We start from the raw sequence: 258,270 nt of genomic DNA on the forward strand, positions 1-258,270 counted from the left end.
TAAAGGCAAAATGGCCAAAAAATATCTTTTAAAAAAAAAATTGCTTGCAGAAATTGAAAATTGGATTATACTGTATATGTTGCATTTTAATTTTTAAATTTGAATTAACATTTGAATATTGTCCACTGTACATCACGGTACGGCTATGGAATAGATGCCAAACAGGTTTTCCATTTTCATTTGAATGTGGTCATAGAACACACATACAAATATGTAAAAACAAAAATGCAAATTGGACCACTGCATTTTCATTTTCATTTTAACTTCAATAACACATACCAATGTGTTAGATTATAATGTTATTGGGGATTACATTTTCAAGTTTACATCACGTTATTATTTTGATAAAGCCTCTTATGGGCTTCCATAAATATTTATGTAATTCTTACATATGTTTGATTTATTCCTGATGTTTTGATTTGGAGTGATTTTATTGCTGATGATACATAATGATGTCACTTATAAGCACTACTATATCAATGCTGTCTGCACCTCGAGGACTGCAATGTCATGACATTTTGCAGATACGTCTGTGACCTGGGGTCCTTTGCCTAAACTAAAAAATAAAGCAACACAAATTAAATGGAAAGCCTAAATAATCTCATGCACACATGTAAGTGCAATAACTATATCTGCAGACACAAGACACTTTATCCACCACCCAATTTAATTCTCCATAAGAGCAATTTTTGTGTTAATTTTCATCTTACTATTTGTCTCAGTGCACTTTATAGTTAATATTTGTCGATACAGTATCTAGTGCCTTTCATTTTATTTTTCATGCTTCATTTGTAAGTACTAGATGTTAATGTATATGTCTGTGCATATACTTCTGCTGCTGTGACTTAAAAATGAGTGGAGAAACATTAAACAGGACACAGAGGGGAACTGGGTGGTTTTAATAGGGTGAAAATGACGTGAATTAAAAGCTATGGCCGTCACGGTCACCATATTTCAACCTACTTGGGCATCTGAGGGAGATTTTGATGTTTGCACTCTCTTTAAAAACACCAGCTGAGGGGAAATCTCTTGGCAGACTGATTAACATCTGGGGACAATCTTTAGTGCTTCATAATGGCGAATATAAAACTGCTCTCATGACACTCTGACAGTGATTTTACTGGGATAAGTGTGACACTTTTTGATTCACAGCTTTTAAAGCTCTTCTATATTTAAATAAAACTGATGCAACATGTCAAATAAAAACTGTAAGAGTCCACAGAGTCTGTCACTGATTCGCTGTCAGAAGCTGTCAGCGGATGACATCATCAATTCAAGTGTTAATACCCTGATGTCCACAGAGGGGAGACAGTAGTCTGAGATGGAGGATGGTGCTTTATTCTTTTTATTTGTTCCAAACAATTCAAATAGCACAATGTGAGTTTGTTTTTAAGGTGGATTTTGATTTAGATATCGAGAGTAGCTGGTACACTGTAAGCTGAGCCCTTGCTGAAGGTGTCAGGTGAGAGCTGCAAACCTGCTCACATGATTTACTGAAAGAGGAGGTAAGAGCTTTTCCACCTTTACAAAATTATATTTAATAAACAAACATCAATACTATTCATCAGATAAAATTAACAAACAAGGTCTGCCTCGGATACTTTTTTATTTTGGTACTTTTTTATGAACTCTGGCACCTTTTTTACAGTTAAAGTACAAAAAAAACATTACCAGTTTATCTTTATTGTGAACTAGAAAATGGTTGATGGGACCAGATCTAGCACATCCATCCATCCATCCATCCATCCATCCATCCATCCATCCATTTTCATCCACTTATCTGGGGCCGGGTCACAGGGGCAGCAGGCCAAGCAAAGCAGACGTCCCTCTTCCCAGCGACACTTTCTAGTTCCTCCTGGGGGACCCCACAGTGTTCCTAGGCCAGATGAGATATGTGATCCCTCCAGCGTGTCCTGGGTCTGCCCATGGGATGTGCCCTGAACACAGGAGGCACCCAGGAGGATCTGATCAGATGCCTGAACCACCTCAACTGACCCCTTTTGACACGAAGACGCAGTGGCTCTACTAGCTCCCTGTAGATGTCCGAGTTGACTGAACTGAATATCACTGGATTAACAGACAAGTATGTATTCGTATTTTTGTCTGTGTCACATAAGCAACAATACAGTTTGAAAAAATAAATCAAATAATACATTTGAAATACTTAGAAACAAATGTGAGGACACTGACAGGTTTGGATTGTTTTATTTGGGCTCAGTCAGACAGAGCCTTATTAACATATAAAAGTGGTTATTCAATGGTAAATATAGCACTTGGACGGCCCTGGAGACAAAATGCTACTCCAGGGACAAACAATACAAAAGATAACAACAAAAACAATGATAAAATGCACAGTTTGTGCTGAGGTTGTCTTCTAAACATCTTCACATAAATCAGGGAGTTAAAATACTGATTCTTTGGCATTATAAAGCCTATAATAATCATTGGTTTTAAAGGGTTTGAAACACACACACACAACTCAAACTGAGTTGATAACCTGAGGGCAATTTTATGTGTATTCAGTAACTTAAAGATATTGCAGTTTCCAGGCAGTCAAAGCCGGCCGACAGTAACAGTGAGGAGGGAATCATTTTGATTTTTTTAACCTGTGAATGGCATATTTTGTCTTTTGTTAAAGGGACAGTTCACCCCCAGATAAAATATCACCTCTCACCTGTCGTGCTATTCATCAGTCCAGACTGTTTTTGTGTGAGTTGCTGATATATATCTTGATATCTTGAGTAACCAGGTCATGATTTCTGGAAAGAGATGTTGTTGTTGAGTTTTTCAAATGTAATTTTTGGCGGTTTGAGCACCACAAGCTGAGTGACATCTAGTTGTGTTATACTGGAGAGAAGGCAGACATCTCTACAGCGGATATCTCCAACACTCAGCAACTCACACCAAAACAATCTAGATTGATAAATAGGTAAGAGGAAAAATATGCACTTAAAATTTTGGGGTGAACTGACCCTTTAAAGGACAGTTACACAAGAGATACAAAAAGACATCAATCAAAGCTTGGAAAAATAATCTCCCATTCAAATGTCAAAAACAATCAGAATTCATGGACACTTCCTTCTCCAGTGTTGACACAGTGGTTTTATCAAAGTACTATAAGATGTTTTCACACTCAGTCTTAACTTCCTGTCGGGGTTAAGACGGGGAAATTGCTCTCCGTCGTTCTCAGTTCGAGTCAACACTTCACAGCCCTTTATGTCGTCTAATATATCTCTGTCTCTGTCTTCCTGTTCTTCACGTCCGCTCAACAAAACGCCATCACTGTTAGAAATCTGTCCGATCCTTATCCAAACAGTAGCCTGGCCTCAGTTACTGTAGGTGCTTTGGGACTACTTTCGTTGCCTTATTGTGCTGACATAACGTGCATTATTTGTTTACACGTGGCATTTTTCACTTGGACCCCCCACACCTTTTTCCTATTCTGCTCTGCTTCCTGCTTTCCCTCTGTGTCCCCTTTTTTAAGGTCAGACCAGTTACAACCTGAACAATAAGGCCACTTTATACACGACTAAAACCAGGTCTCAGCCCGTGTGTGTGCACACATAGTCACATTTAAATACTGAATAAATGGAGGTGTTTTGACTGAGCTAACAGCGAGGTTAGCTCCACAGGGAGTGGGATGTCAGTGAGGTGAAGTATGAGCTTCAACATGAGTCAAGTGTGGAATGTGAACTTAGCATCCCCTTGCAAGTGTAAGACAATGGTTGTTCACAGTTTTCTGCTCCCAACAGCATTAATTATTCACAATCACTTGATCCCACAGCGTTGAGTACACCGTGAGAAGAAAACAGAAGCAAGCATTTCCTTGTTTTCCTGCTCCTGTTTCAGTTTTTAGGGTGTAACCATCCATCTCCCTGATTCCTATCTTCCCTCTGTGAGATGAGACGTCAAGCACACGGGATGGTGCTGTCCCTGCTGGTTCTGCTGCTGCTGAAGTGCTGGCATATAATCGCCAACCTGTACAAGTTCAGTATGACCACCAGGAAGTTTTTGATGGCAAAGAACCCCAGCATCTGGTGGAAGACGTTGAAGTAAGTCATGACGGTGAGCCGGACCACCAGGAAAGGCCCGTCCTGGATGAACAAGGCCTCCACGATGCTCCACATGTCCGTGCTGCGCTTGGCTAAGAGGGAAACCTCCTGGGACCCCTCCTCTCCCTCACTGTTTGGCTTGGAGTTCACCACTTTTAAGAATAAGGAGACAAAAAGACAGGAGATCAGAAACTCTGTTGCATTCATTTGTTCAGTTGTTTTAAACTGAATTTAAAAGCCTTACAGCTAGATGACATTACACCTGTAGCATTGCTTCCCACTATGTGACAGTGTTAATCTGAATTGTCACTGTCTTTTTTTTTTGGATCAAACAATTCCCTTTTTTTCTGATGATATCCTTAATCAATCAAACTTTATTTATATAGCACATTTTCATACCCCCATGCACCCCGCACCAGAGGGCATCCCGCCTCCAGACTGCATCCAGAAATGACGCAGCCCGACCACACCCACACCCAGCACCATCATGCCCTGATGGAGACATATGATACCAGGCATAGATGTAGTCGGGCCAAACAACATCCAGACACAGTCCAGACACGGGACACACCCCAGCGCGAGGTGCAAGAACCTGAGAGAACCGAGGAAACTCCATCAGTGAGGAAACACTGGAGGTAAAATATAAGAAAACCTTCAAATAAAAGTGTTTAAAAAAATAGAATAAGAATAAATAGAAATAGCAATAAAATATATAAATAGAAATAAAAAATAAAAATAAAATAAATAAATATATATAAAAATACATAAATAAAAGTATATAGATAAATAGAAATAAATTGCTAAACAGATAACTTTAAAAGCATATAAGATATATGACTAAAAGTTATCAATAAGAAATAAAGGATTTAAAATATATGACAATAATAAAATGTCTAAAAAAAATTCAATAAATATATGAGAAATAAGTAAATAAATAAGAATAAATAGATCAGTAAAAATCAACTAAAAGCCAAGCTAAAAAGGTAGGTCTTGAGTTTGCCTTTAAAAACATATCCACACTCTCTGCTACCCTCGGATCCTCTGGCAGGCTGTTCCACAGACGTGGGCCGTAATAAGAAAAGGACACCTCACCGTGGGATTTAGTTCTAACTTCTGGAATAATTAACAGTCTACTACCAGAGGACCTGAGGGTCCTAGAGGGCTGATAGGTTAAAAGAAAATCTGATAAATAAGGACCAAGACCATTAAGAACGTTAAAAACTAATAAAAGAATCTTAAAATCAATTCTGAAGCCAACAGGAAGCCAATGCTTAACTGAGACTTCTGACTGTAGGATGCAATGGAAAGATATTTAATGGACCATGTGGTGTTTCCTTGGTCAATTATTAGCTTAAAATTTCAGTTTTCAAATGTAAATTTTCTTTGATTTGAACATCACAAATTTATTTCCCTCTTCTTCCATTTTGCTGGTGGTACAAATCTCAAAACTATGTCAAATAAATCCAAATATATCTGAGCGGCTAAAGACAACTGGAGATATTTGGGGAAAAAGCAGTGATGTGACACACTGCGCTCAGCTGACACCCTGCACATGTTACGTGTTGTAAATGTTTCTGTCCAGTAGTGCAAGGGGTGTGGACTGGGACTTGCAGTAAGTGAACAGTACAAAAGATACAACAGTGCCGTCAAATAAAGAATCACCGTACACATGCCAGGGTTTTTTGTGCCCTCAAATTAATTGTTTCTGATGTAGACATGTGGCAGGCGCGCTCAAATGAAGCTCTGGCAAAAGTTTAGTCAGGAAGACAATACTGTTCATGCTTAGGTTGTAATTGCCTTCCTCACCCTGCTATTCACTCCTTGCATGAGTGCTGTCAGTCGAGTCATCAGCTGACTTGTCTCCAATAACTCAGCGACACACCTTCTCCGTCAGCCTATCATCTCACTGCTCCTCATTTTAAATATGGTTCTTTTTCTGCCCGCAGTCCTTTCATGCTGCTGCCGTGCGTACCCTCCACCTCCCCATCACCACCTAGTCTTCTCGAATGCAGCCTCGACTCGCCTCAGCAGTCATCAACCAAAGTCATCAGCCTCCACCACAAGTGTCTAGACTGGGGGATTTATCTTGCTGCCGCTCAGATGTCCCACGATTACAAATAATCTCCCTCTGGTGTCTAAGTGCCAAAGAATCTTATCAGCACAAATGATCTCTTAATCTGTACACTCGTATTTCGCATTAAATTTCATCTTTATTTCATTTTTCTGTCTCTCCTGATTGAAATGCCATAGTGACGCCGTGGTGGTGCACACAACACAATTTAATTCACAGTTCAACTTTTAGGACGCAGCAGCACACACCGCATATCATGTGATGCGGACCAACCAATCACAGCCGACAGACATCTTTCCCTTTATCCATAAATATCAGTCTGTGATAAACATGGAGAAGAAGTTGATCATTTTAGTGCAGAGCTGCCAGAACAGGCCTACTGTACACACAAACAGCACTGAGATCAGCTCTGCACTCAGGATTTCAGGTTAATAGGCTATGATGTGGTGCTTCCTGAGGTTGTTCAGCAAACTCAGACGCAACCTGCCCGTGTGTTCTTGAAAACTGGCACAGAGACGGCCCAAGAGTAGCACCCAGGGGCGACCTCGAGCTCAACACTTAGAGTGTGAGCCCCACATAGGCTGAGTCCCTTGCAGCAGCCTGGGTTCAATTATAACCTGCAGCCCTTTGCAGCATGTCGTCCCTATTCTCTCTCCCTCTTTCTTGTCCCTCTTCAACTGTCCTTTAATAAAGGCAAAAAGCCCTAAAAAATAATCTTTAAAAAGAGCAGCACCCAGCGCCTGACCTCACCTTTCCTAGGCGGTTAAAGATGCAGCATGTGTACGGCCCCTTAAACTTGGCAGAAACTTTAACCTATAGGTGTGATGCCTTCTTTAACAGATGTGATTGGTTGTCACAGACACGCCCTTCTGTGAGCGATGAGATGAACTGCTGACTGTGAAAGCGTTGTCATTGTTAATGTGGTCACTCTGCTGATGAAGTCATCACTGCTGCACTGTTGCATTTTCCAAATATCTTAGTGTTGTGATCATTTTATTTCTCGTGTCATAGCGTTATTGTGTTGGGTGGGAAATGTGTGCATATCCCTTGTGAGATCAACCACACATGTTATCGCTACACGATCTAATCTGTAGCATTTCATTTGCTCACTTTCATCTAGCATTCGGCGACTATTTCTCCGACCTCTTTGTGTTTCCACCATTTTCTCCTCTGCTTAAGAAACTCTTAAGCCTCTTAAAAATCCTCCTCCCTGCTCCTGACAGTTTTCACTTTAGGAGCTCCTTAAAGGTCTAAGATGCTCCGTGAATAACTTCTATCTTTATAAGGGCCTAGTCTTAACTTCAAGAGGAAATTATACGAATGTTCTTTGAATTTCCTCTACGAGGAGCAACTCTATGTACTAGGAAGCTTTGAGAATATGGCCCCTGGTGCATGCTGTGTCTGGCTAACGTGCTAAATGCTAACATGCTCATAGTGGACCCTTAGAGAGTTTTACCTTCAGTGAGGTGTTTGAGGCCTTTCTGCTTTTTGTGACCATTTATTCCTGTCATGTCTTCCTGTCACCTTTAAACTTTTTGAATTTGAGGAGTGCAAGAGGTTAAGTGGACTGGTTATATTGGGACTGTGAGGCTTCATGGACTGGGTATCTTGTGCTTTGGGAATGAAGCAGTAGAGAAGTTGTACTTTTATCTATGTACATCTTTACACAAGTACTTTTCCCTGAGTAAAATTTCTTGAACGTAACAGTGCATGAGTAAATAATTCTAGTATTTTTCACCCCTGATGAACATGTTGCACCTGTATATCAACACTTTCTGTGTTTACATGGCTGTCAAACACACTGGACACCACTGCTCTAACACTAACAAAAAGACACGCCCACGTGAGCGCACACAAACTGTACACACTGACAGAAAAGCAGCGTCATTTGTAAACAGAGGGCTGTGTGTTTAAAGTATAAGTGCTCTAAATGCACTGTGTCGGTAAAGCTACACACAACAGTTTGACTAGAAAGAATCTCTACCACCATTTATAAATTATTAAATGTTGGGTTATGAATAATTGAGATCATTAGCGGGGGTTGTCTTTTCCGAGAACAAAGTTGCACTGTTTCTAATGGCGTTATAATGTTCTTTCTTTCTTTCTTTCTTTCTTTCTTTCATGAAACACTATCCTTTGTTCCCTCAGCCTCGAGCAGGTGGGTTTACATTCTTGTCTGTGCTCAGTGTAATAAGTTTCAGAAAGCCATCTGCTAGTTGGGCCTTGCCTGATAATGGCTTTCTCTTATCAGCCAAGTTGAGAACTGAAGTCTTTGTCATTCCAAATCTATTCATATAATGAATGAGTGAGACTGTATTTCCTCCTAAAGACTGTCGACCTCTATACAAGCTCTATAACTACACCATTCCTGTTAGTAATTTCTTTTTGTGGTAAGTCTGTTTTAAGAACTATATGTCTGAATGTACGGACGTGACCAATGCTCAGGACGTGAAAACAGTTTTTTGGGTTAATGATTTGACAAAGCTGGAGATAGAGCAGCAACCCAACTACTCTTCACTGTTTACTTACAGGACTGGTCTGGACGCTGCTGACTTCACTAATGTTTTGCCAGCGTCTGAACACATTGTTTGGATTGTCCCACAGTGGGAGGAGGTTGTGTGAAACAATACACGGCTGTAACTGCTTAATAAGCACAGTTATTGGTTTAAGACACAAACACACACTGACCGGCCAGATGTAGGGGGAACTGCAACATGCTCCAAGTCCATACGGCTAAGATGATGTAGACCAGCTCAGGGCTGTTCTCTCTGGAGAAGACATGGAAAATAAGTCAGTCCTGTTAGTTTATATAAATGTCAGATGTCTTATTACAGTTAATTCCATGATATGCGATGTCATGATTTGTGCACATAGATTAGGTAACTTCATCTTTTGAAGTGGGGTTGTATGATGTACTTATCCACAGTAACTGTATTACATACATTAGATGGCGGTCAGCACACCTCCAGTTTGGATAAGCACACTCGACATGGAAGCTAAGCATTGTACTGCTGTGGATGTGGTCAGCAATAAAGTAGCGGTTTACGTGTACGCTATGTTGAGAGTATTTCTACTGCTTTACCTTTTCGTCAGACAGGGACGTTGTTAACGCCTTCAGTGCCACATCAATGCTCTCTTCAAAGCCAGACTCCATTAAGAAACACAGCGATTTAACATTGCTGAACACAGGAGCTGCTGGTCTGCCGCTGCCTCAATCAGATAGTTTGTCTGTGTTATTGTGTGACTTTGGTGAATCCAAACTAACAAGATTTAACGCCAAAGTCATATAATAACACACAAAAAAATAACTGATGAGGCAGCGGCAGACCAGCAGCTCCTGTGTTTGGCATTGTTCAATCACTGTCTTTCTCAATGGAGTCTGGCTTTGAAGAGAGCAATATAATCAACACAATCTCGCTCCGACCTCGTCACAACGTGCAGGGTACCACGGGTGCCTGTTACACATGTTGTTGTCTTTCAAAACACACATTTTCACAGGAAATTTGCCATTTACACACAGTCTCTTTCAGAATAAACGCACTATGTCCGTTTTTTAGGAAAAAAGAACAGGGTTTGGCTTTATGATGTTACAGACCGCGAATACTGCTCTCCAGGGTGAAAGTCATTGTCTGTTGAACCTTCCACCACCCTTCCCACCAACCCCACTCAGACTTTTGCCGCCTTATTTTCATCCTTGTCCCACCATGTTTCCCCCTGAAGCCGCTGGGCACTGTTAAACTATAACAGCAACTGGCCATGCATCGTGCCATCGTTAAAGGGCGGCTTTTTTCGCCAATGTCTGACACCACATGTCACTGCCTAAGGGCTGGATTTCAACAACTTCCCATTGGAAATTGTTGTCTAAGGGTAGAGCAGTTAAAATAGTCTCAATGTAGCGCACACTTGTACTGATATTGATTGTTTTAGGTGGAACTTTTGCTGTACTGTGTGCTGACCTCCATCTACTGTGGTTATACATTGGCTATGGATAAGAACCTCATACAACCCCACTTCCAAAAATTCCGAAGTATCCCTTTAAAAGTGCTTGAGCTCTTCACCTTCTTGTCCATTCTTTATACATAAATGTAAACATACTTGCACACAGAGCTCAGACACAAAACCATCAAGCATTCATAACCAACAAGTAACATGACCGGCCACCCACTTGACATCTGACAGCGTCTCACTGGTAAATTCCAGGATGTCTGCCGCAGTGCCAACAAAAATTAGGAGAAGCTGCGAGAGCTCATCACGTGTGACTCCGCCTCCCAGTGGGAGGAGCCACTTCCCCACAATGAGGAGGATGAGCAGGATCTGATGAAGAGCCAGGATCCAATCGTTGGAACAGACGGTCGATAACAACTGGTTAATACTCTGGAAAAGACAGAGACTGGAAGTTATTTCTTTGCCGACAGTGCAGTGGTTTTTCTGACATGGTTGGATGTCTTATCTCTTAATTATGAAGCTCATACAAGGCTACAAGTTTCTGGTAAATATCATTTTGGCAATAAATGCCTGCTGTAGTGAAAGTATGCAGAGATGACTCTAACTTGGTGATGCTTGCTATCTACATCTCACCCCTAACTCCATTTAGGGACCCTGAAATATTTGGTCTGCTGAATATTAGGGCCCAAAATATTATTATTTAAAGGATTGGGCTGGAGACGTTCAATATTTTAATATCAACACATCCAATGGACACACAAAAACCAACAATGTGTTAGTCTGTCTCTCAATACCTTCTGACTTCTCTACACTTAAATGGGTCACAAATTTGTACTTTCATCTTTTTAAAAAGGCTTATAAGTTTCCTTAAATCATAAGAGTAAGAACAAGAGTAACTTAATTTGTACAGCATAGTTCATACAGCATGTGCAACTCAAAGTGTTTCACCTAATGAAATGAGAAAATACAAGTAAAAGACAGTCTACGATAGAGTAAATAAAATTCAAATACACAATCTCACACTTTCACACAAAAAAATACGACTGAGGTTTGATATCAATTCATCAAATAAAAGCTACATAAATGCAAGTCTATAAAGAGAGGTTTTAAGATTTCATTTTATTTAAACAGCTGGGTGCTGTAGTTATTCAATAAGGAGGATTTGTTTTCAGCTTGGTGATATGGTAAGTGCATTTGGCGTTGACTCTACGCCACAAACTACAGTGTTTATTTTCATGGCAATGAACTCAGTGCTTTAATAGTTTCTGAGGAAACAATGGAGCTCTGAGGTGCAGAGAAATAACCATAATCAGGCTTTGACAGAAAGTATTTGTCAGTAGCATAAATTCATTCCTTTGTTTTTTTTTTTTGTTGACAAAAAGAAAAATATAGAATATCAGCAGACTGAGCCTTTAATGACTTTATTATTGCACAATGTAGACTTTGTTTTTTTAACTGAAGCACAGTAAAACGTTGAGGCATGCAGCCAGCTTTTGGAGGTGGGCCCCAACAACTTTCTAGCTTTCTAATTCTCCTGGGCTGATTGGGTGTGGTGGTGGTCGAGCTGTTGTTTATAGAAGCCATTTCAAATGCTCCCCTCTCACTGTTAGTAGCCATGTGGGTATTCAGGCTCTTATGTTTGTTATTACTGGCAGAAAGTCTCTGCCCTCTCATTTTAATAACTTAGTGAATTGTTTTAATATTGCTTACAATGCTGCTGTACATTTTGTGCTCTTAGTTTGTTCACAGGTCTGTCTCTGTCCTCATCTAAAGCAAAGCAAAGTGATATCTCTTCCTATAGAGTGCTGTAGGAGTGAGTTGTGGAAATGAGTCAGCATTCTGCACGTCAAACACGGCTCTACCGTCTTGCTGTGCTGGCGACGGTGAAGTCATGCAACAGCAGTGTAGTTCATTTATCGCATTTTACTTCCAGTGATTATCTAAAGAGTATTTTGCTGATCAAAATACATAAACTTTTCTAAAATCCAATGGAAAAATCCCAGTGACCTTTTTGTCAAGGGAACCAGTGTGCTTACATCCCTGGAGGACTGTACAGATACCCTGCTGCAGTCAGATCAGAGCAATCGTTTCATTTATGCTCTTCTTGACTGCAGTGCAGCTGTTGAGACTGTTGATCATGATATTTTAGCTTGAGAACTGGTACAGTGAGTGTTTTTCCTCCTGTTTATGAATTCTTTGTACACATCTTTGGTTGTTAATTGGGGTTCTCTGACCTGTGGCGTTCCTCAAGGGTCAATTCTCTCAATTCTCCTCTCTTATTCTCCATCCATGTAAATGCTGCTTTTAGGACGCATTATCCGTCTCTTCTCATTCCTATGCTGGTGATATTCAGTGTTGGTATTTGTAAAGCCTGGTAACCTCTCAAGTCCTGCTATTTTACATAATAGTCTTGCTGAATTAAGTGCTTGGATTGCTTTTTCATATTAAATCAAAACAAAATTGAAATTCTTGTCTGTGCCCCTGATCAGAAAGACTCTGAAAGTATCCTGCAGAATGTCAGGCATTCACCTCTGTTTTTTCACTTTAAAGTTACACCCCCTCAGGTACCTCTAAATTCAAAGCAATGCAGCATTCAAGCATGTAATAACCCAACTGATGGTGCAAGCGATGCATCCTAAATGTCTGCTCTTAATGAGGATGACTGACTTCCTTTATACAGAAATAAAATCGGCAAATAAACAACAAGGACTGTCGACTTTGGAGAAACTTCTCAAATCTGATTAAACTAGTGAGTAGTTTTGCATCTTATCTGCAAAAGATCAAAAAATGATTTCATATTTAATTTCCTTGCTGGCTGCATTTTAAAATTCTTTATATTCTTGCCAATCCTGTAATTAGCACAGTTGGCTGACTCTTTTAGTTCTGCTGACCTTGGCTCAAAATATCCATCTGTGATAAGGCGGCTCTTCCCAGAATCCAGGCCTGTATTTGTGGGAAGATACTTTGTCTCTCCCATTGGTGAATTCTTCCTGAATTCTTTGACCCCTGCGGCTGCGTCTGGCTTTCCACTCTTAAAATGTTCATGTTATTCTCTGCTGCATTCACTCCAAACTGGCAACTGGGGAATCTGTCTGAAACTCCGCTCCTCAATTACTGAGTGACTCTCCTCTGAGACTCTGTATTACCCCAACACTGACTTCTAATGAGATTTAGCATTTAGATAACCACCTCACACAGCCAGTCTTGTAGTCTTTGCCACTGAAGAGCGACAGTTTGGCCTTGAATACAGTTGGAAGGATGAAGTCAGAACGTTTTTTACCTTTCAACAGCAAATTACCTGCAACATGCATCATTCAAGGGCATCAGGCAATTAGTTTACCACTGATTTCCATTGAGACTGTTGGCTCTTCGTACATGCTTTAAACAACACACTAAATAACTTGCAGAAAACTACAACCAAGAAAATGCAAAGGATGGATAGAAATGTAGTTTTTGTTTGAAACATGAAAGTGTGCAAACAGGAAGTTCCCAAAGCAGGCGATGTGACATTAACAGTAACGCTATTAGCTGCTTTTATGACTTGAAATCTGAACCATTAGCAACACTTTCAAGAAGACTAGAAAGATTTCCATGTTCAAGGAATGGATAAACGTTTTAGGAGGTATGCTTATATGCTTCTTGGCAAGAGTTGGATGAGCAGTTCGATACCACTCTCACATATACAGTGCAGGCCAAAAGTTTGGACACACCTTCTCATTCAATGCGTTTTCTTTATTTTCATGACTATTTACATTGTAGATTCTCACTGAAGGCATCAAAACTATGAATGAACACATGTGGAGTTATGTACTTAACAAAAAAAGGTGAAATAACTGAAAACATGTTTTATATTCTAGTTTCTTCAAAATAGCCACCCTTTGCAGTCTTGAAGGAGTTCCCAGAGGTGTTTAGCACTTGTTGGCCCCTTTGCCTTCACTCTGCGGTCCAGCTCACCCCAAACCATCTCGATTGGGTTCAGGTCCGGTGACTGTGGAGGCCAGGTCATCTGCCGCAGCACTCCATCACTCTCCTTCTTGGTCAAATAGCCCTTACACAGCCTGGAGGTGTGTTTGGGGTCATTGTCCTGTTGAAAAATAAATGATCGTCCAACTAAACGCAAACCGGATGGGATGGCATGTCGCTGCAGGATGCTGTGGTAGCCATGCTGGTTCAGTGTGCCTTCAATTTTGAATAAATCCCCAACAGTGTCACCAGCAAAACACCCCCACACCATCACACCTCCTCCTCCATGCTTCACAGTGGGAACCAGGCATGTGGAATCCATCCGTTCACCTTTTCTGCATCTCACAAAGACACGGCGGTTGGAACCAAAGATCTCAAATTTGGACTCATCAGACCAAAGCACAGATTTCCACTGGTCTAATGTCCATTCCTTGTGTTTCTTGGCCCAAACAAATCTCTTCTGCTTGTTGCCTCTCCTTAGCAGTGGTTTCCTAGCAGCTATTTGACCATGAAGGCCTGATTGGCGCAGTCTCCTCTTAACAGTTGTTCTAGAGATGGGTCTGCTGCTAGAACTCTGTGTGGCATTCATCTGGTCTCTGATCTGAGCTGCTGTTAACTTGCGATTTCTGAGGCTGGTGACTCGGATGAACGTATCCTCAGAAGCAGAGGTGACTCTTGGTCTTCCTTTCCTGGGTCGGTCCTCATGTGTGCCAGTTTCGTTGTAGCGCTTGATGGTTTTTGCGACTCCACTTGGGGACACATTTAAAGTTTTTGCAATTTTCCGGACTGACTGACCTTCATTTCTTAAAGTAATGATGGCCACTCGTTTTTCTTTAGTTAGCTGATTGGTTCTTGCCATAATATGAATTTTAACAGTTGTCCAATAGGGCTGTCGGCTGTGTATTAACCTGACTTCTGCACAACACAACTGATGGTCCCAACCCCATTGATAAAGCAAGAAATTCCACTAATTAACCCTGATAAGGCACACCTGTGAAGTGGAAACCATTTCAGGTGACTACCTCTTGAAGCTCATGGAGAGAATGCCAAGAGTGTGCAAAGCAGTAATCAGAGCAAAGGGTGGCTATTTTGAAGAAACTAGAATATAAAACATGTTTTCAGTTATTTCACCTTTTTTTGTTAAGTACATAACTCCACATGTGTTCATTCATAGTTTTGATGCCTTCAGTGAGAATCTACAATGTAAATAGTCATGAAAATAAAGAAAACGCATTGAATGAGAAGGTGTGTCCAAACTTTTGGCCTGTACTGTATCTGTTTAATTGGAAGCTACAGCCAGTGAGCTGTGAGCTTGGCTTAGCAGCACAGAGACTTGAAGAAGGGGGAAACTACTCTGGCTCTGTAGGTTAACATCCTCCAACTCCTTTGACACTCACTAATAAAGACTTGTTTGTTTCAGCAATGCATAAACTGAGGGGTAAAAACTGGAGTCTCGTTTCCTGGCAGCCTCATGATGTCATCAACAGCCATGAATAGACTGTGAATCATTGTACATGAGAATGAGAAACACCAAATGGATAAAACAAATGACACAGTGCTTGAGGAGAAGCCCATATGCAATTTCTTTGAGAGCGACTCGAGGCGTCTGTACTATTCTTGGTAAGTTTCACTACCCCAAAAATTCCAGACTGCAGTGTAGGCTAAGTGATTACCAAGAAATACATCATCAAAAAAAAGAAGAGGATCATCTTTCTCAGTCTCGATCATCACTTTCTTTGCAGGCATATCATAAAATGTTCAAGTATAAGAAGCAAATTAAAGGAGTCTTTCAGTCTGTTGCTCTTACCTTCAGGTAGTTCTGGGTTGTGAGGTTTCCCACGGTTTCATTCACAGTGATCAATTCCCGCACATTCTCCCAAGAGTCGAGCCTTTTGCACTGAAAACAGATGAAACAAGCTTGAACAACAAGTTAAATTTAAAGGGATTTCAACCAGCTTTTTGTCATAACAATGTGGGTAGTATGTGTAAATGAACTGTGGTAAACTTCCCGCTATCTAACATGCACCCAAACATCCCTGACCTCCTTTCCGCAGGCTCTCGGGTTGTTGTTTGAACTACAGATTTTACTTCCACATTTTTCGTATTCCCACTTCCACAAACAGAAAAAGTACAGAAGCTACTCGAGAATCAGACCAAACTAAGATCAAACAGCGCTGATCAGATATAAACCAAGACTCTCATACTGTATTGTCTATTTCCCGCCTCAGTTGTCTGCAGAAATATATTTTAGTGCACTGTTTGGCTGTTATTCAAGAACTTATGAATAGAAAGTGGTTGCCATAATTCAAGATTGTTTGTTGCAAGCCAGTCACCATATTGTTTGCTGTGTCAAGAAGAACAAGCTCACATTATGTCACCCACCAGCAGGAGTGTTCATTGGTCCGCTGCGGTACATTCTAGTAGTTGTAGGTTTTCTACCTCTGGAGCAAACGTAGCACTAATGTCAAAAGAAGCTGCATCTTTCAGCTGCATAGACAGTCCATGAAATGACCATCTTTCTAACAGTGAATAACTTCACTTAAAAGATTAAAAGCAAATGCTGAATTTGAGGGAATCAATGAATCACTGAATGATAAACTGCAGCCACGTCTGCAAAGAGTTTTACAACCCTCCCTCCCACCCACAACATCTGTCATCAGATCACATGTTTGGAAAGATGAGTTAAACACTGACTAAGTATTCTTATTTCTGGCGTGGGGCACCTGAGGGTCGCTGGCTTTGTCCTGCTGGTGGTGGAGCTCCAGGAGCCAGATGGAGGGAATGATACTGATGAGGAACAGAAAGATCGGAGGAGAAAACCTGCAAGACAACCAACAGAGTTTATCAGCCCAACTTCATAAAGACAAAGTCAAAGTCTGGTTGATAAACATTACAACTGTTTAGAGTTCAAGTGATTAATCAGTTGTTCAATTAGTCAACTGACTGATAATTGATCTCCAATAGAGTAACTTTTTTCTAGCAAAAATGACAAAAAGTGCAGGTTCCAGCTTTTGTAATATAAATTAGGGCTGGGTAATATAAAGATATTATATCATTACCGAGATATGAGACTCTATATCGTCTTAGATTTTGGATATTGTCTCGTGATATGGCATAAATGGTGTTTTTCCCCTAGTAAAGTGATTTAAATTTATCAGCTTACTCAACTTTTATTTGTTTTAACAGTTGCCTTAACCCACTTAGCTATATCCACACTATTGATGATTATTGATTAAAAAAACCCCTCAATGTTGTTAATATTTTCTGGAGAAAAAAAAGTCATCCCTACAACTTTTTTGCACCAGAGATGGTAGTAGGTCAGACATATTGTTTAATATATGTTCAATTGTGTCTCCCTGTCCTAGCATGAATGAAGTGCTTTTGAGATTTAAAAATATCAAGATATATATCATGTATCGAGATTCAGCCTAAAAATATTGTGATATAATTTTCAGAACATATCGCCCAGCCTTAATATGAAGATTTGCTGCTTTTGTTTGTCTTATATGAAGTAAAAAACAGAATATCTGTTGGGTTTTGGATTGTGGACTGTTGACACTTGAAGATGCCAACATGGGATTTTCTCACTATTTTATAAACCTAACGATAAATCAAAAATAAAATTGGATGATGATTAATTGCTAACAATCATTTTCATACTGACATAAAGATTTGTCTGTTCTACATATATGTTCCTGGCTGTTCTAGTACTTTGCCTTATTTTTGTTTCCTTTTCATATTGTGAATAATCGCAAACTACAAATTAACACACAAATGACAATAACAGGCATAAACCATCGTGTTCTCAACAGACTCAAAAAGTGACATTTGCATTATGGAACATAAATCAGCAAACTACAAACTCCAGCATGATGGGAAATGTGGGCGTCACTACATCATGTAAGTTGTAAGTTAAATGCATGCACCAAAAACCAAAGTAAATTCTTTGCAAGTGAAAACCTACGTGGTGATCAATCCTGGTTCTGATTCTGAAATATTAGTTAGTAGGATATTTTATCATCACTTTGCCTTCAGTTTTCTAGGACAAGATATTATCACACAAATCAATGCTTTTTGTAAGACCTAATACTCAAACTGGATTAAAACAAATAGGGTTTTGGACATTTCTAAGTATGGAGAAGGAAATTAATGAGTGGATGCTTGTCTTCATTAAATTGTCTGCTGCCACTGAGAGCAAAAAAAACTCCACGTCATGAAAATGAAATACAGACTATTGTTTGCAGACTGAGTTTAGATATGGAGGAAGACGTTTGGGACAGTTAGGGGGTACCACCCCATCCTCACTGTCCCAGGACCGGTTTAACAATAGCAGCAGAGACAAGCAGGATACGGGGTGTTCAGGGCGGTGGGGGGAAGGGATGAACACGGGGAACATGACAAAAGCTTAATTTATTCATGCTTTATACTGGAAACATGTCCAGCGCTGAAAATACGTGCAAACAAAGTTGTTGAGATTAGTTTTACACAAAAAATGTTGCATCCTCAAGCATCATATAATCATGTCCACATACTTAAACACATGCACCTCATGATCTTACCATTTGTAGTCTTGTCCCTTTCTCCTCTTCAGTGTTATTATCATTTCAATGACCAGCGGCAGAAAGAGGAAAGTGAGGAACCAGTAGTTGGGATCCTTCTTCACCCATGTCACCCTCCACACGCCGGTCAGAGACACCAGGATAAATAAACTTCTAGTAATAAGCGCGCATATAAACTTAAACAGGAACATAATGCCGCCGTCTGGATGCAGATCGGTTCTTTGCACCGCAGCTTTTATTCCTACAAGTTCAGATCCTAGAAAGCCGGGTTGCTGCAGTGTCAGCAGAGAGAGAGGGGGAGAATGAAAAAACTGTTGGATGTCGTTTTTCGAGCAAAGTCCCCAAAGTTGAAGCCCCGCCTAGAAAGCAAGTCCCGTCCTGTCTTACCTGCCAGGCATCAGATAGTGGAGAGTACTGACCCTGCAGGACTCATCTGGCAGACTGTTAGTGTGTCAAAGCCAGCAGTCTCTGTGAGCTCATTCAGAAATATCCATTGATTTATGCGTGACATCATGAGTCCATCAAAAGCTCTGTGAATGTACAGGAGAGGGCAGCATCACATCATCTGTTCATTCAGCAGGAATAACTGCATGAAGGAAGGGCACTTTCTCCAGTCCAGCGCTTATGCTTTTCACGGGTGTGCTGGAGCCTATCCCAGTTGACACTGGGTGAGAGGCAGGGTTCACCCTGGACAGGTCACCAGACTATCACAGGGCTGACACATAGAGACAGACAACCATTCACACTCAAGCTGGAGCACCTGGAGGAAACCCACATTGACGCAGGGAGAACATGCAAACTCCACACAGAAGGGCTCCCCCACCCTGGGTTTGAACCATGAACCCTCTTGCTGTGAGGTGACAATGCTAACTACATCTGTCAAATAACTATAGTGGAGTGAGACGTATAATAAAGAAGTGTAAAGTATAGCAAAAATGTATACAAGTACAGCACTTGAGTAATTGTACTTAGTTACACTCCAGGACTGTTTACAGCAAATTATTGTTTTGAGGAATTAAATATATAAAAATTTGTTGTTAATATTTATTACGATATTGGTTCCATTTAAATTATATTTTTTGTTTTGTTTGTATCCTTATTTACTTTTTTCTGTAATCCACCTCCGTGTGTTAAAGGCGGATAAAATAAATATAGACATGAATATACTGTGATACACATACAAAAATATATATAAAATAAACGCACAAAAATAGTTACGTAAAACACATACGTAATCTTGACCAACATATCTCTTAATTCTCTAATGTTTTTGTCAATAAAGTTTATTGAACTGAACAACAGAAACATTTTTTGTAAAAGATAAAAATGTATGCAACTCAGTTCTTAACATTTCTCATCAGTCATTAGGATTTGTCTGATGTAAAGCCACGATCATGCAGTCTGATCACATATCTTATTATCTCCCCATGCAGGAAATAACACGTCAGACCAAGTCCGCCCTGGCTAAACACACACACACACACACACACACACACACACACGCACACACACACGAGTCATTTTGCTCTACTTGGCTGCATGCTGATTAGATTTCTATTCAGATCAATCTGGCCAGCCAGTGGAGGGGAGAGGAAACAGTAGAAAGGCCCGTGACCTTGGAAAGGAGACAGACTTTTCCTGTCTTTGTTCCAAATTGTCCGTCATCATCTTGGTTTGCATCACGTGAAATCACAATGAGAATTTCAGTCAGTGAAACAAGTGGGCGACAGAGTATCCAGTCACATGCAGGGGAGGAAGAAAAGAGAGTTCTGTTACATCCTGCGTCACAAAAAAACCTGCATATTGAGTTCTTTAAGAAACCACTGGTGTATTAGTGAAACACGACCCTGGTGTTTATCCTGTTTCCTGCTTTCCAAGTGATTGAAGTCTAGAATAAACAAAAGAAGTGGCAGTGAAACAAAAATCAAACCAATTTTAGTGGAGAGTGTTCCCTCATGACAACAGCTACTTATTCTGTCAGTCAGTCAGTCAGTCAGTCATAAAGTGAGACAAACCCTCCTCTGTTGACTGAGACAGAAAGGCCGTCCAACAGCAGGACCCCAGGCCTGGTGTTGGTTCTGTGTGAGCGGCGCCGTTCAGGACACTTGGCTGTGTGGACATGATAATGACAGAGATGGCCGAGGGGCTCTGATCACTGATCACAGAGCAGCGATTCCCTCTGTGCTGCTGCTGCTTCAATCAACGCCGCTGCAGCGTTCATGTAGAGCAGCACAAAAAAAATAATCATTTGTAATGTAGAAGAGAAAGAAAACAGAGCACAGAGGAGCAATGAATCCACTGTGAGACCACGGTTTGAAATACTGCTGTTATAATCACCTACAAACTGCAAAGGATGGTGATTAAATATAAAAATCTGAAAACTAAAATCTAATTAAGTTGTTTTAACTTTTACCTTTACTGTTCTAATGCAGGATGAAGCCATTTGTCAGAGTCAAGGCCCTTCAGGTCTTCACCATGCTCTTATCATTCATCCATTTTCGTAACTGTTTATCCTCTTAGGGGTCGCGGGGGGGCTGGAGCCTATCCCAGCTGACACTGGGTGAGAGGCAGGGTTCACCCTGGACAGGTCACCAGACTATCACAGGGCTGACACATAGAGACAGACAACCATTCACACTCACATTCACACCTACGGACAATTTAGAGTCACCAATTAACCTGCATGTCTTTGGACTGTGGGAGGAAGCTGGAGCACCTGGAGGAAACCCACGCTGACACAGGGAGAACATGCAAACTCCACACAGAAGGGCTCGAACCAAACTCTCTTGCTGTGAGGCGACAGTGCTAACCACCACACCATCGTGTCACCTTGCTCTTATCATGTCAGATTGTTTTTAAGTTTTTATCTTGTATAACTATCTAAATTTTTTAGTTTTGTTTCTGTTCCTGTTCACATTAACTTTTTGCAAACCAGCCAAGAGTTCTACCAGCCCTTAATGGTCTGGCCCCGTCCTACATCTCAGACCTATTCTAACCCCCTATTCCACCCCCAGGTCCCTCAGGTCAGCTGACCTGGGGCTCCTGGCTGTCCCATGCTCCAGACTTAAGCTCAGACGTGATCTTGCCTTTGCTGTATCTGGCCCCAAACTGTGGAGCAGCATCCCCCTCCCAATCACATCTGCCCCCTCCAATGACTCGTTTAAGTCCAGGCTCAAAACCTACTTTTATTCATTAGCGTCTGAGTCCCCCTGATGTGGTTTTCCCTGATGTGTGCCTGTGTGTTGTGTCTCTACATGTGTGAGCTGTGACCTAACAATTATGTTACCCCTGTGTGTGCAGTTTTATTTAGCATTTTATTCCCTTTGTACAGCACTTTGGTCAATGTGAGTTGTTTTTAAATGTGATTAATAAGTAAATTTGAGTGTGAGTCGAGTTACAGACTGACAAGTAACTCGTCGACTGGACAGTTCTTGGTGTTTGTCACCCTGCATCATCAGGAGCCACGTGGGGAAATCAGATTCTGGTGACTGACAGAAGTTAATGCTTCTAAAGTGTTTATATTTATAGTCTTTGGTTTCACAAAGAGCTCACAGAGGAATAACTGATTGTAAACATTATGAGTAGGCTGTTATTAGACTGCAAATCAATCGCATGTTATGATAGTGACTAACGTAGAGACAGGATGAAAAGAAGGCGTCTTGTACTGTAATGATTCAGGGCTCAATGCTGTGGGATCACTGTCACATTTTTTAATGGACTTAATGAAGAGATAAAGTACACGGTGTCAGACACAACGATGGAAGTCTTAACAGCTTTTTAATTAGGGAAATACCCACAGTGACATGCATATGTGTTACCATGGTTGCATGTATTCATTAGCATAAATAGATGATGGGATGTAAGTGGCCTTTATCAGGATCAGTTAGTAGCTCGTGGACAGATTTCATGATCAGCAGATGGATTTGTTATTTGTGTATCTGTTGAAATCATGCTGAAGTCACATGTCTGCTGTCATAAAATCCTGTTGTTGGTTTGGTTTCTTTCACACTACAAATGAACCGCACTAGAGTCCATTTGGAAGTGGACGGAGGACCACCTTTTCAAGTGGTCACGCTTCAGTTGTTTGGTCCGCACCAGGGTTCGACTGGCAGCTTTCACACCAGCCAAAATGAACCGTATAAACCACGCAAACAGACCTGAGTGCGTTTTAACCGAACCAAACAGATTAGGTAAAACTAAGAAAGCCTTGTGACCCCTGCCGTGAAGCTTAAGTGACTTCTAGTGGGGGTCAGGACCCTCAGGTTGGGAACCAGTGACTTAAACTCACGATATTAGATGGCTGAGTTGGCTTTCATACTGTACACCATATTTTTCTAACTTTAAAATGCAGTCCATCAAAATTAAAGAAGAGTGTCATCCAGCTTCACCACACTTTTCACCAAATGTTTTCTGCCATCCTGTCTTCATCAGGGTGGTGTCTGTGTGAGGTTATTGAGGTTGACATCTGAGCCAAACAACCTCAGGTAATGAAGCAAGGGAACCAGACATGTCTAGCTAATAAAGTGTGGTGCAGTGGAGAAGAGTTGTGCAACATGTTTTTGTAATTGTGATGGCATTCATACACCTACAGTCTTTTTAGCATTGTGCAGGTTTAGTTTATAATCTTCTCTAAAAGGTTTATCTCTGTCTGGCTGATCCATATAATAAACAGCGCGTTGCCCTGTGTGCTTCAGATGCTTCTGCTTTAAGTGTTGGAGGTGCACAGAGGAATATGTTTTTGAATTGTTGTCGTCTTACAGTATATATTTCTTTAACTCACTCCTGTTGTTGAGGCTCATGTGGCCTTGAGTTTCCACTGTGGTCCAATAGATTTGTTCATTCTTCCTGCCTGGCAAATCTGCTAACCCTCAGAGATTTTCATTTGTTAGGTTTCAGCTGACAGTTTAGATGCTGCATGCCTGAACAGATGTTTAAAGAGACTCTTTACCCCCGATGAGAAGAAAATTAAAGCAGAAACACTCAAGTTTAAAGTATCCAAATTGTTCCATTAAAAGCCCACCAGGCATCTGCAGGATATTAGAAATATTTCAGGTTGTATTTCAAGCTGCAATTTGCCCTCGGTGGTGGAATAAATACCCAGATCAGGGCTGTAATCACCAAATTAACAATGGAGGGGCATTTTCAAACCACACCTCCTGCAACCCAACCTCCCAGGGCAGTCATAATATCTTGCCCCCAGTGGTGAAAGAAGTGATAATACCACAGTGTAGAAATACTCTGTTGTCAATCAAAAGTCATGCATTCAAAATGTTACTTAAGTAAAAGTACAAAAGTGTCAGCATCAAAATGTACTTAAGGTACCACAAGCAAAAGAATACAGACTGGTCATTTCAAAATAATGTACATTATATTAATATCATTGATGTGTTAATGTGGACATCACTTCCGTATTGCAATTAGTGAAGGTGAAGCTAATTTTAATTAAATTATATTCACACTGCTGCTTGTGAATTTACCCTTAAGCCTAGTTCACATTACACGATTTTCACCACGATTTTGACGTCGCAGAGGATCTTGAGAGCCACCTTGGGTCGGAGGTGAGTCGGCAGATAGTCTGCCACGACGAGTCCTCATGTGTGAACAAGCCTACGAGCAAGTCGCCCCCTTGTCTGAGACTGGGACTGGATATCTGGCATGCTAGAAAACTGGAGAAGGCTAACACGACTGACAAAGAGCATCAGCCAATGAGAGGCGGGATACGTCCCACATCAGCACGCAGGAGGACGGAAGAAATGTGAGGAGGACAAGCTCAGCCGGCAAGCAACAACAACAATGGCGGTGTCCACAGGATCACGGGGAGCGCGTTGTGTTTGGACCCAGGATAATAAAGAATATCCATGCCTTTGGTGACGTCACTGCATTATCTGGGGCTCTGTCAGCGAGGGCTCGGTGGAGAAATCTTGTGTTGTGCACACACAGGATGTAACGCAGTTGGCGAGACTCGCACTGACAGAAACACACGCCGCCAGGTATGAACACTCAAAAGATTACGATAGTCTCCGTGACGTAAAATCAGGGTGAAAATCGTGTAGCCTAATGTGAACTAGGCTTTAGGCAGTGGCACCATATAGGGGGGGGGAAAGTTAGGACAATTCCAAGGGCCCCTGACTGACAGGGGCCCCAAAGATAGGTAAAAATTAATATAAAATTATTAAACCATCATCATTAAGACTTTTTTTTTTTCAAATATAGTAATACAATTAATGATCTCTTTGTTTTTACTTGTTATTGGCAGTAAAAGTTAAATATCCCCATTGACCAAAAAGTGAACATCCATATTGACTGACCACCCCCCTGTATCTGCATGAAATGGTTTGGTCCTGCCTTAGCGCACTGAAGGTGACGCTACCTCGTAGCAGTCAGCAGCTGCGCTAGAACACTACAGTCATCATCATGCTACCTAGGCTAGTACTAAAAGAAAATCCGGTTTTCACAAAAGGAAAGAGAGAAAGGAGAGAGAGGAGAGGCAAAAGAAAGGGTGTCAATATGTGAGCCAGTGTTTCTCCAAGAAAGGTGGGTAGCCTATAGTCTGTGAGTGATAGAAATGAACCTGTTAGCTTAATGTCCATAATGAAATAAGCTAGCTACAGACTAGTGTTAGCCTACATTTCACTCCTTTTTAACCTACATTTAATCAGTGCAGGTAAAGATATTCATTAAACCAGTTGTCCCTGGCCCTTTTACCAGACTCAACAACAGATGAGTCAGAAGCAGCAGCCCTGTCTCCCCATAACTTTACCCCTCCCCGTCCCAGTGAAGAAGGTGAGCAACACATGTCAGTTAGCATCATTACAGGGAGTCTGTGGCAAAGTCTCTCTCTCTCTTGCTCTTTTTTACCATTGCAAAAAATTTAATATTTTTTAATGACAGAAATTCAAACAAATTATTTTCCCATATAATGATTATTATGAAACAAAAACAGCCTACACCTGTCTGTACTCGATGCTGGACAGTCGGGAACATTAAGTAGCCTAACTCAGCCTGTATTACAGTTACAGGCAATATTAAAATAATCCAGTTAGATGCTTTAATTTAGATTGAATTATGGCCGTTGAATGACACCAATAGATACAGACTTATCAAAAATCTGCTGTTTTCATTATTTTGAGATGATGATCTTAATTTATTTTGATTGAAAAGTTAAATTATTTTTCTAAGTCTTTCATTAATGTTAAGAGAATTTTCCATTTTAGGATTTTACAATAAAAATTACATTTAGACTGTTAAAGATGGCCTTTAGCACATTTTTTATGGCGGCTTTTAATCTTGTATCAAATAGTGAATTGCACACTGTATGCAGACTGTTGCATGTATGACTCACTAGCAGTAAATATTGTACTGGTAGTACTGAACTACAAGAAGCAAGACAGTTGCAAGCCTTTAAAGTCAGAGTTATGTAAAGCTTTAATGGGTCACTTGGGTCCTAGAGATGTGGGGACAACAGCTGCACGGGGGGCCCAATGTGATTTTTGTGTCATGGGGCCCCTGCCCTTAGGATCTATAAAGTGTTATCTTAAACTATAATAACAACTCAACAACGCAGGCGGTCACGAGGACCCTCTTGAAATTGAAGGAATTATTATAATTCTGATTTGTATTTGTAGTCTTTGAACACATTTTGGGATGCTCAAAAACTAATGAAACTTTGCACACTTGTCAGAAGTGGTGAGCATAGATATCTGATATGGGTTTTAAATCTGGACATGGCAAATTGGCTCAATAGTGCCCCCCAATGGTTTTCAAAATGAAGGCCCCCAACTTTAACTTGCATCTAGAGAAACAAAATTTGGTATGTACATGTTCCATGCTATGACATCTCTTGGAGTGATAGCCTAATTTGTTAATTATATTTTGTCTTATTTAAATCTGCAAAGTCGCTGAAGTTTTCAAATAAATGTACTGAAGTAAAAAGTACAATATTTTCTTCTGAAATGTAATAGAGGGGGTGTCGGTAGCGTAGTGGATAGTGCCGGTGCCCCATGTACAGAGGCAATGCCTCACTGCAGCGGTCACAGGCTCGACTCCGGCTTGCGACCATTTGCTGCATGTCACCCCCCGCTCTCTCTCACTCACCCCGTTTCACTCTGTCCTGTACATTAAAAGCAAAAGCCCGAAAAAATAATCTTGAAATGTAATAGAGTAGAAGTGTAAAGGAGCAGAAAATAGAAACACTCAAGTAAAGTACAAGTACCTAAATGTCTATAAATTGTATAGTACTTGAGTCAGGGGTGTAAATAGATCGGGGCCCGTGGGACGGAGGGGTCCGACTGCCACCTGGAAATATGTTCAAAGAAGAACTTATGTTAAATCAAAATGGTGCGATTTTCTATTTGTGCCCTAAAAAAGGCAAATCAAAATTATATGTTTATTCTATATGAATTATAAAAAATATATAATTTAACTCTAAAAAAATGTAGTTAAACTAGTAATTTCCTATTTTCTCTTGTAATTTTTGTCATATACTTGTGTAATGGGCTACATGTATGTTGATGTTGTCCAATATCAAGTCTCTGTTTCATCATGTGATGAGACGATGTGATTTACAGCAGCTAGTTTAGGTGCAAAATCTCTCAAGACTGACCAGGTGAGCACATCTGCATGTTGATGTGACATAAAAGCAGCAGTAAGACACACTGTTGGTAAAATATATTTACGCTTGAAACTTCCAAACATCCATAACTAGTGTGCACTGGGGCACATCCTAACTACCTGACACCACTGAGTCAAGTAAATGTACTTTAAAGTTACTTTCCAGCACTTGAACGTGCACTTTGTTATGTAACAGCCACAGTGCAGCTTTTATCAGTAGTTTGTGACTAACAGCTTCACCTCTCTGAAGGCTGCTTAATTAATAACTGGGCTATAATGTTACACTGTAAATTACCCTTTGTAATCCTGTTAAATACAGCTGCCATCAGCTCCATGTGATTACTGCTGTGCCCCAACAGGTGGCGCTGAACACCACAGCTTCCAGATGGAGCTGAGCAGCTTTCAGAGTTGCCCCTTTACTCAACCTGAACAACATGTTAAAAAAAGGAGGGGGAGTAGACTGAAGAAGTGTTATTAAAATTAGCAGCCATTGCTCCTTGTGTGTGTCAGTCTATTTTTAGGCCTGAGAAATGTTTTCACACGGTTACCACAGCTCAGTGGATATAACTCATATTTTCCAAAAGAGAGCTCCTTGTAAGGAGAAACCACAGAATCCATTCCTCCTTTGTTTATTCATTTAATTTCATGGCAGCTGCGCCTGCTTTAGAGCCATGTCAGAAACAACACAAGTGGATTGTTTCCCCCCAAATATAAACTTTCTTTAAACAGTACAGGTCACGGGTGAAGCAGGTGGCTAAATGGTCACACAGCCCTGGCCTTGATTCTCTGCTCCTCGCTTCAAAAATACTGTTTCAGCTCAGGGCCCTGCAGAGTCACACATGTCAGGCATTTGCATGGGAGAAATTGGACTTAAATGGGTAACACATGACTCATTCTGTCTCAGCCCCGACAGCTGCAACAGGCCAAGCAGTTATTGGACAAATATGATTCGCCTCAGAACAGAGCGAGTCTTCAAAGCTTTTCCAATGTGGAATCTTTGACGTAAGCCGAAAAATAAAGAGATATTGAAGGGGATTTAGTGTGAAACATATTGAGTTACATTCAAACCATATCATGAGTATTCATTTTCCTTTCGCCCGCTGCATTCCTTTTTTCTGACCTGAACCTGACAACTGTTATGAGTTCTGCATTAGCAATCAAAACAAAAGACTATTATGCAGCGCGGTGCTGGCCCCTGGTTGCTACTTGGCTCATATTCCCTGTACAGTAAACAGCCCACAGATGTTTTACATTGATATTAAGAACCTTAATTTGTCCTGTGCAGAAAAAGGCCAAGCATAGCGTGGGGATTAAGTTCTCAGCCATGTATCACACACAGCACAGACAGCAATCTCATTTAGCTTGAGTGAAGTTTACAGTGAGTGGGTTTTGCATAGGTCATTAGTTGTCTCAAAATACCCCCCTGTCACCATAGCAACTTCAAGTGACTGCTAAATTGCCTTATAAAATGAGATAAATTATTAATGCTGAGAGTTTTTTCCCTCTCCCTCTCTTTAATATGTGTGCTCAGGCGCTGAGCTCCGAACAAAATACTGTATTTCTTCTCCTGCGCGGAACAATTCAGCAGTTGTCACTCATATTTCAAAAACATATCCGTCGTCTCCATTGTTGAATGGGCTGATTGCCGCGTCCTGATTTGCAGATACATCACAGGGATTACACAGATTACAGCAGTGTTGCACACATGACGACTGGCACTGTTATTCAGATAGAATACATTATGACAAATCTGGAAAATGGCTGCATTGTAATTGCTTTACACACACACAAACGCGCTTATTTGACATGTACATAATGCAGTACTCTCAGCAGCACAGATGGGAGGGTGACACGCACCAGTGAATAATCTGATCATGGATGTCTGCTGACATTTATAGCCATTTTATAACAATTCAGTGTTTGACAGAGAAGGCAGTCGGTGATGCATTACACAGATGGTAAACGCTGAGGTCACTGTCCTCAGCGACTTCATAGTCAGTGATAGTTTGACCACTGGGTGTAATAACCTGACTGATGTTTGAAATGCGCAGAGCAAATGCTGAGATCAGGTTCTGTATTAATGTATTCCTCAGATGTAGAGGTGACACCATGACCTCTTTGCTTCAAAAATACTGCTTTTTTTATTTTTTATTCAGTGTTGTGTGCTTCTCCCTGTGCACTGAAAACATCCATAACTCACAGGCAGTAACTCAATCTAACAAAATGCCTTTTCAATCACTCTCATCTTTTATAGTTATACCCATCAGACATTTACATAAATACATTATTCATGGTTCTAATCCCGGTTTCAGATGGGGAGATATAAAATGCGACTTTGTGTGTGTGTGCGCGTGTGTGTGTCTGTCCTGATGTGTATGCAGATGGCAGGGGAATGAAGCAGCCTATTTTGTTTGTGGTTTGCACATTTCTGATTCAGCTGAGCACTCTCCATCAATGAAGCAAATTTACATTTGCTGCGGCGGTAATAACCTAAAACCCATAGTGATGTTAACACTTGTATACACTCGAATTCACGTTGCCCTGCTGCGTGATTACATTTGTGTGGTGCTTAATAAAATGACTCACTTGACATTATCAAACAATTCAGCTGTAATAGTGGCCCATGAATGTTAAATTGTGTTTTGCAGGCAATTAGTTCATTGTCATGGCAGTCATTCAGAATGGGCCAACCAATGTTATTACGCCTAACATACATATAAATATATGATATTAGGCGTGATCAGCGGGAACAGCCATGAATGGATACAATAATTGGTTTGTTGGATACGAGGGCCCTCAGTGTTGAATGTTGTAATTGAACAGATGGATTGCAGGAAGCATAAATTATGCATAAAACACAATGAAGTATGGTAGGTCAGATAAACAAGGCTTATATTAGATAGGAACACAAAGACATTAATGTAGGGGAGACCGGGGAGAGTTGCAACACCTTCTTTTTCTCCAGCCAGGAACAAGCTACAGCTCACCTGATTTACTCTGCACATGCTCAGTTCAGCCCTTAATCCTCATGTGAGGAATTAGCAACAGGTAGCAGACACCGGCAAGTTTTGGGGGTGATTTTTTACTTCATTTATTTTGGTGATAGCATTACCTGCTTTGTAGTTTAATTCATCAAATTTAAATCATGTTAATTATGTGGCTATGTAAGTTATTAGTGCTAATGTTTCAGCTGTTAGCTGTTAGGTAAACTCAATCGTAGCTACAAGAGTATGGGTTAGCTGTAACGACATGAAAAATATAAAGACCTACCCCAAGCAAAATTTTAGTGTAGGCTATGTAGCTCACACACGAGTGCAGTACAAACAAGCACAAACACTCATAAGCCCCTTTTACACGACCATACTCAAGCAAGTCCAGTTGCCTATGATATAGCACTTATGACCTGACTATGACCTGAATGACTGAGGATGTTCGCTGACATTGTGTCATTATGCCGCCTCACCGTTCTGTATAAACAGTATGACTGCAGAATGGGGGGAGGGGCAGAGTTGTCCCACCTTTAAGCCGGAAGTGAAAGTAGTAACTATACTGAAACGACGTCTGTGTAAAAGGAACAGCCAGCAGGATGGGAGCCTGGGCAGGACGGGTGTGGCGTTTTGACAACATGCTATGTGTGCGAAGATTTAAAACCAGCTGGCAGCAGTTAGTGGCTAACTCAAAGAAGAACAGTGGCTGAAAATGTCCACAAATTGGGAAAACAATGAGGTTTAAGAGCTCCGAGCAGAGGGCGAAATCAGCCGCCATATAACAGGGATAGAAAAAGATTGTCCCACTACCTCGCCTGGTTGAGAAGGCGCAACCTGACAAAGGCTGCAACCTTGCCACAGTGGCCGCGGATTCGATTTCAACCCACGGCTCTTTACTGCATGTCATCCTCACTCTCTCTGCCCCTTTCACGCTATACTTTTGTGATCAAATAAAGGCAAAAAATCCTCATTTCCATGTTATTGTTAAGAAAGTGTTGCCGACACGCATGTTACGCCACATGTCACACTAGAGGCCAATGCTGTTGTTTTAACGTGTTAAATGTTGCACCTCTTTTGCTTCCGTGATGCCGGCATGCTGTCTAAAAGCCCACACTGGAGTGGTATGATGCTGCCGATGTTTGGTTCTGCGTAGAAATGCAAAGGCGTTGAATGAAAGGACTTTGTTGCAGCCCTACAGCATGATGATGTGTAAAAAGGGCTCCAGCCAAGTAAGCAAACTCATATACAAGAGTGCAAGACAAGCACAAACACACATAAATAGACAAACAAGGACACAGACTTACACAAACACCCCCAAACACACACACCAATTATGTTTAAAAGTCATTTAAGTATTGAGTTAAAGTGTTGTTTTTGTCATAACTCTACGTTTCATCCCCTATTAGGTGAAATGTAAAATATCACTCCCTGTGTTTGAGACCAAACCACACATTTTCTGTTTGTTTTGCAGACAGAACAGCTATGACATTTAACAGCCGACACATACAACTAGTTTGTATCACATTTTGAACGCACTAGCTTAAAAGAGCTTGAAGATACAGACAAAAATGTCAAAAATGTTACAATCCTCCTCGGTCTCCCTTTTCTTTTTTTTAAGAGGCTTTCTATTCTGCTGTGAACAGTAATAATCCACACAGTTCACTGCATGTGGTAACTCCTTTGATGTTCTGAAGATATCACTGCATCACAGATATTTATGAGCTCAGTCAGTTAATATTCAGCCAACAGCGCAGCGGCTGACACCTGCTAATACACACAGAAATCATCTCAAATAGCCTCTAGATGAACATATCAAACTTAAGTCCTGATTAAAAGCGATGCTTTCACTAAACTAATTGGATTCCTTGCTCATGTGCTGTCCGCTGTAGGTGGACTCACATGTGATTGAATGGAGAGAAATGTAACACCACGTTATAATGAGCCTAAGAGGCTAAAATTAGCCCCGGCAACATCACTCACATCTCCTGTTACCTTTCCTAAAGTCACGCTGCAGACGGGGGCCATTGTCATGTGATTACAGCAGCACAAAGACTCAGGTGTAAAGTTACTATTGAAACGTGTTCTGTGTGGACAAATTTACTTGATGGATTTTTAATGTCCCGGGGCTTTCCACTGATGATAGATGGATATCCACTGAGTAATGCAATTGTGCATGTGGAATGAGGAAGGGATGGAGTGTGTTGCCCTAATTTCTCACAAGCTTTCTTGCTTTAGTCATCTGTAGATTTTCATAATGCCTGGCAGTGCCGTTACACATGCAGATCCTGATATCACAATGAGACAGAGGATGGGTTATGCATGAGGAAATAGAGGCCATGTAAGTAAGTAGAAGTAGTTCAAAATATATATATAACAAATACGTTTTTACAATGTGGTATTACTACTTTTACATGAGTGACAGTACTTCTCCCTCCAAATTGTTTTACTTAAGACAGCTTGATTAAGACGTCTCTAGCGCTTGGTTTAAGTGTGTTAGGCCCAAAAATATTCCCAGGCTCACTGAGCAGAATTAGGTAACGCCTTTGTCATTTAAAGTGGAGACAGTTTTTTTGTTTTAACTTATCATTATGATGTTAATGTTGATTGCACAGTGTGATGGCTATAGAATAATGACACCATCTGCATATAGACGTGATGATGTACGAACTAACGGGAAAATGAAGGCTCAATTTATGGCACAAAGGAAGTCTGTCAACCATTGCACAACCGAAACAGGAGGAGGATGGCGGTTTTGTTTTCCTCGGTAGCTATCGTTAGTTATCCATTACATAGATGCATAAACGGCTGATGTGCAATACTGTTAGGTATAGTATGTGTTTTATGTTTTTATAGTATATGCTTTTCATGTCTTCTGGACTATTATTGTAAGGCTGCAATACTTGTGTAGAAGCAGATTGTAGGAAACAATAAAGTATATTGTATCATATCACATCATGCCAGTCATGTCGTGTCATGTCGTATTGTATTGCGTTGTATTGTATTGTAAATGCTAGGGGGGAAGTTGAAAACCTGTATATTTCCGTACTGATGTACAACTGTCCATTAATGGTACAAAACTAAATATAACCATAGAAATTTAAGTTTTCTGATGATATATAAACATATAAAACTGGATCCATCTAACATTATTCCACTCCAGTCTCAATGGAAAACTCAAAACTGTGTTGAATAAATCAGAATATTTTTGCTAAGCCAGATCCCACCCGAGGTATTTGGAAAAGATTTGCGTAAACCTGTGCTTTAAAGGTGCCGTATCTTAGTCTGGAGAAAGATAGCTGATTGTTGAGTCTCATTCTCAGGTCGTCAAATACTGACAGTTTGGGGTGGTAGCTGGACTGAAGCACCAACACAAAGCGACACTCCACAGTCAACTATTTTTCTCCAGAGTGACATACAGAACCTTTAAAGGTACACTGCACAGGATTTATAGTTTTTGGTTTGTGAACACTATCACCAGCGAAAGTGAAAGTGAAGCCCCAACCCCAGCTTTGTCTACGTGGTGTTTTTGCCTCGCCATATTTGTGCAATTTTGGTAGTTTCCTCCTGGATACATGTTACTTACAGTCCAGCCCCTGGTCGCTATTCCTTCATAAAGTCCTGACCTCACCTGCATACTGTGCCTAGCAACAACCCGACCACAGCAAATTTAGAATAAAATAAGAAACTACAGGCCGAGGGCAGAGTCGCGACCCCTGTCAGAGTGGTCATGTGACTTATTAATTTAAAAATATTGATAATATCGCACTTTAACAGTTGAAGATACTATCCACACTGATCACTGGGTGCAGTGCAGCGTCTGTGTCCACACAGTGAATACTTTGATTTCTTGAGTAAGACACGACTCTCTGGGCTCCTACAATAATCTGTAACAATCCTTCCACAGGCACTTCTTGCACTTAGCTTTTGCCCAAAACTTTTAACGTTCTTGCTGACCAAAATGCCTTCACAACCCAAAACTGGGAGTACTTTAACTACACAAACACAGCGGCCTGCTCTGCACGCCACATCCCCGCCTGGTAGTGATGTCTCCTACTGCTCGGACACAGCCAAAGCCTTCATGGCCACACCATCTGATGTTATGGTCTCCTCTGATTTTAATGGGACAGATTGTTAATAAATGAATGAACATGTCTACTGTTTAGACCGACGCTCATCGGCCTGACTACAGAACTGTGTGGTAAACTGTTTTCAGTGTTGCATTGCTCAAAGGAACTACAAGATGCATATAAATCATTTCCCACCGCTTTCTTCCGGGTTGAACCATCAAAGGGTTGATTTAGATTTATCTCCGCAGCTCTCTGTGGGCTGATTTCTTACCTGTGGTGGTTAAATACTCAATGTTATTTTTAAGCCGTTCTCAGCAACATTCATATTCATCATTATGACATGTCAACATATGGTCAGAGTTATGTTGGGAGATTCTCTTTTTAATGGCTTTTGTATTGCTTTGCTGTGGTTGAAACTGTAACCCAGCTCTCCATTTTGAGGTGACTTTCCAAACTCATTTGCAGCTCCCTGCTGAGGCCGCCTCATTTTGTACAATGTAGAACACCTGTGCTGAGAAGTACTAACGTTTTACCACTTATACACTCACTGTATGTTCCTGCTGTAGGCAACAAATAAGGACATATTTATCCAGTTTTTCCTCTCATATTTCCCTTAAGAAGGCCCTTTTAGTTTCTTCATTTGTGAGGATTCTTCAGGCCTCTTTGTTCACTCATGCAGTCAACAACACATTAGTAACAGCAGGAGTAGATTTGTGTCTATTGAAAACGAAACAAAGAATATTCATCGAGTGAGTGATCTGATTTCACTCAGCCATTCAGCAAAATGCCTGATAAACAAACTGGCGAGCAGCGATGGCAAAAGTGGAAAAAAAACAGTTTGAGAACGTAAACTGAGTCTGAAGAGAGTGATTCACAACCCACATACCAGGCAGGCTACTTTCAGATCTACTCAAAGGGACAGTTCACCTAAAATCAAACTTACATATTTTTCCTCTGACCTGTTGTGCTGTTTATCAGTCTAGATTGTTTTGGCATGAGTTGCAGAGTGTTGGAGATGTCGGCCTGAGGTCTGAGGATTATCTTGAGTCACCAGGTCATGATTTCTAGAAAGACACATTGCTGTTAACCAACACTAACTGTGCGTTCTTATACCCATATTACCAGACTATATAGTGTGCCAGAAAAAGAGTTTAGTATGCCCCAATACATAGTATGTAAAATGCAGTGTGCCAAAAATCCCAGGATGTTCTACTACATCCAGTCAGATTTTGCAGCTTGCAAGCCAGCATACTTTTCTGGCTATTCTGACCCACAATCCTCTGCAGCGAGAGATACATAACATCGACTGTCAGAAGTCACAATGATGGATGACAGTGTATTCAGGTGATTGATGACCAGTCGATTAGTAATAACAGGAAAATCAATTGTTTAATTGAATAAAATAATCATAAATATAACCAACAACAAAAGGACATAAGTATAAAGTAACAGAGAAATGTCATTTTACTATCGTGAATACAATATGTTCGAAACTACAATGTATGCAGTCATTGCTTATTGTCAACACATTTTGTTTTATCTCCATGGTGACGGATATACAGTATGAGTAAGAGGGTCATGGTTCAGGCATTAAGTTATGAGGAAGTAGTACGTCCTGATTGTGTGCATACTGCATGTACCAGCACGTACTTTTTAAGGGCAGCTGCAGTGGCTGCTAAAAGTAAAAAGAAAAAGTGTATGATTTGGAATGCACCCTACATCCTTTTAGTTTTACTGGGTGGCTACAAAACAACATAAAGGTGCACCGCCACCTACTGTACCGGAGTGTACATAATGACTTTAGTCAACAGAAACTATCAAATCTGAATGAAACAAACAAAAAAACACTAACTGACAATATCTAAATCTTCCTGAAGAAGTTATATTTTCTTATAATAAACCTCAACTTTCTCTAAAAGCAACTAGTTGCCTTATATATCCTCCCCAACTGCAGGTAGACAAAGTGGACAAGACCATTTAAGTGGCACCGCCACCATGTGACATAATACATATTTACACAAAACCAACATGGTCCCAACAATAGAATACAAAGAATGAATATTTACATAAATATAGATTCCTAATATCAATAAATCAATAACATATACACTCAAAATAATCACATAAATAAGCACTGGTTGTACCTCTACTCCCCCTCTTCATCATAATGGTTTGATCCTGGAGCTTTTAACCAGGTGATTTGGCCTGTTTCACTCTTTTGCCCCCTGCTGTGGAGACAACCAGGAAGAGGTGAGTTCTGCTGTTGTTTGACTTCTGTTTGAGTTAGATTATTAACTGTAGGTGACACATAAGAAAACACAAAGTAACTGTGGCTACTACTGATTAATTTTCTTTTTACACAGGCAGGATGGCCAGTCCCTCTGTGCTTCCTCAACCACACTCTGGATCTACTCCAGCGAAGAAAGTTACCAAATGTTTAACTAAGTAAAAAATGACAACCAATATGTGTGTGACCGAAGTTAATGAACCCACATAGATCCCAATGAACCATTTAAAGTAGCAGTGTGTATAATTCAAAGGCTTTAATACCATCTAGTGGTGAGGATTGCAAACTGCAACCAGCTGAAACTTTTCCCATGTGGCAAGTGTGAACTCCTGCTTGGGTTACTTCAATGTTCAGGAAGAGTCTGAATATCTACAGAGGTCTTCTCCTCTTCAGAACAATCTCACCAGGTGATTTAAACCAGTTAAAACACAAAATAAAGCAGTTTGACCTTTAAAGAAATCTGGCTTTCTGACAATACCTCTTGCAGAAAGGCTGCAAATTATGGTGGCCAATGCAAATCACCTGGTATAGAAGTAGTATTTGGTTTGTCTAATTTGGACTACTGTGCAAACAATTTTCTCAATTTTCGCGGACCTGCTCCATGTGTAGATAAATGTCTCATTCTAAGGTAATAAAAACACAAGTATTATTATTTTTAGGAGATTATACAATAAAAAAACCCCATTATATTCCATGTATGCCAATACATCGTGCTAAATCCTACTCACTTGACCTTTACATTTATTCAACATATTATGCACCTACCTGTACATATTATGCTTAGTGTTATTCTCCTTGTTTTATTCTATTGTTGTATATATTGTAGTTAAAGTTTCATACACCTACTACTTAGAATTCTCTATTCTTTACATCAGAGCGACTATAACAAATCATAATTTCCCCTCGGATTCTGATTTCTAAAGGAAAACACAAAATATGCCCTAAACTGACTGATTCTTTTAACACAGGCAGGATGGCCTGTCCCTCTGTGCTTCCTCAACCACCTGCTGGATCTACCCCAGCAAAGGCGGCTACCAAATGTTTAACCAAGTAAATGATGTGTGCGACCTACTGTTGTCAGTCATCCCACATAGATGTCAGTGACCCATTTATAAGGTAATGGAGCCCCTGGCCTCCATTACAGGGGTGAACTGTCCCTTTAAGAGGATGTCTGCCTTGAAGTAATGTTAAACTGTTCAATGTGGCTTACACTGTATTCCTCAAATTTGTTTCTAGACTAATGTAGAACATGTCATTCATTCTTTTCATGTCTCAAGTTCACTCACAAGGTTAAACCACGCAACATTGATTTCCTTTTATTAAATCTTATCTGATCACAAAGACATGTTGAGATAAATAGAAGCAGATTGTAAATTCAGATATTTATACCGAACATGTGCAATGTGCAGCGCAAGCTACTGCTCAGGTTTAAGATTCCCCCTCATATATATTCACATCATATTATCCCATTTGTCCAATACCTTTCCCAACATGAGGCTCCCTTCACATCAATATCTGCATCACAGCGTTGCAGTCGCCGCTGGGCTCTGGCTGTTGACAAGCAAACACTTGCAATTGCCAGATAAGAGCTCTAGTGGTGCCATTGATTAACCAGGGACTTCATTATAGTGGCTGCCATTAACAATGCAACCCCATTGATTCAGCCACTGAAATGGCTGGGAGAGAAATCAGGAAAGATAACACTAAGAGCCGTGGTTTATATTAGATTCACTGCAGGATCCCAAACACTGCTGCAGCCACATGTAAGACAATGAGCCTCTGTGTGATCCAACTTTTTTTTTACTTTGAACTAATGCACTAAACTGGTACTTAAAATATCTGAGTGTCACAGAACATTGCCTCAGCTATTTTAGTATTAATACATCATGTTCTGCTGCTGCTTTGAATAGAGGGCAGTGAAGAGAAACTCAGCTGGTGCAATTTAGAGGACTTAAATTATGATCATGTTCCATATTATATTATTTATTGATATAATTAATATTATTTATACTGATTGATTTATTGAACCCCTTCGATATAATAGGTAAAAGTTATTATCTATAAGACTTGGTGGCTCTGTTTGTCTTCAAGGTAACTCAGCCAGCCATTCACAGCAGAAGCAGAAAAGAAAACATGTCCGTCTGGCAGACAGAAAAACACTTTACTGGATGTGAATCAATGCGCCTGTATACTCTGCCCGTCATTTCAGGAAAAAAAAGCGCATTGCGTAATAGTGCACTTGAAATAGCTGGTGTCAGAAGTAGGCCTATGTCGCTGTTGCATGCTCTGTGATCTGAGTGGTGGATAAATGCAGGGCAAAGGGTGGATGGTGACAGTGGAGAAACAGCACAACGCCGTGGACTGAGCCGGTACTTGTATGCACATTAATAATTCCAGACAGCCGATAAAATGCAGCTGACACATTCAGCAGCGGAGACTGAAAGGACAATGAGTCCACAGATGTAAATAGAAACCGAGAAGTTTGTATAACTTCGCGTAAATATCACATTTGTATTTAATAATTCATAGTTTGATATTGGTTTTCTATAATACCTTTTGTAATGTCTCGGTGTTTATGGTAACATTCATCAACATAATTGTATAAGAGGCTTTGATCGTGCAAATGTGTTAACCCGTGTCAAATATATCCCGCTGTCTTCACAAGGTCAGCGCGGCGTTTTAACATGATTTATGTCTGGATAATGGACCGCCTCGTGGATTCTGTCTCGTGACGCCCCGCTTTCTAACTCGGCCAATTTTGTCTTTTCATGCTCGCCTCAGAAACAAAAAAAATATAAAGGCCATTATTATTTTCAGCATTAACGCCAGCCCTGCGCGCCTGTGCCATAACGCATAGCAAGTTCCGCTCAAAGCGCAGCCGGCACCTCGCGGGTCCCACATTGCCTTTTGAGGAATCATTTGATAGCCCTATTAACTTTCATGTAACATTGTTTCTTGAAGGCATCCACAGCAAGCGCCTCAGTGTCATTACTGTGAGAAATGTGCTTTCATAGTGAACGTCTTTTACAGAAGTCCTGGAAGGCGCACAGTCTCAGAAAAGCCTATTAACGCGGAATATTGGCGCAGATTCATCTATTAGGCGCAGATAATTCCACGAAAATGGTATTTTGTATCTTTAAATATAACTTCTATCTATTTATGGTTGAATATTTTATATATATTAATGATTACATGTTAATATTTTGTCTAAACACATGATTGCGCGTAATATAAATTCGCCAAAAATCACAATCATGGATTTACTAACGTAAATATATACGCAGATTTATAAAACATTTAATCCAGTGCACTCACCGCGAAACATATTTTTCCACGACCCTTTATGGACTATTACACGATGTTTTAAACTCTACAGAACTATGCACCTTGCAGGACCTTCGGCAATCCATTCAAGCCTGCAAGTTTGGAGAGCGTGTTGAGTTTAATCAATTCATAACGTCGAGATGGAGCCGAACTCACTGAAGGTAACGTTTGTTATCAACCGTCTATTTATTTTATGTTCACATTGCGCTAATCGCCACCGACTCTAAACTGTCCTCACGTGCCTGATCCACAAAAGTTTGACACATTGCATTTAGCATGACCACATCTGTGTCATATGTTGAACATCTAAAAATAGTTACATGATACTAATTGTGTGCAGAAAACTGAGCTATCCTAATGTGGTGTTTTGCCAACCGTGCGTAATTACGCAGGGGATGTTTGAAATGTTTGTGTCCACTTTGCTGCGATTTGTTTACCAAATAAGCCATTCATTAATTCCTCTATTTGTGTTTTTCCTCTACAGTGGGTGGGCTCGTCTTGCGGTTTACATGGACCATATATATTCTATAAAGCCTTTAAATTTCACCGGGACGGCAAACCGAGGATTCTGTCTCTCGGAGACTTTTTCTTCGTCAGATGTAAACCGGAGGATCCTATTTGCATAGCGGAGCTTCAGCTGCTCTGGGAAGAAAGAACAAGCAAGCAACTTTTATCAAGCTCCAAACTTTATTTTCTACCCGAGGATACTCCCCAGGGACGGACAGTCGCCCATGGAGAGGTAGGAATATTAATCGCCTGGTGAATAATTACGCGTAACTGCTGTTTTTTTTAATCGTGTTTGTTCTCTCCCTTGTTCGCGAGCATTTTTTATTAACCAGCATCTTTACTGCATTAAGAGTTGGCAGGGGATGTTTAGTCTCCTGAGGCAGACGTTCATAAACGCATGCATCAATACTGACACTGATGTACCCGAGCTGTTAAAGGATTGACCTACAGCGGTATTTGTTCCCCAGTTTTACTTTAACCTATTTGTCTATTGTGGTGTCAACTGCTGAATGTGCACTTGTCCAGCTGCGCTCAATAAGGCTGCCGCTGCGCTCTGTGGGGTTAATTGTGTTAGAAAGGGGAAAATCCGCAAGAATCCTGCGCCGAGGCTCTGTCATTTCATTTCTTGGTAAAGCGTGTCAAATACTGACATATGGGCGGAAATTGCGAAACGGCAATGAATGCATGGGGTCAACCTGGCTCAGATCGCTGGGTACGATAGTTATTAAATATTTTGTAATGCCTCCTGATGTTGAAAGAGCCAGAGCGAGTCATAAAGCGTGGCAGAGCTCGGCCAGCGCTGACACGTTTTAACTACTCTTCTCCGCGCTTTGCATAATTTTCCATGTGGACATTTCCATCCTACACAATGCGATATTGTCAGCTCACGTTCCGGGGCGAGCACTTAAAACGCCTCTGTGTTACATTACGCTGTTGCTGGCACAGAAAAGCAATAGTTATGATTGACTGTGGCCATATGTGGCGCTTGTGATCCGTTTACATCGCTGCGCTGAATGGCATTACTCTGATATTGGGAGTTTTTCTCAGCGGCTGAGAGACAAATGATGTGTTGTTTTCGCTCTGATATTCCTCAATAATTGACAACAGCACTTTAATTACTGCTCTCTGCTTTTGATCACTTGCGGCTGGATGGAAATGATTCTCCGCTGCTGTTATATTGTTTATAGTGAAGGACAAAGCCGTGTTTGTGTTCGACTCTTCCGCTGATGGTTTACTTACATTCTTTCCTCTTGAGTAATAGAGTGGCTATCACATTTCCCTTTCATGAGAAAGGTGGCTATTTATGGGCTGCCGCTCAGACAAGCTATCATCTTTGTGGCAGAATTCTTCTATGAACGGGTATCATCTCCTGAAGCCCTCTCGCTTTAGCCTTTAACACGCTGCAATTATTTAGTAATTATTTTGAGTGCATGCATCGCCGATTCTGAGGCCACACTTGCGCAACGACATGTCAGCTCCGCCCCCTTACCAAAAGACTTATTTGCATTGCAAAGTGCTTACATTCCACTCCATTGGGTATATCTGGAAAATATTATATTAACTACCACAAGGGCTGCGACGCCAATGCAAATCAGAAAGAATCAACGGGAAGGATCCAAGCATCTGCTGCAGTTTGTGTTTTTGATAACAGAGTACAAGAGGAATAAAAGCTATTTCCCTGCATGAATTATGCAGCAACTTGCATCACAGCACACAGTCCTGCATAGCACACACACACACACACACACACACACACTCATGAACTTGCTTTGAAGTTGCAGTCTGATTATAGAACAAACCAGACTACCAAATAATATAATTTGAGGATGATATGTTTAAGTGCAATGTAGGTGCCTGCAGGCCGCCCTCAATTAAAGGGCTTGTCAGAGCTCCTGCTCTCAGCAAATCGGACTACTTACTGTATATTACACAGTGGAAATTGCCCTGACAACTTCAAGTCAGTTTATGACCTTCACTGAGCGCGTTGTGATTCTCGCTGACTTTGCCCCATAACACTAATCTGCACTGCGTGAGTCAGCTAGGAGCGCTTACAGATGCAGCCCATAATCCAGAAAACAAACAGGAACCAGCCTCACAAAAAGCCGTGATATTAAAACTCATTGGCTGTTAAAAAATTCTGCGCCTGAGTGATGCGTGTGTGGAAAGATTATTTGTTTTTTAAGGAACGTAAACACCAGAGAGGGGAGTTCATTTTTAGCCACAGTGGGAAGTGGAGTTTATAAACCTCACGTTAGTCATTTTTCTTTGGGACTCTGGTTGCGTATAAAGACAGATTAATGACTGCAGAGTTACTCTGTGAATCTGTAATTGACTGGCTGAAAATCAGGAGTTCAAATTAGCCCAGTGACTCACGCAGATATGAACCTGATAACACTGCAGCTTTCAGGAAGTGTGCTATTTTCACAAGGTTTTAAGCACTAAAAGAGCACATCATGAGGTAAAGCCACAGCTCGGTGTCACTGAGCCTCATGACATTTATTCTTGGATTAACTCTGGAATATCTTCACACAACATAAAACAGAAGACATTTGACACAGAAGCAACCGATGCTTCGGTCCTCCTCTTCTCTGTGAGATCACGACTCATACAGTATCTTGTAGGCAGATATTATCTCAAGCCTGCAGCACAATATCCTCCAAATACCAAAAGGCACAACTTTTTCAAGACATCAGAACAGCCTTATATTGAACTAGCTCGCTGGAATTGGATTACTGATTCACTTGTGTTCTCAGCGCCCGAGGTATGATGTAATTTCCTGGTTATTTCTCAGGTATTTGTTTGCTCTCAGCCTCTCCTGCGCTGTGTTTGCAGTGTTTTTGCTGTGCTGTGCAGTGACAGGAGGAACCAACCCATGACCTACTGTGCTTGTTTTTCTTCTGTCACAGGGTTGGAGGTCAATTCCTTTTTAAACGCAGCCAGCTTTAAATCCAGGCTGGAAATAGAAATAATGATTCATTGAATAAACCCCCTGCTCTCTGCACCCCTGTGTTTGCCGAATAGCTGATGAACAGATCCAGCGAATATTTATTAATCTATTTATTCTGGGTTAATTATTAAGTCCATATGTGGAGGAAGCTCTATTTTTCATTGTATCTCAGCCTGACAAGCGGTGTTTACCCCCACCAGTTGAGCTCTGCTTGCTCTTTAAACAGGCTTTGTGTCGAGTTGCTCACCCATTATGACAAACCCTCTATTGGGGCCTCCGCTCTATTTGTCTCCCTGCAAACTGCCACTGACTAAACAGTCACATGTGTTTTAAAACTCATTGAGTGACACATTATTTTCTTCTCACTCCAAATGGCCTGCCTCTCCTGCTGGTACCACTCGTCCGCCTGTAATACTTTCTGTTTTTGGACCCCACATTTCAGGAGAGAGCTGTTGTAGATAACAGCCCACTGCACACACACACACACACACACACTCACACTCACACAACACCCAACACCCACTTATTGTATACTCTGCTTCAGGCGGTTAATTGCTTATGCTTATCTTATACTATATATCCCACTTTAGTGCAAATACAGCAAGGCGCTCTTAATGGGAATTCACAACCGCTGAGAATATTTCTGGATCATGTTATATTAATGTGCTATTATCATCACCTCTGATTTCATCTGACCTCTCTTCTCCTCTATTCTGTCCCTCTAGCTGACAAGGCTTTGGCGCACACACACACACATTCATACACACACATGCACTGACAGGCTGGGGACTGCAGCAGTAGGCCAGTATTGATTGCTGTGGAAAACACTTTGGCATGCGTCCAGAGCCATTTCTTCAGTACATGGCAGTAGTCCATGCATGTGTTTCAGTGCTTGGAAAGCCAGCTTGTAGGGAAATTAGATTGTATTCATTTGCTGCTTCTTTGATTTTTCCTAAGGGAAAAACCCTGAATGGGTAATTCAGGCATCTGGGATGCTAGTTGAGTTAAGTGTAAGTGGCTTAGATATGCGACCAGCATTTTGATGGATAAGGTCGTTCTGCTGAATGACTCGAGTGTAAATGCGATATGGTGCATTTTTTTGTTTTGTTTTTTACAGTGGTCTTTTTTAGAGCATCCACACTGCTGCCTTGTCTTGGTCAGTCTGTGCATTATACCAAATCTCCCCATTCACACAACAATGGCAGGAATTTAGAGGTGGGGGGGGGGGGGGCTTTGAGCGTGTGTGTGTGTGGCGTGCACGCTGGTGTGTGTGTGTGTGTGCCTCCTGCCGCAGAACAAGTCATTAACTGAGAACACTGCCCTCCAGTGAATTCCTCACCATTGCTGAAATAGCATGTAAATTATTACCAGCTTTTTAGGATAGTGTAATTTAAAACCTTTAAAACTGAATACCCCAGACTTCAAAGGCTATAAAAGAGAACCCACTAACATTTCCCGTTGGTTTAGCAGTTGTCATTCTCGTCCTTCTCAATCTTCTGATTCTTCTCATCAAGCTGTTTTGTGTCTCTGCAGCCTGAGTAATGATATGTTACAGCAGTGGCCCGGTTTGTCAACACACAAGAGACTTTTGGTGCTCTTTAGCTCGGTTTTTTCCACTTTGTCATTGACTAACCACTTGAACAGGCAAACATTTGCCTTGATGCATGACTCCAGTGCCCCCGGCTACAGTGGATCGTTATTATAACCTTTGAGGGGGAATACAGCCCCAGATGAGAAGGTCCTGCTTAATACTCAAGCCAATATCTCTCATTCTTAACTGTGGTTTCTGAGATGGAGTGTGTGGAATCATCTGTTTTTTTTTGTCTTGTGTGTGCATTTGTTAAAATACAAGAGTACAAAGCTGCTGTGATTCAAGGGGAGCTGACGCAGCTTTTTTTGTGGTGTCACCTTACATGATGGATGCCTCGCCCACTTTCCGAAAGCCTTTGAAAACTCCTGTTATCTCGCTATTTTTCTCTGTCATTATAACCCAGGAAAGAATGCTAAGTTCATACATCACCGCGGCTCATGTGAGAGCAATCTCTTAATGGAATCAGTGAATAAAAGATGAGTTCAGCACCCCTGCAGATATTACGGCAACTTTTATGCATATGAATAAACTGCATGCATTAAGTGGCAGAACATTATGTTCAATAATTCTCACCTTTTAAACGTTGCACCTTGAACTCTTTCTAGTCTTCAGGCAGTCTCAAAAACATATTCTGATTCAACTGTGCTTGGCTTACTCTCCAGAGCTGCCTTTTAATTCCTAGATAAGTTTGTTTTGGGACACCGAAGCCAAGGTCAGTCATGGGGAGGGGAGATAGATAATGAACTCATATTGTGTTTCATACCCTCGTTCTTTACCTCTCCTTCTCCTGCTCTCTCCCTCTGCCTCTCTGTCTCCTCATTGTCCATGTCACCATGTCCATTACTCAATTACTAATCTCCTTTGGCCTTAGGAATTCCAGCGCTGACCTCTCTGAGGCAGCAGGCTGAAACCTTCCCAGCATGACAGGAGAGCTGTGTGTGTGTGTGTGTCAGTGTAGTGTACCCACAGTATAGAAAGACACCCACCCACTAGGAGCGTGCACCCCTTGACTCCCGAGCTGAAAGTCCTGTCCGAGCGATGAGACGCTCCGCCGCAGAACGCTGACAGTCAGGAATGTCTCCCTCTCTGCTCGAGCACAGTGGCGTGGATTTCTCGCAGGGGATTGTTCAGAGCGATATGGAATATTTCAGGATGCATTGTTTTCTAATTGGATCACCGAATATAGAATTGGGAATGTCCCTCATGTGCTGTTTTGCCACCCTTACACCGCCGCATCCATATAAATTGAATGATATGGATTTTAGCGAGTTTAATTTCAATGAGATTGCCGGAGTCATGGGTTGCTGGAACAGAGTTATCTACAGTTTCACAGCAGAAGTCTGTTTTTTCCCCCCACTTTCAGTCCATTATGTGCAGTCATAGCAATAAATTCACTCAGTAATGTTTTTGGAGATATCATGCTGCTGCAGTAATAACATGAATTATTGATAGAAGAGCGGAGACAGAATGTAACATTGAGCTGTTAATGTGTCACCTTGCATTTTAACTCAATCATAAAACAGGCAGTTAGGGAGTGTGCGCATTTATTGACATACCTGAGGTAAAATTCTGGTAACACATTAAGACGCTGAGTGGAGAATTCAGAGTGTATAAACGCTCTTAATGCATCCGTGTAGGACATGTCACAGGAATGACACCAGGCTGTTTGGTATGTTGCTGATGTGCAGTGTCACCTCTTGGCTGCAGGCTCCCAGTCCTCTGACCTATATTATCAAGTGGCCTGCTGGCTGTGTCTGCCGCTTTGCTTAACTATCAGCTGCCTAACTGGGAATGACAGGACAGTGTGGATGGGCTGCCTTTACAGCTTTACAGTGGAGCAGGTTTCTAAAGCTTTGAAACTTGAAAATCCAAGTAGAAGACCCACGACCTGTTATTCACTACGCTGTGAACCCTTGCACATCCTCTGATTATCATTTTTGCACATCCTGCACAAACTGAGCAGCTTTCACACCCTGAAACAGCTGTATTGTACAAATTTGTTATATTATAGTATTTTTTGAAGTCTCTTTTCCATATGTATATTGTAATGTTCATATTCTATATTTATATTCTCGACTGTTGTGGTACTTTGCCTCATTATTTCCTCTCGATATGTTTATTGTAAGTTTAATGTATGCGGCAAACATCAAAGCAAATTCCTTGTGAGTGAAACGCACTTGGTAATAAATCAGATTCAGATTCTGATGCAGTGCTGATGAATGCTGCTGGAATGATTAATTGAGTGTTGTGTCTAGTGCTGGAAACATTAGTCGATCAATTGATTTAACAGAACAGTTTTTTTGGCATGCAGGGTTTTGCATACAAGGAATTTGCTTTGGTGCAGAGACAAGAGACATAGAGTGAAAAATAAATAAAAAATATACATTTAAAAAATAGTACTTTATAAATGTACACTATGTCACTGCTTAAAATGAAAGAGCCAGGCAGGGATGTGCAAAGATATTTTCAAGGGCATATGCAGACGTTCACAGTATTGAGAGAAAAAAGAGACTGCAGAACAAAATGATGTATATCATTTATAAAGTGACAATGTAGGGCTTGAACTCCAGCTGGGTATTGTAAAAAATTAACAATACCAGTACCAATATCACCATCGAAGTGATACCGACACCACGAGGGAACTTGATTCAATACCCAGCATGTGACTGGAAGCGTTCAGTGGCCAAAAATGCCACCAGACACCACAGGTGTGTAGTGTGGCCATACTTATCCATACTTGAAAGTTTTGGTGGCATCTCGGCACGCTGAGCAGCCAGCTTGGTCGGATACACTGCACTCGACTTCACCACAGCACAGACTGTATGGGCTGTAGCTGCTGCAGTAGAGGGACAATCACGTCACTTTAAATTGAAGAACGCTTGCAGTGATTAAACCATACACATAGTCATAATTTTTTAGATCGGAGTACAAAAAGGATCGAATGCAGACGAAGTTTGAATGGAGTATTTTGATATTACTCGACGGGGTGCATGTAGCTCACTGGGTCGAGGCTAACACTCTTAGCAGTGGCTTGAGTTTGACCCACAACCCTTAGCTGCATGTCGATCCCTTTCTTTCTCCCACTCCATGTCTTTTTATCTATCTGCCCTTCTATCAAATCAGATCCTCATACCTCTTGGTTCTGGGTTATTTCAGTTGATAGGTAGGTAGGTCGAGTGTATTGAACACTAATACCCAGCCCTAACTATAACTAAAGGTTATTTTCTAAATTCATGGTTTAAAAATTAAAAAAAACAAAAGTAAAAATGCCAAAGTCATGCAGTAGTTAAAGTCCAAGTTGACGCCTTTAAATTTCTTGTTTTGCCCAACCAACAGTCCAAAACCCAAAATATTCAATTTACTATAATAATGGACTCAGAAAAGAAGCAAATATTAACATTTGACAAGTCGCAACTGGACGATTATTGTCACTTTAGATTAAAAAAACCTGTGGCTTTAACAATTTATCAACAATCTCTACTTTATTGTGAACTATTTTATTGATAAATGGTAAAAGGACTTGCATTTGTGTCGCTCCTTTCTAGTTTTCCGACCACTCACATTCACTTGTACATTCATACACTGGTGGCTAAGACTGCTGTACACTGTACCACCTGTTCATCAGTTAAACATCCACTCACAGCAATTTGGGGTTCAGTTTCTTACCCAATGATACTTTGACATGCACACTGGAGAAGTCAGGGATCAAGCCACTGATTGTCTGATAGGGCTGCAACAATTAGTCGACTAATCGACTATTAAAATAATCGGTGACTATTTTAGTAGTTGACTAATCAGTTTGAGTCATTTTTCATAGAAAAGTCCTATAAAAGTACCCAAAATACTCTTAATGCAGCTTCTTACATTCAGATATTGGCAGCTTTACACACTCTCGCATGACAGTGAATTAAAACCCTTTGGCGTGACTACGAAACAAGACATTAGATGACGTAATTTTGGGGTTTGGTAGAGACAGACCGACATTTTTCAACATTTTAACACATTTTTCGATAAAATGATTAGTCGACTAATCGAAGAAATAATCGACAGATTAGTCGACAATGAAAAGAATCGTTAGCTGCAGCCCTATTGTCCGATTAGTGGATGACCTGCTGTATCTCCTGAGCCACAGCCTCCACACAGGATTGTCATTTTATATGAATGTGAATTGAAATGTTTTGATTTTCGACTGTTTGTTGGACAAAAAGAAGTAATATGGCAATGGGGATTTTATTTATATAACACATTTCATTATACTTGTAGATAGCACATAAACAACATATATAAGAAAACAGTTAAAGCATGAATTATCACCATCAACAAAATCAAAAGAAACCCCTGCTCCACCAAAAGAAAAGCAAAAATGCAGGAAACAAGTGTAACCATATGAGCACTCACACACACTCACACACACACACACACACACACACACACACACACAGTAATTAACCAAAAGCCTGGGAGAATAGAAAAGCTTTGAGTTTGCCTTTAAATGTGGACACATAAAATGAAGAACATAATGTTTTCTGACTGGACTGAATCAACAGATTATACAATAATGCAACAGTCACTGGTCGCAGCCCTGGTTTTGCCTTTTCTTCAGTTTTTTATTGTAGTGGCACAGCAGGCTGGCGCAATGTAGTCGTTGTGATGGTTTCTCAATAACTGGTTCTCAGAAACCTCTTCCACGGAAACACACAAACACACATTTCTAAATTCTACAGTATCTGCCTCAACATTACTCAATCAAATATCATGACTTGTGCAAACCACAACACAGTGTTCAGCTTCCTGACTGCGCATGCTGCATCACACAGCAGCCCACAGACTTCACAAACGGTGTGAAGTTGGCTGGTAAAGTTGAAAAAAAAGAAATGAATGTAGCCTGTTGCGGCTCCGTTCATAGACTGATTATATCCTGGACCGTGTTGACAGCTGCTGAATTGCTCTCACCTGTTGTGTTTTGCTCTCAAGCCGAACAAGTCCCCAAACAGGATCTGTTGACACTCACACAAGGCAGCATGTCATTCAGCTGATTGATACAGAGGGAATGGCTGTGTGTTTTTGCTGTTGCTGTGTGCCGTATGCTCTGGTGTGCTATTGAATTACTCGCAGTATTGCAGTTTGACTCATACATCAGCGGCAGAACATTATTTTTGTTTCGAATGGACTGGACTGAAAATATTTCATGGTTAGGTTTCTCAGTGCGCTGTCAGTCCATTGCATCAAAGTACAGTAGCTAATTCTGCAGAGATACAGTACAATGTGGTTTCTGGCTGCAGGCTGAATGCTATTTACTGTTGCTCTACATTATTCAAATGGCCTGCTTTTTCTGAAGGCAGAAACAGCAGTCAGTTTTTCATTGCATGGAAAGCCGGTTACAACCACCCGCCACCACTTGACAGCTGAAGACAGCTCATTATAAGAAGACCGAAAACCCATGTTTGATGTTTCTACTTAGTGAGGGAGGCACAGCTATATCAAGCTATCCCTCGCAGGCTTTTCCTTTATAAGGAAATGCTGTCTCCAACTGGTTGGGATTTGATATGCCTGTAGTTGCAGATGATGTGAGAACTGAGTACGGGTAATTGTATAGACAGAGCACTTGGAGAGAATCTGAAACGCTGAGAAGTCATGTGTTTGTTTTTAGAATATGGAGACAAAATAATAGGAAATAATCCATTAAAACACAGCTTAAAATGCCAAAAGAACCCCAAAAGTTGACATTTAAAGCTTCACACTGGAAGGATTTACTGCAGGGTTGTATTTCATTAGATCGTATGTGCTTTTATAGCGTCCACCCTCTCTGCTTTCATACATTCAGTATGTAAACATGTCAATATAGAGTAAATGAATGTTATTGTAATGTCAGTAATATACAGGCTCTTTTAAGGGGAAATGCGCACAGGCAGACAGATGCCTGGTAAATTGGAGATAACCAAGGTAAACATCAGAGACCTACTCAGAGTGTCTGCGTTTCTGCCTGTACACATCTGTCCTCCAGATTTCCCTGTTTCTGTAATAGCCATCTTCCAGCAGCACACTCCTCCACTCTGTCGGTAACAAGCACTTCAGCCATTAGCCCTTCAAATGGAAACACATTTAAGCATCTCTGCTTCCTTGCCTCTCCATTGGACTTGTAGTTCTTCAGAGTATGAGAGTTATTAGACGGGGTTGAATCAACCTTAGGAGGAAAAAAAAGCACAAATCTTATTAAGTAAGCCAACTGAACAGAATAAAGTATGTACACAAAACCGCCGCAGCTATATACACAGTGTCAGCCATGCACATCACCGCTATAGATTTACATTTATAGTTTCCTGACGGTGTCACATTATCGTGTGTCAGGGAGACCACTGGCTCACAGCGTTCTCCTGTTCATTCATTACACATCTCACTGTAACAAATTACATTTTCCTCTGCACTTTGAAGGTGCAATCGTACCCACAGAGTGTGACTTGTTATTTAAAAAGCATAAAAAATCTCTACATTCACGGTGAATATCTGAGGCCTGACTTTATGCTAATCAAAAAAAAAAAAAAGTCTAAAACATCTACGTCCCCATTGACATTGATTTAACTGCTGGCATAAATTCAATTCAGCAATCATCCACATCATCCATATTCATGCTGCCGTAATTTACTTACATTAATGTGCATCCACAGCCGTAATGCTACTTGACGCACATACCAATTTAGTTGATAAATAAGGACGTCCTGTTGTTCGTCCTGTTTCCTCGACTAGTTTCTGATTCTGATCTTTGCTCTTATTTTTAATCCTGTTTTATTTATTTTTCCCCTGACTGTGTTCACCTCATACTGTCACATGTTACCTAACAGTGGTGGAATGTAACTAAATACACTTATTCAAAGTATACTTTACGAGTACTTGAACTTTACTTAAGTACTTTAATTCTATGCAGCTTCTACTACACCGTCCACTTCTTTTTACTCCACTACATTTAGTTGACACTTACAGTTACTAGTTACGTCACTAATTAAAGGTGCAGTATGCAGTTCTGAAGAAATATTGTTGATTGTTGAGGCTCATTCACAAGTTGTCAAATAGCAGCAAACAGTGTTGGTAGTCGCACTGAACCACCAACACAAAGCGTCTGTATTTCACGACCTCAGAATGAGACTCAACAATCAACAATATTTCTCCAGAATTACAAACTGCACTTTAAAGGTTTAACATAAAAAACGTGATACATGTAGGCTATATAGTACGATGCTGCACTATAATGTAAATCAAGCCACTAATACAAGCAGTAAAGTGTTGAAAATTTGCTCCATTATGACATGAAAATGCTCTTAGATGTATTCTGCATGCATAGAATCATATACAGTAATATACTATGATAATAAAACACTCTGGAATGAGCCAGTCTGTGTAATAAAGTACTTTTACTTTTAATATTTTAAGTACATTTTGCTGATATGACTTCTGTTTATTTCTACACTGGTCATGAAAGAGTCCACGCTTCACACTGATGTTCATATTTACATTTATTGTTCGTAGAAGTATCATGGAAGACCGTGGAAACTATACGATAAACAAAAAACAGTTTCAAAGACAAAAATAACAATAAACATACTTTATGTGTCTCATTTTCTTATAAACCCAAGTATAACAGTATTGAAATAGGGTAATTTATCAATAATAATTACCATGTTTGCCTGGTAGTCCAGCTGTCATATCATAGAAGGGAGCTAGTTTACGCTCAGCATTTCAGTCACCTTTAGTTTTCGGCCTTTTTTCCCGCTTAAACTTCCGGGTCATGGTCATGTGATTTACATGACACAAAATGTTTCGTCATGAATTTAAAAAGACAACATTAAAATAACCAGTGATGGCCAGATGGTCCTTGAAGCCTTAAAGCCAAATGGTTCACAAAAGGTTCATGTCTCGAGGCTTTATGTGCACACAAACCCTCCTGCTGGTCAAAGACTGTTAAACAGACAGATATATTATAGGTCATTTTATCAGTTTGTAATACACTGAAGACTGTCCTGACACAGTGCAGCTTTTCAGTTCATCTTAATAAATGCATTTCATGTATCGGTCATGTATTCATTAATATAAATGAAATTTCTATTTATGTTTAGTGTAGTATGGGTAGGTAACATGACAATACAATGGCATCTCATATTACTTGTCAATTTTTTTATCAGTAAATTATTTCGTCAACTTTTGAATAACTCATATGTTCGTAAATCGCGCCATTACTCGAACCACTTCCTGAACCACCGAGGCTTCGAACGTCATCCGCGACGTCACTTCCCGTTAAAGACATAAGCGTCAATTCGCAGTTCACTAAACACTTCCGGGATTTCTCGACACACGCTCCGAAGCACCGGCACGGTACGACTCGTCACTAAAAAATAACTTTAGCTCATAAAGTATCCCGAAATAACAGGTAACAAAATGTTTTACAACAGCGTAAGAAAAACGTTTAACTATCATAAAAGGGCCTCATGTACGACTTCTGGTGTTGTCATGGCAACATGTGACCGATGCTCTTTTACAGCATTCTGAATTTAGAACTATTTCGACAAGTTTTATACTTCAAAAGAGCTATAACTGTAAACAAAACTACTCGTTAACATCCACCTAAACCTCTGTTTAAGATTCAGAGACTTGGTAGATTTTAAAACAGCACAAATTATGAAAAAAAGAATAATTAAAAAAAGAATTAAAAAAAAGAAAAAAGAAAAGTTTAAAAAACACTTTCTGGAAATTAAATTGCCAAATAAAAAATTGTATGGTCAGAATGGCATGTTGGCATTAGTACAGTAGGGGTTGTTTAAAATCTTATTCTTAAAATCCTAAATTGTTCACAGAGCAAAATAGATTTCGAACTCTAAATTTGAGTCATGTAAAGCCAACCTGCACATGTGCTGTTTTCTGTTCAATAAAACTTCTTCAAACAGAGTCGTAAAGCTGTGGCAAAAGCAAACGGTCCGTGACCTTGACACAGTTGCATTTATGAAACTCCCTTTATGCGCCTCTGATTGTAATTGGGATTCTGCCCCGCTTCCTTTCAGCACGAGGTAATTGCAGTGTCTGAGAAGGTGATTGTGCGACTGGAGGACTTGGTGAAGTGGACGGTACCAGACTTCTCAGGATGGACCCACTGTCTGAAGGCCGAGCCTCTCAAACCCTCGGTGCTCCGGGAGCTGGGGACCAACGGGAGGCGGGAGGCCCTCCACCGCTACCGCGAGAGCACCCTGACCAGCGGACTCAACTTCAAGGATGTCCAGAGGGAGAGGGCACAGTTAGGTGAGCGCCAGCGGAAACCGCAATTTCTTTTAGTCATTTTTGAGAAGCATTTCACCATTTGAAAAGGTTACTGCTGTGCTCCCAGTTTCTCTGCTGCTGCTGCTGCTGCTGCTGTGTTAATGTTTATGTATTTGTGTCCTGTCTCCACCATAAATCAGCTTATGTTTATTGTCCTTTGGTTGGTTTAACAAGTGTTGTCTTGACTGGAGTAATTCATCAGTATGTAGTTGGAATTCCTCCCGATATAATGAGCTGAGAATCATACTAATAGAGGCAGGATGGAGGTAATGGCAGCGTGTTTGCCAACGCATTACCATCCTACAATATAACAGCTCTGTTTTGCGAGCGTGACAACAACAAAGGCAGGCAGCGCTGCAAATATCACATAATTCAGCTGGTAATGTCTTTAAATAATTGAGTCACATCAAACTGCAGTCTCTGACTCCTTCTTATCCATTGGTTTAGATCATAATTGGCTGTGTATCTTTAGGGATCGTTGCTATTTGTGTCTGAATGGTTGCCTGGCGTATTCGTCATGTACACGGTGCCATTAAGTGTCAGTGATTGTTTGATTCTTGCACTGAGCTCTTGGGGTCTCATGGCAGCATTACCTATGAATCAGGCCCAACATAAAGCTGGATGTCTCTGCGGATGAGTCATCCGATGCAAATAGGAAACTCTGGCATTTGAGCCTAATAATCAGCAAGAACATAATGTTCCCTTTGAAGCCATTTCCCAGTTATTTGCCCCTCTCTCTCTGCCTCTCACATGGCTGTGATGTAATGCCTAATGCTGATTATAATGGTATAATGTAGCTTAGCAAACGTGCTAAAAATACCATCACATCTTGTCAGGTTATAAGTATGTATCCTGGTGATTTAAGCCAGAAATTTAGCTTCATAATCCCCAATTAATTCATTTTTAATAATCATCTCATGCCCGGAGCCTTTGTGGAAGTGAAACTGCTATAGGCTTAAAAACACGAGGCTTTTTTTCTGTAGCAAAAGGCGGCTGGTTTATTGATGAGTCTTGTGCTGTTTTCTGCTCAGGGATCTTCCAGGAAGAGAAGCTGTTGTGTGTGTGATGCTGTAATGCCCTTGATTACTCGACATTGCTTGAATCTCATACGCAAAAAGGACAAGAGGATCAATAATGGATGCTTTGTTGTTATTCCAGTAATCAATACGGTTTGATTGTGCTTGTGCGTGCGTCTGTGTGCGATTGCTAGCTTTCATAAATAGATGCGTCAGCCTGCTTCATAAATGATATTATGTTCCATATCATGGCTTTCTATAAATGTGCTGTACCCTCCAGATTGTATAGATTTATCTGTTGTCAGTGTAATAACCTGACGATGACGCTATTGTTACTAAGGGGTTGTATGTGTGTGTGTGTGTGTGTGTGTGCGTGCGTGTGTTGCTAATGAGCAGCGCTGCCGTTAATGACTCCATCAGGCTGTTTCTAAATGCACTTGTCACTCCGATGGGACACTCTGCCAGAGAATCTGCCCACTCAGCAGAACGGGCTCAGACTCTGGCAGGGCACCAGAGACACACACACACACACACACACAGACCCACACACAGACACACACATAGATGGACACGTGCACACATGCTCCACACACCGACAATCAGTGGTGTGCACTCACTTATCCATTTGTTTGTTTGTTCACTACGTCTTTGGCGTGTGTCAGTTGTTGACAGTCTAACAATATGAGCAGGGCAGAGAGTTTGGGAGAGAGTGAGAGAGATCACTTATTCATCAAGGCAAATGCACGTTACTCTGAGCAAGGGTTTGCATAGAAATATGAAATATGCCACTGCAATGCTGCTGACTACCGGAATGAAATATTCATGCCACAGCAGCAGCAGATCAGATATAAAAGTACCCTTAAAGCGTCCTGAAGCTGAATGTCTGTAATTCTCTGTGATATTGGCTCATTGACTAAACTGACTTTTTTATGATACAGCTATACCCTCTCCTTTTTTTGGATTGTATTTATAAACAGAATAGCCCAAAGTGGCTGCTCGCTGCTTCACGTGAATGATGTATTTGCTGATTGTTATTCTCAGGCTGATCTGTAACTATGTCAGAGGAATTGGATTGTTCCCCATAACAGGATACTGCAGCAATACCACAAGCTGCACAGAAAACCATTGTGAGCTAAAAAGCAATAAAGTGTGCCATTGTTATCGAGGGAAACGGTTCTCTCTCTCTCTTTTTTCCAAGTACGTATCCGAACTTTTCCTGGCACACTGCCACTGTGAATTAAGTGCACTGTTATGTATTTGTGTCTCACAGGGAACATATGAAAAATACTACCAGACAAATGTGTCTGAAATAGCAGGATGCTATTGTTCTTGATCTGCATTATGGTTTGGTGAGGGAACAAAGCTCTGTTCTGCTCTGTCCTCAGAAATGCATAAAGAGTGAAACCAAAGATGCCTGCACAATGTGATTAATTAGAGAAACAAGTGACCTTTGCTGTTGTCCTGCAGCATGGACAGCTGTGACTCTAAAACCTGTGAGGCACAGAGATGATTGGTATCATAATTCACATTCCAGCTTTCGCCTGGCTTTGAAACATTTTAAAAAGTACAGCTGACCTGGAGTAAGAGGGCCTCCAAAGTGATGCAATGTTCCTGTAGACCTTTAAAACTAAATCTAAAAGATTACATTTTTTCCTCCTGAAGAAACAAAGAAGTTTGTCCAGCAGTTTGTTCTCAGCCAGTTTGGCTGTTATCAGGCCATTAAATGGGCATTATCAGCGGTTAAAAGAGTCATATGGGTTAGAAGAGGCCTGACATACCTGATATTTAGGCCCAGAGGAAGTGCACTGGACTTAAAAGTCAATTTGATTTTGACGCAAATTGTGTAACTACAACTTCTGGATCTGTCACGTGATGTCATGGGGTCCAAAACCTTTTCCCATAGACCTACATTGTGAAAGAGACATCTGTAAATCATGGATATATATATATGTATTTTAATAAATCAATAGTCTAGAAAAGCCACACAATTAAATGGTTTTTATCACCATTCAAGTTAGCGGACATGTTAGTGTGAAGATTGGGGATTTTTTATGATTTTATACTTGCGAAATCAAACCTTTTTGGCTTCACATGCCACTGAGCAGCTCTTCTAGGAATGAATGGAGCCCGGCCTTCAACGCTGTATCCAGGTATCCAGCTTTCTTTATACACCCATGCTACTGTTAGCTTCAGAAGGCTATTATTGTGCCGTGAAATGGCCGTTTACACTTATTGTGAGGCTGTGAGCTCTTGTGGCCTTAATTACTATGACAGGAGCAAAGGAGGAAATCTGGTGACGCAATATAAAGAGCCAGAAAGTCTGCATTTGGCAGGTGGGTGGGCGTGAGGGATGGGTGGTGAATGAGTTAAACAGTCACATGACTTGCACCCGGGAGAGTGAGGTTTGTGTGGCATGTGGAGCCAAAGGTCAACGGTGGCTTATTTAAACCAGAGGTGGTGGTTTTAACCGACTACCGTGATGTTTTCCTAAACCTAACCATGTAGGGTTTGCACCAAAACCTTATGTTGGATTTGCAAATGGCTACTAACCCATACTATGAAGCTAATTACCACAGACAACAGCCATTTAATGGACTGATAACGCTGTTCTTGCTCTGAGTTGGAGGAGAAGATTGATATAACCCTCATGCCACTGCCAGCAACTGCTTAGCTTAGCTTAGCTTAGCTTAGCATAAAGACTGGAAACAGGGGGAAACAGCTAGCCTGGCACTGTCCAGCACTAACACAATCTGCCTATCAAATCTAAAGCTCACAAATTAACATGTTGTAGCCTGGTTGTTTAATCCCTACAAAGATGTGGTGGGCTGTTTCTTGGCGGAGCTTAGTAACTCCTTTTTTCTTGTTCACACGGTATTATTGCCACGGAGCCAGGCTGTTTCCAGTCTTTGTGCTAAGCTAAGCTAACCAACTGATGGTGGTAGCTTCATATTTACCATACAAACATGAGAGTGGAATCGTCTAACTAACTAACTATCGTCTAAAATTAGTAATCAGTCCTCCTGTGGCCTGCACGTAACACAAAGGACATTTAATCACATTAAACATATTGTATTTTCCCACATACAGGCCAAGATGACAGTAATAACATGTTTCTACGAGTGCATGAAGACTGATGTATTGTACTTTGTGGTGCTTACATAATCTTTAATGTAATTCACTTAATCAGGTAATGCAAACTGTCCACTCAGTTTATCTTGTATTGGAGTGAGCGTTAGAGCTTCTTTTTACTGTTCAATCCACCGGGGATGGCTTGCCAGGGAAGTTTACATTCTGCCCCTCTATCTCTCCCCAGAGAACTGGCCTGATTCTTTTTTTTTTTTTTTTTTTCATTGCTGCCTGCCGAAATTGGTTTCTGGTCGTATACTACGAGGCCGAGCGTTGGAGAGCTGTATCTGCTGATACAGTTTGTTGGCTTTAGCCGGGAGAAACAGAGAGCTGTAGAAGGAAAATAATAAAAAAATAAAATAAAAAAAAAAACACAAAGGATTTCTCTTGCTCACAAAATAGCTCAATAGGTTTTCTGTCTTGTCTTTCTCCAATTCAAGCCTTCAGAGCAGAAGCCTGTGAGCAGATTGTGAGCTGAGATGATGTGGAGGATTATACAAGGTCAGAGCTTGTGACTCCTGCATTCAGAGAACATAGATGGTGTTCCTGACTCCTGCCCTTTAGTATCATCTGAAGCTGGTTCATCCCTCAGCGAGAAAACATCCCATGTAACTCTGCAGGCGGAAAAAAACAGTGTATTACAAAAGCAGCTGCCCCTCCCTTTGACTTTTAAGATTTCTGTGCTGCAGCACCTTTTGAAAATAAAAGTGAATGACACCATAACATTACAAAAATATTACTGCTGGGCTGATATTGGATGGTTCCTGCTGTTAAAGCTCTGCTGTTTGACCCCACAAATTCATACAGTGAATCAGACTAAAGTCGAGGGCGCGTGATGGATTAGATATCTGAAAAACATGACCATTTTCATGGACTACTCAGTTAGTAATGGTAATGAAGGTCAGTTATTATTATTCAAGGAAAGGCATATTATTCATGCATCTATTTGCTGTGTGAAAAGCCTTGATTGATGGTTTCCATTTACGATCTCCATCAATGTCAGAGTAAAATTTGATGTGATGGATTTGAATCAAAATGCACTTAAGTTGTGTAAAAAGAAAACATGCCATTTTCTTCCCATAATCGATAATAACTGACCTTTATTGCTGCGCTTGTTGTATATTTTAGTTTAAGTACATTACACACATTCATCAGAAGCAGTTTGGAGAGCTGTGTCGTACTCAAGGACACATGTGGGCAGCAGGGGCCGGGGATCAAACCACCAACCGTGCAATAAATGTCCAACCTTCTCCACCAATTTAGCTTCAGATTTGCCTTCTAAGCCGTGTCTTAATTCGTCACTACACATTAATTATATACAGTATACATAGTTTCTCAGTGTCTTTGTGCATTGCAGTGTGGGACAATAGTGTGCATCAACAGCACACTCAAAAATTAGCCTTTATTAAGTCTTAATACTTCAATACTTTGGCTCAATCCCAAAACATCCCTTGTCACCACCACTTTGCTAATACCCCCATGTGTTCACACCTAGTGCTAGGGTCTGATTCTGGTTGAGATAGACGGGTAGGACGAAGTTTTCGGGCTACACGGAGGTTATTCAGAGGCACAGTCCAAACCAAGTGTTGAGAAATCATTGGCGTGATGCCTGCACAAGCAGTAATTGAATAATAATTGAATAATTAATAAACGAAGACAGTGTAATAGCTCTAACAGCAACTGCTGCCCTTTTATTTACTCGACCATAAGTCCCGCACATGAGCCTAAAAACTCAGAGGGACACACAATACAACCAGTCTGTAACAGTATTACAGTTTAATGTCATTTCAGTATCTTATAGTCCTTTTCTTCATAAACAAAATACAACAAAAAAAGCCATAAAGATATTAGTAGTATGCTGAAAAGAATTCTTGTAGCATGCTGATGTCTCTGTAACTAGTTAGCCAGTTAATGTATCATTGTTATTGCTGGTTTGTGCAGGATAGTCCCACATTTTGACATATTTCCATGTCACACTCCCCTCTTTTAAATGACATATGACGCCTGAAATTTAAGTTAAGTCCAGCAGCAAAGTTGCTTCACTTGTTACTGCTACTCTAATATCAGCACAGACTGGCAGGGTAGGAGCACAGGTTGCTAACGTTAGCCTACAGAGCACAGAATTATAGTAATACGTAGATACTGAATGTCAAGATGGCACCTATTTATTCCGATGAAGTTGCTTGCCTGGCGCATGTGGCAAAAAAAGTTTCTAGCTTCCGGATACTTTCACAGCATACAGCCCACTGAATATGCACAGTAGTGTTTCTCCCGTTGGCCCTGCCTTTGAGTTCCTGCTCAGCTCATAAACTTTACATTGTGATGCATGGATTTTTAAAATGCATGTCTTGACATGAGAGAAGTTTTACAAATATAAAACCTCCATGGATCAAAAAATTCTCTTTTACAATGGTGGCCTTTGGGAAAATGCTTTTTAGGCCACAGAGGATTTTTTCACTGCAATACAGCAAGTGGCCACTGGGGAAAATTGGCTGCAACTGGCAGCTGCAACTCCCCAAGCAGTGTTCTTTGTATTTGATGACTCATTTGATTAATTGATAGCATGAAACTTAAGTTGCGAATGACTTGCAAACCTCCATGCTGTTCTGACTCCACCAGATAAGTGTCAAATGTTGTGATAATATCATTATTACCATAGTTGCGTCATCTTATGTAAACACCATCAATGACTGATGATGACATATCAGGGTATTGAAGGGTTGTCCCATTTCATAGCAGAACATTTCAACCCCAGCCTCTTGCAATTCTGTTTCAATGTACAAAGGGGCACTCAAAAACCAAAGGTTATGGGTAAATAAGAAATGGGGTTACATTTGTACACGTCTCAGTTTTCTTGATTGGGCAAGAGCAATACATTACTTCATGTGATCAGAGATATGCTAGTACAGTGATTGAGCCGGGCGGTGCAGTAGGCCGTTGAGGCACGTAGCAGTATCACTGCATTTCAAGATTCTTTACAGCCTCGCCCGCTGCAGGATAGAACCACTGTATTTCCCTCTGATGCAACATCTGATCTGTATGCCAGGCTTGGCACATATACCCGAGTTGATATCCCAACAATATTTCAGTCGGAACATTTCAATTTGATGTAGAGGGTAGATTCTGTCCCTTTTCAGAGACTGTTCAGAGCGTCACTGAATGTTTATGCAGGCAGGAGCTGGTGATAAGGAAACAGACAGATGCTGTCTTCTCATGGTTGATTTGTCTCGTTGACAATACAGAACAATATTTGGGACTTTTGAGTCACTATCACACATGAAAATGCTTTATGTTTTTCGACTGCGACGTGGGAAGGAGTAAAGCGCTTTCTTGGAAAAGATAAAGAGAAAGTGTGGCGGTGTTAGAAGAGTAATGGTATGTTGTGACTCCAAAAGAGAAAGGATGCTTCTGTAAGACACACCACACTGTACTCTTCCATTCAGAATATGTGGCAGATTGTATCGTTTGCACTTGTTTGCTTTCCGCCCCTCGAACATATTTGCTTCCCCTTCTGCTTTTTTTTCCGCAGAACTAATTCTACAAACTGTCCAGAATCCCCTTTGAAGTAATTTAATGGAGTGTTTGTATTGATTATGTGCCTCTCTCACCACCCTTCTCTCTTTCTCTCCCTCTCTGGTATGCTTTTGTCTTCCTCTTCTTTTTGGTGGTGGTGCTGGTGTTGGGAGGGTTTATGGCAGTATCTTCTTCATTATGCTCAGACCTGTAGGAGAGAGAATCACAAGCTGTTTTTCCTCACTGATGTGCTCATATCATTAATTCACTTCTGACTGGCCGGAAGCCAGAGAATTCTAAATCTGTAAGCAGTAAATTGTGTGCCGGGGTGGAAAAATCTATTAGATGTTTGAGCATGCCTCGAATTTGAATGGGAGAAAGAGAGAGAAAGACACACTGTGAGAGAAAGAAAAGAGAGAGAGAGAGACCACCCAACACCCGAGCCATATCCTGTTATGGCTCGCACCGTAATCAAATTCAGCTTCTTCGGATTGCTATATTCATTAATAATTTGTGTTATTTTATTTCTGGAATGTCACATAATGTGTTTTTGGGCTTGCGCGATGGAGGGGCTGAGGGCTGGTGGATGGTTAAACAATGAGAATGGCCTCGGAGGAAATGAAGAGCTCCGTCTCTCCATTAGCGAGGTCTGAAACAACAGTTGTGTCTCTCTTCTCTCCATTAGTCAGGTCTGGAACAACAGAGACGCTATTGATGTGACCTCTGCCAGGCATCTTAAATAGAAAGAGAGGGAGCGAGGCTCTTTCATAATACACCAGCTCGTCTGCTTCTGAGATAGATTTCCTGATAGTTAGATATTTTCATCATTCTTTTGTTATGAGAAGCCCCAGAATCTCAGTCACTTTTTAATCTGAGATTGTGTGTTTCTCTTCTTAAAACAAATTGCCTGCTAGTTCCAGTTACTCTCTGACTCACACTTAAGTGTTACCCAACCAGCAGCCTCCCTATATTCGTCTTTGTCAAAATGATGCTTATTTCAAGTATTACGGCAACATTAATATATCAGCGCGGAGCTGCCTTTTGTACACGTCTCCCTGATATGTTTATCTCCTCCTGACAGTTTCTGACACTCTGCCTTCAGATAGCTAGATAGATATGGATGATTCTGTGCTGCTCAGTAGGCCTTCTAGACATCACAGATTGTACAATTAATAACCCTGCATATTTTATGAGCATGCTAGTCCATCTGCTTTATGAATGCATGTAAAACTGTCTTCTTCTGGATGCCCTGTTGTGCATATCAAATGGACTCAAAGTTCAAATCAACAGAAAGAAAAACAAACAATTTACTCAAGTTCTGAACTCAAGTGCAGATTTAAGGTGCTTTACATGAGTATTTTATGCTACCTCACACTTCTATTCGACAACCGTCACCTGTTTTAGTCACTAGCTGCTTCACTGATTAAGATTTGATGCATTTTTAGAGATTAAACTAACAGAAATAGTACATAAAATATTTCAACTTCAACCAGCTATGACAGTAAAATCCTACTTATACACTAATGCATCATTAATCATAATCCATTAATATGTGAGTATACTCATAGGAGCAGTTTCTAGTTCTGAGAAGGCTTATGAGAACTTTTGATTGTGATACTTAAAGTAGATTTTGCTAATAATACTAAAGGATCTGAATGCTTCTTTCCAGGGCCGTAATCACCTATTTAACATTGGGGGGACCATTTTTATTAAGATGATTGTTTTGGCTTTTTGCATTATTTGATAGGAGCCTTAGGGCACATTCACAACAGGATAGTCCGGGGGACTTGGTTCAATTGGGCGCGGAATGGTGAAAGATTTCACACCTTCATTTGGTTTGGTTCACTGTCACACTGCACTTTTTAAAGCGGACCAAACTGCCAGGACAACGTCACGCAGTTACAACAGCTGCTCGTTTGGGGGCGCTATTGCCCGAAATGACCACTGACCACCACCAGAAAAAAAACATGAAGAAGAAAACCCGGCTCATCGATTGGCCAGGACCGAAACACCAAAATGCACTGCGCTCTGCGTCACTTCCTCTCTTTGGTTCGCTGGATAGTCCGTTTGCATTTCCCACTGTAAGTGAACCACATCAGGGTTCACTTGCAAGTGAATCGAGACTCCCAGTTTTCAAGGGGACCAGGGTTCGCTCGTTTGGTCCACACCAGAGTTTGAATGAGCGTTCACACCTCTCCAAACTATCCCTGGAAGGTGACCAGGGTTCGTTAAAAGCAGACCAAGTAGTGCTAGTGTGAATGCATCCTTAGTGTGATGGGGGGGGGGGGAGCAAAGGGCCACAGGCTAGAGTCGAACCTGCAGCAAGGACATTGCCTTTGGATATGTGGCGACTGCTCTACCAACTAAGACACCTGGCGCCCCAGTTTTTTGGGGGACAATTTCGATGCACACCCTCTGCGATCCACCCCTCCAAGGGGGTCTGGGAGATATGAGCGATTTTTAGAAACTCAACAGCTAAACTGACCATTTTAGAGCGTTTTGCAACAAAACTCTTAGATGAGAGACGCTCAGACTTTTGATGACTGAACGCCATTTTAGTGAGCCAGCATCTGATTGAGGGCTGCACAGGAGGAGTGCACACACTATGACTTTTTTATGACATATTATACCATGATATTTTATTACTTTTTTTTATTACATATCATACTATGACTTTTTATGACCTTTTTTATGACATACTAACACTTTACAAAAACTATAACAGTTGACAGTGATATAACCTACTTATAATTCTAGTTTCCCACTATTTAATACATTTAAAACTAATGAAAAAGAGACACAGTTCAGTGTTTGACATTGATTTTTACAGTGGAGCCAAATACTTAGAAGAAACTAGCATCATCTGATTAAAATGTGTTAATATCTGCACTCGTGATGAAGGAAAATCACACTCTTGTGATCAAAAATAATCTGAAGCTCAGATTCAGAGGCTGCTCTGTTAATGGTTTTCTGGTAAATAGTAAATACAGCAACTTCTGATCAACCCAAATCAATTTCAGGCTTAAAAATAACAGCTTCTGGTTGGGTCACACTCACTTCCATTTTAAGCCACGCTCTACTTTGGTTTAAACGCTGCCTATTTTGAGTGCAGATATGGATGCAGATAATTTAGCTGCAGATAATGGTGTACATGCTCATCACTATTAATTGTATGTACCCGCAGCAGCCCAGTAACGGCTTCTGCTGGGGTGCGACAACACCATTTGCACAAACCACATTATATTAGAACCAGTAATAATAAAAACAGTAATTTGTTAATTTTATGTATGATTCTAATGACATTTGCTAATGATTATTTCAGATGGTGGTGTTGCCTGGCGTAGCATCGCATATTATTTGTCTTTATATTGTGTATCTATATTGGCAGGTGGTCATTTTAAACATTTTGTTAATATTAGAGGGGATGTGCTTATATATTATTATAATATATATTATAATTACAGCCTGTCTTCTTCCACCACTGAATATGAACAGCATGGGCTCAACTCTTTCTGTTCAGGCTTGTGAACATGATTCAGACTATTGCATTATCTCTGACTGTGAATCTATTGAGTGGTTTCATTTTATACTGACGTCAACAAGACACAATAGATTTTTTTAGTGACTGATGATGATTTACTGTTCCTTCTGTTTCACATTTTACCAGTTAACTGTGAGTTTCCAGTATAATGTGAGTGTTGAAACATCCAGTTTTATCTCTTACAACTTGAATCATGGCTCGCCTTTTTTAAAGCTCCGTGGTTACGTGATTTAATAAGATGGAGCTGCACATGTTGGTAATAATAACTTGAATTCCACAGCGTGTGAGGGTGTGTGAACAAACGCACTCTCACATTAAATACCCATTTAATTCTACCTGTTGGAAAAACACTTTCAGTCAGACTTGTGCCAAGGTAAAAAATGCCGATTGCAGATCAGCTTTCTCAACATTCACCTAATATCTGTCAGAATCTGAAAGGCAGCACTGATGCGAGGGGGTCACAGGATACACGCCGGAGTGCACAGTGTGGAAGATAGACTTCTAGCCTTGTAGGAATAACATAGTGTTCATTTCACAGCACAGAGGTAATGCATTTTTCCCGCATTGAAAGGTAATTGCAATGGGGGCTTTGATAGATTCCAGACCTTTGGTGGGAGCAGTGTGTGTGTGTGTGTGTGTGTTTCTGTGTGTGTGCTGCATGCTCACACATACTTGCTTGAATACATAACTGCTCTTAATGCTTTTATTAAGCCAAAGAAATACAAATGACGTAATTTGTATTTGTAAAATATCTCTGGGCAGATGGTGTAATATATTTTGGTTTCTTTGATATATTGACTGCCAGAGGAGTTGGAAAGGAGCGCCTTGGCTGCAAACAATAGATCATTGATGCCTCTCTGTCCTCTTTTTCAACCTGTCAGTCCGTTTCCTTGTTATGTACTGGCCCGAGGAGCACTTGGCAAAATGAGAGGCATTCAGCCAGTCTTGTTTTTTCCCCTGATTTTCCCCTCAGCCATAATTTAGGGAAAGCTGTTGTTTCATCCGACATGTCAGAGGATGATATCGAAAGTTAACAGAATCCCTTTGTTCCAGTGTTTTGGGTGCAACTGTTATTATCTCGCTAAAGATAATTGTTAAGAGTGAGAAAGAACAGCTGAGAGGACGCAGGCTCGCACAGATAAAAGTCGGTAAATACGCAGTAAACTTACCTGAAATTTCACGAGGAGCAAATTGATTCAAGTCGCGTTTTTCGATCATTTACAGCCTTGTCACGATGACTGGCATGTTTTTAGACAGCAGAGGCCCGTGCCAGATATGATTCATGCTGTTGTCATATCATGTCTCTCCTCCCTGTGTTTTTTATAATGTATACAAAATACATAACAGTCCGTGGATGGGTTACAAAGAATAAATAAAAATATCTCCCACTGTCATTTTCAACTCATGTTGGACTTTTTGCAAAAAAACAAGGGATGCACTGTGAAATTCTGGGCTGATACTGATACTGACGTTTAAAATGACAATTGGGCCAATAGGTGACACTGATACAGATATCTCTTTCTTTTTTATTGTTGTTGTTTATTTTGTTTTTGTCATTTATTCCCCCTTTTATGCTGAGAAGATAAAGAAACCTTGAAGTGTTTCAGTCCTTCATTACACTGCCTTTAATGAGCACACATATAATTGTACACTTTAATTAAATAACCTTTACATGAAAAAACATTTAAAAATAACTGCTTCTAAAGCCGTATTGCTCTATCTGTTGCTCTAATATCTGTTTTATATTGCTGGGAAAAACATCAACATATTTCTCTTTCAAACAGCTGGATGTAATCAAGTTTCCTGCCAAAAACTACATTTTTACAAGATTACATTTGAACACGTCATGAGAACATTCTAATTTACCTTCACCCAATACTCATTTTAAGTGAGTAGAGATTGAATAATATAACTCAGTGCAATCTTTTCTGCTAGTGTTGTGTGGAAGGCTGTTTCCCCGTTGAAATGTGTCTCCCTCCACCTTAGACCTTATCCTAAACACTGAAGGGAGGTGCTAGGCATTAACAGAAGGAAACACTACTCGACAGAGAGCACATCTCGATATATAAAGTAGCTAACTTTGTACCGATTTAGACAGTAATTTGTTGTTACATTTTCAGTGACTTTTTCAAAAGGCTTTTTACTGCATACATATCATAATTCCCTCTTTAGTATCTATTTTATATTGCTGGGAAAATAGCAACAGATTTCTCCTTCAAACAGCTGGATTTAATCAACTTTCTTGCCAAAAACTACATGTTTTTATAAGATTACATTTAAACGCATCATGAGTGTTCTAATTTACCTTCATCCAATACTCATCTTTAGTGAGCAGAGACTGAATGCATCGTAATATAACTCAATGAAACCCAGGCTGTGTCGAAGGCTGTTTCCCCATCAGTAGCCCTTTTTAGATAGGAGTTGTGCAAATTTGCAGGAAAGCCCAATCAGTCTTTTTTCAGCATTGGCAGTATAAAAACAAAATCGGGGAGTGCAGCAAAATGCCGCCTGCCTACTTTTGTTTATACAGAATGTGCCTTTTTCGGGGCAATGGGGGGCGTGAGCAAGTAACACAACGTGTAGCTCAGCGTGTGACGTAAACAGTGACGTGGGAGGGAAGCCTCTTCATTTCCGAGGACAAGGAGGGCGCGCAGTTCCTTGTCTCCACAGTTGCTGATCTTTACAGTGTCTGTCAGTTTTTTTATATTGCTGGGAAAATATCAGATTTCTGAACAAATTTCTCCTTAAAAAACCTTATTTTATTCAAGTTTCTTGCCAAAAAAGATTACATTTAAACACATCATGAGAAAAAGTAATTTTGAGTAAACAGATATTAGATGCATCATAATATATTTCAATGCAAGGACCTTGAGCATAACGTCCAGTGTTGTTTCAAAGGCTGTTTCCCCATCAGTATGTGTTAAGCCTAACCCTAACCCTAAGCCCTAACCCTAACCACTGAGGGCGTGCTATGCATTAATGGAGGGAAACACTATTTGACAGGGGAACACGTTTTGATACCTTACCGGCTTCTGGCTGCTAACAGGTAATGTTAACTAGCTCTCTTTGGACCAGTTTCAACACAGATGTAGCATTATTAGGGAAACAATAGGGTGTATCCGCTGACGCTTAGATGACTTCACTGTGTCTTTTAGTCCAGACAGCATCCCAGGGAAGATCTCTGTTCGTCCCAAACAAGTTTTCTGTTGTCTATGACAGGACGCAGTCTCAAGTCCTGCGTTTTAGCCTGCTCAGAACTGATGTGACACAACTGAAAAACATTCACTGCCATCTGTGAGTGTCATCTTATTTGCCGATTGGCTGAAGGCAGTCAACGAGGTGAATATCGGCCGTAGGTGCATCCCCACCAAAAATCGTAGCAGTATTACGGAGAGAACTAAAAAGCATTGAGTGACCGGCTAACATAAACTTGTTATCGGAGCGAGTAGATATTCTGCATTGAAGTTCTTATCTGTCCTGTGCAATGTGAGACAAGCGGTTACAAACACTGTATGTGCTGCATTACAGTGATTACAGCTCTGTTGGTAAAGCGGAGGTTTTGCCACATCAGAGGTCGTGTTCTGTAATCTGGAATGAGTGAGTTTACAGCCAAGCTGGTCGCAGTTTATCAGAAATTACCTGCTTGTTTAGCCAGATACTCTGTGTGTGTGTGTGTGTGTGTGTGTGTCACATGAATAACACAGCAGCCTTGTGAAAACAGTTTGTGCAGGAGCGAGCTGGGGGAACTTCAAACGGAGATCATTAGGGGTTGTGGAGAGAAAACAATTGTTAGTGGTTGTTGTTTTTCTTTTTTTGTGTGTGAGGCTGTTAGAATGTATAATCACAGCTAAGTGCACAGAGAAAATCTTACAGTTTGCATTTCTGGGATTTGCTTTGTATCTTCAATGCGCTTTATATCAATGACAAGAAATCTGAACAGATGGCGCTGGTTTTTAATGACATATTGCTATCTGTAAAGTCTCCCTCTAAGCCACAGACTAAAACGTCTCCCCTTGGGGAGTGCACCGCTCTAGTTGTTATCATGCGCTGCTAATGTCACTCTTTTCTTTGCCACATTGTCAAGTCCTCCAGCTAAATAAATGCAATGTAAATTGAGTATTGTTCTGGATGTAATTATTGAAAAGGGTTCCAGTTGGCTTAACTCTACGGGCTGTTTATTTAAAGCCTTCCTCCTCCGTACAGACCTGGTGAGAGAGAGAGAGAGAGAGAGAGAGAGAGAGAGAGAGAGAGAGATTCTTATATAATGACAGGAATTCACAATGGAGCCATACTGAATGACAACACCCCCCCCCCTCCCAAACATCTCCAACAAACATCCCCCCTTCTCTTTCTCATTATAGTTTTACCATTGGGAAACATGCCTGTCTCAAATAGCCTCTAGTATTATTCCTTTCCCCCCCCTCCTGCTCTTTTTGTGCTTCATTCTGTTACTGAAAACATATCAAATCATGTTTCCTTTTAGTGTACACCCTGAGAAATACGTCTGAGTTGATAATGAGGGGCCCTTCTTTGAGGAAATACACACGGCAACTTTGATCTAGAATGGCATGTAATTCCTTGCCTGACCCAATTCCCAATCTCCTGATAAGATGTTTTTTTTTCCTCTCCCTCTCTCTCCTTTGCTCTAACCTTCCTGCAGAACTCACTCAAATGGGAACTTGCTGTCCCATTAAAGATACATTTAAAGCCAAACATGTCATCCATTTCATTCTGCAGGAGGATATGTGCGGTTGGAACGGCTGTCGACTGCCGGCTGAGCCGAGAAACTCTCCCTGTATCCCCCCTTTTCTCTCTGTTGGTGACAACCTCTGAGATTTCTGATCACAGCTGCTCAATTGAGTTTGTGTCGGACAGAGCTGCGTGACAAATGAGAGTGGCCGTCATAGTAGATAGAGTATCATCACCTGGGTGTAAGAGCTGTTAGGCCCAGACACTCTATACCGGTATCAAAGAACCAAGGGCGACAAAGGCCGACTGTTGTGTCACCTCACTTTGTGCGCGTCTCGGCCAAAAAGTTGCACTGAACACACCGCGAAGACTACAGCCAACAGCTAACTAACGTATAGAGATAGATAACTCTACATATCAGCTGCTGGCGGTAGTCCGTATTCATCATTGAAAACGGGAAACTGGAATATGATAGATTCAGGATGCTAGTTAGCCAGTTAGCACATTAACCTTTTAAAAAATATTGTCATGTGGTTGCCTACGGAAAATCATTGTATGCATGGTCCTTTTTAAATTGATTTGAAATAAGAACCATAACAGCTCAAGCCTTTATTTTTTGCACCAGAAAGTTACGGTTTCTGTCTTCCGTGCCATCCTGCTCGCGATGACGTAATTATGCTGCGTTACATGTGGTGCAGAACTGCACAACAACTGGCAGTGGCACCAGAGGGATGGAAGAATGTTGAATCTATCATTATGCCTTTGCACTCCTCATAAAAATGACCATATTTCAAAAACTAAATAATGTACATAGTTCAAATAACTTAAGGAATGTTAAGAAATATTTTGTTTGTGTATCTACATTCAAAAATGTTTTAGACTGATATGTTTTGTCGGTTTATTCGAAAAAACATGTGATTTTTTGTATTTTTTATGACACAATTTCAATAATTTTATGGATTAATTTAATTATTATGGTTTATTGACTCACATAACCTTTTAGCTTAGGTTGCACAGATTTTAGGATATGAAGCATTTGAAGATACTCCAAGAAATGACATCACAGGAAGCAAAAATATCAATGTAGGCACTGTAGACCCACAAAGGATATTTACCGTGATCAATAACAGAAACGATTACAAACTGTCTCTGGCTCAATGGCTAAAAAATAATCTTAACTAATATAACAAGTTCATTTAAATCTCAGAACCTCTTGACTTAAGTCATTTTGTTTGCTTTCTCTCACTTCCGTTTCTCGTCTTTTGCGCTGAGCTCATCAGAGCGCCACGTCCAGCACCGATTAAACATGCCACACTGGCCAAAAAAAAGCAGAGGGCCAACTATTGCCAACCGTGCGGGACACACCACAAAACCCAGGGCGACAGACACTCAACACTGACCAGTGGCCGGCTGTTGGCCAAGTGTCTCAGGGCCCTAAAGCTGGTTTGAGGAGAAATGGAGAGGAGTTTTGTTTGTGTAGTCAAAAGGCAGCTGTATTTCTGCAACCAAAGATAGTTGATTAAATTTGCTCCCTGTGGTATTTGCACATTTTGGATTCTTGCAGAGCAGCTTGTTTTTACTCTCAGAATTGACTGCGCCATAAGTGGATTGACCCCCCAAAACCCAGCAGTAGTCTTTCATTAGTCAGGATGCAGCCGGGGACCAGACAGCGAACAGTGTTTAGGGCCAATCCATCACGACACAAAAGGGAGATCAACATGGCACAAACTTGTCGTCCCCTTCTTAAGGGACAATGCAGCCTCTAACCTCGCCGTAATCGTGGTTTCAGCTCCTCTTCCCTGTGACTGGGGATAATTCTGAGTGGGGGCCAAAGCTACGTGTAATTTCATCCACGGCACAAAGGGGAAGCTTTTCTGATAACTCATTTGTTGCGAGGCCCCCATTGTTTTTTGATAGTCAAAAGAACCAATTTGGGTTTTTGACAAGGAGCCCCTCTGAATAATTCCTTCATGTATTACAGGACCTATTAAATGCAAACTTTTCAATCTGGCAATCAATAAGGCAGGCAGCTTTCCCTGGCCCCGTGCCAGACACATTAGGGCTGCGAGCGATGGTTGCTAGGGAGCTGAGCCTGCTCAGGGGAAAGAATGTTTAATGTAATAGAATCACATAAATCAACTGGAGGAAAGTGCTTGTGTTGTTTCTCTTCTCTTCTCTTCTCTTCTCTTCTCTTCTCTTCTCTTCTCTTCTCTTCTCTTCTCTTCTCTTCTCTTCCTCTCTTCCTCTCTTCTCTCTTCCTCTCTTCTCTTCTCTTCTTCCCTCTGTTTAACTGAAAACATTTAATATGGGTGTGTGTTTTTTGAAAATGTGGTGTGGCCATTTTTTTCTCTCCCCCCCTTCTGTCAACCGCAAGAACATCTGGGATGGAATTAAGCTGAGGGAAGTTGAATTTTCTCTGTGTTTATGTGTGTGTACAGTTCTCATGAGTGTCAGTATGTGTGTGTGTGTGTGTTTGCGTGATTGTTTTTGTAGCTGTGTGTCCTCAATCCCTGCGCCGCACACTTGAATAAATTGAGGTGAAAATTATATAAATGTTTCTTATTTTTTCCCCCCTTTTGTCACAGGCCACTGCCCCACCCTGCTGAAATGAATGAGGCACTTTAGTGCTTTACTATAATTAAGAACAGGAGCCAGCATGCATGGAGGGCTCTCTTTCTCATTCTTTCTATGTATTACTCTCTGTGTGTAAGTGTTACTCTGCCTCTCTCTGCCCTCTGTACAATTTCAATAGAACATTTCCTCTGGGTGTTTGTGCCCTTTTGTGGGAATATGATTATCTTTTAGAAGAAGAAGAAGAATTAGCGCACAGACACGGCCTGTGTAAATGGAAAAGCCAGATCTCTCTTAAAGTCACACTCCACCCATTGTACCTGATAACCCAGAATCTTTTTAATATTAGATGCAGCTTGAATTCACGACACAGAAACTTCTCAAACCAGTCCTGCAGCACTTCTCCACTTTCCATTTTGTGAGCTCAGTGTGTTCCAAACACTCATACTTTCACCAAAATGCGACTAAGTACACCGCTGGTGTCCCATTCTTCTGACAAGCCTGCTGTAGTTTGCTTGCTCCTGGGTTTGTCTCTTTAACAGCTACTTTCTCAATAAACAAAACACCAGACTCGAGACAGCCACGGTCTTACAGAGTTGTGTGTTAAAATTTAATATGTTGGTGAAAGTATGAATGTTTGGAACATACTGACTTTACAGAAGTGCTGAGAAGTTTCTGCAGAGGCTTAAGACTATTTCCACCTTGAGAGCTTAGTTAGGAATGTGTTGTAACCACATGTTAGCAAACAGTTTCACTTTTACACATCTAGCAGTCATGGAGTCATCTTCCTGGCCACCTGGTGTGTGATATTTCACTATTCACTACTCCTTTTAGCTCTGTTTCTGGTCTCCACCAACCTCTGTAGCAGCTTAATGCTCCACTAAGTTCACCGGCTAGTCATAAACTGTGTCTGTCTGCTGTTTGGTGCTGAGCAGGCAGTGCACAGTGGGATTTCAGGGCTGTCTGTGAAGCAAAACAGTGATGTTGTGGATTGTGAAATCAAGACAATAAGCTGACAGATGCTGAAACCCTCCAAAAAGCTGATGGAAACATTACTTTACATTACTTTGTATTGAATATTTTAAAACTTCACGTTACTCAAAAGCACTGAAGTGAAGGTGTAGTTAGGTATTGGCACAAAAAACACTTGGTTGTGGTGGGGAAAACATCACGTTTTGGCTAAAAGCACCAAGTTGTGGTGCCACAAAAGCCGGGACAGGTCAGTGAAAGACACCCAGGTTTGGTGGCTCAGACACCGCTGGGAAATGCCATAATGTTCCTACAAAAACACCCAGATTTGGTCCAAAAAAAACCACCCAACCAACTCCCAGGTTTTGGGCTGCAAAAGATTGCCAAAAAACATTTTGGTTGTGTTGGTTTGGAACAGTGGTCAGCAGCACAGCTTGTCAGGTGTTTTGCCCAGGTGTCACACCATCCACCATGTCCTCCACCTCCAAATGACAAAATCAGCTCATATACTGCTTCACCTTATGAACGTGGACTAGGGCTGGGCGATATGACCAAAATCTCATATAGGTCATTTCATATCCCGATAACGATACATATCACGATATAGCACATTTGAATCCAGTCAATAAAAAGTTGCCCCCAAAAGTTGGTCTGAATATTGTCGCCGTCTCGCTGCTTCTCAGCGCCGCAGGGCTGAGCCAGCGCAGCAGAGACACAGTGGTGGAGTTATATAAACTCGTTATGTTACTGTAAGTGCCGTAAAAGCTTTGCGAATTAAAAAGCCAAGAAGAGTAATTTATCAATGAGGTCCGTGCAAAAGATGGACAGACTCCAAATGACGAAAAATATTGCCGCAAAAAGTGTAATTTGCGTCACAACAATGTAAACAATAGACATTTTTCTCTCGTCACACGACATATATCGTCATATCGCACAGCCCTAACGTGGACATGATACATGTGACACATACAAATGTAACATACCTGTGGTTTGCAGAAACATACAATACCAGCAATTTCTCCTGGCAACTGGACTCCATTTTATATTTAAACTACTGTATGCAGTGTTGCAGAATCACATGAACTCAAGACATTAGTCTTGTTAAATGCTTTTAAATCCAAAATGAAAGAACTAGGGTCCGATTCGTGCAAATATTTTTAATTTATCTTGCTACAAAACAAACTCTCAATTTTTTCCTTTTGAGATGTGAGTTCCTTATAATGATGTGTTTTTATTCATGCTGCTGCTGCTGCTGTGTGTCACGGCCAGGCCTCTATAGAAAGAGAGAGTCTCAATCCTCATGGGACTCTTTTGTTTAATAAAGGTTAAATAAAATAATTGTAAAATACATTTGCTATATGTCGACAAAGGAGAAAAGCCTATTAATAAGAAAAAATGTTATTAATACCCAAGGAGAAATTCACAAAAATAATATCATAATATTGACTTGAGCCATATCCCCCAAGATCTATTTGAGGTTGAGTATCCCTTTAAAGAGTGTTGTGTACATTGTGTGTGTTTGTGTGTGAGAGCACAGCTTGCAGCTGATATGATGAGCAGGGGAAAGGCGAGTCAGTGTCTGTGACTGATGTGATGTTGATGACGGACGGCCACTGAGTCATCCGCAAACACAGAGTGTTACTCAATGCAGATCCATTAAGTGCATTTGAAACATTATTCCGACTCTGCTCCCTTTGAGCAAAAACAAGCCGAGTGTTCGTGACACGCTGCGTGATCGCTCAACTTTGTTTCACTCCAATCCGGCGATTTATTGGTGCCGCATCCTCCGCATGATTAATGTGATTTTGTTTACAGCACAGACTAGCTCGCAATTAGCGAAATGTTCTAGCACATTTGGTTTTATCCAAGATAGAGTAGTCATTCACAGATTGGACATGAATCATGCAGATTCAATGAATGTATTCCTTTGTTTTATGTAATTCTCTTGTTGTAGGAAACGCACGGTTGCTGTGAGTGAAAATGTGACGCTCTCATCCCCCCCATCATTTCCATTTGGTGTCATTGACAGATGCTGTTGCCTCTTTATTTGGTCAGGTTTCAATAACATGAAACCAATAGCCAGATCGGGCGCCTGCTGCTGCTTATATGGACCCTTCTCAGTGTCATGTCCCCTCATTGACAAGTGAGAGAGAAAGAGAGAAGGCGGATGAATCAGAGATGTGTTACATATTATGAGAAGAGGCTAAATGGAAACAGGGCAACCTCGGAGATCAATACAGAGCAGAGAGCCTGCAGGATGGAGTGAGAATACCAAACAAGAACCTTCTCCTTTCACCTTTTCTCTCTTTCCTTTTTTCGTCTGCCTCCTTTCTTCAGCAGTGTTATTACTTCAGGCCTATTTTTAAAGCTTTTAAACTTGCTTTGGTGTTAAAAAGCAAACATCAAATATGAGAGTGACATTATTGGCTCTGGGTTACATGCCTTGCCATTTCTCGCCAACCCCACAAAAGCAGCAGGGGGATCCAGTAAATTCCTTGGCCGAGCAGATAATGTGGAAATGTTGACAACAGCAAATTTGAGCCGAGTGAGTGATTTAAGAACTACAGCGGGTGACAGCGAGCATGAGAGTAATGGCTTTCAGCTTTTTTCCCTGCTCGTCTGTGACAAGAGAAATGAGCATACTTGCCTGAAAGATCTTGTCAGAGCTTGTGGGCAGTTTGAATATTTTTAAGCTTGGTTGAATGTAAATGACACAGTTTACATGAGTCACTTTTGGGGTTTTTAATTAGCCAGCGCAGATCTGCTTTTAACTGTCAGCAGGCCTCATATTATATTACGACTAGTTTTAAGTCCCAATTTGCAGAGCCACAGCAGAAATACTCCCAACAAAAGCGGAGGATCTCAGCCGTGGATCGCCCCCTTTTTATTTTCCTGGTTTGAAATTCAATGATATCAATGATGTTTCATCTAACATAGCAACAGCTATTCATCCAGCGGAGCAGCTGCTTCAACCACAACTAATGAGTTTTATGTCGTGTGTGGCATTTCTGAGATTTTGATTATGATGAGTAATTTATCATGCTTGTTATGGAAGAGAAACAGAAATCTTTCCTCTGGCGTAATTGCACAAAATATTCTTTAATTCTTTCTGGTATAATGCAGTGTCAGAGCTGCGACTCCTGTCTCTCTCCTCTCTTCACTTTTTATGGAGCGTTTCCTCCTCAAACGAAGAGCTGGCTCGCTGGAATATTTCCCCCACAAATATCAATTCCATCCTGCGTTGTTAAATATAATTTTGTCATATTTATGAACCAAATATTGTGCGCATATATTACAGCATGTTACTTTTACTATGTTGGAGTCGATTGAGATCCGTATTTTACTGTGCAGAGTGTCTCATGACAGCTGCTGTGGCTAATGACTTTACCAGTCTGCTGTGGACTGCAGCAGCAGCAGCAGCAGCAGCAGTGTTGCCTACACTGTAGTGTGATACAGCAGTGCATCATCTGTGCTTTTTATTCACTACATTGATAGTTGTGCATGTTTTAGCACATGGTTAATGGACTTTGCATCGACACCACCAACATCATTAGATGTATTCTGCTTGTTATTGTTTCATTCAGGGCTACTCTGTTCATTATTTTTATGCTTAATTGAACAATCTTTTCATTTGCACCCGACCAAAGATGCAAAGATATTCAACTGAGGATATCTGAGATGTTAAATTACAAGAAAAGCAGCCAATTCTCAAATTTAAGACGCTGGAAACAAATGTTTTATAGAAGGGTGTTTATCTGATCAGTGGACTAGTCTATTTTAAGTTGCTACCCTCAAAAGTCTCCACCAAAAACACTGGTTTAAAACATTCTCTCATCTTAAAACGTACATGTTTGCAATGACCTTCGGTAGATCGTTTTTACATATGTAATTGTTCCTACAGGTGTTATTCTGTTTTATAATTGTGTACATGTTAAACTGCTATATATTCGTGCGTCGTTCTTTTAATTTGTGCAGCACTTTGGTCTGCTGCCATTCTTTTTAAATTTGCTATACAAATAAAATTTGATTTGATAGTTGGTTAAAGTTATTATTTAAATTACTGGTATTTTATGCAGTTGCGTTCACCCAACATATAGCACTTGTAATAATCAGGCACTTCTCCTGAAGATTTACTTTCCTGAGGAATATTGTTTTCAACAAACAGTTGTTAATATTTGTGTTTATTCAATTTGTTGTCTTGTAGGATAATATGCAAAGTCCCCACATTTGAAAGACATTTAAAATATGATTTGATTATTTAAAACTGCGATATACACATATTTCTTTGGACAGTGTTCAACCATATGGATAAAACATTGTCCTCAAGTTTGACTGTTAACTGAGCAATTTCTTACTTTCGACCATAAGTTTAAACTTCTGTTTAAACAGCAGGAAAATGAGTATTAGTATAGTCGTTAGGATCATACCTAGTTTTATATATGAATTTTTGCTCATTTAAAGCTGTATGCAACATTCAGAGCGAGCTACATAGCACAGCATTAAACAACAATTTGTGGAGTAATGGCATCCTGAGCAGAGGCTGAAGTCACGCTCCCTCTGTGTGTGTTGTAATCCGAGCTTCTCTGTTCTTTGTTGTGGTAGACAACAAAGAACAGAGAAGGTGTGGTAGCCCCCACCCTCCAGTCTTTTAGCTCTGTTAGCAATGTTCGCGCTGTTAGCACTGTTGAATGCTAGCCACTGGCTCAGCCACCTCCATGTTGAGAGCCATGTGCAGACAACCTGAATCAGACTCTGAATCATGAACAACATCGAGTTTGTTGACGGTTTATTTTCTTTGACTTGACAGCACTAGTTTCATTTAATGTCTGCCCGGCAAGAAAATCAACTTTTAAAGACTCCAAACCTGATATTATTGATTTGCTTTTGCAAGTGATTTGTCTTATTTAAATTGATGTGTTCAAGGAAAATTCAGAGTCCAAGATGTCCAAGAAAGAGGAGTCAGCTGCTGAAAGCATTTAAATTCATGAGTAATTCTGAGAGAAAGACAGACAGGAAACAGACACAGATGTTGCAAAAGAGCATAATTTAATTTCATCATGTTTTGCATTAAAAAGTTGCTGCTTGGCAGATGATTCTCAGTTTTCCTTGTTTCCTTAAAAGCATCAAAGAAGAAATGTCATTTATTCCCTGTGATGTATTACTAAATGTATTATTAGCAGCTTTAAAGTCTCTGCAAGTTGATTTTCGGATGTTGTGAGTAGAAAACAATGGCTGCCTGGAGGCCAGTAAATCAATACAATCAAATCTCGCTGTTTGCTCTTTGACTTTTTTTTTCTGCTGAACAGTTGTTTTATTTCACATCTTCAAAGATGGCATAAAAGCTCTGCTCTGCACTGTAACTACTCATTTTGTTCTCTGTTAGTGCTTTGCTCTCGATCCCCGCTTGTAAAGTTTTTGATTAAAGGAGGTGGTGGAAGAATAATATTGTTGCACCTGAGTGACAGATGTTTGTATGCTTTTGTCTTCAGAAAATCAACAGATATAGCTTTCTTTGAGTTCAGCTCCCTTTCTGTTGTGTGGCATCTGTCTTATTCCTTTGGGCCATGCTTCGTAAAACAAAGCACAATCCTACAAAGCCACACCAGTAACATACTGTATTGATTCACCGTAGTTTCTTTAATGCCACCTTTGGTCACAACAATCCCAGAAACACAGATATGTTTCTATGAATAAAGAAAGAAAGCGCTGCCGTGTAAAACCTCTACATAACTGATGGGATTCTGAAGGTATTCCAGGCCACAAATGACTTTAGCAGAACGTCTATTTTATATAATTGTCTTCCTGACATCAGGGGGTGGATAGCTCAGACCTTAAGTAGAAACATATTTTAATCACTGGTCCTGACCCTGTTGCACAAGCAGCTCAATACTTTCTGGACTCTCGCTTTAGTCATATAATGCCTGTGTCTGAAAATGTAAAAATCTGGATTCCTGCTTGCATTTCAATTTGCATATTACAAAACTGGTTCAGTCATGCTTCTTTAATCTCAGGAATGTTAGTAAGATCAGCCGCATATCCTGTCATCTCAGCACACAGTGAAACCCATTCATGCCTTTGTCACATCCTGGTTACATTATTGTAATGCACTTCTTACTTGAGTAACTCAGCCATCCTTGAAGTGCATACAGCTTGAACAAAGTTCTGCTGCCAGACTTCTACAATAAGACTCGACGTATGCTAATACCCCGCTTTTGTTTCTTTCAACTAACTATCAGTACATTTTAGAATTGATTATGAAGCTACATAGGGCCATGTGTGGCCGAGCTTCAACCTACAGTGTTCTGCTGGAGTAAATCCTCAGTCGGAGGCAGCTGGAAGAGAATGCTGGTAATATACATTTCTGTAAACCACAAATATATTAAATTTGCACGTTTCATACGCATCATATCAAGGTTTTAAAGTGATGTAATACCTTATATAAGCTGACTTTTATTTATATATATATATATATATATATATATATATATGTATATACAGTGGTGGAAAAAAGTTTTCGGACACCCTTAAAATTTTACACAATCTCAAATATTATCATGAAATATTTGTGGAAAAATCTTTTTTGTGTTTCAAAAGGTGTGGCTGCATTAGACAGATACAAACAAATACAAATTCTATTTTTTTGTTTATTGTTTACAAGAAAAACTAACAAAACTAAATTCTTGACAGTTTCAATATGTCAGTTCTCAACATTGTCGGTATCAAAGTCAACAAATAACAGAGAATGTGTTCAAAACTGAACAAAAAAATAAATAAACCATCACATCATCAAATTAATATTTAGTAGTCCTGCCATTGGCACGTAGTAGAGCTCTAATCCTGGCTGGCATGTTCCCCATGAGCCTTTCACACTGTTGAGGGGTAATCTTGTCCCATTCTTCTTGAATTACTGCTTTTAATTCTTCTAAATTCTTTGGTTTATGCTTTGAAACAGACCTTTTGATAATCCACCACAGATTTTCAATGGGGCTCATGTCCGGGGATTGAGCTGGCCACTCTAAGACCTGGATACTGTGCTCCTGCAGCCAAGTTCTACTGGCCTTGGATGTGTGGCAAGGGGCATTATCTTGTTGAAACATCCAGTTTTTACCTCGACGGAACAGCGCACGCGCAGAAGGGAGCATGTGGGTTTCGAGAATGGTACAATACTTGGTAGAGTTCAATGTGCCATCACAGACAGTGAGATGACCAACACCAGCAGCACTCATGCATCCCCAAACCATGATACTGCCTCCACCATGCTTGACAGTAGGTACTGTACATGCTGGAGATAATGCTTCGCCTGGCCTTCTGCGTACCCTCACATTAGTAGGAGGAAGATAAAGCTGAAAACTGGACTCATCTGACCACAAAATCTTCTTCCAATTCCTGGCTGTCCAGTTCTTGTGTGCCTGGGCCCAATGACGCTGGGCTAACCTCTGTCTCTCATTGATCAGGGGCTTCTTGATAGCCTTGTAGGACCTTAAGCCATGATCTAAAAGTCGGCCACGTACAGTGCGGGTGGAACACTGGACACCAGTTTGGTTTGACCACTGCTGCTGAAGCTCCTGTGATGTCATTCGGCGGTTTTGCCTGCACATGCGGATCAGGATGCGGTCATTTCTTGCTGAAGAAACCCTTGGACGCCCAGATCTTGGTTTGTCTTCCAAGCTGTTGGTTCGTCTGTATTTCTGCAGAGTGTATCCAACTGCTGAAGGACTGCATCTGCACTTCCTGGCTATCTGGCGGCAGCTGTACCCTTCCTGGCTGAGAATCTTTATCTTCAGGCGTGTTTCCTGCGTTAGGTTCCTTGTTTTAGCCATTTTTGTGTCTGAAGAACTTTCAAATGTGCTGGCTTTATGTAGACACGAAGCTTGGCAACAAAAATTGTGTCTTTTAATAAAAAGAATGACCTTCATCACTGGTACCAAAATGACCCAATACTCAAAATTTCTTATGTATTTTTATGGAACCAATCAATTTTAAGTTTTTAATGGCTTTTTTTAGGATTTATTTAGTATTTTGGCTGTGACTGTACTAAAAGAAATTGCACTTGAAGACCTAAGAGTGGTTCTTAATGCAATATTTCACAAATGCATGGGGTGTCCGAAAGCAGCAGGTTGACCTAGGCGAGATTCTTGCAAAGCTGCAGACCACTGTTTGAAGCTAAATAAACAACAACATCAGTTGTTTTTAGGCGGTCCTTTACAGCATTTGAAGCAGTAAACCTGGGTGTTTTTAGCAGCACATTGCAGCTATCCCAGCAGCATTTGAGCTGTACAACCTGAGTGTTTTTCACCGACACATTTCAGCGTTCCCCGTGGCGTTTTAGCGTCTGAACCTGGGTGTATTTCACCAACCTGTCCCTTCTTTTTCAGCAGCTTTTGTGCCACCAAACGTGGGTTCTGTTACGCTCTTGTAGTGGCCACACTGTAAGAGCTAGAATGAAACAGAACAAACTTTAGGCACACTGGGCCAACAGCAACATAGCATTTTTATAGCACACACATGCTCATTTAGACTCATAGCAAACTATTAAAATGTAATTATAAAGCAACACAATATTAAACACAATGTAGACAAACCTTGTGCCCATATCAGCCAGGTGCTAAACATTTATTCTACCCTCCCCTTAGGCGCACCACTGCCCATATCTACAGTCGTTATAACAAACGCTAACATCTTTTTGTCCAATTTGTAGTCACACTTTCTAAGCTCCTAACACATTTAGCACAACGTCCATCTGTTGTCGACCACACCATCAACACAATGCATGTTATTTTCACAGAATATGCAGTCAGTTAACACATTTCTGAAATGCTTAAATTTTCATTACATACAAGCTCATCCAGGACCAAGATTATAGGAATGTCTTGTCTTATTTACAAATGCTAGATATGGTGTTTTTCTGTAACAGCGTCATCAACTAGCTGCTACGACTCTAACAGCAGCAACAATAATGACATTTACAAGAAAAAGCAATGATAACAAGACATAACAAAACTGATCAAGGTCTTCTAGCAGTCTGTTTGATTAAGCGCAAATCAAAAGGAGTATTTATATTATACATCTTTTAAATCATACAAAAAAACAGCAACAAAAAACAAATAGTAAAACTAAAATTAATTCAAAATAAAGCTTTAAAGGCCCAGTGTGTAAAATGGGTTGAAAACCGTTGAAAACAGTGACATCAGTGGTCAAATTCTAGATTGCAGGGCTCACTCGCTCACCCCTCCCGTCGGGTAAATGACATTGGCCTCGTAGGGACAAAAAGCCTTGCGCATGACTTTTTCAGGAGTAGGTCTATCTAGCAACGAGGCGAATGTTTATTTAGAAATCTAAGCCATGTTACGATATTGTAATGAATCCCTCACGAGCAGGAGACCAGAGGAGCGTTCGGGAAAAAGGCCCGTTTATTTGAGCACTCCAAAAACTCCAGTAACACTCCACTCCGTCCCAAACTCTGACTCTTCTGGCGTAACAGACACACTTCATAACTTTACACACATACTCGTGTTCGGGTTCATTCTCTCCTGTTGCGTGGTAAGTGTGGTCCATTCGCAAACTTTATAACTAAAAAAACTTTTCACTACTCTCTATCGACGAACTACTAACACTCTCTGCTGTTTCCTCCTCCTTCTTCCTTCCTTCCGCTGTCTTCGTTGGTTCATTTATACATGCGAAACGCGTTCTCTGGCTGGCTGGATTGTCCGCTCGGTCTGCCGTACATACATTGCGGCGCAAGATGGCGACCTCTCTAAAGCAAGGCCCTCGATATACATACATATATATATATATGTATATATATATATATATATATATATATATATATATATATATATATATATAAGCATAATTATAAGGCTACGAAAACCAAACGAATTTTATTTTATAGCGATCATACACTTGTGTAAACATATTAATGGGTAGAATATTCAGATTCAGATTCAGATTGACAATAAACCATGCCAAATATTACACACTGGCCCTTTAAGGTTCCCAGGAACAATAATTTCAAGTGTTTCAGGTTCCGTATTTACATCCTCACTCTCCTCTGGAGGCAGCTAGCACTGCAAGAATCACAATCATGCAGGAATCCAACCCTGATTCGATGCGTAGCCTGCCCTAAAACACTCCTGCGCTTGTCAAATTTCTACCGGTGGACATATTTCTACCATTGCACAGTAGATACCGTCATATCGCTCAACCCTAATTGCACTTATCCAAAGTTAAGGGACAGATTTTAAAAGAATTACTGTCCAAATTGAAGCAGCAGAGGCTGAAATTTACTGACTTTTTATCCTGGTGTATCAAACTCCAAAAACTGGGTCCTACAATTCCCACAATGCAACTTGATAGTGTCTTTCAGGCTCTCTTGGCTCATATAATCCAGACCCTTCCTCCAGTCTGTAACACAAGACTGCTGTTACAAATGTGTATGTGTGCAAGTCAAAGCTGAGATAACCAGGAAGACGTTACTATGACATCACCAGGGTTATTTTTTCCTCAGGGTCGTCCTCAGAGCCTCAGAAGACATTTTTAAATTAGATTAGCGTAGTGTTGCTCTAATGCTTGTACAGAGCATCAAATGTTTAATACTAAATATATACTTAACTGTTAGAGTAGGTTATCAGTTTACTGTATGATGCATTAGGATTTATTGAGCGCTGCAGCAACTGAGTGGTTATAACGTCCCGCAGAGCAGTTATGACCCTGACACTATTGTAGTTTATGAGGTCAGGAGCTTTACAGTGTGTTCTGAAAATAATCTGCCACACCACAGCTGTTTGATCAACACGCTGCGCTGCCACCAGGAGAGCACTGACTGACAGACGGACAGACAGTCAGAGAAAATAGAAAAGAGATCCTGAGAGAGAGAAACAAATTGCATAATGTCCTCTCAGTATCTCCCAGCTCTCCCAGCGCCGCAGCTACAGCCCCAACCAATTAGAAAGCATCCATACAGATAAGGACGCCCTTTATTTTGAAAGGTCGAGCTGTGAGAACAAAAGGATTTTTTAAAGTGTACATACACTCAATATACATCACACGCACTAACGCACACACACGCTGACATGCATACTTTACAACGCCTCTGTACAGTTATTAATGCCCCGCGGCTCTCTCTCCAAATTGAATCTAATCAAGTGAAATGCTGCGAGGGTCCTCGGGAGAAAGAGCAGGTCTGACGGTGACCGCTTACAATAAAATCCCTGACATTTGGAAACAAAGCTTGCTCTACCTCTGAGCTGTAATTGCGTACGACAACTGCCGCAATCTTTGATGAATGTGTGCGTCTGCAGTGTGATATGTGTGTGCAGGAATATGTGTATTTATACATCTGTGGGCTCTGTGGCACCTACCTCCTCCACATATAGGCTGTGTGTGTGTGTGTGTGTGTGTGTGTGTGTGTGTGTGTGCGCGCGCGCGCGCGTGCGTGTGTGTGTGTGTGTGTAATGCTGGATGAATGGTTTTAATAATTTCTTTTGAAGTGGTCGTCATATTGGAGTACAGTGGAACTAATTACGCTGATTGTCGGGAATGCAGCTGCTGTAAATATGTTATGAATGGTGTCCTTCCTGCCCTGTTTCTGCTGCACATTTATCAGCCTCCAGCTTGATAGAATAACACCAAAGAGTGGGGGAAATGCATTTTAATAAATACACCGTGCCTGTTTTTGTCTTTAGGAAGACAAGGTGAATCACTCGCTAGTTAGCCAACCCTGAAATATTAACTTACCAGCAGAAATTCCCATGAATGTCATGTCCAAGGGCTTTGTAAAAGCAGACAGGACAGTGAATAATTCATGTAGAAATCGTGTTTCGAACTGCCTGACTCTGCTTCATCAACTGTTGAACCGTGTAGTCGGCTTTGTAAGCTAGAAAAATATTAGCACTCTGCTTCCAAACAACAGTCTACAAAATGTGACATTGACTTTACGCTTTAAGGAATAATGCACATGCATAATTTGTTCATGATTTAGCCACTTCCCAGTCGTTGTGCAGAGCTGCAGTGTGTTGTGTGACCTCTGCCGAGGTCATGTGTCACTTCATTATCATATAATCACCATAGTACAAGATTAGAAACAACACACCCATGAGAGCTTTGGGCCAGAGACACACTGTTTCATCATACTGTATTTTGTCATGTAAGGTCACCTCATATTCATTTATCATACAGAACAAACAATTAGTCAATTAACTGATTAGTTGATCAACAGATGATGAGTCAGCAACTATTTTTTACATATGCACAGCATGCCAAAAATTGTGTACTTTCACCTTCACAACGGTTAGTATTTGCAGTGTCTGGGAGTGCTTAACTACATTAGGCCATGTAGTTTATGTAGTTAATTTCAAACAGCATGTTTATAGTATTCTTATAATGTTTGCTGCCATATAAAATGGCACAGAGCCACACCTAATTGGCCACGATTGTCTTTTAATGACAGTCATTTGTTTCGGTTTGCAACCAAGATTTCTGCAGTTGAATACAGGGAATAAATTTCCCTATAAGTTTAGCATTGTTTTTCTGATTCCACCCCAACAGCTACTCCTTAACCTCTCTGAAAAATACATGATCTCGCTTCCTAGGTGAGAGCTGGCCTGCCTTTGTAAGTAAATCGGACACACCTACATGTGTAGCTCATTTTGAAGTAGCTAGTATGGAAACTACAGTTTTTATTGCAAGTTTTCTTCGTCTTCTATGATATTAAACTGAATGCTTTTGGGTTTTGCATTTTTGATCGATCAGAAATTAAAATGTGTGTTCTTCAGATTTGAGAAATTAAAATGAACATGCTTCATTATTTTCTGATCTTTTACGACCCAATCAATAATGAATATATTCATAAGCTGCAGGCATATAGTGTTATGTGAGTATCATGATTTTACATGTCATAACGCATAATGTCAATACTTGCACATGTTCACTTCATTTTCTTTCAGTGTTTATGGCAAGTACGAGAATGAGTGTTAAACATCATAGGCAGACAAAACTAATGAGAACATAGAGCTCCTGCAGAGAGGAAATGCTGTGTCTAATATCATCTTTAAAAATTGGTAAATGTCTCTTCTGCACCTTCAAACTGGCTCATTAAAGTGAAGTGTTTTATTCAACCGCTTCTGTCTCCTGTTGCATAAAAAATATATAATCAAGCATGTAGTTAGTTATAGATTATTTTTGTAACTGTGTGTGGGTGGCAGACAACGTTCTGTTATAATTAAGAAGGACTGCATGAGAACTGTAATTTAATCAGCATCAGTCACCTGTAGCCTCAACGGCCAACTCTGTCTGTTATTTGCATAACATCCTCATACTGTAAGAAGAGAGTTTAGAGAAGCAAAATAAAGAAGCTACATGTAATAAAATGCCACATGTGCTGGCTCAGTGTTTGAAAATGTCATGGACAGATATTGTTTTTAGATAAAAAACACTCCAGAGCAAGTCCTGTATAAGTATAGATTTTAATGACTTCACAGAAAAGTTGAAGCCTGTTCTCTAATTTCTGTCGTCGCCATAGATGAAACATTTTCCTGTGGTGACTTGCGATATTTCTCATTTGAGATTTTTCGATTAGATCTCATCTGATGGAGCATCTGTAGGATGTGCTGGTGCATGGTTATCTCTGTACATTTCACATTTTCCAGCCCCATATTCGCTATGCTGTGTACTTCCCCTGATTCATATGTTTGCAACTCTGCACAAAACTGTACAACTTTCTCACTCTGAAACAGCTATAGTGTACATATTTGTTATGTTATAGTATTTTTTAAGTATCGTTTTCATTGTATTTATGTTGTTGCAGTACTTTAATTTTATTTTTATTTCCTCTTAATATGTTTAATGTATGAGGCAAAGCAAAGCAAATACCTTGTAAGTGAAACATTACTTGGTCATTAATTAATTCTACTTTTGTTTATGACCACATACATGCAAAACTAATGAGCCACCCATCAGCTGGTACCACAGCTTTACTTTGTGTTTGCTACTTAGCAAATGCTAGCACACTAATAGGCTAAACCAGTGGTCCTAAAATGGTGTGCTGCAGCAGTATTAAACTGGGCCTGCACAAAAAGTTCTGAATTAATTTTTAATTGATTGTATCAGTATGTTATTGGGGCGGCAGTAGCTCAGTCCATAGGGACTTGGGTTGGGAACCGGAGGGTCGCCTGTTCGAGTCCCCGTCCGGACCAAAATATGGAGGCTGAAGAGGTGCCAGTTCACCTCCTGGGCACTGCCGAGGTGCCCTTGAGCAAGGCACCGAAACCCCCAACCGCTCGGGGGCGCCTGACCAAAGGGCAGCCCCCTCACTCTGAGATCTCTCCACTTCGTGCATGTATAGGTCCTGTTTGTGCATGTGTGTGTCTTTCAGACCTGTGTGTAATTGACAAGCAAGAGTGAAAACATTGAATTTCCCCTCAGGGGGATTAATAAAGTAAATAAACTTAAATAAACTTAAACTTAAATAAACTTATAAACTTATGCACATGCATTCCCTAATAAAGAGGCAAACTCTACCTAAAAAAAGGTCATTTAATTTAATTTGATTTAAAAAAAACTTCATAGGGCACTTATTTGTCGCTGTTTGCGTGTGTGACACATCGCTTTATCTTACATTACCATTTAAATAGATGTTATTGGTGCTTTGATGTAATTGTTTAAAGTTTTAAAGGGATAGTGCACCCAAAAAATTAAAATTCAGCCATTATCTACTCACCCATATGCTGAGGGAGGCTCAGGTGAAGTTTTAGAGTCCTCACAACACTTGCAGAGATCCAAGGGGAGAGGAGGTAGCAACACAACTCCACCTAATGCAGGCTGACGGCGCCCCAGATTCAAACGTCCAAAAACACATAATTGAAACCACAAAATATCTCCATACTGCTCGTCTGTAGTGATCCAAGTGTCCTGAAGCCCCGACATAAAAAGTTGTTTGGAAAAACGTCATTTGAACTCTGTTTTTAGGCTCATTGTAGCCTGTAGCTCTAACTGCCTCTCTGTGCACCGCGCTCACGTGTGCACGCTTGCAGAGTTCAAATGACGTTTTTCCAAACAACTTTTTATGTCGGAGCCTCAGGACACTTGGATCACTACGGACGAGCAGTATGGAGATATTTTGTGGTTTCAATTATGTGTTTTTGGACGTTTGAATCTGGGGCGCCGTCAGCCTGCATTAGGTGGAGTTGTGTTGCTACCTCCTCTCCCCTTGGATCTCTGCAAGTGATGTGAGGACTCTAAAACTTCACTTGAGCCTCCCTTGGCATATGGGTGAGTAGATAATGGCTGAATTTTCATTTTTGGGTGCACTATGCCTTTAAATACATTCTTGAATCATTTTTTCAATAAATATTTTATGAGTAACAGTTGGTTGTCAATTGTTATTTGATACTGGTAAATAAAATCAAACATTTATGTCGTGATCAGAGTGATAACACACTTTATAGAGGATATTGTGCACAAACAGGTGTGCCATGAGATTTTGGCTCGCCCTTTATTGTGCCTTGGGAACAAGTTAGTGAACATGTTACACAACAATCCTGCTCAATATCAGCATGTTATAATCGTTATAATGAGTTTGTCAGTACACTGCAACACTGCTGTGGCTGTAAACTGTTCTAACGTGGTATAATATTAACAGTTTGATTTGTTTATGAGCGCATCCTCCTCGCTTTTATGGCAGTTTATTGTGTCAGCTCAGTCACTACTTCCTGTCCACGGGTTTCTTTGCCAGTTAGTTGTCACAGGTGATAATGCATCAGTCAAACTGACATGCTGTCGGCGAAATATTAATTACACACACACACACACATCAGAAGCAACACACCCTGTGTGCCTGTGAAGTTTGGCTCCGATGTGAGGTTTTACTACTACCTGAGTAAAACGGTGAGCTTTGTTATTAACTGACTCTGCCAGATTACTACCGTCAAACCAGAGGCCACAGATCTCTGTTGAACTTACTTATTAATTAAGAAAACCTGTCAATCAAAATAAGAAGCCTCTTGAGTTGCTGTTGACATTCCTCTTGTCACTCCGACAGCGATGCTTATCATTTATTCGAAACATGCAGCCCAGCAACATGAACTATTTGTACAGATGACATGAGAGAGTGTTGTCACTTTGCTGAAATGCATTACAAGGAAAGGGTGTAAAACTTGTATGAAAACAATTTAAAGTCACAATGATACAGCAAGTTTAGGACATGTTGCTTCCTGAATGTGATGCATTTCCTGAAACTCACATCAGGATGGGATACTAGGCGGCAAGAGAGATGAATATGTGCTGTATGGCGAGACAGCGCTGTGCAGAATTAATGGCATTGCCTGGTGCCGGGCAAATTATAGCAGAGATGGATGTATTGCTTTCCAGGAATTATTGAAAATTCATGAAAATGAAAGACATTTTTGGCATGATCTCTCAAAGCAATATGTACATGAAAAGTTTCACATATTTACCTTCCTGAGATTTATGTAGTACTCACCAACAGTGACAGTACAATAAAGTCTAAGATCTCAAACATTACAGGCAACCTTGCAATTTAAGGCCAATAGTGTGGGGAAAAAAGGTTTTTATTCACAGCACCCTGGCAGCAGATGTGCCAGAATATAATAGTAGCCAAAGAATGATCTATGAGAGAGAATAAAGTAATAAAATCTGAAGAGAAATAGTGGAGTGAATGTGTCATGTAAAATTAAACGCTGCCATTCTCTACAAATCTTACAGGAGCACTTGGAAAACAAAACGTTTCCCTGCAAAGATTTCCCCTTTGAATGCCGAATTTAACTACGTGTAATCTCTGCGGAGCTTCTAATGTTGTGTCTGTATTCTGTGTGTTTTTTAGGCCAGGAAGAGGATGGCCGGAAGGTTTTGGTGCTCAGTTACCCCCAGTATTGCCGTTTCCGCTCAGTTTTGGCGCGGCTCAGGGAGCAGCCGTCCTCTCTGCTCATAGACCACACGGTGCTGGCGCTGGGCGGCATCGCTGCGTTGGGCGGCAGCACGAGAATCCTGTACTGCCGGGACACCTTCGACCATCCCACCCTGCTGCAGAACGAGAGCATCTGTGACGAGTTCGGTGAGTTTGGCAGCTGGCGGTTTGATTGTAGCCTTTAGATAAGTTATCATATTAGCTCATCTGCGATGCAAACAGCCATTACAGGGGCAGTTTATGGCATTTGGAGTGTCATACATGCAGCCCGTGAAACATCAAACTCCTCATGTCCTCAGCTCTGGATGAAAGCATGCACTTAAAACTCATTCTCACAGTACAGTTCATCTCAAACTTTCAATTATGTCATTTTGGTTACCATGACCATTTGTTCAAGTCTGCTTTTAGTGGAAAATGAACAATGTTTGCTCTTTTGGGGCCAAGCAATTTAGCTCCATTGTGTGAAATCACAGAAAATGTACTTGAGTCCATTTAAAATTCTAATTTGTGTAATGGCTGGCTATCAAAATAAAGACCATCAAAGAGCAAAGAAAAGGGAGCTACTGTAACAGTCAGATTCCAAATACAGTTGATGTCCTGTGAAAAAACATTTGTCTCCAAAAACAACAGCATCTCATGAGCTGAGAAAAACAGCTCTGTTTGCAGCTTTGTGATGAAGCATTTGCCAGATAATCTGATGGGTTTTTGAAGGGGACGAGAGCTGATTTTGCTCATCAAAGTCTGTTTACAGGTCTGAGGAAGCTGTCTCAAGTAGCACTAGCTGTTAGTAGAATAACACACCTGAATCTCTGACCAAACTGCCTGTAGTTAAGTTGCATTGTGGATAATGTAAGCAGCAGGTGTTGAAAAGGAAGAAGACAATATCTCTGATTCTGCTGCATTGATTTTGATCTGTTTTTCTTAGGGTGCTTTCAGACCTAGAGTTGTCTTGCCTTGGTCTGAATCAGGGACTCATTTTAGTTCCAAAGTTGTATAATTGCCTAGAGTTGGTTCATGTTCTCACGGCAGCATTTACAAGTGGACCAGATCAAACGCCTTGCACTTGATTGGTCAGAATTTCCATGTGGTAAAAATCTAGGAAGTAAAGCAAACGTTGAAGAAGAGTACACTTGCAAGATAAATGTGACACTTTCTAATGTCACAATGGAGGGACAACTACGCAGGTTGATTTTAGCGCTGCTCATCGTGGACTATATTGCTGTCATTGTTCATTTGAGTCAAACCATACAGTTTGAAAACGAGGCGCGGCTCCAACTAGAAAACAATGTTTTGATGCATTGGATGTGCTGAATGTGCATATTAAGGCAGTACAGGAGGAGGTGCACAATAATAATCCTCCAGGACTGTAACATGCTCATGTTTAACCCAAACAATGTGTCACGTGACTGCAAATCAAGTTCGAGACACCTTGTCATCACAAATGAACTGCACCAGAGTTCGTTTGTAACCGGACTGAGACCACCTCTTCAAGAAGGTCTGGGTCTAGTTGTTTTGGTGCACACCTGAGTGTGATTGCTGTGTTCACACCTGCCCAAACGAACTGCACTGAGGGGGCAAATGAACTTGGGTTCGATTGAACCGAACCAAACAGGGCAGGTGTGAAAGCACCTTTAATCTGTCCCTTGTAAGTCAGTGTTCTATGAGTTCAGTGCTAAATTGGTATAGTGGTGATGTGATAAACTGCTTCGGATAGAAACACTTCTCTACAAAGGCTGATAAATAATCTGCTCATAGCAGTCAAGTAGTCTGCTTTGGGTTTTTTTTTACCAACTGGCAACATGGAAAAAAAATTTGAAACTACAATAATTCTTTTTTTTTTTTAACTCTACTGCTACGATACTTTGCCTCGTGGTATCCCGTCTGCCTCCAGCTGGCAACCCGAGGCTGGTGCTGCGTGCACATTGAAATCATGACGGAAAAAAAGAAAGTCATTTCACCTCAATAAAAAAAATGGAGTCTCCTTGAACATTATGACAAACTGCCAAAAACAAGATGCAGCAGCAAAACTTGGTGTTTCTTCAGCTCAAACAGAGAGAAATAGTCATGGCTGCTAGTGATGGAGGCACACGACAGGCACGCATGGGGAAAACACCTGTGGTTGAAGTCGCATGCACCATGCAGACTGATAAAGCCCAGTCACGCAATGACTGCTTGAAATGGCTGCACTGTATTTTGAAACAGCCAATAAAAGTCTGTTTCATTACTTTATATTCATGTTATACATATGAAAAGGTCCATTAGATGGTAATCTGCATGGAAAATAAAGGAAATCCACTTACAGTGATCAATTTCACCTGGACAGCCGTGATAACGGAGCGGTTTCCACTGTGTAATGATGATCTAATTTCATACAGTAAATGAACAATGAATCCTTAAGATGAGATGCATGGTTACTACATAATATCTGTCACTTGGCTTTGAATGAAACAAATGTAACACAGACAAAAGATTGTTAAACAGAAACTGACATTCCTGTATTTGTTTGCAACACACTCTCACTCCCAACTCGTCCAACAATGATGCTTGGTCAGTGGCTCTGATGCTCTAGGTGCCCCTTTAGCGTCTGCTTTGGAGGCTCGGGGACGGCAGGTTAATTTACAGTCTCCTCAAAATAGACTAAGAATGCAGGTAAATTTTGTCAGGGAGTTAGTCGGTCACAGGTAGACGTACTCAGTTTGCGTCTGAACGCCTGGTCGAGTGTGGCTTGACGTGGCTGGCTGCTAGCGCTACCATCAGAGGCTGCGTTAGCTCGGACCTCCAGGTTTGCTGCTAAATGCTTTGCTTTGAGGTGATATTTCAGGCTTGAAGTTTTCTGATGGTATGAAGGACGGTACTCTTATCAACAGTTCCATCTGGGCGTTTTTTTTAAATGTCAGTGTTCCATTCACGGGGCCAAGCAGTGACATCTCATCTGCCTCCATCATGTAACAAAGAAACCGTGGCCTTCAATGACGCACAAGGTCAGAGGGCACTACAGACCACTATTATGCAGCATTGATTTTCTTAACACCACATTAATTAATCGAAATTAATGCACCTTTTTGACAGCCCTAAAAAAAACACTATGATTTGGCTTAAAATAAGTACGTTTGTTAGTGTCATAAAGTTTTACACAGGAAACAAACAGCAGTCTCCTGGGTGAAAGTTTGAGTATGTTTAACCATCCATCTCCCCTCCCACCCGCCCTTTGTGGACCATATTGCTCTTTATACTTTATGGTTAGTGGGAGCTTCTCACACCGCAGCTAAAGGGCGCCTAGGTTCATTGGTGTCTGATGCTGAGGGCCACTGACCAAGTGTCGTTGTTTGACAAGTTCAAAACATGTTGTTGTTTACTGGCTATGCTACATTTTCATTTTGGCTGTAATCTGTAATGTGTGGAGATCATTACTTTGTGTGCTGCGGTCTCATTTCACTCGTCACTGCTCTGTTTTTGTTCTTCTGTTTGTCCTCTTTGACCTGTCACCACCCAAATGAATTAAAACAACCTGAACATGCTTTTCATCAATTCTCTTTTAGCTAAATTAATCAAGACTTGAATTTAAAACAGTACAAGTGACCATCATTTGTTTTCCAAAATGTTTTTCATTTAGTCTCAGTTTGTCTCCGGAGGGGTCTCTCTGTTTACGCACACAAGTGACCGCCGTCCAAACACTGTCACCAGTCACACCTATGAAAAGCATTCTGTGGTTCCAGTGAGGAATTTCGAAGTGCTGGAACATGTCTATTTGCCATTCAACGTGCTTTCCCCACCGCTCATGAATCCACACATTTTATTAACCCCGAGCTGGGCTAAAACAATGGAGTAATGTGATTCATCTCTCTTTATATTTCCTCTGTTTGGGTAGCACACTGGAGCTCAGCGGGCTCTTGTGCAGCATCAATTTGACATTCACAGTAACGGCTCCTCTGGTCAAAAGTCATTGTTTTTCTTTTCCTGTAAATTTGCCAGTAGGTAATTGCATTTTAAGAGAGCAGCAGAGGTGAGACCAGAAGGGAAAACGGTTTTAGGCATTGGAAAATAAGTTATGAATAGTAACGCTAACATCCTGTGGCTGCTGTTAGCTCATTCACTTGGCTCAATAATGCCATTCCTCTGTGAGCCACATTTAAGCTAAAGGTTTATTTTCAGAGCTTAAGGGAGTTCTACTTTTTTTTTTCTTTTACTAAGGCAACCAGATTTCTAATGTTATTCACATGAAGGTTTACTAGGTTTGAAGCAGGCTTTTATTTGCGCTTGAATTGCTGCTAGGAGACTTGTTTGTGATTTGTTTCAAAACAGCAGAGCTAAGTAATTTCCATCAGTCTGCCAAGTGGACCAAAGCCTCAAGGGCGTCTTACTTATAGGCCCAAACACACACATGAATGTTTGCACATATAGAAACATACACAACTGCTGAGCAAAGACCTGCAGTTTACAGGCTGCATATGAAAGAAAGCAGCTATAAACGCCATATTAAATCCGCCTTTATTAGGATAAATACCAGCATTGTGGACGCGTAAGAAATGATACTGCGCAGCTGTGAAATATTAAAAAGTAAAAAATTGATCTGGGGAATAATTTCAGGACTTTCTTCTTTGCTTCTTTCAATGCTAATTCTGACCTTTTGGATTCAGCCAAATCTGCTGTGGCAGCTCTAATAGCCGTCCGTCTTGTCTAGGCTAATTCATGAAAAGTGTGTCAGGCTACCTCAGGGGGTCGAGGAGACGAGAAGGCCCGAGGAGGGAGGAGAAAAAAAGTGCTATTGCAGAATTTCAGCAAGCCTGTTGGTACAGTATTGTGTGAAATGTAGTCATCAGATGAAAGCCTTCTGGTCTATTTCTGATAGCCTGGTTATGGTTTCAGCACAGCACTACAGTAGGTGTGTAATCATGTAAAGATTTATTATATAATCAGCATGTTTTTATTTGAGCATGTGCAGTGTACTGGCTCTGATTTATCTGTATATTTTGGAGGTGAGTAATGAAACCTCAGCATGCCCTGGCTGCTCCTGTGCACATAATGACTTTGATAACTTCAATATTTGCTCCCACTTTATTTTCCCGGTGTGACAACGACAGCTTTAGGAGGCTCTGCTTTATCTAACGCAATCTATATTCATGTTTTCTTTTTGTCCACGTCACCACCGTGCTTTTGAACCAGCTTGAGCAAAACTGCGGTTGCGTCAGTTACCAGATCTTTAGTCCTATGATCCATATTCATGTTCAGCATCGCTTGTCACCGCTGCAGCTGCTGTCCTCATGGGGAATGACACAGTTTTTGTTTATAATTATCACGCATTCTCTGCCAGCGTGGATTGATTATGCTACTTCGTGTCCCCAATATGATTTCATGCCAGGAGGAATGTAATATCACTGCTGCACAATCGCAGAAAAGAAAGTTGTACGTGAAACCCCGCCTGCACACCTTCTTTAGAGTACATATTGTGTGCACACTAAACGCGCTCTTATATAAACCTAAACTGAGGAAGGTCTTGCATACTGTACTGTACTGTACTGTAATAATATTGGCACTACTGTGACTCCTCTGCTGTGAGAAAGAGAAATAGTTTCAGTGGGCCAGGCCTTTGCAGCGCTGAATGACAGATGACAAGGTTCAAGGTTTTGTTATTAGCTGTCGAGCATTACTCAACATTCATTTGGCATGGATACTGTTGTGTGTGCTGCAAAGCAATACCATAAACATTTGTAAGCTTGACCCAGAGGGGCTGCTATGTGCGATATATTTAAACAAGATGTGCATTGCCGAGCATCTTGACAGTTACTCATTTGGGCGTCTGTTAAAGGAACAGTGTGTAGGATTAAGTTGCATCTAACAGGGAGGATCGCAGATTGCAAACAGCTGAAACTTCTTCCAGTTAGAATTTCTTCAGTGTTCATTGTTCAGGAGGATTTTAACTGGAGCCGAATTATCCACAGAGGTCTCCTCCTCTCCAAAACAAACAGACCAGGTGATTAAAACTGGCAAAAACCCTGAATAAAGAAGTGTCATTCTACAAATTTCTGCAACACCTTTTGGCATATTAAAGACGGGCTGTTAGCCTAGCACCTGCTAAGCTGTGCTCACCTGTTTTCTCTGATAACTTAAGACATTTAGGAGTTTTAAACCAGGAGCTGAATTATCTGCAGAGGTCTCCTCTCCATAACAAACAGACTAGCTGATTAAAACCGGCAAAACCACTGAATAATGAAGTTTCATGTTACAAATCAGTGGTTCTCCGACGCCTTTTGGCCTATTGGAGACAGGCCGCTAGCCTAGCACCTGCTCACCTTGAGATCCAGACCTTCAGGAGTTTTTAACCGGGAGCCAAATTATTTGCAGAGGTCTCTTCCTCTCTAAAATGGATGAACTGAAAGATTAAAGCCAATAATAACACTGAATAAAGAAGTGTCATGCTACAAATCAGTGTTTCTCCAATGCCTTTAGGAATATTGGAGACGGACTGCTAGCCTAGCACTGCTAATATGTGCTCACCTTGGGATCCAGTTTTTAACCAGGAGCTGAATTTTCTGCAGAGTCCTCTTCCTCTCTAAAATGGATGAACTCAGAGATTAAAGCCATTAAAAATGGGGAATAAAGCCGTTTCACATCAACAAATCAGCGTATTTCCAACACTGCTTGTCGCAGCGGGAATGTTAACTAAGGTGCCTGACGGAAAAACACAGATGTCCCTGGAGAAACATGGCGGTGCAGCATGGCAGACTCCATGGACGATGACCTGCTTCTAGATATACACAGCTTATTCTAAGGTAGTGAGAACACAACAATTCTAATTTCAGGTGATTATACACTAAAGAAAACATACTTATTATATATATATTAATATTCCATCTTTTCCCAAGTTATCCCGCTAAACCCTACATACTGGACCTTTAAAGAAAATATTAAAACCAACATATTTCCCATTTTCTCTTATTCTGAAGTTCTTCTCCCAAACTTCTGACCTTCCTCTCCCCCCACTCCTTTAGAAACCCAACACCCCTTATGTGCACATTGCTTAAATCAACAGTATTTTGGAAGTTAGTGAGGCAATCATGTTTGAGGCAAAGCAGTTGAGAGGAGCTGCCCCCTCCCTCCCCTGCCCCTCTTGCTCCTTTTCATTTGTCCTATATTCCCCAGGTCTCTTTCCTTGGCACAGAAACTATATATTTCATGCTCAGCTCAGTGTGTTTTGTTTGAAATATCTCTCACTCAGTGCTGGTTTGATTTTTATTAAAACATTTTCAGTGCAATCCTTTGGAATCCTTTTTCTGTAATCCTCCAGGGTGGGAGGAGTACAGAAAAACAATCCATTGCTTCAATATATTAACGTTGACCAGATGCACTGATCATAAACAGAATTGCGCAGTCTATTTTTGTAATGTGGTGCGTGTGTGCTAGTTTTGGTACATCTGTGGTTGCTTTGTGTGTATTTACGAGGGTGTTTCTGCATGTCTGAGTTAGTTGCATCTGTGTTTGACAGAGAAAGAAAAATAGATTTCCTGTTTGGTCACTAACCCTGAGACTGATCCTGAATTATACTTTACTGCAGATGAGAAAAAGCAGTTAACGTGCTAAAATCTTAAACCTGATAGTATCTTTCAAAACATTCGGCCCTGCTGGCTTGATTGGGTTGGGTCACCAGATGAACACACTGTATGATGTCATTGTTTCCACAACTTGAACCACTTTCTTGCTCGCTCTTTAAACATGAAATCAGATTAGATGTAATATGCATACGCCAATATCGTCCCATGACAGCCCCGTCTGTTAATGTAATAGGCAAACTGCTTGCTAAGCTCATGTTTTCCCATCTCCTCTGCAGATTTGTGTTAACCACCAGCCCATGAATATTTCATTGTCCATATGTCGGTGGTATACAGGGGCCATGGAGGAGAAACTTAGAGGAGAAAGGAGCACACATTGTAGCTGTGTGGTTACATTTCATAATCGGGACATGGTCTCTTTTTATAACAATAGATTTAACATCTGAAAAGCCACTTATATCGTATGTTGTCATGTCGTATCTGTAAAATGATGTTGTCATAAGAAATGAAAGTTACATATTTTTACACTATATGCACATAATTTAACATGAGCAGCCTGAACACACTGCGAGCAGGGCGTGTTTTATTTATTGCTGTAATGTACAATATATGCACAGGCAGAATTCATGTGACTCTAACTAAAAGCACTTTCTTCTACTGGCATCAGCAGCATTAGCACAACTCTTGGGCTGAATAAGGCACAATCTTCCTGATTATCCCTATTATGTCATCAGCAACACACCAGCTCTACACATATTGCTTTGCATTTGCCGCTTATCTATTTTTAGCAAACGGGGCAGAGAGATAAATAAGCATCTGGCAATAGGCAGGAAGCTTTTCAGAAGTCTGGACCTGTTATTTACAGTGCAAAGGTTTCTCAGAGCAGCAGTGTTGATCGGAGATAATTGACTAGTGGAGGAAGAAAGAACACCCAGGTATACTCTTGGTTCAGTTACAGGATCAGATCGTGTCATTTTATTTTTGTATCACACACTTTTACGGTTTTATTTCCTCACTAAAATCTCTCTAAACAGCCTCCTCAAGCTGTCCAGCTGTCAGACTCAAGATGAGAGCAGAGAGGAATTGATAAAAATGCTGATACACTCAACAAAGTCGCCTTCAATTATATATCACCACACCCGTTAACAGCAATAAGCTCAAGAGCAGCAGTGAGCAATTTGCAATCTTTTGCCTCTCAGGCTACAAACTGTCTGCCCTCTGATATGCACAGGATGTGCCTGCAGCCTGAGAGTGAGACTGCAGTCACTACTCCAGGCTGTTGCAACCTCCTATGCAATTTTGTTAATTGGCATATTTTTTTAGTATTTTTATGGACAATATATTTCTCAAAGAAAAGATGCTAGAATTGAACATCAATCAAATATTGCATGTTAGACAAGGCGGTAAAGGACAGCGCTCTTTTTAGTAAAGATTACCTTCAATATTATGTGATTTTTATGTGGGGAAAATTCGGAGCTCGAAACAGCGACCAACATTTTGGCATTGAAAATAATTTTTGGCTTTAAAAAAAAGAAATTTTGGCACTTAAAAATGAAACACAGTCATTAAAAATTAGTTTATTTTGATTTATTTTTTTCATTTTTTTGCATTCCAATGTGTCCTTCAGCGACAATATTCAGAGTCAGGGTTTTTACAAAACTTAGTGTCACTGTTGCAGTGCCACAAGATAATGTGTTATAATACAACAATTTACACAGCATTTTATTATTTTCTTTCTTTTGTTAGACTGTTAATTTTGCAGAAAGCAGGATATTACCAGTGTCATAAAAATGTGTTGTTTTCTAGACTTATCTGATCATGTAAAGTGCAGAAAATAGCATTTACACACTTTTAGATTTGGTCTTAAAACCAAACCCACACCCTTGAACGTTCATTTTACCACAGGATCAAAGTCTTTTTGCAGTTACATAAAATCTACTTTATATAGGTGATCCAACACAGTGAAACATTTAGTCACCTTTTTATTGTCACACTATCATCAGGTTATTGCAGCTGTGAGTGTCGCTGCATTTGTAGACACCCCAACATCCAAGATTTAAGAGACATCTGCCAAACAGGAACCATTTTAATGAAAGTAACAAATTATCCTATTTGATGTGTGGTTTTCTTCAGGGTACAATTCTCTGTCAACACACTGTAGATCTGGAATCCAGTGTTTTCTTTGTGGTGGCAGACTCTCTAAGGTTTGATGTTAGAGTGTCCTTGAATGCACCACCAAGGAGTTTTTCAGACTTGCTCCTGCCTGCAACTGTGTTACCACAAGATGTTAAAGAATTGCTATGCAGGATTTTCCAAATAAGAAAAACAACAATGTATAAACCAGGCCCCCAGGAAGTGCAGTGGCCAAACAGTGGAACTATAACTTCCAGGGTTCGTCATGTGATGCCATTGGGCCCAAAAAGGCTTTTTCCATTAGACTTATATTGTGAAAGAAACGTTTTAACATCACAACCATTATCAGAATGATCCTTTTGGTCCGATAACATTTGGAAAGTTGGGAAGAGCTGCACCAAAAAAAAAATAAAAAAAATTTTGTCCTCATTCAAGTTAGCGTAGCGCTAAACCGGAAGTAGCTGCCTCGGTCAGTAGAAGTCTCTTGAGACTTCTGTTTATCAGTTGATAAACAAAAAGACTCATTTTACCATCAGAATGATCATTTTGGCCTGGTACTATTTGGAAAGTCTAGAAACACTGCACCAAAAAATAATAATAATAATTTTGTCCTCATTTAGGGGGCCATCACACCTACAAGGAGCACTAGAAACGAGACGCCAGTAACACAATTGATTCCCTATGATATGGCGCGTCTGACTGGTTTTCAAGCATTTTTTATGACGAGCGTCTTTCTGGCGTCTTTTTAAACTTGCATTCTTTTTCTGGCATTTTTTTAGACGTGCGTTTGTAGACGATGAAAGTTGAAATAATCTCAACTTTTGGGCATGAGGCGCCAGTAGCACCACCAGCAGAGCAACTCGCGATTGCTCTAAGCCATAGCTAAACCGCTAAACCGGAAGTAGCCGCCTCAGCCAGTGGAAGTCTCTAGAGACCTCTGTTTATCAGTTGATACATTTTTTCACATAACACCCCCTGTGAAAAGGCTTATTTAGTCATTGGAATGATCCCTTTGTCTAATAATATTTGGAAAGTCTAGAAGAGCTGCGCAAAAAAATTATTTTGTCCTTATTCAAGTTAGCGCAGCGCTAAACCGGAAGTAGCTGCCTCAGTCAGCAGTGCGCCTGCTTAACGGTGATGCGGAAGCAGCGCTGATCATCCAGGTAATGACATACATGGCAGTTGGAACATTTTTGACTTCATGTATGTACTACTAAGCAACTTTAATAGGACTGAACAGGGTCCAGCCTCAGCTGCTGTATACCAAGTCCTTTTTACACATATATCCACAGTATAAACTCATGCAAAAGTAATCACTCCCAGTCATCACTTATGAACCACTAGACTAGTGGTTCCCAAAGTGGTGGGTCGTTTTCCAAAAGTGGGTCACGGTTCATTCTGAATGGACCACAAGTGACTCGCAAACATGTCAAGTTGGTTAAAAAACAATTTATTTTGAAGTACACTGAATTTCTGGCACAGAGCTTTTATTTTGAAGTTTCCTGCTGTAGAGTGAGTGAGTAACAGACATACCTTTAACACTGAACAAAAAAATAACAAAGGTGTTCAAATGTTGCTGTTACCTGCGTGTTGATTTTCACAGCAAACTAACGCCTCAGATGTGATATAAAGTTATTTGGTGGTGAACATAACTCCCTGAAAAGGCACAAAGTGATTAACCACTCCGGCATGCTGGTTGCTCCAACAGGTCATTATCAGGCGTGGAAATAAGAAGATGGACCAAAGTGTGAGGGGCTTTCCTTTTTTTTTTTCCAGAGCAGTTGTGTAATTTAAAACTCTGATAAACTGCGGAGCATGTTATTAATTACTTTACACTTCAGCTGACCAGGCCGGCCTGACCTCATTCATAATGGCTTGGATGATTATTCCATTAATACACTTGTCACATGTGGAAGAGCCACTGTTGGCGGTTTAAATCAAGCGAGATTATGATTCACATGATGAAAAGACAGGGTGGGTTTTTAACTGGAATCACACTGAGAGTCATACTTTCACAAAATCCCAAAAAGGTGTGATACAACTCCTCAGTGTCAGCATGTTGCAACCTGGAGTGAACACATCTGACTCATCAGTGTAACTGTAGATGATGTTTACAAAGTGTGTCTGTGTAGAAACAGCTCGTGGGTTAAGTGTCAAGCATTTTTCACACGTATGCAGGTAGAGGCTTGTCGCCGGGTTGTTGTTTCTGAACAAAGCTTGCATAACTTTAAGTGACGTCGAGAAAAAAATCATTGTTACACCGTCGTGATATGACGGCAGCAAAGTGAGGATTATGATTGATGATTGTAGTTTGTGTTTCCAGTTTTTTCCAATCTGACTCAGACATTTCTTGAGAAAAGAAACGCCTACAGTGTCACTGCTGCCAGCTGCTTTAAACAATTATTTATTTAAAAGTGTTATTTGTTAAAGAATATGCAGCTACTTTAATGTAAAGAGTTGTGGTATTTAAATTATTTGTACAATATTGAAATAAACTCCTCCAGTATACAATATATTTAAACAAGGAAAAAAAAGATAAAAGTATCCATTGGCCTATTTTGTAATGGGAATGATGATTATTTATAATCACTGTGGCTTAATGCTGTGCAGCTTTTCAAAAATGATAAAGTCCCCATGATTGGGCTCATTGGCCGACTCAATCCCATCAAGTGTAACTAGAGCGTGATCTATTAGAATACATATGTTTTATTGATGTATGGGCTTCGTGTTTATCCTGGCATTCATTTATTTATAGGTCGATGCTGTGATTTTTTTTTTCCTCCAGTAATGAATAGGATAAGCCTTGAAGCTTATCCACTGCTCCCTTTCATCTCTCCCTCCCTCCCTCCCTCCCTCCCTCTTTCTCCCCCCATCCCTCCCTCCCTCCCTCTCTCTCTCTCCAAAAGCCAAATTGAAATACTGTATTTTTAAAGCCACGGCCCTACTGAGTTGTTGCTGCAGTCTGTCAGTATCAATGATGTGGAAGCGTTTGAAGGTTATCCCGTTTTTAGCAAATCCTCCACATTATGTAACTTTGACTCTGTTTTACATTTGGCACTCTGGAAACAACAGGGTGTGTATTTGGGACAGTCCCCCTGCGTGCACTTAACATTTATTTGCAAAATGAGATTTATTTTTCAGTGTCCTCTCCCCGGAACAATAGCCATTAAGAGCTAACTTGCCGACAACTTGGTGCACAAGCAGAAGCGAAGTGTTGCCAGATATTTACAGCCTGTATTTTGTCGTAGTCGGTTTATTTTTGTCTTGACAGTGAAGCTACAGATTAAATAGAGACATTGTGCCTTGTTGGACTTCACCCAAAGAGTTCTTGTGCGTGTGTGTGTTGAGCGAAATACTGGGTGATATTATGATGTTCTGCAGGGGGTCAGAGGTCGCTGCATTCCTCAGTGTGTGTGTGTCAGTCAGTGGATGTGGGTTAAGCTTAAACCCAGCCGTTTCTAGAATGTGATGTGTGTTAATAAGTGCTTAACAAGGCGACGCTACCATTATGAGGCGATCACATGACAGAGTGAAAGTAAGAAGAAAGAGGAAGGAATGATTTTCCTCCCTATAATTACAGCTTATTTTGCCTATAAATTAAGTTTGTAAAAAAAAAAAAAACGTCTCTTGTAAAACATGTGACACTGCGTCTGCGTACCGTAATTTTCTATTTACCCTGCAAATGGAAAGTTCGAGTCGACAGCCTTTATGAGTTTGCGCAGTGGCAAAGTACACACATTCACACCCCTGTCGAAACACACACCCCGATGAATCCGATGAGAATGATTTCATAATCCGTCGCAATAATAAACTTCTTTGAACAGTTTAATTGGCTCTTCCTGGAACGGCACGGCTTCGCTTCATTTGATCTGATGAAAGAGTAATGTTGCCTCTCCCCAGGGGGAGCATGCACAACGGCGCACAAATAATGAATTAAGAACACTACCCTTTTTTTCTCTCGCTCTCTCCAAATGACTGCCATAATAAAGCAGCAAAATTCATACGGCACTTACACCACTTTCCCCCCCTAAATTGCTTTCATGTTTACTCGCTGATGTATTTAATTTTCAGAGCTTGTTTTTAAGTGAAAATAATCCTGATTCCTGGAAGGGTAATGGATTGAGGTCACATGGAAATTGATTGTCATCTGAAAGCACCAATGTCGTTAGAGACATTTGGAAACGCTCCAGAAACATTCTCCATGTGGGATTGTGTGAAAAGTCACACGTACTGTACATCGCTCTGGAAATACTAGTACTTTGAAAAGCCTATATGGCAAGGAATGAAATTTGATTTGAAATCATCTGGTGTATGTAAAGGCAAAACTGAAGCAGGCTATGCAAAAGAGGGGAAAGAAAGAATATGTAAAATTGAAACTGACAAAGTCATGATGGTCGGGGAGAATGTCCTCTTTCCCCGGCTGAGCAATATTAACAGTGACAGTCTGAATGGAGAGTCTGTGTACAGCAACAGTATGGACACAGAAATGAGCTCATTACTGTCAAATACATTATGTATGTGCGCATACACACATTTATCTTAAACTTGTTATGGGCAGAATATTCCATTTACATATCCATCTAATTGTAACCCCTGACGTGCCCAATCCTGAAGGCACGGAAACCGGTGTAAAACCAAAAACCATAACCTCAACCGAAATTATCCTCAACTGTGTCCCTGAAAAAAAATCTCTTTCCCAAGTTTGGCTTGGCAGGAAATCCCTAACACACACACACACACACACACACACATATGTGCACACACTTTAACAGAGCTCACACTCGAAAAAACTAAAAGACCGATTTACACCATATCATAAGTGCGTGATAAAAATATGGCAGAGTATTTTTAATTTCCTGGTAAACACACACTTGCTGAGATGTGGGCTTGTCTCCATGGCAACGCCAGTCAGAGCGTGCCCAGCCTAGCGTTTTGACAGGTTCTCCTGATGATGATTGATAATTACTACCTGACTTGTTGTCCCCGTCTCCACAAACATATGGCGGGAGCTGCCCTCCGCCATATATCTGCCAAAACGTTCCCTTTTCTGATAATAGCTTTTTAATGTTGCGTTTTGTTGTGCATGCATAGCAATCATCGCCCCCCCCCCCCCCCCCCCCCCCCCCCCCCCCGTACACACACACACACACACACACACACCCCCAACCCCACCCCTTTGTAATTACATTTACTGCCGCTCACATAGTTGTTACAGAAAGAGAAATAGATAGGAGAAGCAGGAGAGTGGGAGAAAGTAAAAAAAAAAGAGGGCGGAGGAAGGAGGGGGGATAGAATTGATTTTGCTTTGAATTGATGTGTTCCTCCCAGTGCTGCTGGATTTAAATTTGACAAATTGTCAGGATTAACACAAAGAAGCGGCATTTTTTTACAGTATAGTCACATATTGGAATATAAACACCAGATAATAGCGCCGGTGTGGTGGGCTGTAGTTTAAAATGGCAAGCGAGACTCTTTATTCCATATCCATGTGCGCGGCATTTTATTATGCAGTGTGTTCGCATGCATAAAGCTCATATTTAGATGCAATTGGAAGCAATCTTGTTATATTCACAGAGGCCATAGAGGGGGACATCAATCTATAAACATGATTTATCTACTGCGCACTATCTACGGAGACATTAGCATAGACTCTCTATTGTGGATCTTATTACCTGACTGTATGCTGAAACCTCAAAACTTTGGACCTGAGCAGCATTTTAAACATCAGCCAAACCCAAATTAAAGATTGAAGTGAATTAGTATTCCTTTTAAGGTTTTACTGAAGTGCAACTGCTACATAAGTGCAGCACAATTATGCTCGTTTTAGATGAGTTTATACGGCAAAGAGAGGATAAAGACTCCTGTTTTTCTTATTGTGAATCGTGAGCTGCTTCTCAGAACGAGCACATTTACATTTTATTTTGATTTCTTTTCATCGCAACAGTTCACTGGCCTCGGTGACCTCCGCTTCCAGGAACAGGAGCACCATCAGCAACACTCTCACTCATTATGTCTCGGCTTCCGCGAGCTCAATCTAATGAACTTATTAGCCCCGAGTACCTGATTTCACATGTCTGTGTTTTCACAGATGCACAGGGCAACTAGTTCACCTATATTTCACTGTATCATAAGAATTTGTGGCGCACCTGCAGCAGCAAAAGCGCGGCGCTCCGTGGAAACCGAAGTCATTTCTAATACTGTGTGATTGAGGTCTGCCACAGGCTACGGCAACAGACAGGCTCTGTGAAGGAGATAATGATGCATGCACACACAGCTGTCAGTCAGCCAGCTAAGGGGAATCGTCTTTGAGGAAAATAAAAACAGACTGTAGCCGATATAATGCAGTATTTGTATAGGAAATGATGGGTTTGGGAAATAGAGTGGAACGGGTTGTCAGAGCTGTTGCGACGAGGAGAGAAGATCTGGTGAGAATCTCTACGAACTAAAAAAACCTCACATGGATTCCTGTCTTTAAGTGTCAATATATAGTGAAGCACAGGGGCGTCCATTAGACAAAGTGAGGTTGATTAAAGGATTGTTTTTCACTGGTGGTGTCTAACAATGCACATAGTATAGATCTAATTTGTTCAGATGTTTCTGTCTCCACCTCAGACCAATGGAGGTCAGTGTGATTTAGGTTGTGGTGCTCGTGACCAGTTCACCCCAGATTCAAAAATCCATTTCCTTTTACCTGTAGTGCTGTTTATCAATCTAGTGTTTAAATTCTATGGTAGAATGCAGTTCCAGTGACACACGTCTGTTTAAAACCGCGCTAATCAATATTTTTACATAAACAATAGCTCAAATGACAATGTGTAATGTCATGTAAATGTTTTAGGCATCTTCCAGCTCAGAGTGTTGGTTTCACTACACGCAACTTCACCGTTTCGTTACACTGTCGCCGCTTTCATCGACCTCGTTTCAAGCAGCAGCTGTTTTCCTGTTCTTATTTACCTGCTCAGCACCAAACAGCAGACAAAATAAGCAGTGAGCTGGTGAACATAATGAAGCATTTAGCAGCTACAGATCCAGATATTTCCCCCAAGAGTTGGTGACGACCAAAACAGAGCGAAAGAGGGAGAATATTTGAGTCGCACGACAACAAATACGACTCCAGGCGAATGCTAATGTTGCTCTGTGTCTGCTGTATGTGGGGAAAACAACAACTTTTGTTTGCTACCAACGTCCTCGTAACTATTTTATAAGGTGATGATAATGTTGGGGTTTTGTTCTCAGCTTGTTTCTTCCAAGAAAATCAATTAGTGCAATTTTAAGTGTATATTTTTAATGCTGTGAGCAACACAAGCAAAATTAAATAAGAGAGGGAAGTCTTGTCGACATATCTGAAAACCTGAGTAAATTAGATGATGAGATGTGAAAAACAAATATGGGATAAGTGAGAAAATGCCTTTTTCTGTGACGTGGGTGGGCTCGCTCTTTAAAAGCGTGGTTGACTCAGAGTAAATGGAGGTGCTGTGTGGAAAGACCTGTTTACAAGAAGCTGCTGAGGACCTGCGGATGAGTCGGCTGCACCTCGGGGGACTGTTGTTAGAGCTCTTTTAGTAACAAGCCGGACTAATCCCTGCCTTTCACTCAGGCGCATGCTCTAATAGCCTTGTATTACAGTGATTTTTGTGTGTGTGTCAGTAGTCAGGACAAGAGTCCCTGATACAGGTGCTCCCTCCAAACACACCAGTGTTCACTGACTCTGAACACCGCTGAAAAATTTAAATTGTCGCTCGCTGCTTGGTTGTGTTTACAGCTTTTTCTGTCTCCATCTGTGTGATGCTGTTAGTGCTCTCCCCTCTCTCAGTCTCTCCCTCCGTTATATTGGAAGGTGAGCTTCTGTTTGTGTAATAATAACAGTTACTAGTATCCATTGTCATGCCTAAGAAGGAGCCAAATGTATTCCTCATTAAATTCAGAATCGCTCACAGCCACAGCAGCACAAAAAAATACCGTCTTATGTCGCAGTTGCATTCACGAGGCGAAAACAGGCAAGAAAATAACACCAGTGATGAAAACATTTCAGCGTTTATTGATGTTAAACCCCCTGAGGTTGACCGAATATGTAATGCACTCTTACGCTGTGCTGTGAAATGTTTTACAGTTTATTAATGACGATCTCCCTCTGTATAATTATGAGAAATTAATTAACACTTGTATCATCTATCAACCTACGAAGGTTTTGATGATTAATAAAAACAGTGTACTCTGTCCACCCACACGCTCTGTCTCACTCTGTGGGTGCATTGTGTAATTTTTGATGATTGCAGTGATAGAGATGCTTGAAGTATTACTGTTCATTAAACATTTTGTGTGCTGTCAGTGTGTCTCAAATGACTGTGCGCGGAAACGTGCCTCGAGCGCAGGAACAGAGGAATAACTCTGCTGTCAGATGTGACAAAGTGAGAATTATGAGGACGTCAGAAATGCCTGATACTAGTACGTGAAATGCGACGGTGGCTACAGCCAGCAACAAGATGACAGGGAGGAAGGAGCGCTTGATGCTCACGACTAGTCTGTTGTCGTTTTAACCAGACATAATGATATTCTAAAGGTATTTTATATCCTGTATTTAGTACTGACTGTTCACTATAGCTTGTAGTCTTCTTCTTCACTGCATGTGCAGACAGATTGCTTCACTTCTTGGCCCATTACCGCCACCTGTAGATCACTGGGATAGTGTGAAGCCATTGGCAGGACTATATATTTTGCCACCAGATTCATGTGTGTGCACGGGATAAACAGAATGGGGACCCAAGAAAAGAAAAGACAGCTGACAAAGGTCAAAATCTCCACAGGGAACCTTTTAACTTATAGGAAACAATAGTGACTTTGGTGCCTTTCATGCATCTATTAAAGAATTAGAAACCCTTAATGTATGTTATATTAAAGGATAACTTCACCCACAAAATGATCATTTGTATATCAGTTACTCACCCTGTGTTATGTTTAATTTGTGAAGAAAACTTTGTCGTTTTTGCACTCCTCCACGGTGAACGAAGAATCCAAAAACAGAGAAATTCTCTGTGAATTGGAGTCATAGGGGTCCACGTTTAACACCAGAAAAACTATATCAAAACATCTGTTTACAACCTCCCACACAACTCGTGCAGTATAATTCAAGTCTCATTTATCCAGTCGTTTGCTCAGTACTTCACAAACAGATGCATTTTCCCTTAAACTTTACTACTTCCGCTTTTGAAGTCTGGTCAGTGGAATACACGAAAAGAGCTCAAATGCACGCACTTTCCCAGACGTGCTCCTCGCCTGTGAAAGTGTTTTAGCAAGAATACATGTGTTTGTGAAGTACTGAGCAGACAACTGGATAAATGAGACTTGGATTATAATGCAGGAGTTGTGTGGGAGGTTGTAAACGAATGTTTTGATAAAGTTTTGCTGCTGTTTAACACGGCCCCCTTTACTTCAGATCATTAAGAATTTCTCTCTTCTTGGATTCCTTGTGGAGGCATTCTGGAAAGTGTTTTTTTTACGAATTCACTGTAACACAGGGTGAGTTATTGATGTACAAATGATCAGTTTGTGGGTGAAATATAAGGTAGACCAAGGTAATACAAGGTAAGACCCAAGTCAAAAAAATATCAATGAGGACTGCTGCTAATGAAGCTTTAAGGAAAATTACAGTATTTTTCAACTTTGATCTTATAATTGTAGCCATTCCTACCAATGCATTAGTTAGCACTCTTTGCTTTAGAGATTTAAGAAATACAATTCGACCAAAAGTAGGGCTGCAACGATTAGTCGACTAATCGACTATTAAAATAATTGGTGACTATTTTTGTCTTCGACTAATCGGTTTGAGTCATTTTTCATAGGAAAGAACTATATAAATACCCCCAAATACTCTCATTGCAGCTTCTTACGTTCAAATATTGGCAGCTTTACACACTCTCCCATGACAGTGATCTAAAACCCTTTGACGTGAGTACGAAACAAGACATTAGATGACATAATTTTGGGGTTTGCGAGAGACAGACCGACATTTTTCAACATTTTAACACATTTTTCGATAAAATGATTAGTCAACTAATTGAAGAAATAATCGATAGATTAGTGGACAATGAAAATAATCGTTAGTTGCAGCCCTAACCAAAAGAACAATCAAACGCCAAACAAAAGTAAACAGAACTAGCCACTTGGAGTTTCTTAAAGACGTTTCACCTCTCATCCAAGAGGCTTCTTTGGCTTTCTCAGTTGCCTACGATACAGCACTTAAGATTACCATGACCTGGATCACTGAGAATCTTCACCAACAATTGCAACTATGATTTTTGTAGAAATGTGTATAAAGTTTAAGGTTATTTCTCTTGGAACAAATAAAGTTATAAAAAAAACATTACCCTTCAGGAGTCATGTTTCCTGAATCATTGCAGGGGAAGCAGGGAGTGCAAAGCTTTTATGACCCATTGTCAAAATGGCCACAAGTATAAAAATACCATCATTTCCCTTTATTATTGCTATGACTGTGTGGTGATAAATAAAGTCAGCGTACATGAATGAACTCTCTTATCTTGGTTTTAGGGCAGGGCAGTAAGAGAGCACAAATAACGTAATCTTAAATATGCACTGGAAATGATAATATTAATACTATTGTGTCCTGATTTAGTTTGAAAGTCTCCCTCATTTGGAATTCTGGTGAGGAAAGTGTGTGCCGCAGCATGTATGTGCTCAGATATTTAATATTTCATTCTGCATCTTGTTTGCTTGATATTTTTTGCAAGAGAACCTTTTGATCAGAGCCACTTGTAACGTGTCTACCAAGAAAACATCAGAGAGGATGTTTACTCAGAAATGAGCTTGAGGAAGAAAAGTCTGCTCTCAGACATGTTTCTCAATCAAATACAAACACAGAAACTTCATTTTTAGCCGCCTCCCGAAACTGTGGTCAGAAACGTGGCGTCCTTGAGCAGAAACACTTGAAATCCCTCCAACCTCTGAGGTCTTTGATGTATAGTGAAGACGCGCCGTCGCCTGTCACTGCTGGCTGAGGAATCAGTCATCGCCGCCTTTTTTTGTATTCTCTCTGGTACTGTTGCCTTGCTGCTTTGGAGCCTCCCTTGTCACATCCCTGCGCCTCCAGTGGAGTTAAAATGTTCCACCAAAGTGTAATATCACTTCACTGATCGTACATTTAATGCTCCGCTGCTCCACAGATGAAAGTCTGTGTCTCAAGAGTTGTATCAGAGGCTGTTTTGTATCATGCTTTGTCAGGTTTTATTCATTATTTGTGAGGTTTTATTTACTTTGGTTTATGTTTTTGCTTCCTGGAAGGTGCTATTATTGCTCCCTGTGAATCATATTTTGGATCTCATGAATCATATTCTGTTTAAGTCTAGTTTGAATTACAAAAGTTCCTGTTTTCAGCAGCATTATTGCTTCATTTCAGGGATCTTTTTGACATACATGTATCTGCTCAGCGCTCACAGAGTTTAAATATTGCCTGTCATGGTGTTGTATGCTTTATGACTCGCTGTAAATTTCCAACGCACCACTGTAACCCTGTATGCCAGAACTGAGTGACCTTCTTTGTCTGAGCGTGGGCGTATTCGCAGATACAGTTTCACTTACAAATACATCCCAGGGGAGGGTTCTGTCTCACCTGCGCGGATACATATCTGTCCTGAAGCTGCTGTCATTGTGGTCCGCACTCACCAGATGTTTTACAGACGACTTTACGCTGTGTTTGGCTAAAAATCCTTTAAGTCCTCTGCCCCTTCACCGTGTAACTCATTAAGGAGTGACTTCAAATTGACTGAGTGGATCTCTCTCGGAGAATTCACATCGATTATAACAGAGCTGGGATGTAACTCTACTTGTCAGTGTCTCTTTGCTGTTTAACTGACTTGAATGGTTATTTGCTCTAAAGATCTGGTTTGTTTCAGCATTCATTAACAGGATGTTTTGTAATGGTTTATTTATATGTTGCCCTTTTGGCCTCGTCACTACGGCATAAATGATTTCTCAGTGAGACATTTATACATTAGGTTAATTATAATTAAAAAATACAATGTATTGTTTTGTATTCAGTTCTTTCCTGGGGGACATACTGTACTGTACAGACAAGGCCGCATATTGCAACATGAATGTTACTTTTGGCAGCGAGCTTTGCTGATAATTGCTGAGTGGGTGTCAGGCCTTTAGTGAATTTGCAACCAAGTGAGACGGTAAAATATGTCAAAACATGTTTTTCACCTACCACTGCTTGTTCTAGTCATGCCTCACTCATCCTCCTCCTCGTTCACCTCTTTGTTTGAACTTGGACCTTGTTATGGTGAGAGGAAGTTGAAGTTAAACTGCGGAATTATAATAGTTTGAGTGAAGACATGAGTGGGTGTTGCTCATGAAAGTGCAGATTGGTAGATTCCTCTTTAGTCAGTTGGTCACAGTTTGTCTCTGTGGAACCATCTCACATTTAATTTGCACATAATTGACTGAATGTTATTTATAGAGCTCAGCAGGTTTTCCAACCTGATGTCGGACCAGAGTTGTGCTGTTTGTCATATTCCCGTTTTCCCCAACAACTTTTATAAGTGATTTATTTCAGCTTGACCTTTATCAATTCCCATAAAATGAATGATCAACATTCATAACAGCCTCATTGTCATTTCCATAATATGATTACTGAGAAGATTGCAGAGAAGATTACTAAGTAACAGTCCCTGCTTCCTTTTTACAGTTTAACAAGTCCATGAGTCTGCAGACACACTACCAGCTCTGTGAGGCTGCACTCAGACATCGTTTTTGAGTTAATCGTTTAAGGGATACTGGTCTGATTTTGAGCCAGCTTTGTACCATAACTTGGGCTGTTTCTTCAACTACAGATTGTATTTCATTTTTGTTATATAAGCCGATTGACCAAACTCTGATTAAACATTAAATCCAGGCAGAGCTGATCAAATATAAACCAGGATTCTGTCACTGTGTTGTCTATGTCTAACTTAAAATGTCCTCAGAAACATATATTAGTGTCCTGTTTAGCTGTGAAACAAAAATTTGTGAACAGGAAGTGGGCACCATACTGTTTCCTGTATTGTGAAATGATACAAAAAAATTACATCAAACAGTAAAACTAAGCAACACTAATCAAATTTGAACCAAGATTCTGTTGCTGTGTTGCCTATTTCTTTCCTCCAAGTTTTCAGAAAGGTATTTAAGTGCACTGTTAAACTGTATTTCAGGATCATTTGTCACCAGCCTGCTGCCATATTGTTTTTTTGGATGAGCAACTTGTATTATGCCAGCATTTATTCGTCTGGTGTGGCACAGTGCATTCTGGTAGTTGTAGTTTTTCCACCTCTTGATGAAAAGCAAATGCCACAGTTCTTTTCCTCTGTTTTCTGTTGTCATGTAGCACCGATTTTAAAAGTATTTTCGTCTTTCTGCTGCATAGACAGCCCAGTTTTGTGAAAAGACCATCTTTCCCGTAGTGAATTAGCCTATGTCTTTAACAGCAGCATGCTAAAATGCTCATTATAGCAATGCAGGTATCATGTTTAACAGTCTTAGTTTAGCATGTTAGCATACTAACGTTTGCTAATTAGCGCTAGACGCAAATTACAGCAGTTTACCTGCAAAACTATTTGGTCATAAACCAAAGTATCAGATGAATTACTCTGTTATTTTGGCCTGATAATGGTGTAGTTGAAAAACTGGGGGATCACCAATTTACAATTCATAGTGAGAGGAACATGAATGTCTGAACCAAACTTAACTCCTTTCACTCAAAACTTGAAGGGCACTTGGAGATTGCAGACCTGTGCCAAGGCCAAATGCCCAAACCTGCACTGTTAATGAAAGTGAAAAATAGTTCATGTATTCACCTCATGATTTGGATCAACTCCAAAATGTAATGAATTCTTCCCCAGCCTGTGCTACACCCTTAGAACCACAAACTCAAACCTCATGGTGGCTCTAGAGGAAAGTCATGGATTCACCGTTTCCAGTAATTAGGATGCATCATCTGGGGAGTATAAATGTCTGTACCAAGTGTTGCGCCACTCTATCAAATAGTTGTTGAGATATTTCAGCTTGAGCCAAAGTGGTGGACTGACCGTCTGACCAAAATTGCCACCCTTGACCCAAAGCCTACCGCTGGTGTGGCTAAAAATAGATAACCACTGCACACATCTGTAGGTGTGACTTGTTATTTTTAGTCCTAAGTGTTATTCCAAACTGCCAAATGAAAGGACGAGTCTCTGCTAATCTACTAAAATACATCAAAGTGTTGTTTAATGTCAGACTGCCAATCAGTTACAAAGAACCGTGCACCATCAGAGCGATAACTTGTCCATCTGATTCAAAGTGGATTTTTCAAACCACCCAGACCATCATTAAGTGAACACATGTAGATATTGAGCTTTTTTTTTTTTTTTTCAGTCGATTTGGTGAGCGTTATCAGCCGAGGCATCCATCAGCTGAATTCTCCAGTCGGCTTAATATGTCTCTCCGTTCCCAGCAGCCTCTCAATCAATCAGTCCATTTTGTTGTGGTTCCCTGTGGCTCTACTCTGTTGATGCATAGAACCTGTCAGAACCCTTCCTGAGCTGTCTCTAATGAGTTTTTCATTATCACTGACATCAACTGAATGCCAATGAAACAGAGGTATTAGGGCTGTATTTAATTGAATCTGAGGGGGAAGAAATTATTAGACAAAGCCACGTTGTAAAGCTGCTAAGAGCTGAGAGCGTTCAGCTGCATCCGGAGATCAAGTTGTCAGGCTGTGCATCTCGCTGCCGAAGTCGCCGTGACTTCCACAGCTCAGGGGTTGTGCTCTGTGACAAGACATGATGGATTCACACCCCTGGGAATACCCCTTACCTATATTTTTGTGTGTGTGTGGGTACATGGCTATATCCCCTCCAACAGGCTGTGATTCAGAATGCTGCTCACTGTTCAGCCTCTTAAGTATTTGCTGTTGGTGTTTGTGTGTCTGTAAGTGTGTGTCTGCCTTCTGGGGTTTGTGAAGGACCAGGAGAGAGTCCTCTGGTCACTTCAAGGCTCGTCTCCAAGTCGTATCAACGACCCAGATAAGCAGAAAGCCACAGACTGAGGAATAAGTAACTCGCTGGGAAGCAAAGAGGAACTTGGCAGCTTGGTCAGCAGCCATTTTTGGTGTATGACTATAGTGCCCATGTTTGGCTCGCTGAGGGAAGCATCATGTACACTTAAATGATCTCTTTCTTTTCTAGTGCATTGACAAAAACACTTAATGCCCACTGCAGTGTGGTAAAAATATCACGTCTCCCAAGGCGCTGTAAAATCATTACCTTGTGATGTTGGCTTTGTTTTTTACAGACTATAAATGTCTGTGTTTCCATAGTAGAAAATCAATCTGCAGAGAGTCCGTGTTTGATTTTCTCTGTGTTATTCTAAAGCTGATGACTCCTCCCTTATGCAACTCAGCCACGAGGAGAGCAGATCAGCAGTTCTGCACAACTTATGCAGCGCTGAGAGGTCGCCTGCTCTTGACCTTGTGTGCCTGTTTCTGTATGTTTACAGAAATACTTGAATGCACCGTTTGACCTCAGTTTACAGTAATATCTACTCGGGTTGTTTGACCATGTTCGTATTTGTCCTTTATCAATATGTCGATGCGTTTAAACCCGCTTGCTGCCGTGTCACCGTATGTTATGCAGCAGCGTTTTGCTGTAATTGCAGCATTTTCTTACGCAGCAGTATTTGACCTGATGAAAAATGTAAACAGACAGGCAGGTTATGTAACTCAGTGTAGGGTGTCGAGGAGGAGGAGGAGGAGGAGGAGGGGGGGGGGGGGGGTAGTGATTGGACTAAAAACAAAACAGCACTGAGAGTGTGACCTCACTCAGACCTATGCGACATTTGTTTAAACTGATGTCACATGTTGAAAAATAAATCTCCCACAAGTCAAACCTGCGAGCCTTACTCATCTGTCACATAATGTTTGTGTTGTGTGATTGCATATTTTTAATGCAGTGTATATGTGCCTGGCGTGCAGTCATCAGTTACTTAAGATTTAACTTGAAAAGGACATTTATTGTAATTTGGCATCTGTTTATGGTTTGTGTTTAGTTTAATTACATATGGATTTCTTTAGAGAAGCACAGGCATTGCAAATTAGCTCAGGCTACAAATGCTATGATATGTGGCATTAGTCTTTTCAGCGAATGTTTAGTGCTTATGTGTCTGTCCCCTCAGAAATAAACACAAGTAAATAAATAAATAACAGGGTTTATGTAATTTCTCAGCATTAATGAGTAGTTGGCAGAATAAAAGAGGCCGAGTGAGCAGCAGAATGAGAAAACACTGACTGAAGAAACACACCCAGCGCTTTCTAAGTAAAGATTACAGTGTTGAAAACTTGTTTTTTCAGTGCCAAAGGGATGACAAATGCACAACAAATGCCCTTGGAATTTTCCCTACTCTGTTTCTCCACAGCGTAGCGGTTGTGAAAATAACAACATGAAGTGATAGGCTGCTGAGTCGTGATCATTTTACCCTTTTTAATGACTGCCTCTTGGTTTTATTCAGCTCCAGTGTTATTGTAACATTCTCATGATGGGAATTTGATCCGACAAAAATAATCACAGAGTCCTTTTGGCAGAGAACAACCTTGGATGTGATTTAATTGTCATTGCAGATGGAAAGAAAGAATGTTGACGCTGTGAAATACGTGACTGAACTTGGATTATTTGAAGTTTCTCTCTCTTTCTTTTTCTCTCTCTCTCTCTCTCTCTCTCTCTCCTTTGAGCTTATCTCTGTTTGTGTTGCTGCGTGGAGGCAAGGCACTCTGCCAGGAAGTTACATTACAGTCGCGGGTTGACATAAACGTGGGTGTACAAAGGACTTGGAGGGCTTAAATACTTTATTGTGTGTGTAATGTGAACTGAGCAATTATATCTGCCAGCCTTTCAAACAAAGAGCTCCTATCAGGCAGGTTCATGTGTTTTTAATTAACAGCGTTCAGCTTTAAGACATGAGCAGGCTAACCAGGGAAGTGAAGCCATGATGATCGGTACATCTGAGGTGCTGTAGTATATAATGTCATTCTTTGAGATGCCGATGATGAACTGTGGTACAGTCCTGAAGTAAAGAAAATAAGACCAAACATTTTATATGTTGCTGTGGTGAGTTTTTGTCGCATCTGCATCAAATATCTCTCTCGGCACAAACTGTTCTTCTCGTCTGTGGGTTTGTGGGTTAAACAGCATCTGGCATTTACAGTATTATACTAATTGCTTGACTGTTACGACGCCCTCATCTCAAATCTTAAAAATACATCTGTCTGAATTTAAATGTAGTTTCTTTTTCAGGCTGAGGGGGAACTTGAGAATTGTGTTTACTAGCACATTGGAGCAATTTGGCAGCCTGCTACTCCATTCAGCACAATGTTGCACTAATCCAGTTTAAAAATAATTAGCTACAGGCTAGCAGGCCTGTGAAATTCCTTTCCCTGATTGTAAATGTTCCTGTCAAAGCCACCGCCGTCCTCTTCGGCTAGTTCCCAGAAAGGAAACGCATCAATAAATGTTGTCATATCTCTGTTATTCTTCCTCTCAACAGCAGTTTGTTAAGGTTGTTTGAAGATGAAAACACAAGGTTTAACTAAATGTTGGCAACAAAGGTGAAAATACAAAGTGATTTGTTTGCACAGTGCTGCATCAGCGCACACGCTTCCACCTATCCTCATTGTCACTGTTTCCTGTCCGCCAGCTCCCAACCTGAAGGGGCGACCTCGGAAGAAGAAGCCGTCCATCTCTCAGAGGAGGGACTCTCAGAGTCAGGCTCAGGGTCAAGGGTCATCGGGGTCAACCCAGGGTTCAGCAGCGGTGGCAGCACAGGACCCCTGCAGCCCAGACAGCAAAACTACTACCAAGGTAAGATAAGACAACAGAAGGCAAGATAAGACTTTATTGATCCCTGAGGGGGAATTCACAAGTTCACGTCACAAGAAAACAGATAGAGAACTAAATAAGATACTAATATAAGTATTTGTGCACAAGAGGCCCATTATAAATAAAGATAAAGTATTACACAGTAAAAGTGTTCCGGCGCTGCAGTAATGACGTGACACTTAAACTTGTCGACCAGCTGCTTCCCAGCTCGTCCTCATATCTTCAGTTACAAAACAAGGCTACGACATTTTGGTTTCACTGCGAGAGACAGAGCAGCAGTTTAGTGTTACACTCTGTACAGTACATGCTGTGAAACACGTGACGGGGAAAGCAACACGTTACATCAGGGGTTGACCTAATGTGACACAGGTGTAGTGCTTGTCTCAGGCAGAGACAGAAAACCTTTCTGATAAAGGATGTTATCTTAGGCTTGGGAAATTGATTTTGTTTTATTTCTTCCCTGGGGGGGAGTTTTTCCTTATCTGATATGGGATAAGATGGGGAAGTTATTCCTTATTTCCTTATTGAATTAAAGTTTAGATCATTTAAAGGTTTTCTACTAAACATAAGGCTGCAACTAATGAGTCTTGTCATTGCTGAATTATCGGCCAATTATTTTCTCGATTAAAGGTACAGTTGGTAGTTTTTATGCAAATAACTTTTTGTCATATCTGCTGAAACTGTCTTTACATTCACAAAATATTATAAGACAGATAATCTGTAAAGAAAAAATTATGTCCCTCCTCCTCCATCTCCTATTGTCTCTATTCGCTACAATCTACCGGGGCTCACCAAAAACAACCAATCAGAGCTCTCTAATGCAGCTGTCAATCACTGCTCGTGAACTGCAGTCAAACTAGGCAGCGCTGTTTAAATATGAATCAAGATTCTGTTACTGCATTGCCTATTTCTCGCCTCAGATGTTTTCAGAAACATATTTTAGTGTACTGTTTAGCTGTAAAATGAGAATGTTTGTCACCCCGCCGCCATGTTGGAAACAGTCAAGCAAAGCGCCAAGCACTGCCCAGTGTAGCGGGCAAACTTTCTCATTTTACAGCTAAACAGTACACTAAAATATGTCCCTGAAAATAATATTTTTCAGTCTAATTTTAGGGGGCAGAGGAATATGATTTTTTTCATGGATCATCTGTCTTGTTTACTCATGACAATAATATGACAATAAATTATTTTCATAAAGGTTATACTTGCCCCAGCTTTAATCGTTTGGTGTATAAAATACCAGAATACAGTGAAAAATGTTAGTCACAGTTTTCTAAAGTCCAAGGCAATGTCATCAAATTGCCCAAAATATAAATATATTGGATTTACTGCCACATAAAATAAGAAGAAATGCAGCAAACCCTCACAAAAAACAAACTGGACCAAGAAAATGTTCATTTTATTTAATTTATTTAATTTATAAGGACAACACACATTAATCAACATCTCTGTTTCTGTGCCAGTGTTCGTCAGCTGGCTAATTTTCAACTTCAGTCATTTGGCAAGATGTTTAGAAACAAGATGTTTTGCATTTTCACTTTAAAAAATATTGAAACAGTTAATCAATTATCAAAATATTTGCAGATTAGTTTCCTCAGATCAGGTCGGTCAAGATAGTGTTGTTATTGAGCAGCACTCTGGTTTGTGTCAGTGTGTCTGTTCTCCTCCTTCAAACACATGATAGCCATTTAAAGAAGTCGACGTGACCCCACAGTGGAACAAGGTGTATTCAACAAGGTGCTGCATTTTACAAAAACAAGAGGCCGCTTTGTAAATGTAGAAGAATCACTACCACCAAAAGGCTAAAATGTATTAGGAACAATTAAAATCTTCACGTCCTGTTGGCAGATTGTTGTCATGATAAAAGATATTAATGACATTTTGAGACTGTATCGTTGATTTCAGTGCTTCTTCATATGTGACATTGGTTGTAACACTCAAAGTGAAGGAAATATCTATACAGGCCTCTCCGCTGCTGTTACTCAAACGACCTTGAATAGACAAAACAATATTAGCAATTCTCTCTTGGCGCTGGAGTCAAACTAATCTGTGCCTAATCTGCGATGACAACAAGAGCTGCTCCATTGATAATCAATGAGAGGCTGTGTCTGTGGCCTGTAAAAATATTTGTTTGTGTTTGTGCCTGAACACATCTCATCTAAACTGTCTGACACTTGAGTAACACTCTGTTATAAGGCTTCAGTGTTCATCTAAAGTTACGCTCTCCTTCTCTCTGCAGGTCAAACCCAACTGTAAAACGGTACCCAACGGAAAAATAACCCCGGCAGCCAAACACAAGGCCAACGGCCTCAGCAAGAGATCCTCAGCTGAGGAGAGGGAGAGAGGAAGGGATAAGGAAAAGGATAAGGACAAGGAAAAGGAAAAGGAGGAAAGGAACGAGAGGGAGGACAAGAAAGAGGAGGAAACATCAGAGGAGAGCCGAGCGGAGGAGCAAGCTTTCTTAGTCGAGCTCTACAAGTACATGAAAGAACGAGACACGCCCATAGAGAGGATCCCCTTCCTCGGCTTCAAACAGAGTGAGTAGGACAACTTACTCTCTTATTCCCTCACTGGCAATGTTTAAACAATGGAGTACTCCAGTTAGAGTCAATAGTGTTTGTGCGGATACATTTCAGCTGGGTTATTTTGGTGATTTCAGTCATATTACATTTGATTTGATTTAATTTGATTTCATTGTCAGAGGAAAATCAGACATTTGTTTTGTGTCCCAGGACAGCAGCTGTTTCACATGAATACAGAAACACAAAACAGCATTTAACCAAGAAACAAAACCATGCTACAAACGCTCAGACATTTTAGAAAGGGGATGCAGTGCAACATATTAATCGTTTCTATTGCAGTCAGTGTTTGACTGAGGTACACTGAGGCTACTTAGAGATATGGCCTCTAAATAATATAAGGATATTTATATACTATATTATGATACACAATATATATCTCTATTTTGAAATCTCTCTAATCTACTGTTCACTACTAAAACACTAAACTACTAAAGAGACTACTGTTACTGTTAAGTTCAATAAAGTACTGTTATAATAAAGTATTAAAATCAGTCAATCAAAAGTTAAATTAGTTGCTTTTATTCTGAAGCTCACGGCTCGTGTGGGGGCAGGAAGTGTTGATGTTGTGGGTGTAAACTTGAAGCTTATGTTCAACAGCTAGATGTTAGTGGAAAGTTAAACTATTACCATGGTGTCGTTAAACCATAGACGAGATAACGGAAGCCAAGATGGCGCCTGTTTGGTCAAATAGAACTGCTCGCCTGGCGCTTGTTGCAGAAAAGTTTGCTAGCTTCTGGGTTTACTTTCACAGTATGCGGCCCACTGAATATGCTCAATAGTGTTTCTTGAACTGTGCCCACCCGTGAGTTCCTGTTCTGCTTATAGACTTTATATTGTGATGACGTCATGGATTTTTAAATAGTTTTTCTTGGCTCAGTAAAAGTTTTACGATCATTAAACCTCCATAGTTCAATTGGGAAAATGCTGTTCGGGCTGCAGGGGATTTTTTTGCTGCAATACCGCAAGTGGCCACTGGGAAAAATTGGAATCAAGGCCGAGCGCTGTTCGTGGGGGTCTGTGTTAAATGTGAATATTTATTTACTGTTAGCAGAAAAAAGCTAACAGCTCTGCAGTTGATGTATTTATAATATCTGCAGGTTGCAGCGGAAATCCATGGTTGCAGTATGCGACTAAATGCTCGTAGTCCGGAGCCCTGCAGATACAAAAATCCATGCCTCGCTGTGGATATAGTGATCTGGATGGGCAGGGGAGTGTGTGACATATCATGTTTGTCAGTTTTTTTTTCTTTTTGTGTCTGTGAAAGGACAGGGCGAGAGAACCAAAATGCCAAAGTGAGTCATGTTGGAGGCTTAAAAAAATATGATGTGATAATTTATATTCAAAGCGAGAGTTTAATCAATATATCGCCTACCTCTACTTAAAAAACAAACTCTGATTTAATAGGCTGACAGACTGAAGAACTGTTCGGGACTCGAAATCTTCTGCATGATGGTAAAAACTGACATTCTTCAAATAACGCTTGAGAGCGATGATGTAACAACAACATTCTTTTAGTCTGCGCAGCTTGAAAACTTGACTCAAGCATTTGACCCACAGTCTTGGAGCAGATACGTAGCAGTCAAGTCAGTCTGGCTTTGAACTGAACAGAGAGACAACTGTAGCGTGCATGACTCCATACTGCATTAACACGAGACAACAGCAGGATCTGTTTGTTGGCTTCAAATGACCTTAGTTACCTCAGACAGTAAATATGTTGTTGTACCTTGCTACAAATGAAAGCCAGGATGACGCAGTGTCCACATTAGTGTTGACACGATACTTGAATTCCTAACTTTGATACAATACCAATAAAAACACTGATATTCTGTTCTGTTTTTGACACCAACTAAAATTGAGAGCATAAAATTACTGTTTCTATAACTAGCTATAACGTGACAGCGACAACTTTTCCTTTCTAAATAAGAAGTAGCAGAGAACAGCAGAATGACATTAACAATAAGCGAGAATGAGAAAGCATGAGAAAATGAGTATCGAAACAATTTCATATTTTCATATTTTCTTATTTTGTATTGATAAATGGAACACTAGTCCACATAGATGCCCAAATATTTACTTGCTCAATCCAGACAGTAACTGGTGGAAGATACAGGTTCACTGGAAGATAAAAAAAAAAACATTTCTTGTCTTTGGATTAATAAAAAGTGGGGCAGGTGAGGGAAAGTTAACAGGCTGACACTGGTGTCAGAGTAAAAGACACCTTTAGAAACACGTGTAAACGCACCAAAAACGTTGAAAATTTCCATGCAAAGAGGAAAAAAAACCCACATTATTTGAACTCTTGTGCCTTGAGAAGAGAAACAGAAATGTAAATTTCATATTACAGTAAGATAACAGAGTGAAACCGCGCTCTGTAAGTCATAGACGATAGTTAGATAAGCACGGGAAAACCCCAACATCTCTAACTATGTTATGCCCCCTGTTGTGATCAGAAGAGAAACCAGTAGCTGCTTTTCACCCAGTTCAAGGGCACACTGTGTTTTACCTATCCACAATATTACAGCTTTAGGGGAAGAAGTGAAAATGGCTGCCAAGTGCTGCAGGCAATACGCCCAAAATCTCTAAATTACACTGCAGTAAAAAAACACATTCAGTCTGTGGTAATAATAAACTAAAGGAATAATTGTCTGTGTTGAGAAAAATAACATCTAGCGGTTAGTAAAAGACTCTGGAGGCTTCTTGTCAGAGCCCATTTTGGCTGGCTTCTATAAGAGGAGAGAATATCTTCTCACAGTTGTCAAAGGGGTTTCCTGTGAAGGCCAAGAACGTCCTCTAACAATGTTAAAAGAACATCACATGTATGCGCGACACGTCTGCCCAAGATGAAAGATTTTCCAATATAGGTCGGATGCTTAGCTTGCACCTGGTGTGCACGGGACAGAGAGGAGAAGCATGCACGTAAACATCGTAAAGGGTGCACTCTGGTCTCTTGAAACTGTTCTCACTGAGTTTTGTTTTATGTGTTTCATCTCGATGCAAGACACATGGGAACTCTCACCTCAAACTGTGGTTTTTCAAATGTGCGTGTTTCTCAGCCTTTATTCGAGGAAAGAAATCACATTTGCATTCATGTCAAACGAGCCGAGAAAGATGTAGCCACTCAGATCAGGACGACAACATCGGCAAATTAACGAGAGGCATGAGAGGGAGAGAGATGTCCACTGGATTTAACGGTGACAGTTTATAGCACTGTAAAACTCATTACTCTAAACTATTACATGAAGGTAAGCTGTGGTCGCCTCGGCCCTGCTAACCTCACCGCGGTATTTTGACAATCCTGTCATCTTGACTGCCGACATGTTGTTGCTTAAATAGGTCATTGTGGTTGAGGGAGATATAGAGAGAGGGAGCGAGGAAGACGTAGAGAGAATTACATACCCGACATGCTTTACTTTTAGTTGGCATTTCTCGGTTTGAGCTCAGAATAAAGTCGAGGTCCACCGCGCCAACTGTTTTACATACAGTACATGCTTTGAATCTCAAAACCAGACACATCATAAGCAAGGCCCTCATTAAATGGTGAAATCATGCTGTTTAAACTTCGTCCTTGGCAGCGAGCACACATCAGCACATGTAAAGAGGAGGGAAAAAAAGGAAAACACATCATAATTAATACAACAAACCCTCAGATGTAATCAGGCGCGTTTTCATATTCTTCCCTTTAAACTTGCTACAAATGCATTAAAAGATCAAAGAGCTCGCTTTCCTGTAATGGAAATTGAAATTATGTTATTTTAGTTGTGTTTGAGTAATAATCTTTTTATGAAGTTCTCTGGAGTTTAACACAGCAACAGATGGTTGAATGATTTACCAGACGTACCCATTGCTTTGTTGGCTGCGCCACTTAAATATCCATTTGATTCACCTCCAAAAAAAAAAAAAACCCTATCTGAATCACAACATGGACTATTTATGTATATTCCTCTTCATCTCCTGGCTGCTGAGTTTCACCTGATTTTTCAAGACTCCTTACAGCCCAGCAGAGAGAGATAAACCGCCCAAATTCAGTCAATCTGCCTTTATACCTCGAATGGCTCATAACAAATTCTAAACCCAGTAATATTAATTTTGCTGGTTTAACACAGTTCCCACTTGTTTGTCTGCTTCACTCTCATGCCAAATTTATATTTCACTCCAGGGTTTGTATGCATAAAATATCTTGGAGCAAAGGTGCTGATCTGAGACTCTGCACCTGTGATAATCACAAGACAGTCAGTGTACTATAATAAAAAAGAAAAAAGGAGCAAATATGTAAAGCTGAGAGGCTGGATCCAGAGGATTCTGAGCTTGAGAACGGACATAAACAACTGCTTTATTATCAACATTTAGAGCTGCAACCATGAGCTGTGTGAAAATAATGGATGTAGCGACCGTGAGTTCACCTATTGGTTTGTGGACCCTCGTTTTAAAGCTCAAGTTTGGCATTTTTGTAGCCAGAAGTGACCGCGTTTGGATGAGAGGGTGGAGCTGTGGACGACTGAGGGGTGGATCTGACGCACAAACTGTGGTGACGCCTCACAGACAGCCTGTCACTCAAAGTGCCCTTAATTATATGTAAATGTAAGCCTTGATAAAATGTAAAAGGGTGAGTAAACCTACATAAAAATTCACATCACGTCATCAGTCCCTCATCAATTTTGCGGGCTTCGCTGGATTTTGGGGGTTGTTGTGGCCTGAAATGTCATGACATTTTCTGAAAGACATTTTTTGCAATAAAATTAAGGGGGCAAGTTAAAATTGCAAAAATAGTTGCGATGGTGTCTGGGATTTGGAGCCAATCATTATGAGCATTTAGTGTGTCTCGCAAAATTAGGGGCAGGATTAAGGCGATTAGAATTAGGGCGGTTGGGTGGGGGCTGACTGCCAATGATCAGCTGTTACTGCTGTTCGAAGCAACGCTAAAGGACCACCTCCGTTAGCTGCTCTCCTCCTGCTTTCAATGCCCACTTAGCACGTGCTAATGCAGCAACAGTGGCTAACATCAACACAAAGCTATTCCCAATCCCAGCTATCTTACACCACCTCTGAAAGGGCTCTACTCTGTCGATAAACCTGTTAAAAACCATTAGGTCATGTTAGCTGTGTGATGCTAACAGTTAGCCCCGTCACTGTGTGTGACTTTGTCCCAGACGTGGAGCTCACATGCTGATGATGAACAGAGACAAAAAGCGGGGCTGAGTGAATCAATAGGCTGCCAGCAGCTCTACGTGGAAATTATATTTTACTCATTTTAAGAACTCAAATTTGAGGTGAAGTTGCAGCAATAAGACAAAATTGCGAGGTCACGCAGAATTCATGGGGATTGGCTGAGTTTACATTAACTGTTGGGATCATGACATCCTGAGGAGCTGAGTTAGGCCTGTCATGAATGTGGAAATCAGATTAATAGACCAAAGCCGTTTGTGCATTTTAACATGGGGGTCTGTGTGTATTGACTCGCCATTGGAGCCAGCCTCAAGTGGCCATTTGAGGAACTGCAGTTTTTGGCACTTTGCTGCTTAGCTGCAGCTGACACATATCGTCTTCAGGGTTTAATCTGCTGTTTGTTTCTCTTTCACTTGTTCATTTCGTCCAATAAATGCACATTACAACTTTCTGAGGTCCAAGGTGACATCATCAAATGTCATGTTTGTCCAACCATCAGTTAAAAGCCCAAAAATATTCAGCACAATTATGTTGGTATTTACTGAAATCACTGAAATTGATTTAAAAGTACTTACCGATTATTTTACTGTCAGTCGACTAATCATTTCAGATGTAATACATGTAACAATGCTTCCTGTACATAAATGCCTCAAGATGGCTTCATTCCCTTTTATTTTTTTTTTAAGAAAAAGGAAAATGGGGCTGTAAATTACTTGAATAAACCCATTCACAGAGGCTGAATTCACACTGAATCACAGGAAATGACAGAAAATAGTTGGCTGTTATATTTGAGGAGCAGTACAGTTGGAGGGGAAAACAGTTTTGTGCTGCAGTTTATTCATGCGAGCTGCTGTCCTTCTATTTTTTATCACTTGGTTAATATTGACTTTGCTCTACAGCTGCTGCCATTGAAGTTGTGTGGCAGCAGTTAGAGGCGTTGAAAGAAATGAGAGATAGAGCGGACTGAGGAGGAATAAGACAGAAGTAGTTGTGGTTAGATTGTGTATTGTGAATGCCCTTGATCTGCAAGATTAACTGGTAACTGTGTGTGTGTGTGTGTGTGTGTGTCCCAGACGCATGTGTGCCTCAGTGCTCAGGCATCAGCATGTGATTGTGAACATCAGTTCCAATTTGTCTCCCTCTTTCAGCCTTGTTGTCTAATTGCCATGCCATCGGTGTGTCATTGAGGCTGCATTGTGTTCCTGTTTTGTCATCCTTATCTCAGTGATAATTGCCCCTGCCAAATAGAGGGGAATTAAGAAAAGAAATTGCTAATGACAAGACATCTAAGAAAAGGCATGTTCTCTCATTTCCTTTATCTGTTCTGTTCCCTCCCAGTCCCGTGTGCTATTGTGGTAATTACAGTCGATGCATAACAAGCTAGTTAAATAGACCATCTTTCTGTTTCTACAGTCAGAAAGCACAATACGCCGGAGTGCTCAGTTCAAACAGAAAAACCTACCCAGCTCCCTTTGTTATTCCACCCGTGCATTGACAACGGTAGCAGAGAGGAGGGAAGGAAAAAATCAATGCTGTCAAATGCGGAGATAGGAAAATGTCATTTTGACAAATGCAAGGCTTTGTGTACGCACAGATTGAATTTTGATGGATTTCTCCCCAGGCGAGGCCTCCTTTTCTTATTTATAGGCCTTCATATAAAAATGTTAAACAATGATGTTACAGAAAGCAAATACAAATGTCATTGGCACAAAAAGTCCCCCAATGAACTTGTGGTTCTTTGTTTGTGGGAAGCATTTTCTTTCAAAGACAGACAGCCATTTGAAGTCTTTCTGAAAGCTTACACGGCTATTTTTAGGAAAATGTTACACAAGACTTGTATTTCGATATGGCCTGTCACGGGGCATTTGCATGGGGAAATCAATGCAAATGAATTTGCATTAGTTCAAACAGAAGTTTGAGCATATTGCCAAGCGTTTGATGCTCGTAATGGTTTTCATTCATACCTGCAGGCTGTGGCTGAGGGTTAACAAATCTCTTTGTCAGGATGAAGCATATGCTGTATTTTATCACATAGCGGTGATTGTACAAGTACTCAATATTCATTTGCATCCTTTCAGCTGAAGTGCAGCGTTGCTTTGTGTGAAAATGATAAAAAGCTGTGTTCATTTTGTCAGTCCAGGAATATGTAATTACTACACTCCTGTGAGATGTTCCCAGTGTTTTTGTTTATTTTGAGCACATCACAGTCACAGTCCTCTTGGTTTATTGTTCATTTTGTTCACCAGTGTGTCTTTGTAAATGTCTCTATGCACTTCACTGCAATTTGCACTGTGAGGTTTGATGCTGAAGTGGATTTCGTTGAACTGATACTTAATGTGTGCGCTGATAATGAAGGTGAATTTAATCTAATTTCACAGCTACTTACTTTGTAGACTACAAATACATCATCAGCTTATGAAATATGATGCATTGTTGCAGATCAACTACAAAACAGTACGCAGACAATGTTAAATTATTTCCACCATGATCAACTACAACTTTTAAAGGCAGAATAAATTGCGGTTTGTAAATGCAACATTCAGAGTTGGTCCCTCCTCCCTGGCTCAACAGCTCCTCTTAGACGCGTGCTTATGATCTGCCACCTGGTTGCTAGGTTGTTATTAAGTCCCGCCCTCACACCTTGTGTGCTGTTTTTGGCTGGGGGCTACACACCACTGCCCAAAAGTTGACACCCAGAAATGCCAGACACAGCAAAATAAGAAAACACCAAAAAGCCCTTGAACTAGTATGACCTCATGGATCAGTGGTTCCCAACTGTTGGGTCACGGATCCATTCTGAATGGACCGCAAGTAACTGTCAGACACACTTTATTTTGAAGTAAAGCAAATTTCCTGGCACAGAGCTTTCATTTTGAAGTGCCATTTCCTGTTGTGATTAAAGGACAGATATTTGACAGAAAGAGCAAACTAACTCAATGACATGGCCAAACGAAAGTATAATGCTGAATATATTAAACTGTGTGGACCTTGAACTAATGACTAAGAAGAAATCTGGAACCCGTTGCTGGACCAGTTGGGAACCACTGTCATCGGTCGCATGTTATACCCTCAATTAAGACCCACGGGAGCGTTTCCTAAATAATCACAGCTACCAGTCGACAACAGAATAGCTTGAATCCCAGCTGGCCACCGAAGTCAGTAGATATTGATATTTGGTTGAATTTAGGTTGTGAAGTTAGGTGACCAAAATTCAATGTCAGTGCAGCATCTAATGCTAACACTAATTCAGTGTAGAAGACAAATGTCAGATAACATTAATATTTTGTTGGTTTTAAGTTGTGTTGTGAAGTAACCAAAACCCAACGTCTTTCAAACATCTCATACCAACATCATTTTAATGTAGAATAACGACATTTAGCCGTAAGGTATAAAGAACAAAACCAAATGTCTACAAAATGTCGCAATGTTAACGTCCAAACATCATGAAATGAAAAAGTCATTAGACATTTAAACTATCCTCAACCCGATTTTATTCCAACCAAAATTTATCATCTGTCAGACATAAGAGTCCATCGTCTTTCTGACATCATATTGGCATCAGGTGGCAGCTGGGATATATGACCAACAGCTGCAATTTTAAATGTGTGATTAATGTGAAATGGTCACAGTTGCATAAAAACTACTTGGTTAGGTTTAGAAAATATATCCAAAAAAAGAGCCTTATATCTCAGCTTATCAATAAATATAAGCTGTTTGCATTTAGTGCTATCATACTTCCTCCTTGACTAATGTTGCGTTCACATGGAATCAGGTAGACGGCAGATGGAGACCAGCTCCTGGTTAGCACGCAAAACAAACAGTCCTACGAAATGGCAGGAGAGTAAGACAAGACATATATTAGATTAAATGATTTCACGCACATTATTTTATGTAATTTCTTTAGTAATGTCCAGATTGTCTGTGTTTTCACCTATGAAGCATTGGGTTGTATATTCCATCCGTGAAATATTTCTGCAGGCCTCACTTCATTTTACCGTCCTGCTCTTGTCCACTCAATCTAAATCTGGTTTGCCATCTACCGTCTCCCTACATAATAAATAATTATGAACTATTATACTTGCATTTGAAAAAAAAAAAGAAAATATATCATGGTTGGGCTTCAAATAAGAACATTTGTTACTAAGGTAATCTATTACATATTATGTTATATTAATAAATAACTAAACCTTAACTAAACCTTCCACATGAGACATGAACACCGATCTCCTGGATGAAAGTCCTGTGTTTGTTTGACTCATCCACCTTTTCTCCTATACTACATCGCCTGACTTCCTCCCTTGGTCCCAACATAAGCAGTACTTCCACTAGAGGTCGTCGCCTAAAAATAAACATAAATATTTGTCATGACTGCTGTTTGTACAATTGGTCTATGTGGTCGCACTTTGGAGGAGGAAAGTCTCGGAAATACAGGCCAAGGACGGAGTCTGCAGAATCTGACACACACTTAACAGTTGGTCATAAGCGATGATGGAGAGAGATTTCTTTTTGGATGAGTCTATACGTCGTTTATTTGGAAAATCCTCCTCATTCTGCCCTTAAATGCTACCTACGTGTTTATGCATCAGTACGTAATATATATTAATATAACAGTCTGAAAGGGGCCACTCTGGAAAATGAGTATGTCTACTTCTGATATTTAAGTACATTTGCTGGTAATACTTAAATGAAGGGACTTTAACTCATAAATGAGTATTTTTACTGCTTTTACTTAACTAAAGGGTCTAAATACTTCCTCCAGCACTGTACTTATCTCCCTCTCTCCGGTGTAATGACTAGATGTGACGTCATGTGTTTCAGCTCAGTTCCTGACTGCCTTGTTTGTCTTCTGTCTCCCACAGTCAACCTTTGGACTATGTTTCAAGCTGCTCAGAAACTCGGAGGATATGAGTTGGTAAGTATTCACATATGTGGCGATTTATTCCTTGTCGTTCGTCAAAGTCCCTCCCGTCTTTCCTCCCATTCTGTTCTCCTTCCCCCTATTATCTCCTCCTCTCTCCCTACCTTCCTCCCTCTCTTCTCTTTTTCTGCCCTCCTTTTGCCCCTTGAGGTCAGTCACCATTTTCCCAAGAAGAAAGAAAGTCTTGCTCAGAGCCACATTTAGCAAAAATGATGCCGTTGTTTCAAAACCCCCTTTTGAGTGGAAAACACATGTTCCTCTGCTCTGCGCTGGTCAGAAGGAAATTGGTCGAATCGCTCATTTTTTCCCCATGTTGGAGATGAAGTAAAATGCACATATATACCCACGTGCACCGCACGCACGCACACACACAACCAAAGTGAGTCAGAAGTGAGTACGTATGAGGCAGAGGCATTTAACTTGGCAGCCCCACCTGCCGTTTATTCATTCACTATTCATGTGCGACGTGTTTCCAAAGTGAAGTCAATGTTTGATTGTTAAGTCGTCAAAGTGTGTTGCTCATGCCTGTTTCTTCATTAGCTAGCTGGTTTAATGTCATCCTAACAGACAGCCAGACCAGACCATAAACAGGATACAGCTCATATAATTGGGGCTCATATCCTTTTTAAAACCCTCATATCTGCAGCTGATTATCTCACGTTTCATGTCGAGGCTTTGTTAGCTCTGTGGCAGCTTGGAGTTTTGCGTTTTGTGTTGTAGCCCGTCATCTGTTATGGGATAAGGGGTTATAGCAGGAACAACTGACTGCATGATGTTAACAGAGCTTATTATGTTAGAGAATTGAGTGTTGAGGATTCAATAACTGGAACATCATGACTCAGTTACTCCCCAAGACCTCAAAAATGATGTCAACCACTTATGTTTTTCTCTTTGTTTTTTTTTTTTATTCTCTCATATTTTTTCAATTTCCCTCACTCTACATTAATCTCATTGTCGTCCTTTGTCTTCCCCTCTGTCTTCTCCTCTTTGTCTTATCACTTTGTCTCTTCATCCATCCCTGCAGATCACAGTGCGCAGACAGTGGAAGCATGTATATGATGAATTGGGCGGGAACCCCAGCAGCACAAGTGCCGCCACGTGTACACGGAGACACTACGAGAGGTGAGTTATCATGTTGGGCTGTTATATATGACACATTATGCATGCACACATGGAACGGTTTGCATCGCCTGAAGTGCGTAAACTCCCTCGCAGCTGCATCAAATATGATTTCACAATGCTTTATTCATAACATCGGGAAACTACAAGACAAAAAATGATCTCATTCAGGGGGAAGTCAATGCACTTACACATATAGGAAGTATAGTCTGAACTGCTAGGGTGTGCAGTTATAATAGGATTAACAACTGCATTCCTTATGGACTTAAATCAATTCATGATGAGATGAGATTTTTTTTAGGATTAATTGATTAGTTGTGTGCCACTATGGAACCAATTATGCAGCGAAACTCCACCCAAGCTGCTCTACAAGAAGGCTAAGGAGGATTTAAAAGCTGAAAATGACTGCAAAGTTTTGAATTATTAAGCGACCTACATGGATGCACATATATACAGTAACTACCCTCTCCACTGTATATGCATCGCGAGCGCACGGAGCTGCAAGATATAAATGAAAAACACCAGTTTAATGTATTCATCTAATCATTCAGTCAGATACTGCAGCATTTTGAACCGCCACATTATAATCACTCAGATGGTATTACCAAACCAAAGCAAGCATATGAATATGATCCTGGGGGAGCTGTGAGGGTATTATGCAGGGCTGCTTGCACACACTCTCGCACACCCACACAAACATGCACACACGCCCACTTTCCCAAGGTTAAACAAATGCCAAATACGATCTTCCCAACAAGAGATAACCAGTCGCTCATGAGGCAGGTCATTCCTGCGGGCCGGCGACCCTCTCCACATCCCTCCGGCTGCTGCAGGTTCATGCATCAGCACAGCTCAGGCACACACACACACACACATATACACACACACACACACACACACACACACCTGTCAGTAATACAGCAATATGCCAGCAGTACCATTTGAGGGAGCCGGGCAGCTTCATATTGTGTCAAGATTGCATGCTGTAAGCGAATTTGCAAGCACAGGCAGGCAGCGGCGACCGAGAGGTTTTCCAGGAAATTTGTGAAACCATAGGTGTGAGAGTGTATTGTTCAGTGTGTTGTATTTGTACACAAGTTGACAACATGAATGTTTAGCTGAGGGTGCTTTCTGTGTTTATGCTGCATTCTTACTTCTGCCTCACACAGGGAAATGTTTTAAAGGAGGAGGAGGAGTTCCTTATTTATACTAATAATAGATAGGACTTTGAGCACCTGGTGTCAGAGACGATGCTGGCCAAATATTGTTTTATTGCAAGGGTCAGAATTTGTCTTTGATGCTTGCTTTGTGAAATCAGTGTGATGTGCCTCTGCCAGGAAATGACTTTGAAGCCAGATGTGAAAAGCTACGTCAGTTTATAAGGTGTAAATAGGGTCGTAGGAAGACAGGCGGGGTAGGGGAAGCGCTGAGGTGTGACTGCTGCTGCGCTGGCCTTTCCCTCTCCAGCCACCGAGAAGCAGCTGAGAGAAAATAATGCTGAATCAATACAAAGCAATAATATCCACGCACTGCAGTGAATATCAGGCTGACAGAGGGAGAAGGTGTAAGAGGGAGGGGCGGAGGTGATGGGGCATGTGTGTGTGTGAGAGCGAGAGAGGAAGGAGAGAGAGATCAGCTGAAGCTGAGCGAGTTTCCATTCAGGGGAATAATTTTAGCTGAGCCTCGGTGTTTGGGCTGCTTGGAGGGCAATTAGCTTCATTGTATTAACTCAGCAAACACGGCCATTCTCTCCGCATGATGAATGAGGCTGTTTGTGGGCTCGCTGAAGTGTGTGTTTGTTCCCCAGAGGCGTCTTTGTTTCCACCTTTAATCATTAGTCAATGTGCTACAGAAATATAATTCACAGGGAAGAATGTACGGCGTACAAACTGGAACAACACTTAAGTTTTCCTCTCCTCTCAGAAGGATCACTTCTGATTTGTCTCAGCGGGCCAAAGTACAGTAGAGCAGGAAATATAAAGTCTCAAGCCGGTGGGAAGAAAGGAAACAATATTTCAGGACATAATTGCTTTAAATTAAGTGGATATTTTTGGCTGTCTTGGTGCTATGTGGGTTAAAGACTGTGGATATCCACAAGCATTCAGCTCTCGTTTTAAATTATACACATTATCCCTTTACGGCCCTAATGGTAAAATCATATGAAATGGTTTCCTAGGAGATGTTATTGTGAAAGATGGAGCCAGGGGCATAATCACTATATTTATGCTGTCCAGGAGCAGGTGGTAATCACTGGTAGTAATGGAGTTACATTGCTGGAATTGAACAGGAGATAACCTCGACTAATTGTAATTTTCAAAGTTACTGTTTTTTAGTCGCTGAGCACCGTTCATTAGCGCGCAGGGGAAAATCAATGCAGAAATGTCCAAGCCAAGGTCTGCTGCTGCAGCTACGGGGAAGCTTTAATGATATTTATTTAAACCGTTTCCCGAGATTAGCTGTCAGGGCCCAGCGCTCTGAATTAAAAATGAGGTCATGAAAAAGATGGCATCAATAACCTTGAAATAGACTGCCTTTTGCTTCTGTGCTGTGCCATTTTCTCCGTGCCCCCCCTCCTCTCCTCTCTCTCTCTCTCTCTCTCTCTCTCTCTCTCTCTCTCTCTCTCTCTCTCTCTCCCACTCCCTGCCTTGCACTTCATGCTGTTTCTTTCATTATACAGGTCAGCGCCTTTTAACAGCTCCTACATATTTAATCTTCCTGGTTTCCTACGTGATCTCTTGTTACAGAAACATCACATTTCACTATCTCTGTTCATTTCTGCCTGTTACAGATTTTTAATACCTCGCCATGCCTTGGCACTCTAATGTAATTGCACAACGGGGTTGGTATTGGGGTGGGAGGGGGGGTTTTTGGAGGGGAGGGGAGGGGGGGGGGGGTATCCATGGCAACAGAGAAGCAATTTAGAATCATTTGCTATTTAAAAACTCTGAGGTTTTTGGGCAATAGCGGAGAGAGCGCAGATGAGGGGTTTTGGATTAGATCATTTCATCTTTAAAGTATTAGATGTTTGCCAGATGTACTGTACATGCAGTCTGAGGCCTGCCTGTGAAATATTCTCAAATGCAGATATGTTCTTCTTTCAAGACGGATGCACGCCTGTTCCAATTTTAGTCGACTAGATGTTTTATTGATTCCGCCTTTATTCATTCCTCCTGGTATCGATGTTCCTCTGCATTCACTAAAGCTGCTCTCCAGCTATAAAAATACATGTGTTGCTCATAATTATTAGGCAACCTTGAGCCAGTCTCCACTCAGAGAATTATAATAGAATAGAGTTCAGATTTGGGGGAAGAGAGAGGAGACAGGAGTGTTGTTTTAATTTCATTCTGCTAGATGCTCAGTATCTTGCACTCGTCAGCATCTCCCTGCATTGTCCTTGCTGTATTGCAGATACATCAAATGTGGCGCATTACACTTTAGCTTGGCTCGTCTAATACTGAAACACAGATTTCAATTACTCTGGTCTCTTGTTCTAAAGCAGAGGGATTACAATAAGAGGTGGTGGTGGTGGGAGGGAGGGAGTATCACCTCCACGTCCTGCCTGCTTTTTATTCCCCAACCTGAGAGAAGCAGGGAGAGAAACTGGTTTTAATGAGCAAGCAAAAATGATTCAATATTAAGAAATATGGCAGGAGAGGAAGGGCAGAGGAGCTGCAATATGAGAACACAGTTGCATATTGTCTGTCAGCATTCCTTAACACCATAAACAATGTCTCAACATGTTGTCTGCATCAAAAGCCACATTCTTTGTACATGCATGACTGTGAAGCTGAAATCCACATTCAGTGGGACTGCAGCCAGAGAGCTGCATGTTCTTTACACTAAAATAGCAGGAAGCTATTTTAACCTCTGAGAGCTCTCCACAAGACAAAATGCTTCGTTGAGCATTCAGTGATAAAACCCCTTTTTTTTTCTTTTGCTGCGATCTAACAAATCACAATATTGGATGATTTCTTTATGCGTGGAATTTAATGAAAAGGTCCAAGGTTTCTTTCCCTAGTGGCGATGAGGAATCACAAATTACGCCACTGACGTGTGACAGGCAATCGACTGTATGAGAATCTATTCAAGTCTACTGAGATTAATAACTAGTTCAGTGTAGCAAATTAAATTAATGACGTTCTCGCAGAGATTTCGGTCCACTGTCGGGCAGCAAGAGGGAACATATGCTGTGTATTTTTGGAAATTAATACTTGAGTGTGTCTTTATGCAGAGACGAGCACACATTTATTTTAAACAGTTAGCACTCTTGGCTCACACCTGCTATGGCGAACATTTACCGCGAGCTGCAGCGGCAGCAGCTAATGAGAGCAAACCCCGGGGGAACAGTAGAGGTCATTTTAAATCTGGTATTTTCAGACTTGACAAAGGACTTAAGTTTTTCATACATTCCTGCGCTGCCCTCCTGTTTTAACTGCATGAATGAGGGTCACCTCAAGTGGTTTGGCTTCGAGACAAAAGAGGGGCTTTGAGGCATGAATCCAAAGCAGAGGGACCGGCTACAATGTGTGTTTATCCCTCTGCTGGCATCCTGTCTCCCTCTTTCTCCACAGCAGTTATTGTTTTGCGACGATGCTTAATCATTGCATTTAGATTCGATAAAGATTTGATTTTATCTCCTTTATTTTATTCTCTTTTCCTCACATGCTTGTAAAAGTAAGTCATTTTCTTTCCTCCAAATCTCTCTACAGCCCCGGGGGTTTGTCCACCAGCTCTTTAAATAGTTTCTTTTCTCTTTTTTTCAAGGCATGAAGCAGCTCTTGTGATCTTAACACCAGTTAAAATTAATTTCAGCACGGATGGGAGGGAAATTGTTGAAATGGAACAGCCCACAGGCTTTTTCCACTTATTTGGTGACTTAGGCATTTCTTGGATTCTAGCATGCTGCTTGTTCCTGTAACACAAAACTCAGATGAGAGCAGCACATTGCTGGTAAAGTCACCTTGTTTTTGCCAAGTTGTGTTTTTTGTGGGGGGAGGTGCTTTGTGTGCAATCCATTATTTCAAAGGCACAGACATGCTTACTTGACAGTGGTGGTTTGATGTTTTTCTTCACACTGCTATTGATCCCACACAGATATAATGCATCATATAGAAGAACACGAGGCAGTATTTTTAAACTTAATTACATCTTCTGTGCCTCTTCAATGTTTAATGTCCACATTGCATATTTTAGTTGCTTGTTATCAACGTGGAAAATGGCTGCTTAAACAAAAGGCGTGTGATAAATTGGCATGAGAGGAAGTTAAGTATTTATTGACCTCATAAAAATGTTGCCTCTCCTGCCTTAATGAAATTCCTTCCTGGAATCTGTCAGTGCAGCACACGCCCCCCAGTGGCTCAAATTATGAACTGCACCTTGGCTTTCTTTCAACTAATGCAGTGGCTGCCAAGCTCAACCCTTCCCCTTCCTCCAAGGAAATTGCTACTTATATAAGTGGTATTGTATTATGAGTGCTATATTACATGATCATGACTAAGTTATATATACACTGCTTGAAATTACTCCAGTTCACACTGAGGGCTCTATTATGATTTTACCATTCTTTTTTTTTACCAGGAGTTAAAAATGGAAATGAAGGAGAGAGTGCCCCGCAGCCTGAATGCTCTCTGCTTATTCAGCCATTTCTGTGAATTTACATAAAACTGTAAATGCTCTCTGAATTAAAAGTCCCACTTGTAGGACGGATTGTTTTTATAGGCTGCAGTTTCTGATAAATCATGTTATATTTATTAAGCGTAGCAAAGCAAATAATTCTGACAGTGTGTGGAACTTCCTGAGACTGATTTTTTGGTTTTCTTAGTTTCTCCTCAGTTATCTCAGCCTTTCCATTTGGAACTATTTAAGGCTCCAGTAATTTCCCGGGCTCAGCTCTTACATTATCCGGGCCTGTGACACCCCACCCCCACCCCATATTGACATTCCATAAAGTTGACCTGGGCCAAGGCGGCCGGCTCTTTCCCACAGATCATCGTGATAGTCGGCAGTGCGCCCTGGTGTACTGTATATACAGTATAGCCACTTTTCTTTGGACATTTGCACATGACAAACACACATGTACACGCCTGAGGAAAGCCACACTTTTATAATATACCTGCTCTTTCTGTGCAGTGAGGCCTAATAATAGAAAGCCTGAGAACCACTTCTCTATTTGTAATAAATTACCGCTGCTGCTATTTTAAAGTTAAAAAGATGGCCTGTTTTTATCTCAGTTTCTTCATTCCTTCATTCAGAATCATTTTTGCTCTTCATTAACATGTCATTATCTCCTCTTTCGCTCCCTGTGTTGCTTTTTCCTCTCGCTCTCGTTCCCTCCCCTCTTCTCTTTCACAACCTCTTTGCTCTCCGTCTTTCCAATAAGTCACATTTAATAGTACATTTCCTTTCTTGGCCTGGGGCCTGGTGCCAGACCAGCTGTATGAAATGTAGTTTCACCGCTTTCCCTGCCAGCACTTTTGTTCAGAGGGAAAATAACAAAAAATCCCACAGAGCCTCTTGAACTCTCTGAGGCTTTTTTTTTCCTTCCTTTTGAAGAGGAGGCGAAACAGCTCTTGATTCATTGTTTGTTTTACCGCCATGTCCCTTAAAAGGAATACTGCAACCGTCTCTTGTCGTTACACGAGAAGACCTTACTTTTTCTCATGACTGAGAAAGTCATGTTTCTGTCTGGCTTTTATGGATTGTTATTGTAAAAACCTGACAGAGGAGCTGGAGAGATTTTCAGAGGAGCTTATTGAAGTTTGGAGTGTTGTAGTTTCTCAGTTGTCTTGGTTTCCTCTTCCACAACGTTTCTTATTTCTGGTCTAGTGCCAATTTCCATTTTCTTTTCAGAGCAATAAAAGTCTAAAAGTTTCCCTCGCTGGTTTCTTCATGTCATTATTTTACACATGGGTATTGTTATGTTATCCAGATCTTAATGTTCCCATTAGTTATGACATCGGATACGGAAAATTGACTTGGGAAGTATTCAGAGGAGAAATAACAGAAGTCAAAAATAGTTTAATGTTTTTTCTCTACAGGATGGTCCTTGTCACTTAGTATGGACTTAATTAAGTCGGAGCATACGCAGCTATCCTGCGTTTAATCACGTTAAATACACGGTGTGTTAAAAGCTGCAGCGTACTGTTACCAGCTGAAATACTTTATTACTGTAACCACTTTACAGGCTTCTGTGATTAATTACATTTGTATATTAAATTAGATATTATATGCTGTGAGGTTTTGATTTCAATTCCTCCAGACATTCTCCTCCTTTGTATTCCCAATCACATGAACGTTACACACCCACAAACACACACGTATTCCTTCCTCTCAAGGTTTAACGAATATGAAATGTGATCTGTCTCAGCAGGAGATGACTGGTTACTCACACACATATACACACACACACACACTCTGGCACCCATGTGAACCTGGATTTCCCCTAACCTAGATTAATTACAATAGGATTGTTAATGCTTGCCACGTATTAAAACAAGGCGGTTTTATAGCAAGGCACTTGATACTCTGCATGCCTGTGGCAAAGCTTTAGCTCTTTCGGTTTTTGGTATTACCAAACAAAGCACTTATGTGGTTTATTGTACTTTTTAAGTCGGGACACAAAAAAAAAGCAAGGTGGTTTTCTTAGAATATGCGTCACCTACCTCACGTTAGTGCTCAGATGTATAGTTTGTGTATTTTTTCTAAATCTAAAATTGCTGTTTGGTTAAAAAATGATTTGTGTTTGTGTGTGAGGAACAAAAACATATATTAGTAATTGTACCCTTCAAGCGTGACATGGCATAACATGATCTTACCACAAACTCATCTGCATTCCTTTGCCGGCATTCTTCCCCAGGCTCCTCCTCCCGTATGAGAGGCACGTTAAAGGCGAGCATGACAAACCCCTCCCCTTGGCCAAACCCAGGAAGCAGGAGGGCGGCCAAGAGAAGGCGTCAGGAGCCAAAGCCAAAGGAGTGGGGGCCAAGAAACTCAAAGGCCCCAACAATCCCAAGCTGGGAAGTAAAAAGGACAGAGGGGAGACAGTGAAAGGCCAAGAACAATCACAGGTCAGTCACAGACTTCTCCCAACGTGCTGCCTCATCAGGATTCCTCCTCGCTCTGAATTCAATTTAATTTGAATCTCCCTGTGCTCTCTCATCAGTTCCTCACCCTCTGTTGTCTTTGAAATTGCAAAATAACCAAAAAATATAGGAGTGTCTTATTTATTAGACTTTGTGAAACAACTGTAACAACTATCATTTTTCTGCACGCAGGACTCCAAGGGGAAAAAGGAGAATCACGAGCTGTCTGCAGCCATAAAACAGGAGGTATCTCTGCGAGATGAACCAATTGTAATAGAGGAGGAAGAGTTACATCTTACCCTAAAGAAAGAGGAGTCCTTGGCGCTGGAGCAGCCATCTTCACTCTGCCCCAAAGAGCCAGTCTGCAGAGCCCCACATGCTGGTCTATCCCTTCATGCTGGGCCCGGTCCCCAGCCTGAGTGGAGGCAAATCAGTGAAGCCCTCCAAGCAAAACTCTCCTGTGAACAGCAAACTGAAGGGCATTTTATTCCTAAACACCCCTACCTGCCTCACCGCTGGGATCCGAACAAACCTGCTGGACATGTTGCTCTGCCTGAGCCCTCCTCCAGGGTCAAAGACTCCATAGAAAGTCACGGTGGGAGAGTGGGGAAAGTGTTACCGATGTGTAAGCAGGCAGACAGACAGTGTATAGACTTGAGCTCAGATTCCTACCCAGAGAAGGAAGACTATGGGGTCATTAAGAAGGAGTCCACCCAGAGCCCCACGCAGACGGCTGCCTACTGCAAAGCCAGCCAGGGGGTCATGTCTCCGTTAGCCAAAAAGAAGCTCCTCTCCCAAGTGTGTGAGTCCAACCCTTACTCCTTTACTTCTCTGCAGCCTCCACCTCCCACGGTGGCTTCCTCTCTGCCCGTCATATCAGTGGTGGAAAGGGAGAAGGAGAAGAGGAAGGGTGAGGAGGAGGTGGTGGGACAGAGGCATGGGTGTGTGTCGGACAACATCCCGGAGGTAGCGCCAGTATTCAGGCCATCAGTCATCCAGCACGCCCAGAGCAGCAAGCCTCACCAACAAGCTGCCAGTGGCTCGTCGGAGAGGAGCGCTGCCGGGGAGCTCTCAGAGACTTACAGCTGCCGGACGAGCCATCACCTCCAGCCTCAAGTCAATCCGCCGTGGCAGCCCTATCTCCCCCGAGCGCATGGCCAGGATGGTGTGGAGAGCGCCGGGGAGACACTACTCCAGGGTCCAGCTGCTCAGTCCCGGAGCTACACAGGTGACTGCTACTCCTCCCCTCACCTCCACAGTCTGTACAGGCAAACTGAGAACTGCCTGAGCCAGGAGAGGATGGTCAGCTTCCCCAACGGAGATCGGCGAGAGCGCTACGCCAGGGACCACGAGGGCAGCCAGGGCTTTGTCTGTCCGGGCCTGGAGCAAGAGGGCTTGGCCTACAGATCTCACTACAGTGACAGGACTCAAACACACGGGGAGAGGAGAGAAGCAGACGATGAGCCCAGAGACTTTACAATCTCCAAACCCCTCTCTCAGAGGGTGTCCTCCTTCTCCAAGCCCTCCTTCTGCAGCCTCCCATATCCCATCATGCACCAGGGTTTGGACTCCCACCCTAAAGCGTGCAGAGTTCCCCCTATGACCATCTCTCCCTCCAAACAGAGCCCAGCAGAGTCATCGCAGCCATTTCCCAGCCCGAAAGCTTCAAGTGATTCGTCCCTCACCAGCCCCACTCGGCCCAGCAAGCGGAGCCTCGTGGAACCCGACAGCGAGGAAGTCCCAGAGAGGAAGGTCCGTGTGGTGACGCCAATCCACCCTGCTGGCGCGATCCGACGCAGCGACCCAGAAGAGCTAAAACCAGCTGAGCCGGCCCACGCTGTTCACCTCAACAACCATCTCCCTGAGGGCCACCCAACAACTACCTACCCCCCACCCCACGCCGCACCCCTCTACACTGCCATGTACCCGCCCGGCAGCCTGGTGTCCCCGGGAGCTCAGGACGGGCTCCAGCAGCACCCAGGGCTCCAGTACCTGAAGAGCCAGTCAGCAGTGTCTCCCCTCGTGCCCCCGTTAGCCTTCCACTCCATGATGCTCCACAGGCAGCTGCTGGCCGCCAGCCCCAGCCCACACCACTTCTACAGGCACCCGGGCGGGGCCGCACTGTACGGGGACCTGCTGCACCACCTGTACCCTCTCTCCACCCTCCCACCACCTCAGCTGTCCTCGGTACACCCCAGCACCAGACTGTGAGAGAGGAGAGAGGATGATGTACTTCTCCCTCTCCATCTTCATCCTCAGAAACTTTCTCAGCTTCTCTTTCTGTCTCTTTTGCTCGGGGATTGTGGCTCAGTCGAAAACAAACACTGATAATGAAACTTTGGCTGATTACAGACTGATAAACTCATCAGTCAGGCTGACTGAAAATTCCATTTTCTTTTTTTTTTAAATTTGTGTATGCATATGTTTATATACTTTGCACTGTTCTTTATTTTTATCACCACTTACTGTATCTTTTTTGTTATTGTTGTTGTATCCTTATTTGCACAATGCTCACGTGTATGTGCTCACAAATCAGTTTGCCGCTCTCAGTCACCATGAGTCAGGTTGTTGCTCTGGACGTGTGAAAAGTGGAGGGCAACAGAGAAAAGCCATTTGTTTACTGCGTCTGAGGGCTAAACTTTTTTGCTTAAAAACACTACAAGTAACACGACAGCGCAAATGAAACTCTTTATATAACTAGCGGTGCGTTCACCATCATGTTCAACAGCTGTTTAGTGCATTATCACACTTTAGACAGCCAGTGGTGTTGCATCTGTTTACATGTCTCCACGCTGAAAGCTGTCGCCAGTTTGTGCCACAGTAAATCCACCCGGACTCCTCGGCATAGACTCACTGCGGTGCTGCATGACATGAGATAGTTTTATCCTAACATTCAGAGGTGCTGTGTGTAACGGACGTACTGTAGACTCACGTTTTACTCGGTTCAGGTTTTTATTCGTTATATATTTCAGATCATACAACACGAGCAGTTCAATCTGTTGACAAATCGCGAATGTTTTTTTGTTAGAGATAATGAAAAGCCGTTTTAATTTTTTTAACTTTCCGGATTGAAAATAATTTGATCCCGACACCCCTTGTGATGAGTAGACTGTAGCAGCTTGTTTTTGTCTGTAGGGCCGGCGTAATGAAGCAGCCGTCTGCTGTGGAATGCTCACCACAAGAAATCAGCATTTCATCTTTTTGTTCTCGACTTGAAAAGCTTTTTTTTGTCGTTGTTGGTGAACAGACTTTTTTTATTCAACACGCTGAAAAGACTCACTGTATGATTTGATAGGAATGTTGTCACTTAGGATATTATTGCTTTGCAAATATCTGTGCCTTTCGCAGTCTTGGATTAGAGTTAGCACTACAGTTGTTAAGGTTTATCTCCTGTAGCAGGGTAGAGAAATATCAATATTACTGTCACTCTTGTCTGAAATGCAGCACTCATACAAAAACTACATGGCACACTTGGCTTTCAGACACCAGACTTGATAGGTAAGGCACAAAATGTAATGTTTATAAGATTTAAACAGCGACGCTTCAACCCGATGGTTAGTACTTGTGCTTAGATGACTCTATTTACTTCGCTTAACTGTGTCAGGCAGTAAAAGAACCTGAAAAGATTCACTGATAGTTAATATTGACACAGGTCTGGTGTCTGTCATCCGCAGGGCATGTGTGCTCGATGTGTTTTCTAGCAGTGATGAAAAGGTACCAGACTCCATAAAGTATGCCTACCATGCTCCGTAGCCTGAGGTGCAAAGACAACACCTGCTCTGGCTTTTACAACCACTATAATTGCAATCCAGGATAGTCGAAATACACAGTCGAACATGTCTGGTGTTTCAAAAGAAGAAGAAAAAAAAAGAAGAAGCTGTAAACGTCTATGTGTAAAGTTTTACTGAATACTTAGATAAAGACATTCATTTCTGATTAAGTACTGTACATTGCTGTGTGTAGGTAAAACTGGCATTAGTGCTGGCTCCTGTACAGAACATTCATACGGGATCAATTCACGACAACCCCTCTATCTCTCTTGTCTTATTTCCTGTGTAAATAGCACTGTAGATAGTACCGCGTGGTTGTTATCATATAAACTGTTATAATCTGTAAATAGTATAAAAGCAGTATAAAAGTCGGTTACACAATCTAGCTGTGTCCTTGTTTGCTCTGTTTCAAGGTCACCGTGATCATGTTAGATCTAAATGAACACTACAATTTAAGAATTAGGATACTCTTTTTATTTGTTGTCGTTTCACTTTTCTTTTTTCCTCCTCCTCCACGTTGTTTCCATTAATGTGCATCCTGAAAGTGTTTTTGATACAGTAGCCATCTGTTTACCAATCACCCAGCTGGCAAGCAAGACAAAAAAATAAAGACATTTTGTATGATATGACCTCCTGTATATTTAATTAAAATATTTTACTATCTATGCGTTTCCTCAGTCGTGTTTTTTAACTGAGCTGCAGATAAATAGCAAGGGCTGAATAAACTGATATTTAACGCCGGTGTACTAACATCAATGTAATGTTCCTTTTTTTTTTCCCTGAGTAAATGCAGTGTGAATGTGGTTTTATTATTGTAATACCATTATCTGGCTTTGAGATTCCATCCGCCTTAATCTTCACAACAGGCTACCTCTGGGCTCGCAGCCAGAGAAGCCTCTCCAGTATTTGCTGCAGTAGAGAAATGTGCCAGTGCATGTATCTCTATGGGACGTGTGCTGGGCTGCAATAAAAGCTATGTTTTGACTTTTATTGCCACCCCCTGGTAAACCTTTACCATGAAAAATATTCAGTATTACTTCCAAGCTCAGCAAAAATAAAGCCGCCTCACCAGGGTAGAATGTAGGCCGTTTTATTGCAGATCAGCAATAATAAAAAATACAGTTAGCTTCCCAGACAACAGTGAAAAGAGCGAGGAGAGAAATTGCACTTTTTTGAGAAACAAAGATATTTTTCTTACATTACACTATGCACAAATTATTCTGCACTAGCACAAGATTAATGTATCTCTACTTACTAGTACATAAAGACAGACCACATAGTCTAAATAATTCACATGCTGAAAGTAACATATGATCAAAAGGAATTACAGAACATCTTAATCAAAAACTATACAAAAAACTACAAGTTATTGCTCTTGTGTGTAATTAATAACCATAAAGACATAAAAAACATTGTATATTAATATAAATTGGGCTCATTAGTTTGGCTCTGATCAAAACATTCAGTCGTTGTTCAGTCATAAAGCAGCTAGACTACATGTTCATCAAGCTTAAAGGGACCGTTTACTCCAAAATCAAAAACACAATTTTACCTGTAGTGCTGTTTATCAGTCTAGATAAAGACTGATAAGTGCCGCGAGTGCCGTGAGCTGGCACTCGCCAGCTCACGGTTGGAGTGAGCTGGCGAGTGCTGGAGATATCAGCCGTAGAGATGTCTGCCTTCTCTCCAATATAATGGAATTAGATGACACTCAGCTTGAGGTGCTCAACGTGACAAAAAACAACAGCAGTGTCTCTTTACAGAAGTCATGATCCAGTTACTCAAGATAATTCACAGACCTTGTTGTGAGCAGTTGCTTGAAGGAACTTGTAACTATATCACAGCGCAGAAGGAAGTGTGCATCTACTCATGGATGAGAGGCTCGTGTTTGTGACAGCGCCAGATGTAAACATTAATGGCGTCCTCCTAAAATGAGATGTAATGCTAGCTAACTCAGTGGTGCTAGGTGAGCTAGCAGTAGATGCATGCTTCCTTCTGAGCAGTGATACAGTTGGTGGGTGTGGTTTGGTAGAAAGAAAATAGTTCATGAAAGTCTTCACTGTTTTACTATGAAGAGGGAAGCATGCATCTACTGCTAGCTCACCAACCACCATTGAGCTAGCTAAAGTTACAGCTCAGCCAAGGAAGGTGCCAATATGTTTACATCTTGCGCTGTCATGGGCACGAGCCTCTCATCCATGAGTAGATGCACGCTTCCTTCTGCACGGTGATACAGTTGGTGGGTGTAGTTTGGTAGAAAGGATTAGTTCCTACACGAAATTGCTCACTGTTTTACTACGATGAGGGAAGCACACATCTACTGCTAGCTCACCTAGCACCACTGAGCTAGCTGAAGTTACAGCTCAGCCACGGAGGGTGGCAACATGTTTACATCACGAGCACAAGCCTCTCGTCCATGAGTAGATGCACGCTCCCTTCTGCAAGGTGATACGGTTGGCCACTGTAGTTCCGTAGAAATAAAGTTCCTGTAGGAAACTGCTCACAACAAGGTCTGTGGATTATATTGAGTAACCAGGTCATGATTTCTGGAAAAAGACATTGATGGTGAGTTTTTCAAACGTATTTTTTTTTGGCCGAGTGCCATCTAGTCACTATATTTGAGAGAAGGCAGACATTAACACTCAACAGCTCACACAAAAACAATCTAGATTGATAATCTCACTACAGATTTTTGATTTTGGGGTGAACTGTCCCTTTAATATCTGCAGGAGCAACATGTCCTGCTTTCACCACAGCTACACAGTTAATCTGAAATACTGTATGCTAATGTTAGCTTTCACCATAACTGTCACTAACATCAGTGTGTAATTTAATATCCTTTAGTCTCTCGCACACTAAGCACAACTGAAAATGGCCAAGATGTTACAGGAAGTGCAACAGGATATTGTGATGATTTCAGCCATTGAACTCGCTGCTAATATTGAGCAACATCCCCTTTTGTACAATCCATTCTTGGTTCTTTCAAGGCTTAAACTAAATCCTCCTGTAATCCGCCTCCCCCCAAATCTACATCCCCCCCCCTTGATTAAACAGAATTTTAGAGGGTGAGATATAAAAAAAATGGGATTGTAGCTTTCACCGTAATGCTTCATCTTGCCAGGCAATTTCAGAGAAAGTAGCTGAAGCTAATGTTTTGTACACTGTGTGTAATTACGAAGACCATTCTTCAACACGTGACTGTTAAGTGGTTGAAATATTTAGTGGCTGGCAGTATTGGATATGTTCAAAACACAAACACAAACGCATTCATTATTTCAGCCACTCAAAAGACTCATTCATTCATTTATGCACATAGCATTTACAGGCTGCAGTGTTAAATTATGTTGGACATAGTGTGTAGCCACTGAAAACCAAGGTCACTCCATTATTAGGACCTCTGGGAAATGGAGAAGTCACATTAGTGCTTGCGATTGCTCCTAAAATCCTGCTCCCTTAAAATCAGCTATAGTGGTCATAAAGTTGTCACAGTAAGTGGAATAAGTCAATAGTTCCAAAAGGAATGACTCGTTCACAGTCGGCCAATGGATCAATTCCAATTTGAGTGCTTTTGCAAAGGCACTTTCTTCGGTCCATGTTCCAGTGGCAGAGCTGAGAAATAAGCCTTTCCATTTTAGTGGGATTGATGACGGCGGCGCTCGAGCCAACATACAGCTTTCAATTTCATCTACGGGTTAGTTGCACATGAAAGAGTATATAAATGGACAGTGGAGCTGCAGATGCATCAATACAGTATTGATATTGTGATATGAGGTGTCAGCTGGGATTTGGGTCGTCATGATGGACACTGTGAGGATCTTTGTTTAAGTGAGCAGGTCACCCACCCGTCCTTTAGGTTAAAGAAATAGGTCAACAGTTTGGGAAATATGATGAGAGGATCGATACCACTCTCTTATCTATCAGCTCATTAAGCTGGAGTTGGAGATAGCTAGCTTAGCTTAGCATAAGGACACAGAGGGAGGTGGTTGGGCTGACTAGCAGCTAATGATGTTAATGGGAAAACCAGTGGGTCCACATTTACAGTCATGCTCTAAATATCATTATTGCTACTGAGCTGCAGTCAAGTATACTGTGATATCTGATTTTATAAATGTCACTGAGCTCAGCTGAAACGTTCTGTTATTTGTATTAGTGGCACAGTAAGTTTAGTTGGTTAAATTCGGCTAATGTTGCAGGTGGAGGTCACAAGGCTTTAAGGTTCATCCTCTCTCTGAAAGACTTCCTCAGTTTGCTCCTCGGTGCGGGAACAGGACCAGGACCAGGACCGTGACTCGCTCTGAGGAAGCCGTGTTCACCTGCGGCTTCAGCGTGCTGGGAGTGGTGGTTGTGGTGCTCCAGCTGCTGGAGAGGAGGCTGAGGCTGGCTGTGTGGTTGTATGTCGAGGACGCCCAGTGGAGCGTTTTTCCGGCTGATGGCTCCAGCTCCTCCTGCGTTGCTCCGCTGGAGCTGCTGGATGATGGCAGAGAATTTGGCATCCAGAGATGGTCTGCCAGTTTTGGACCTTGCAGCTGGGCGTGAAGTGCAAGAGCCGGAGTTCTCCTTCTCCTGGTATGAAGGAAGAGGAGGAGGAAGAGAGGCAGGGAGTGGAGGTCTGGCAGGGCGGCTCGGAGGAGCGTAAGGCTCTCTGTCGGAGGGAGGGGGCGGGGCACGACGCTTCTTGCTGCCAATGGACGTAGAGCTGGTGTTGGGGTTGGGGCTTGAGTAAGGGGTGGAGGTTTTGCTCTGGGACAGAACACCCTTCTGCACTACTACCATTGAATGGGACCCGTCAAACAGAGTGGACCAATTAGGCACTTCCTTCTCCTCCTCATGACCTATAAGATAGCGGCCGTCTGTCTCCTCTATCTTGTTGTGGATCATGTCTGTGATGCTCTCAAACTTGCCGGGTGAATTTATACCTGCACATCAAACACAGTGAACATTGAAATAAAAGTCAAACAGATTAGGCAAATGTTATATTGGTGTTGTTTTTGTGCCACATTTGATTAAAACGGAGAGGAAATATAACAACATTTCACAAGGAACACATAAGCCCACGTTCCAATATTCTAATTTGCATGTAAACGGGTTTTATTTACATGCATCACCACTGAAATTAAAACTATTATGCGTGGTTAATAGAATACATTTATTCCACAGAGGTGCCTCGTTTGTTTTAAACACTTGCATCATATCGTCTATAAATAGATTCGTACAAATCCTGTAAAACAGTCAGCGAATTACCACCCGCGACTAACTCACTTCACCCACTTGCTCCAATTACTCTACTCACTGAGGTCATTGTAAACAGAGTCAGCCTGCTTGGTGAGGAAGAGTGATGGTTTCCGTGGTGACACGACCTCAATCTTCATTAGCTGGTTGCAGCAGTGCAGCCACTGGCCTGGTTGTAAACAAGGAGAGGCATGAGAGAGAGACAAAGATAAAGATTATACTATCTGTTCTCGCTAAGAGGAGTTTCACGAAATATATGTGCAGCTACTTGTCTCGCCCAAACACACTGATGCACACACCCTCCACCTTCTCTTTATACTCTCAAACACACACATGACCTTTTTAAGAGACATACCTGCCCTGTACACACATGTATGCACAGACACACCTTGCTGCTGTTTAGGCGGAAACACACTCACTCTGATCATAGAGGTGCTGATGGAGGGCGTCCAGCCAGTCCTCCAGCTCCTCCCTGGTTTCCGTGGTGAAGACGATGGTCTCAGACCCGTCCGGTGAAGGGTTGCTGATGGACAGACTCCTGGATTTCTGGCCTGCTGAGTCCTTCTCCATCACACGGATCCGGGTGTCCTGCAGAAACAACGCAGATAGCTTATCACGAGCTGAAAATGAGTTCCACGGTATACAAATCAGAGTGCTATTCCAGATATTGCTCTAAAAAGGACATCGCTGATATTGCAGGAAAAGAAATTAATTCAGCAGCAAAATGCCAAAGATGCAGGATCTCAGTGAGTAATGTGGCATTTTGTATTTGTGGTTATTTTGCAACTGTTAGAGAAAACTCTGAACTGAGATGTGAATCAATAATAATGAACATGATGTTTATATTCCATTCAAAACTCTAATAGCCAGACAGCGCAATTAAAAAGAGATAATAATGTAGTGATGGTAGTAACACCGATAAGGGTGACAACAATAGCTACATTTCTGCCTGTACATTAATTTATCTTAGAAATAGATTTCTTCCAGCACTACAGCACTGTAGTAGAGTGCAAATCATTTTTAATCAATAAGCTTAATAGAACAACTGAGCATTAAAATGCAAATGAGAGTGTCTGGGATTCTGTCTTACCTTGTTGATAGGGACGTTGAGGGTGGGCTGCACTTTAGCATCAATTTCCTCCGGGGTGAAGTAACAGGACAAAAGTCCAGCGCTCAGTACACAGTACAGACTGCAGCAGCGATAGATCCCCTCCACACTTTGCTGAAATTCATCCAGAGAACATAAAACAAAGGAAGTGATGTATTCATTCAGGAGCCAGCTATGGAGCTAATGCTAACAGCAGTCAACGCACCTTCTGGCTCAGGTAGCCGCTCATCATGCTCTGTGTCATGCAGGTAGGCTGGGCCACCAAGCGGCAGCAGAGGTTGCCATACAGGGGGAGCCAAGATGACCACTCAGCTGTGGGGATGAGGAGCAGAGATCTTTATTTGAATGAACTACTATATGCCTTTAATAAAGATACTGTCTCGAGGTCAACTAAGAGTATCCAGCCTACTGCCCATATCCAAAACTGCTGAATGTTATAAATACTTGGGACTCTGGCTGAATACCAAACTCACTTTTAAGACTCACATGAAACACCTATGAAGCAAACTGAAGGTCAAAACTGGATTATTGTACTGAATGAATCATGCTTCTCCTCTGCAACTCAAAAGACCATTGTGCAATCTACAGTTACGTCTGTGCTGGGTGATACTGTAAATACGCATGCTTCTCCCTCCACCCTAAAGCCTCAGTGTATCACAGTGTGCTGTGCTTCATCACCGGTGATACATTTCTCACTCACCGTTGCATCTTACATGAAAAGTTGGGATGGTCCTCCCTAACAAACAGAAGGTAGCAGCATTGTATGTTGTTTATTTATAAGGCTCTAATGCATAAACTGCCTGGTTACCTCTGCTCTCTGGTAGCATTTAAATACAGTATGACAACGTCAGGTAACATTAGCCATACCTTTAGTTCACACTGAACTTGGAAAACCAATTTTAATACTATGCTGTGTATAAATGGGCTAAACTCAAAACAATGTTGGAGTTACGCTATTTTATTCCACTTGAACATTTTAAAAGGTTGTCACACTTGTATAGTGTAATGTGCATCTGTTTAAATCGTATATAATTTTTTTGTACAGAGGTCTCATTGAAAAACGATTGTGATCTCTTTTTAAATGAAGTACTCATTAAAACATCACTCCAGTCTTGTTTGAAAAGTTAAAATCACATGACTAAACTACTTTTCTCAGTTATACAGGTGCAGTGCTGGACATCAAACACACATGAGGGATGATTCCTGTCACGTAGCATCCTGTCATGTAAGTATTTAACAATACCGTATCATAATATGCACTGTTGATCTGAACGCTAATGTACCATAGTGCAACCTCACAACCTAAAATTAGAGCTGGATAACCAAAACATGCCTGAGCACTAACTTCCTTATCATTTAATCACTCACGCAAAGGAAGGCAGGTAATCCAAGGTGAACTTTAATCACAGGTTATTTTGTGTAATTTTTGCTTTCAATTTTAACGGTGTAAAAATATTGTATAATTACCACAGTGCTGATCAAAATCAGGGAGTAAAAAGCATACTTCCTTCACATCCCACATATTAAATTTCTGTGCCTTTGCTTCTTACCGTCTTGGAGGACAATGAGAGAGTGAGACTGAAAGCTGCCGTCTGCCTCGGGCAGGCTCAGTGTAGTGTAGGCCAGCAGGCTGTACTTGGCTCCGCTGTTACAGGTAGAAGCACAAGCAAACACACACACAGGGTTTAGCGTTCTTTCAAGTACACCACATTGGCTTGTTTTCATTCCCTCTCAGGCTCAATCATAAAAGATGCATGCTCATCTCTAACCCTGACAATAAATAACAATAAAGATGCATCATTATACAAAGACTCTAACCCTTTAACCCCAACACATGTGCGTCCCCTGCAGTATTTTGTTTCGTGTAAATTATCTCCTTGTTCAAATGCCTAATGAGTCCAATGTTTTTCCTCCCACTGAACAGGTGGTATGTATCACTTACAGATGTTCAGTTTGAGAGATTCACTTTATGCTCTGAATGCTGTTACGCACGCTTTTCCTCTTGGATACAAATAAAATACAGACGGGAACATTTAAAGCATGCTTTTTTTCACCCAGTATAATAGTTAAATTTACTGGCACAGAATAATCCACAGGCTAAACATATTAGTATTCATAACCCCAAATATTGGCTTAACCCTTATTTCAATACTCCATCAGTGTGATTTGTCAACAGAGCAGCTGTGTTCGCCTGCAGCTACACCTTTTGTTCCAGTAACAAGCCATAATCCAGTTTGTTGAAATCTGCAAAAGTCTTACACAGAGAGCCAAGAGTCTGTAAAGGGTTTTATTGGATAGCACAGTACGTACACGGGTATGGGGTTGTACTGCAGGAAGGTGTCAGGGTCTGGACTGTCCAGCAGAGGGCACAGCTTCTTCCCAGCGGTCTTTCCAAAGGAGCTGCGGAGCTTCTTTGCCAATTTCTTTGGCGTGTTTACCAAGGTGAGCTCTTCCTCCACGGCACAGCTCCACAGCTCCACCTTCAGCTCAAAGTAAGGATCTGCGTCTTTACTATGAGAGGACAGAGACATTTCAATTAGAGCATGAACATTAATATTGTGACCAGTAATCATATTAGTAGATGTGTCAGTATTAGTGACAAAAAAACCCACATTATTCTAATATTCATATTACTAAATACAGAACAAAATTCCAGCAACATCTTCATCGTATAACTCCACATTTTTCCACCACTGTACAGCAGCGCCACCGCATATTAGACATGTAGAATAAATACTTACAAGATGGTGACTCCCTCAAAGCAAATGTCAGTGACTGATCTGTCCACCACCACCATCTCTGTGTCAAACACCTCGGAGCCAATCTGCATCAGACAGAACACCGCAACTCGACGGGAGCCTTATAAACACAAGTGTATGTTAGTACAGCAAGTATCCCCAAAATAACATGAGGTAAAGCTAAATGGAAGAAACAAACTTACTCCCTTTGTTGTTAAAGTAAGCTGAATCCCTCCACATCAAAGGAAAGCGCAGCCCTAAATCAGAGGAAACACCCTTTAGAGTTAAGTTGGATCCAAAAATGCTCTATATCCACCAAAAAGCTTCCTTAAAGAATACAAAAATATGACTTGGTGTCAGTGTTATTCTGCACTGTGACTCTGTAGGCCTGAATTATTTTGGACAAAGGGGAGCAGTCTTACCAGACACTGCAATTGTCCCATTACAGGATACACGCTCATCTGAAACTGGATCTGAAAGTCTGAAATCAAATTTTGAGTTTACCATTACAATTGATCACAAACTGCGTATCAATACATTCAATTCATAGCCAAAAACAGCACTTCAAAAATAAAACCCTCTTTCTAAAACCCACACTGCATAGTTTGACAATGTGTGCTGAAACTGAACGCCAAGGACTGCAGCTGTGCAGCTCTAACATGACAACGTCCACACCCAAGATCACAGAAAGCATCCAGTTCCTTACTTCATGACTGCTCCCATCGCATCCTGCTCCTCTTTCTTCTTCTGCAGCTGTGAGAGATAAGCCTTGATCCTGGCGTTACAGGTGTGCAGGTTCTTGGAGGCGTTGAGAACCTGCTCTCTCTTACTGCAGGCGAGCAGCAGCTTGTAGGCACCCTCGCGCATTCGCATCTCAAAGTCGAGCTTTTCCTGTATGTTTGTGTTCTTCTTGGACAAAACATGCAAAGACGAAAGTTGAATGAATCCATTAAAAACAGACCAGCAGCTTGTAAGTTATGTTTTGAATTGTGTTAGTAGTCCATGAAACAATATGCTATGATGAGACTTGCCCACTTTGCTGAAGTGGAATGAGAGTTAAGTTGCCCTTAAATGTTGATTTTGGCAGGAAAAAATCCCCTCCAATGTTAAATGTGTTACATCACTCACAGTAACACACATAAACTCCATATACACAATCAAGAACACTTATAAGACGAGCTGCAACCTCTTCCAGGCTCAGTGCACTTAACCTTGTGTGCCTCTGGATCTGAGATTTTTTGGCAAAGTAGAAAGAGTAATTTGCAGCACAAAGCACAAAAGCACTGTCTTCCTGGCACAAATTGAGCTAAAGCTTTCAGGGTCTGTTGTGAATTAAAGACAATTAAATATTACAAGACCTAAAGCGAAAGTGATCCTCTAGTGCCACTGCTGGCAACAACACCAGAAGGTACCATGACAATTAATTTGACAATGACACACTAATGTTTTAACTAATGTTTAACATCATCACTCAAGAGCAACTTTTTGTGGTGGAGTATGAGGTGAAATAAGGTGTGCAGAGGGAGAAAGAGGATTGGTTAGGGTGAGCAGTTGGTTTCATGATGACCACTATGCTGTAGATAGGAGGACACAACCGTGAGAGCATGGTTTAATATGGTGGTGGTGATGATGAAGTATGGAAATAAAGATGTTCTAGCTACAATATATGTAATGCTACCCTAAATGGAGTATGAAGATGTCTGACAGCATCTTACACTAAATTCATTTTTTTTCCAATTTAATATGTTACCATGGTCTTGGTGGGTTAGAAATGGCCAAGTAAAGTTTAGATGTACATGCACAGTTGTTTTATGCATACAGACATCATCATTCTCCTTATTACAATCTAAATATGCACCTGTAGCTTCTTAGAAATCTGTCGTATGTACAACAAATTCATGTCCTCTACTATCTGCAGAGTGTCATTCAGGAGACTGGGGCATCGTTTCATGCTTTTGTTCTGAAATGACATTAGTTAGAGCGATGTTAGAGACACGGAGAGAGCATTATGTCTGCGCACATTCAACAATGCAGAGAGGACAAAGCTCTGGTTTCGGTTAACTGTAAAAGATGGCATGTCCCATTTTGGATAACTGGTCCTTCAAGCTAGCTTTGTCCCGGGGGCACTGACAGCTAGTGTGTGAAACAGACGTTAGAAAATGTGAGTTATTATTAACATGTTAATTAAACACAGCCTACTCAGTTATTATTGAGTTATAGTTGTTGTGTGTATACGTTGGTGACACTTTGGACTCCCTCCGACGTCAACTGAAATGTCATTGTGATTCATTGTTAACGGCTAACAAACAAAATAACCCTGTAACGTTACCCATCGTACCTCTGTTTGTAGGAATAATGCGCTTTGTCGTATTTTCTTCCGTTTAATCTCCATCGCCACGGCAGAACCGGCCGATAACAACGACCTGGAGCTCCCGTTTCTCCTGGAAGTTTGAACATCCCGCTGGTCCTCCATGTTGTCTGTCCATTCGCCAGCGACAGCACGCGCAGCACATTCCTGCTCCAACTGCCAACGCCCCTCTAACGGACAGGGTGGTTCGATTTTGACACGGCGTCTGCCGCCATGACGATTTTTATCGAATAAATATACAAGTAAGTCCTTTCAAAAATATAGATAAATCATTAATAGAAACTAATAAACACTTTAAGGCGGTTACAAATATAATACAAGTGAAAAATTAGCTTACACGTTACCCATGATGCTCAAAATATTAAATCTTATCTAAACTTACTTTAACGTAATGACGCAACCAATGCCGGATTAAAAGCCACCGTGGTTAAGTAGCGCACAATAGCTAATATCAAAAAAAATGTTTTAAAACTGCACATGTCATGTAAACAGTTTGAAAATAAATACTAAACAAACGCCCCGCCTTCTCAACCGGTATTTTCCGGGATTCAAACCGAGTGCGCTTACGTCAACAGCAAGGCAGCGTCATTACGTCATCGTGCCAGACAAAAACAGGCGTACACCGTTTTTGATTTTGAATTTTTTTTATGGTTAAAAAATCTTACGCTTTAGGCTATTATTTTTGGTAAATATAAACGTTTACAATTACTATTTCTTTTTTTTAAATAAATTTAATTGGTTAAAATCGCTGTCATCATATGAAACGTGGCTTATTTTGGCATCTGTTACTAGATGTAAACAAACATTTCAGTGACTCCCAAATGCACCATTAGGAGTATGTTTTGATTAAAAAAAATATTACAACAGTAAATAGTAATTGAGTTGTTTAAAATATCTAAACTGAATTATAATAGAAAAGTGATGCACGTTTGATCCCGTCTGATAAAGCAAAGTGAGACGACTGAAGGTGATGCTGTTGTTTTTTTTAATGCACATCCTCATTTAGCTCGTCTCTGTAGCTTTTTGGTTCCTGGGAATCCTAGTACACTTGAGCTGGATCAAATATTTCCAGCTGCGCAGCCCAGCTGATGTTACGGTCACAAAAGACCCCGAAACGTGACCAGGGAGTCCAGGAAACCCGCCCACCCGGTTCTGGCTGACATGGGCTTCTGGTCGCGTTGGAAGCATCCATTGTTGGAAGTGTAGACGCAGGCGCTGCTGAGGATGAACTGAGTCAAGTTAACCCAGACACAACAGCTAACACTGCGGAAATGATGATATCTGCTTTCAGAATTAAAGGGCGGAGTTTTGGAAATTAAATTGAGATGGGTATCGAATCCTCTGATCCGGTCTGCGTAGAATGATGTCAGCTACTTTGCCATCTGTGGGGCATTTTGTTTACCATAAGCTGTATATGTCTCTAGGTTGCATTCAACCTGTGTATGTTATTGTAACAGGGATTTATTAAAGTCTAATCTACATGATCATGTCAGTTGAAAGCACACGAATACACAATGTTACATGAATACAATGAGCCTGACCTTTCTGTTTTCCTGACTCATACTTACCACAGATTTCCCTAGCCTATAATAATTACTGTGACTGACACAATTTGGATGACAACAATGCACTTACCAAAAGCTACATTCACAAAATATTTTCTCTTGAGCCACAAGGTCCAGGGGAACATTAACCAGTTTGTGAATTTTGTGTTTTTGGAAAAAGGGCCTATCATGTGTCTTAATATGCCTGATATTCATCTGTAGCCTATTTAAACCATCTTAGAAAATCTGCACACAGTTGTAAAAGCTATGTAAACAGTTTGTTTGTATGACAAGTGCTCATGGTGCATAAATGTGGTCCACATAACAAAGCATAACATGTTTTCTAGCTAGCTATGAATTAAGACACACGCCTTAATTATGATGAAATTTAGAACAGAAGTGTTGCTTTACATGTTAAAACATTCTTATTATTTTTATCTTAATTATATTTATTTTATTAATTCATTTAATGTTTATTTGTATGGGGACAAGTATGATGCATACATAAATGCCACACACCACAGCATTTATAGCCTAAGCTAATTTGCAATGCCTGTCCCTAGCTGGGCCTTAACATATATAAATGACTCAGCAATAAGAACACAAGACAGCACAAAGTACAAACAACAATGAAAATACAGACAGAACAATACAAGACACAAATTGCAGTACATAATAAGCACCATAGAATAGGAGGCACTAAATTAGTCATGACTGCACAACTGATTCCTCTTAAAAAAAACAATTTCAGTTTGAGTTTAAAGTGTTTGAAATCAGGATCCAATTTGAGTTCTGTAGATAAAGAGTTCCACATGTTAATTCCACAGTCAGAAAAAGCTGTTGTCCAAATGAAGGTTTACACAGAGGAACCTTACATTTCCCATTGGCTGCTCCACGTGTTACTGAGCCACAAGGTCACTGAGCACCTGGGGAGCCTGATCATGTAGGCATTTATGGATGAGTTTGAAATTGGCAAAATCAATGAAATTATCAAAACTCTGAAGAACTTGATTGTATATTTTATGTGTATATAACAAATATGTATGTATGTAATATATATAAACTACTCTATATATATATAGGCAGGTGTAAGAAACATTAAAAATGATAATAATAAATAAGTAATAATTTTGATATAAAATGAAAATCTCTTCCCAGTTTTTTTATGTGCTAATCTCTCCCCACAGATTTAGGGGAGTTGAACTACATTTTTCCTAAATCTGCAGTCACGTGATTTATTGTGCATATGGTTGCCTAGATACACAGTCTGTCACGCCAAGGCTTATGGGGACACATCACTCCCAAATCTCTGCAGCGTGCTCGCTCTGATTTTATTCTGAAAGCGGTAACCGGAAGTTCTCGTCTACACTTCCGGCGCTTTGACGCTCCTCTCAGGATGTTGGTCCGCTCGCCGCTATTTCGCAGGGAGAAGCGTTATTGCTGAGCAACGGAGGGAGAGAAGGCCGAGCGACTGCAGGGCTGGGCTCCACACACACACACATACACACACCTTCAGCAGAGACACACACCAGAAAGGAAAAAGGGTAAGTGAGGAGCACACTTTTATTTAGCCGGCTAACAGTAGGTTTTAAGCTAGCTGCTCGGCCGTTACAAGTTTGCGGCGGAGGAAAAAACGCAAAGAGTCGGTTTTGTGCTTTTGTGCTGCCCGTCTGTTGATGTCAGTGTGGCTTTACAGTGTTGATACAAAATTCTCCGGAGATTTTGGAGCTTCTCACATTAAAACCAGACAGCATTGATTCAAAATAACTGTGTGAAAGTGTAATAAACAAGCCAGGGGGGATACCCTGCTAACAAACTGGTGTGACTCCCTGTTGGCTAACTGGATGGCTACTGTTGTGTCGGCAGCAGCAGCAGCAGCAGCAGCAGCATGACCAGCCTGCCCTGCTCCGCCTTTGTAAAGCCACACAGCCTCGACACTTTGCTGCCTCTGTGAAAACACCGGCCACGTTTGCCCTCTGTGCTGCCATCATTTGTTATTGAGCTGCTTTTCTATCAGTTGCATCCTTCTGTAACCGCACGGATGCTATCCAGACAGGATGCTCATCAATGAAGGTTACAGTGATCGCTTTGTTTGTCTCATTGGAAACACAATCACCTCCGGGTCTCCTCTGCATCTATTTATATTATCTAAAGGTTAGGTTATATAAGGAGTTATTTTAATATGCAGTGTGGCTGCGAAGTGTTTCCCAAAGCCGGACCCTCCTGCTCCTCCTCTTCTCCTGTGTGGAGGCTTTGTTTTCGTGGGGCAGATGTAGCTGGCCTACATGCATCCGCTCTCTTTGTGTGGACTTTGATTTTTGCTGTCATCATCACATGAGATGTGAAACTTGGGGAAATAAGAAAGGATGTGCTATAAGTGCATTACAGTGTCTTCAATACTGAGATGACAAGGATCTTACAGATGCCTTATTTGTTTGCCTCTTACAGATATAATATAGTGTTATTATTGTCTAATTATCAGGTAGCAGACTATTAAATGAGTGATGAATGTAGTTCAGATGCATTTGAAACAGAGGCTTCTATTCATGGCTGCAGCAACTCGATTGTATTTATTTATTGACCATTTCCCCCATCTAATGGCATCAAAGGCACCAGATGAGACTGCATGCACTCCAGGTTTGGGTTTCTAACCTAGTCCCACTGTTCGCATACTGGACCGATGTGTTCTTGGAGAGCTATAGGCTGCACATCAGTCTGACTCTTGTTAGTCTCCTCCTCCTCCCTCAGCTGTAAGAATTCAAAATTTTTGGGTCTGTGCCATAGAATTTGCAGATAATACCATGCAGTCCGGCTTAGCTCCTCTCCTCTCCTCTCCTCTCCTCTCCTTTCTCCCTTTCACTCTGCCTTTTTCCTTTTTCCGCCTCTTTCCTGTCTTCTCCGCAAATGTGGTCGCCGGCAGGCCGGTTGGCTCTACAGGCGGTTGCATTTTTAAAAACTGTGTCAGTGTCACAGGACGGTTGCTGCACTCTCAGAGAGGAAGCAGCAGTGTCCGAGCTAGACTGCAGCCCAGCCTGCCTCCATACGTGTCCATTTACACAGTTACAGTGCAGATGATAACGCAGAGTGAATGAATAGAAATATTTGTTGAAGTTTACTCATGGTGTTCTGGTTTCCTTTGGACAAAGTTCCTTAAAAGATGTTCTGGTTCAATATAACTCTTAGTATGATCAAGTGGCCTATATGTGTGTGTATACTAAGAGTTTCCTTCAATAATGTGGACCTGTTTTCTATTCAAGCCTATAGTTAGGATTGGGGACTTTGTTGTCCGGCCTGCCCGCAGCCATTGTGTATAGTAGGAAGTTTAGGAAGTGAGTTCATTTTACTTCAGTGGTCAGGGAGTTCTGTTAGTGACTGAAAACAACCTCCGCTGGAGCTTTATATTTTCATCTATTCCATTCTTTTAACATGTTTTTAAAGTGTTTTGTACCAGGGTGTCCGTGGCTAAAAATAGCAGTGAATCTCACTTCTGTAATCTGCCAGAGTAGAAACTTTAAAAGGCTTACGAGAGTCAGATAGCTTTGCCTGGTGAAGCGCCGGCTCGTGTGCAGAGTGCAGAAAGAAACAAGGGAGGTGAACAGAGAAGTCTGTGGTGAAAAAAATGGGACAGCAGTGCAGAAAACAAGAGAAATGCATGAAGCAATTTATATACATAATCATCAGCCTCTCCCTTGTTATGGAACATGGAGGGTGTGCCTGCTTTTTTTAAGCATTTAACTTCCCAAAATGAAAAATAAAACACGGTGACCTTCACATCTGTTTTGGGGTGTGACGTACTCCCCTGTGAGTTTTCGGCATTTTGTGCTCCTTTTCCACTGCAGATATTGATCTTGTATTTGGGCAGTTTCCATTCCCATCTCTCCCCCTGCCAGCCTCCCCTGATTGTCCTGTTATGCTAACATCAATGTTTTTTTTACTCCTAAGTGCCAGTGTGGATTTCAGTGTGAGGGAGTTCACTATTTTTGTCTGCTGCTGAGGCTATTGCTGTGGGCAGCATAAATGCTGGTATCATAATCAACGTGGCAGGGTTGGCCAAATCCTAATGTTCCTGTTAAAGGGCCACGGGTCAGTCATTATCTGCTCAGCAGGGGCCACGCAGAGCCATAAGGGCACTCACCAGAGAAAACCTGTGGGTACCAGACACACTTGGGCTTTGCTTGTGTGATTTATTCATATGAAAGTATAATTCTGTAATGAAGGTAAATCTATTAGCTCCATTTAAATTGTTTGCAGGAGTAATCCAGTATCATTGAACAGATCTACGTTGATGATTTTAACAAAACTGCAGTCTAAAAAGGCTGCAACTAATTTCTCCTATGGATAAATCTGCTGATTATTTTCTCTATTAATTGTTTGGTCTATAAAAAGTCAAAAAATAGTGAAAAATGCTCATCAAAATTTCCTTCAAGTCCCATTTTCTGTCGGCCCAACAGTCCAAAACCCAGAGTTTTCCAGTTCACAGTGATATAAAGCAGAGAAAAGTAGCAATGAACGTTTGGTTTCTGCTTCAAAAAAATGACTTCATCAACTCATATTTTCAGCTCTAGCATAATTTAATATTTATTGCGCCAACATTGTGATGGTTAATTAAAGTTTGCACATTAGTCTGCTACATATACTCTTCTGCTTCCATGCCCCACTGAGAACGCTGCCTCCAGAAATGAGCGTATTTTAGTGTATTTCCTGAATAATGCACTGCACACATGCTACGGAGAATGAATTACACGCACTGAAAAAGACTGTGCTGCAGGGCATGTGCTTCATTAATTCTTTTGGATTATTAATAATCTATTTTTTATTATCTCTTTATCAGAACGAGTTAGATCACAGTGCTGGTTTCCCCTCCGTTAGATTCCACAAGAATAATCACTTTACTTTCTCCAGTAGTGCTGAAGGGCTGGTTTGGTTTTTACGTTTGAAATGCAAATATCTATATGTAGGTCTGTAGGTCACATGGAACACAGGGGTCACCGAGCATGTGTTGGGCTTGTGTCTTACGGCCAGGGGTGTGTTGGGTTGTGTGTGGTAATAACAATGGAGCGGGCTGCGACGGATGCTGGCTAAATGGAGGTGTTCGCTTGTTTGTTCCTCTCGCCAACTGCTCATGTGATGCGTGTGGCCGCTTTTCGGCACCATATGGTCTTTTCTGCTGCACGGGACGTTTTTTTCTACCCACATGCTGCATGTACAGACCACATTAACACACACATAAAGCCATACATACACATGCGCACTCAGGTTTCTGCAGGTGCTAGACTGACACCCTAATGATTTATTATCTCCTGCGTGGTGCTGTGGTCCTGTCGTTAGAGATTAACGCTGGTGTGGAGTCTTTATCTGGCTGTGTAAATTAGAAACTATTCAAAATTTATCATTCAATAGAATGCATTTTTGTCTTCTTCTTTTTAAAATGTTTCCAATTATTATTCATGATATAAATGTAGTGCATGTGATCTTACTCCAATCACATGATCCAGATTTACAAACGCATAGTGGGGAAGTATGACCTGCATGACTTTCTTTATCATTTTATATAATTATGTTGTTGTTGGTTCGGTTTAAGCCAAAACAGGAGGAAAAAAATGCAAAATGATGCTGTTGATGACTTTGTTTGTACATATGTGTATGTGGGTTAAACACTCAGCCATCATCACATATCCAAACCAGTGTTTGGAAGCCGAAGGACCATTGTTGGCTGGGATTTTCATGGTCACTTCTGAGCCTTTACAATGAAAACCCCAAAGTAACAGACATGCTTATTATGGATTTTAGCCTCCAGTTGTAGTCGAGGATTCAAAACATGGCGAGTGAGTGTTTTGCTCTTTCCCGGCAATTCGTCATTTATGAGGAGAGGTAAAGTAGGCCAATTCGATTCAGATGTCAAATGAAATCAAAGACTTAAAGACTGACATCCCTGGAGCAGCCATGGCGTGCTCCTTTGTGTACACTCAGTTTTAGACCAGGAACATTTCATATACTGTATTATTTAACTGCATCAAACCAAACTTTTGTGATTGACTGGCTGCCCTGTAGACCAATAAAGTGCCATGTTACATTAGCATCATGCACATGCATGCATAATTCATTACTAAAATACTTTAGGTTTCATTACAATAGTGTGTCAGAGTATGTTAGTGAAAAACAACAAAATGAAATGGAATAAAATGTGATTTAAAAACGTAAAGCAACAAAACATAGCTTATACAACTGGCACCATTTTGAATTGGCTTTACAAGTGTCTGGTATATCATTATCTGCATCCTAGACAAAGCCCAGTCTGTCTATTTGTCTAGTTTAGAGAGGAACAATAGATTGTACACTTTCATGTCTGTAAATCTACAGTAGACTCACTCATCAGGGACTTGAACAGCCTTTCGTCTGTCCGTTTGTCTGTCTGTTTGTCCAGAGGTTGCTCGGGCGTCTCATCCTGAATCCTTTGCCTGGTTTGTTCTCTTCACCCCTCAGGGTCTCGCGGCTCCCCTTCTCCCACAACACCTCTAGGGTTGCGAGAACAATTCAAGTCTCCCTTGTCTATTCCTTATTGACTTACTGACCTTACATCAGCACTTTCAAGGGAATAGGCTGCTGCTGCCCTATTTGTCTTGACCTTCAATGTACTTTCCTTTTATTGGTTTTGCTTATAGCTCCAAGGTGCTGTCTAACACCACATGCCTGCTTTTCTCTTTGTTTCCATTGTTGCAAAGATGAAGTAATGATTAAAGTATTTATCACACTTCAGGTCTTACTTAAAGTGTTAATGTACAATAGTCTGCGTTTTCATTTTGGCAACATCGTGCTGCCTTTGCTGTGGTGTTTATGCACAATGCTTCCAAGAAATCACCATGCTGTGAGCCGGTGTCATGATATTTTTGTCAATAGAGTTTAATTTAATGCAGTTACTGTTCTCTTCTTTTCCTGTTTAGCCAAATGGGTCTAGCCTTGGAGTGCTATTTATATCAGAACAATCAGCTTTTGCTGTTGTAAACATTAAATGCATCGCCTGCTGTCTGCCAGAGGATTTCTCCTGGAAAAGACCAGCCACACATGAAAGTTGAGTGCAAGAAATGCCTTAAAGCTTTTTAATTTAATCACTTTGTGAGCAGCCAAATGAGACAATATATTTCTTGTACCATTGCTACTTCCTGTAGAAGCACTACAGATCAGGTGTCACCGGGCCAAGCATGGTTTTTATGGGTTTTGGAGAGCTATCAGCCACTGTAGCTGCTGGTGAATTTTAATGCAGCTACACTGAGATAAAACTACATTTTTACAATGTAGGCAGACAACCACACCCTCACTGGGGCTAAGTTTGGCTCCCATCATAAGACCACATGGAAAAAAGTCAGTGACGAGAGTATGAGTTGTCTCTCCGTGCCCGTCTGTCTCTCTCTTCCCATTTCTTTCTCCTCTACTGTCTTCCTCGCTTTGGGTTTGCTTAACATGTGTGTTTATGTAAATCTGTGTGTGGAGGCTACACACAGCAGCTGTCAGTGTGTGTGATGCGGTCTGAGTCAGCTATCGGGGGTTGCTGTGGTGATGTGACAGTCTGGGAGATCAGGCAGATGAGTAGCGCTGTTTCATCATCCTGGGATACGTACTGGGGCCAGATGCTTTATGGAGAGCAGCAGACATGTGTAGCGGCGAAGGAACATCACTTCCTGTCCCCTTTCGGCCAGTGTCTGTGATTGGCTAGTTTGAAGTGGAGTGTAGATATATGAATTGTTGAAAAGACACAAGACTCCTTATATAACTTTGTGCCAGAGAACAGAAACGTAGCTGTAAAAGTGATTAGTCACAGCCAATGAATCTTTTATAATCCCCACTTATTTTTTATGTCTGAACATTTTATTATATAACGAATAATAATAATATCAGCACTCATTTGCTTCGATTCAGCGCCTTTGTTAGCGGTATAAGACGATTTTCCTCATGACAATGTGATTCAGTGCCTAAGTGCTGTGAATTAGCTGCCTCACTGTAGATGACACATGGTTTTTCACTCACGTCAGACAGTCAGCAAGTCAACATCTTACTGTGGACACAAAGATGAGTGAGCTCTGTTCAACACAGGAAGTGCAGTGCATGCTTCCTGTCTCTTCACTGCAATCTCCCCCATACAAAGAATTCACAGTCATCTTGGAATAATCCTGCCCTTTCACTTCTTAATTCTGTGTGTGTGTGTGTGTGTGTGTGTGTGTGTGGGAGATAGTAAGTGCAGGTCTGGGGGTTGGGGAATTCCTGCCAAAACCATGAGGTCACTTTTCCTGCTTATTAGCCTCAGCGTGAATGTTGCTAAAAGAGTGGATTGGAAATGAGACCATTGACAGTTTGTTTTTGCCAGTATTTCAACATTGATGACATTATGTATTACCAATATTTACGCACAGATATTTTACATCTCTTCCTTCTTTTGCTTCTCAGATGATAACAGCGTTTAATGCCCCACGGTAATCATCACACAGGAATCACTGTGAGACAGAGCTGAATTGTTGGAATAATTAGGTCAGCCAAATCATATTCTACAAATATCAAACAACACATTAAAAAATGCTCATTGGAATTTCCCAGTCTTGAGCATAAATTGCTTGTTGTTTCTAATCAGCAGTATAAAACTCAATAAAAGATATTGTATTTATTATTAAATGCGACATGAAAAAGCAGCAAATACTCACATTTTAGGAGCTGGAAGCAGAGAATACTTGCCATATTTTCTCATATTATTATCAAAATAGTTGTCAAACGATTAATCGACTTATTGTTTGAGTTCATGTTTGTTTATTTTTGATTATTGAGAATAACGGGAACACAGTTTTTTCGTTGTTGAATTTTCAGTTATACTTTTTCACTGCTGTGAGCCCCACCTATTTAATTCCATTCACTTCCACTGTGTTGAAGTGGAAGCAGAAATCCATGGATCTGTACTTGGTCCACTGTTTTTCTCTCTATACTTTGCACCCTTGGGTCAGATTTTATGTTAATTTGGGATCTCTTTTCATTGTTATGCAGATGACTTACAGTTGTATACGCCTATTATTCTGCAAAATGGTTCAGATATGACTAAACTTAGGGAGCTGTGTAGCTGCAGTTAGGGGATGGTTATCTAGAAATGTCCTGTTACTTAACTCGGCCAAGACAGAAATAAGGATTATTGGTCTCTGGATGATGATGAATCTTGTGATTGATTGCAGTGACAGAGTTAAGAATCTTGGTGTGCCCTTTGATCAGACCCTCTCGTTTGATTTTGTGTTCTGACTGCAGCGGGTAAATATGAGCATATTACTCCCATGTTGGCCTTGCTCCACTGGCTTCCAGCAGAGGATAGAGCAGACTTTAAAGTGCTTTTGCTTACTTATAAAATTGGGAATGGCATCTCACGACAGTACTTGTCAGACCTGATTAAACCGTACACGCCTGCACGTGACCTGCGCTCCCAGGGGACTCATCTTCTGAGTGTCCCCAAGGTCCGCAGAAAGACAGTTGGTGAGCGTGCTTTTTCATTTCGTGCACCAAGGTTGTGGAACAGTCTACCTGTTGGTATTAGTCAGGCATGTTCAGTTGATGTTTTCAAAGCAAAGCTAAAGACCCATTTGTTCACTGTTGTTTATAAGTCTTGATTTGTCTGTTTATTGTTGTCTGTCATTGTTTTATTGTGTTTTATTTATTGTATACTGTTTTTAGTAGCCTTCCTGTTTTTAATGATGTACAGCACTTTGATTGAAAGCGCTTTACAAATAAATTGATGTTATTATTATTATTGTTGATAGATATATATCTCAAAATCTGGCCAAAACTATCTGCATGGCTACACACTGCTAGAGTTAAATGAGAACATATGTTTTCTGTATTTTGGGTAAACTGGCCATTTAACTAGGACTTGACAATAAGGAGAAAATCTGCTTTCACTTTATTTTTCACCAAATATCTCAATTTCAATATTGCAATAATATTGTGGGGTTGACTATTGGTGCTTTCTCAAAATATTACACAAAGAGATTTTTGGAAATCATCAGTCATGTGGATATAATGACCAAGTGTGGAAAGGCAAATAATAGATCAGCTATAACAGTCTGTTAAGTCACTTTACTGTACCTACATTTACCATCAGGCCTGTGAGGAACACATGTAGAGCAGACACTAAATGCTCCTCAGCTGCGCCTCCTGCGTCAGACCTACCGCTGCATTCCTCCAGCTGTGCCCTGTCTTTCATGTGTGATAGCAAGAAGGTTTTTTAATGGCACCACACAGGCTGGTATGCGTCGCATTCAGGCTCCTACACCGCATTCTCGTTAACGTTGCACTCTGCAGTGAGTGTGCGGTGGTTATTGAGATGGCAAGCCTTCAGATGCTTCGGTTACAGCGGGGAGGGGAAACCACACATAATTACAGTGTAATGGCAATGCTGTTGTTGTCTTTTGTTGGCTTCCTCTGATAGTGTGTCGGTCCAGTTTAGCATCTAAACATAATATGGGTTCCATATCCATAATGTTTGCATATATATGGTCATGGTGTAACTTGTTAACCATGAAGAGGATGCACATGATGTAAGCATGAGATACTGGGTTAGAGTCTGGTCAGTGATGGTGTGATTGGATTTTTCTATATTCCTTATTTACTCACATTTAGTTATATTATTATAGGAGGTATTTTGGTTTGGTTAAGAGATTTATTTTGGATTTAGTCAAGGAAAGTTTAATTCAGTTAATGCAAGTTTTATGTTACAGTTATTATTAAGGGGGATTTTGTACTTATTCCATGAATCATTTCTTATGAGGATGCACATGTTTAACACAAGTCTGGTCAGTTTAGGACACAGTCTTGTCCGTAAGTTTTGTTACAGTCTCCCTTCTCTCCACATCCAGTATTTCCCACTGCTCTTCAACACCATGAAGACAGACCTAATATAATATGTGAGAAACACTTACCTCTGACAGCATGTTGCAGCAGATACTTATATCAAAGTGCTGTACAACTGTCTACAATTTCCTCATTAAACGTTTCACACATCATATAAAATCGTTGGATATTCTGAGCCGTCACTGCGATGACAACCGATCCCCTTTACATCAGAGACAGCTGTTGCTTTGGTACAGTCGTGTTCCCAACAGTATCGTGCGAGGGCCCGTCAGAGGTGTGCGGTTGATTAAAATTTTACCCAGGGGATTATTGCGTTGGTATACCGAGTACTTATGAGGTCAAGTGAGCAAGAGCTTAGCTCAATAATCTTTAATTCCCTCTCTGATGGGCTTTTCTTGGCACTTTCTCCACACGACAGAGCGCCTGTTATTTTAGTAGCACTTTAAATTTCCATGAAAAGCTTCTCTTTGAAACCTGTGTTTGATTTTGAAATAAATAATTGTGAAAAGTATTAAAATTGTCACCAAATTCAGCAGTTCTTTAAAATGTGTCTCATGACAGAGACAACAGATTTTCCACTTCACTCTGAGAGGCAGTGAGGTTTTGTTCACTTCATGTGACAGTGTGAAAATTCAATTATGAGAAGGTGCTTTTGGCTGCTAAATTTTACAACTAGTGGCTCTTTCAGACAGCATCAATCCTGCAGGCAGTCAGTTAGAAATAGGGTGACACTATATATATTTGTCATCATTGCAGTGACATGTAGCGTAATAAGCACATCACAAAAGACTGCAATATTGCACTCAGGAGTTTTTTAGCTAGATGAAAGAGAGTGTCATTCTTTTTATTGCTGTCTTTTGTGCTAATTAAACAAGCTATTTGTTGTATTTTATCAGTATACTAATAACAGCAAAAAGGCAGAACTGAGTACACTTCAATTTTTTGTTTATTTATCACAAGTAATATCATTATTGAGATATTCAACAATGTTATCACACCTCTTCCTCATGTTATGCAGACCTACTTAAAGAGCAGCCGCACAGACAACACGCCTGTCAGTTAGTTGCTGCTCAGTGTTGTTCTCCTCGGCCCGGGCAGTTGGAAAGTCGGCGTGGCTGGCTCTGACCTCCTTTCTAGCTCTTCTGAAAAGAGAGAGCAAGGGGAGGAGATAGGCAGGAGGGAAAATAAATGTCCTGCTGGGGAGGCCAGCCAACATTCCTACATCACTTCCTCTTCTAACATCTGGCAATGATCAGGGCCAGCAGAGAGAGAGAGAAAGAGAGGATGCTTCTCACTGGCTGGCCGAGTGTTCATTTCCAGGCGCAGACAGAAAGGCATCACATTGCAGGACCGCCCACTCAACCTCATTCCCCCGACCAGCAAAACAAAATGAAGCAAGATGAAGTGTTTTCATTCAGCGAATCTCTGCAAATGTTTACACACTGTCTGTGATTCTACTGTCTGCCTTTATTGCTACATATGTTTTTCATACATCTCGGCTGTCTGTATCATGTTGCAAAGAAATGCATTTCATGTGTTGGTCTGCTTCTGTGAGCATAAATGAAAAAAGAAGAATAAAAGCTTTTCTTCTCCTTCCTCAGGATGGCCTAGCTGCGTTGTGTTGTCAGCAGTCAATCAGCAGTGAGCTACCTGGACCAGAGGTGTGTGACAGAACTCAGTACTTTATTTTACAATATCTAAAACTACTTTATTACATTTGTATTGTCTTGCCACCAAGTTAAGGCAAAAGAATTGTCTCAAACCTTAAAGCCATGTTTGCAAATATTCAAATTTTCTCTCTTCTAAGATAAATGTGAATGTGTCATTCTCATTTAATCCCTCAATATGCAGCAACCAAATAAATTATTTTCTTTCATGTGTTTCAGAAGAGAGAACTGCCTTTGTATTTTAATCCTGCCTTGCCTAGTCTGTTTTTCAAAGAGCACTGTTGGTGAAAATTGGTCTTAATTAGCTAAACAAAACAACTGTTTCTGTTATATAATATTTTCAGAATATCCTAAAACCGTTTCAGAATTTCTGTAGACATGAGTTTGTTTGGATGATATGCTGAGGAAAATCTGGTGGATTATTTTCAGAACTGATACAGATTACAACAGATAATCTGACCTGCCGCTTGTTTGCTTTTGTCCCCAGCAGGTGTGTACCAGAGGCAGCAGCAGGTTGCAGAGATGAGTGTGACCTCCTGGTTCCTGGTGAGCAGCGGGGGAACTCGCCACCGCCTCCCCCGGGAGATGATCTTCGTCGGCCGGGATGACTGTGAGCTCATGCTACAGGTGAGAACACTTTTAGGGCCCCGACAGTTGGCTGTTGGTCAATGTCAGGCCGTCAGTGGGCATATGTGGCTTTAGTTTTTGCGTTGTGTCTGGCACCATCAGTCAAGTCAGCCCTTGTGGGCTTGTTTCCAATATGTTGAAACAGTGTCAGAGATGGCGGAGCCTGTTGGTGAGTGACATCACTGATTGGCAGTTTACTTCATTGCAGTAGTAGAGAAACTGAAGTGAGGAAAGCAAAGGAACGGCTGTCAAGAGGGCGTGAGATCAAAACAGACTCATAACATTATGTTTTTACATTCAATACCCAATGTTCTCTCAACATCAGGTTGTGTTGTTAATGTGCTAACTGGCTAACTGGCATCTTGAATCTGTCCTGCTGGTCTTCTGGTTTCCCTTTTTTCAATGACTAATACAGAGTACCGCCACCTGCTGCTGTGGAGAGTTTCACTTTCACGCAGGCACAGAACATCCGTGCTAGTTGGCCATTGGCTGTAGTCTTTGTGGTGTGTTCACGTGCAACTTTTTGGCCGAGACACAGGCAACGTGTGGCGGCGCAACAGTCAACCTTCGTCCCAACTAGTTCTTTGTTGATGGTTTGTTGTGTCTGGGCCTTGTGTCCACTGACAGCTGCTTCAATAAACCAGAGAAGGCAAGATGTGTTTGTTGCATTTTCACTCTCTCTTTGTAGATATTACTGTCTTTAGTAAAAAAAAACAAAAACAAAAAAAAACCCAGCAGTCTGAGTCTTTGCAAGTTACTAATTTTTAGGATCATGAGCAAACCAGTGAACCAACAGAGCCTGACACGCAGGTAGAGTTTCTCTCAGTCTTATAAATAACCTGCTGATCTCACAACAGTGTGTTTCATAAGCAAACTGTTTACACAGTCTGAGACTGAGTACACTATAAATGAGCCCTCATGTTGTTACTCATGCAGAAGCAGAGCATGTTTATATGTGATAATGTTGATGTGCATGTCTGTGTGTGTATTAAGGTCGTGTCCGTGCAGCTGCGCATACATCCAAGGAGGCCATGCGTATGCTCTGTGTACCTCTGGTCACTGCACTATTAATAGAAAGTGGGGCAGATACCTCCTGAGTTAGATCTTATCTGACTGAGTCAGTTGTAGTGGGTACAGGGTGCATCCATGGCAGCAGTCAATGTTATGACATGACATGTTTAGAGAAGCGTATTGGTACCAGTGTCTGTCGCAGAGTGTGACGGTCAAGACATTCACGACTCTCTGATATTTATTCATTTTTATTGTGTTGGTAGAAACCTGTGGCTGATTTCAACATCGTCACATCAAATTAGATTTATTTCTAGGCTTCTTCACTTTGTAAAAGTATTAAAACTTTCAGTACAGTTATTATTATCTAAAGCAGATCACACTCCACACCCTCAAGATATCACTTAGATCTGTTTGGTGGTATTTATCCTTACAGTATCAAATCCAAACTTCACGGATTTAAAGAAACATAATCCATTTATGGGTTTTCTGCACTGAAGAAGCATAAAACAGAATTATAAAAGCATATTTCATTTGTGAATGAACAGAAGTTCATGACTGATTAAAGTCCCATTTATTTTTAATCCCAGTGCACTCTATTGTGACCTTTTTTATTCAAAACTTTCACTTTCACTTGAGAAGTTGGCTTCACCCTGCAAGGTAACGTTAAGCTGTTTGTGTGGGAAAGAGAGTTTTTCAGCCTTAAAATAGTTGACCTAGTTTTTAAAAATGTTGATTTTAAGCTTAAGTAGACTGCATGTTTATCAGGCCAAATATATATAGAAAACAATCAATTTCCTATAGTATTTAGTAGTTATAGAGTCTGTATTTGCTGCTGAATTTTATCAATAGACACAGGAAAAAAACTTTTAAGGTATAAGGGTTTTATTTATTTATTTATTAAGTTGATGTTTTTATGTTACCACTAAGTTTATTACAGGTAAGCTTGGTGCAAAAAAACACCTACAGAAAACTGTTTGCCCATGTTGCCATAAAATATCTTAATCAGGAAGTACAGCCAGCTTGCTATCTGAGCACATAGCATTTTATATCTATATATATATAACCTTAATTCAGTCCTCACCATTGATTGCCCAGTGCTCCTTGTAATGTTGCTTCTATTGTGCATTGTGTTTTTATGTCAGTGTGTTTTAATGTGTCCTGTCTGGATGTGATATGATGTGATTTTAGAAGCAGATTTTGCACATGCACACCAAAGACAAATGTCTTCCTTTTGCACACAGAAAGTAGACAAAGTATTGCCTTAATGATGTTGTTCTCACAAGGATACCACAAATATGACTTAGAAGTTATGCTGTGTCTCAGATCGCGTACTTCTGTACTTACACTTAATATTTTGAGTGCATAAGCGCTTTCACGCTGAGACATATGGAAAAATGCAGTGCACTATGAGTACCTGTGTGGTGCACTCGAAACGGTCAAGGACCTGGAACTATGGACACTTCTCGCCCTCAATGGTCGCCATCTTGGCTATGTAGCGGTAGGGGAGGGACCACTTTTCAAACTGGAAATGGCGGCCGAGGACTGTGCGACCGTGAACGTTGCTGTATTGTATAAATTTAAGTTATACATGTGTTTATGTAGATCACATAAACAAATCATACATAGCGGTACATTTTCAGCCAGTAGGAGGAGGACACGTCTTTGGCGCAGATTGCGGCGTAAAACCCATGAAAACACGTGCAGTTGTCATTTCTGATGGGTGCACAAAGGCCGTGTTTGGTTTGAGACAACACTACCCTGTTGAAATTCGCGCACTACGCCAGTAAGTGCAAAGAGCACATAGTATATTACATGGAAGTGTACTAACGGGAGTATGTGATTTGAGACATGCTGTTAGTAATGTACTTGCATACTGAAACTTGAAAAATACATGTTCTGGAGTAGGGCTGCAACGATTAATCGACTAATCGATGACTAATTGACTATTAAAATGATCGGTGACTATTTTAGTAGTCGACTAATCGGTTTGAGTCATTTTTCATAGAAAAGTACTATAAAAGTATCCAAAATACTCTTATTGCAGCTTCTTTACACACTCTCTCATGACGGTGAACTAAAACTGTTTGGCGTGAGTATGAAACAAGACATTAGATGACATAATTTTGGGGTTTGGGAGAGACAGACCGACATTTTTCAGCATTTTAACACATTTTTCGATAAAATGATTAGTCGACTAATCAAAAATAATCGACAGATTAGTCGACAATGAAAATAATCATAAGTTGCGGCCCTGTTCTGGAGCTTTCCATCATATCATACAATATCTAGTTGTCAGAGACACTTATCTGAGGTTTTTGGACTTTTCCTCCTTCTATAATGAGTTAATCTTGTTATGTTTCCAAGGTCAAGAATTAACTTCCAATCTCAATGAAAAATACTACTTAATTGAAGACACAGTTTCACAGTCACAGACAGCAGCACTGTGTCTAAAGCTGACCTCCCAGTTTGCTGAGTTTTTATTAGTTTTCCTGCTGGTCTAGATTCTCTCACAGTCCTCCTCTTTGATGAGGAAACTTCAAGAGAGAAGTAATAAGGTCAATTTACTGAAGCATGCAGAGTTGTACAAGATCTGTTTTTTCCCCAACACTTTCTCTAACATGTCTCCAATGACCCGAGGGTCTGCTGCTCCTGCATGTGTGTGTCTGTGTGTGTGTGTGTGTGTGTGTGTGTGTGTTCTTGTATTTCTATCCTTGTGATGCCTTTGGAGTGATAGAACGATAAGGGAGATTTTCCAAATTGAGGACATTTTTGGGGGCTTTGTTTATGCATGGGTTTGTGTTCCACTTTGTGTAGCTGCTTACAGTTGTGCTCCATGTGACTGCTGCATCAAGCCAAGGCCTCGTCACATGGCTGAACGTTAAGGGCTGCTTGCGTCATGCTCTAAATAAAACACACACAGACAGAATAGCAAACTACAAATGACTGTATGACAGAGAATTATCACACTGTTACTACAAGCTCTGGCCTCATGATCAGATTAGATTTATACTTTATTTATGTACTGAAAAGGGGAAAAAGTGTAATAAATACAGGAACACAGTGTCCAGCCTGAATCATATAATAGTCAGCAAGGCTATTAGAGCTCTCTTTGTCTCTCAGAATTATATCCTCTGTGTCATCGCTCATCTTATCTGCAGTGTGTTTCTTCTTTCCTTGATGAATCAGATTTGCCTCGTGTCTTCGTCTCTTCCACTTGTTATCATTTTGTCTCTTTCACTCCGCCCCATATGCACAAGATTAATCTCATTTTGAACGCTTCTTTTTACTTCTGTATTTACTTTGCGGAGACCTACTTTTTTTAGTTAAGTTTATCCACTCCACATCTGTATTCCGAGTTGCCTCTGCACATACTCAGTTAGTCAGCAGTATATCTGTGTGTAACAGCATGAGGCCGCTCTATCCTGCGGTGCGAGGTACAACAGGCAGCTCAGTTGGTTTCTATCCTTTTTGATCTACTCTAATATATCTAAGGTAATCTGTTTGACGGTCGGCTCTCTGGAGTTGCTTCCCCTGGCGTTAGTTCAGCAACTCTTCAGCCTCTTTCTTGAGATTTTTATGTCAGCACGAGGGTGCACTCGAGTTGTCGGCAATTGGGTTATAGGAAAGAGTCATGTCAGAATTTCTATGAGAGCCAGCTCCCAGAATTAATATGACTGACTTCAGCACAATAATCTCATTCTTGTCTGACACTCAATGTGCAAGTGACGTATATTCTGGCTCTGGTCTTTAATACTTTCACTTACATATTGTTAAAAGTTTGTGATTCATGAGTCAGCACAGTTAATAAATATGTTTGGCAGACTTGTGTTAATACATACGTACATTTTTATCAGATATTCGAAGTCCTGTCACTCCAAAAATGAAACATCAGGCAAGCAGATGCAAATACAGATAGCACATTTCACAGACACCAGTCATGAAGTGTTTTGCAGCCAAAGAAATGAAATCAAATAACATCAACTAAATAAAACAAAGACACCACGTAAAATATACAAATGGGAACAGACATAAGACACAAGTTTAAACATAAGACACCACAAGCTACCTAAATGCCTGTCTGTCTGAACAGATGGGTTTTAAGCTTGTTTTTAAGAGTCCACAGAGTCCAAAAACACAGGACATACAGCAGACATTTGAATCACCCAAATTAGAATTAAACAGGAGCTACTAATGCCAAAATAAAAGCAAACCGTTCCAGGACAAGATGTCACTTTGTTCCTTGCATTTCATTGATGCACCTTATCTGAAGGACGTTCCAACAGACATTTTGAGACTGCAGCAAATTTACTCATTAGTCAATGTCAGTGCATACTTCTTGATATGCTTTGAAATTCTCTGACATTGATACATGAGAGAGATGTTTGCCAAATTCCACAGTATATTTCTATTTGAGGATAACATCATCTTCTTTTCACCATACAGAAGGTTGCAGTGCGGGAAATTACTTACCTTCAAAACAGCTGATAGGCTCATATCTGAACACTGCAGAAAATCAATAGTTTCACCTCCAGACAGTCCTGCACTGCTTCACTGTTCTACTTGTGTGTGTGTGTGTGTGTGTGTGTGTGTGTGTACAGCTGTGAAGGTGTCGGTATGTTGTGTGCAGTGTCAGAGACATTGAAATACCTGCTGATATGCTTCAAGTTGATATTGTGGTAGATATCGTACATGCTGGCATTGAGCTCCACTATCAGAGATACATTCTTGACATTGGATGCTCATGCCTCTACAGACATGTAACGTAGCATGGTCTGCTTCAGTCTCACACAGCCCTCTAATGGTCTGTCTAAGAAACTGTGTCTACTCTGCAGTTCGCAGTCAGACTTACTCTCTAGTCTGGATGCAGCACAGGTGCCCATAGGCAATGTGAGGACATTTTGAAAAAGAGCAGCGAAGATTAAGTGTAAAAATAATGGACAAATTACATCTGATCCCAATAACAGGGTCACAATAAAGTCCACAACTGTGACCACTTGGTTAATGCTGTGTGTTTGTCTTTGTTTGCAGTCCCGCAGCGTGGATAAGCAGCATGCAGTCATCAACTACGAGGCGGGGACTGACGAACACAAGGTCAAGGACCTGGGCAGCCTGAATGGAGTGAGTACGCAGATATGAATATGCAAAACAGAGAGAGGTAAGGACGAAGATAAAAGGACGACAGAGGACAAAGACAGGGCAGAAAGTAATGGAGGAGAGGAGAGGGTCAGGTGATGGATGAGGGACGGGGAGAGATAAGAGAATGTTTAACAAGCACAATGAGGAGTGAAGGGGTTTAGAGGGAGATGGATAGCGACTTCAAAGATAGAGAGAAATCAAGAAAAGACATCCAAGGTAAAAGCAGAGGGAGGTCTGAGGGGTTAGAGGTTAACTTGTTTTTTGGCAGTCAATAGGACCTCCTACTTAGCAGTTAATAATCAATCTCTTTGTTAATGAAGATTTGTGTCAGGGCTGAGATCAATAGGAATCTAATCCTAATTATGCAGATTACGACTTCAGGGCACAATCCGTGATCCAGAAACAAACACAACCTTTAAACTGCTATCACTTCCCTATTTTCTAATTTTTTGGGGGAAGTGTACAATGGAAAGCAAAAATGTGGTATTGTTAATAGAGTTGTTAAATAATGTGATGTGGATATTGTTGTTTCTAGAAATTTAAGAGACAGATCATCTGAAAATCCAAAAATACATATACTACCTCTTGGATGAACTGTCACTCGAACAAAGAAGTGTGGGGAGATTCACACTGTATGGTCTCTGTTGGTTGTTAAAAGTCTTTCAGGAAATATAGTACTCACAAACACAGATTCTAACTGTGTTTTTAGATACACTTCACTTCTCGCTTCCACATTGTAGCTCAGTAAACCCTTTACAGTTGCCACATGCCGTTAGTCATGTCCAGTGATTAGCACTCAGTCACAGCCCCACCAGATTGGACACATATGCAGAACGGCCCTCACATCCTCTCCAGCACTCAGACAGGAAACCAGAGTCAGAGTCACTTCCTGCTGTGTCATTAACCATCCAACCTCCTAAACTGGATTCAGAGGAAGTTTTCTCCTGCTGAGTCAGTGGATATATACAGATTTGCCACAGTGGTGAGCGAGAAGCAGTGTTTGGGCAGTCTCACCGTTTACAGCCGTACTGGGTGTGTTTCATCGCTGGTTTGTTAAGCTGTCATGAACTCAGCTCACTAGAGAGCAGGCAGGAATGTTTTATTACAACAGCAGTGCAAGTATGATAGAATTTCATTTGCAGTTGAGTGAAACCTGATCTATCAGAGCTGCATAGTAGAAGGAGGGGTGGATGGGGGGAGATGGGAGTGGGAGAAAGAAAGAGATGGGAAAGAAAACTGTTGAAGGGAAAGACGTGTATTGTCATGCTTGGGCTTTTAGTCCTGATTTCTTATCAAGAGATACCAGCATCAGCTGACTCTTCACTGTGGCTTCATGCATTCTGGGACCTCACAAAGATTTTAAACTCACATGTGGTCACGTGTGTCTGGCAACAAGAGTTCCTCTGAGCTGTTAAAGCTTAAAAAACCCTGAAACCAGAAAGAAAATATCTGAGTAACATCTCAGCAAGTTGGTATTTCCACATGAACTCAAAGTATTAGTTGATGAATCACCAAGTTGATTGCCAGAAAATTAATCAGCAACTACTTTATCTTACAGACAAAACAATTAACCAATAAAATAACTGGCAGATTAATCAGTGATGAACATACTGTAGTAGTTAATTGGAAGCACAGACACTGCCATGTAGACCAGTAGATGTCTTTCTGTGATGTTATCTTTTCTTTATTGTTACGTTTGATTTCAATAACCATCTTGCTTTTTGTCCTGCTTCTCCCTCCCCCTGCAGACCTTTGTGAATGATGTCCGCATCCAGGAGCAGATGTACATCACTCTGAAGTTGGAGGACAAGCTGAGGTTTGGATATGATATCCTTTTGTTCCTCTGATTTTGTAACCTCCTCAGCTCTCACACATCCACCAGTAATCACTCCAAAAACATGTTGAGCAGCCAAGCGTTGTGCAAACCCAGATATTATTATTTGAATTCATACCAAGACGGCTTTTTTCACGTACAACATAAAGTACAATTTACAGCTCGCAGCAGTAAACTGTTTCTGTTTGTATGAAGTGTATGTGTGCATGAACATGTATCATAATTATGCTGTTGTCGCCAGTATTTCCTTAACCTGTCTGTCTCACATACCAACCTGTTCACGGTGGTGAGAGGAGAGCTCACTGTGCCTGAGGAGGCTCTAAAGGTAAGAACACACACACAACACATGCTGCCAAGCATCACTTTAATACACAGTATTACACTTTTTAAATCTCTGCTTTTTCTATTCCTCACCCCCCTTCAGCATGAAAAGTTCACCAGCGGACTCCAGCTCAGCAAGAAGCCATCCAGCGGAGAAACCACTACTACCACAACCACAAGCAAGTCTCCCGCTAAGACCCCAACTAAGTTGCTCAAGTCCCCCGGCGGCAGCACGTCAAGGTCAGGGGAGGGCAGAGCAACAGACGGGATCTCTTCCTCCAAAGAGCCTTCAGCTAAACCTGTGGATGCACACAAAGCAGAGGAGAGAATGGGAGGTGAGAGACAGATCGTAGAGGATATTGTGGCAGTATAGAAATGCGAGGCTTACTCATAAGCTTGTTTTGGTGTCTGTTACACACTGCTAGTACCAAATATTTAACTTAATTTAAGGTTATTTGCTGTGTTGGTCCACTTCTGACACCCTGTCCTTGAAATTTAGCTGCATTGACTGCTGTTACAGGACCACAAATTTCATGTTTTACTTAAAAATGTACAAACAGTACAGTCATAAACACTTTATAATGGCTCCATTACAGTATATATAACTAGGAAAATATGCTCACACTTAATGAAATGCCAAAGTTTCGACACCAGTTAACAGAATTTGGATGTTTTGTGACTTCCTAAAACCCCAACAGAACAGGCCTGTTTATTCTGCATTCATAAAATGTAGGTGAAGCAAAAAACACAAATTTAGAAATGATATTTTAAGGTCAATTTCTCCTAAGGAGTGTGGTGAAATTACCAGTGGTGGGGTTTTATCTCAGGCCAGTAGGGGGTAGACATGGTCACCAGGGAAAGGACTTCAACCACCACCCCAGCATGCAGTCACGTTGTCTCAACATAAATGCGGTTTAGGTCTGAGGGTGTCTCTAATAATTGACATCACTGACCTGGCTAGGGTGCCAGCAGGGGTCCTGGTTAAGCCCCAGATGTTGAAACAAGGCCACATGGGGCTTGTGTTATTGCACAGATTAAGCAGTAACAGGGTCAGAGTGCCTGCATAATGCAAACCCATATGCCAGCACTACTCCTCTTAAAATGAAGTTACATTCACAGGCACGCACCTACATAAGCACATTTGAACCTAAAAACTAGCATACACGCACATACGGTGTCGCATGTCTCTCCATCTGCTGCTCATGTTTTTAATGACACCCTCTCTGTGGTTCTGTGGATGTAATCCTGCAGTGTTACTACTGTAACACCAGGCCTCACCCAGATATTATACCTCATAGTGAGAGTACATTCAGTAGCTTTTATATAGAAAGCCCCTTCTTACTGCACGCAGTTTGGCACACAGCAGCTATAATTATCTGAATATACTGTGATTAAACCTCCATATAGCTCAGGATAAGGGGTACTTAAAGGGAAAAGAAGGTAGAGGATAGAGTAGGAAGAAGTTAACACGAGGAGACTTCCTCTGCGACTTTGATGTGAGCTGCAACATCGCTGATTCAAATCCGGCTGGAGATCTTTGTTGCATGTCTTTCCTGTCACTTTTCTACTGTGCTGTCCGGTTACCGCAGGATGCTCATGCCATGTCAGCTTTCATTCTAATGGGCACAGAGAGACAAACGGAAAGTCCCTTTTTTATTTGAGCTGCGTGTGTCTGAGAGAGTGAGAGAGCGCAACAAAGAGTGTGCACGTGTGTGTGTCCATCCTGCTGGCTAAAGTTCTGAAAATAGGTCAGTGGTGCAAGACCCGACCAGAGGGGGAATTAATGCACCAACACACACATTCACAAAGAGCAGCTGGGTTCAGTTTGTGTCATCCTGATATAATAAACAGCTCATGTCGACCGTACCGGAGTATGTAAAGTACATAATAAACATGTTAAATGTGACAGGCCGCAGTTAAAGCTGTATTAAATTTGTTTTAAGATGTGTCTGTGTCTGTGCATCTGTCTCAGGGGATGTTACAGCGCTGCCTCGTGGGACCCCTCTGTACGGCCAGCCGTCTTGGTGGGGGGATGGGGATGCAGATGATGAGAATTCCTTCAAACAAGAAACCAAGTCATCCAGCAAAAAACATGACAGCTCCATTTCAGGTAGGAGTTATTCCTGTTCTGAACTTCTTACTACCATCGATCACACCATCTCCTCACCACTATATCTGACCTGGACATGCCAAAAGACAGTATCATCAGTGCTGTGAGTGGAAGAAAGCTGGTTGATGTCAAAGGATGCCTCTGTATTTGCCACATTTTTGGATAGGTTCTTAAATAGTGTTGCACTGGAGCAAGTGGTCATCTCCAGGGCTAAAAAACAAAGCCAACACAGAAGTGCCAATAACTGCAGTCCCTCTAATGGCCACTTGAGGCTGACACCAAAAGCAAGTCCATCTCCATAGACCTTCATGTTAAAATGCCCAACTTCACAGCAAAATAAACATGTTTACAGCCTGTTACCAAAAACAGTTTTGGTCTCTATAGCTAATTTCCACATTCATGACAACTGTACAGGAGGTAACTCAAAGATTTAAATTTTATTAAGGCTTAAAGTGAAGGGCATGGCTGCTTTGAGCGACAGGCTGTCTGCGAGGTGTCACCACAGCCTGAGTCAGATCCACCCGTCGCTCCTTCACAGCTTCACCCTCTCATCCAAACACGGTCACTTCTGGCTCCAAAAGTCCAAGATGGTGACGGCCAGAATGCCAAACTCAAGGCTTTAAAACGTGACTCCGGTTAAAGGTCATAAAAACAGTTTTATAGGAGAGTTTATACTAAACATAAAGTATAAAGTGACTTGTAAAGATATACAGATACAGATGTCTGAATATGCAGAGCAATTTTGTGTATTTTGTCTCACATGGCAACGGCCATGTGGAAAGTTACAAAGCATTTCTTTGTATATCTATTTTCTGAAAATCGAAAAAAAGCTGGAGGTATCTAAAAACAGTATGTTATTTGATAGCCCACAGATGAAATGTAATGCCAAGTTGAATCATGCTTTGCAGATAATTTTATCTCAGTAGTGAAACAGTAGCTTGATCTTGATGCCCTCTAGCTGTGTTTATTTGTTCTGTGTTAAAAGGGTAATGACCAGGCAGACTGTGTGTTTGTGTGCGTAACAGTGTACATCCAAGTGCACACAAAGGCTTTTTTCAGAGCCTGTATGTATGCCTACAATATGTGCATGTATAGAAACCACTGGACTGAGGGGGGATCCCGTTAACTGGTGCTGGATAGTCGGAGTAACAGGATTAGAGGCTACGCCAATAGTGAAACAGCTCAGCCACACAAAATCAGTCTGTGCCAGGCTGGTTTAGTGTGGACCAGCGTAGTCAGAAGGAGTGGGGGGAGGTTAATCATACACAAACACTGGAGCAGACTGAAGCGTCCTCAAATCTCTCGCCACATCTGGATGGATAGTCTGGGAGCGTCTTCACCAGCCTGAAAAGGAATCGTTTGTTTATCAGCTCTTTTAACAGTCAGTTAGAAATAATTTCTGTGTTACACCATGCAGAGTATTTAGCTGTTTGAATGAGACTAGAAAAGACTCATTTTGGAGTAAATCTGTGCAAGCGTGGCAGGGTGATTTAAAACCCTAAAAGCTTTCCAAAAAATTAGGCGAATGGGATTGGCTACTTCAGTGATGGAAGTGGGTGAGTGGAAGGCATTTTGCCCTCTTGGAGTGTTGACTTTTTGACTGAGTGCTGAATGGATGTTGTGATGTTGGACTTGTTGTGTGAAGCAGCATTCTACCCAGGGGGTGTTGCACTGTGTATTTATGTAGGTTACATGGACCTCAGCATCAAAAGATTTTATCATGTCTTTAAAAAGAAAGTGTGAGCACGCCCTCTTCTTCATCTCTAATAAACTGTTATGATGAGATATATAGTAACAGAAGGGGAAGTGAAAGAGGGGTTAGAGAGGAAGCCACTTTGTTTCAGTATGTGTTTTGTTATATGCATGTGAATGTCGGTTAAGTTTAGTGCGTGTCCTTTTCTCCTTTGCTGTGAATAGGCTGCGTTGTCAGAGCCCCCTACCCCCTTCCTTGTGTATTGTCACTCAAGCCGATTGGGTTACGCCATTGCACCAGCTCCCCCATTCCTCCCAACACACACAAACACACACACATGCACACAGCATTCAAACAGGCCACTCTCTCGCTCTGTACTGCAGCAATCATTAGCTAACCACTCTCCAATTCTCCGGTAAGTATTGCTCTCAATTCCATGTACTTTGGCTAATGGAGCCGCTAAAGGGCTGTCAATTTGAATCAACTTTTTATTAGGGTGCCTTGCTTTATTACCTGTGGCTCTTGTAAGAACTAGTCGGTCAGTTAACTCTGTTTAGCTCTTAAGTACATTAGAATTTTAAATGAGAGGCGCTGCAGGTGTTAAATGGATTGTTTTAAGTTTTGCCACTGTTGTTTAAAGTCAGTGACACTCACCTAACAGGAGATGCCTTTTGTAAGTGTGTTGAATGCCAATATATTCCAGGATGTGATTTATCTGTAATACTGTGTCTGTTGTCAGGTTTAATCTTTGTATGTTGTAGACTCTAATGGGAAACATAATTGGCATTAAACTCATTCATGAAACTCCTAACTTCACAAAAATGAGTAGGTACTTCCCAGACAGGCCATGTGACTTATGTTGACGTCAATGGAAGCTCTGACAGTATTCACATTTTTTCACATGTATTACATATGTGAGATACAGGAAGTACAGTCAGTTCTTAATAATTTTTAAAAAGGAGCAAATAGCAGTTCTGTACCTGCTGTTGTTTGGTCTGTTGTGAACTTTTATTTTAACTCGTCAGTTTTGTTTTCATGGTTTCACCTTCCCAGTGAAGCCGTCGGATCCTAAGCATCATTCGACACATTTGATCTCAAGATCCTAATATTTGCACTCAGCTTAAATCCATGTTGTAAATCTCTCCAAACTTGCAGAGCAGCTTATGCTGGTAACCGCAGATCTAATTTCAAAGATGAGCCCAAAGAGATATTTTAGCAGTTTAGTTCATGACACTAAAGTGGAAAATAAGCCTTTTAATTCAGAGTTTCTGTTTGTGGGAAGTTCCTTGTTTGGCTCCTGAGTCTGCCAGAACAACAATGTTTTACTGGTACCTATATTCTACAAAGTCAGTTTCCATATCTTGTTTCTTTTTGCCAATTGCCATATGTGCCTACAGTTGCTCCCCAACACGAAGCAGATGGCCCCTCTAATGTCTGAAAGTATCGTTTATCATATTCAGATCCCACAGCGGCTCTGTTTGTTAATATGAACAGATGAGAAAATAAGTGCTCCATGTTGTGAGTGCCCCAGAGCAGGTATTAAAGAGCTGTACCAGCACATCTCGTCCTGAGTGACTTGCATGACATGACGTGTGTGTGTGTTTGTGTATATGTCTAAATGAGAGACAGAGAGTGAAACAGACAGAGCGTACGTGTCTTTGTAGTATTTGTAGTTTATACATCTGCATCCTCCCCCAGAGGGAGACAGTAATTCTGATAAATGGTGAGACACACGTGTTGAAGAGAAGACCATGATTGAATTGGTCCATTGTGGGCCTGGCTTGACCTTTCACTTTAGACTTTTGATAATAAATCTTAGTATTCATCTCTCATTGTGATTTTGAAGCATTGGGATGTTTGGATAGGAGCTGTGACAGACCGATAGGAGCTGTGAAGACGAACTGAACTGAGATAACACCTCATATGCTGCTTTTTGTTATGAAACTATGCTGTTTTAATGTATTCATAGGCGTAGATTTGAAGCGGGACCCAAACCCTCCCTAGTATTTAATACATATGCATTTGTCCCCCTCCAACAAAAACATCAAAGTAGCTGGTCTTTTATTTAGATGAAATTTAAGACATTTTCATCTTAAATGAATGCATAAAAATTCACCAGAATGCAGGAATTTAAGCGTTTGTTGCTTTGAACTCCTGCCCCATTTCATATGGTCCTAGTCCTACAGATATGTGTAACATGTTTCAGCTCAAAAAGCTTGAACGGGGCCTCAACTTTTAAAAGTAGCTGTCATCAACATCAAAATTTAGTAACATCTTTATTTGTTTTGAACCTCAGACAGCAAAGAGGCTCGTCGAGGGGAGAAAGCTAAAGAGGACGGCCTTCATGCGTCCACCGCCCACGATTCCAGTTACTTTGAGATGCCCACCAAGGAGGGTCACATGGCCAATAATGGCATCCATGAGATTCCCACCAAGGACACAGAGGGCACCGCCACTCACACTGCTGCAGGTGAAGCAGACATTTTATTGTTTCTGATTTATGGTAAATAAAAAGTAGTTTGAAATTAAGATTATACTGTCTGTTACACTCAAGACCTTTGTAGTTTATAATCACAGATTACAATTTGTAGAAACAGTATAATTGTTGTACACATTTGAGTCCTATCACGTTTCCTTTGTGGGAAATGTGTTCCTTTATGGCACGAAGAGACTTTGATTTACAGAAAAGAGGAAGTGGCTACTGTTTGTCTTGCACAAACAGAGAAGCAATCATTCTGCAACAGGAGCCATCAGCTGATTTGATCATTTCTGAATAAATATCCTTTTACTGTACATTTCCATCATCTGATTACACCAAGAAGTCACAGTTATAAATTCATTTTGTAAAGTGCTTCTCCCAGCAACACTATATTTAGCAGTTCTGACTGACAGTAACAAAACTGCAATGTCTGCTCCACAGCTCAAGGTCACGCCTCCTTCACCATAGAGTTTGACAACACCTCTCCTGGGAAAGTCACCATTAAAGACCACGTGTCGAAGTTCACACCTGACCACCACAGATCTCGCTCCAAGAAGAGTGGAGCAGGTAGTGGAGGAGCAGGAGGACGGGACTTAAGCACACTGCAAGCCGCTATGATGGCATCGGAGAGTAAGGTGGCTGATTGGCTGGCGCAGAACGACCCCACTCTGGTGCGCAGCGAGTCAACGGAGGATGACAGCAAGAGCATCAAGAGCGACGTGCCGGTCCATCTCAAAAGGCTAAAAGGTGGAGCTTGTTTTCTTTCTGTATGTGCGTGGATTGTGTAAAAGTTTATGTTGTACCCTTTTGTGGTTCTCTACTTCTTCTTCTCTCTCTCAAACTGTCTCAATTTTCTGTTCATCTCTTCCTTTGATATGTAAAGACTGGTTTACTCTTTGTTAAGAGGAGCGGTTGTTGGCAGTGGTAACCAAGCCAGGGGATTAGCAGCTAGCAGACAGAGACATATAAACCCCCATCTACTGCTGTGACATCCAATGACAAGGCTCAGCATTAGTAGCATAGCACAGCCCCCATTTTTTTTACCATTTGCAGATATATTATGTAGTTTGGAGCTCATACTGCTGCATGGCATGACTACAAGACCATGGATGTGGCTTTTGGTTTGATTGTCGTCATTTTGTTGATTTTATCCTTTTGCATTGTCAGTGTGGATATCGAAGTCTTCTCCAGCTAGCTGCTATGTCTCTGTGGTTTGAGATTCTCTGCTCTCTGCATTTCTTTGTTCCTTTTACCTGCAAGCAGCCAACTGCTGAGTAGGCTCCTGCTGCCAGGGGGGTTTGTGAGAGTTGGACAGATTGAGCGAAGCTGTGTGCTGCCAGTAAAGAGAGTTTGATGCTAAGCTAGGCTCTGGTAGGCTACATGCTGGTCATGAGTTAATTAAATGGAGGCCAATTTATGATGTTGTTGACATGTGTGGGGGAGGGACGAGCAGACAGGAGCTGATGGAAAGGGAAATCTCTGAGGCAGGAGTGGAAGGCAGGGAAGCTAATTCATTAGTGGAGTTAGTGCTACATGTGCGTCAGCTGGCTGACGGAGGGGCTCACCTGATAGATGATTATGTTGCTAACTGACTGTCTGACTGACTTTGGGACTTTTTTTTTCAGTTGAAGCTGAGGCTGATTGACACTTAATAAGCTGTATTTCAGTGCCTTAAGGGGGAGAGAGAAATAAGACTGTGGCTGTGATACAGAGAAAGAAAGGGGTTAAAAGATGGGTGGAGTGAGGAGGAGAAGAGGGAGGGAGTGGACAAAGAGGGATGGATAGAGAGCAGGTGGACAGCTGGATGGAAAGCTGCCTCTCGATGCCGGCTGTGGACATGTGAGGTGTGCAAAACAGGTACAGCGGGAAGATGGGTGAGAGGGTGAGGAAGGCGGGAGAACCCCACTGGTACGCTGACAGCAGCATTCACAGCAATAACGGCAAAGGTGATTGGACAAAGAAAGGCAGGAAGGAGAGAGAGAGAGGGAGGCTTGTTGCCGGGACTGCAGTGAAAGCGGAAAGGGAGGCGGTGAAAGGAGGAGGGAGCAGTTTTTGGCAGATAGTTGTTATAGTAACAGTGATGTAAATGATGCCAGGGAAAGACACAATACAGACATACATTTACAAAAACGAGCATCTCTTTGTGTCTGTCTGTGTGTGAAGGCTGCAGGAGCATGTGTGAGGGACGCGTTTCAGCACTGATGGAGGGCGTGTGTGAAGCATGTGCTGCTCGCGCGTGCATTTGCGTGGCTGAAATTCGTCGTGTGTGTGTTGGCTGCATGTGTGTGTTTCAGACGTGCTCAGCACTGATCTGCAGACAAGCAGTGTAGCATGTAGCAAGGAGAGGCACGTGTGTGATGATGCTTAGGGTGTGCCGAAGAGGTGCTAGGCAGAGGTTGAGGAAGGAAACTGAGAGGAGGCAGCTGAAGCAGCTTTATTTGTAAGCATCAAGGTGAGTGTTTCTCTTCTTGTAGAAAGGTCAACGCAGAGCTGTCTGATATTTCTGTCAATGTTGAAACATGAACTGTTGGTGTGTGTTTTAACATCTGAAAATATGTGCCAATAAGATGTGATTCTGATCAGTGTCAGGCTGTAAAGGTGTGATCTGAAATGCTGGTGAGATTACAAGATTATGTTTTGCAATTTTGATTTATAAAGAGTGCTACATGTGCTTTGATATTAATTTGCAGTAGTAGAGCGTCAATACTGTGTGTGCATGTTATACTGTATATGTAGCACAATTCTGTGTGTGTTTGCTTGTCTGTGGCTGTGCATGCATGTAAAGCAAGTGCAGCCTTGTGTCAGATGCTCAATTGTGTCCGTATGGTGTGTGTGTGCAGCCAGTGGCGGAGACAGAGTCCAGCTCCCCTGTGAGTCATGGTGGGGCGAGTGGGGCAGAGCGCTGGATTCTCACAGATACCTCTGTTCTCCTCTGGCCCTGCCAACAGCTCCTTTGTCCGGTTGCACACAGCATGAAAGACCAGCCTCTCTCTGTCTGCTTTATCTGTTGATCTGCTCAAGCTACTGTAACGCTCTGCTACTTTCCTCCCCTCATCCCCTTTACCTGTTTTTTTTTCTTCTTTTTCTTAATGAAATGTATGCTTTAATACATTTCAGACAGTGATAGAAGACAGGGAAGATGGAGGAGGTGAGTGGTGGAATGTGACAGATGAGCTGCAGACTCAGAAATATGCCTGAGGCCACAGAGCTATTGTGATCCGCCAATGTGGAACAGTATTTAAAGGGATAGTTCAGAATTTTTGAAGTGGAGTCAGTGTGTTATCTAGAGAAGATGGCGATGGCACACTCCAGTTTGGAAAGGCAGATGGGAGTACCGCCGCATAAGCATGGCAAGGTAGTGCTGTCGACGGAGGCATAACCAAAACATATTTTAGCCACCTAAAAAATTAGTATCACACAAAATTTCACCGCTTTGCCTTCAAACTGCCCTTTTAGATGGGGAACTGAAATCGTTATATTGCTGTCTTCAAAGCCACCAGACCCCTTTTACAAAAACAGTAATTTTACCTCACAGAGCGCAGGAGTTCCTGGCCTACCACTGCCTCGATTGATTAGTTTGTTTGTTTTATTGTGTCACTTTGATGAATCTGAACTAACGCTTTAAAGCTCCGACCACCATCTACTGTCAGTACTCCAGCAACTTAATATTGTATGTCTATAAAATTGGTGGACTTGTGATCACAGACTGAAAAAAAGAAAGCAGCAGAACCTGAGATATCTTCACAGATAAGAGTCCCAAGCATGGGTCAAGCTCCAAAAACACTGGACACCATATTGTCTTTTGATGCTAAGCTCATTTGTAACACATGCTTTATTTTAAAAAAGAGAAGATAACCCTCCTCCGTGATATCACAATGACATCTCCTCCAGAGCTACAGAGGACATCATACAACTGCTTTAGTACTACCCATTACAAGTAAACTGATCCTCATATATTAAAAGCCTCCTGATACCCCGTCTTTGTCTAAACTGGATCAATGGCACACCTTGCAAATTGTTGCTGTATGTAAATAATTATCCATGATTTCAAACAGTACATGCTGTCCTTACTCAGACTTACAGTGCAGATCACAGTAGAGATAAAGAAAGACATCAGTGGGGCGTCAGTGGCTTAGTGGTAGAGCAGGCGTCCCATGTACAAGGCTGTTGCCGCAGCGGCCCGGGTTCAACTCCAGCCTGTGGCCCTTTGCTGCATGTCACTCCCTCTCTCTCTCCCCCCCTTCATGCTCATCTGTCCTATCAATTAAAGGCTTAAAAATGCCCGAAAAAATATCTCAAAAAAAAAAAAAAGAAAGACATCAGAGCATCAGACTGATTCAAAGTCACAGTGTGTGGACAGTTCCCCAGGCAAACCACTATAGTCCACTCAGCCATGGAAGCACTCTGTCCTCTTTTCTCGTGGAGGGCAGTCCACTTCTAGTACTTGATTTATCCCCTGCACACTGTGGCTGTAGTGAAACTTCTTTAAACATGGCTACTTGGTTATAAGTTGACTCCAATGAAGCTCAAATTAATTGATTGTGGAGTGATGCTGCAGCATGAATTCCTTCTGACGTCATAGTTTATTTTTGAACATTTGTTAGTCGGGAGAAAGCATGAGAAACACAGATTATAGTACTGTATTTGCCAGGATCTAAAGCTGTGCAATGATTAATGACAAAGGTGTGTCAAGTGGAAGTGTTTTACGATTTCACTCATAACACCAGTGTGGTGTTTCCTCCCCTCCTCTCTCTGACTGGCTGCCTGTTGGCTCGTTAATTGATGTGCTGATTGTGTGAGTGGCTGTCAGCTCCAGTGGCATTACACTATATCCTGAGCCTCCTTCAGCTGAGAATTCCCACTCTGTCTCTGCGTTTCTCCCACTTAATCCAGTTCCTCTCCCTCCCCATCCACCCTCTTCTTTTTCCTCTTCTCCCCACCCTCATTCCCAGTTTAGCCTCCATTCTCCTTCCCAGTCTCCTTTCACCTCCCCTCCTCCTCCATCCCTGAAGCCCTTTCTCTCCTCTCATCCAGCTTCCTCCTTGTGCTTCCCCTTCCATGTTCTCCTCCTCCCCTCCCCCTTAACGCTGTCTCTCACTGGCAGCAGTAGGCAGGGCCAATACCCGAGTGGGTGGCATGTCTGGATTAGCGTGGCACACTGTCTGCCTTTTACACCAAACTGAGGACATGCTGATTTGACCCAGACTGATCAAAAAGAAGGAATAGCAGTGATGTGGTAGGTAAAACAATCGTTGTAAACTCAGAGTCTGTGTGGACGGTTGAATGTTTAGACCCAGGCCACAGTTCATCAGGGCTGTAATGGTTAGCAAACATTTGTTTCTTGTTGTATCCACAGTGGATGTGCTTTCAGAGGGATGTGGTTCTGTGCTGTGGTCTATATGGGACCTCCTGTCTTCTTCTTGTTCTTGGTTGCACAATTGAAGTAGACAAAACAGCCACACACATTGTTGGAGCGCACATTGCACAATGCTGCTGTTTTGTATCTGAATGGTTGCCCAGCAGCTGGTTTATATTGCTGTGTTACTGTGTGTACACACGTTAAGATTTGTATTTAATAATGTTAGTTAATGTAACATCCTGCAGCTTAGCAGTTATGTATCTAGGTTACAGTGAGTCAGTGGTTGTAAATCCATTAATTGTGTGATTTGAAGCTAACCCAGGTAGGCAAACACATCTATCTGATTGTGAATATGTTTATACAGTGTCATGTGGAATAATGTGAAAACTGAAATATTTTTCCCACCAAGCATTTGTTGTAACTCATCTGTGTTTTCTCTTTTGTGTCCTGACAGGCAGCAAACATGAGGATGGCACCCAGAGTGACTCAGAGAATGGACTGGGCCTACGTTTCGCCAACCGCCGCCATGCCCTCGAGGAACGCCTGAAAGCAGCGCACGGCCACGTGGGAGGAGGAGCGGTAGGAACAGGAGGGGGGAACATATCAGTGAGTGGGGCCAGAGCAGGTGGCAGCCGCACGGCCTTTATGATCGAGTTCTACGACGAGGAAAACCCTCGCAAGCGCCGATCATATTCGTTTTCCCAAACTGCACCCCTGCAGGGGGTCGGAGGTGGCGGTGAAGGACTGTGTCCCCAGCCTCCCTCTCACCCAAAGGTGTTCAGCATTTCCACATCAGCTACTACAGCCTCAGACTCAGGTATTTAAATGGTTACATCACGTTTAATATATGTTCTGTGATGCTCTCCTACATATATAAAATGATTTAAATTAAAATGAGTGCATTTTAAAAACAGAGAGATTCATGAGAAGTCAAAGGCACTTAAATGTCTCCACCAGGTTTTGTTTTAAAGTATTCCTGCATGAATTGAAACTAAACTAAACTCTTAAGTTAATCTGCTGCCACAGAGACTTATTCCTGCTCTACACTTTCTTACCTGTAGGTAAGGTCCCAGCTCCAATACCAGCCACAGTGACTGCAGGTGCCCCCACGGCTGCCCGCGTCCTTCTCAAGCAGAGGTCAGAGGACCCGAGTATCGGTCGCAGCTCAGCCAGTACCGGGCTGGCGACAGGCAGCCCCACCAGCCCCAGCGAGGACACCTCGTGCGTTGGCAGAGGAGCAGGAACAGCTGGAGGGGAGGCGGAGGACGACCACAGCGATAAGGGGACGTACACCATTGAACTGGAAAACAGGAACGCAGAGGAAGAGGAGGCCAGGCGCATGATAGATAAGGTAAGGGTCGTCCTGCTCCATGTAGGATCATTTCTGTCTTTCTACCTCACCCATCACAATAACTTATCTTGACTGCAACATCTTAATGCCAACGTGAAGGTGCATTTGGAATCCTACCTTTGCATTTTAGATTCTAGATTACAGCTGAGAAACTGAGAGATGTTCTCTTTTTCTCAGGTTGAGCTACAAAGAGGACATTTTTATTCTGAATTTATGCCATGAACACCCCCACCAATTTGTGATTAAAAAAGCAATTTGCTGACTCTGTCTACTCTGCATATAAGAGCAACAAAATGCAACTCCCTTTGGAGCTAATTCCCAGAGATGTGAACAGCTACACACATTGTTGTGCCACACAATACAGCAATACTCTACTGTTTCCTTGTAGATGCACCACAGCTCTTTTGTGTTGCTTTTTGTAGTGAAGTAACTACAGTTGAGTGGATTGTAAAGTGCATGGAGCTGGGTTATCTATGTCTTATTTGTAATTATAAGACTTGGACTTCACTTGTGGTTATTAAATGCAGTTATTTTAAAAGCCACTGTAGTTTGCCACAAGCAGAGGCAGGTTTTATTTTTCTATTCATGTCTTATTCCATTCATTTAGAATGGCTTTGGAGGTGAAAATATATTGGGTCTATTACACAAAGTCTGCAAGTTCAAATGGAGGTTATTTGGAGAATTATTATTCCCTTTGTTTTACTGTTAGTTCTTTACATTCAGGTCATTCTAATCAACCCCAGAAAAGGTGAAAATAAAAACTTGGTCATTAGTGCCTTCTTTGCTTATTTGTGACCGTAAAAGCAGCAAGCTGAATGACAAGTGCATCATTCAAACTCACTCTGCAGTAACTCAGGAGAATCTGACCAAGCACAAACAGACCAAGGTTAATTGTCTCTTTATTACCTGCTGCGTTGGCACTTTTCGGGGTTAGCAAGTCCTTTGTGAATGGTTTGTGTTGCTGCCACTAAAACAAAGCTATCGCCTCTCAGCTGCCTTGCTTGACCACCACTCCATCCTCTCTGTCCCATTGGTAAACCTAATGCCTCTGTAATAGCCCGCGGAGACTTGCTCCATCAAGCACTGCCCTGTTTTATTAAACAACGCTCTGGGGAGGCTTAAAAACCATCATCTGTTTTTTACTGCTGCCCCTGTCCTGTGGCACTGCAGTCTTTCATGGTCACAGAAAATACGTCTGAAAGGGGCAAAGCAATACACTCACAGTTTAGTGTTCGTTTCAGGATGAGAAACTAAAAATAGTTTAAAGGTCACATTTTACCATCATTACAAGTAGGAATTAAAAACACTTCCTTTAAATTGGTACAGCAAATGCAAAGTGTGATGGAAGTTCACTCGCCTTTTTAATTGCTACCCACTAAATTCTGATTTATTTTTAGGAAGTTACATAATTTAAACTCAAGTAAATGACATCTTAAAGAGGCACATGTCCCTTTAAGTGTCGTATACAGGTGTCATCTTAGGAGGAGCAGTGATCATAATTAGTGGGGTGTATTTCTAGTCAGTGTGAGTCTGAGTGCATTACATTCGAAACTGGAAGTGTTGTTATGCTAATTCCTGTAATTAACTGACACACTAATTGGCACACTGCTCACAGTCTGTCCGCTCTCGTTCTCTCTCCCTTTTGTAAACTGTGTGGTGTGTGTGTGTGTGGTTTCTGTTCGTTGCCATGGTGCTCAGCCATCAAGTGCAGATCGATGCTTTAATTCAACAGCATCTTCTGTCTGTTCACTTCACTTTTTTGTCACCAGGAGAACTGTAGAATAATTATATTAGCATAGTGTTTATGTATTATGAGGGTGTTTCATTTTCAGTACAAAGTGTGCTCCAGTGCTATTATGCTCAGGATGCATACAGAATAAAGACTAATTGGACAAACAGTACACGCATTAGGAGTTGGAAACTCGTGGCACCTCACAATTTGATTCCTATTGAGAGTGCTATGATGTCATTATTAAACGATTATCGATCCATCTTGATGCATTAGATTTTTTGATTTCTGTACGCTCTGTCACTGTGTGACTGCTACTTTTAAAACATGAGGTATTTGTAATGAGCCATAATTCAAATAAACAGATGAATCTACTTGTGGCTCTCGTCCAGATCCACTTTTCCCTTCAACTTCACAGAAGCCAAAATGCTTCCATATGGGAACTCTTAAGCCAGGGGGTGCCGATGACGCACATTATGTTATGTTTCACCATCCAGTTGGTTCAGCCACAAGGAATGTATGTTGAAAATTGTTACAGGCGATCACAATGTCGAGAATTGGGTTTTAAAATTTCCCATTATTGACTTTTCTGCACCAAAACATAATCTTTTAAGAACTGATTTTCTCCCTCACCTCTAACATACTTTACATACGTAATGCCACATGATTTGCAAGCATTATACTTCAGCAAAATGTCCATATTTTCAACATTATCATCATCTGTTTTCTTCTGTCCTGCTTTTTCAAATGTGTGTAGGTGTTTGGTGTGCAGCAGAACCAGGACTCCTCTATTCTGTCAGACCTTAAGGGAGAAGGAAAAGGAAAGGAGACAGGAGAGACGGGGAAAGAGGTAGCATATCTGTCTCTCTATTTTATTTAAGTTCCTGTTTCTACTTATCTTCCCTCAGAGTTTATTATCAGTTCTCCCTTGCTGTCTTTCTCCACCTCTCCTCATAAGTTCACCTCCACACGAGTGTCCATTACTACAATGTTAATGTGGCCCACAGTGACTCATTCTTTGTTAAATTCCTTTTGATTAGACAAACCACTTTGTAAAAATGACCTCTGACTCCCAGCATGTTATTATAACTCTCAGGCCAGTGTAGTATAACAGAGTCAAGAATGAATTTCATGATGTGAGTCACCGCCACTCCCATGGCTTGACCGCTCTCCTCCCCTAGCTGGTTCATGGGAGTAGATTAGTCCTCCCAGTGACTGACCTAGATCATACGAAGATGTGGAGAGACACGCTCTGCCCTCCAGGGAATTTTATAGGAGGGAGGGGACCGTGTGTATGAGCATTTTCTATCTATTATGCTATTTAGAATATTTGTCTATTTTGTGCCAACATTGATTGACTTAACTGCTCTTTTTTCTCACTCCTGTGTCCTACTCTCTTGCCACCCCACCCCCCTCTCATGTGCCCTCAGGCTCTTTCCGGCGACTCGAGTTGGGTCTCTCAGTGGGCCAGTCTCGCTGCCAATCACACCAGGACAGATCCAGAGGGCTCAGGAGCAGAAACAGCCGCCTTCCTCCACAAAGAGAGAGGTACGTGCTTGCTTGACTCTCAGATAATGAGTGAGTCTTAATGTTTAGCTGGAGTCAGTTCTGAAATACAATTTATTTGATCTTGCCCAGTGTAAAGCAGAACTTGAAATCTCTTGAATTTGCTTGTTATTCATGATTAAAAAAAAGTCTTGAATCTAAGTGTGTTCGTCTTTTGTTCTTTAGGAACTGATGCCTTTGAGTCTGGTGCGTCCCTCAGTAGAGGCGAATCCTCCTCCAGTCTGACAGACCGTAAGCGTAGGACCCTCCCCCAGCTCCCTGTGGATGACCCCCGGGCTAAATCCAGCACCAAAGCTCTTGGACTGAGGTCTGAAATTGGGGAGAAACAGGACACTGAAGCCCAGGAGAAAGAGAACAAGGGAGACGGGGAGTCCCCGACTCCCACGAGGGACCGTGAAATGACCAGTAAACGGAAGCAGAGCTCCACATCCTCTCCATCCAAGGCTCCTCTCCGGTCCTCTGGCAGCACTGAGCGGAGGAAGAGGTCAGAGGAGAGGAAAGGAGGAGGATCAGGAGAAGGAGGAGAGAAGTCTGGGAAGCCTCTAGTGCGCCAGGGCAGCTTCACAATTGAGAAGCCCAGCGCTAATGTCAATGCAGAGCTCATCCCACGCATCAACAGAGGCAGCAATGGGCGTGAGCGCAGTGACTCCGTGGGCAGCATGGATACTGCTACACTCCTGAAGGACACTGAAGCTGTCATGGCATTCCTAGAGGCCAAACTAAGAGATGAAAACAAACTCGACCAGAAAAGTAGTAAAAAAGGCGTCCCCCCTCGGACTGACTCCATCTCTCCTGAGTCAGATGTTGACACGGCCAGCACAGCCAGTCATGTAGCTGGAGAGGCAGAGAGGAAAGCATCAGCTGGTGGCGAGCAAAAACGACGTTCCTTGAGCAGCATGCACAGGGAGAAGAGCAACATGAGCACGACTTCCAAGACCAGTGTCACTAATGCAAGTGCCCGTGACCGCTTGGAGAGGAAGACTAAAACAAGAACTTCGGAAGCGACAAGCCGGACTGATGCACGACGCTCTGTTCAGCCATCCTCCAGAGCACGCCAGCCCTCTCTGGATCTCACTGATGATGACCAGACTTCTTCCTTCCCCATCTCTGACATCCTGTCCTCAGACCAGGAGACCTACTCTGGACCTATGGGGCGCTCAGCACACGGACGTGGCTCAGATGACATTCTCCATTCCAAGCTCGATAGCAGGTCTACTAAAACATCCACCAGTGGATCCTCCAAAACCAGGAGCACTCTCCAGGCAGCCACGACCTCCTCCCTGAGCAAGCAGGCCTCACTGCCTCAGCCACGGCCCACGAGAGCCTCCCTTCTCCGCCGTGCTCGGCTGGGGGATACCTCTGACACGGACCTAGCTGATGCAGACAGGGTGTCTGTGGCTTCTGAGGTATCCACCACCAGCTCCACCTCTAAGCCGCCATCCGGTCGAAAGGGACTGTCACGACTTGACATGCTGGCTCAGCCGCGTAGGACCCGTCTGGGCTCCATCTCCGCCCGCAGTGACTCAGAGTGCACAGTGACACGGAGCTCCACCTCTTCACCCCGCCTGTCAGCTGAGACTGCTCTGCGCCTGGGCCTGCGCTCGTCAACACCAACAGAGAACAGGCTGACACCCAGGATGAGGGCCAACAGTGTGTCCAAACTGAACGAGACCAAGAGCAAGACCACTACATCTGGATACTGCTCGCCCACAGGTGAGCACATCTGCATTTATGGTTCAGTCTGGTGTTCTCAGACACTGTAGGAAAAAGGAGAAGAGGGGAATCGGTCATCAGGGTTTCTAATAATATTATAATTGTTATTTCTGTCCACAAAGTCTACACCATTACATATCTCATTGGTGTGTAAACATTTGTCTGTAAACATTTCCACTGTGTTGTGACAAACTTGTGCGTTGGTTGTCATCGTGCAGAGTGCTCTCAGCCCGAACCTGAGGGCGGTGATGCAGAGGAGGAGCTGATGGGTACTGTACCAGAAATGTAGAACCTTGATTAGACAGCATGTGTGTGTGTGTGTGTGTGTGTGTGTGTGTGTGTGTTTGTGTCAGAACTGGGTCACAGCGAAAGAAGCCACTCAAATCTGAGTGACTTTTCTGAAATTACTTTTGTCATATTTCTTGAAACTGTCACTACATCTACACAGAAATATATGAGACAGACAGTCTGTGAAAAAAAATCAGGTTCCTCCTCTTTCCTAGGGGCATTTGCGAGCATCTACTGTGGCTCATAGAGCAATCAGAGCTGATGAGTCTCTAATGCAGCTGTCAATGATGTCAACCACTGCTCGTGAACTGTGGTCATGCTGTGAAACCAGGCAGCGCTGATCAAATGTGAATCAAGATTCTGTTACTGCATTGCCTGTTTTACACTTCAGACATTTTCAGAAACATATTCTAGTGTACTGTTAAGCTGTAAAGAGGAAGTTTGCTCCAGCCAGTGGGCAGCACTTAGTTTCCAACATGGCGGCTGGGTCACAAATGTTCTCATTTCACAGCTAAGCAGAACACTAAAGGTGAGAAATAAGCAGTGCAATAACAGAATCCTGATTCATTTTTCTGTTGGCATTATGACGCAGTTCTCAAGCAGTAATTGACATGATTGAAAGCTCCTTTGAGTCTCCTCGGCTCTAGTTGTGTACGTTCACAAGCAGCAAGGCAATTAGAAGCACCACAAGGCAATAAAGTAGGCAGAGTAATATGATTTTTTTCACAGATTATGTTTCATTTAGTGCTTTGTGAATATGATGACAGTTTCAGAGTATGTGACAAAAATGTTGTTTTTATAGACGTTACCAACTTAAGCTTTAAGGAATGTACACACTTTGATCTTTTACATTTTTACAGATTTTAATTTTGCAATGAAAATCTATAATCTACGTGTAATTCTTAGCGTAAATGCATCACATAAAGAAATATCAGTGAGTAAAGGTAAAGTACGATGACCCAGCTCTAGCATATGTTACCATGTTAACTCTGTGTCTCCCTCGTGACATCCATCAAGTGATGCTGTGATGAAGACCTAAATGCTCTAATCACACTCTGTCACACTGTCAAAATGTTTTCCAACATCGCAGGGCAAACTTTCAAAACTCATGAGCACAAACACTCCACCTTGTGGAGATTTGTGTTCATGACACTTCCACTTTGTCCCACTTTACCTCCTCAGAGACTGATAGAGCATGGTGTTGTCTCATCATGGTGCAGCTACATTAATGCAGTTGTTGTTGTGTGACCATTTTGATGCAGCTTAACATATCCCTGGCTCTGTCAGGGTTGTACGTACCTTGTTGGATGCTTTTGTTGGCTGCCTGCAGTGGAGAGCTTTTAGATAAAGTCTGAGTTACTTTTTGCTGCTGTTTCTGTTGTTCTTGGTGTGGTTTTATAGTTGCGAAGACATTTCTGTAGCTGTCTGGTAACAATAATTTAATTTAAAATCTAATGCTTTGCTTAACCAGTTTTTATTTTTCACAGCCCCTCTTTTTTATTTTGCTTCAAGAAGGATGCACAGTAGATTTTAGAGAATAACATGTCATTGTAAAATAAAGTATGTCTGCATTTAAGTCCATAATCAGAAAGAGCTCTAATCCACGTTATACTGCCTTAGAGTTCAGACTTATTACTTCTACTTGCACAATATTTGAAGTTTGTCTGATTGAAGCAGCTCTGGCTGGCGGCTTTCTCTGTAACAAAGTCTCTCATGTTCATAAGCCCATTTATTAACTTCATGAATAACAAATGTTGTAATGGAATAAAGTGCAGTGATGTTGACTGAACGTAATGCCCTTCCATTATCTTCACAGTGGCGAGCAGCAGCAGGTGGAGACGTCTGCCGCCGGAGTACGGCTCCACCTCAGAGGAAGAGTTTGGCTCCAGCAGGAATTCTCCAAAACACGGCGGACGCTCCCACATGCGCCCTCATCATCTCGCCCCGCACCGCAGCTCGAGACTGGGCACCACCGTGACCCCAGGCTCCAGTGTGGTGACTGGTCCGGGTGGAGTGGCGATCAAACACCGCATGAAGGAGCAAGAGGAGTACATCAAGGACTGGACAGCACACAGCGAGGAGATAGCCAGGTAGTGATCATTTAATAAATCTATGTAATATTTTAATATACAGTATATTACTTAATATACTTGATGAGTATGTGATGACAGATTGTTGTGTATGCACGTTGCATGTGTTCATCTGGATGTCTAAAGAACTCCTTCATCTGTCTGATGGTTAACAGGTTATTCCCCTGTGTGCGCAGGATCAGCCAGGACCTGGCTAAGGACCTGGCCATCTTGGCCCGTGAGATCCACGACGTCGCTGGCGAGATCGACTCGGTGAGCTCATCGGGCACAGCACCAAGCACCACCGTCAGCACGGCCGCCACCACCCCGGGATCGGCCATCGACACCCGGGAAGAGGTAGGCCCTGCACGCCCCACGCAGCCGGACATACAGGAGAGCATGAGAAAGGTGCCCGTTCTTCTTCTTCTTCTTCTATCATTGCTTTACTGTGTGTGCTTCCATCGCTTTGCCCTTGCCATCCTTCCTCTGTTGCTTGGATAAAAATGGCCTCTCTGTGACTTTATAGCTTTCATCTGCTGTGAGCGGTATTCATTTATCACACTCTCATCTGCTCCACATTCATTCCTTTATTATTTATGCTATAAGAGGACTTTTTTGGCTCGACGATTAAAACTTTAGAGCTGCTTAGCTTTACTAATTCCTCATTTCTCACAAATCTTGACTCTATTAAACAAATCTGGAATAACACTGTGAGATATTTCTTAAAGTTTTTGAGTTTTATTCCCCTCCGACGTCTCTCCCTGTCTGTGCCCAGCTGGTGGATCGGGTGTTTGATGAGAGTCTCAACTTCAGAAAGATCCCACCTGTGATTTCAACCAATAAGGCACCAGAGATCAACGGCAAGCCAGTGGAGCTCCGGCCCCGTGCCCCCGACAGTCTGGAGCCCAGAGCTCTGAGGAGACGCACCTGGAACCGAGAGGAGGTGAGAAGCAAAGATACACCAACATGGAATCTCACAAGAACACGTCACCAGTCACCTTCGGGTTTCCAGATGTCAAACCTGTTTTGTGTTCCTCTGTGTGTTCAGGCGGTGTTGGACAGCCTGCTGCTCAACTCAGTCTCTCAGCTTTCCACCAAGATCAGACACTCTATCGACAAAACAGCAGGAAAAATCAGGTAATTATACTCTCTGATATTATATAAGTGTTATTCGTCCTTCAGTGTGTTGCTCTGTATATCCACTGTGAATGAGAGTGTATCCTGTTGTTGTTTTTCTCCAGGATATTGTTTAAAGATAAGGACAGGAACTGGGATGAAATTGAGAGCAAACTGCGATCGGAGAGTGACATACCACTCCTGAAAACCTCCAACAAGGTACTCAAACCAGTCTGTCTGAGTTATATTTGATGAGGAGAAGAGTGCAGTATGAATGGGAGCTAATAGTTTCGTTTTCTCCTTCCTGTTTTAGGAGATCTCCTCAATTCTGCTCGAACTCAAGAGAGTTGAAAAGCAGCTTCAAGGTAAAGACACATACCCCCAGCACAATCACACTAGTGCTAAAAATAAATGTGAATCGCACTTCAACAAGCTGTTGATTACAATTATGGCTGTTTTACATACAGCAATTTTATTTGTTTATTTGCATCCAGTGATAGAGGGCGTGCATATTAAAAAGGGGAAAGCAGCAAAAGTACAGACAGAAGCTAAAGCCATGAATACTTCGCTTCAAATCTGAAGTATTTCTCTGTAATAATTAATATTTGTGACTAAATGAGCGACGATTAAACTACAAAAACATGTTATGGTATTACTTATCAAGAGACAGTTCACCCACGTGCTATATTAGTCAAGATTGTCTTGGTGTGAGTTACCAAGTTGTCAAGAGAAGGCCTGAGATAGATGGCACTCAGCTTGTGGTGCTCAAAGCGCCAAAAATTACATTTGAAGAACTCAGCAGCAATGTCTCTTTCCAGAAATCATGACCTGGTTACTCAAGATAATCCACAGACCTTGTTATGTACACTTTCATGTTGGAACTATTTCCTTTATACCAAATTCCTTTATACCTGCTAACCATATCACCATGCACAAGGAAGAGTGCATCTACTGCTGCCTTACATAGCACTACTGAGCTAGGTAACGTTACAGCTCAGCTGAGGAGGACACCATAATGTTTACATCTCACGCTGTAACGAGCACAAGCCTCTTGTCCATTAATAGATGCACGCTTCCTTCTGCGTGGTGATACAGTTGGTGGGTGTAGTTTGGTAAAAAGAAAATAGTCCCTACATGAAAGTGTTCACAACAAGGATACATACATTTTTTGGCTCTTTGAGCACCACAAGCTGAGTGCCATCTCGTTTTATATATTCTCTACGGCCAATATCTCCAACACTCAGCAACTCACACCAAAACAATCTTGATTTTGGGGTGAACACTCAAAAACTAGTAAGAAACCAGCTAAGAAAAAAGGTTTTCAGGACTTTAATACAAACTACGACCCAACTTAAAGTTTATTTTGGCAGTTAATATTCACCTACTTTGAGACAAAGTCCTCCACACACTGATTTTCTCCCTGTGTCTGTCCTAGTGATCAATGTGATGGTAGACCCAGATGGGACCCTGGACGCCCTGGCCAACCTGGGCCTGACCAGCCCCACCACCCCTACCAGGCCCCTAACCGCCAAAACAACTTCCCCCTCTGCCACCAGCCCTGGGTCTGTGCCCCCAGCCAAAGAATCACTGCCGGAGATCCTTCCCGGGCCCGGAGGATCAGCAGCCTCCGCCAGGGTTCAAGCTTCCTCCGCCAGCACAGAGGATACAGCACGAGACCCCCCCAGCGTGAGTCTCGGGTTAACGGGAGTCGGAGGACTGCCCTTCAACCGCATGCGGCCAAGCGGAGAGGAGGCCATCGCACAGAAGTGAACATGAAGTGTCCCTGAAGCCAATGTTGTGTGTGAATAAACATCTGGAACAGAGTGCAGGTGGCTGGTGATCCATGTTCACAGCAACAAAGCAGGTGCAGAAACATTAAAATCCTGCTGCTTACTACACCAATATAAGATTATGGATGTAATACAAACATAATTTAGCTTAAGTGTTACCAGACCTGACTGGAAATGAAGTGCTTCAGCCCTCCTAAACCCCAACTGATGCATCATGGATACAACCTGTTAACAGAAACTCACCCATGAACGATTTGGACAGTCACAATACGAGCAATTTAACTTCAAACTGTTGGCCGACCTCCTGATGGACTGACGGCTGCCCGGCCTCACTCAGCGGACAGATCTCTGTGGTTGTACAGTCTCCACTCTCCTCCAGTCTCCTCCTCTTGCCTTCTCCATGTGTCTGGACCCTGCCTACACTAAGGACATGCCTTAAAAACACACCCTCGATATAGTAGCAGCCCTCGTCCCCTCAGATAATATACAGAACAGCTTTTAAGACTTTAATACTTTCAGACAAACAGAATGCATTGTAAAATAACACTTGCAAAATATGTTCTATTCACACTGCAGTGATTTATTATCTCTCGTTCAGCACGGAGAATATTTCAGCAGCCTTAAGTAACCACTGACAAACCACATGCTCATACAGACATGCATTATGTCTGAAGCAGTCCACAATCTAAACAGAATCGCAGATGTTTTCAGTATTTCATGACTCTAACCGTCCATTCTCTCAAACTGACTCTGTTGAAAAGGATTTGTAGTGCCTCCCCATCTCTGTGCTCACCTGTTTCTCCTTTATGTTTTAATCCCTCCCTCCTTCCCTCCCTCTCTTTCTCTCCCCAGTAGATGGAAAAAAGTTTGTCACTCCAGTAGCATGTACAGGACAGAGCGGAGAGCGTTCCTCCTGCAAGTTGGTGTCTGTGTTGATCTTACTAATGCTGAATGGTAATTTTACACGATGGTAACAGCCTTTGGGAAACCAATGATCATTTTCAGACGACATAATCACTTACCAAAGTTAACAAGTTTAATGATAGTGTCATTTTCAAACAGTTGAGCCATGTTGAAATTCATCTGTTGTGCAAAAGAGAATCTGTATTTAAAGATACGTCTGCAGTTCACCCTCCTCTCTGAATGTCAAGAGCATTTTTCACTCAAAAAGCGTATTTATTATAACGAAACACGAGTTTAATCACTGCTGCCGAATCTGTTTTGGCCCCTGAGAATCAGTGCCCTTAGCTTTTTTGCTACAGTACATCCACTCAAGTGTCCTATGATTTCCAATTGGCTGTTTTTCTACTTTTTCCAGTCACGGGTGATGTGATGTGTTTTTCAAAACTAGCAATGATGAGTGAAGAAAATAACTGTCTGAGCTAAATATTTTATAATATTTAGATACTGGTATTGTAGATATTGTCGACCTTTTACTTTGTCACGCTTTGAATCACCTCACAGTCCATTTTCTTTTTCTGTCACTCACCAGTTTAAGAAACACCCTGAACATGGAAGAGCTGCTGGAATTGGTTTTAATAATGTCTTGTCATAGAAGAACACGGTCGACTTACACGGAGGCCTTTTGTGGTTCAAAATGTGTCTTTGAGGAACGTCAGTGAGTAGAAATGAACACATCTTTGACAATAAGCTCTGTAAGCATCTATTTTATGAATTTCTAATACAGCTTCATATCAGTGTAAATAGGTGCATCGCTCTATTTCCACTACGGGGGAACGTTCCAGCGACAGTATGGTTAACCTCTTTGCTGCTTTTCTAGTGACTCTATGGGGACTAACCATTCTCTGAATCTCTCTTCAGCTTATAGTCTGTGTTCTAGATGACTTAAAGGCAGTGTATTAGGACTTAGATACTCTTACAATAGTGAATTTAGGTACCAGAATACATGTTCATTTCCTTCTCTCTATACTGTACTGTACTATGTTTTTTTCAATGCCTCAAAGTGCCCATTTTGACGAAGGAAGGGCATTGGTTAAAAAGAAAAGAAAAAGACGTAGTTGTCTAAAAAGATTTCTCTTATTTTGCACATCAGATTGTGGTGTTTTTTCATGCAGAAGTAGTGAAGGTCAAATGGTTTGACAGAGAACAATGTCACTTTGATATCAGAAGTGACTGCCTTGCCTCTCTGGAACTATTCTGTCTGTACAAACGAAGCCTCCAATCGTGTTTTTTTTGTTTTGTTTTTTCCCTCGCCCCGTTTTATCAAAAGAATTGAAATTAGGGGACTGTGAATGCTAGGTACATGTTTATTTTTTAAATTCTACATGTGTCATCTGATCAGTGTTCGTTGTCGTTTTTGTAAAGAAAAAAAACTCCATTTTATTTATTTTTTTGTTTAATATTTTGTGGATGTTTCATGCATTTTATATTTGTTCAACTATCTGCATTGTTTCTTACTGTTAATAAAACAGAGCCATTCACTTGTCTCTCTATTTTCATTCGACTGGGTGTTCAACTGGACAGTAGGACTGTGTTGTGGCAGGAATAGTATCACAATACACGGGTCACAATCCAATATATTGCAATGTATTACTTTTAGCAAGGTAATATGTTGCATTTTTTTAAGTTAATGAAGTGAAGATCAGGACAAGACGCCCCTCTTCAGCGTGTTTTCTGGCAATGTCACAAACAATATACACAGGTGAGGTTAATTTTAGGTGACCACAACCAACACAATTTTTTAAAGGTCTCATATTATGCTAATGTTCAGGTTCATACTTGTATTTGGAGTTTCTACTAGAACATGTTTATGTGCTTTCATGTCCAAAAAAACATTATTATTCTCATACAGTCTAAATGAGTATATCCGTATTCACTCTCAGGCTGTAACGCCCCATTTTAGCACCTGTCTCTTTAAGCCCAGTATGCTGCGACTGAGTCTCTGCACCACTGTTGCAGCCAGGGGAATGACTGAAACAGCACTGTGGCATCAATTTCCACCTTCATATAGTCAGGGTGTGACATCACAACGTCACAGAAGTCCTGACAGCTCATTTAAAGGCAACGTTTCTAAAGACAGACTGTATTTTTCTGTGGATTGAGCATTAAAACCACTGACAGATGTAGGGAATAATACTGACCATCTCGTTACAATGCAATGTTCTACTGGGAAATCTTTGGTTCTGGCATTCATGTGGATGCTACTTGAAGCACTTCACTCACCCAAACACCGTTGCGGACCAAATCCCCTCTCTCATGGCAATAGCACTGCTGGATGGCAGGAGCAGAGCATTGCGCTGTAACAATATAATCGATGTTAATCACCTCACCTGCCAGTGGTTTTAATGTTATGGCGAATTTGTGTGTATAGCACCTTTACCTGCTTCATGACAAACAGAGACATGGAAATGGCCTTTAGTTTTAGGGATAAACACCCTGTGTAAAAAAAATGTTTGACTCTTTTATGCAGTCAGAACGGTGGGATCTACATTTGTAATTATCAGAATCCCCGTAAGACGCTTGCAACATGTTAAGTTGGAGTGGAAGAGTCAAATGGCTGAAGACAGCTCACAACACTGCCATCCAGCAGTCGGATGTTTGAACACAACACAAATTCAACCATTGCCATGAATCGCTGCATTTAAACAATTAAAAATCAATAGTTTCTGAGAATCAATACAGCTTCACAGAACATAATATCGCACTACTCAAGTGTATCAATATGTTTCTACACCCCTAATGCACAGGTAGCCAATGTGACCACCACTGGCAGACAATAAAACCTTCATTTATTTACTGTAGTCCAAAACTGGATTGCTTAACACCTCTCTGCAGGGACATTTTAAATCAAAGAAAAGGCAAAGGGTTAATTCAGATTTAATTTCCATAATGCTTCCTGAATTAAAGCAGAGCTCTCCACTGTCTGCACCATTTATCACATCCCAACTGAAAATGCAAATGACTCCGCTACTCCTCTGTGATGCCTGAACTCTGTTAAATATTAGCATAATTAAGTGTTTGAGTCTTTTGCCAACCATAGACTGCACACACAGACTATTAATGTGGTATTACATTTTTAATGATGTAAGTATCAGTGAGCATATTCAAACTGCAGCATCAACGAATTGCTGTGCTTAGTATAAAGGATGTGACACCTTGGCAAGCACATGGTAATGGATGACAGAGTGTGTCTCGCTAATGGAAAATTATATAGTGCAATACTGTCTCTGACTGCGGAGAACATGCTGTACACAGACCTGTGATTCCCATCATCAGCTGCAGTGATCAGACTCCTCCTCCACCTCTGTCTTTAGCTTAGATGCTTGCAAAGAGCACTGAGATTTTAGATAAAGACAAACAAGACTCTCTGATGTTGTGAAGTGTGTTTTATTATCATTGACGAACTCCCAGGTTTTGTTTGACTTTTAATTCACATGACTGCAGTAGTGGTTACAAGAGAACACATGTGAACACTGATGGCAGGGTGGTCTGTGTCGGGTGATGGGAGTTAGCCAGGGGGCCATTTCATCATACGTCCACCCAGGATGTGGAGGTGGATGTGATAGACCGACTGGCCTCCGTCTGGCCCGTCATTGATGACAATCCTGTAGCCTTTGGTCAGGCCCGCATCTTTAGCACACTTCCTTGCAACTATCATCATGTGGCCCAACAACTATGAGACAGAGAGAAAGATAATACGTACACGTTAGTTTAAGCATGAGCAGTGACTGTCCAGATGAGCATTGAGTTGTGTAAAGGGCTCCATCTAGTGGTCACTGACAGTCATGTTACAGTAAAGGTATATCACACAGTCATACTTACTGCTGCATCATCGTCCTCCGCTTGTGACAGCTGAACAATTGGCTTTTTTGGGACAACGAGGATGTGAGTGGGAGCTTGAGGAGCAACATCAGGGAAGGCCACACACTGAAACACAGCAGAGCAAATTAAGGCAGAGAATTTAACCTGTGCAGACATCTGAGGCGTTTGTTTCATCAGGGGTGTCCAAATGGTGTTGAATGGGTGTCAGCTGCTTCTCGCATCACATGGGTTATTTAAAGAAATCACATAAAATAAGACCATTATAAATATTACGGTGTAAACTTCACACCAAGTAACCAGAAAATTAGAAACATCTATATGATATATTGCAATAATTGATTTGTTTCGTGACTTCTACTTTATTTTAGTCCACTTTAGCAAAGATGTTTCTGACATGTTATCCACCTCATTTACTAAACACATTAGGGCTGCACAATAAAAAAATAAAAATAAATCATATGGCAATTACTTTGACAGATATTGCAATTGGGGAATGAGTCACCATTTTTGTGGGAGTGGTAATTTTAGCTTTATGATTGTTTGCTGGGGTCTGTTCCAAACAAGTGTGTTCCCTTTGGTCTGAAATATGATTTGTAGTCCGAGGCCTCTCTGTAGCACCACAGTGCCTCATTTACAAGGGTATGTTGTGACACAGTTCATCTTGAGCTCCTGCATTTTGGATATTGTGATTTTGGTAACATTTATGATTAACTGTTTAGCCCTAATACATACATGGAAACACTCTGCAGCACAACTGTTATAGCATGATGGGTAAACCCCACTGTAGTGTGCAAGAGAGGTGGCAGTGTTGCAAAGAAATGAAAAATTATTCCAGCTGAAATTACCTCATGAATTCCTGGTAATCACATATCTGCCTAGATACAGCTATTTTAAAATGTGCTACTGTCCATTACTGACATCATGCAGATTTACTGTATTTTGGATCTTTATGGTGCATTTGAGGTCTCAAAGATGCTTCATTTTAAAAACTCAGTCTTGGCTTATTATATGTGAAGTGTTGAGTAGTTCAAAAATGTAGAGAGCCTGTCAGGAAAGAGTGAGCAAAGAATAAACACAGAGGTAAAACTATACCAACTGCCTATTAATTGTTTTAATCGCAGTACATACAGACCAGACAAAGCAGTGAAGCCTGTTTGACAGGTATGGTGTATTCTGATGGGAATCATAGGTGTTACCTTCTGCCTGGCTTTAACACAGGCAGAAACATAGGGGTGTCTGCAGTCTGCTGGAGGAGCAGGCAGACAAGTGGACGTTGCCATCATACCTTGGTGGAAAGCCAGCTGTGTGCACATGCCAAGTGGCAGCAACTGCAACATGAGCAATGACTTACAACATGCAGAACAAAAACTAAACTGAGCCTGTCAGATCTTTTTACTGCTTTAATCGTGATCAGGTTCACTGCCAAGTTTTGACATGTAAGGAATTTGCTTCAGTAATTTGGTGCAAGAGAGCATAAAACTCAAGCCAGGAAGGATGAATATAGAATGGAAAATGTATAATAAAAATATGAAAAATCTGTATTATGTATCTGTATTAAAAATTGAAGAGCTGTGTGCAGGAGTATGCACACTATGACCAGTGAATATGCAAAAGTTCAAAAGCAAAAGCACACGTCTAAATATTCACATAAGCACAGTGCAGTAGTAGTTTCTGCAGAGCTAGCACGGAGCTAACGTTAGCTAAACGTCACCACCGTGATTTTCTGCATCAAAACTGTGTTAATAAGTAAAGGTATTTAATGTTTACCTGGTCGTCTTCATAGAGGAAATTGGCAGGAATCTCTTTACGAACAATTTTTCCAAATATTGTGTCTCCTCCCGGCTTGGCAGCCTGCGCTTTCGCTATTTCATCAGCCATGTTGGCGCAGATGAGAGCAGCCTGTCTGCGCCGCTTTTGGCTCTGTCAAACCACAGTGAGCGCTCATTGGCTACAAAAAACGCGTCATCGTAAAGTCGGCACTGATTGGTCCGTGATACTTCCCCAAACCGGAAGTGAGCAAAAGAAGCCAAGATGGGGACTCGTTTGAAGGTGAGGAGGGGGTATGATCACGTTTTATGAAAAATAACGTAAAACAATCACGTTTCCTTTTTGTTTCTTTGGCTGGTGTAATTTTAAAAACACACATTTGCTTGTTTTAGGAGGTAGATCGCTAAACAGCTGTATTTTGTTAGTATCCACAGCTGTTTCAGATCAAGTAACAACTGTTAAGGTCCTGATGTTGCTAAAAGATGAATGGCTGTGTACATGCAGGTCCTGAGCACGTTTAAAGCGCTGCACAGAACACGGTTGGCTGTATTCAAAGATGATGACAGAGCACTGACAGGTGAGTTATGTAGAACATCTGTGGCTCTATATTATACACACCAGCCACATTATTAGGTACACCTTGCTAATACCAGGTTGGACCCGTTTTGCCTTCAGAGCTGCCTTAATTCTTGGTGTCATAGATTCAACAAGTTGCTGGAAACATTCCTCAGAGATTTTGGTCCATATTGACATGATAGCATCACGTGGCTGCAGATATGCTCTCTTGTTTGGACCATCCTCTGTAAACTCTAGAGATAGGTGTTATAGTGTGTGAAACTTTCTGAAAAAAACAACCATGCCACGTTCACAGTCACTTAAATCACCTTTCTTCCCCATTCTGATGCTCGGTTTGAACTTCAGCAGGTCGTCTTCACCATGTCTACATGCCTACATGCATTGAGTTGTTGCCACATGACTGGCTGATTAGCTATTTGCATTAACAAGCAGTTGAACAGGTGTACCTAATAAAGTGGCTGGTGAGTGTATACCAAACAGTAGATAACTTAATGTATGCTCTGCAGTATCAAATGCATAACTGCTTTTATTTCTACAAAGCTGCAAGATTAAAGATCAATGAGGAGTTCCGGAAAAACAAAAATGAAACATCAGAAGAAAACATTAACAAGGTAGAGTGAACCTGCAACACACTGTGACATGGTTTGTTTATATATATATATATATATATATATATATATATATATATCCTAAATAATTCAGCTAGGACTTAAAAAGCATCTCCAGCAACATCGTATTCTGAAGTTTAGCTACAGTTTTCAAGCACAGCAGCACTTAAGATCTATATTTAACCTGCAAGGGATGCTAAACAAAGGGGGTGCTGCAATATACTTAGAGAAGGACTTTTGATTGTTTGTGCCCGGTTGCCAGTTGTCTCATACAGTAATCCATTAATGCTCATTCCCCTTCTGCTTTTACAGATGATCAAAATGGGCTCAGATGTGGAAATTGTTCTCCGAGAGTCTGTGCTACAAATGGAACATATTGGAGATAAGAAACTCTGTATGTTATGTTCCTCTTCTCCTGTCTTGTTCTTAAAAAATGCTCCCATGTTTGAAAGTAATTTCCAAATGATATGCACTGATTACATTTATCTCTGTCTCTGCTTCTCAGTGCTTCGACCCAGAGAGAGCCATATGCTAGAAAATGTGCCCTATTGTGACCAGCCCAGGAAGAAGTCATGATCGATGGATGTTTTTCATCAAAAAAAAAAAAGAGACTCGCGATCATCCGGTACCATCCATCTGCATTTTAAAGAATTTAACCCAAAACATTTGAGGTTGTTCAAGATCTCTGAGAACATTTTAAAGATCATTGCTGCATGGAGAAACGCCTTTGTTTGATTCACTGAAGATCTCTGCTGTAAACTGGAACCGTCGTTTCATGTACAGTATTTTGACAAATGTAATATAAATGTGTTTTCATTTAATTTGGGGGTCTTCTGCCTAGTTGTCAGTAGCTTATGATTCAGCTGAACTAGGGGTGAATGTTACTTTGCTGCTGCTGAAAATGTTTAAATGTGCTTTGATTAAAGGGGAATATTCTCACACTGTTTTGGTTTTAATTTATTGGTCAAACCAGTAAAAATGATGGATGGATCTAACATGACCACAACTCCCCAGAAAATGCATGACTGCAATAGCTATCAGTGTTTCCTAGAATCAATGAGAACATTATATTGGATTGATTTCTTTGTATTTGCCTCTGTGTGAAATGTATCAGCAAATATTATAGAAGTGAACTTATCACCTACTTCCAAGGCACATGGAGAAGATAGATAAAGATATAGAAACTCTAGGAACACTTGTAGTTTTTAGAACAACTTCATTGCAGGACCAAAACATTTTCGTCAAAGGCTACAAGCTGAAATTCTTTGGTCTTGCAATAAAGTTGTTCTAAATACCGAAAATGTTGCTGGAGTTTCTGCACCTTAAATGTGTCAGCCATGGAGTTGTGACAAAGAAGAAGGGTGAGATTTTATCTTATTTTAAGACATGTTTGGCGTACAACAGATAGTGGAACAAATCAAAGGATAGAAAGTAATCACATAGCATTTTTTCTTTTCATGGGACCCATGAAAAAGCTAAAAACTGCTGAGATTTAACGTTTTTAAATGTGTTTTGTGTCCCCAGAATTCTGTACATAGACATATATTGTAGTCTTTAGTCTTTACAAAAGAGATAAAACATTAAACATTGTAAATTATGTTTATAAAAGTGAACTATAATAGTCTAAGTTCTTTAACTAGATCCTTAAAAGTCTTAATCTGTTCTGATGTAGGCAGTTTTCAGCTTGATTGTCTCAATGAAGGCACTATATTTCCCACAATGCCTATCAAGGAGCACAACTTCCTACGTCATCAAAATGCGCCGTTGCTCTGGCAACGCTAAAGACGGTTGCCTTCGCTTGTAGCCGTTTAGCTAGCTACCTTCTCAAGCTGTCAAACTTTGTCAAACTTCAAATTTGATGCCCAAAATAAGGTGAGAACAGATTTTAATATTTTTGTAACGTTTTTTTTTAAGAAATGGCGGCACGTCTTTCAAGAACAAAATGTCGCTTTTGTCTTGTGTTTGTTAGCTCCGACACGCTATGGGAGCAGGCTGCTGCGGAGGTGCACAGTCGGGAGACTGATGGTGGGGAGGAGGACAGAGGAGAGACGGTCAGCGAGAGGACCGTGTTTCTGATGGGCAGCAAGGCTGGGGTGTGTTTACCGTCGTGTCAGACCTCACGACAGCTACATGTATTGATTTCCAGTGCTCTTGTCTTGATATTACTTGCACAATGCTACATAATGTCGTAGCTCACCTTTGCTTTTTTCAGGGTAAAACGTCCATTCTTCTCAGATGTCTCGACAGGTGAGTCTGTGTGGGGTCTAGGTAATCAACTCTCACCTTAAAATGATCAAACCTAGACTCATTGATAAAGCAGATCTGTAGGCAGATTAATGATGAAGAGGCAGGTCACCTAAAACACAATATAATACGCCAAAATATTGCTTTGAGCATGGGTGTTCATCCTCAGCCGTTAGGAACAGATGTTTAATTTATAATCAAAGCTTGCAGCTGCTTCTCACAGGTGATGACATGTCACAAATTGACACCTGAGCAAACTCCATTTGATAAAAAACACAGCAAGATTAGGCTGAAAGCACCAGAAGCCAGTTATTCTACACATGAAGCCTGGAGACAAGCAAACAAAAAGATCTCTATGACACAGTTAAAGCAACAGAAACAAAAGCCAGCTCCCTCCATCTGTATCTTACAGTTATAGTTCATTTCAGCACAGCGTCTATCTCCTATGACGTGTTTAGTCCTTTTATAAAAGACAAAAACTGATTCCAGACAAATAAAAATGCTTCTCTACGGTTATGCAGATTGGCATCATTAACTCAAATGATGCATTCTCTGTTATTAACTTAACCCATTCTCTGTATTCAGGTCTAACTTGACTTTTCCAGTTGCAAAGGATGATCCTAACACTGTTTTTTGATCCATCAGGGACGAGCCATCCAAGCCAACCTTGGCACTGGAGTACACTTTTGGCAGACGGGCTCGAGGACATAACACAGTAAGGACACCCTGTTTGTGTTGGATACTTTGAAAAAATGGGATAAAGACAAACTGATGATGAGCCTTATAAGCTGTGATCTTTGTCAAACCATGTATTTTTTATTTAGATTGATAAGGAGGAGCTGTGTGAGAAGTTAACATTTGCAAAGAGCTACAAAAGACTGAATTCACTCACCACAACTTCCCGTACAAGGTGCACAATGCACCAGGCTCACTGTGAAAGCCTGTGGGTTTTCTGTTACTCCAGTAAATACGTTGCAGAATGCTGCTGCTGAAATGTAGAATGTGTGTCCTCTTTCAGCCCAAAGACATAGCCCACCTGTGGGAGCTGGGAGGAGGGACCTCACTGTCAGACTTGGTCCAGATCCCCATCACTCCTGTCAGCATTAGGTAGGTCACTTACACACACAGGTCACTCTTGTCTCTTTGGAAGTTGACTGCCTTGAAGCAAGGAGCAGTGTTTGACATGTTCTGAATGTGAATATTATATGGTTTGCACATCAGCGTCATGCCAGTAAAGGATGTTTTCACCTTCACCGACACCTTCTGTTACATATCCTGCAAGAGCACATGGTCCTTCATGTCTTCTCTCCAGGTCTCTCTCCGTCATCCTTGTTCTGGACCTGTCTAAACCCAACGCCCTGTGGGGCACCATGGAGAAGCTGCTGCAGGCGGCACAAGCTCAGCTGGAGAAAGTCTCTTCCCAGGCACAACAAGCACAGAAGGCCAAACCTGGAGCCAAACACCAGACGCCAGTCCACTCAGCAGCACGCGTTTTACCCAAGGACTATCCTGTAAGACCTCAGCTCATTACACTCGCCATTATGTCAGCATAATATTTTCTTCAGTCCAGGGCAGCATATAGCGCCATTTTTGAAATGCATGAACTACCTGAGGTATGAATAAGTCACCAAATCTCACCTCACAGTGTGGACAAAGTCAAAAAGACACGTGAAAGGCTTTCTATAGATAAAAGGTGATGAATTTTTTTGTCCAGAGCAGAACAAAGATATTAGATGACATGTATCCTGAGTTAACTGTGACTCTGCCAACAGGACAGAGAGCTGATCAGTCCCTTTCCTGTTCCTTTGCTCATCATCGGCAGCAAGTATGACGTCTTTCAGGTAAAACACACGCTTCAACCTTTACTTTGGTCTCATGGCAACTAAATGACATACTGTGCATTCTTTGACATTTCAAATACTTGTTATTTGTGTGACATAAAAGTCTTTTAGGCAGAGAGGTTGTTAAAAGGTTTGCTGTGTCGTGGTCACAGTTACATTGGTGTAACCAAGAGTTTTCTTCGGTCGTTGTTGCAGGAATTTGACTCTGACAAAAGGAAAGTGGTCAGTAAAACACTGCGCTTTGTTGCCCACTACTACGCAGCATCCCTTATTGTAAGTGTGCCTTCACTATACAATATATAACATTTAACTTTTGATTTAAACATACAACAATTTGCACCTTTTGCTTTCTTATTGTTGAATCCCTCCATTTTATTTACTGTTGCTGTTCCACTTATTCTATTTTTCTCTCTGTTCCTGTTTCTAATCTTTCCATCAGTTCACGAGCATCAAGTCAGAGAGCTTGATGTCAAAAACCAAGAGCTTCTTCTCCCACCTGGCTTTCGGTCTGGACAGAGGGTGAGGAGGTTAACACACAGAACTGCACACCATCTTGTACTGGACAAGGACAGCCATTTTTATTTATTGAAAACACAATTACTTTATGTTATCACTAATACTTTGTAGTTTTCTCAGTTGAATTTCCCATTTATACTTTACCAGGACTATACGATATTGAATAATATACAGCACATTGTCTCAAACATTTTGGGCCCATGATATGTTCTCTCTTTACAGGAGCTTTTTAAGACACAACTCAAAATTGATTATATACTGTAGAGATGAGGAGTAAATGTATTTCAAACAAAAATAAATTATTGTATATGTCACTGTACTATTGATTTATTGATTTGTTTTAGTCTTATTTTGTCTTCTGTTTTAATAACATCAGGAAAACTGTGTCCTCTGACTCCACCAAGCCTCTCATCATTCCCGCAGGCTCTGACTCCTTCAGTCAAATAGGTGAGCACAGCGCCGCTCAGTGGCCAAAAGCAGTAATGCATGTAAATGGAATTAAACGAGCCATCTTCTGCCTTGACATTTGATGACATGCACAGGATTGTGTGATATTGTGTTGAAAATAATGTATGTATTACTTTAGGTTCCCCTCCTTCTACTGATGTAGACATTACATCTCTGCATGCCAAGAACCCAAAGGACCTCTGGAAGAAAGTCTACGAGCGTGTCTTCCCTCAAGAGGTAGTTCAGTCAACGATGGCACTTTTGTCTTTATCTGTATCTTAAAGTACAGCTGATTTAGCCTCTGATATTAACATGCTTGTATTCACAGCATTCCTTCTTATGAATATGTATGTTTACATGACGCATGACCTCTGTAAACTGTCCATGTGTAATGCATTTTTGTCCATTTAACTGACTTTGTCTTTGTAGAATACCAGTGAGCAGAGGGAACTAAAGGATCCAGCCAAGGACCCCCAGTACAGTGAGCCTCAGATTGATGCCATGAGAGCACAGAAAGATCAGGTAGCACATCTTAAAAAAACACACGCTTGCGTTATATTACTTTACAGCTGTACAGTTGTGAATACTGTGGCAAAACACGTCTATCTTTGTCCTACTGTAATCAGTGCCGTGACTCATCTGATGACAGTATGATAATCAATCAATGTTCTTCGGATATTCACTTATCTGTGCTTTGTGACCCTGACCTTTGACCTCCCGGTGATGAGGAACAACTAATGAGGAAGATAACAGATTTTAAAAAACATTAAGGGTAATGAAGAAGAGTAGTATCGACAATGCAGCGTTACATTTTCTAGTTGATTAAAAGGTTATATTTAATAAGAGCACAGACGGTGACATTTTGATCAGCATTTTAATAATGGTTATTTATAACATTTTATTTTACATATAAAATATGTAATAGAGACACAGAATCAGTTGTTGTCCTTCCACTACCCAAGCTAAGCTAAATTAAATACGAGAATTAAAGAAGAAGAATTCACACTTCATGAGATCGATTGAAGACTGTCCCATGCACTCTGCTCCATGCCTGTCTCAAACAAGGCTAATGCTCCAGAGTAGCCTTGTGTCCTGTAGTAACCTGTATGTAGCAGTGTCTCTGTCACTGTCTCATTAACAGGCTGTTATATATCCTGCTGTTATAACCTCAGAGATCAGTAAACAGGTGCCACTGTGGCACTTGAACTGCAGTAACCTGTCGGAGTCACAGTGCTGTTATCACTGATTAACTCACCTGATGCCAGTCATTTTGCTCTGACATTGGACGGCACATAATGTAATTAGTCTGGGTAACCAATAAGAGCGATAGGGTAAAGGTTTATTCCAACAGAGTACATGTATACAGGAAAGGTTTTTTCCACATATTCCACATGTACAAATATATTGTGTATATATTGTAAATAGTCTTGTGTGTACAGTTTCTTTAGTGCCTTGCTTTTTTATATATATTTTTTATCTATTTTTATCCCAGAAAGATATGTACATATATTCATATATACATATACTGTATCTACATATTTTCTATTTTTTAATCTTTACATATATGTTTTTTTGTTTTTTGTTTTTTATCCAAGTTGTCACGCTCCATTTTCTGTCTGTGCTTTGAGCTGCCGTGACATGTGAATTTCCCAAGTGTGGGATTAATAAAGTTTATCTTATCTTTATCTTATCTTTTTTTTTTTTTTTTTTGAAGGCCAATTTGCATTTCAGGACACTCACCTCATAACTCCTTCTGTATGTGTTATTTGTGTCACAGAGCGAAACATCTGTTTTCTCAAAGATAAATTCCCACTGTTTTGTAGAAAACCATAATGACCTTTAACAGCAAGTGCTGCAGTTTTTAAGGTATTTCGAGAATCCCCAAAGACTTTTCTGTCTGCCTGGATCACCGAAAATATTGAAATCACATTGTGTGTATCCTCGAGGTCTTATAAATGTGATGAATTCAGTTCCTTCCTTCAAAATTTAAATCCTTGTTAATATTTATATTTATTAGCGGACTATCTTCTTCTTTTCTGCATTTGTATCAGCACATTATCCCACTGGTATGATCATCGGCAGGAATTTACCTACCTAACTATATGATACCAAGTAAGTAACATCAAAAAATGACTGAGAAGAGCGAAGAAATTAAAAAATTATTACTGCATTCAATGCAAAATGCCAAGATCTGACAGAGGTTGTCAACACTTTTGTCAAATCTGAGTTCTCCATCACAAGGAGCAGCCTGTAAATCTGCTTTTCCAATTCTAGACCAATTGGAAGAAACAGAAAAAAAGCCCAGGTATCCTGCCTGGCTCATGATACAGCCTGCAGTGCTCATCTAAATGTATCACGTCATAAACACAATGCTATCTGTGCCCTATACCTACATTTATAGGGCACAGATACACATATATATTCATGAGTGCAGGCATTTGTATTTATAGTGTGTGTCTGTGCAACTGCCTGACATTTTTGTACAGTAAGTGTTTTTTTTCTTCTTCTCTCTTTCTGTCTGCATCTGTTTTCAGGAGTTGGAGCAGTATAAGAGGAACGCAGCTAAGTCATGGAAAGGACTGGAGCTCAACACATGAGAGACAATCAGCTTCATGGTCACACACACACATACATCACATATTCATGTAAATACAATATACACTTTATTTATTTCCTTTTCATAATGAAAGTACTTGTGTACTCATGATGAAAATGTGTTCTAAAAATAAACATTTTTACAATAAGCATCACTTTCTATTAATGATACACTACAATCACAATATTTAAACAAAAATGTAATGCATGTGCTTAAAACGTGGATATTGTTCTGGTACTCGATACACAGCAGTCCATCATTCAATTCTGAATCAAACTGGTGACTTGTAGTTTAATATGTAGTTTATATTTACTACTTTGTATATACTTTTATATAAAAATAATTAATTTGTCATCAGTGCAAATATTTGTTCCAGTCATAAACTGTGTATTGAAACTGTGCAGGATCTGTGCGCTCCCTCTCAGGCGTTGTTTGAGTTTAAACAAGCAGCAGGTTAATTATGATGCTTTTTAGTAGAAGGACCACTCAGGTGTTTAGCCATCATATCGGGTCAGTGGCTGCATCCCAGTGGACACAGATGAATCCTGCTTTACTGCACACCTTGCAGCAACAGAAGCTCTTTGTACTTTCATCATTGTTCTGAACTATATAATACTTAATTCTGTGGAACTTTAAGGTAAGTGTTCACACAGAGATGTTCCTTGAATGTTGGTGGAATGGGTGCAAACATGTTAGCAGGAGCCACAGCACTCATCTTCCCAGACTAATGTCATATTGTTCTCTAAATCTGTTTTAGATCTTCACAACCAAACTCAGTTTAACTCCCGGTTTACGCAGAAGATTTCCCCACAAATGTGCATCCGTGGTTTTAGTGACGCGTAAGCTTGTCCCTGATCTTGAAGCTGATCATGCCCAGCAGCAGGAGAGCAGGGAGGAAGGAGTAGAGGAGAACAAAGTCTAGTGTGTATCGGGACAGAGCGCCAGGATAGCCCTCATCAATGACCTGGTTGCCCTGAGTGACCATACAGGCTCCTGGTAAAGGTTTGGGATTATCTGCAACAACACAACACACCAGAGGGAGAGAGTTAGCAATTTGTGTGTTTGCCAAAAGATGTCCTTGAACTCTGAACTCATTCAATTACATATGGTTCCCAGTGTCCTCTTCACCTAACCCTAAGGCCAAGTACTTTAACTTTTACAACATCAAACACTGATTAAAAAAAACTGTTTACACATTTTTTTTTAAATTTGCTTCTCATAATAGGAACAAATAAAGACTGAGAGCTATAAATATTGTCTGGCCCCTTTCATTCTCAGGGAAGGTCGACACACAGGATGGTCCCATGGTAAAAACAACTCACTGCATGTGAAGTTGAGTCCGTGGAACTCGGTGACTATAAGCAGCTCGCAGCTGTACTTCTGGAAGGTCAGGTAGCTGAGCCACTGGAAGACCTCCGGCATCTGCTGGGTGCTTCTGTTGAGAGGAAGAGGAGAGGAAGGTGTGTCACTGACAGCATATGTCTAATATCGTCATCTACAAATCACACAATGTGTTTGGCATGACTTAAAGTTTGAGTTTATTTTGTACAGCACCTTTCATACAGGTTAATGCAGATTAAAGTGCTTCACAGATGACTGACAAGTCGATAATAAGACAGTACAAGTGTAGACAAACAGCAAGAAGACAAACATTTAATAATTTGAGACCAATGCATGCGAGACAATAAATAAATAAAAACCATAATAGCAGTAAAACAGGGTGAAATAAAAACTATATTGCAGAAATATATACAGTCGATTTTAGATACAAGAAAAAATGTCAGTAAATTTTTTAAAGCTAATAAGAATAAAAAATAATAATTAAATTTAAAAAAATATATTAAAAATAAAAGCTTGACAAAAACCCCCAAAATAAAACAGATTAAGAAAACAAAATTAAAAAAAAAAAAAATGAAAAGAGGGATGAAAAATATGATTAACACTGTTAATAATGATTATAATAATAAAGATAATAGTAAAATAACAGATATAATCAAAGAAAAAGATTAAAAAACATTTGGTGTCTCACCTTAGGAAGCCAGATCCCACCAAGATCCCTGCAATATTGAGCAGAGCCACTCCTGTGTTGACCATGTTAGGGTCCTGGACGACTCCTAATAACACCACAGTCAACAACTCACCTGAGGAAAAAACATATGTTAATATTCACAACTAAAGGACATAAACAGTGGAAACATGACATTAAAGGATTAAACACATTTGTAGGCTCAACACTGATGTTTCCTAAATTCTGAATATTTAAAGTCTATTAACTGGTAATGAAGACAGACATTTTAAGGGTAAGACGATATGAAACATGGAGATAAGAAGACCAACATGTCCCTTAAACCCTCCGCTTTGAAGAAAAAGGAGCATTGGAGTTTGTCCGTGTAAGTGATCTTGTCCAAAAGTGATATTTTTCCCCTTAATCTTATCAGCTCACCCACAATATGTGGCACCAGGACCACAGCAGAATAACACAGGAAGCGCAGGCTGTCAGGGTGCATCCCCACCGTCCTGAGAGGAACAGGGACAGAAACATAGAAGAGTCCGTGCTGAGGGAGGTTGAGTTTAAGTTGAGGGTGCACATACATAACATGAGATCCATTAGATCTTTGAGAGAGGCTGAATGTGAATGTGCAGCTTGCATCCTACACACACACTGTATTATGCCCTGTAGCACACACACACATATTTCCTACACACCAGTAAAGGAAGGAGGTGAAGATGAAAACACTCAGGATGCTGAAAGGCAGGATGTGGAAGATGTAGGCCAAGAACATTTGCCATTTGCTGTAAAGACCATCCTGACTCTCCTGATCGCTGATGGCTCGCAGCGCCGGGACTGTTGAGAGAAGCAGAGAGAGTAGATAATCTGATGAGTTCAAGTTTAAGGTCAAGTGTAGTTTATAGTCACACATATGGAAGTACAATGTACATTCAGATGCAATGAAATGCTTCCCATCAAGCTTTAAAAATGCTTAATAAAAAATATGCTAGAAACTGGCAAACTTGCTTGATTGTTAAAGTAATTAGAGTAAATTCAGGTTATAAAGACCAGAGAAAAGTACTTTTTCACCATCCCATTCAGGCTTAGTATTTTATTCTTCAAATCACTAAAACCTGATGGAGCGATCATGTTGTTGAATCTTGATTTTGACAAAAGATGCGTTGTGAAATGAATAATGCATGCTACTCTGTCCCATCACTAAAACCACTCCCATGCAGACCGTTGGACCAAACCCTGTTCCAAGAAGCCAGATTACAGATTTTTCTTGATATATTAGCGGAGTAAAACTCAAATCTGGCTGTGTGCCATCAGTCCATGAGCCAGATGTGCAGACGTTCTTGGTTTTATTCAGCAAAGTTATCAAGACAACTCAGTAACCCTGCTCCTATCAGTCTTTATCTGTGATAGTCAAGGTCACTCCCTCCGGCTGTTTGGGTGCTTATAGAGTCCTTTTGATTACCTGTTAACTCGAGTGTGGCCACTGCTCAGCCCAGTGTTTTATCACATCTCTTATCTTCAGTATCTGTGACAGCCAGAGCCCTAAAGCTAAGATTTTAGACTCAGCTGATAAGTGAGGGAAGACAGTGAAGAGATAATCACCCCGTATAGCCAATATCCTTCCCTGCTGATTGTCTGGATCATCTTTTAAAGTGGAAACACAACTTTTATCCCTGTGGGTTTCCAAGGGGTGTTGTTGGAGTGGCTGGAAACATATGCCACACTGCATTTTGTTTTCCACAGTTACATCAGCCCTGTTTCCATCAAGCAGTACAGTACAGTACAGTACAGTACAGTACAGTTGGTACGGTACCGTCCCCATGTTTGGCCCCACCTCTGTTGGGGTACCTAGCACACAGATCTGATACTAAAAGGTGTCTGATTGGTCAGTAGAGGACGGTCACTCTGCTCAGGGCTGAGTTGTGTCTGGTTTTGAGGCTCATGTAACCACTGTTCATACTGTGGAGAGTTTTATTAGTAAACTGTAACTATAAAATGAAAGCATGTTTTGCTGCCTCTCACAGCAGCTGGAGTCTGAGAAAAAAATAACTTCATTCACTGGGCCGACTGCCGGTGACTTTTAAGGTGGAATGTTTTTATGTTACTCAATGCATGAGTTGACGACGTGAATCCATCAGCACACCCGTCGCGGAGCGTTGTTCCTGTGGGCTCCGACAACACTAAACCCCTGAGCTTGCCTGAGAAGCACTAAATGCACAAACCCGCTGTTTTTAAATATCCCATGGAGAGAGAGACTCTCACTGCAGCCTGTTTTATTTTGTTCTGAAAATGTCGGCATGCAGCCTCGTTCTGTGGACGATAAACGAGGTGCAGACAGTGAGTGCTGGACGGAGCAGTGAGTGACAACAACACCGCCCACATTTATAAGTGGGTACCATGTCTGAAGAGTTACTGTTGGTTCCAAAGGTACCATACTGAAAGTGTTTGGTGGAAACAGGGCTTTTGATTCTTCCACCATCTGCCTTTTCCTCTGCTGGAGAGAGCAGCTACAAAGAAATTATGCTGATACTCTTTGGAAACTGGGGATGACTACTGGGGAAAATAAAAGTGCTATTCTTTGCCACTTCTGTGCTGTAAATCCAGCCTTCATTTACTGGGACATCTTACCCGGTATATGGAGAACCAGTCTAAACACAGATGGTGTCATTATGCAATCAACATTTCTTTTATAATGATTAAACAAAAAGTGTCTGCTCCTCCTTTAATATTCACCAATGTAGATGCTATTAAAGCCTTAATATCTATTGCCTAAACATTTTTAAAATGTATTAAACCATCTTTAACCTTTATTTAACTAGGAAATTCTGTATTCTGTATCTTAGCTGCAAAAATGCCAGATCAGAAACAAGGTTCACCAAACTCTTATCATTCATCACACAGGTCCTAATACCTGTTTGTTTGTCTGTGTTTGAGGTTACCTGGAGTCACAGCAGCTGCTATAAATACTAACCATGAACTTGTTCAACACGGAGAGAAAAGAGAAACAAATACACGTAGAGACAGATAATATAGATAGTATAGGTACTGTAGGTCTGTGGGTGAGAGGGCACCTGGTTGACTGAGCTCTAAGTGGAGGAAAGGTCATTCTTCCCCTGAAGGAACTGCAGATGCAAACTGCTGTGCATCTCTAACAGCAAATAACAAAAGGTCACACATATGTGAACTTTATGCAAATACTATATTTGTTCTTCAATTTGTTTTGTTTTTTATTAGGTTTTTGCTTGTGAATTTTTAATTGCACTGTAATTTTTAATTGACCCCAGGAAGAATAGTCACTACTGAGGCAGTGACTAATGGGGATCTACAATAAACAAACAATAAACAAACTCCTGAAATTAAATCTACTCTAATAGATTATGTTTGATGTTGCCACATTTGTGATGACAGCCAACTGCAGCTTTAATCTATAACTCTAATTTAACTTACAAATCTTAATCTTTCCCTCTGACCTACGAGAGACGCTGAAAGTACATCAAGTCTCTTCGGGCACTTTCACCGAGCAAAAATCCAAGCTAGACTTTCCGCATTTCTGCTGAAGGGAACAAAAATACTGCAGACAGCAGACCCCTTTCACCTACTGAACAGGAGATAAGCGAGCTTACACAGCCGAGATAAAGACGCTTCAAACATGCTGTTCAACAAAGATAGTACATCACTTTTATTCGGGTGATAGACCACACGCACTTCAGAATTTCCCTGAAGTCATTGTAACCACCTCATGTAGATATTTATTGGGTGATGTTATCAGACACAGATGGAATAAAATGTCACCCACGCATTATGTAATGGTGAAACATGATTACAACTTGATTTATGTTTTGTCTTTTGCCCTGGATGTTCCAGTTAAAATCCGAGTATGTTATTAAACTGCAAAACTGAGAGCCAAGAACAGTTTTAGTAATTTTTAAGTCAGAGCTGATTCATAGTAATGTTTAGGTTTAGTTTTTGAATAAGAAACCCTCTGTAAAAAACAACAACCTTGTTTTTTTTAGGTTATTGTTTGAGAAACAATTTCTGTCCACTTTCAGTTTCCACTTTTTTCAAGTCTGATACCTCTTTATTTAGGGGAGTGTATACAGTATATGAGTGCTACTTGAAATTTAGCAGTGCACAACAATATATGTGTCATTTTTAATTAGAAAGTATTGTAAAAAATCAAAAACCTGGAGTTAAGTGTATCGCCCCCTCTTCTATGTACAGGTGTATGGTGTTGGTGGAACTCACAGAGAGCTACAGCGTTCAGCATGCCGGTGTAGGGCGAAGCACCAATGCTCTGATAGATGATGCCGATGCGGTCCTGTATAGCACCCTTGTTGACGTCGTTGTCTAAATGCATCACGAAGAAGGCCACAAAGAGACCGTAGATCAGGTTCTGCGACAGACGCATCAGAACACCCATCCTGTCTCTGGACAGGTTTCTTACTGTTCGCCTGCACACAAAAACACACACAAAGGCATACATGAGAGGGGCTGACAATAACCAGTTAAAGATAAGACAATCAGATATCAGGAGGAAATAGGAAATGGTTATGAGGATGATCAAACAGAGAGGGGTACAGTTAGACCTAGAAGAAAAACTTTTTGACTGTGACAAAGTACAGAAATGATTATGTGCATTAATCTGCTCAAGAATGTCTACAGACAGGAGGTGGCCGAAAACTCGCTCAGCGCTGACCTGAGCAGAACTTCCAGTTTGGCGGCACCACTCGGCGACTCTTTGCTCTTAAAGGGGATTGCTGGCTTGTCTGCCCGCTGCAGGCTCTGCTCCACTTTTCCCAGCATGCTCTGGTAGATGGCAGACCTCTGGTAGGATGACGTGATCTCGTGCATGCGACTGAAGGTGGCTGCCTCCCTCTGACTGTTGCGTGTGTCCACTGAGGTGAAGTCAACTGTTTGGCATCACAGAAAGGTGAATATATTTTACTTTAATTCTTTTAGATATTAAATGTCCTCAAGACGTACGTATGCTGTATTTATTTCTGTTTCTAAAGAGGCTATAATGTAAATATATGGCACAGGATCACAGTGTAAAGTTACCATAGATGTCAAAGGGGTTGCAGTACTCTGGACACTCATATCCACACTGGCTGAAGAAGTCCACCATCTCCTCTGGCTGCCCACAGAACACCAGCTCTCCACAACTCATTATAGCTATCCTGCTGAACACCTGACACACACACACACACACACACACACACACACACACACACAGGGACACACACCAACAAATAGTTTAATTCACCAGCCGATCGAATGGTGACACGTGATATTCTGTCTTGGTTGAAAATGGTGTGTGTTTAAAGGTGCTGTATGAAACTCTGGAGAAACATAGTTGATTGTTGAGACTCATTCCCAGGTCGTCAAATATTAATGCTTTCAGTTTTTAGGTCCGACTGCCAACCCAAAGCCTTGGTGTTTGACGATCTGGGAATGAGACTCAATGATCAACTTTCTTTCTTCAGGTTTACGTACAGCACCTTTAAGGGACAATTTTTAATTCTCAAACAACACTTGAATGCCCACATGTGCACTGAAATAATTTTTGATCGCTGTAATTGTTTCTCCTGTCCGTAATTACAAAGAAGAGATTTTTCTTAATGTGATTGAGCTTTATCTTAGCTCATTCATTCATCCTATTCGGGGTCACAGGGGGGCTGGAGCCTATCCCAGCTGACATTGGGTGAGAGGCAGGGTACACCCTGGACAGGTCACCAGACTATCACAGGGCTGACACATAGAGACAGACAACCATTCACACTCACATTCACACCTACAGACAATTTAGAGTCACCAATTAACCTGCATGTCTTTGGACTGTGGGAGGAAGCTGGAGTACCTGGAGGAAACCCACGCTGACATGGGGAGAACATGTGTACCCCGCCTCTCACCCAATGTCAGCTGGGATAGGCTCCAGCCCCCCTGTGACCCCGAACAGAATAAGCGGTTACGGAAAATGAATGAATGATAATTCTGATTTAAGAGATGGAAGTCAAAATCCACAACCTTTCTTCTGAGTAAAAAATACTTCTTAAGTTCAGATAAAGCTATCATGAGGCCTCACAGAGTGGGACAATGTTTCTAACCCTTCACTACAGCTCAAGATGGAAACTGGAGAAACAAAGACAGGAAATAACAAACCTCTCAGGTTTTAACTTTGGAAGATAACGTCTTGATTTGACTAACAAAAGGACGGCTGTGGTCCTCCATCACTTTCATTAAAACCACATCAGAAAGTTGCCAGTGTGGACAGAAGGAACGATTAAGCAACCAAAAAACTGTTTCTATGTACATATAAGACTTGAAATAATGTGAATCTGCCCTTTAAACAAAGTTTCAGTCTGTTAGTCACTCTGTCTCCTTTTCTTCAGTTTATCTAGATACTCACTCTGAAGAGCTCGGAGCGTGGTTGGTGGATGGTTACTATGACGATACGGTTCCTCCTGGCCAGCTCTGCCAGCAGCACCACAATCTGATTGGCGGTCATGCTGTCCAGCCCGGTGGTCGGCTCGTCCAATAGGATCACCCCTGCAATGACATCATCCCAATGACATCATCACCCTCACGCAGTCTTATCGCATCATCGAAGCTTCAAGAACAAGAGAAAGGCAGGACAATAACTTTTTTCTTCGTTTAAGTTGGAAACTTTTAAATGTACTTTTTGTTGCTGCAGGACTCTCGGCGGGGCCAACTTAACTCGTCAAGATAAGTGAGTTCTTTTTTTTTTTTAGTTAATTACTCTAATTAAGACAATTAAAAGATTGCCTCTTTGCATTATGAAAGCAGAGTGGAATTAGCAGATGCTTTAATTGTGAGATTAATTCATTTCCTGGTTGATTGGAGAAGCAGCGAATGGGAACTCCTCATTACTCTGTGTGTGACTGTGTGTGTGCATGTGTGTGTGTCCGTGGGCAGTCTAATCCTGAATGAGGACTGAGACCCTTCATTGTCCCTGGAGGACTGCAGACCTGATAAACCACACCTGGGATGAGCACAGGCACACTCACACACACAGAGGTGGGTCTCTGCTCATTCCCTCCGTGGTGTGATAACCCAGTCTTTCATTACTCCTCTCCATCTCTCCCTCTGTCCCTTTCTCTGTCCTTTCCTTATTCCTCTCTTACTTAGATCCCTTTGTTTTTCAGCGTGGACTTCTAAAACTCTTCAGGGAGAGATGGGTGTTGTGGTGAACTTTCTTCTGTTCTCAGATTGGCGCAGTCCTGCCTCCAGTCCTGTTGCTTCCAACAGTGTATGAATGAAATATCATGTATTACGTGCAATAACTTACCTAACAGAGTGTGGAACACATTAGGGACATCTTTCTTATATTGTGTCACAACCCATTTTGTATAATCCTCATCCCATGTGCCTGAAAGCTTTAAAAAAAAATCACCTCTAATGCCTCAGTTTATCTGCTCTGCATCTCCTCATTTCGTTACGAATTTAAGGGATAATGGCTTTTACCTCGATTCACCTCATCATCGTGATTTAATTTTGCAGCAATAGCACCCTTTGGAAGTTTGTGATATACAGATAAGATTCATATTTCCCAGAGGGTACCCACGTGGGTCCTGAAGCAGCTGGCTGGCAATGGAGACCCTCCTCCTCTCGCCCCCAGAGATCCCCGGGAACACACGGCCTCCGATAACACTGTGGGCCACGTGACTGAGACTCAGCTCGGCCATCACCGCAGACACCTGCACAGGAGCCAGAGGTCAAGGGTCAGGTGACAAGAGAATTACTACTATTATTAACAAGGCAGTTGACAGTCGCCTACTGTAGTTAGTGCACTTATTATCTTTCTACCGTTTTACATGCACCAACCGTATCACCACGCAGAAGGAAGCGTGCATCTACTGCTAGCCCACCTAGCACCACTGAGCTAGCTAACATTACAACTCATTTGAGGAGGATGTCATTAATGTTTACATGTCGTGCTGTCATAAGCACAAACCTCTCGTCCATGAGTAGATGCACGCTTCACGTAGTGATATGGTTGCTGGGTGTAGTTTGGTAAAAAGAAAATAGTTCCTACATGAAACTGCTCACAACAAGGTCTGTGGATTATCTTGAGTTACCAGGTCAAGAATTCAGGAAAGAGACATTGCTGTTGAGTTTTTCAGATGTGTTATTATGGCGCTCTGAGCACCACAAGCTGAGTGTTAGTTCCATTATAATCAAGAGAAGGCAGACATCTCTATGGCTGACATCTCCAACACTTGGCACCTCACACCAAAACAATCTAGACTGATGAATAGCACTACATGCAAGAGAAAAAATATGTAATCAACCTTTAAATTTAGGTTGGGCATCCCTACATGCGCGAATGAGTCATCCCCTCTGGTTTGCCATTTGTCTGCTTTTTGTACTTTCTCTAGACGGGAGAAGTGCTAAGTATAAGTTAAAGAAAGCTGATAGAGTGGACAGAGCAGCAGAGGCTCTTAGAAGTCACCTTCTTCTTGATGGCTTCGGCCGAGTGTTTCCGCAGGGCCAGCTGAGCTGTGTAGGTCAGAGTCTCCTCCACTGTCAGATAACTCAACAAGTTATCACTCTGGAGACAAAGACACAAAGACAGAGTGAAAAAAAGAGGGGAAAGAAATGGCAAGAAATAAGTAAGAGATGTTTGCTCTTATGGATCTTTCATACATACTGAGGAAATGTAACATCGCTTCCTCATGTTTTAAACACAAGAGAGATGAGTAAATGCAAAATACACTGCTGCACATACGTTGATCACCTCGTCTTCCTCTTGTGTGTTTGTCTGTATTCAAACTACAGTGTATCTTGAGACTTGTCACTGCCATGATTTGCTGTAAAAATCCATGTCGTACACTCTTAGCAACACAAATGTGTAGATTTCAGAGTATTTATCTCCAGTATCTTTGCTGCACATCCATACAGGACACATACAACAGTATACTGAATATTTGTATGTTCATATATGCCAGCTGGAAAGATATATGCACACACACACATACACACATTTATTGCTTGAACCTGCTGCCTGCCTCAATTAACACGTGGCGCCTCCCAATCCCACTTCTCCTTAGTCTCTCATCTGAATGACTTTAATATCAGGAGCTCATATCACCTCCTCATCTACAGCTTAGCAGAGGAAGTTAATGACGAGGCTTAGAGAGCAGACGGGGGGGTTTTGCTATCAGCCAGAAGAGGGAGATGATTTGAAAGGAAGCAAGGCCAGTCTTAAGCCAGTGTTTTTAATTCAGGCTTTGGATACACTTGAGCACCTCTCATTGAGAGATTAAGTGTATGAGGAGGCCAGCGAGGGCCTTGAGTTAATTTCATCCAGAGGCCGGGGCAACCTTTTCAGGAGTTTTCGCAAAATGGTGTACATTCATTGAGTTTGTGGTTTGGTGTTCATGGTGGTGAAACACAGGCAACTTAAATGTATAAAATCTGTCTGCATGTAGACACTCACATGTGACACTGTAGGGCAAAGGTTAACCTGATGTCTGCGTGTGATGAGAACTAGGGCAAAGTGAAATGTGTATCAAGTCTTAAGTCTTTGCACTCAAGCCCCAAGTCCTGAAGTTTGAGTTTCAAGTCCTAAACAAGTCCCAATGCCATTTTAACTACAGAGTAATAATATATTAAACTTACAAAAATCATGAGTGAGTTCATTTTTGTTGACCTCTGCATCGTTTTTGAATGCAAACCAAATTATCCTTGATATCTTTTTTTCAGCTGGGGCTCAGTAACGTAATGTTGATCCTTCATGGTTCTCTCCTGCAACTTGACTTGACAACTTGACGCTGTTGGATTGGTTCAAACTAAGTGGATTTGGGGAATAATGTTGACTTTTAATGTTGACTTTTAATAAATAGCGTTAACATTAATTGAATCAGGAAATTGATTTACTCCTCATAGTTTTTAAACAACATACTTTTTGGCTTGGAGTTATCAAGTATATTCAAGTCAAAAGTCCAAGTGAAGTCATGAGTCATTGATGTTAAAGTCCAAGTCAAGTTGCAAGTCTTTTTGATTTTGTCAAGTCATTAAATTTGATACTCGAGTCTGACTTGAATCCAAGCACTTCAGCAGTTACACGCTGCAGCAAAATACAGTATTTTATGATATTTTGTTTTCAGATTATTTAGTACGTTTTTGTTTGAGAGTGCTGAAGGCCTGGTTTGAAACATCTAGAACGATATATTGAAGTATTGAGATCACAGTACACTGATTGTGTGTTTATACTGTGCACGTGTCTGTGTGTTACCTGCAGCACATAGGAGAAGCAGTCCTGGTACTCTTCTCTCTTCAGTTTCATGCCGTTAACGAAGATGTCACCCAACAGTGTGCCACAGTTTCCAATCCTCCCTGAGACGGCATCCAAGAGTGTGGTCTTCCCTGAGCCTTTACAAGGCAAAACACACACACACACACACACACACACACACACACACACGGATACTTAAGTACATACAGTAAAAAGAGGACAGGATATGAACATTTTTGTTTGCCGCAGGAGGACATCTCCCCATTCTCACACTCTAGTCTTAATCAGTTAATTAGACCTTCAACCTGAGTTAAAGGTGCTGTCACATTGCCTTTATTTACGTCCTTCAGCAAAACATAAAGAATAGCTTGTATTCAATATTGTACTATTAGCATTGTTCGTTCCTAAGAATATCAGATTTAATTTAATGATGTAATTATTTGTTTCGTTTGAACACTTTGTCTTTGGACTGAGCTAAGTGCGAACCTGAGTTGCCCAGTATGCCCATGATCTCCCCGCTGTCTACATGGAAAGAGACATCATTGAGGATCTGACGAGTCCATCGCTTCCTGTAGGAGGGCAAGTCCCACCATGGACCCACACGCTCACTGGAACACACACACACACACACACACACACACACACACACACACACACACACATCATTTGATCTGACAATACATGTGTTCAACAGTTATTAGTGTGTTTTATTTCACACTACATAGACAAAAAGCTGCAAGTTCTCATGTGTTACAAGTTAAATTTATTCTTCTTTTTAGAAATGAGATGAAATTAAAGATAATTTAAATCAAACCTGAATGCATAAGATAAAATATTATCTGTATAAAGTCAGTCGTCCTGTTTCTGCAGCTTTTACCTGACTGTGTAGGAGATCTTGCTGACACTGAGACAACAGGAGGGCTCCGATCGCTCCTCTCCGCCATCCCTCCACACATCCCTCTTCACCTCCGACACAAACTTGAAGGACTCATTAACTTTGGTCTCGCTCTCTGGCGTCACCGCCTGCACTGAATAAAGTTTGTTCATGTCTCCGGCCATTCTGCTGCTACTCCAAACAACAACTGTGAGTCGAGTCCGTCTCAGATCAGTTTGTTCATGTCCACACGACTAGTAAACAGCATGTGAAGCTCTCAAGTCGAGTTGTCTCGCAGGCCCAGACTGGAGGCACCCATTCCTTGCGCAGAGCAGCAGTGGTGTCTCTCAGGAGCCATAAACACACAGTGAACGCTGCGTTATCTCAGAGAACTTTGATCTGGAGCTGTATAAAAAAGACCAAAAAAAAAAAAACACATGCTGACAGAGTAGATTGACTGGCTGGTTGTCTCACTTCAGTCCTCAAATTGTGCGCTGTGTGATCAGAGAAGCTATGACAGAGCAGACGAAGAGCTTGACATGACATGAACTTGGACAGGCTTGTGAGCTGAGACGAGAGGAGATCTTCAGCTGGACTGGAGTCAAACTATCCAACAGAGAGAGGAAACAGAGAACAGGGGGACAACAGGAGAGAAACAAAGGCAGATACCCGTAGAGAGAAAAAGGAGAGGAACCGAACAGAAGAAGAAAAAGGGGGGCGTTGACCTCTTGATCCTGCAAACGTCAACCAGCTACTTGCATCATCATGGACACAGACACCGGCCTCAATCATACAAACAGCTCCTCACAGGTCAGTTATTACATGGGGTCACAAAGCTAATTTAGTGATATAGTTTAATGAAATCAAAGCTACACTAAACTTTTTGTTGATTCCTTTCATCTCCACCCCCATCGACCACTGAGACACTGTCTTTGTCTGCTGCATAAATAATATCAATCATAATGAGGGTATGTTGGTCACAGAGTCCAGTTTTATTGATTATTCCCTCAACAATAGACCACAGTTTGACATCACTTTCAAGAAAATAAAAACAATGGCTTTTATATTTGCAGTCAAAGTGTTAACAACAAAGTAATTTCTATTTTATCTGTAAATGAAACAACATTTTAATGAGTGAATCCGAATGAGTTTTTCATGAATACTTAAAATGTGTTTGTCTCTCCATTTATTTGGCTTTAAAGAAACAACTTAGGCTCATTAAGATTAACTTCTGTCCACATTAGTTTGCAGATTGAATGTGCAGCTTTAGGTCAAAATGTTCTGGTTTATGTTTCTGTTTTCCAGTTTTTCACACAATGCAAATGAAAATGTTGCTAACCTGTGTTTCCATTTGTCTCTACAATAATTTTGCTGAAGTAGACACACTACTACTACACACTATTGTTATTTTAGTTTCATCTGAAGTCTTGATAAATAACAGAGGACACATTTGGTTTCCACAGGAGCAACATCAGCACTTTAACCTAACATTTACAGTATATGTGATGTACAGTGTGTACAGTACATTTGTTGTGAGCACATGCTGCATGTTAAATCGTACATCTTCAATCAGTACTTTTTCTTTATTGGAGAGATTTAGGGATTAATTAACGATAACATTAGGCTCGTTTTCAAGTGGACTCTGGACCCACAGAGGTCTCAGCCAACTTTTTCCATGTGCAAACACACAAGCAAGTACACACAGAGATGTACACAAGCTCAAACACTGTCAATCACCATACAGTGATCATTAAACACATGAGTCATAAAACCGTAACCTAAAGTAAACTTTTCGATAAAGTAAGACGTGCAGGTGCTACAGCAGCACTGTAACATTTGGGACAGTGTTCTCGCTTTGATTTTAAACAGTGGACATGCAAGTAAAAACAATCAGTATTCAGATACAAGATTAAAATTTCAGATTTTAGTTCATTTTAAGCTTTCATGAATCTAAAGCAAGTGTCTAACTTGAGACACATGAAATTAATGATTCATAAAAAGAGTTTTATCACTCTTCTTTACATCCACAGATTTTATTGCAGCTTGTCCTTTACAGCTGATACAGATACAGATACAGATAAAACATTTCTACTGAGTCCTCGCCTCTGTGAAACTCTTTGACCTGTCCTCTCTTCTTTAACAGCATCAAGACACAGAGCTGTTCTCGTCTGAAGAGGACAGCAGCCTCTACTTTACCTACAGTGGAGGGTGCAACGAGCTGGAGGTCAACAACCTGCACTATGAGGTAACTAACGAGCAGCCGCTCTGCTCCCATGCACAGTTATCTTTAGCTTTTACTGGTTTTAACCTCCTCGTGTGTGTTTGCTGTTTCTGTGCATGTTGTATGTGCCCATTGTGTAAATGTGTGTGTGTGTGTGTGTGTGTGTGTGTGTGTTTCCAGGTGGACACAGCGGCTCAGATCCCCTGGTATGAGAAGTTGTCAGAGTTCAAGTTGCCGTGGGAGATTAAAGGAAACAAGCAGACAGCCATCAGCAAGCTCAGCCTCCGAGTCCACAGCGGGCAGATGCTGGCCGTCATCGGCAGCTCAGGTGACACAAACACACACAGCTTTTAAAGGCTGACTCCATCTGCGTTCTTTTGTGGGTTTTTCAAAGGGAAATGCCCACTCAGCCGTTAACAAAAAGCAGTGACGTAGGATAGAGCACTGATAATAATATTATAGCTGAAAGGGTTAGTTTGGATTTTTTGAGGTGGGGTTGTATGACGTACTTTTATCTATCTATAGTCAGTGTATTACATATGGAAGATGGCAGCCAGCGTGCCCCCAGTTTGGAGAAGGGGACGGGAATCTGGAGCTGTAATATCACTCTTTAAAAAGCCACCAGACTCCTTCAACAAAAACAGTAATTTTACCTTGCAGATCACAGGAGTTGCTGGTCTACAGCTGCATCTATTGGTTAGTTTGTTTGTGTGATTGTGTAACTTTGGGATCCATGATTAACATGGCGCTAATATTGAACATCGATAACATACAAAGACGGCACGAAGGGGCACTTTAGGCAGGCTTAGAGGTTTATATGTATTAGCGTCATCATGCAGAATCCTATGTCACATTACAAGGAAAGAAGAGGCCTTGAGAAATAACATTTTGATGCTAAAACACACGTACTTCGACCTGATGTTGAATGTTCAGGATTTGATAAGTAAGAAACTCCCACTCTCAAGCTACAGAATGATATAAAAATGTAATAAAAATTAATGGACTTGACCTTTAAGTGTCACTGTTTCTAATCAAGGTAATAAATGAAGTGGTCTCCCTTGATGATGTCATTTGTTCAGCCCGGCTTTCCGCTGTCAAGCTTGGCTGAGGATCTTTAATTTTGGACGCAAATGTTTGGAAACTAATCAGTGTCCCAAAAGTCGTGTTCACTGGTCAAGAAAAAAAATCTGAACTTCATGTGCTACATGCCACCTGAAACTTTTCACTGCTTTACATTTCCACTTTCATTGTGAGTTTTGTTTTGATGCTTAATTTATGCTCTAAATACATGATCACTTTCTCCCTCAGGTTGTGGTAAAACATCTTTGCTGGACATAATAACATGCCGTGATGAGGGCGGCACAATGACGTCCGGTCAGGTTCTGATCAACGGGAAGCCTAACACGCCTCAGCTGGTGAAGAAGAGCATCGCTCACGTCCGACAAGATGACCGGCTCCTTCCTCACCTCACCGTCCGCGAAACTCTCGTCTTTGTTGCCAAACTGAGGCTCCCCACCCACTTCACACAGGCTGAGAGGGACCAGAGGGTGAGAATAACAATATAACAACAAAACAATATCCTGACAGGCACAGACTGAACACAGCATGAGGACACCTTGTAACACAAACACTGACCTTTGACTTCAGGTGTCACACTCTGAATATAATCATCATTTGGTCCAGATGTGGCGGTGGTGTCTGTTTCTTATTCCTCAAAATTAATTAGGCTGAGATACCAAATGATACATGATTATCATTGTTTGTGTTGTGAAACACATACAGCTACTGTTTTTGGTCATAGGTGGATGATGTCATCGCAGAGCTGCGGCTGCGACAGTGTGCTCACACCCGGGTGGGAAACGACTATGTGAGGGGAGTCTCTGGAGGCGAGAGGAGGAGAGTCAGTATAGCTGTCCAACTTCTCTGGAACCCTGGTGAGAGAAAAAAACACACAGATAACCTCTGGAACACTGGATAGGCAGGTTTTATTTTTTGGTGTCCTTGGGGACTGAGAGAACACAAGACTTCGGCACCTCCTCTTGGCTCCGTTTTCAGGCTTTAGAAAATCCAGCCAGACGGGAGACTTTGGCCTCTGACAGGTCATTTCAGAGAGAGGGAGTTCCTATTACCTGTTCTACAAATGCAGATGCACGTCCCTTCAGATATTGTAAGCCTGATTCAAAGGTGAAGAATCCTGCAGAGAGATTTGCTACTTGCAGTGATTGCCTACGTACTATAGTTCATTAGTATTTATAACCAAAGACAGCCGATGTTTCAGTACCTCAGTGTCATTTGTCAACTCTGTCTTGCTTTTTATACAACAGTTGATTATTCATATAACCACTGCAGAAAAAAAATGAGATCCCAGCGCTCATTAAAGTCTGTGCACGCATTCACTCCTGTCTGGATCGGTCCCCCTGACACCAGTGGATCACCAACAGTGTTTTTACATTCCAGGTATTTTGATCCTGGATGAACCCACGTCAGGTCTGGACAGCTTCACAGCCCACAACCTGGTGATCACACTGTCCCGCCTGGCCCGTGGAAACCGCCTGGTGCTGCTGTCGGTCCATCAGCCCCGCTCTGATATCTTCCAGCTCTTCGACCTCGTCGTCCTGCTGTCGTCAGGTTCAGCCGTTTACTGTGGGGCTGCTTGTGACATGGTGCCTTACTTCACGGCTCTGGGATACCCCTGCCCGAGATACTGCAACCCCTCCGACTTCTATGGTTAGTGTGTGTGTGGAAAGATGTCAGAACAGATTGAGTGGTGCTTCTTTACAGCAACCAAAACGCACAGAGTTTCCAAAAGCAGCTTTAAACAGTCAAAAATGTTAGCTACATCTGTCCCGCTGATGATAAACAAATGGTGTCAAATGTAACTTATTGTTCTTTATAAGCTTATTTACTTTTTTAGTGTTCATTTTCTTGTGTCTGTGTGTCCAGTTGATCTGATCAGTATAGACCGACGCAGTCCGGAGCAAGAGGCCAAGTGTTTGGAGCGCTCTGGAGTTCTGGCTGAGCAGTTCTTAGAAAAGGTCAGAGACACCGACGATCACATGTGGAAACCAGCTGGGACCAACACAGCACCAACAACACAACCTGAAAGGTAGCAGTGTGTTTAAGTTTGGCTGTCATTCTTTTGGGAAACTGGTTTTAGTGTTCAAACCCAGACAGTCTGATCCACTGTTTTCCCACTTGTAGCTCTCAGCAGATCAGCAAAGTAAAAGGAGAAGAAGTAATCACCATTTCCAAGGAAAGAAACAGACTGCCTGGAAGACTGCACCAATTTACGATCCTCATCAGGTAAGAACAACTCAGACAGATGTATTACAGCAGCGTTTCTCATCCCTTTTGTCTGTTGTGCCCCCACAACCCTGTCAGATGAGCTCAAGTGATCTCAGATGATCTCTTTTATCTTCCTCGGTAGGTTTGGTCAGTTTTGCATTCATTTTCAAGCGTTCATTTGCTACTTTTAATCGTTCACTTTGACTTCTCTGTATAGAACAAACTAGTTTTCATGAGCTCTCAGTTGCAGCAGGTGGTGTTCAGGTATCAAACTGTGCAGTCAGGTCATCATAGCTGGTAATTTAGATCAGCCTCACAACAATGTGTACGCCATTGTGCGTGTTTATCGACCTCTCTCATTTCTTCTTCCCCAGGCGTCACATGTATAATGACTACAGGGACCTGGTCACCTTATTGGTTCACGGCTTCGAGGCCCTCCTCATGTCACTGCTGGTCGGTTGTCTCTACTACGGGGCAGGAGAAGAGCGTCTGTCCATTCAGGACACAGTGGCCCTCCTGTACATGATCGGTGCCCTCACGCCATTTGCTGTGGTGCTGGACGTCATAGCTAAATGTGAGTAATTACAGCTGATTTAGGAGGATTAGATCCAAGGTCACTCTGCAAATCATTCAGGCAGTTAGAGGTTTACTATGCAGGAGTTTACCTAAAAAAATGTATGGATATATTCAAAATGAATCCTTTAATCAATCCTTTAATAAATGTCACACACAAGTTTAATCTGATCTTATCTAGTATCTTTTTTGATGCACAGCAGAAACAGGTTTCTCTTCATAAGGAACAAGACTGAAAATATTGTGAGCAGAAGAATCAAATATCTGCACTTGTGTTAAAGTTTTTACAAACTATATTTTCCATGTAATTGTTTTTTGTTTCAATATTTGTAGAAAGAGCACCAGAAACAGCTGAGTGAAGTTGTGATCAGTGCATTTCACTCTTCCTCTTTAACAAGAGGAACCAGCCAGAGGTGAAATGGTTCAGAACAGTTGGCAAAGTTATTAAAAGTTATGAAGAAGTCATCAGACAGATTTGTGGAAGATAGAGTTGGACACGGTGTTCTTGGATCCAGAGTTATGTCACAGTGAAATCACAACAGTTTACAGAGATAGCAGACTCTTTGCAGAGTCTAGCCAGCAGCCATTAAGAGTCAAGTTCACATTAAGTCAAGGTCAAGTGACAACAGAAGTTATAAAACTGATTCCAAGTTGACGTATGACTCCGAGCTGAATACTGCAACACAGAGAGGCTCAAGAAATATAGAAAATCTGTGAAAAAAAACATTGGTACTTCAGTTCCCACAATATCACAATACAAATACTGCATTTATGAAGCTGGAGAGCTTGTGTGACTTGTGGTGTTTGAAGCTGTGTTGTGTATCAGCATGCAGCAAACTGAGAAATAGCTACAATGTTAAGGCAGATTTTTTTATTTATTTAACCAGAAAAAAAACCTCTTGAGATCAAAAATCTGGCTGAGACAGGCAGCAACATAAATTACAGACAGACAACACATAACAAAAATACAACATAAAAATATACAGCCCTAAAACAAGCAATATAAAACACCTAATGAGAATACAACATGGAAAAGCCCAAATGTGTGTTAGTATATGATGTAAGTGAACGATAAAAAGCATAAAACAGAGGCAATCACACATGATTACAGAGACCAGCTAAATTAAACCCTGACATTGGCACATACATGATTCAACAGTGCTTTGAAATGGCTGAGAGGAACCAATGGCTGCAACTTAAGTTATTCTGTAGAAGATTCCACATGTAAGGAGCTGTATACATAAATGCTCATTTGCCAAACTCCGTACAGACCCTTGGTACAGACAATAAAAACATGCTCATGAACAGAGAGCAGCCATTTTGCCTGAGGTCATAATGCTCATCAGACTAACTTCATGTTGTCTGCAGGTCACACAGAGAGAGCCATGCTTTACCACGAGCTGGAGGACGGCATGTACTCTGTCACTTCATACTTCTTTGCCAAGGTAAACCACAGTGATGAAACTGCATCTCCAGTAGGGGTCAGTCTCGCTCCATGCTGACGTACCAGTACAGTAGTGTGGCGTTGGAAAGTGTCTCTCCTTACACTTACATCAGTCAGGATCAGTGTTAAATAGGTGTGTGTGTTCTGTTTATTTGAACATATGCTTCCACATTCAGGTCCTGGGGGAGTTACCTGAGCACTGCGTGTTCACCTTGGTGTACGGCTTGCCCATCTATTGGCTGGCCGGCCTTAACGAAGCTCCGGATCGTTTCCTGCTCAACTTCCTGCTGGTGTGGCTGATGGTCTACTGCAGCCGAGCCATGGCTCTGTTTGTAGCCGCGGCACTTCCCACCCTGCAGACCTCAGCATTCATGGGCAACTCGTTTTTCACTGTCTTCTATTTGACCGGAGGTTTTGTCATCAGCCTGGAGAATATGTGGCTCGGTGAGGAGATTTATTGTTAGGGGAAATAAAAGATGCCAGTCAGTGTGTGGTGTTTTATACCTGTGCGTGTTTTGACTCCACAGTGGCCTCGTGGCTCTCTCATGCCTCCTTCATGCGGTGGGGTTTTGAGGGCATGCTGCAGGTGCAGTTCAGAGGCAACAAGTACCCCGTCACCATCAGGAACATCACCTTTAATGTTGACGGCATACATGTGAGTTAGAAACACATAAAGTTCTGGCTGTGCAGTTTTAGAGTACAAGAGTTCACTTCTGCTTATATTAGAGGAAGTTTTTTCACTCCAAAGTATAAATGTTGAAAACTACAGCACAGAGCGATGATTGTACGTACATTAACACAGCTATTAAACCCAAAGGTCTGCACATGGACAAATCATCTCACCCTGTATCCCTCTGTGTTTGTCCTTAAGGTGGTGGAGGCCATGAAGATGAACCAGTACCCTCTGTACTCGTGCTACCTGGTCCTGCTGGCAGTTGTTCTGGTCTTCATGGCACTCTACTACGTGTCCCTAAAATTCATCAAGCAGAAGTCCAGTCAGGACTGGTGAACACATCTGCACCAGTTTCAACCATCAGACCAAACGCTATCTGAAATCAGACGACATCAGAGTCAGGTTTTTACTTAAGCATGTGTTTTTTTCAGCAGTGGAAGGATGTAGTTTGGGTTCTAGTCGACTGGTTCGACACTGAGCCATGCTTTCCATTGTCACTTTAATACAAGGACAGTTGGCAGTGGGAAAAGTGCTTTGAGGTCATGTGTGTAGGATTTGGTGGCATGTAGCAGTGATGTTGCAGATTGCAGCCAACCAAAATTCCTCCCAAGTGCCAAGTGTGTAGGAGAATTATGGCGGGCAACATGAAAACATGGAAATGCAAGAGCCAGTAGTTTGTCCATTCTTAGTCTCGCCACCAGACAATCAGAGATCTCCGCCTTCTGATAGTCTGGGGACACTCCTTTCTAAAGTGTGTTGAACACACCGGCAAAAACGGCCGGCAACAAAGCAACGCCTCTTGCATTTTTGAAAAGGACACGCCTTCTCGGAAATGTGTGCTCCTCCTTTTTTCGTCCGCAAGGAAACAAACACACAGAGAGCTTGAAAATGGATGCCGAGAGATTAAACTCCGTTTTATCAAACGTGTGCTCATCCATGAAGAAAATATTTTTTCCAGTGGATGTCTTAGTTACAACATGATTGAGCTAACTGGAGTAGTTTCATGTCGTATCCGACAACGGGAGGCTTTTAACAGATGACGTCCTGATGTTAGCTTCGCTGCTAGTGTTAGCTGTCCCTGTCAACTGATGCTTTCTAGACATCGTGATTTCCCAAAACTGAATAAATACCACACATAGCAACACAAAACTGCTTTGCTATCTCAATCATGTTGTAACTAAGATATCTGCTGGAAAAGATATTTTTTTCACGGACCGTTTAATGAGTTATTACCTATTACAGACACCGCTAACGGCTAACAGGGCTAACAGCTAACGGTTAGCCCAGCTAAACCTGCACACAGAAATAGTAATGTTTGTTCAATCATTGTGTTTATAGACTTTACAAACATCGGATTAGTCCAAACGGTGATACAGTGATGTGAAAAATGTGATACATAGGCTATATATATAGCTAAAAGCTCTGCTGGTTTTCTACCCGGACGGATGAGTCATGGCCTTGTAAAAGATTATGTTTGTTTCTTTTAGTTGGCGAGAATGTGTCGCCACAAACGCGACAAACATCCACTAACTTTGACGGAGTTTTCTGCGAGCATGGCTGAGCCATTTTGTACCGCTACACGTGTTTCTAGTGGGACTATGTTTACAAGCACAAGAGTTCAGTGAGCCACCGAAGGACCGCCCTGCAGATTTACTATTGGTTCTGCAACGTAGGGAGTTTTTTAAACTCTGAAATTGTATCCGCCCATCTAAACACAAAATCAGGGAGAAAGTCATCAGTCTTTAGTTAAGCAAAGCGTCTAAAGACTGACTTCTGAGTCTAGTCCATTCTGACCTACTGTAGTTACAAAATGGCAGACTACTTGGAAGAGGACCTGCTCCGTATGTAGATATACACGGCTCATTCTAAGGTAATGAAAACACAATGACTCTTTATTTTCAGGTTAATGAATCATAAAAACATATTATCATATTAACTCCATCTCTGCCATTATAGCCCTTTAAATCCCACACACTGGACCTTTAATTTGGGGGAGAAAAGTAACATAGTTTTTGAATTCACATTTTTACAGTAACATCAGAGACTGCACTGCACTCTTTTAATGGTAGACACATATGAAATAACTCCCCTGGCACCTTAATCGAATGTTTAAGTAACTCTTCTTGATGTATGAAATAATACCCAACAGTTGAAACATGGGGGAAAAGTTTCAAAGGACTTGTTGCAGTACTGCTGTGTGCTGCTGGATGGCAGCAGAGCACTGCACTTACATCAAAGTTAAACTGATGATTTATTTTCTCGTCCTCTCTTCTCCGTCTTGGCAAATGATTAGAGCGCCACTTTGGCAGATATCCATCTGCAGCTTTTGCTTGTTCCATTTTCAATCTTCTTTTTTTTCTATAGCTTTATCTTCTTTTTTTGTATATGTAAGGTTATTAAGCTTAACAATGTGTGTGCCAGTATAGGGAGCACTGAAAAAAAGGCCTAGTAGAGATTTAGTAAGTCACACTCAGAAAAAAAAAGAGCTTGTACTTGTGTCCTCATAGATTGAAGATTATGTAAGCTGTGTGTTTTTGCACTGGTGCAAAAGCCTGATAAATATTTCACTGATGTGGTTTGGGTCCAAATTAGTAAAGTATTAAATCAAATTGCTCCACTTGAGTGTGTTTATTTTTGTCTCTCTGCTTTCCTTTGGCCTGGTCATTCAGTTACATGATAGTTAGTCGTAGCTCTGCAGTTTTATAACAATGTTCTGGTTATTTCAGCAGCACACAAAGTGACGTCATACAGGGAAAAACATGAGGAAGGAGATACCATAATAATAAGCTAACAAGTTCCCACAATTTGATCCCTCCATGTCATCTGTATTCATTTTCATTAAAACAAACTACAACTAATTTAAAAAAAATTGCAAAACCAAGCCGTGGTTCAAACACAGAAGTCCCGCTGACCATGTTACTCCTCCTGCGTCTTAATTTGTATCCCAAATAAGCTCCGCTGCCCAGGCTGACCCTCTGACACCAACTAGCACACAATCTTCTTCAGTGTGTGTTATCTAAGGCCGGCCTCAGTCAGGGTCAAGAGCAGCTTGTGTTACATGAAACAGAAATATCCGAGGCCGGGATTGGAGACCACGAAGAGTTCAAAGCAAAGGAGGAGGGCTGCAGATGCAGGTCAGGGGACAGAAGAGAGAAGAGGCTGGGTTAGACTGCATTAAACCATGTCAATAATCTTTAGCAGCTGGGCTGTATGAAGACATTTTACTGTAAAACAAACAAGCAGACGCAGCTATTTGAACTTTAATCTAAAGAGGAGGCCGTGGATGTAGTGTTGGGGTATGTTACATCATTTCTTGGTGAAAAATCATTGTTTACACCTGATATGGAGCTTTTTCACAGCAGACTCTACCTCTTAAAGTCCATAGAGCACACTGATTCTCTGTAGTGTGTTCATATTTAAAAAGTGGCATAAGAAAGTACATGGTTTTTAAGTGTGCTTTTTCTATTTAATCTATTTAAATACCAGGTAAAACTTAACAATATTTAAAGGTCAAAGTGCTCATCATGCATCAGAACAGCTCCTGTCCCTGTTGAATTACTACCAGTGTTGGGAAGTAACTAGTTACATGTAACAGAGGTACACAGTGGTGTAAGGTAGTTGTGACGGCCCTAGTACATGCTATTGTGCACATATCGTCTCATCACATGATCAGAGACTTGACATTGGATAATATCGACAAACATATTACCCAGCAACCATCACTGCATATCTATATACAACAAAAAATACCAAAGACAATTTTAATTTTAATAGTATTTTATAGTTTTTTTGTTGTTGTTTTTTGTTTTTGAATGGGCAGATGATTTAGATTTAGATTTTGTTTTTAATTAAATTAATTAAAATGAATAAAATAAAAATTAATTAAATTAAAAAATAAATATATTTCTGATCTGTTATTTACTGAGAAAAACTATGGAATTAATAACAGTTGGTGATTATAAAAGGGTTTATGTTGGAATATATTATTTTTTTAATTAAAAAAGTTTATGTAGAATATAACACTCTAAATTCATCCTTATATAGAAGAAGTTATAATAAAAAGGAGTACTATAATAATCTATAACAATAAAACTATAATAAAAGTTTGACAGTAATCAGTGTTAAGTACTATTGTGAAGTTTAAACTACCTGTGGCTTTGCCACCCAGTTTAAAGCAGTTAGAAAAGTAATCAAATTTAATAAGTTACATTACTTGATGATGACATAATTAAAACCCTTAAATCACTTGTTACATTTTAAACAGGGTACTGTGACTAGTATTCTGAATGGACCACAAGTGACTCGCAAATGAGTCAAGTTTGTAAAAAACAAATTTTATTTTTAGGTAGTGAATTTCTGGCACAGAGCTTTTATTTTGAAGCGTCGTTTCCTGCTGTACAGTGAGTGACTAATGTCATAATGTCAAATGTCATAGTATAGTATGTTATAAAAAATACCATAGTATAGTATAATATAACAAACGTCATAGTATAGTATGTTACAAAAAAAGTCATAGAATACTATGTTACAGAAAAATGTCATAGTATAGTATGTCGTCAAAAATAGCGAAAAAAAGTCATAGTATAGTATGTCGTCAAAATCGCAAAAAAACGTCATAGTTCAGTGTGTCATCAAAACTCATGACAAAACGTCATAGTATAGTATGTCACCAAAAATCACGAAAAAACATATTATAGTATGTCGTCAAAAATCCTGAAAAAATGTCGTAGTATGGTATGTCGTCAAAAATCACCAAAAAACGTCATAGTATAGTATGTTGTCAAAAATCATTAAAAAAAAGTCATAGTATAGTATGTCGTCAACAATCACCAAAAAATGTCATAGTATAGTATGTTATTAAAAAAAGTCATAGTATACTATGTTACAAAAAATGTCATAGTATACTATGTCATAAAAACGTCATAGTATAGTATGTCGTGAAAAATTGTGAAAAAACGTCATAGTATAGTATGTCGCCAAAAATCACCAAAAAACATCATAGTATAGTAGGTCATCAAAAATCATGAAAAAAACGTCATAGTATAGTATGCTGTCAAAAATCACCAAAAAACATCATAGTAAATTATGTCATCAAAAATAGTGAAAAAAAGTCATAGTGAAGTATGTCGTCAAAAATCGTGAAAAAACGTCATAGTATAGTATGTCGTAGTCTCGCCACCAGACAATCAGAGATCTCCGCCTTCTGATAGTCTGGGGACACTCCTTTCTAAAGTGTGTTTAACGCACCGCAGAAAGCGGCCGGCAACAAAGCAACGCCTCTTGCATTTTTGAAAAGGACACGCCCTCCTGGAAATGTGCACTCCCACTTTTCTTGTCCTCAAGGAAATACACACACAGAGAGCGTGAAAATGGATGCCGAGAGGTTTAACTTTGTTTTATCAAACGTGTGCTCAGTCCACAACATTGTGGAAATGAAGGACTTACAGCGACTTTGTTTAAAACTTTTAACGCAGTCGAACTACGTTTACGAGCACAAGAGTTCAGCGAGCCACTGAAGGACCGCCCTGCGGATTTACTATTGGCTCTGCAACGTAGGGAGTTTTTTTAAACTCTGAAATTGTATCCGCCCATCTAAACACAAAATCAGGGAAAAAGACATCAGTCTTTAGTCAAGCAAAGGGTCTAAAGACTGACTTGTGAGTCTGAGTATGTCACCAAAATCGCAAAAAAAGGTCATAGTTCAGTATGTCGTCAAAACTCATGACAAAACGTCATAGAATAGTATGTCACCAAAACTCACCAAAAAACATCATAGTATAGTATGTCGTCAAAAATCATGAAAAATGTCATGGCATGTCGTCAATAATCAACGTCATAGTATAGTATTTTATAAAAAAAAAAGTCATACTACACTATGTTACAAAAAATGTCATAGTATAGTATGTCATAAAAACGTCATAGTATAGTATGTTGTCAAAAATTGTGAAAAAATATCATAGTATAGTGTCAAAAATTGTGAAAAAATATCATAGTATAGTATGTCGTCAAAAATCGCGAAAAACGTCATAGTGTAGTATGTTGTGAAACTCATGACAAAACGTCATAGTATAGTATGTCTCCAAAAATCACCAAAAAACATCATAGTATAATATGTCGCCAAAATCATGAAAAAAAACCCTGTCAGAGTGTAGTATGGCATCAAAAATCCTGAAAAAATGTCATGTATGGTATGTTGTCAATAATCACTAAAAACATCATAGTATAGTATGTTATAAAAAAGTCACAGTATACTATGTCACAAAAAATGTCATAGTATAGTATTTCGTCAAAAATCACCAAAAAATGTCATAGTATAGTATGTTGTCAAAAATCATTAAAAAAAAGTCATAGTATAGTATGTCGTCAAAAATCATTAAAAAAAAGTCATAGTATAGTATGTCGTCAAAAATCACCAAAAAACGTCATAGTATAGTATGTTGTCAAAAATCATTAAAAAAAAGTCATAGTATAGTATGTCGTCAAAAATCACCAAAAAATGTCATACAGTGGTGGAAAAAAGTTTTCGGACACCCCATGCATTTGTGAAATATTGCATTAAGAATCACTCTTAGGTCTTCAAGTGCAATTTCTTTTAGTACAGTCACAGCCAAAATACTAAATAAATCCTAAAAAAGCCATTAAAAACTTAAAATTGATTGGTTCCATAAAAATACATAAGAAATTTTGAGTATTGGGTCATTTTGGTACCAGTGATGAAGGTCATTCTTTTTATTAAAAGACACAATTTTTGTTGCCAAGCTTTGTGTCTACAGCCAGCACATTTGAAAGTTCTTCAGACACAAAAATGGCTAAAACAAGGAACCTAACGCAGGAAACACGCCTGAAGATAAAGATTCTCAGCCAGGAAGGGTACAGCTGCCGCCAGATAGCCAGGAAGTGCAGATGCAGTTCTTCAACAGTTGGATGCACTCTGCAGAAATACAGACGAACCAACAGCTTGGAAGACAAACCAAGATCTGGGCGTCCAAGGGTTTCTTCAGCAAGAAATGACCGCATCCTGATCCGCATGTGCAGGCAAAACCGCCGAATGACATCACAGGAGCTTCAGCAGCAGTGGTCAAACCAAACTGGTGTCCAGTGTTCCACCCGCACTGTACGTGGCCGACTTTTAGATCATGGCTTAAGGTCCTACAAGGCTATCAAGAAGCCCCTGATCAATGAGAGACAGAGGTTAGCCCGGCGTCATTGGGCCCAGGCACACAAGAACTGGACAGCCAGGAATTGGAAGAAGATTTTGTGGTCAGATGAGTCCAGTTTCCAGCTTTATCTTCCTCCTACTAATGTGAGGGTACGCAGAAGGCCAGGCGAAGCATTATCTCCAGCATGTACAGTACCTACTGTCAAGCATGGTGGAGGCAGTATCATGGTTTGGGGATGCATGAGTGCTGCTGGTGTTGGTCATCTCACTGTCTGTGATGGCACATTGAACTCTACCAAGTATTGTACCATTCTCGAAACCCACATGCTCCCTTCTGTGCGTGCGCTGTTCCGTCGAGGTAAAAACTGGATGTTTCAACAAGATAATGCCCCTTGCCACACATCCAAGGCCAGTAGAACTTGGCTGCAGGAGCACAGTATCCAGGTCTTAGAGTGGCCAGCTCAATCCCCGGACATGAGCCCCATTGAAAATCTGTGGTGGATTATCAAAAGGTCTGTTTCAAAGCATAAACCAAAGAATTTAGAAGAATTAAAAGCAGTAATTCAAGAAGAATGGGACAAGATTACCCCTCAACAGTGTGAAAGGCTCATGGGGAACATGCCAGCCAGGATTAGAGCTCTACTACGTGCCAATGGCAGGACTACTAAATATTAATTTGATGATGTGATGGTTTATTTATTTTTTGTTCAGTTTTGAACACATTCTGTTATTTGTTGACTTTGATACCGACAATGTTGAGAACTGACATATTGAAACTGTCAAGAATTTAGTTTTGTTAGTTTTTCTTGTAAACAATAAACAAAAAAATATAATTTGTATTTGTTTGTATCTGTCTGATGCAGCCACACCTTTTGAAACACAAAAAAGATTTTTCCACAAATATTTCATGATAATATTTGAGATTGTGTAAAATTTTAAGGGTGTCCGAAAACTTTTTTCCACCACTGTATAGTAGGTTGTCAAAAATCACCAAAAAACGTCATAGTATAGTATGTCGTCAAAAGTCATGATAAAAGTCATAGTTTGTTATGTCGTCAAAAATCACCAAAAAAATGTCATAGTACAGTATGTCGTCAAAAATCCTGAAAAAATGTCATAGTATAGTATGTCATCAAAAATCACTAAAAAAAAGTCAAAGGATGGTATGTCATCAACAATCACCAAAAAACGTCATAGTATAGTATGACGTCAAATATCATGAAAAAGTCATAGTATAGTATGTCATAAAAAATGTCATTGTATAGTATGTTATAAAGGAGTCATAGTATATATGTTACCAAAAAATCATACTATAGTATGTTATAAAAAAATGCCATAGTATAGTATGTTATCAAAAAAGTCATACTATAGTATGTTATAAAAACATTTCAGTTGTGTACGTTATAAAAAATGCAATAGTATAATATCCCAAAAAGTTATAAAAATGTCACAGTATGTTATAAAAGAATGTCATAGTACAGTATGTCCTCAACAGTCACCAAAGAACGTCATAGTATCGTATGTCGTCAAAAATCCTGAAAAAATGTCATAGTATAGTATTTCGTCAACAATCACCAAAAAACATCATATTATAGTATGTCATCAAAAATTATGACAAAACATCACAGTATAGTATGTCGTTAAAAACCATTAAAAAATATCATAGTATAGTATGTCATAAAAAAAGTCGTTATAGTATGTTATAAAAAATTTAATAGTATAGTATGTCGTAAAAAAGTAATAGTATCGTATGTTATAAAAATGTCATAGTATAGTATGTTATAAAAAATGTCATACTATAGTGTTATAAAAATGTCATAGTGTAGTATGTCGTAAAAAATGTAATAGTATCGTATGTTATAAAAAAGTCATACTATAGTGTTATAAAAATGTCATAGTATAGTATGTCGTAAAAAATGTAATAGTATCGTATGTTATAAAAAAGTCATACTATAGTATGTTATAAAAAATGTAATCATATGTTGTAAAAAATGTCATAGTATAGTATGTTATAAAAAATGTCATTGTATAGTATGTCGCACAAAAGTCATACTATAGTGTGTTATAAAAAAAAGGTCATACTTTGGTATGTCGTAAAAATGTAATAGTATAGTATGTTATGAAAAATGTCATAGTATAGTAACAGACCACTACATTTCAAACCACACAAGGACTCAGACTCAGAATGTGGCATTTATTAGCATAAATACTTTTGTACATTTTTCATCATCATCATCGTCATCATCATCATTAATATTATCAATTGCGCATTGGACAGAGTCTAACACCCAGTAGTTATAACACAGTACTCAACATTTCAACAACCTATATAAAAAAAGAGACAAAGGAGGGTAACATTTGGATGGAGGGAAGAGGAAGAGGAAGATGAATCTTTATGCCTCAGCTGTCGCCTAGGATTTGGCTGTTTTCTCTCTCAGCCTGTCTGCATAAAATTTAAAGGACTCCTGGAAAGAGAGAGAAAGACAATTCAGCATCAAACATACAAACCAAACAGCAGTGAATGCTCATCTGTGATGTAGTAAGGCTGTAAGTTGTGTGTGTGTGTTTCTATCTTGCCCCTCTCTTCAAAAGTAAGCAGCAGTGGAGCTCTCTTGGGTCCGCCTAAACAGTCTCCACTCTCCAGCCAGGTTTGTCTCGTTTCATCTTTAAATCCCCACTAATACACAAATTAGGGATTTGTAGCACACTCCCCGAACACACACTTTCGCTCCCTGCCTCTGTTCCTGGCTAATTAATCAGTGTTTTGATCCAGACAAAGTGCTGTGATGGGTGGGTTTTTATTTTTTTGGAGGGGAGAAGGTGAGAGCTTTTCTGCAGATTACGCCGGCGTCTTACTTTGTATGTTTGTTTATTAACGTCATCATTAATGCTGATAAATAGCTGCTGGAGAGAGAGAGAGATTCTGACAGGAAGTTAAAACACTTTGATAAATCATCAGTTGAACCTCATCACAAAACATATTGTCTCACTAAATTTGGTTTGATTGCTTCAGGCAGGTTTTGAGTTAACTGTAAGAGATTTGGGCCTCTTCAAACATACTGTAGAGATACACTGGAAAGATTGAATTTGAAAAATTAAACTGCAGCATTTCTTTTCAGAAACGATGTCTAATCCACAAATCTCACTGTGAGCACTGGAGCTACTTTCTACTGAAGAAATAGTCCCTATGAAAACTGTTGACAGTGTGGTTTTCATGTTCTTATGATAAATAACTTCCAAGTAAAATTCTGCAAACTCTCTGAGCAACTGCACAAACTTCTTGTAAATCGCTCGTTTCAACTTGATTAATTCACGAGATTTGATAACTGACGCCCCCAAATTGCTATATAAAGCCACCTGCTCTGCTCCATTTGTGGGCAATTTCATTTACAAAATGTTACTCAAGAGTAAAAAGAAGAACTTCCCACACTGTGGAGCTTCAGGATGATCAAACAACACATTCAGCAGCGTCAGTGGTCGTATTAGGGAACCCAAAATAAAAGAGAAACATTCCGGTTGTTGTCATAAAAACTGTACTGTGATAAATAAAGAGATAACAGTTTGAGATGAAGTTAGTTTTGCTATAAAAATGGCAGTCACGAGCATGGACCATCAGGCTACAGCTGACGTTCACTGTCAGGTGTAACAGAGGTCATCTGGACAGCGTCCAACATGAAGACGCCGTTGGATTTTTGCAGCCGAAATACTCTATATATACGACTATAATCTAAAAGCAACTGTGAGGTGTTTTTTAACATTATTTTTTGAGCTTTTGGCCTTTATATGATGGGACAGTAGTAGTGTGAAGAGGTGGACAGAGAGGGGATGATATGCAGCAAAGGGCCACAGTTTGGATTTGAAACCCATGGCTGCTGCAGCAAGGACATGGCCTTTGTACATGGGGTGCTAGCTCTACCAGCTGAGCTACTCATTGCTCCTGCAAGGAGGTTATGAATCAGTCTGAGTTATATACTGACGAGACCATCATTCTCAATGTCTGCCCCCGCAGTCCGATTCCCCACAAAAACAGACTAAACGATTTACAGCGAGCAGACCAGAAGAGCCTGTGTTTCCATCTTTCCAGGCAAAGTCTTGAGATAATTTTATTTTGATGTTATATTTGTGGTTATGACTGATATTGAGGCAGAATCAGCAAAGAGAAAAAGAAAAGAATTGACCGAAGAACAAAACAAGGGACAGTGATAGAGCACAGGTGAAACACAAGACAACTTTGGTCGCTCACTCAACAGATACAGATGCAGGATTTAAAAGGATTCAAACCTGATCCTAAATTCTTCCTCTTGAACAGGTTTGTAATTTGTCTTTTTTATTTAATAAATTAAATCATATTAATATGTTTCAAAGCCACAAAGACATACGTTACTTCATCGCTGTGCATCCTGCAAACAGCTGTGTTCAAAAAGTAAAATATATACTTAATTGCATCTTTGATTAAATTCCTAAACTGCGCTCATGGAAACATTACCGCTTTTGTCCACAGGGGTCGCCAAAATCAACACTAAATGAAAGCTCCTTGTAGCTGCTTCAAGGCATTGATTAAACGCTTTATTTTCCTGCAATCTGTATCCATCAGAAAACTTGAAATAAATTGTGTGAATGATACAAGTTCTGTTTACTTGTTGTACATGCCACTTAACAAATAAGGTTGTAAGTTTCTACTGTGGAAAAATGTTGTTACTATTTCTGCAGCAGCCTCTATATAAATATAGAGGAGGTAAAAAAAAAATGAGGACAGGTGGATTTCTACCTGAAACATGTTTGTAGAAACTTCTGAACACCACAACTCTTCACCTTCCCCTCTCCTTGCGACTACTCTTACTCTCCTTTGCTTATAAAACCCTGCATCACTTAACTACCCTGACATCCGGTGAATAATGCAGCAGCTGCTCTGCCTTCATCCCTCTTTCTCCTTCTATCTTTGCACTGCAGGTGAGTGACGGGAAGGTAAGAGGTGGGCTCTGTTCTATACCTGCCTCCAGGGGACAGTGCATTAAAGTGCTGGGGCTGAGAGGGCTGTGTGCGTGTGTGTGTGTGTGTGTGTGTGTGTGTGTGTGTGTATGAGTGTGTGTGAGTCCTCTGCCAAAAATAGGGCTACATCAAGTTACAAAACGTGCAACGTGCTGAAATGCTCAAAAACACTCAGAGCCAGAAAGAGAGGGCGGCTATTGCAGTGACACCATCTCGCTTACACAATGTATGTACTCTGACCTCACACACACACTTGCTCACACACACACACACACACACACACACACACACACACACAGGAGGCTTGCTGCAGGCCTGAGTATATTGAACTACCCTGAGCAGGCGGACCGCTCAGTCACATTACTGCGGGTCACACACAGACCACAGCATACACACACAGTGGCATGCATTACAACGCCACCCGGACAACTGCCAGCACCAGTTTAGAGGCAGTGATGTGTGTGTGTGTGTGTGTGTGTGTGTTTGTATTTGTACACAGATCTGTTCATGATATGTTGTTCATGGTCGAATCAATATGGACAGGTGTGTGTGTGTGTCTGTGTGTGTGAGTACAATGAAGAGTTGGAGGATGACTGAATATGAGCATTCATCGACTTTCAGTGAAGTTGTATAATTACATGATCGTGACACGTTACCTGAATTATTGATTTCAATCACACTGTAATAAAAACTAATTTAAAGTTCGAGTTATTTAACTTTTTGTTATCGTGTGAGGACTCATTTCAAATTAAATTTCTAACAACGGAGCACAGATCACTGCACCGAATATTAATTAATGTGCCATATGGGGACATTTCTGGACATATCAGATTATTATTGTGACACTAATTTCACCCAGAGATGCGACGATTAATTGATTTGTTGATTAGGTAACTGGCAGAAAACTAAACGTGCAAGTATCTGGATAATCAAGCAATCATTTTAGTAATTTTCTTAAAGTACAAAAAAGCCCAAATCTTGTCAGTTCCAGCTTGTCATTTGTGTGGATTCGCTGCTTTTATGTGACAGTAAATTCAAGATTTTTAAAAATATTTTGGACAAAACAAACAAAAAAATCCACAGATGAATCAGTGATAAAAATAATCAGGTAGTTGCATCCCTAATTTCAACTCCATCGTCCTGCCACACTGTACAGCACTGCAGTAAGAGACGCAACAAGGTGAGAGTGGAAATTATCAGCACTCAGAGAGTCAAAATTGTTTGTGGCAAAACAACGTACCCAGTGCAGCCTGGCTCAGCACTCATCCATCATTTCCTAGTGCTTTTCTACTTCTGTTCCCTGCTGCCGGCCACTGAGCAGCAACACAAGGTCTGAGATGTTGAGTGTGTTATTCAAGGGCGCATCAGAAGTGGCGACTGAATGACGCGGAGAGAAGTTATCTATGCTAATATTTTTGTGCTTGTCTGAGGAGCGGAGGTGGCAACAATACAGGCACAGTCTCTGACTCGTGTAACTAAGAGGACGCAGGATCACTTTTTGTTACTGACAATATGATCTGAAGTCTCTGCGTCTGTGGGACATTCAAATACATTCTGTGCAACATCCTTAAACACTGGAGTCAATCACATGTACAAGTGAGCGACTGTGTAGATCAACTCCTATTTGTGTGTGTGTGTGTGTGTGTGTGTGTGTGCGAGAGACTCACGGGGGGCTCAGTGAAGGGCACCGTCTCTCCTGAATCGCGGTAAAGCCCGGCCAGCCGTTTGAGTGACAGCTGGTCTACCTCAATCCCCTCCTTCTGCATCTGCTCATACAGAGCCTTCGCTGACGGTAAGTCCTTATCCAGAACTGCCAGATGAGAGAGAGAGAGAAAGGGACAGTTAGCAAATGACACAAAACTTAACATAAGTGCTCAATATATCGTATTTCTTTAGTTAGTTATCTGAAATTATTTTTTGTTATTGTTGGTGCCTTTTGCTTCAAATGTGTTGTATCTGAGCATGTTGACATTTAACCACATAAATGAGCAAGTACTGTATCTCAATACACATACATGGGGTTGGATCATAATATGCTCTTTTCCCTTTTTTCTGAACATAAGTAATAACTTAAGTAATTTCTAAACAGTAATAACTGAGAAAACATATATACACATACACACATACCCACAGCATATACGTGCATACACATACAATAAAATGAAAATAAAAATACAGTAACACCACCCCACCAGCCCCGCCCTTCCGTCAAAATGGTGATTTTAGGTCACTGAAGTAAGATAATTAGTGAAAGATGACCGAACCTTGTCAAAATATGAACGTTTGTCCATAAGTGTGTCCTGTTCTTTCCAGATGAAGTGCATTTGTAAGGTCACTGAGCCAAATCTTTTCTTTTGCCACTGAATAAAGAGCAGTCTCTGCAATAATGAGACTATAGGACAGGAAACATTGCATGGTGTTGCTTGATTTTCTGACATCATAAGACATTCCTTAAAGACGCTGTATGTAAGAATGTGGCCAAAACGGTTACTGCACTCAAATTCAAAATACTGCCGCGAGTCATGTCCGCCCCCCCTCCCCTACAGATTCGAGGTTGCTGGACAGCGTCATGCTGGAGACTGATTTGTTTGCCCACGGGCAGCTGCCATGGCAGGGCCGCGTCGCTGCGTCCTTGATCTTCGGTTTTCCAGCGGACCGTTCAAGCAAGTCCGGCTTCTCTGCTGCTAACGCTGCTGCCGGGATACAGCTGAGGAGGAGCCGGCTGCTAATGCTATGTACCGGGACACTGCTAATGCTGCTTGCCGTGCTGCTGTAGCTCAGTCGAGACTGTAACTGATGCTGAGACTCTACTGACTGTGTGACTGGTAGACGGCGGTGGGTGGCGCAACAGGCCAAAACACAAATTCAAAACTGAGGCCCAATCCCAATACACCCCTTTACCCTACCACTTGCCCCTACCCCTCCATTTTGCACGTTCACGCATAGGGGTAGGGATGTCCCGATTCTCATTGAGGCAGAGGGGAAGGATGGAGTGCTAGGGCTTTATGGCCCTCCAAACGGAGTTTTTTCAGAGGCACACTTCAAAGCGAGTGCTACGAGAAATCTCCCAGAATGCCTTGCGAATCACCGGCAAGATGGCAGGGAAGGCTTCACACGCAATGAAAGAAAACCATAAATGTAAGTATTTTCCTCGTAACTAAAGATTTAAAGACTATGATAACCATTGGAAATGTCATTTCAATGTATTATATACATTTGTTCTAACATAACAAAAAAAAAAAAAAAAATCGCTAGTTGTGAGGTTTCCCCGGCAACATACCCGTCGCGTCTTTTTATGACGTCACTGACGACTAATGATGACGTTTCTGGGTATGAAGGGTTGTCCCATTTCATAGGGGAATATTTCAACCCCTACCCCTTGTAACTTTGTTGCAAGGGGCACTCGAAAAAGAGGGGTAGGGGTGAAAATGAGAAATGGGATTGGGCCTTAAACATGATTTGCGGACCGTAAAATTTTTTTTTAAATGCAAATATTCTAGCTGTACTGTTGTTGTCAGTGACATCAGTATGTTATATGAACATTATTCCTTAGTCTCTGTGACGTATTAGGATGATTTTACGACTATTTGCTTGAGATTTCTTACATATAGCTCCTTTAATGATATATATATATAGGATATTAATCTTCCTGAGCCAGATGCTAGTTGAAGGCATCCGTCAAAACTGGAGGCTCTAAATTACTGGGGCCTTATGTATTCAGTTTAATTTGTTCAATTAAAGAATGTTAATCATTTCCTTTCTTTTTTTTAATTCAACAAGCAATTTGTTGTATTTTAGTGGTATACTGAAAGCAGCGGAGAGGCTGAACTGAGAACACATTTAGTCATGAACTCAAAGCTCTCAGGCTTTCATACAGTCTCTTCTCGTGAGCATGGAAAACATGACCCCATATGAACACAGCATTTAGTGGTGCCGAGAACTGATGTCTTGAATGCCCATGCATACCGTCCAATATTTACATGCACTCGTGCTTTTAGCAGGACAATGTGTTACTTCTAAAATGCTGCTGGTTTTGTTGTTAAACAAGCAGCAGGCAGAAAAGAAAAACGTGTGTAGTCTAGTTTGTTTCCTCCAAGTGTGACGTGACGATGGAACATGGGAGAGATGGAAAAAACAAAAGCAAAATCAAAAATGCTGTCCTAACTTTGAGTTTCACTGCTTTAAAAGACCCTAAAATTTCACTTGCACAAACATAACTTTGTAAAATAAACACCATATGAAGATAAAGCCCCATCTCCCTCTGCAGGCAGATGAACCCTGAATGATGACTGAAATCATCTTCTGTAACTCACAGCACTAGTGTGTGTGCTGTGTGTTTCAAAGAGACAAAGTGGAAGGTGAGGTCACTGTGGTCCAAAAAAAAGAAAAGAAAACCCCTCAAAGAGGAAAAAAGAAAGTCGGGGCAGAGAACAGAGGCGAGCAGAGCATCGCTAATTGTGTCCCCTATGGCTGCTCTGACCGACCAGCTAGCTGATGCTAATTAAATAGTCATGTCTGCTCATCTCTGGTGTGACAAGGTACGAAAGAGGGGAGACGGGAGGGTGAGAAGGTGAAGGGAAGGGGAGGACGTGAGGAGAGGAGGTAGGTAAAATAGAAGGAGGAGAGGAGGATGAAAAAATGAGGAGAGTAAAACAGACAGGAGTGAAAAGGTGGAGAGGGCGAGAGGAGGAAAATGTGGGAAGGAAAAAAAAAAAGTTGAGTGGTGTACTGTGTTGCGATTAGCACGCTAGGCTAGCCAGGACAGCTAACTCATTAGAGGACATGTGTTCTCCTAACCCCTGAATGTCTGCACACACAGACACACACACACACACACACACACACACACACACTCATTGACCTGATGCATTGTTAATGCGTCCGCTAATGTTGACTTAGCCACAGGCCAGCGAGCCGCCTGCTGCACAAGACTAACTGTGTGTGTGCGTGCGCGTGTGTGAGTCTTACCATGACACTTTATCAGGTACGCATTCAACAGCTCCTTTTCAGCGAAGTCTGGAATCAGGCTCAGCAGGGTCTTGATCTTTCCCACCTGTACAGACAAACATTAATTTACACACAAGAACAATTAAAGCCGGGGTAGGCGGATATTTGGAAAACGCCTCCTGGAGCTCTCCTCTTTGTCTGAAGCTCCTCCCACCAGACGACCACCGGCATACTTCATACAGTGACCCAGTGTTTCCCAATTACTGATTTATTCAGGTCTACTCTTATTTCATAATCACTCAGCCCCTCCTGACCCCGCTCTGATACCCCGTTTTAAGCTGAGCTCGACAAAAGATTCATGATGAGACGAAACCGTTTAAGAATGTTGCAGAGAAAAGTTGAAGCAGTGTGAACTGGCCGTCTGAGCTCGACTCAGGCCGGCTGATGGTGTCACCTGCAACTCAGCTGGTCAAATCGCCGGCAGCTGGTTCATATTTTAAAAAGCTACAAATTATATTCAGCCACAAAATAAAACCGGAAAGCTGCAATTCAGAACGTAAGTACAGAGAGTTGTTGGCAGAGAGATGATACACCGTCTCATCTAGTTGCATTGGTGTGAACCGGCAGGTTTTTAGAACATGGCAGAACGGCACATTGCAAGTTGTTGCCTATTTCAACTTGTCTTGTCGCGAATCTTTGGTTTGAACTGGGCTTAACAGACCACAAATGAGTCAAAAATTTGCAAGCTAGCCACCCTACGCTCTGCCAGGTTTCGCCAGGAAGAGAGCAGGCAGCAACGACAGAGATAGACCTCCTGTAGTGACTCACTTTCGATGGCTATAACCTGTGTAACGGCAGCAACAGAAAGTTTGCTGATCCAGTGGCAAGTCAGGGCTGTCTGGTCCACTAGAGCTGGAGTTTGTGCCAACTGGATTGAGGTGTCTTAGTCGCTGATTGGGGGTCCGTCTTGGTAGCTTCTGCCAGCTCTCCTCTTGGCAAGGTGGTGGGTAGCGGCGTGGGGCGAAGCAAAGCACACACTATGATTCCAGGCTGTAGCTAACGTTAGCTACATAAATGTGAACATGAAGCCGCAGCCATGAGTCTTCTGCTTCAGTTAGCAGAAAGCTAAACTATTAGCAAAGTTTCTCTCCATCTCTGAAATGCTTCGCAAATATGGTTATACTCTCTTTTAGACTCTCTTTTTAGGAAGCCCGTCTTCCTTAGCTTTGACGTGTGGGCAGTTGTTGCCAATGCAGGAATAGCAACTTTCTCTGCTTGCTCAGCTTTCACTGAGGGGACGTGCACACGCATCTGCATTCATAAAACAGCTGATAGGAACATCCTCTCTCTCTGAAATGACCTGTGACTGAGTAAAGGCTCCCGTCACATATTTTCTAAAGCCTAAAAAAAACGTGCCAAGAGGAGGTGCAGGAGTCTAGTTTTCTCTCAGTCCACTTGAATTACAATTTGCTGAAAGGTTATGAGATTTTTGCCCAAACGCCAAAATAAAAGTGACGACCCTAACACAAGTTACCCTTTACAAGTGTAGATCCTAAAAAGAAGAATGTGTGATTTTACCTGTCCAGGAATCTGAGCCTTCTGAGTCAAGTAGGACAACAACATCCCCTTCTGTTCAGCCACGGCGTTACAGCGCTACAGCAAGACAAGAGGGACAAAAGAAAGGTGTGAGTGATAACATGAGGGGAGGTCAACAAGACTCTCCAACTTGTGCTCTTTCACATATATGTACAGTATATACAACACACATGCACTCCAACACACCCACGCATCCATATAAACACCCGACCGCCCACACTCAGGTTAAAAGGTTAATTATGGATTTAATAACTACTTGTTTCTTTATGAATTTAAATGCACAGCGCTGATCACATTAGAAAGCCTAATTATCCTCACTTAGTCACACTGAAGGCCATATTTAGTGCTCAGTGGAAATTTAAGTACAGCCTGAGCTGTTCATGTCTGTGTAGCTGAGAGACTTGAATCAATTACTGGAAGACTGAAAGTAAAAGACATGAAAGGAAAAGAAGAGATTTAAAACAAACCTGATGACAATAAATTGTCCAACATTCATTTTGCAACATACTACAAAACACACATTTTTGATAAGGATCCCTTGAAGCTGAGTTGTCACAAATACATGAACTGTGCGGGACATTAAAAGCAAAAAACAGTGCTCAAATATTTTAAGATAGCACTGTTTCTATATCTACATTTTTGGCATTTATCTACAACAATTTTGTTTTACTAACTGACCTACGTGTACACCGAAACAATATATCTGTGATAACAGGGTTCTTACAGGTAGAGGCAAGTTAGATTTAAGACTGCTTAAAACTTTTTTAATGCCATTCCAAATTAAACTTAAGACCAATTTTACAAAATTGAAGAGAAAAAAGTTTCGGGACAATTTTGTCCAAATTGGTTTTATTACAACATAAAACACGACTTTTTTTAGTCAAGTTACAAAGTTCAATGATCTGCTTCAAATGTGGGACACATAAAAAAAACAAACAATGAACATATTTTATTATTATAAAATAATCCATTTGGTTTTCTTTTTTTTTGAATAAAGCTTGTTTATTTGTCATTTGACTGGATGTGGTAAATATATATGAGTTTTGTTGACCCCTCTCTTCTCACTTGTGTGACATTAGCAGTGGCATTCGGTAAGTTATTTAAAAAATAGATATTATTGATTATTTGGGGATTTAATGATGCAACATCAGAAAAAACATTTTATAATAACCTACTTTTCATGTCTAAGCAATTTTTAGGACTTTTAAAAGGTTGGTTTAAGACATTATGATGCCAGTTAAGGCCGTACTTTATGATTTCAGTGCCTTTTAAGACTTTTTAATGATCTGCGGGAACCCTGGATAACATAACACTGTTCAATGTATCAGCATGAGGAAACACTAAACAGGACAAGTTGATGTGGAGTTTAAGATGCAGGATAACATAGC

At 41.1% G+C, this 258,270-nt stretch overlaps 10 protein-coding genes across 15 annotated transcripts in view; 5 read left to right on the forward strand and 5 right to left on the reverse strand.

Moving 5' to 3' along the window:
* Positions 1-2,177: 2,177 nt before the first annotated feature.
* Positions 2,178-19,111, reverse strand: LOC117248362 (transmembrane protein 26-like). Of its 2 annotated transcripts, none has more exons than XM_033613379.2 (6): positions 18,591-19,111; positions 16,755-16,851; positions 15,839-15,928; positions 10,289-10,497; positions 8,812-8,891; positions 2,178-4,204 (listed from the first exon to the last, which is right to left on the reverse strand). In XM_033613379.2, the coding sequence occupies exons 1-6, from the start codon at positions 18,779-18,781 to the stop codon at positions 3,909-3,911; spliced, it is 963 nt and encodes a 320-aa protein (XP_033469270.1). In that variant the 5' UTR covers positions 18,782-19,111; the 3' UTR covers positions 2,178-3,908. The 2 variants fall into 2 exon arrangements, with proteins under 2 accessions (XP_033469270.1, XP_078016742.1); XM_078160616.1 differs by having other exon boundaries at positions 18,578-18,696.
* Positions 19,112-39,874: 20,763 nt separating this feature from the next.
* arid5b (AT-rich interaction domain 5B) lies at positions 39,875-144,426 on the forward strand. The gene is made up of 10 exons (XM_033613151.2): positions 39,875-40,026; positions 40,350-40,604; positions 53,958-54,192; positions 90,473-90,703; positions 117,949-118,112; positions 120,370-120,667; positions 130,735-130,787; positions 131,818-131,915; positions 139,768-139,978; positions 140,186-144,426. Exons 1-10 carry the CDS (start codon positions 40,006-40,008, stop codon positions 142,202-142,204), a joined length of 3,585 nt encoding a protein of 1,194 aa, XP_033469042.1. The 5' UTR covers positions 39,875-40,005; the 3' UTR covers positions 142,205-144,426.
* Positions 144,427-144,837: 411 nt separating this feature from the next.
* Positions 144,838-155,706, reverse strand: rtkn2 (rhotekin 2). Of its 3 annotated transcripts, XM_078160657.1 has the most exons (14): positions 155,589-155,706; positions 155,177-155,455; positions 154,697-154,798; positions 153,545-153,744; positions 153,261-153,319; positions 153,042-153,095; positions 152,842-152,959; positions 152,411-152,611; positions 151,651-151,745; positions 150,306-150,412; positions 150,083-150,214; positions 149,412-149,580; positions 149,054-149,161; positions 144,838-148,679 (listed from the first exon to the last, which is right to left on the reverse strand). In XM_078160657.1, exons 2-14 carry the CDS (start codon positions 155,309-155,311, stop codon positions 147,964-147,966), a joined length of 2,196 nt encoding a protein of 731 aa, XP_078016783.1. In that variant the 5' UTR covers positions 155,312-155,455; positions 155,589-155,706; the 3' UTR covers positions 144,838-147,963. The 3 variants fall into 3 exon arrangements, with proteins under 3 accessions (XP_078016783.1, XP_078016784.1, XP_078016785.1); XM_078160658.1 differs by lacking the exon at positions 154,697-154,798 and having other exon boundaries at positions 153,545-153,747; XM_078160659.1 differs by lacking the exon at positions 154,697-154,798 and having other exon boundaries at positions 155,589-155,699.
* A 2,433-nt stretch (positions 155,707-158,139) lies between these two features.
* Positions 158,140-203,922, forward strand: cep170aa (centrosomal protein 170Aa). 3 transcript variants are annotated; one of them, XM_078176168.1, is made up of 23 exons: positions 158,140-158,294; positions 169,224-169,283; positions 169,780-169,916; positions 175,956-176,045; positions 177,812-177,890; positions 178,164-178,222; positions 178,322-178,553; positions 180,191-180,328; positions 184,318-184,491; positions 184,942-185,247; positions 190,314-190,676; positions 190,921-191,210; positions 193,697-193,789; positions 194,370-194,487; positions 194,671-196,218; positions 196,437-196,487; positions 198,323-198,596; positions 198,752-198,932; positions 199,351-199,518; positions 199,624-199,712; positions 199,817-199,910; positions 200,005-200,056; positions 201,127-203,922. In XM_078176168.1, exons 3-23 carry the CDS (start codon positions 169,812-169,814, stop codon positions 201,459-201,461), a joined length of 4,839 nt encoding a protein of 1,612 aa, XP_078032294.1. In that variant the 5' UTR covers positions 158,140-158,294; positions 169,224-169,283; positions 169,780-169,811; the 3' UTR covers positions 201,462-203,922. The 3 variants fall into 3 exon arrangements, with proteins under 3 accessions (XP_078032294.1, XP_033468944.1, XP_078032293.1); XM_033613053.2 differs by lacking the exons at positions 158,140-158,294; positions 169,224-169,283; positions 169,780-169,916; ... (3 more) ...; positions 178,322-178,553; positions 180,191-180,328 and adding an exon at positions 181,477-181,884 and having other exon boundaries at positions 198,752-198,983; XM_078176167.1 differs by lacking the exons at positions 158,140-158,294; positions 169,224-169,283; positions 169,780-169,916; ... (3 more) ...; positions 178,322-178,553; positions 180,191-180,328 and adding an exon at positions 182,249-182,436 and having other exon boundaries at positions 198,752-198,983.
* A 1,887-nt stretch (positions 203,923-205,809) lies between these two features.
* Positions 205,810-208,191, reverse strand: hint1 (histidine triad nucleotide binding protein 1). The gene is made up of 3 exons (XM_033612840.2): positions 208,031-208,191; positions 206,264-206,368; positions 205,810-206,114 (listed from the first exon to the last, which is right to left on the reverse strand). The coding sequence occupies exons 1-3, from the start codon at positions 208,139-208,141 to the stop codon at positions 205,950-205,952; spliced, it is 381 nt and encodes a 126-aa protein (XP_033468731.2). The 5' UTR covers positions 208,142-208,191; the 3' UTR covers positions 205,810-205,949.
* A 50-nt stretch (positions 208,192-208,241) lies between these two features.
* lyrm7 (LYR motif containing 7) lies at positions 208,242-210,155 on the forward strand. Its single transcript, XM_033613465.2, has 5 exons — positions 208,242-208,312; positions 208,535-208,607; positions 209,147-209,217; positions 209,527-209,608; positions 209,720-210,155. Exons 1-5 carry the CDS (start codon positions 208,295-208,297, stop codon positions 209,788-209,790), a joined length of 315 nt encoding a protein of 104 aa, XP_033469356.1. The 5' UTR covers positions 208,242-208,294; the 3' UTR covers positions 209,791-210,155.
* Positions 210,156-210,950: 795 nt separating this feature from the next.
* Positions 210,951-217,007, forward strand: dync2li1 (dynein, cytoplasmic 2, light intermediate chain 1). The gene is made up of 13 exons (XM_033613463.2): positions 210,951-211,086; positions 211,184-211,307; positions 211,427-211,461; positions 212,104-212,173; positions 212,477-212,565; positions 212,771-212,969; positions 213,231-213,299; positions 213,495-213,572; positions 213,739-213,818; positions 214,192-214,262; positions 214,402-214,499; positions 214,692-214,784; positions 216,797-217,007. Exons 1-13 carry the CDS (start codon positions 211,073-211,075, stop codon positions 216,857-216,859), a joined length of 1,083 nt encoding a protein of 360 aa, XP_033469354.1. The 5' UTR covers positions 210,951-211,072; the 3' UTR covers positions 216,860-217,007.
* abcg5 (ATP-binding cassette, sub-family G (WHITE), member 5) lies at positions 216,907-230,367 on the reverse strand. The gene is made up of 14 exons (XM_033613462.2): positions 229,999-230,367; positions 229,608-229,729; positions 229,122-229,258; positions 227,337-227,435; positions 226,449-226,581; positions 225,273-225,412; positions 223,925-224,054; positions 223,563-223,776; positions 223,112-223,317; positions 219,565-219,703; positions 219,302-219,375; positions 218,888-218,999; positions 218,181-218,293; positions 216,907-217,872 (listed from the first exon to the last, which is right to left on the reverse strand). Exons 1-14 carry the CDS (start codon positions 230,178-230,180, stop codon positions 217,688-217,690), a joined length of 1,986 nt encoding a protein of 661 aa, XP_033469353.1. The 5' UTR covers positions 230,181-230,367; the 3' UTR covers positions 216,907-217,687.
* Positions 230,368-230,445: 78 nt separating this feature from the next.
* abcg8 (ATP-binding cassette, sub-family G (WHITE), member 8) lies at positions 230,446-240,808 on the forward strand. The gene is made up of 13 exons (XM_033613461.2): positions 230,446-230,805; positions 232,139-232,240; positions 232,397-232,544; positions 233,525-233,763; positions 234,018-234,150; positions 234,674-234,943; positions 235,160-235,322; positions 235,418-235,519; positions 235,876-236,075; positions 237,443-237,519; positions 237,695-237,962; positions 238,046-238,173; positions 238,390-240,808. Exons 1-13 carry the CDS (start codon positions 230,761-230,763, stop codon positions 238,525-238,527), a joined length of 2,013 nt encoding a protein of 670 aa, XP_033469352.2. The 5' UTR covers positions 230,446-230,760; the 3' UTR covers positions 238,528-240,808.
* Positions 240,809-247,530: 6,722 nt separating this feature from the next.
* The window catches only part of lrpprc (leucine-rich pentatricopeptide repeat containing), a 77,696-nt gene continuing 66,956 nt past the window's right edge, over positions 247,531-258,270 (reverse strand). Inside the window, exons 35-38 of the mRNA XM_033613125.2 lie at positions 256,865-256,939; positions 255,308-255,392; positions 252,007-252,149; positions 247,531-247,815 (exon numbers count right to left, since the gene is read on the reverse strand). Coding sequence (XP_033469016.1) covers positions 247,762-247,815; positions 252,007-252,149; positions 255,308-255,392; positions 256,865-256,939 — 357 coding nt within the window. The 3' untranslated portion in view covers positions 247,531-247,761. The remainder of the gene's footprint in view (positions 247,816-252,006; positions 252,150-255,307; positions 255,393-256,864; positions 256,940-258,270) is intronic.

Source organism: Epinephelus lanceolatus, chromosome 17, assembly GCF_041903045.1.
Source record: "Epinephelus lanceolatus isolate andai-2023 chromosome 17, ASM4190304v1, whole genome shotgun sequence".
Classification (NCBI taxonomy): Eukaryota; Metazoa; Chordata; class Actinopteri; order Perciformes; family Serranidae; genus Epinephelus; species Epinephelus lanceolatus.

What these genes read in the sequence shown, in the direction of transcription:
- LOC117248362 (XM_033613379.2), bottom strand. Translation starts at nt 18,781, where the DNA reads ATGTTCCTGTTTAAGTTTATATGCGCGCTTATTACTAGAAGTTTATTT. An exon ending in CAACCCAGAACTACCTGAAG is followed by an intron (nt 10,498 to 15,838) that starts GTAAGAGCAACA and finishes TGTCTTTTCCAG; the next exon opens with AGTATTAACCAGTTGTTATC. An exon ending in GAGACGCTGTCAGATGTCAA is followed by an intron (nt 8,892 to 10,288) that starts GTGGGTGGCCGG and finishes TGTCTTCTCCAG; the next exon opens with AGAGAACAGCCCTGAGCTGG.
- arid5b (XM_033613151.2), top strand. Translation starts at nt 40,006, where the DNA reads ATGGAGCCGAACTCACTGAAG. An exon ending in TGGAGCCGAACTCACTGAAG is followed by an intron (nt 40,027 to 40,349) that starts GTAACGTTTGTT and finishes TTTCCTCTACAG; the next exon opens with TGGGTGGGCTCGTCTTGCGG. An exon ending in GAGGGAGAGGGCACAGTTAG is followed by an intron (nt 54,193 to 90,472) that starts GTGAGCGCCAGC and finishes TGTGTTTTTTAG; the next exon opens with GCCAGGAAGAGGATGGCCGG.
- rtkn2 (XM_078160657.1), bottom strand. Translation starts at nt 155,311, where the DNA reads ATGGAGGACCAGCGGGATGTTCAAACTTCCAGGAGAAACGGGAGCTCC. An exon ending in AGATTTCTAAGAAGCTACAG is followed by an intron (nt 153,745 to 154,696) that starts GTGCATATTTAG and finishes TTGTCCAAGAAG; the next exon opens with AACACAAACATACAGGAAAA. An exon ending in CAGTACAACCCCATACCCGT is followed by an intron (nt 151,746 to 152,410) that starts GTACGTACTGTG and finishes TACCTGTAACAG; the next exon opens with CGGAGCCAAGTACAGCCTGC.
- cep170aa (XM_078176168.1), top strand. Translation starts at nt 169,812, where the DNA reads ATGAGTGTGACCTCCTGGTTCCTGGTGAGCAGCGGGGGAACTCGCCAC. An exon ending in TGCCTGAGGAGGCTCTAAAG is followed by an intron (nt 178,223 to 178,321) that starts GTAAGAACACAC and finishes ACCCCCCTTCAG; the next exon opens with CATGAAAAGTTCACCAGCGG. An exon ending in TACTACAGCCTCAGACTCAG is followed by an intron (nt 190,677 to 190,920) that starts GTATTTAAATGG and finishes TCTTACCTGTAG; the next exon opens with GTAAGGTCCCAGCTCCAATA.
- hint1 (XM_033612840.2), bottom strand. Translation starts at nt 208,141, where the DNA reads ATGGCTGATGAAATAGCGAAAGCGCAGGCTGCCAAGCCGGGAGGAGAC. An exon ending in TCCTCTATGAAGACGACCAG is followed by an intron (nt 206,369 to 208,030) that starts GTAAACATTAAA and finishes GCTGTGTTTCAG; the next exon opens with TGTGTGGCCTTCCCTGATGT. An exon ending in CGGAGGACGATGATGCAGCA is followed by an intron (nt 206,115 to 206,263) that starts GTAAGTATGACT and finishes TCTGTCTCATAG; the next exon opens with TTGTTGGGCCACATGATGAT.
- lyrm7 (XM_033613465.2), top strand. An exon ending in CAGAAGAAAACATTAACAAG is followed by an intron (nt 209,218 to 209,526) that starts GTAGAGTGAACC and finishes CTGCTTTTACAG; the next exon opens with ATGATCAAAATGGGCTCAGA. An exon ending in TATTGGAGATAAGAAACTCT is followed by an intron (nt 209,609 to 209,719) that starts GTATGTTATGTT and finishes TCTGCTTCTCAG; the next exon opens with TGCTTCGACCCAGAGAGAGC.
- dync2li1 (XM_033613463.2), top strand. An exon ending in GCAAGTATGACGTCTTTCAG is followed by an intron (nt 213,300 to 213,494) that starts GTAAAACACACG and finishes TCGTTGTTGCAG; the next exon opens with GAATTTGACTCTGACAAAAG. An exon ending in GCTTTCGGTCTGGACAGAGG is followed by an intron (nt 213,819 to 214,191) that starts GTGAGGAGGTTA and finishes TAATAACATCAG; the next exon opens with GAAAACTGTGTCCTCTGACT.
- abcg5 (XM_033613462.2), bottom strand. Translation starts at nt 230,180, where the DNA reads ATGGCCGGAGACATGAACAAACTTTATTCAGTGCAGGCGGTGACGCCA. An exon ending in GCTTCTCCTATGTGCTGCAG is followed by an intron (nt 227,436 to 229,121) that starts GTAACACACAGA and finishes CTTTGTCTCCAG; the next exon opens with AGTGATAACTTGTTGAGTTA. An exon ending in TTCACCTCCTTCCTTTACTG is followed by an intron (nt 219,376 to 219,564) that starts GTGTGTAGGAAA and finishes TGTTCCTCTCAG; the next exon opens with GACGGTGGGGATGCACCCTG.
- abcg8 (XM_033613461.2), top strand. Translation starts at nt 230,761, where the DNA reads ATGGACACAGACACCGGCCTCAATCATACAAACAGCTCCTCACAG. An exon ending in CCAACTTCTCTGGAACCCTG is followed by an intron (nt 234,151 to 234,673) that starts GTGAGAGAAAAA and finishes TTTACATTCCAG; the next exon opens with GTATTTTGATCCTGGATGAA. An exon ending in CCTGGAGAATATGTGGCTCG is followed by an intron (nt 237,963 to 238,045) that starts GTGAGGAGATTT and finishes TTGACTCCACAG; the next exon opens with TGGCCTCGTGGCTCTCTCAT.